The sequence below is a fragment of the Neofelis nebulosa genome, chromosome 18, assembly GCF_028018385.1.
Source record: "Neofelis nebulosa isolate mNeoNeb1 chromosome 18, mNeoNeb1.pri, whole genome shotgun sequence".
Taxonomy (NCBI): domain Eukaryota; kingdom Metazoa; phylum Chordata; class Mammalia; order Carnivora; family Felidae; genus Neofelis; species Neofelis nebulosa.
In genome coordinates, this window is record NC_080799.1 from 42,426,853 (window position 1) to 42,643,519 (window position 216,667).

General features: G+C 47.7%; 8 protein-coding genes, 7 long non-coding RNA genes and 1 pseudogene across 35 annotated transcripts; 6 read left to right on the forward strand and 10 right to left on the reverse strand.

Moving 5' to 3' along the window:
- Window positions 1-14,502: 14,502 nt before the first annotated feature.
- On the reverse strand, window positions 14,503-21,227 carry ZNF174 (zinc finger protein 174). 2 transcript variants are annotated; one of them, XM_058711386.1, is made up of 3 exons: window positions 20,136-21,225; window positions 18,910-19,132; window positions 14,503-15,640 (listed from the first exon to the last, which is right to left on the reverse strand). In XM_058711386.1, the coding sequence occupies exons 1-3, from the start codon at window positions 20,541-20,543 to the stop codon at window positions 15,039-15,041; spliced, it is 1,233 nt and encodes a 410-aa protein (XP_058567369.1). In that variant the 5' UTR covers window positions 20,544-21,225; the 3' UTR covers window positions 14,503-15,038. The 2 variants fall into 2 exon arrangements, with proteins under 2 accessions (XP_058567369.1, XP_058567370.1); XM_058711387.1 differs by lacking the exon at window positions 14,503-15,640 and adding an exon at window positions 17,282-18,649 and having other exon boundaries at window positions 20,136-21,227.
- A 1,495-nt stretch (window positions 21,228-22,722) lies between these two features.
- On the forward strand, window positions 22,723-34,451 carry ZSCAN32 (zinc finger and SCAN domain containing 32). The gene is given in 6 exon segments (XM_058710566.1): window positions 22,723-23,509; window positions 33,046-33,278; window positions 33,281-33,824; window positions 33,826-33,949; window positions 34,124-34,199; window positions 34,357-34,451. Coding segments are annotated over 6 exon segments (1,098 nt in total). The 5' UTR covers window positions 22,723-23,483.
- Window positions 34,452-35,043: 592 nt separating this feature from the next.
- On the reverse strand, window positions 35,044-40,078 carry LOC131501368 (uncharacterized). The gene is made up of 2 exons (XR_009256769.1): window positions 39,984-40,078; window positions 35,044-36,626 (listed from the first exon to the last, which is right to left on the reverse strand). It is a non-coding gene; the product is annotated as an uncharacterized LOC131501368 (long non-coding RNA).
- A 3,216-nt stretch (window positions 40,079-43,294) lies between these two features.
- LOC131501365 (large ribosomal subunit protein eL42-like) lies at window positions 43,295-43,623 on the forward strand (annotated as a pseudogene).
- A 14,399-nt stretch (window positions 43,624-58,022) lies between these two features.
- On the reverse strand, window positions 58,023-116,863 carry ZNF75A (zinc finger protein 75A). 13 transcript variants are annotated; one of them, XM_058711364.1, is made up of 13 exons: window positions 116,727-116,859; window positions 114,397-114,915; window positions 113,128-113,233; window positions 112,346-112,437; window positions 111,944-112,070; window positions 110,786-110,877; window positions 110,291-110,417; window positions 72,133-72,224; window positions 71,724-71,850; window positions 70,198-70,289; window positions 69,775-69,901; window positions 67,763-67,873; window positions 65,847-67,593 (listed from the first exon to the last, which is right to left on the reverse strand). In XM_058711364.1, the coding sequence occupies exons 2-13, from the start codon at window positions 114,802-114,804 to the stop codon at window positions 66,998-67,000; spliced, it is 2,097 nt and encodes a 698-aa protein (XP_058567347.1). In that variant the 5' UTR covers window positions 114,805-114,915; window positions 116,727-116,859; the 3' UTR covers window positions 65,847-66,997. The 13 variants fall into 13 exon arrangements, with proteins under 13 accessions (XP_058567352.1, XP_058567347.1, XP_058567345.1 ...); XM_058711362.1 differs by having other exon boundaries at window positions 113,068-113,233; XM_058711363.1 differs by lacking the exon at window positions 116,727-116,859 and adding an exon at window positions 115,620-115,637 and having other exon boundaries at window positions 113,068-113,233.
- Window positions 84,228-91,369, reverse strand: LOC131501369 (uncharacterized). Its single transcript, XR_009256770.1, has 2 exons — window positions 91,286-91,369; window positions 84,228-85,808 (listed from the first exon to the last, which is right to left on the reverse strand). It is a non-coding gene; the product is annotated as an uncharacterized LOC131501369 (long non-coding RNA).
- Window positions 116,864-118,733: 1,870 nt separating the features above from the next.
- ZNF263 (zinc finger protein 263) lies at window positions 118,734-134,932 on the reverse strand. Of its 5 annotated transcripts, none has more exons than XM_058711378.1 (7): window positions 134,529-134,932; window positions 133,466-133,646; window positions 132,930-133,003; window positions 132,525-132,651; window positions 130,558-130,674; window positions 120,178-120,288; window positions 118,734-120,089 (listed from the first exon to the last, which is right to left on the reverse strand). In XM_058711378.1, the coding sequence occupies exons 1-7, from the start codon at window positions 134,913-134,915 to the stop codon at window positions 119,944-119,946; spliced, it is 1,143 nt and encodes a 380-aa protein (XP_058567361.1). In that variant the 5' UTR covers window positions 134,916-134,932; the 3' UTR covers window positions 118,734-119,943. The 5 variants fall into 5 exon arrangements, 4 of the variants coding, with proteins under 4 accessions (XP_058567361.1, XP_058567362.1, XP_058567359.1 ...); XR_009256761.1 differs by having other exon boundaries at window positions 120,052-120,089; window positions 120,178-122,093; XM_058711379.1 differs by lacking the exon at window positions 118,734-120,089 and adding an exon at window positions 122,047-122,093.
- A 459-nt stretch (window positions 134,933-135,391) lies between these two features.
- Window positions 135,392-140,251, forward strand: LOC131501366 (uncharacterized). 2 transcript variants are annotated; one of them, XR_009256767.1, is made up of 3 exons: window positions 135,392-135,481; window positions 139,110-139,227; window positions 139,411-140,251. It is a non-coding gene; the product is annotated as an uncharacterized LOC131501366 (long non-coding RNA). The 2 variants fall into 2 exon arrangements; XR_009256766.1 differs by lacking the exon at window positions 135,392-135,481 and adding an exon at window positions 135,682-135,774 and having other exon boundaries at window positions 139,114-139,227.
- A 4,847-nt stretch (window positions 140,252-145,098) lies between these two features.
- LOC131500936 (uncharacterized) lies at window positions 145,099-156,134 on the reverse strand. Its single transcript, XR_009256537.1, has 2 exons — window positions 155,395-156,134; window positions 145,099-146,232 (listed from the first exon to the last, which is right to left on the reverse strand). It is a non-coding gene; the product is annotated as an uncharacterized LOC131500936 (long non-coding RNA).
- Window positions 156,135-156,633: 499 nt separating this feature from the next.
- On the reverse strand, window positions 156,634-178,366 carry LOC131501510 (uncharacterized). Of its 2 annotated transcripts, none has more exons than XR_009256808.1 (4): window positions 178,205-178,366; window positions 165,279-165,435; window positions 160,083-160,179; window positions 156,634-159,781 (listed from the first exon to the last, which is right to left on the reverse strand). It is a non-coding gene; the product is annotated as an uncharacterized LOC131501510 (long non-coding RNA). The 2 variants fall into 2 exon arrangements; XR_009256807.1 differs by having other exon boundaries at window positions 177,973-178,361.
- Window positions 160,258-174,160, forward strand: MEFV (MEFV innate immunity regulator, pyrin). 2 transcript variants are annotated; one of them, XM_058711778.1, is made up of 10 exons: window positions 160,258-160,656; window positions 163,274-164,113; window positions 165,734-166,113; window positions 166,540-166,635; window positions 169,766-169,996; window positions 170,364-170,386; window positions 172,282-172,397; window positions 172,577-172,609; window positions 172,960-172,992; window positions 173,158-174,160. In XM_058711778.1, exons 1-10 carry the CDS (start codon window positions 160,380-160,382, stop codon window positions 173,709-173,711), a joined length of 2,583 nt encoding a protein of 860 aa, XP_058567761.1. In that variant the 5' UTR covers window positions 160,258-160,379; the 3' UTR covers window positions 173,712-174,160. The 2 variants fall into 2 exon arrangements, with proteins under 2 accessions (XP_058567761.1, XP_058567762.1); XM_058711779.1 differs by having other exon boundaries at window positions 160,259-160,656; window positions 163,274-164,068.
- A 119-nt stretch (window positions 178,367-178,485) lies between the features above and the next one.
- Window positions 178,486-194,540, forward strand: ZNF200 (zinc finger protein 200). Its single transcript, XM_058711780.1, has 5 exons — window positions 178,486-178,640; window positions 179,398-179,728; window positions 180,334-180,425; window positions 180,765-180,885; window positions 193,410-194,540. The coding sequence occupies exons 2-5, from the start codon at window positions 179,482-179,484 to the stop codon at window positions 194,159-194,161; spliced, it is 1,212 nt and encodes a 403-aa protein (XP_058567763.1). The 5' UTR covers window positions 178,486-178,640; window positions 179,398-179,481; the 3' UTR covers window positions 194,162-194,540.
- LOC131501511 (uncharacterized) lies at window positions 187,368-189,319 on the forward strand. The gene is made up of 2 exons (XR_009256809.1): window positions 187,368-188,587; window positions 188,839-189,319. It is a non-coding gene; the product is annotated as an uncharacterized LOC131501511 (long non-coding RNA).
- LOC131501512 (uncharacterized) lies at window positions 189,205-208,037 on the reverse strand. The gene is made up of 3 exons (XR_009256810.1): window positions 207,869-208,037; window positions 191,986-192,137; window positions 189,205-189,318 (listed from the first exon to the last, which is right to left on the reverse strand). It is a non-coding gene; the product is annotated as an uncharacterized LOC131501512 (long non-coding RNA).
- Window positions 199,957-207,862, reverse strand: LOC131501509 (olfactory receptor 1F1-like). Its single transcript, XM_058711782.1, has 2 exons — window positions 205,964-207,862; window positions 199,957-201,963 (listed from the first exon to the last, which is right to left on the reverse strand). The coding sequence occupies exon 2, from the start codon at window positions 201,957-201,959 to the stop codon at window positions 201,006-201,008; it is 954 nt and encodes a 317-aa protein (XP_058567765.1). The 5' UTR covers window positions 201,960-201,963; window positions 205,964-207,862; the 3' UTR covers window positions 199,957-201,005.
- A 4,857-nt stretch (window positions 208,038-212,894) lies between the features above and the next one.
- Window positions 212,895-214,520, reverse strand: LOC131501131 (olfactory receptor 1F1-like). The gene has a single exon (XM_058710850.1). It carries the CDS (start codon window positions 214,127-214,129, stop codon window positions 213,194-213,196), a length of 936 nt encoding a protein of 311 aa, XP_058566833.1. The 5' UTR covers window positions 214,130-214,520; the 3' UTR covers window positions 212,895-213,193.
- Between the last annotated feature and the right edge of the window lie 2,147 nt (window positions 214,521-216,667).

The following is a 216,667-nucleotide window of genomic DNA, read 5'->3' on the forward strand; positions in this document are numbered from 1 at the left end:
TCTAATGTTTTGATTTTACAGATTTTGGTATATTCTCATCACTCTTAGCTCCAGAATGCACGCCGTCACTAGGCCGTGATTGTCTGTCTATCTGACACGCGATTTGGCATCTAATAAATGCTGTTCTTGATGATGCAATGAAGTGAACTTTTTCTTTTACACTGCAGCGGTTTTACATGGCAGCGAATTTTGAAAACTGGCGGGACTGTGGTTTGCAGTGTGAACGAGTGACTTCCAGCCGCGTAATAACGGAGGTAAAAATCGCACAGGAAAATTCCAGCGCGAACCGTGGGACCGCCCTGGACTTCGATGTCTCCTCCCGCCGCGGCGGTCCGGAGTCCGGCACCTCCGACCGCGCAACCAGGGGAGTGCCCTCGTGCTGCCCGCCCAGCGCCGGGGGTACGAGCCGCCCTCCCGCGGTTCGGCTCCCAGGGCCTCTGCGCGGTCAAGGAGCGCAGGCCGGCGGGAATGCCAGCGAGAAGAGACGCGCTAGAGCTCGTCTAGAGCCGGGCTGGCAACAGGAAGTCGCGCGCTCACTTCCGGTGCCCTCTTCGGGTGGCGCGCCTGCGCGCTCCCGGGGCGGCCGTGGCGCGAATTGTGGCGGTCATGCGGCGGCTGTCCTGGCGGGGCCCCTGACCCACCCCCGTGACTCACCGCGGGGTGGTCTTCGCAGAAATTGGGCCGCGGCCCGGGAGAGTTTGCTACGGGTCCCTCAGGTCTTGCCCTCCGCGCCACGGGTGTGACTGGGACCGAACGATTCTCTGCCCCGCGAACTCTAGGCACCGGCTGCCCCGAGGGCGGGAGGAGCCCGTGCTACCTCCCCGGCCCGAGCCCTGCTTTGACAGTGCGAAACTGCGGGCACGCCTTGCTCGCGTGCCTTTGGCTTGTAGAAAGGGACGCTTTGTGCTTCTCTCTAGACCCGGCGCCAGTCTCCGTCTGCTTTCTGTGTGTCCCGCAGCCGAATTCTAACGTGCTTCTTTAGAGTATCCTGGCCTCACCTGACTACAGGGTCCCCCCGCCGCCAAGCGAGCTTCGCCACTCCTATGACTGCGAAGACGTCGCTTTAGGTGTAGCCCAGATTTCTTCTCTCCCTGCGCTCCAGATCCCTATATTCAAGTGTCTGTGAGACATCTTCCTTTGGATGTCCCCGACACATCAAAGCACATGCCCTACCCCGAACTCAGGCTTTTTAGTCCTTGATCTGTTTGCCTCCAGTATGTGGCGCCACACACACACACAATTGCTCACGCTACCAACACACTCCCTTTCTCCACTCGCGCATTCCATCATCAAGTTCTGGGGATTCTACCTCAGAAATGTTTCTCAGACCTGACTGATTCTCTGTGTTTCCACTGGCTCCACCTTTAACTACTGGCTGAGGTCGACGGAAACAGCCCTCTGACCTCTCACATCACTCGGTCTCTGCCAGCACAGCCAACACCTCCGATCATGTCACCATCCAACTTGACATCTTCCACTGGCTTCTCATCGTCCTTAGGGTAACATCCAAAATAGTCAATGCATGGGGCGCCTGGGTGGCGCAGTCGGTTAAGCGTCCGACTTCAGCCAGGTCACGATCTCGCGGTCCGTGGGTTCGAGCCCCGCGTCGGGCTCTGGGCTGATGGCTCGGAGCCTGGAGCCTGTTTCCGATTCTGTGTCTCCCTCTCTCTCTGCCCCTCCCCTGTTCATGCTCTGTCTCTCTCTGTCCCAAAAATAAATAAAAAAAACGTTGAAAAAAAAATTAAAAAAAAACAAAAAACAAAATAGTCAATGCAACCTTCCTAACCATTACTGCCCTGCCAACTCCAGCCACTTTCTTTATTCTCTCTCTCTCTCTCCAACTGCACTTTCAGTTCAAATACACCAAGCTCTTTACTTAAGAATTGTTAACACACTTTTTCTTTTAGCAGTAACCACCCCCCCCATCCCTACCTACCATTACCAAATTGAATAGTAATTATAAAACGGATGTTTTAATGTCTGTGGGCGCAGGGACCAGACACATGGCAAGTGCTTAAAATTGTGCATAAAGAAGGACATTTCTGTGGCTCTGTTACTTTTACACTGTTGGATACAGCTACAAGACTGACTGGAAGAGGGGCGCCTGGGTGGCGCAGTCGGTTAAGCGTCGGACTTCAGCCAGGTCACGATCTCACGGTCCGTGAGTTCGAGCCCCGCGTCAGGCTCTGGGCTGATGGCTTGGAGCCTGGAGCCTGTTTCCGATTCTGTGTCTCCCTCTCTCTCTGCCCCTCCCCCGGTCATGCTCTGTCTCTCTCTGTCCCAAAAATAAATAAAAAACGTTGAAAAAAAAATTAAAAAAAAAAAAAAAAAGACTGACTGGAAGAAAGGGAATAGGCAGTGGTGTTGTCAGTTCAAGTAGGCAGGAGGTTTAACAGTGGCCAAGAAAAGCTGTAAGGAATTTAGCAAAAAGCCTGACTAAGCTAGTTCTCAGGATAAAATGTTAAAGATGTTCTATTGCCTGGCAAGAATAATTCAGCAAAGATGCACAACTGCTACAAGCCACATTTGAAGGAAGTGAGGTAAATGTGGTTTGAATTTCAAATAGAATTGTGTTCAGCACAAACAGGGAAACACGAAGGAGCTGGGTCTGTGTCCTACTGCCTTGAACCTTTCGGGACTAAAGCATTAGTGATTAAAATAGCTCAGATCACAGGCACAGAGGGATCCGGCCAATAACATTTCATTTCCTGTACCGTTCCCATCCTGGAAGAGCCCCTGAGTTGGGGAGGAGTAAGCACCCAAGTTGGCAGGCAGAATGGTCCTACACTTGCAGGCTAGGCTGCCCAGGAAATTACCAGAAGGGGAACTGCTGTCACCCTGACAACCCTGGAACAAAAAGGAACTTGGCCAGCAGTTCCACATTCCTCTTAGAAGTTAAGTTTCACTTGACTGAACTGGCTCATGAGCCCATCCCTGGACCAACCACTGTGGCTGGGAGGATGGAGCACACTGGCCAGGCCTGGTTCTCATGCACTCTCCTGGAGCTGTGGTTGGGGTCAGCCCCACCAGTATCCCATGTCCAAAGTGGGAGAGAAGAGGTGACTCCAAAGGATACCAGGATACTGTAGGAAGAAGAGAGGCTGCGGGCTGGGGTCAAAAATAACAGGCAAGTCAGAGTAGACAGGCAATTGGAGTAGTGATGAAAACGGCCAACACTAACCAAAGACTCGTTCTGTGCCTGGTCCTCCGATGCTAAGCACTTTTCCTAGATTATTTCACCATTGTTATGTACATTTTCCGCATGCAGAAAACAGGGCCGGATTGTAGGGTGTGTTATGAAGTAGGAGGAGACAGGAAGGAATTCTCAGGCTCGTTGTGGAAGGTGTGCTGTTAAAGCCCAGCTACCTATGATTGGTGAAAAATTCAGAAAAAGATTCTCAATCTCCTCGAAGGGCCAGAGAATAATCATGAGGTCTACCTTAAAGTACACTTAAACGTGTGTAACGGTTAAGGGAGATGTTTGAGGTATCTAAGGAATCACTGCCATCAAATGACAGCAGGAGAAAGCTGGGAGAACCTGACCTTCCTCTCTCAGGTAGAGCCTTCCCCAGTCACTTCCCATCACGTGATTCCTGCTCAGTTTTGTGTTTTGTTTTTTTTTTTTCTCTTCTAAGTAGTTATAGTTGCAGTTTTACATTTGTTGGTGCAATTACTTGATTCATGTCCGTTTCCACCAATACACTGGGCTTTCTAAGACCGCAGATGGTCTGGGTTCACAACAGTACTTCCAGCACCTCGTGATGCCTGGCGTGTAGAAGGCATTCAATAAGGATTTGTCACAAGAGTGAAGGAGCCTCCAGGACAGTCCTTTAGTTTGAGGCTAACGGTCCCACGCAAGCACGCGCGTTATGCCTCCCATCGTGCGCTAGAGGCGGAGCCGTCTGGAACTACATTTCCCAGAGGGCTCCGCGGCGGCCGGCCCGCGAACGGACGACGTACGTCCTGTCGGGGGTGCCCCCCCCCATTCTCGCCCACTTATGCCGAGGTTGCCAGTGGCTGCTGGGTCCGGCTGGGAAGTGTCGACCGGGGTCGCTCGGCGAAAGGAGCCTGCCCGGGCGTCCTAGGGGGCGCTGGGGAAACACCCCTTACGCCAGGCAAATCCCTGGCCCCGCAGAGAAGACACCGCTCCCGGCTCCCCGCTCCGTCTTCTGCGCCACCGCGGCGAAGGGCCCCCGGTGCAGTGGTGAGGACGGAGGGACGGGGCGGGGCTCGGCGTGACCTGCTTTGTGGGTGCAGATTAGGACAGGGGGGTGCAGTGGTGTGAGAGAGCAGGGCCTGGAGTAGGCAGGGGTCCTGGAAACGAGGAAGATGGGGTGGCCTCCAGACAGATTCAGGAGGCAAAAGTAACGATTTCGCGGGGTGAGAGCAGAGAGGCAGAGAGGACTTGGAAGTTTCTGGGTTGGGAGACTGGGTGGCCAGCAGCTTTGTGGAGAGAAGATGTCTTGCCTCCTCTCGAATCTACAGTTTTTCTAAACTTTCTAGGGAGATAGGTTAATCACAAGTGTGACAGCGCAGCTGTGGTAAACGCTTCAGAGAAGAGGTGTGTCAAGCTACGAGAGGGATTTCACCAGGCCAGGAAGCTGAGGGAGGACACTTCTGAGAGCTCAACAGTGACGTGGGAGTTTAGTGGTTGGAAACCTCTGGAAAGGGCATAGGGCGGTGGGCTGCTGTCTCTAATGGAGAACCTCAGGCAGGCCTCTGATATGTCGGCTGACTCCCTGTATAGCAAGCTTTTCCTGCTCCAGAGAAACACAGCCAGAATACTGGAGAACCCAGATGCCTGACCACACCCTGCAGAGAGACAAGGTGTGACGTTTCCAGGTCCAGTCCCACCTGGTATGAGACTGTCCCTGGAGCCATGAGATGGCTGCAAACTTGAGTGCCCTGGACCTCCCCGTCCCCTAGAACTAGAAAGCCTCCTGATAAAAGATGCCACGTGGGGGTGGGAATCTCACCTGCAGACCCATGATCTTGGTCCCCAAACACTGTTGTCACTGTTGGTCCTGAAACTCTGCCACGAGGAGGTGGCTGGGCCAGGGAGGCTCTTGGTCATCGTTGGGGATTGTGCCGTCAGTGGCTAAGGCCAGAGATGCCTCCCAAGGAGCGGATCCTTAAGCTACTGGAGTGCTCGTAACCGTCCTGTCCAAGAGACCCACATTAGGTTCAGCATGAGCACCCAGAGGGTGACAAGGGGTGGCAATCCTGATGGAGGATTTGCAGAGAGAGCCTAGGAAGCCAGGATGCTGGGTGGTAAGGGCCAGAAGAAGCCTAGAGAGTCTCTCGTGCGATGGCTGATAAGCTCCTGTCCTTGGTGGGGGCGGGGGGTACCCTGAACAGATGTTACCCCTCTGCTTCCTCTTCCCCCCCGGAGGTCCTGTCCAAGGCTTCCAACAAGAATCTGCAACATTGAGTTCTGGGGGGGTCACCTTTACTTTGCCAGAACCACACTTTCCAGGTATAGAAGGACAGCTCGGAGGAGAACTGAAAACTAGACAGCATTTTGTCTAAGCACCTGATTTTCTCACAAGGAAACTGAGGTGTAGGCCTGTTAGAGCTCAGTAACTGGCTAGCTGAACACTGGAAACGGAACCAGGGTCTTCAGGCTCTTGGCTCAGTGCCTTTTCCATGGTCCCGAGCCGTCTCCTGGTCAAGGTGTGCTGCAGCAGCGTTGCTAGCTCCTCGTGAAAAAGGAACTTGTGTGTCTCTCAGAAAGGTATTTGTGAACACACTAAAAACCAATGGAACTGTATCTACTTTAAAAGGATGTCGCAACGTGCTGAATGCCCTAAAAACCATTGAGCTGTATATACTTTAAAAGGATGAATTTTATAGTATTTGAACTGTATCGCAATGTAAAAAATAACCTTCGTAGTAAAAAAGTTGAAATATGTATTTTAAAGCTGTAATAGATGTTTAAATGTAGTACAGAAAATAACATATCAGAGACATGAAAATGATTTATGTGACCAGCTTATTTATGTGCAGACCGGATGGCAAAGCTGCTTTTGTCTTGTCTGTGCAAAATTGTAGAGTATCTTGTAAGATGAACTGTTAAAACTCTTAGCATTTGCAATAATCTGTGTGGGTTAGAATTTGCTCAACACTGTAAATCAAAGTGAAAACCAAATAAGCTGGATGTTAATATAAGAATGCAGTTCCCAAGAAGATAAATAAACCATAGAAAGATGGGTGTCCTGGTTTAGGCGCTATTTCTTTCCACAGAACTCACCTGTTGCAAAGGGAACAGAGGTCCCACAGTTTCACAGAACAGCGTGGGAGGGTTCTCGCTGGGGCGTGGGGGTAGAGTCTGGCCCTGAGTGGAAAATCCAGATGAAAAGGGGAGCAGGTGCACATCGGCCTCGGGAGGGGCACTTCCCACTCAGCACCTCAGCCCACTCAGGGTGAGTAGTCCTCTGGGACAGAACTAGACACCCCGTCCCCTCCGCCTGCCTCACGAGGTCCCTTACTGGAGGAGCAAACTTCTCTGTCAGAGAACTTCCTTCTCAGCTCCGATTTCTTCCTGAGGGCAGGTATCTCATTCCGCTGTCATTGTGACCTCTGATTCCTCCACATCCTGGATCGGACAGCACTCTTGTGCCCTCTTCTAGAACAGAACCCCTTTCCCAGGGAAGTATCTGCCTGGTGCCGTATATGCCTCGGAAGTGAGCATACAGGGGCGTGCTCTCCAGAGGTGTCTCTAGCCTTCACCCTGAAAACACCATCCCTGGTGGGCTCCTTCCCCGCATTAGAAGAGTTCAGATGAACAGATGGTTACCAAGCCTTCGTGTGGGGCACTTGAGAGGCTACGGCATGATCCCTCATCCCTGGTGCCCCACATTGGCCCATCCCTCTCCAGGGTATTCACGGAAGCAACCAGGACTCCAGGGGCAAAGACCTGCATGGCGCGAAATCCAGCATCTTAGAACCGAAGAGCACTGGAGGCGTACAACTTGGGTCCTGTCGTTTAAACCTTACCGAGCCAAAGAAACACATTTCAAAGCGGACCCAGAGCCACGACTGGTTGTAGGTGTGTCCAAAGCCAAAGTTTATGCACACTTGGTGCTGTGGTCTGAATGTCTGAGGCCCTCCCAAAGTTTGTATGTTGAAATCTGAACCCCCAAATACAACGGTATTAGGACGTGGGGCCTTTGGGAGGTTCGGAGGTTCGAGGTTCATGAGGGTGGAGCCTCATGAACAGGATTATTGTCCTAAAAGAATCCCCAGAGAGCTCCCTGGCCCCTTCCACCATGTGAGGACACAGTGAGGGGAGGGCCGACTGCGAACCAGGAAGAGGGCGATCACTGGAACACGACCTGCAGGCGAGGGCACCCACATCTCCATCCTCCAGCCTCCAGGACGGTGAGAGGTAATGTCTGTGGTGTGTAAGCCACGGGGTCCGGTACTTGGTTGCAGCATCCTGAACAGACCAAAACACGGCTACACCCGAGGGTCTCCCATCACGCCTTTCTTAAAGTTTTCCAAAAGGTAAGGCAAGTGCTTTAAAACTCCTCCTGCGAGCACTGTCTTTGGCCTGAACATCCACGTGCCCCATGAACCACGCTTCTCTCCAGCGTCCCTTCCTGGGCTCTGCCATTTCCTGAGACCGTGTCACTCTCTGAATCCATCAACTCAGCCCTCCCCCGCCCCCCACTGGTGAACACACAGCTCCTGTCCTGTCCCAGACAAAGCTGCGTCCCAGTACAGGTGTCCTCCCCAATACACACCACCCCAGACATGACATCACTCCTCCCAGTGGGACACGAGTAGCCCCAAATTTTCAACATTCGTCTCGGATGTTCGAAAGGTGCTTAAAGCCGCTCCTGTTGGGGACACCCTCTCTCTGCCACCCCAGTCTCTCTCCTTGCCCCTAACCCTGGGCTCCACCTTCAGAGCAAGCCCTTCCCTAGACCTCGGCCCCATTCCTGCGTGTGGGCACTCCGGGAACACTACTGCGGGTGGCCTCCCGCACGAGGCTCCGTGGCCCAGTGGCAAACTTTTCATCGGATTTCTGAGAATGACGTATTTTCAAAAAATCAGGAACACATTATTCACGATAGGCAAAAGGTGGAAACAACCCCAGTGTCCACTGACAGGTGAGTGGATACACAAAGTGTGGTCTCTCCATACGGTGGAATATCACAGCCTTTAAAAGGAAGGACATTCTGACAGCTGCCGTGACATGGATGACCTCTGAGGACACTGCACTCAGTGAAAGAAGCCGGTCACGAAAGGACAAATACTGTGTGAGTTCACTTACATTAGGTCCCCGGAACAGACAAATTCCCAGAGGCACAAAGCAGGAGGGCGGGTGCGGAGGGGGGGGAAAGGCGAGTGGGTGTTTAATGGGGACAGAGTATCGGGTGTGGGCAGACGAAGTAGTTCTGGGGAGGGGTGGCGGTAAGGGCTGCAGGACAGCGTGAACGCGCTAAATGCCACGGGGCTGTACCATCGCAAATGGTAAACCTGTGTAAATTTTCTGTATATTTCACCATAATGAAATAAATTTAAAAGACAAAGAGCAGCATGAAGGGCCACGGTAGAACGGGGTGCCTCAGCTTTTGGGGCCCCTCTCTCTGGGACACACCCATTTTTATTCATAAACAGCCCTTTGGAGAAACTCTTCTTTCAGGACGTGATCTGTGACTGTGGATTAAAAAATGCTAAATTCAGGGGCACCCGGGTGGCTCGGTTGGTTAAGCGTCCGACTTCAGCTCAGGTCATGATCTCACGATTTGTGAGTTCGAGCCCCGTGTTGGGCTCTGCGCTGACAGCTCGGAGCCTGGAGCCTGCTTCGGATTCTGTGTCTCTCTCTCTTTCTGCCACGACCCCCCCCCCCCCCCGCCCCGCCAACATGCTCATGCTCTCTCGCTCTCTCAGTAATAAAAAAATTAAAAATACATAAAAATCTTAACAAATGCTGAGTCCAGGAAATAGGACCTCTCCTCCCTCGAATTGCTACGGCCTCTCTGCCCTTTCTAGGATCTGAGGGGCTGATGGGAGGAGAATTTAAAAAACTACATTTTACTTGACACCTAGTTCGTCTTCCTTTCATAGGATGCTGGCCAGCAGACAAAATGCTTTCACTGACACATGTTCACTTCACCGATCATGTGAGGTTATCAGGGCAGGCCTTCCCATTACCAGTGGAGAAAAGAGGGTGGGATGTTTTATTTTTATTTTTTGAATTTCTAAGTAGGCTACACACCCAGTGAGGAGCCCAGCGTGGGGGCGTGAACTCATGACCCTGAGATCAAGACCTGACCTGAGATCTAGAGTCGACGCTTAACCAGCTGAGCCACCCAGGTGGCCCAGGTCTGGATGTTTTAAATACTTTTTAGTTTTTTTTTGTTTGTTTTTAAGAGAGAGAGAGAGAGTGCATGAGCGGGGAAGGGGCAGAGAGGGATACAGCATCCGAAGTAGGCTCTGTGCTGACAGCAGAGAGCCTGACCTGGGGCTCAAACTCACGAACCATGAGATCATGACCTGGGCTGGACCCAGATGCTTAACCGGCTGAGCCACCCAGGCGCCCCTTAAATTGTTTTTTTAAAAATTTTAATGTTTGTTTATTTTTGAGCAAGAGAGAGACAGAGACAGAGTGCAAGCAGGGGAGGGGCAGAGAGAGAGGGAGACACAGAATCCGAAGCAGGCTCCAGGCTCCGAGCTGTCAGCACAGAGCCTGACACGGGGCTCAAACTCATGAACCACGAGATTGTGACCTGAGCTGAAGCCGGACACCTGACAGGGCTGAGCCACCCAGAAGCCCCAGTGTGGATGTTTTAAATGACGTATCCAGGCCACCAAGTGGGAGAATGACAGAGCTGGGTGCAAGGCTGTTCCTCGGTCTCAATCTGGCACTAAGGCCACTCCTCTGGCTTGTTTACTAAGCTGCCTCAGGTCCGACTACGGCCAAATCACTCCCAAGACAAGGAAGGTTCTTCTGGGTTTGCCTAGTGGGCTCTGCCCTTATCTGGCCCCAGAGGAGTTTCTAGAGCCAGGAGTGACATTTGGAGTGGTTTGTCTCCATTTGTATCACCAGTAATTCAGGAATTGGGACCATACTGGTCACCAGTATTTCAGCTAGTGACAGCTGCGTTAAAAGATATACTGCAGGGGCACCTAGGTGGCTTAGTTAAGTGTCCAACTCTTGACTGTGGCTCAGGTCATGATGTCACAGTTTGTGAGTTCGAGCCCCACATCAGGCTCTGGGCTGACAGCTCAGAGCCTCCTAGGGACTGTCTCCCTCTCTGTCTCTGCCCCTCTGCCGCTTGTTCTCTCTCTCGAAATAAGCAAACTTTAAAAAAATATTTGAAAAAAGATACATCGCAATTGTGCAAAAGTATATTACAAAAGAACGGGAGAAGATACTTGCGAGTCATGTACCTGCGAAGGACTTGACTCCAGGACCTATAAAGGACTCTTACAACTCAACGATGAGAACGACAACCCCATTTGAAAAGAGCAGAGGTTGTGAATAGCCGTCTCTCCAATGAAGATACACAAGTGGGCAGTAAACATCTGAGAAGACGCGCAGCATGAGGGAAATGCCAACCCAAACCACAAGCGACACGGCACTTCACGTCCACTACACGGCCACACTGGGAGAGGCGGTGACAGGTGTTGGCAAATATGTGGAGGAGCCGAGACCCTCACCCACCGCAGGTGGGGACGTGAGGTGCGGTGTGAAAAAGTCTGGCAGCTCCTCAGAAACACTTCGGTGTCAAGTCAGCATTCGACCTGGCAATTCCGCTCGTAGGTATATACGCACAAGAAACGAAAACACATGCGCACAGAAAGCCTCAGGCGCGTTCACAGCGGCACTACTCACAAGAGCCCCAAAGTGGAAACAACCCAAACGTCCCGCACTGGATGGACGGATAAACAAAAGCGGTCCACGCACACGGAGGAATATTACTCGGTCACGAAAAGGATAAAGTTCTGATGCCTGCTAGGACGTGAATGGACCTGGAAGCCACTGTTCACGGGGGACACAGGGATGGGGAGCGACCGCTCAACAGGATGGGGTTCCTTCCTAGCTGCTGGAAATATTCTCAATTAGATTGTGGCGATGGTTGCACACCTCCATGAAGATCCCGTAATTATTGAAATATATACTTTAAAGGGACGAATGTTATAGTGAGGTAGATCTCAAAAGAGCTCTAAAAAAAAAAAAAAGCATTTTTCTTTTAGAAACATTGGGGGAAACGTCAACACTGTGTACTGGATGGTATTTGGGAGTTGTCGACTCTGTCGGGAACGGTAATGGTATGAAGGGAAGAGTTTTACAAGTCCTCATCTGCTGTAGATGGAAAATGCTTTTTCAGGGAAATCGCGAGGTCCAGATCCCCAACCTGTGCATGAATGCTTCCTTCTCTGACTCCCTGGGGGCAACCGGGGAACAGAATACCTCGAGGAGGAGTCACCCCCACCCATGGCCAAGTACAAGCCAAACCCACAGAAAATAGTAAACCGTTCAGGTTGCTCATAGGTGAGAGATGCACACAAGAGGAGAAATATTATCACTTAAATGGGGTCACTAACTGCGAGCCAGCAGGTGGGTGGTCCGTGCGGAAGCCTCCGGTGCATCCACACAAGGGCAGGGGGGTGGGGAGAAACCCACATCTGCAGAACTGAGCACACCTGCAAATGTGGCTGTGCGTCTTCTTCCACCCTTCAGACTCTCCTCACTGGAGTTGAGCCTTACCTGCCGGAGGAAAACTGGGCTGGGAGAGAGAAGGGAGCATCACAGGTTTGAAAGCCTTCTGGGAAGGAGTGAGATTCAGATTGGCAATTGTGCCACATTTATCCAAGGACCGCATTTGACTTTATGATTCAGCAATTATTTTTTTAAATGTTTACTTATTTTTGAGAGAGACAGGGAGAGGGTGAGCGAGGGGCAGAGACAGAGAATCCCAAGCAGGCTCCACGTTGTCAGCACAGAGCCCGACATGGGGCTCGAACCCGTGAACCAGAAGATCACAACCTGAGCCGAAACCAAGAGTCAGATGCTTAACTGACTGAGCCATCCAGGCACTCCTAAGATTCAGCAATCACTGATTGTGTGCAGGAGAGAGAGAGCACATACACAAAGTTCTCCAAAACCTACCAAACAAACAAAGCTCTTATTTAAAGAAGTCTTCCTGTTCCAACTCTTAATAAATAAGAAGACTGGAAATCTAGCTCATTCGCTTTCAGGAGAGATCTTTGACTAACCAAGTTGATTCAACACACGGGTATGGTTGGGCCAAATCCGCCCCCCCCCCCGCCCCCACCGAAGATGCCCACATCCTAATCCCTGGAGCCGTGAATGTTACCTTATAGGGCAAAAGGGATTTTTGCAGATATGATTAAGAATCTTGAGACGGGGAGATTATCTTGGATTATCTGGGTGAGTCCAAATATAAACATTACAGCAGTTTAAAGAGGGAGGCTGGTGGGGCGCCTGGGTGGCGCAGTCGGTTAAGCGTCCGACTTCAGCCAGGTCATGATCTCGCGGTCCGTGAGTTCGAGCCCCGCGCCGGGCTCTGGGCTGATGGCTCGGAGCCTGGAGCCTGTTTCCGATTCTGTGTCTCCCTCTCTCTCTGCCCCTCCCCCGTTCATGCTCTGTCTCTCTCTGTCCCAAAAATAAATAAAAAACGTTGAAAAAAAAATTTTTTTAAAAAGAGGGAGGCTGGAGGGTAAGAGTCAGAGGACAAGGGGATGTGGTGTCAGAGAATGGAGACATGCACTTTGAAGACGGAGGAGGGGGCCACAAGCCACAGAATACAACGGCCACTAGAAGCTCAGAAAGGCAGGGAAACAGATTCACCCATTTGGACACCTTAATTTTGGCTCTGTGAACCTGACGTTGGGCTTCTGACCCTTGGAACTCTAAGAGACTGTGTTGTTTTAAGCCACTAAGTTTGTGATCATCTATCTGTTACAGTGCCGATGGGAAACTGATACAGACATAACTATGATTAAGGGGGTCTTATGACAGCAAAATTGGCCTGGGAAAAGGAGATGGATGAGGTGGGGACAAAGGAGGAATCAAGAGGTCCTGACCGGTGAGAGGCAACAGACAGGGGTGATGTAAGGAGCAGGAGTAACGAGGGCAAACTCCTCTAAAACCTTTTTTTTTTTTTTTTTAAGTTTTTATTTTATTTTTGAGAGAGAGAGAGACAGGGCGAGTGAGGAAGGGGCAAAGTGAGGGAGACACAGAATCCGAAGCAGGCTCCAGACTGAGCTGTCGGCACAGCGCCTGAGGCGGGGCTCGAACTCACGGACAGTGAGATCATGACCTGAGCCGAAGTCAGATGCTTAAGTGACAGAGCCACCCAGGCACCCCAAACTCCTCTCAAATCTAACGTGGTTGCCGGGAAGGGGACTGTGAATCAGTCTAAAGGTCCGCTAAAAACGACGAGAAAGGCCAATGAGCTTCCATTAAGTCTCTCTCTGCCCAGAAGACAAGAGGCTTTGTCCACTGCATTCAACACATCGTCACCAGGATCTCTGACTCAGGACTTGGCCCTGACAGAACAACACCTATTTCTCTTGGCGGGGCGTGGGCTCAGTCCAAAAGCTAACATGATGGGAAAATATGGTTCCTGTCCCTAAAGAGCCTTTACCGTAAACAGTACAGCTCCCGACCTTGGCACTACTGCCACTCTGGGCCAGGTGACCCCGTGGCGGGGCTGTCCTGTGCACTGCGGCGTGCTTGGCTGCATCCTGGTCTCCACCCACTAGAGGTCAGGAGCTCCGCTCCCTGCCCCCCAGTCATAAGCACCAAAAGCATTTCCAGACACTGCCAAACATCCTCTGGGGGGCAAATCTGCTCCCAGGGTGAGCAGCACCGGCGTGTGGTGTGAGGCAGGGAGTGACACAATAAAAGTGCCCAGAGAAGGCTTTGCTGGGCAGGCCACTCCTGTGAGGCGGAGGAGGGAGGAAGTGGTGGGGGCGGCAGGTCGTAAGGTCAAAGGGAACAGTGTGCGCAGAGGCCCCTGGGGGTGGAGGGTGCAGCACGGTAGAGGGCCTGGAGGAGGCCGGCAGGGACCTGTGGATATTCGGGTATCCTCGCTTTAGGAGGAACGCCACACGGCCGCTTCCCGCCGGAGGCACCCATCTACCAGCGGTCTTCTCGGAAGTCCGAGATCCACTCGTTTGCTGTGGGCGACTAAGGACCACACCGACCGGGTTCGGATTCTTACTCCGAAAGAATATGGGGACGGACCGAGATCAACTCTGGCCTCGTTCCAGGACCTGAACACTTCGTGCAGATATCTTTTGTGTTTTCTTCTTTAGAAACTTCACTGAGAGAGAATTTACACATCCTAAAATTAACCCATTTCAGTGGTTCTTAGTAAATGTCTGAAAGAATCCAGTTTTCTAACATTTCATCACCGGCCTGAGGAAGGAGAGCAGTGAGGGCTCCCCTCACTGTGTGTGCGCACGCGTGTGGAGAACTACTTACTTGGGAATCCTGTCCTCACACAAACACGTTTACGCTCTCGCTTCATGTGTCCTTTATTATGAACAGCCAGCAATGACAGAAAGAGTATTAGGGGATTTATATTCCAATGAGCTTTTGCCTTGAAATCACTGATCGTTATACCGAAGTGCGTGTGCGGTAAAGACTGTCGGGCATGACAGCAAGTACATCAGGTATCTACATATGGAATTTCCCCTTGAACGTATTTAGAGAATAAATAAAGCGGCAGGGGGAAGACTGCACACCAAGGTGGGAGGAGGGGCACCTGCGGGATGGGCCGGGTTCTCTCAGCGGTCACTCCCTGCTCTCCAGCAGAGACCCCAGTTCTCTCTGACCCAACGCCCAGACCTGCCACTTCTTCACCCTGTCACCGACACGGTCACGTCCCCCTCGGCATCTTCTGGAACTCCTCACGGGCCAAACGTGCACCGCATCCCTCAGGGACTTCTTGCTTTCCTTGTAAGTCACACAGACACCCTGGGATTTACATGCAAGTAAGGGAAGGAGAAATTCGGATGCCTTCCTTCTGAACGGAGAGACCGAAGCCCCGCTTTCAGTCCCCGTGGTGGAGTCTGTGGTGCTGGTGGAGGTTTGAGCTCTGGCGAAAGCTTTTCCCACACTGGCCGCACTGGTAGGGCTTCTCCCCGGTGTGGATCCTCTGGTGCAGTTTCAGCGTTGACTGGCGCCCAAAGCAGTTCCCACACTCTCCGCACGTGTAGGGCCTCTCCCCTGTGTGCACCCGCTTGTGTCTTTTCAGCTCCGAATTCCACGTGAAGCTTTTCCCACAGTCGTCACATTTGTAAGGCTTCTTTGCCGAGCGGGCCGCCTGGTGACCAAGGCGCTGCAAGCGACTGCTCAGGCTCCTTCTGCCCCCTTTGCTTTTCTTCAGCTCTCTCAGCGGGTGGCTTTTCAGGGGGCTGCTGATGTACTCCAGTTCCCTGCAATGTCTCTGGTAGTGAGCGAATGGCTTCTGAGCATTCGGGGGGCTGACCTGCCTCCGTGACAACCGGGGTTCATTCCTATTCGCCCCTCTCGGTTCGGGACTCTGCAGACCGTTACCTTTGGGTCTGCCAGGGGACAGGGCACATGGCTTCCCTCCTTTAGCCCCCTCTGGCTGCGGATTTTCCTTGTTGTCACTTTTCATTCTGGGGGCCTCTACAATTAGAAAGAATAGGTTTCATTTCCTGGGCTCTGAAGAAAGGACCTCAGCAAAAGAGCTAAGAAACATTCTCGAAGTGTGGTCCTCTCCTGGCAACTTGCATTCGACTCATCTGGGCCACCTGTTACGCAAGCAGGCTGTCCCTGCATCCCCACAGCTGTGGAGTCAGGATCTCTGGGGGGGTGGGACCTGGAAATCTGCATGGTTAACAGGTTCCTGGGGTGATTCTAATTCGTATTAGAGTTAGGAACCAAGTTCCCCAACCCCATGTCTTCTTCCGACCTTTAGGGAAAGGTTAGGGAAAGAAAAAATATGGAAAAGCAAACCCATCAGCCCTAGCATTAATTAACAAATGGAAATAAGGGAGAGAGTTGGAATTTCAACACTGCAACACACTCACTCACATGGACACTGAGTGATCGCCACGGTTTCTTTAAATAATGGGAAATGCAGCAAACGTGGCATGTTCGTTCATTAGAAACGTGACAGCATTAGGGTTAAAAACCGTAACACAGGCTAGATATGTATCCTGACTTCAGAAACTCCACAGTTTGTGACCATCACGATTGAGGATTGGGATGGAAACGAGCTGGAATGTCTGTGGGCAGGTAGAAGGATCTGGAGTTGTGCTACCCTGTAGGATTCCTGCCAGGTGGGAAGGATACACGTGCATGGGTACCTGTGCACGTGCTATTCAACAAGGTAGCCACTAGCCACCTAGAGCTACTGAGTCCCTGAAATGTGGCTAGTGTGACTGAGAAACCCAATTTTACATTTCATTTAATTTTCATTAATTTAAGTCCAGATTTAAATGAGCAGCCTATACAATTATGGTCAACTGCTTTTCAACAAGGTTGTCGACACAATTCAATGGGGAGAGAGTACTTCTTTCAATAAAAGCAGCTGGGACAACTGGATATCCACTTGGAAAAGAATGAGGGTGGACCCTTGCCTCATAACACAACAAACAACAACCCCAAATGGATCAAAGGCCTAAATACAAGAGCTAAACCAATGTCCCTTTGAACAAAACATTGGCGTAAATCTCTGTGACTCTGGATTAGACAATGGTATTTTAGATAAGTCACCAAGAACACAAGCAAGCTAACAAAAAAATAAATTGGACTTGATCAAAATTAGAAACATTTGTGCTTCAAAGTATACTATTAAGAAAGTGAAAGGACAACCCGAAGTGGGAAAAAATACTTGTAAATTATATATATAAGACTCTAGTATCCAAGATATACAGAGAACTCTTAAAACAAAAAGACTAATGCAAATGAGAGATGGGCAAAGGATCTGAATGGATACTTCTCCAAAGAAGATACATGACTGATCAGTAAGCACATGGAAAAATGCTCAACGTCATTGGCCATCAGGGAAATAAAATCTCCATGAGATACCACTTCACACCTAATGGGACTGCTGTAACCAAAAAGACTGACAAGTGCTGACAAGGACGTGAGGAAATCAGAATCCTCCCAGGGACTGCTGGCGGGAACGTAAAATGGCGCAGCCGTTCTGGAAAACAGTCTGGCATTTCCTCGAAAGGTTAAGCATAGTTACCGTATGACCCAGCTATGCCACTCCAAGGTATATGGCCAACAGAAATGACAACATGACCACACAAAAACGTGTACACAAATGTTCACAGCAGCATGATTTATAATAGCCAAAAAATGGAAATACCCCAAATGACCATCAACTGACGCATAAACACCGTGTCTGTATATTGGAAAATCCACCATAAAAGGAACAAAGTAGTGAATGATACGTGTTACAACATGGATGAACCGTGAAAACATTACGCTCAGGGAAAGAAGCCAGTCACAAAACAGCACAACAAATGTGATTCTGAAATATCCAGAACAGGCAAATCCAGAGACAGAAAGTACACAGTGGATGCCAGGGGCTGGAAGAAGGGGCAATGGAGAGTGACTGCCAATGGTTCTGGGTTTCTTTTTGAGGCTACAAAAATATCCAAGAACTAGAGGGGATGGTCGCGCAAGTGCACAAATACACTAAAAACCACTGAACTGTACACTTTGAAGGGGTGAATTTTAGAGCATGTGAATTCTATCTCCATAAATAAAATTTAAATAGCCACCTGTGGCCAGCAGCAACTACAATGAGCAGTGCAGCTCTGACGGAAGGCACTGCTGATGTTCGGGGTGAAGAACGTGAGAATGTACCTGCAGCGATCAAATAAAAGAAGATGGAGCCCGAATGCACACTGAGCTGCCTGTGATGAGGCAGGAGAAGGGAGTGTGCAGGCCCAGGACCACGAAGTCCATAGGTTATGGGTCAGGACCTCAGGCAGGATCACAGTACTTTTCCACTGGATGCCCCAGGTCTTCTCCATTATTATTTATTTTTTATGGTTATTTATTTTGAGAGAGAGATCGTGAGCAGGGGAGAGACACAGAGACAGGAAGAGAGAGAATCCCAAGCAGGCTCTGCACGGTCAGCATAGAGCCCAGCGCAGGGCTCGATCCCATGAACAGTGAGATCATGACCTGAGTAGAAATCAAGAGTTGACGCTCAACTGACTGAGCACCCCGCCCCCCCGGCCCCGCCCAGCGCCCTGGTCTTCTCCATTCTTAAGTTCCAAGAATAACCAAATTCAAGTATTTCACTGAATGTAGCAAATCTTAAAAAATCAATGCGTTCTAGCTTTCTGGTAACTTTTTGCTCTAACTTGCTGACCAGCCTCTGTATTCACATCACTAAGATTGGCCAAAGTGTCACTGTCATTTGGTCTTCGAGTACAGCAGGGCTAACAAATACTGGCATTGTACCAGAGACAGGTGGGGAAATAGACATAAGACATCACAGGGAGAGGAAGAGGCTGAAGATATTATGGAGCGGGACATTTCCTTTAATGAGCCTAACATTCTTTAGGCGCTTTCTAAACATGGGACCATTTTAAGTGATGAAACTCAGCCAAGGTTTGCATGGATGTTCATCAGTGGCCATATGTGGATCTGTCTTCACTGTAAGAAGCTCTGAAAGGAACAGAAAAGTAGGACCTAGATAATCCTATTGTGTACTGCAGTGTTAGAATCATTAAGAGACACTGAAAGAAACGTACTTCTTGTGTACAGTATTGCTACCATTCTAATCTGTGAAATTTGTTAGGGAATAAAGCTCTCCTGTTACATAAAACATTAAACAAACTCAACGCAAGGTCTATGGCTTTTCAGAACGACGAGATAATCTGCTGGAGGTAAAGGACTTAGGGAGAGAAGAGGCATCAAGTGTTTACCTGTACCAGCCAATCTGGGGCTTGGTTCCTGGAGGAGTGTGGATTTTTCCCAATGATGAGAGCTCAGCTGGTCCGGAGATCCTGCCTGCGAAGGCTCCTCCAGAGCACTCTCCCGGGGAAACCTCCTAGGAGTTTGCAGTTGAAAGTCTGGTAGTTCCTGTTCTCCAAGCTGAGATCCAGTTTTCTCCAAGAGGACTTTCTGCCCCTGCATACACACGGCCACCTAGGAACAAGCCCCATGCATTAGAGTGCAGCCAGAGGACTCAGTAGAGAGGAGCATGACCTCTCTCATTGCTCTGTGATGACCCCTTTACCCCGGGAATTCCTGATAACAGCCTGGAGGTCAACTTGGAAAGACTTCGGAGACTCTCAAAGGAAGCAAAGGGAAGGACATGCAGAATGATTAGAGAGGCTGCTTCAAATCAGCCAGTATTTCCTGAGTGGGTGCCCCTAAAGCATGAGTCTTTCTCAAGACCTCAGAGTCAACACAGAGAAGGCACAAATATCAGGGTTAGTCATGACACTGGCCCAGCAGATGGTCACCCTATGTCCATGTGCCTCCCTACTTCTACGAGAAACAGGTCCTGCTGGATGGGGACGCAGGATGGTGAGGACATTAAAAACAAAACAAAACAAAACAAAAAAAACCCTAATCAACTGTTCTGCCCCAGGCTTCCCTGGGAAGGAGATCCCAGTAGTAACAGGGCTCTGAGTGCACTGCTCACCCTGCTCTCTGACTGCCTCCATTCCCCAAAACACATGGTTGTTTGCTTCCTGCCTCGCCTCTGACTGGAGTCTGACTTGGGGGTGGGGGCTGGAAGAAACACTGGCCAACTGAGCTGCAACTTCCTGATCCAAAAGCAAGACACTTCGCCAAAACAAGGTCCACCAGGAAATTCCCCCCAAATCAAGTTCCTACCCGACAACATGATCCTTTCTACTAAGAATCCTGATTGTAGGAAACCTTCAGGAGGAATGGGTGTGGGGAGATCTGGCAGCCAAAAAGCAAGAACCTTACTTGATCCTCTACTTCCTCACTGGAGTGTCAGTGCCTGAGTTTTCTGACAACCAGTTATCTCTCTCAGGGGGTGTTCCCAAACAGAAGCCAGAAGCACCCTTTGAAGCCATCCGATCCATTTCTGGACTAAGTAGGGAGGGAGCCAAAGACCAGAAACTATCCAGATGAAAACGAAATTCTGGGGACCACGAGAGAGGGCCCTCCTTACCCACTGCTTTGGTCTCTTGGCTGCTCTTTGAAAATCTTCCACCAGGGTCACAATCTCCCTGCAGCTCACTGGACATCGATGCCTGACGCGAGCCTGAATCTCCGAGGGCAGGATGTTCAGGAACTGCTCCAGCACCAGCAGCTCCAATATCTGCTCTTTGGTGTGCAGCTCGGGCTGCAGCCACTGACGGCAGAGCTGCTGCAGCCGGGCGAGTGCCTCTTGGGGTCCAGCCACCTCTTGATAACAAAACCGTCGGAAGCTCTGGCGGGAGAGCTCGGGATCGGGGCGGTCCTTTTGCAGAGCGGGTCCCCGTTTCTCTTCCAGCTTTGTTATTATGTGTCTCTCTGGCTTGGAGGAGGCCTGAATGTGGGACTGTGAGCTCAAAGTTATCTCCATCTTAGCCGCCATCTTGGGGCTCAGGAGACAGCCTCTCTCTCCCGGCAAGCGGCTCAAGCCTTCAAGATCATGACTCTGGACAAGTGTCTCTAACCGCTGGAAAGATGTCAGAGAGGGCGGGGCACATACAGGCCCCAAGCTCCCGAAGACAACGCAGGGCCCGACGGAGAGGAGCTGTCTGTCCCTCTGGCAGTTTCCTGAGCTGTCTCCAAATGGAGAAAAGTCATAACGTTCTAAAAGGAAGTGGGGAAAATCTTGCTTTTTATTTCATCGATAAACGCGCGAGGTCTCAGAGGAACTGCGCAAGGTGATCCATCTGGCGGTCGGGAAATGCTAGGGAAAGTTCAAGTTGTCACACAGGTGGCCTGCGCCAGCTCCGCGGCACCCGGGCTGCACCGACCTCGAGCACGTCGCCCGGAGCCGCGGGGCTGCGCGTGCCGGAGGGGAGGGATCGGAACCCCCACGCGCAGCAAGGCAGGCTGAGCACGGCGGCGGCTTGCTCCCGACGCCCGGCAGGCCCACTCGCTCCGGCCTCTGAGGGCGCCCCGGCTGCCCCTGGCGAGGCGGACTGCGGGCTCTCCGGCGCGCGGCTCAGCTTCGTGGCTGCGTGCGGGCCGGGGCTGGCGCCTGAGGCGGCAGCTCCGCCGACGGCCCCGCAACCCGCGCCCACCGGCCGCGGACTCACCTCTCTGGGAACCTGGGACCCAGAACCTGGGAGCCAGGGACGGGGGCGGGGCCGCTCGTCGCGGACACTTCCACTGGCTGAGAAGGAATGACGCGCGAACTGCGCCGCAGGAGGGCCCGCCCCCTCCCCTGGGGGATTGGCTCCCAGAAGGCGTTCTCTCGTGTCTATTTGCTGCTGAGTCTGTCGGTGCTGGCGAGGGACGACGCCCGGCCTTCACAGTGCACGCCGGGAGTTGTAGTCCAAAGGCGCTGCTCATGAGCATGCGTAGCCGGCGGACTAGCGCCGGGGCTCCTAGCGCACACTTCCGGCCCGGCGGCTGAGCGAGTCCGGTGAGTGTTCCCTTTCCTCGCGGCCGCGGGCTCGCAGCGGGGTCCGACGCTCGCCTGTGAGCCCCTTTGCCGCTGGGAATCTTTTCAGGACGGTGGTGACAGGCGCGGTCCTCCTTCCGGGCCTTGCCCGTGCGGATGTTTCCCCACACCTCGCACCGGGCGCAGCGGGAGTCCTCAGAGCGTCCCTGCCGAGCGCGAGGTGAATCAGCCCTGCTCCCGTCTTCGTCCTGCTTCCCGCCAAGCGCCAGCGTCTTCGTCGGAGTGAAACACATTTCCGATACCGGCGTTTTACAACAAACTATGGGGTGGGATGGCAGGGGTCATGAAGAGCACCGGCTCCGTCTTCCGCATGAAACTGGGATAGCATTTATTAAATTATTCCTCATCCAGAGAAGGTGCAGGAAGTAGAAAATCTGTGAGGCATGGGATACTTCTTCGAGTCCGTGACCTTGTGCTGAGGAGCTATGCCATGTGATGCTCCTGTTTTTGTTAAAAAGATCTATAATGCCTTCCATTTCTCTCCTTCTAGCATCTTGGGCGGCATTACATGTAAAGTGATTATAAGTGAAGGCAGTTTAACTTCTTTGGAAGAAGAGTAACTTGAGTCCGGTTTTTCTTTTTAACATTTTTTAATGTTTATTTATTTTGGGGAGAGAGAGACAGAGTGCAAGTGGGGGAGGGGCAGAGAGCGAGAGGGAGACAGAATCTGAAGTAGGCTCCAGGCTCTGAGCTGTCAGCACAGAGCTGGTCGAGCAGCTCAAACTCATGAACCATGAGATCATGACTCCAGCCAAAGTCCCATGCTCAAGTCTTACACCCACCCAATTCAGCAATTCCTAGGAAATTTGGAACTTCTACCCCACCTAAAATCTCAAGAGAATTTTGACAGGCTCTGTTTATGTCACATGCCTGCTCCCCAAGGCAGGTGGTGTGGGGTACTGTAACGAATAGCACCAAGAGATCCACTGGGCTAGAGAGGGACTCTTTTAAAAAGGAAGAAGAGACTGCATTCAAAAATAGAAAGGAATACTGGAGAATAAGAGCATACAGCAAACCAGTCATTTCTCATCCACACCGTGTGTGTGCATGTGTGTGTGGTGGTGGCAGGGGGGAGGGTGAAAGTGATGAAGAAGTTAATCTAGAGACCCCTTAAGAGAAGGTGGCAATTGGGAAGGTGGCTCCTGGCTTCCGGAGGGGAGGGAGGACAGGAACAAGATCCCGATCTATGGGAAACAAAAGAAAGTAGTTTGGAGAATTTATTAGCAAACACCATCTGAACGTAATGAAAACTATTTTGGTATTTCCAGTGCTTTAGATCCTTGGCTTGGATTGTGAAGGAAGCAAAGGGAAAGGACATAAAATGCATCACAAGAGGCAGAGGAAAGGAATAGGAGATAAATTTACCCTGTCTTTTCCCTTTTCTGCAGCCTCCCTTCAAAGCCTAGTCTTTCTCAACTGTGCATCTGCACCACTCTGGTATTCTCATGTGTCTCTTCTTTCACTGGTCTCCAGGAGAATGGCTTCCTAGTGATCTGAGAAGAAATGGAATCTGCTCTCTGGAGTAGAAGCGGCTACCAGTGAGCCAGTTTGCTGACGCCAGTCATGGCTGCAACAATGAGTCCCCAGGCGTACCCATCCCCAAGTGAGGACTCCACAGAGGGACAGCAGTCAGCCCTTCCCAGCAATGGCTCTGACTCTGAAACTTCCCGCCAACACTTCAGGCACTAATGCTCCCAGGAGGTAGCTGGCCCCCATGAAGGATTTAGCAAGCTCTGGGAACTCTGCTGTCAGTGGCAAAGACTAAGACACACTCAAAAGAGCAAATACTGGAGCTGCTGGTTTTGGAGCAGTTTCTCACCATCTTGCCACAGGAGATCCAGACCTGGGTGAGGGAGCAACATACAGAAAATGGTGAGGAAGCTGTGGCTCTAGTTGAGGATGTACAGAGTGCGTCTGGGCAACAGGTGAGAACAGGCAACTTAGAACCTGATGAGTTTAATTATGAAGTAGGGTGAGGAGCACAGCATTCCCATTGCTGGAGACGTGTTGAGAAATGCACAGTAGCCCCCCGCCACCCACCGCAAACTCTTAGCTATCTTGGGTTGGTCCCATGCCCTCCGTCTATGGGGAGGATTTCTCATTTGCTGAAATAATGTACACACTGATACAGTCAGTGGATGTTTAGGGTCCCTGATACAAAAGTTAAAGCTCAGAACAGTTCTCCAAAAGGCCAGGGAAAGGACACTGTCCCTCACTCGGGATCAGGAAAATTAGAGTTGGCGAATTAACATCCAGTCTCTCTTGCCGAAAGGTTCCTCGAGTGCAGATGCTATGGTTATGCAGTAAACAAAGTTGTATCAGAGCTGCTGCCACCGGGATTAAGGGGTCAGTGTGGGATAGCGATGAGTTTCACACAGCGTGCGCTTGTCCAGGTAGGACTAGGTGTGAGATCCGGTCAGTGTCACGATCTCGTACATTTCGGGAGAAGGGAGCCGTGAAAGGCACAGCACAACGGGAACGTGGCTTTGGTTGTGGGAGACTTGTGGGAAGAAGGCAACTGAGACCGCAACCAGAGGTCCAGGAGAGGCACAGCCTGAAGGAGGCGTGTGGGTCAGAGGAACGCCGTAGCCTGAGCACCTCTGTGCTCAACAGGAAGCAGCTGGCTGGGTGCGGAGACGGCATGGCTGGAACGGAAGATACCGGTGTCCCCGGCGAGGAGGCAGACGTGTCCTTGGGCTGTGGGAGGGGGACCGGCGAGGGGCGCAGCATTTCACAGGACCGAGGATTGAGTGGTGTTGACATAATGTGCGGAGGGCGGAGAGCGTGGTGGGGACGCATCAGGGACGAAGCTGAGGAAGTTCACGAAGGATCCGTGGCGTCGGGACAGTGAATAACAGCTGGGACGGCGCGGAGAAGGGCGAGCAGTAGCCCGGGTGTGGAGCCAGAGCTGGGACAGGTGAATGGCAGGAACCCCTACGGGTGACGAGTCATCCTGCTCCAGTTCCCCTTGTCCTCTCCCTGTGGGGACAGTCTCTGTCTCTTGCGGCCCCTGGTGTTTCAGAGCCAAGCTCTGCACAGGAATGCGGACGGGCCAGGAACGTGAGGGATAACGCAGCCGTGTGAAGCCTGTCTGGGGCGCGAAGGGCACCGCGAGCGGAGGGGAGGGAGAGCGGAAGCTGACGGCACTTGCCAGGACGCAGCGGCCTCTCCGCGCCACGCTCCTCACTCACTCGACGGACAGGACACGTCCTACACGCGGACTTAACGAATGAAGGTGGCTCTGAAAGACACAAGTGGCTTTGAGGTGCCTGCCAGACGGCAGACACTGGGGATTGTGCAGTGAACGGGACAGGCGTGGTCCCTGGCCTGCTGCAGGCTACACTCCAGGAGGGACACAGACCACAAGCAAAGGAAGAAAGAGCCAGGAACGAGCCGGCTGATGTGATAGAGAATGACTGTGGGGCAGACGGAAAGTGGGCACCGCCTCTCCGGGCCGTGACAGAGGAGTGGCTGTCAGGAGCCTCAGGTGGCAGAGGGTGTGGCATGTTTGGCAGAGAAGGGAGGGTGGGAGAAAGGGGCTAGGCAAGAAGTGGGGGGACTCTGCAGAGTGTGGACAGAGCATGTGAGCACGTGCTTTCAAAGACCTGCTGGATTCCGTGTAGGCAGAGAGTGGATGGAGGGCCGGCAGCAGAGGAACGTGGCCCGAAGCAGGTTCATGGGTGCAGCCGGAAAGGGCCGGGGCGAGGGACTTTGCCGCTGGCAGAAATGACCAGACTTGGTGCTCCGCTGGATGGGGGGTGGGGAGAGGGCAGGAGTGCTGAGGCCACGGCTTCCTACGCTGCAGGCTGACCTCACTTCGCACAGGTGTGCACCACGGTTAGCACATCGGCCACGTCACCTCTGTGCTAGGCGCTTCCATTAACTCTGAATCGCTAGAGACCAGGGGATTGAGACCAACTTGTATTCTTTTTTTTTTTTTTTCTTTTAATTACAGGGCCCTGAGAGTATTTTTCTTCTGCCTCCTTGGGTCTCACATTGTTTCCTAATGTCCCTGTTAGGGCTTTTAAAGTCTCTTAGGCAGGAATTTGTAGTGACAGATGATGGGGTCTGTTCTCAGGTCCCAGATTCAGGGAAGGACTGGAAAGTGCTCAATGAGGAGACAGACCCTTGGGGACCAGCCAGAGAGTCACAGAGGTCCCACCTGAAACGGCGGGTTCATCCAGAGAGAAGCACTTTGACGGGGTCACGGAGCTCACAACAAAGATCAGGGAAACAGCCAGAAGGTAAGCAGAACTCTGCCCTCACCTGGGGCTGCGGAAGAACTCATTTTTTAGAATGAGCAGGTCTGAGCTGGAGTCCGCCCCAGTGTTCTAGATTAAATACCTTTGAAATGTACCCACAACACAAGATTTCAAATGTTAGCTGATGGTAATAGCACTTAGGGGTGGAGAATTTTTATGTGTCACCCTAATTCTCCCTTATTACAACTGATTCTGCTGCTTCTGAACCAGGAATATTAAAATCTGCACATGTGCCTTCACCTGCATAGCAGCTCTTTGTATATTTGAAAACAAAAGCCCTTTTCTCATCTAGCTTAACTTCATCCAAAACACATTTCCCCTGATTATTTTTGCCTTTCTTCCAAAGCTCTATTTTGGTTTCTACTTCTCTTAAACTTTTTAATCAAAAAACTGTTAAGGTGAAGTGAAATTCACGTAACAAAATTAGCCATGTTCAAGTGAACAATCCAGGTGTATTTAGCACACACATTCAATTATACAATCACCACGTCTATCCAGTTCCAAACATTTTCACCCCCTACAAGGAAACCTTCTACCTATTTGGGAGATACTCCTCTTTCTCTCTACAGATTTGCCTGTTTTGGAGATTTCATAGGAAGGGTATGACCCTCCGTGCCTGCCCCTCTCATCTAGCAGGTTTAAGCCTGTATCACTAGTTCCATCCTTTTCGTGGCTAAATAATACTTCAGTGCATGGACAGACCAGGGCTCTGTCTTTGTGTATCTCTTGGAGTGAACCACTGTGGCTGCATACATTGAGACAGTCCACGGCCACTGCTGCCTCTCTGCTTAATTGAAAGCTGCCATTGTAGCGTGCTCAGTAGTTTGTAAAAGCCAGCTCTTTATTTAACCCACACCCTAGAAAAAAACATTACATCTTGACCCTGTTTCCACTGGCTACTTTCTGTTGAAACAGAAAATTGTCTAAGAGGAGTATTTGCTTTTGTGTTTTTTAAGCAAATGGAACACTCAGTATCTTTGTAAACTCTACCATTTAGCAGTGATTTCTTTTTTCTTTTCTTTTTTTTTTCAACGTTTTTTTATTTTATTTTTGGGACAGAGAGAGACAGAGCATGAACGGGGGAGGGGCAGAGAGAGAGGGAGACACAGAATCGGAAACAGGCTCCAGGCTCTGAGCCATCAGCCCAGAGCCTGACGCGGGGCTCGAACTCACGGACCGCGAGATCGTGACCTGGCTGAAGGCGGACGCTTAACCGACTGCGCCACCCAGGCGCCCCATCAGTGATTTCTTTTTAATCCTTGGGAACATCACTGCTGTCTAGGATGTGGTTCCAGAGGCTGGGGGGTCTGAGTGTGAAGAGGGTAAAAACTCACCCTGTGCCAGGTTCCACTCCCCCTGTTCACCTGTCTTCATGCTGTTCCTATCTCTAGTTCGGTAACTTCCTCAGGGCCACAAGCCTCTGCGTCTCCTCTGAAGTTCTGTTCTTAAGTCAAAATAAACCATTTGTTTAATAGAATTCTTTTTTTCTTTAACATTTATTTTTGATAGGGGCAGAGAGAGGGAGGGAAGCACAGAATACAAAGCAGGCTGCAGGCTCTGAGCTGTCAGCACAGAGCCCAACATGGGGCTGGAACCCATGAACCGAGAGATAATGACGTAGGCCAAAGTTGGCCGCTTAACTGAGCCACCCAGGCATCCCTGGGAGTAGAATTCTTGAAGGTGGATTTCTGGGAAATATGTTGGCCTGAAAAAAGTAAAAGGCTTCAATTGCCATGGTATTTTTAGGAGTACTAGGGTCATCTCTTGATGGGGCTCAGAGCTTTCCCCCTCCATTAAACTTTTTTTTTAATGTTTTTTATTTATTTTGAGAGAGAATCCCAAGCAGGCTCCACCCTGTCAGTGCAGAGCCTGACGTGGGGTTCAGTTTCACACCATGAGAGCATGACCTGAGCCAAAATCAAGAGTCGTCCACTTAATCGACTTAGCCACCCAGGTGCCCCTAAACATTTTTTTGGCATAACATGCACACAGCGCTTTAAAATTTATTGATTTTTATTTTTGAGACTGAGTGTGTGCCCAAGAGAGTGGGGGAGGGGCGGGGGGAATATCAAGCGGGCTCCAAGCTCAGCACAGAGCCTGACGTGGGGCTAGATCCCACGACCCTGGGATCATAACCTTAGATGAAATCAAGAGTCGGATGCTCAACCAACTGAGCAACCCAGGCATCCCCACAGCGCTTTAGAATGAAGAAAACCTTTTTGATAAAAGCCGTTATGCCAAGAATCTGCTGAAAGGAGCTTCTCGACACACAGAGGCCACTGGCAATGGCAGTGGCCCTCAAACTCTAGTGTGCTCGGACTCACCCGGGGGCCATGTCTAGGCACAGTGATTGGGGGCGGGCCCCAGGAATAGGCATTTGTGACAGGTTCCCAGTGCTGCTGCTGCTGACCCAGGAACCCCACTCAAGCCCCGGCTCTGGCTGCTCTGTGGCAGCCGCCCTCCAACTAAGGCTGTTTTCTTGCCAGCCTGGGTGATGGTGACGGCACAGCCTCCCAGGAACCTTCCCCAGGAGAGGGGTCTTGGAGACCAGGAGACAGGCGCTGCGCATGGGACAGCTGGGGCCCAGGTGAGCTGTGCTTGACCCCCATTGTCTCTTGAGGTTCCCATTTCGCTCACTCTTACCCCACGCCCCTTCACGTCGAGATGTCAGAGAGATCACGAGGTCCTTCCACTGGCCTTCCTTGCGTTGTTTTCTGTCCACCCGTCGTCTTCACAAAGCTCTTTCCTCACCCTGATGCTTCCCTCAGAGGCCTGACGTCCCCTGCCTCGCTTTGTGAGGCCTGTGGCCACGTCTCTGCCCCGCAGCAGGCTAGAGCGGTGCTACTTAACGGTAGCAGCAGCCCCCGGTGTCGTTACAGGGAGCAGCCACGTGTGAGGACAGAGCTGCACTCCTCGGTCAGGAAGGACGGATACACCTCGGCCCGGCACAGAGGGCCCTCCACAGGGACATTTCACAGAGGAATGACAAAAACGACTCTCTGGGTAAGGATGCCTGTTCCCTCAGGCCCAGAGCGGAGGTGTTCATTTGTTCAGAGAGAGAGAGACTGGGAGACCAGAGAAAGGAGACAGAGGCAGACCACTGGGTCGAGGCAAGAAGGAAATAAACAGGAAGAGCCTGAGAGCAGGTATGAGACACAGAGACTGGAAGAAAGGGAAGGACAGGCCAGAGGGCTGACGACAGGGTGGACAGCATGCAAGTGGGAACGAGGGAGGGCGGGACGTGAGAGCAGTGGGGGTGGAAGTGGGAGGCAGAGCAAGGGGCTGGGGGAGTGAGAGACAGCAGGGGACAGCCAGCAGCGAGGAGGCACCCCCTGGGGGAGCAGCAGGCCGACCTGAGTGCACATGTGCTCACACACACACCCGAGGGCTGTCCTGAGCGGCTGAGGGGAAACTCAAGAGCACCCACATCTGACCGCGTGCTTCTGCGCCCGGGCCTTCAGGAGGCAGCCGGGCCCTTCAGAGAGTCTCAGGACCATTGGTTGCTGTTCTCAAGTCGGCTCTGCCCGCGCCCCCCGCGCCGGGCTCTGTGCCAACAGCTCAGGGCCTGGGGCCTGCTGCGGATTCTGTGTCTCTCTCTGCCCCTCCCCCCCGCTCACACTCAGTCCCTCTGTCTCTCAAAAATAAATACAACATTAAAAACAGTAAATCAGCTCTGCCCCTTCCGGGCTGCTCCTCAGAGCATCAGATTCAGGGAAGGGACAGATGCTCTGCGGCTGGTTCGGCCACGATGTCTCCTCCCTGCATGCTCCGGATCACGGAGAACACGCAGGGACCCTAGACACTCACCGCTGAGCAAGGAACAATTCTAAGAGTTCCACAAGTGATGATGGCTCGGAAGCCCGTGAGACACCACCGAAAGGGGAAGGATAAGGGTGGGGTGACGCCCAGCAGCCAGAGGAAAGACAGGCAGGGCCCGGGCTGCTGAGGAAACCAGGACGTTCCTGTCCATTCTCAATGAACCTGAATGTTATTGGAAACTCCACGTGCACCAGCCAAGCAGCCGGCTGTGTGGGGAAGTTGCCCTTGCCCAGCTGTTGTGTGAACGTGGTCCCCACGGCCTCTGGATCAACGTGGAAGGAAGTTCCAAAGCCTCGGGGCTGTGCAAGTCCGCAGCCCAGAACCCGTGCCTTTCAGGAGATGAAAGCTTTGCTGGCCTCACGTGGCTCCTGTGGTTCTCCCAGGAGTAGGGCACGTAGGGCGGGTGAGGCCCAGGGACCAAGCCAAGACTCGTGAAGTGCAAAGACACAGTGGAGAATGCAGGCAGCTACACATCTGACCGCAAGCAGCCAGCCCAGGACACCCACAGCCTCTTCCAGAGCCCCTTGCTGAGGACCAGTCTGCACTGCTCCCAGTACTGATCACCCGTAGGAGAGAAGCCCCCCACTCTGGGCCTTGTCTTCTGGCTATAAACTGAAGATGGTTCCTATTCCCGCCCAGGTGGGGGCAGTCGGAGTAAACACCTTATTGGCTAACCATTAATGCCATTCGTTGGACCGCGTGCAGCTTACGCACAAGGAAAGGAGCACCTGAACCTTTATGCTGATGGCTGGGTAGCCCAGGGCATTTTCTTTGGAGTTGTGAACTTGGGAAGCCAAAGCCAGGGGTGTCTCTGTCACCGAGGTAGTGAATTTTCTGCCTAGCTGTTATCTGTGGACTTCGTCTGTACAATGCTAAGATAGTAGGAGCCTGGGAATGAGTGCTGTATTCTCTGTGAAAGGGGGTGAGGTCCTAGCAGGTGTGGCTGGTGGAGGAGTCCAGAAGTTGGTCATAGTAGCTGGGAATGAGGTTCCATTGCAGCTGCAGGACAGTGGAGAAGAAGGGTGCTCGAAGGTGTGGGGACACAGTGGGTTAGACAGTGGCTTTGGGTTTCACTGAGAAGATGACATTTGAACAAAGACGTGAGGAGAAGCCACGAGCCGTATGGCTGTTCTGGGGGAAGAGCGTAACCGAGGGAACAGGCCAGCACACAGGCCGAGGCTGCAGTGAGTCTGGGGAGGCGGCCATTGTGACCAGCACAGACCAAGAGAGGGTGAGCCTGATAAATGGTATCCGGCGCCAGATCACGTGGGGCAGTGCTACTGAAAATGACCTGAACTGAGACAGAGCATTTAGAGACCCGCCAAGCTCACATCGCTGCTGTGTCCAAGTGCACTTCTGTATCATTAACAACAAACCACCTGGCTTTTCACAGATAATTGACAAGCTCTAATGTAGGAGCTGGGACCCTACGTAAAGGACTTCGTAAGCACTTGATGTTTTCTCAGTGAAACGGGGGAGTCATTTTTAAATGGATCATGTTGACTCTTCCCATTTTTTTGGCTCAAGGAGGAGTAGTAGGGGTGAAGAGAAGGGCGTGCCCCTCAGAGCACCAGACCAGACGTTAGAACGCACTTGCTGGGGCAGCTTGAGACACACACAGGAGCCCTCACCGAACCAGCCAGTGAGCAGCATGTGCTGGGAGCTCCTGAGGAACTGGCTGGCCTCACGCCCTTCTCAGCGCAGCACTGCTTCTTCCCACCTTGGGATGGGACGTGCTGTGGTTTAGTTTCTCGCACCTACAGGGATGACAGGAGATCCTCGAGACAGGGACGGGCCAGTCAGGGCTACTCAACATCAGAGGCGGAAGTCGACAGAAGTGGTCTACAAGTGGCCACGTCCTTTCACGAGCCACAAGCCCTCACAGATTCTCCCAACCACGGAGACAGGCATTACACTTACAGTGACATCACTCAGGAGAAATGAGTGGCATTCAGGATAAAGAACAAGAGTGCAGCTTTGGTAAATACTCCACGACCCCTTCTCCGTTAGAGAGGATGCCCTTTCCAGTATGCTGAACGTGTCTGTTTTAGGAAAGACACACACAGTGAGGTGGTTCCCAGGGATGACGGCAGGCGGTGGCAGAGCTGGACAAACCAGTGTGGAACTTGTGGGGAAGTTACCCTTGCCCTGTGGGGTCCAGGCCTCCGTGATCTCATCGTGTGTCCCTTGTCCCCTGGCAGCAGGTGTGTGCTGGGGTGGAGAGACAGAGACTCCCCTGGCCATTCTCTGTAAAACTCAACTTCATGAGAAATTCCAGACTCATCAGAACAGCCAGACCCACAGGGCGGTGGCAAAAGGACTCTGGGAACAGGGCTTTCTGTGGACCCCAGAACAGTGTCGCACCAAGTTCAACTGCCTACAGTTGAGATACCATAAAGTGAGGGGAGACTGTTGCTGAGCCATATGTCCTTGATGAGGAAATGGATACCCTGTCAAGCTCCTGGGCCTCTGCACCCACGGTGGCAAGCAGTGCTCTTCTTGGCCAAGAGGGAAGGGTTACGGAGTTTGTGGGGATAAGTCAGCAGAACGGGGAACCCACAGAGGTCAGAGAAGGGGCTACGTGGATGGTGCAGCCAGACATGAAAAGGACTTCTGGAATCCTGGCCAGGGAGGTAGGAGACATGACCTGCCAGTTCTGTTCCCACACAGTGCTGGTAGAAGTCTTGGCTCTGACGCACAAAGGACACAGGTCCACCCAGAAGGCCTTAGCCTACCATTCAAGTGGGAGCTGCCCCTGCTACTGGTGTGGTTACTGCCTTGATGGATGACCTTCCACGGGCCAGGGAGTCTGGATCTCTCAGCATTGAGGCTGTTTCCTCTGCCCTTCAGGGCCCAAGTCCGTATCTGCCAGCCTCTTTCACAGAGCGCGTGTCATTTTTCCTGTACAACTCCTTGCGTCGGCTTCCTCAGGTGGCCAGTCAGGCCTCCAGCCCAGACTTTCCTCTTCCCTCCTCCTCTAGCATGATCCTCCTTTCCTGACAAAGTGTCTGCTGGTCAGGTGCTCGCAACACACTTTCTTCTCATTTGGGCCAAACTCGGGAAGGCCTTTGGTTAGGCTGTCAAAAATTGAGATCAAACCTGCAGACAGACTGGCAGGTGACACAGAGCTGGCCTCCCTGCCTCAGTTTTGTCACTGTGTCCAAACATCCAAAAAGGGACAGAACAAGAGAAAAGTAGGTGGAATTTAGGGGTATTTATTTACCTGTGAACCCAGGGTTTGGAGCTTGAAAATATTACAACTGGAAAATGAAATTAGACTATTAATTAGTAGAAGACTGAATCCTATGATGTATTCCATGTAGATATTCTTGATGGTGCTTTAATTGTAACTTTCCTCATTCCTGTGTGTCATTTTCCAGAGTCCAGCATGTTTCTGTTCTCTCAGGTCTTGAGATCACGAATGGAACTAAAAACGAGAATCGAAAATGGGAAGATCCAGAGGAGGCAGAAGTGAAGAAGGCCCTTTGGAGAAAGTCTAGTGGCCTTTTTTGCCACCCTGAGACCAAGAGAGACAGGAAGGGTGAGCCTATGCCGAGAGAGCCACAGAGACGTTCTCCAGATGAGCGTGAGGGGACGGCCCCGTCCCAGGACGGGGCCGTCAGCAGACACTCTGTGCTGGAGAGAAGGCCCGAGCAAATCTGAGCAGAGAAACCTGCTCTCAGGGATCTGTCTGTCGCCACCAGCCAGGCGCCAAACTGGAAAAAGCTTCTAAGTGTCAGGAATGGGGGAAAAGCTTTAGCCGAGGTCCTTACCTTGTTGGGCATCGGAGAATCCACACGGGAGAAAAGCCGGACAAGTGCGGCGAATGCGGGAAAGGCTTCAGCGAGCGCTCCGACCTCACTGCCCACCTAAGGATGCACATGGGGGAGAGACCCTACCGCTGTGGGCAGCGTGGGAAAAGCTTCAACCAGAGGTCCGGCCTCAGTGTCCACCGGAGGACCCACACCGGGGAGAAGCCTTACCGGGGCACCGTCTGTGGGAAGAGCTTCAACAACAGCTCCCGGCTCAGCGCTCACGGGCGAGCCCACGCCCGGCGGAGCCCCCACCCGTGTGTACAGCGTGGGAGAAGCTTCGGCAGCGGCTCCCACTCCAGTGGCCACCAGAAAACGCACACCGGGGAGAAGCCTCACAACTGCTCTGTGTGAGAGAAGCTTCGCTAAGCTCCGTGCCCCCATCTGCCATCAGGGGGCACACGAGGACGACACCTCACATCGCCAGGAAGGGACACACGGTACGGGGCTGGAGAGCCAACAGGCCAATTCCGTACGTTGACGGGTCTCCTGGAGGTTCTGTCTGCTCGCGGAGGCTTCTGCTAGCCAGTCCCAGGCTCCCAGGCGCAGCAAGAGACTCACAAGTGGACCTCGAGAACCTCGGGCAGGAGTAGCAATCAGCGTGAGAACGCTGAGCTTGCTTTCCCGGTCTGCCTGTGACCCACAGTCCCGTGTCACCGTGGACTTCCATCTGCTCTCAAGAAAGGGGGCTGCGGGGTCCAAAGTCCTGCCAGAAATCGAGGGTAACCATGTTCCGAACAGAGGATAGGTGGCTAGGGGCCTGGGAAGTATTCCTGGGGCAGGTCGGGGGAGAAATTTTCCCTCATGGGAAGCACATCTCGAAGTTAACTGCCTAGATGTTTCCTAACCCAATAATGACCTGTAGGCATCTGCTTGCAGGAACGTCTACCTCCGAGTCGATCACTGCTGTGTATCCCAGTCACCCAGAGAAGACGGCAATGGCTCAGGCCACCAGGTACTACTACTCTAAGTGACTTAATCTCAGAGCAAGTGTGACATCTGGGTTCCTCTAAGATTTCTCCCATGTATGGCCCCGACCCAGGTTCCTGCTTTCTGGTCTGGTACAGTTAACGGTTACCGCAGGTTCATACGCGTCACTGTTTCTGAAGAAAATAAAGGTGTTTCTCTCTCCGCTGTTGGTTTTGGTCTGAATTTTCGCCATCAGAAACTTCATCCTCCTGCAGATCCCACAGGGGGATCCAAGGGCCGCGCCCACTTTGATGCAGTAGGACGTGCAGAGAAGCAGCGGAACTGGGTTGGGAGGGTTTGCACGGTCACCGAGATGGACAGCAGAGCAGTACGGAAAACCAGCAAAGGAGAAGGAACGTGGGGTGTGAGGAGCACTAGGAACCAACCTAAAACACTACTTCTGAACAGGCCTAGATCATGAAGCTTCTGTCAATTTTCATGGATAAAACACGGGAAAAGACGGGCATGTTGTCCTACTTCTTACCTGTGCACACGAGGCGTAAGACCTTGTCTAATTATGGTGACTAGGGTCCCGGTCACGGATTCAGACTCTGAGGCATTGAACATGAGAAAGAAGGAATATTCTGTCAAAGCCAAAAAGCTGACATGTATTTTTAATTTTAGTGAACAAGGATGAGGAAAGCAACACGTAAGAATGTACGTCATGCTCCCTCCAGTTGAGCCTGGCCTGGGCACCCCACATGTCCTGCACACACTGTCCTCGAGCATGGCCCTTGCGACAGGCCACGCAGGACAGTTTCCAGAGTCACAGGCTTCGCTCTGGAAGGAAAAAACCAAAACGTCTTCTGAGAGCCTGGGTGAAGGCAAAGAGATGGGCTTCGGTGTGACCCGTTGGACTTGACCAGAGATGCATGGTGGGGAGGGGGAGACAGGCCGAGGCGGATCGTTCACAGAGGAGCTTTAGCGGCCCACTCAACTTGGGTCTGGTTAAGGAGGAAAGTAGTTAAGGTCCATGGAAACAATGGTGGAGGGCCCAGTGAGGCCTCACAGGCTCCTCCCACTGCAGGGTGTGCTGGGGCCAAAGCATCGGGGGCAACTGCTGACTCCTTGAATTGTCAGAGGTAGAGGTCACCTCCTCCCTCCAACGGTCTCATGCTCCAGTCCGCCGGGCACAGAAAGGAAGACTGTGCGAGAGTTCCAGACCCTGGCCTGTCAGCTACCCCACACAGTCTGGAGGAGACCATAAGAAGTGGAGAATACATTCATTTATTCATTCATTCGGGAAACATCCGATTCCCTATAACATACCAGGTTATGTAGCAGCCAGACACAAAGCAGTCAGTGGAGCAGACACTGTTTCTTCCAGAATCTCCTCATGAGATGCCTCCAAAGTACCAGCATCAGTGGGCAGCACCACCTAACTCCAACACCCCCACGATGTGACCCAGCTCGGCAGGGCCTGTCTTCCGAGTTGTCATTAATCCAACCTCCTCCCTATGTTCCCCCAACCCCACATGGAGCGGCTCTTTCCCTTCCTTCCTTTCACTTCCTACGTCTGACACCTTACTGCCCACCTGCACGGACTAACACGGCCTGATCGCCGCACTCCCACAAGAGAATGAATTTGAAGTAAGTGTACGCGAGATAACACCTCCAAGGCTACAGATCTGCTCTCAGGTGTAGATGACCCTCCTGGTTTGGCTCAGCCCCTCCTAAGACCATGAAGAAGCCGCTGTTCCCCCCTGTATAGGAAATACTGGGACTCTCCACATGGTTCCTATATCCCTCACTGAAACATCTTAACCACTGACCTCATTTCCTAACGGACAGGATTCTTTTTGCAAGGACTGCTGACCATTCCCATACAGAGGACCCAGTCTTCTCACACCCAGAGAAGCAGGCCAAAGCCCACAGATGCCCTGCTTCCCACTCACCTGCTGTGGTTCCTCAGTTTAAGGAGCCCGATGGGTGGCCAGAGCCAAAACTGAGCTGGGCCTCTCCGCCTCCTTGCCCCACTTGCCTTTCCTCTTGCCACCTCTTCTGGGCCTCTGCCGTGAGGGCGGTGCCTTTTGAGCCAGTGTGGGAACAGCGGGGGACTCCAGGGACCCTGGGTTGGAGCGTGCCCATTTCACCGCTGACCTCATCACACGCAAATCCTCGGCTTTGCCTATCGTCAGCTCCTGCCTCACAGTCCTGCCGCTCACCCCGGGCCCTGCTCCCTGGTGGACAGAGGGGACCGAGCATTCTTTACTCGTGGAGAACACAGGACTCTAGCAGGTCACCTCACCTTGACCCAGATACAGGACATAGTTGTAGAAGCTGACACATCCCACATACGGTTGCTAAACTCTGGTTTCTGAGGTGGGCTGGGCACAATGGGGCCTCACCCATGCACCCGGTCTCCCTCACCCTCTCATTCTGACTTCTTAGCTGCTGCCTCAAAGCTGGGCTGTGGAGCATTTCACATGCATTTCCATTCCTTCTCAACTGACAAGCCACCTGACATGTCCAAATGTTTTTTTCTTTTTTTTTTTTTTTTTTTTGAGAGAGCTCGCTCGCTTGCTCGCATGTGCCCATGGGGGAAGAGCAGAGGGAGGGGAGAGTCTCTGGAGGCTGATCCTGCCGAAGCTGTCACGGAATGAGCCTTTGTGAGGGGAAGACCACATGAAACTGTGAAGCCTACATTCGCAACCGGACATCTGCACCCTGAGCCGCCAGTTTCCTGGTCCCGATTCTGGTCATGACACAACTACAGGGTCATTTCTAGGATGTCACAGGCACTGATAAACTCTCGTCCCTGATCCTTCCTGCCTCTCCCCTTCCGGCCTGAGACTCTGTATCTCACCATTTTCTTCAAAGAGTTGGGCTCCCTTTGAAGGCCCCATGGCCCGCGCAGTCTGAGAGGAGTTGTGTCTGGTTCTTCTCTTGGGAAAGCCCCTGGGCGTGGGCTTCACGGGCTCTCCTTATGGGAGAAGCTTTGCGACTCCCCACACAACCACAGGGCTGCCGGCTCTTCTCGGAGCACACACACCATCACCTGGACAAAACCCCATCACTGCCACCTTCCCGTCCCGAGAGAGATCATCCACGGGCCGAGGGAAGAAAGGTGTAGTGTAGATTCCTGGACGGCCAGAGCTAAATTAAAGACGAAAATCAGGAGGCGGTCTGGGTGGCCGGGTAGAACAGAAGGTCAGGAACCCAGAGCCACATCTGGCAGTGGCAGCGAGCACTTCAGAGGCCCATCTGCTCAGGGCGGTGCAGGGAAGTCGGTGGCAGCCCCACGCAGAGCCCCGCAGCTGACACCCGGCCGTGCTGCCCTCAGCCCCCAGCTGGCCTCGCTCTGGCCCTCTCCCGACCAGAAATCCAGTCACATCCGTCTGCTTCGGGGAGGACGCTGAGGACGCAGCCCAAGTTCTCACAGCCTCCCGGGCATGCAGCCCCTGCATCCGAGGGCAGAGGGTTCTCATTCACAGAGCCTGCTCAGTCAACATAACCTGCAGGGCAGAACCGGTTCCGTTTACAGGGGACAACTACCTCCCTTTCTTCATCCTTGGGAACAGAGACCTACTGAAAGCTCAGCGACTGTGAGGGTCCAAAGTGGCTGTCCACCCACCACCCTGCCCGCAAAGGGGAAAGACAGCCTGAGCTCTTGGGAAAACTAGCACCAATGCCAATCAGGAAATAAACAAGTATTTAAGGAGCAAAGGGGAGACCGAGAGGCTCAGTTGGTTAAGCGTCCGACTTTGACTCAGGTCATGATCTTGCGGTTTGTGAGTTAAGGCCCCAAGTTGGGCTCTGTGCTGCCAGCTTGGAGCTTGGAGTTGCTTCAGATTCTCTGTCTCCCTCTCTCTGCCCATCACCCGCTCATGCTCTCTCTCTCTCTCAAAAATAAACAACATAAAAAAAGAAGAATTAGAAATGCTATTTGTAAAGCATCTAACTCCATACTTGGCACGTAAAAGGTGCAGAGTAAATGGTCTGTGGTGGTTAGAGAATCTCCATCTTACAGGAGTTTCTCCATCATATTCACCAACTGACATGTATTTAGATTTGAATTCTGTCATTCTCTTGCAAGAATGTAAGGTTCTTAGAGAGCAGGGAATCGGTCTGGTCATTGCTGAATCACATCACCCCCAGTATCTTGCTTGGTGTATATTATTATATTGCAAATGAATGAATTGGTGAGAAATACAAGACGGGGCCAGTCAGTCTTGATTAACTGCCTAGGTGTCAAGTACTTAAGCATTTACGAAGAATATAAAAGGAGATGAAAACTGGGCAGAGATGTCTCTGACATCTGACTCTCCCCCACTTCCAGTACTAACGCTCGAAGCAGGATTTCTGTACCTCAGCACTACAGACATCTTGGGCCACACAGGTCTTTACTGTGGGTGAGTGGGTGGGAGCGTCCTGTGCACTAGAGGATGGGTAGCTGCATCCCTAGCCTTCACCAACTAGAGGACACGGAGGCCCCCTGAGCTGTAACTCGACAAATCGACTTCATTGTTACCAAATGCCGTTTTGGGGCAAATCGTCTCTGGTTAGGAACCCCTGTAGGGACAATCATTAAACCACGTTGGTGTAAGAGTCTTTATCTGTCCACCTGGTCTTTCTACAAAGCAGATCTGAACTTCTCTCCTTTCTACAAACTGAGTCTAATTGTCTAACAACTCTGTCCCAAAGCCCTGGAGACTTCCTGTTGCCGCTGACATAGGCCAAGAGATACAAGCTTGCAAGGCTGTCCTCGGGACTCAAGGCCCAGTCTACCCCTCCAGCCTCACTGTCCACTATCCTATATACATTTTCCAACCAGCACAGGTGAACCACTCTCGGTCCTAAAACAAACTGGCTCTGAGCTTTCTGGCCGTAGTGCCTTGGCCTGCGAAATTTCTGCCTAGAACACTTTTCGCAAGTTCCAATGCACTCTTTCCACAGCAACTGAACACAAGGGGTTGCAGGTCTCCAGCCGTCCCAACCGGGGAAAGAAGGGTAGCTGAGCCTAGAAACATAGAAAGAAATGCCCTCAAGGAGAGCACCACCAAAAGGCAGGAAGTCCACAGGATGAGTACCCGCACCGGCACCCCCACCCCCACCACCCCCACCCCCACCTTCTTGAACCCTCCTCATGCTTTCAACTCTTCGGCCCTGTCTCCGACTCTCTCTCTCCAGGCGCCTTATCTAACTCCACCTAATACCACGATGTTTCTGGCGGGTTTGTCTTCTCCACCAGTTCGAGAGCTGAGGGCAAGGAGTGTGCCTGAGTGGCCTTCTGAGGCAGTAGGGCCTCGGGGAACGAATGTTTTCTCAGCGTAAATCGCAAGGACAAGAGGCTCAGGACCTTTCAAAGGCCTCTCCCCTGGGAAACGTAGGGACGGGGACCCCGAAGGGAGACGCGCTGGGACGCCGGCTACCTCGTCCCCACGCCTCCCCAGAGGGGCGAGGTCCCGGAACACGGCCAGTCGGCGTCTTCGCGTCCCGACACCCAGGTCGGGAGATGACAGCTATGGGGAGACGCAGGAGCAGCAGCGCCGGGGACCAGAGGAACGGGAAGAGTCAGCTTCACAGGAGCCACTCACCGGCCACGCCACCTTTTCCCTGCGCGCTGACCCAGAAGCTGCCGCGGGGCATGCCGGGACTCCCTGAAGCCCGGACGCAGGCGCAGGGGCTCAACCCGAAAAGAGCGGGACAGAACACGCAAGCGCGGCCTAAAGGACATTTCCGTTTCTCTGGTTCCGCCTCCCGCTAATCGACAGCAGTCTTCACCAGTGAATGGACAGGATCCTCTTGACGTCACGCCCTGGGACCATTCACGATGTTGGAGAGGACGAGCGGTGGGGGCGGGATTTGGGCGCTTGTTAAAGCTCTCCTATTGGTTACTGCTGTTATGCTGGCCAGGTGGTTCTGCTTGTTGACTTTGACGGGTTCTCTTTCTAACCTTGGTGTTGCTCACTGGGTTTTTCACATATGACAGCGGCAGTGATCAAAAACCGTCACGCTAGCGGTATGCTAAGCCCCGTTGTAAACACGTTCATGCTAAGTCATCCTAACAACCATCCTACTGAGTCGGAAATGTTAACTTTGTGCAGGGAGACCTAAAGGACCTTCAGGGAGGCAGGATGCACCTACAGGTGTGAGGCTGAAGAAGCAGCAGCAGCGGAATTTGGGGGGTGGGTGGGAAAGGATGAGATAAATGTATTCTGGACCTGCTGGCCTAGATGCCATGCGTGCAGTCTCACAAACTTTCTGATAAGGTCTCAATAAAAAGCCAGGGACAAAAATCCTCAGCGGCTACCTAGTCGGGACCCCTCTCACTCTCGAGAGCTTCATGCTTTCCTTCAATAAAGTCTATCACTCTGTGTCTTTGCCCCCTCTGTTGTCCACGAGATTCATTCTTCGACTCTAGGAGACAAGGACCAGCGTCTCTCCCACCCTCCTGTAACACTATGAAGTCAATAGTATTACTATTTTCATTCTCTAGAAGGGGAAACCAAGACAGTTTTCAAGCGACTGCCTAAAGACAGAAGTAGGGCTAGAACTCTCTTCCAACCCAGTGGTTTCTTCCCTGTTTCATTTTTTAATATTCCAAGCAACACTCTCTCTATATATAGAGGAAATAACTGTTACTTGTGTGTTTATCTTCCTGTACCTGCATACACAACTTTGCCCATTTACTTTATCTTGAAGTTTTCCTATTTCAATATATCCACCGCATTTTCATTTTTAGGCTGCTGTGTTTAGTCATGTACCATAATATAATCGATCTTCAATCATTTCCATTTTGGTGGACATTGAAATACTTTCTTGATTTAAAAAAAATGTTTATTTATTTTTGAGAGAGAGAGAGAGTGTGCGAGTGGGGTGGAGGGCAGAGAGAGAGGGAGGCAGAGGATCTGAAGCCGGCTCTGTGCTGAGCGCAGACAGCCAGATGCAGGGCTCGAACTCACAACCATGGAATCACGACCTGAGCGGCAGTGGGAGGCTTAACTGACTGAGCCACCCAGGGGCCCAACTTTCCTAATTTTTTTTATATGTATGTGTTATCCTCGATTGGGATATTCTGGATATATTTTGAAGAGGGAGCTGATAGATTGGGATGTGGAGTTTGAGGGAAGTAACGGTGGAGTCCTTCTCTATGGTCTCTGCCTTTACTCTGGCCTCTCCATCCTTCCATCATTTATGAAGACACTGGTAGCTCACTGAAGGAGTTTTCTGGATCAGGATATAAATGAAAAGAGGTGGGTTGTGAAATAGACTGATAAACCTCCCTAGGAAACAATTACACTTTGATTAAATATGACACTGAGCAGTTTTCACTAAACGTTCTCCCACATATATTATCTGTTCGGTCCTTACAGTGTTGCTCCTGGCTATTGTATTCATTTTATAGATGATGAAAGGGAGGGCTGGAGACATCATATCCACTAGCTACCATAGCTCATCAATTTCAGAGTACACCAAAATGCCTCTTAGCTCCTATTATTATGAATTTTCTGAGTTATCTGCTGCCTCCTATTCCAAGGGCAGAGTAACTAGACAGCTCCATTGTTACGAGTGAGAGAGCGCAGGCACAGAGTGATTGTGGGAAGAAACCCAGCATGGCAGTTAGCTTTTTCTCCTCCAATCCCCTGTGTTTTATTAGCCCCTAACATCAAGTTAGATTCGAAATATTCTGTATTTTTGATAGGGATACCTGAATTGCTCCAAAGTGTTTAAGGAATCCCTATTTTCCTCTTGTTTTCTCCCAAGTTATTTAGTAATTAAGAATATGACTGCCCAGTCTACTTGGCGGTTGAAGTTCTCATAAATGAATCCACTGGCATTCTAGTTTATAAATTACCTTAGGAGCTTAGTTATTGTGATTGTATCTTCTGAGAACTTCATCTACTCTAAGTGTGCTGATAAATAAAAACTGTGAACTTGCCAGTCTCAAGACTCTGATAAATGACCAGGATAATGCCAGTAGAGACACACTTCAAATATTACTGAGTGGAAAATTGAGAATATAGGTCATGGCTCCCGTCTACAATTCACGATGGGATAATATAACTAGAGGTCTTTGAGGGGAGGCATTTTAGATATGTGGAAAGGGGGACATTTGCCATTATTTATTTGGCATTGTCCAAGGGACAGGATAACTCCAAAGTGGTAAACCTAAAAGTGGTTCATTTCACAAGTTTAACTTGTAGTGTGAAAACGGGATACTTGTGAAACTTGTTAATTAATTCATTTCACTAAATGTTTATTGAGCATCTACCATGTATGAGGCATATGTTCAGGTGCTGTGGGGGACACAAAGTCCAAGACTCTTAATTATGTTTTAATGTTTATTTATTTTTGAGAGAGACACACAGAGCGCGAGTGGGGGAGGGGCAGAGAGAGAGGGAGACCCAGAATCTGAAGCCGGCTCCAGGCTCTGAGCTGTCAGCACAGGGCCCAACGTGGGGCTCGAACTCGGGAACGGTGAAATCACGACCTAAGCCGGTTGCTTAATCGACTGAGCCACCCCGGTTCCCCAAGACTCTTTTAAAAACAGCCTTAAGATCTATTAATTTCCTGGGGCGCCTGGGTGGCGCAGTCGGTTAAGCGTCCGACTTCAGCCAGGTCACGATCTCGCGGTCCGTGAGTTCGAGCCCCGCGTCAGGCTCTGGGCTGATGGCTCGGAGCCTGGAGCCTGTTTCCGATTCTGTGTCTCCCTCTCTCTCTGCCCCTCCCCCGTTCATGCTCTGTCTCTCTCTGTCCCAAAAATAAATAAAAAACGTTTAAAAAAAAAAAACAAAAAAAAATAAAAATAGCTTTATTTATTTTTACTTTCAGTGAGAGTGATTTTTTTCTTTTAAAAATTTTAACACATGTATAGTCTTTCTGTGCTGATAGTGCTCTCACAACCATGGTGAACGTTCCTAAAACCTGCCGGACTTTCTGAAAGAAACGTGGCAAGCACCAACCCCACAAAGTGACACAGTACAAGAAAGGCAGAGTCTCTTTATGCCCAGGGAAAGCGGCGTTGTGACAGGAAATAGAGTGGCCATGGTGGGCAAACTTAGCTGATTTTCTGGAAAAAGGCTAAAACTACAAAGAAGAATGTGCTGAGGCTTGAATGTGTTGAACCCAACTGCAGATCTAAGAGAATGCTGGCTATTAAGAGATGCAAGCATTTTGCACTGGGAGGAGATAAGAAGACAAAGTCCCAAGTGATCCAGTTCTAAGCTTCATATTTTGTTACATTACGAAGATAATAAAATCTTGAGGTTATGCTCACTTCAAAAAAAAAAAAGATTTAACACATGTATAGATTTGGGTAATAATCACCATACTCAGGACACAGAATCGTTCAGTCACCCCCCAAAACTCCCTCCTGCTATCCCTTTGGAGTCACCCCCCACAACCCATTGACGCTGGCAGCCACTGATCTGCTCTCCAACCCTACAGAGATGAAAATATCATATAAATTGTCTTTTTTAATAATATCACCTAAGTGGAATTTTACTGTATGTAACCGTTTGAACTAGTACAATGCTCTTGAGATTCATCCAAGTTGTCATGTGTACCAAAAGTTTGTTCCTTTTTATTCCTGACTAACATTCTACTGTACAAATGTACCACAGTTTGTCCATTCAACTGTTGTGGTTGTTTTCAGTTTATGGTGATGATGAAGGGAAGTTCTATACGTATTTGTGTTCCGGTTTTTGTGGGAGCATGTTTTTATTCCCCTAGGGTAGGTACACAGGAGTGGGATTTCTGGGTCACACTGTAAGTGTATGTTTAACTTTATAGTAAATTGCCAAATGATTTTCCAGAATGGTTGTATCATTTTGCATTCCTAGCAGTGATGTATGACCTCTCCAGTTGCTCCACACGTTTGCTACTGCTTGGTATTTTATTTTTATTTTAGCCATTCTCATAGGTGTGTAGTGATAGCTTATCCTAGTTTTCATCTGCATTTCCCTAATAGCTAATGATGTCGAACATCCTTTTTTGTATCATTTGCTGTTCTTATATCCTCTTTGGTGAAGTGTCTGTTCATGACTTTTGCCCATTTTTAAATTAAATTTCTGGTAAGATAATTGCAGATTCACACACAGTTATAAGAAATCATATAGAGAGACTCATGTATTCTTACCTAGTTTCTTTTAGTCATAACAGGATGCAGAACTATATATATATATAGTACATTCTCACAAGTCAGAAGTTGCGGTACAACCCACCAATCTTATTCACAGTTCCCCCATTTTACTTGCAATTATGTGTGTGGTGTGTACGCGTGTGTGTATGTATATTTAGTTCTCTACAATTACATCACATGTGTAGGTTAGTATGTCCTCCACTACAGTCAAGATAAAGAACAGTTCCATTAACATAAGGATTCCAGAGGTTGCCTTTTTATAACCATACCCACCTACCTCCTGCTCCCTTAACCCCTTGTAACCACCAATCTGTTCAGCATCTGTAAAATTTTGCCACTTCAAAAACTTAATATAAATGGAGACATATAGTATAGGACCTTTTGGGATTGGCTTTCACCACTCAGCATAATTTATTGGGGATTCATCCAACTCTTTGCACGTTTGCATGCATTGGTAGCTCATTCCTTTTCACTGCTGAATAGTAGTCCGTAGTATTTAAATAGTTAAACCATGATTTAACTATTCACCTGTTGAAAGACATGTGGACTGTTTCCAGTTTTGGGCTATATGAATATAGATGTTATTAGTATTTGCATATGTTTTTTGTCTAAATATAAGGGTTTTGTGTTGTGTTTACTTTTATTTACATTCATTTTATGCAGAATTTACTCCTGGGCTGTAAGTTTTTGTTTCTTCGGTTTCTTCTAGGGTATCTTTTACTTCTCAGTAACCTCCTTTCCTGGTTCCCAAAAATCTGCTCTTTTTCAGTAAGGATCATCTCAATATGCCAGGGAGAGTTTATGTATGGGTTAAGTTCTATACTGTATCTTGGGGGCTTTGTTCACTAGGATGTGCTCAATGACCAGAGAATCTACATCTAAACACTTAAGTTCAGCATCACTCTATGAATTTGTACGCATGTGCAGTAAAAATTCAGCACTCTTTTTGGGCCACTGACCCTGTGTCCAGCCCCAGAGTTTGGCCTGGCTACACCTACTAATTCCACCACTGTAGTGATGGAATGGCACGCATCGTTTCTGCAAAGTGGCATCTTTCAGACACTTGGTGGCTTTTCGGGGATGTATACCTTTGGTAGCCTAAGCAGTTTCACACGTGTTCTTAAAGTGAACAAAGATCTGAATCTCCTGATTTGCATGATCTTGTAGGGTTTTCTGGGTCAAGTGAATAGCTAGACATTTTCAGAGATCACCTCAAGCCATTAAGGTTTTATTTTTCAGGATGAATGCCCAAGACTTTAATTTCTGGTTCTTATGGTAGTTGCATGTTTAGTTTCATAGGCAACTATCAAGATGTTTTCCAGAGTGGCTGTATCATTTTGTATTACCTTCACCAACATATGCGATCCAGTTCCTCCATATTATCGCCAGCATTTGATGTTGTCACTACTTCTTATTCTGGGCATTCTGATATGTGTGCAGTGATATCACACTGTGGTTCTAATTTCATTTCCCTGATGGCTAACAATGGTGAACCTCTTTCAGTTGCTAATTTTCCATCTGCATATCCTGTTGTTTATGTCTTTTGCCCACTTTAAAATTGGACTGTTTGCTTATTGTTCAGTTTTGAGATTTCCTCATATATTCTAGATACAAGCCCTTTGTCAGATAGGTGGTCTGCAAATATTTTCTCCTGTCAATAGCTTGTCTTTTATTCTTATTTTTATTATTTAAAAATTGTTATTATTGTTATTACTATTATTATTATTATTAGAGAGAGAGAGTTTGTGAGTGGAGGAGAGGGGCGGAAAGAGAGAAAAATCCCAAACAGGCTCCATGTTCAGCACAGAGCCCAATATAGGACTCGATCCCATGACCCTGGGATCACGACCAGAGCTGAAATCAAGAGTCGGATGCTCAATCGACGGAGCCACCCAGGCGTCCCTTATTCTTATTTTTTATAACACCTTTATCAATATAATTCACACATGATGCAATTTACCTATTTAAAGTGTGAGATTGATAGATTTTGGTATATTCACAGAGCTGTACAAACCATCTTCATAATCAATTTTAGCACATTTTCATAATCACGGAAAGAAACTTCATACCTATTGCCATTTTGACCCAACCTTCCCACCCACACCCAAGCTCTAGGCAACAACCAGTCTACTTTCTGTACAGATCTACTTATTTTGAACGTTTCATGTAAAAGGATTCGTATAATATGTGGTCCTTTGTGACCGGTTTCTTTCAATTGGCATAATGTTTTCAAGGTTTACCCATGTTATGACATAAATCAGTATTTCATTCCTGTTTTTTTTTTTTTTTTATTTTAGAAAGAGAGAGCATGTTCATGCAAAAGTAGGGGGAGGGGAAGTGGGAAAGAGCAGGCTCCACGCCCAGAGCACAGCTTGACGCAGGGCTCAATCCCACGACCCTGGCATCCTGACCTGAGCCAAAATCAAGAGTTGGACGTTCAACTGACTGAGCCACCCAGGCACCCCCGTACTCCATTCCTTTTATTTCTGATTAACATTTACATTGTTTCCACTTCTGGCTGTTGTGAATAATACTGCTATGAACATTTGTGAATAGGTTCTTGTGTGGACATGTTTTCACTTCTTTTGGATACATACCTAGTTTTGGAATTATTGGGTCAGACAGATGTTTAACCTTTTGAGGAACTACCAGTTTCTTTTCCAAAGCAGTCTTCTCATTATTTTAACAGTGACTTTCATGTGAAATTTAAAAATTTTAACAGAATCCAATATATTTGTTTTTTTTATTTTATGGACTGTGTTCTAACATCATGTCTAAGAATTCTTTGCTTAATTCCAAGGTCACAAGATTTCCTCCTATTTTCTTCTAGAAGTTGTAGAGTTTTAGATTTTACAGTTAGGACTGTAACCAATTTGGGGTTAACTTTTATATGAGCTATAAGGTTTACATGGAGGTTCTTTTTTTCCATAAGGATGTCCAATTCTTCCAAAATCATTCATTGAAAAGACTGTCCTTTATCTACTAAATTGTTTTTGCACCTCTGTCAAATATAATTTGGCCACAGACATAGAGATTCCAGGAAAAGAAAACTACCCACTAATGTTCCTTATGCATATAGATGCAAAAAATCCTCAACAAAATACTAACAAACTGGGGCGCCTGGGTGGCTCAGCTGGTTGAGCGTCCAACTTCAGCTCAGATGATGATCTCACAGTCCGTGAGTTTGAGCCCTGAGTCAGGCTCTGTGCTGACATCTCAGAGCCTGGAGCTTGCTTCGGATTCTGTGTCTCTCCTTCTTTCTGCCCCTCCCCTGCTCATGCTCTCTCTCTGTCTCAAAAATAAATAAAAACATTAAGCATTAAAAAAAATACTAACAAACTGAGTCCGACAGCATATTAACAAGATTATATAGCATAACTAAGTAGAACTTATTCCCTGAATGCAAGGGTGATTCAACATAATGTTGAATTACATATAATGTAATTCACTACATTATAAAGTAAAGGGAAGAAATGAATGATGCAGTAAAACCATTAGATAAAACCCAATACCCTTTCATGATAAAAACACTTAACAGACTAGGAATGGAAGGGAACTTCCTCAACATGATAAAGGGGTAATAATGATGATGATGATAATAATAATAATAATAATAATAATAATATCCCACAGCCAACATCATGCTCAATGGTAAAAGACTAAAAGCTTTCTGCCAAAAATAAGAATCAAAGTAAAGATGCACAGTTTCATCACTGATATTTAGCATTTTACTGAAAGTTCTATGGTAAATCAAGAGGCACGAAAAAGAAATAAAAAGCATTCATATTGGAAAGGAAGAAATAAATCTTTCTCTATTCATAGATGATAGGATCCTATATATAGAAAATCCCAAAGAATCCACATAGAAATCACTATAAATAATAAACAATCCAGCAAAGTTTCAGGATACAAGATCAACATAGAAAAATTAGTTGTGTTTGTATATACCAGCAGTGAATAATATAAAAAAGAAATTAAGAAAACAATTCAATTTACAATAACATCCAAAAGAATAAAATACACAGGTATAAATTTAACAAAAGAGATGAAAGACTTCTATGCTAAAAACTATAAGGTATATATATAAATTAAATAGAATTTAATTAATAAAATAAGTTAAAGAAGACATAAATAAAACAGAAGACACCCTGTGTTCATGGATTAGAAAACTTTACACTGTTAATATGGCAGTACACCCCAAAGCTATCTACAGATTCAGTGCAATCCCTGTCAAAATTTCAATGGTCTTTTTGCAGAAATGGAGAAGCCAATCCTCAAATTCATATGGAATTGCAAGGGATCCTGATTAGCCAAAACAGCCTAAAAAAAAAGTTGGAGGATTCACACTTCCCAATTTCAGAACATACTATAATTCAAAATGATGTGGTACTGACATAAGCATAGACATGTAGACTGCTAGAATAGAATCGAGACTCCAGAAATACACCCCTTTATCTATGGTCAACTGATTTTCAATAAAGACCACAAGACCATTCAATGGGGGAAAGAACGGTTTCTTCAACAAATGGTGCTGGGACAACTGGATAGCCACATGCCAAACAAAAACAAAAACCCCCACTTCACATCATACACAAAAATTAATGAAAATGGATCCATGACCTAAATATAAGAGCTAACAGTATAAAACGTTTAGAAGAAAATATACGGGTAAATCTTTGTGACCTTGGATTTGTCAATGGGTTTTTAGACATGATACCAGAAGCAAAAGCAACAAAAGAAAAAATAGATAAATTGGAACTTATAAAAATTCTTAAAATTTGTGTATCAAAGGACTTCATCATGAAAGTGAGAAGAAAACCTACATAAGGAAAGAAGATCCTTGTAAATCATATATAGGGTATGGGTTTAATATCCAGAATATATAAGGAACTTCCACAACTCAAAAACAAAAAGACAACCCAAGTTTTTTTTTTAAAGTTTATTTAAGAGAGAGAGAGGGGGGCGCCTGGGTGGCGCAGTCGGTTAAGCGTCCGACTTCAGCCAGGTCACGATCTCGCGGTCCGTGAGTTCGAGCCCCGCGTCAGGCTCTGGGCTGATGGCTCGGAGCCTGGAGCCTGTTTCCGATTCTGTGTCTCCCTCTCTCTCTGCCCCTCCCCCGTTCATGCTCTGTCTCTCTCTGTCCCAAAAATAAATAAATAAATAAAAAAATTTTTAAAAAAAAAAAGAGAGAGAGAGGGAGACAGTGAGAATTCCAAGCAAGCTCTGCAATGTTAGTGTAGAGCCTCATGTGGGGTTCAAACCCACAAATCGTGAAATCATGACCTGAGCCAAAAATAAGAGCCAGATGCTTAAACAACTGAACCACGCTGGTGCCCTAAAAACCCAAGTTTTAAATGGCCCAAGGACTTGAATAGACATGTCTCCAAAGAAGAGAAATGGCTAACAAGCACATGACAAGATGCTCAACATCATTAGTCATCGGGAAAATGCAAATCAAACTACAGTGAAATATCACTTCACATTCATTCAGATGACAATAGTAATAATAATAATAATTAATAATAATATAAAATAGGTAAATAGTAAATGTTGGTAAGGATGTAGAGAAATTGGACTTGTATATGGCTGTATATGGCTGGTGAGAATGTAGAATAGTTCAGCCGCTATAGAAAAGTTTGTTCCCAATAATAAAACATCGAATTACCAAATGATCTGATAGTTCCACTCCTAGGTGTATAAGCCCCCCCTCAACTAAAACATTCAAACAAATGTTCACACATGCATGTTTATAGGAGCACTATGCACATTAACCAAGAAGTAGAAAAACTCAAATGTTCATCAGCAGCTGAAAAGATAAATTGTGGTATATAAATACTATGAAATATTATTCAGCCAAAAAAGCAAGGAAGTGCTGATAGGCGCTACAATATGGATGAACTACAGAAACATTATGCTAAATGGAAAAAAGCCAGACCCCAAAGGTCACATATTGTATGACTCCATTTACATTAAATAGTCAGGATAGATAAATCCACTAAGGCAAAAAGTAAGCTTATGTTTTCCAGGGACTATGAGAAGGGAAGAATGGGGAGTAACTACCTAATGGATACAGGGTTTTCTTTGGGGATGATTAAAATGCTTAGGAGCTAGATAGAGGTGGTAGGTGCACAACATTGTGAATGTTTAAAAAAAATTTTAACGTTTATTCATTTTTTGATAGAGAGAGACAGAGCATAAGTGGGGGAGGGGCAGAGAGAGGAGGAGACAGAATCTGCAGCAGGCTCCAGGCTCTGAACTGACAGCACAGAGCCCGATGCAGGGCTTGAACTCGCAGACCGTGAGATCATGACCTGAGCTGAAGTCAGACACTTAACCGAGCCACCCAGGCGCCCCGAGAATGTTTTAAATGCGACTCGAATGTTCAGTTTAAAATAGTTACTTTTGTTTAATGTGAATGTCACCTACTAAAAAGTTGCCTATAAAAAAACTTGTCATGTTTATATGGGTCTATTTCTAGACTCTTTATTCTATTCCATTGATCTATGTGTCTATCCCTTTACAATACCACAGTGTTTTGATTAATGGGGCTTTAGAAAAAGTCTTACAATCAAGTGATGTGATTCCTTCAAATCTTTATTATTTTTCACAACTCTTTAGGCTACTCTAGTTCCTTTACCTTTCCATCTTAGGTAAATCCATTGATCAGTCAGGGGAGAACTGACATCTTTACTATGTTGAGTCTTCCCAATTTATGAACATAGTATGTCTCTCTATTTATTTAGGACTTCTTTGATTTATTTCACCAATGGTTTGAAGTTCTCAGCATACATATATGGTTTTTAAGAGTTATACATAAATATTTCATTCTTTGAAGCTATTGTAAATGATACTGTTCCCAGTGCATAGAAATAGGATTTTTTCGTTAACTTTGCATCCTGTGATCTCACTGAATTTAATTATTCTAGAAATTTTTGTAAGGTCTTAGGATTTTCTACATTGACAATCACATCTTTTCTGAATAGACAGTGTATTGACTTTTCCCTTCCAATCTGGATGTTTTATATTTCCTTTCCTTTTTCCAAATAGATTTTGTTAATGTTTATTTATTTTTGAGAGGGGGCAGGGAGAGAGAGAGAAGAGGCAGAGAGAGGGAGAGAGAGAATCCCAAGCAAGCTCTGCTGTTAGCAAAGAGCCTGATGTGGCGCTCAAACTGACGAACTGTGATATCATGACCTGAGCCAAAATCAAGAGTCAGACACTTAACTGACCGAGCCCCCCATATTACCCTTTATATTTTCTTTTCTTTCATTATTGGACTGGCTAAGATTTCTGGTAGGATGCTGAATAGGAATAGCAGGAGTGGGGATTCTTGTCTTAGTCCTGATCTCAGAGAGAAAGCATTTAATTTCTGGCAATTCAGTGTGATATTAGGCATTGTTTTTTAAAATAGATGCTTTTTTACACGTTGAAGAAGTTCCATTCCATTCCTAATTTGCTGATAGTTTTTATCATAAATAAATGTTTTATGTTTGTCTCTATCTTTACTACAGTGTTCACTTTCGGATTTCTAGTTGTGTTGAGATCAAGGGATATGAGAGAAAATAAATTGTAAACTCACAATCAATTCAGTGATACTTTGAATTCCGGTGCTTTTAGCCAAATCACCTCCTGCTGTTGGCTCTTTGTAGTCCTAAAACAGCATCTTCAAGCATTTTATCCAAGTATTATAGTTGTTTCTACGTGAGAGAAAAGAAGAGACATGCTCACTTCATCTTACCTAGAAGTTGAACCCCAATACCAATAGTGTTGTTTCTGCCTTTCTAATCCTTAACATTTTGCTTCTTTCCTCTATTATTGGTTCTCCCTTCAGATTGGTTCTCCCTAGTCCCTGCCTCCACAGACTTCCTAAATTAGTTTCTTTTCAAAGCCTTTACTTCGTCTTTCTTTCTTTTTGTCTACACTCTGCCCTGTTGCATCTGTTAGTTACCTAGAAGCCTACTTATCACTCTCCACTTTACTCCCCTTCTTAGTCAAGTTTTAAATTGAGCTATAAGTCACTTACTATAAAACTCACCATTGTAAAGGCTATAACTCAGTGGTTTTATTAGCATATTCACAATTCGTCCCCACTATTTAATTCCAGAACATTTGCTTCACCTCAAAAAGAAACGCTGGGGGCGCCTGGGTGGCGCAGTCGGTTAAGCGTCCGACTTCAGCCAGGTCACGATCTCGCGGTCCGTGAGTTCGAGCCCCGCGTCAGGCTCTGGGCCGATGGCTCGGAGCCTGGAGCCTGTTTCCGATTCTGTGTCTCCCTCTCTCTCTGCCCCTCCCCCGTTCATGCTCTGTCTCTCTCTGTCCCAAAAATAAATAAAAAATGTTAAAAAAAAAAAAAAAAGAAACGCTGTATCCGTTAGCCATCACCCTCCATTCTCTTCCAGTTCCCAGCCCCTATCAACAACTCGTCTATCTTCTGTCTCCAAGGTTTTGCCTATACTGGATATTTCATAAGACATGGGATCTTTTGTACCTGGATCCCTTCACTTAGTGCGATTTCAAGGTCTCTATGTTGTATGATGCATCAGAACTTCATTTCTTTTTATTGATAAATAATGTTCCATTACACACACACACACACACACACACACACACACACACACACCACTTTATCCATTTACCCAATGATGGACATTTTGGGTTGCTTCTAGTTTGGGGCTACTGTGAATAATGCTGCTATGTATATTTGTATACAAGTTTTCGTGTGGACACAGGTTTCCATTTATCTTGTGTAGATACTTAGGAGTGTAATGATTGTGTCAAATGGTAATTCTATGATTAGCTTTTTGAAGGGTGGTCACAGTGTTTTCTATAGTGGTTGAAACATTTTACGTTCTCACCAGCAGTAAATGAGAGTTCCAATTTCTCCATATCCTCAATAACACTTGTTATTATCTGACTTCTTTATTATATAAGCCATGCTCATAGATAGGAGTTGTATCTCATTGTGCATTTGATTTGCATTTCCCGGATGTCTAATGATGTTCAGTGCCTTTTTGTGTGCTGATAGGCCATCTATATATCTTATTCTGAGAAATGTCTATTCAGATTCTTTGCCTTTAGAAAAACTGGGTTGTCTTCCCATTATAAAGTTTCTTTCAGATAGTGGTAAATAATGTTGCTTAAGTTTCTGATAATTTTGGGGCTAATGGCTGTGAAAATTTCAGATGTAGGCAAAAAAAAAAAAACCTCATCTTGTGGCAACTAGAATACAATTGCTTATATGCTAAAGTGCTTACAATTTTTAAAGTAGTTTCTTTTGTGTCTCAATGTATTATTAAGAGTATATCTACAGGGGCGCCTGGGTGGCTCAGTCGGTTAAGCGGCCGACTTCGGCTCAGGTCATGATCTCGTGGTCCGTGAGTTCGAGCCCCGCATCGGGCTCTGTGCTGACAGCTCGGAGCCTGGAGCCTGTTTCAGATTCTGTGTCTCCCTCTCTCTGACCCTCCCCTGTTCATGCTCTGTCTCTCCCTGTCTCAAAAATAAAATTAAAATGTTAAAAAAAAAAAAAGAGTATACCTACAATTCTTTCCTCTGCCTTTAATATCCTAATCATTTCTAAATCCCTAAGATTAATTAATAAGTAAAAATATTGGATGTGCCCTCCAAATGTAGGTGTTAATGTCCACTCCCAAATTAGTAGAATGCCTAAGTCAATTCACATTAATTTTTTTTTTTTTTTTTTAGAGAGAGAGCCAGCAGGGGAGGGGCAGAGAGAGAAGAAGACAAAGAATCTTAGGCAGGTTCCACGGTTAGCATGGAGCACAACACGGGGATCGATTTCACAACCCTGAGATCATGGCCTGAGCCAAAATCAAGAGGTAGACACTTAACTGAATGAACCACCCAGGCACTGCTCACATCTATTTTTAAAATTTAATATTAAGTTAGTAGAGGTATGTTTTTCCTATTCTGTCTTACAGGAGCTGAAGCTGGACTTGAAGATAAGGCAGAGTACGAAACTGGCCTTGGAAAACCAATCAGCCAACCAAATGAAAATGACATAAACGTATACAAATTATGTACCTAAACAATGTAAAGAAATGTAGAAATGCCCTCTTTATCCCCAATCCATCATTCTTTAGAAGGAAAAGACAAAACCAAAAAAAGTTTGCGAATATAAAATCCCAACATGTAAAACAATGACATATAGAAAGTACTCAGTAAATATTTGCCCAACGTTGAATGAATGAATGAACATTCACAGTGCATATCTTTCTAGAAGCTTCAGGGGGCAAACAACCCCACGCAGAAATAAGGAAAGAGCAAGTTTTCGAAGCAGGTCAATTTAAGTGTCAGTATGGGAGTTATAGGTGATAAACAGTAGGCTAATGTACCAGGAATTCTAGTAGCAATAACGGTTGGTTAAGTAGGTTTTATAAATGATAAACTATGACTTTCACAGAAGTGTATAGCTCAGGGGTACCTGGGTGGCTCAATTGGTTAGGGGTCTGACTTTGGCTCAGGTCATGATCTTATGGGTCGTGAGTTCGAGTCCTATATTGGTGCCACGGCTGTGCGCCCACTTTGCGTCCTCTGTCCACCCCCATCTCTGCCCTTCCCCTGCATGGTCATTCCCTCTCTCTCTCTCCCTCTCTCAAAATAAATAAACTTAAAAAAAAGAGAAGTGTGCAAAAAGAGAATAGGACACTTTTTGACTACCAGGGCCCTGGGTGTTGGAATATACAGCAGCTACTTTAGAACAGATCCAGAAAGAGGATCAAGGGATGGAATGGACATGAATGACAGAAAAGGAGAGAAAACTCATTTAGAATAAGTATGATAACAAATGGAGAAGAAAATGGAATAGAAGTATTAAATTTCCGGGGCGCCTGGGTGGCGCAGTCGGTTAAGCGTCCGACTTCAGCCAGGTCACGATCTTGCGGTCTGTGAGTTCGAGCCCCGCGTCGGGCTCTGAGCTGATGGCTCGGAGCCTGTTTCTGATTCTGTGTCTCCCTCTCTCTCTGACCCTCCCCCGCTCATGCTCTGTCTCTCTCTGTCCCAAAAATAAATAAAAAACATTGAAAAAAAAATTAGAAGTATTAAATTTCCAGGTCACTTTGCATCCTAGCAGTTACTGAAATGTGATGGTCAAATGCTAATTAAAAAATATACATTATCTAGGGTGCCTGGGTGGCTCAGTCGGTTAAGCGTCCCACTTCAGCTCAGGTCATGATCTCGCGGTTCGTGGGTTCGAGCCCCATGTCCGGCTCTGCACTGACAGCCTGCAGCCTGCTTCAGATTCTGTGTCTCACTCTCTCTGTCCCTCCCCTGATCACACTCCATCTCTCTGTCTCTCAAAAATGAATAAACATTTAAATACACACACACACATCATCATCATCATCATCAAGCAGGAATGCTGAGGGGGTGAATTATCACAAAATTCAAATGATTTTTAGTTTTCATTTACACTTTACACATTATTCCAAGAACAAAAATTTAAAGTCAATGCAAGTAGGTAAATGAGGGCATTTTGAGCTCCCGGGGGAATGCTCTATACAAATACACTAGAGGATAATTAGTATTATTTTGTTTTTTAGTTGCTTCCAGGAAACTATCAATTAACTGTTGCCACCGAACTCTTAATGAGTGAATCACTTTGGGGCTTGTTAAAAGTGCAACAGTTGATTGCGTAGTTTCATCTTATTAATATACTGTTCTGTAAATTACTACAGGCATCTAGCGTCCCTCCTGGACCACCCTCATTATGATGCATTTGGATTGCCTGTTGTTCTCATAATTGGACACCACAGAGAGGAACCCAGGAGAGTCCTCTTACATAGCCATCTTGAAAAGTTGTTGGTCAAATTCTGCCCTCAGAGAGAGTGAAAAGCAGCTCCCACGTGCTCAGTTAAACTTCCCTCCTGTGGGAGAGAGGGTCTCTGTCATGTGGGAATTTTTTCTCAAAGATGGTTCAGAATAGAGATTGTCAAGAACTGTTCATGTCTCACAAACTAAACTATTTACGGGTGAAATGTTATAATGTCTGAGATTTCCTTTAAAATACCCCCAAGGGGCACCTGGCTGGCTCAGTCAGTAGAGCATATGACTCTTGACCTCAGGGTCATCAGTTTGAGCCCCACACTAGGCACAGAGATTACTTTAAAAAATAATTTAAAAAATTAAAAAATAATAATTAAAAAATAAAATACTCCCAAACAAACAACCCCAACAAAACAAACAAAATAAAAACAAAAAACTGGAAAGGATAAGTGAAACAGGAGAGGTAAAGTGTTAAAGCCTACACAAATCTTCACCATATCATTCGACTTTTATGTATGTTTAATGATTTCCATAATGGAAACTTTCAATAGGTGTATGTTAAAGGATGCTTCATCTCCTACATCTATATATTAGCTGTTTCTCTATGTATTAGGATTCTTTCAGTTATAATGAACAGAAACTCCAACTTACACTGGCTTAAACATAAAAGGAAACACATAGATTCATGTAGCTAAAAAGTCAAGGGCAGTTCTAGGTATCAGGTGACGCTTGATCCTACAGCTCAATGTGTCACCAAGACTGAGTATTTATCACTCTGCTCTGCCTCCTATGGTGGTTGGTTTCATTCTAAGATTCATATCTCTCCTAGTTTCAGGAAGACTGTCAACAACCAGTGGGTAACATGTATCATCCAATAAACGCTGGGTTTGTTCTACCATTTCAAACAGAAGTCCCCATGGGACCAACTTAAGGTCATATACCTAACACTGAGCCATCTTCCAATCACAGAGGTAGAATCCTCCTTTACTAACTTAGGTTAGGTCACATTCTTCATTTCTAGGAATGAGGGTAAAGAACCTCACAGACCTCTGAATGGAATCAGTGTTGTTGGGAAAGAGGAAAGGGAAAATGGGTGCTAAGAGACAGTCAACAAATCTCTGCTAAACTCTCCACAGGTAAAGCTTCCAATACAAAAGAAGAGAGGGCAATGAAAGATATCTTCTAACACAGAAATACAGGTATAAAGCTATGGTCAGATATCAGGGACCTGGGTAGGCTGTAGAAATGAAAGATGACCGTAATGAAAGGACAAACAGTATCTGAGACGGATGGGAATACTGGTGAGGCGTTCTAGGAGGTAAGCATTACCATAATACCAGAAACTAGGAAAAAAAAAAACCTGCAAGAAAAAAATACCTATAGGTCAGCATCCCTCAATTATATGGATTCAAAAATACTCAACAAGATATTACCAAATCAAATCTAACAATGTATAATAAGAATTATACAGTGGGACTTATTCCAGGTATGCAAGGCTGGCTCAATATTCAAAAATATATTAATGCCATTCCTCACATCAACAGGCTAAAGAATAAAAATCATATGATCATATCAGTAGATGTAGAAAAAGCATTTGACAAAATCCAGCACCCATACATGATAAAAACTCAGCAAACTAGGAACAGAGGGGAATTGCCTCAATCTGATTTTAAAAACTGCCGAAACACCCTACAGCTAATATTATACTTACTTGTGAGAATCTAGAAGCTTTCCCATTAAGATCAGGAACAAGGTAAGAATTTCCCTTGCATCACTCCTCTTCAACATCATACTGGAAGCCCTATATAATTTAATAACGATAAGAAAATAAGAGATATACAGATTGAAAAAGAAGAAACAAAATGTTCTTTGTTTACAGAAGACAAGATCGTGTATGTTAAAACTCCAAAGAATCAACAACAACAACAAAACTCCTGGAACTTATAAAGCACTTGTAGAAAAGTTGAAGGTTATTAGGTTAATACATAAAATTTAACCACTTTCCTATACACCAACAAGGAACAAGTGGAATTTGAAATTAAAAACAAAATACCATTTACATTAGTAAAATAATAAGATGGCTGAACATCTAAATACCAAAAACATGTACAAGGTATACATGAATAAAACTACAAGATTAAAGAGATAAAAAAATAAATAAATAAATGGAGAGACATTCCATGTTCATGGATAGGAAGAATCGATAATGGGATGTTACACAAATTAGGTGAAGAACCATTAAAATTCAAATATAAAGGGCTCCTGGGTGGCTCAGTCGGTTGAGCCTCCGACTTCAGCTCAGGCCACGATCTTGCGGTCCGTGAGTTCGAGCCCCGCGTCAGGCTCTGGGCTGATGGCTAGCCCAGAACCTGGAGACTGCTTCCGATTCTGTGTCTCCCTCTCTCTCTGCCCCTCCCCCGTTCATGCTCTGTCTCTCTCTGTCTCAAAAATAAATAAATGTTAAAAAAAATAAAATAAAATAAAATTCAAATATAAGAAAATGAACAACCTAATTAAAATAATGGGCCAAATATCCGAACAGACACCTCACCAGACAAGGTACACAGATACAAAGATGTTCCACATTACAAGTCATTAGGGAATTGCAAATGAAAACAAAAACACTGGGGTGCCTGTGTGACTCAGTTGTTAAGAGCCTCACTTAGGCTCAGGTCATGATATCACAGTTCGTGAGTTCGAGCCCTGCATCAGGATTTTCACTGACAGTGCAGAGACTGCTTAGGATTCTCTACCCCACCCCAGCTCTCTCTCTCCCTCTCCTCCTATCCAACTTGAGCACTATCTCTCTCAGAAATAAATAAACTTTATTAAAAAAATAAAAAAAAATAACACCATGCAACCATCAAAATGGTGAAAACCCCAAAACACTGAACACAACTGTCGGCAAAGATGTGGAGGAACAGGAAGTCTCATTCATTGCTGATGGGAATGCAAAATGGCAGAGCTTTCCTGTTACTCTCCTGAAAATCTCAGACCCATTTGAGCCTGAGAATGGTTAGAAGAGAGGTTGTTTTCAGGTACTAGACTGTGTACAGGAACAAGAATGATTTTGGAGGGCAGAGCATCCTGGTTAACTCTACAGAAAAAAACTGGGTTTCTTTCTGAAAACAAGACACCATCCCTAAGAAGGGATTTCTGGCCCTTGGGGAGATAGGCGAGATAGCAACATTTAGTCAAGAAAATACCACTTCCTGAGATGTAACTGCCCCACTCTCTCTTTCTCTTCCTTCTAAGACGGTGAGGCTGACATGAGTGGTCAACATAGTGTTGCAATGGAGCGCCAGCAGAGTATCTCAGAGAGCTGAAGGGGAAGAATGCATAAGAAGTACTTAGTCAGGAGCCCTGACTCATAAATTCTGTTCCCTAACTGCATGGACAAGAATTTGATTTCTTCCTGGACATCTCATATTCAAAGGACCTTGTCATATCTGAACTAGGAACCAGAAACCTTCCATTGTCTTCATGCATCTTCTCCAACATATCTTAAGACAATCACTTTCTGCCATTTGCTTTATATATCTGCTCTCAAATGGGACCCATGATCACTGTTCTTCACCCCTCCTGGCAAGTAGGGTAGATGAGATCCTGTAAGGTGAGCTTTGAAGTTGAAAGATGTTATACAAGGTTGGCCCTTCACTATAGCCTGGTATCACTGTCCTCTGTAAACCTGAAGTGCCCTTCTCTGATCCCGTTTGTAAAGCACTTTTCGCCATGGCAGATGTTGGAAGCTATTGAGATTGTTCTTGGTAAAACGTTTGGATCCTTCAGTAACTATGGAAGATGCCAATCACAACTGCTCATTTGACCCTGAAGAAGTGAATTTTTCTGCCAGGCCCATGCAAAGGAATATTCTCTAAGTCATCTTCTTAAAGGAGAATGCACAGGTCCTAGTTCTACTGTCTGCAGTAGGTAGCCATGGGACCTGAAGCTTCAGCTTCCAAGATTGTGTAATAATGATGCCTATCGCACTAACCAAGAAGCCACGTGGAGTGGAGGAAAATAATATTAAATTGTTGAGTCAAGTGTTGCGGGAACTAGTTCTGTCCTATTAAACCAGTTATCCTCCCAGGTTCCTATAATGGTGAAAGGATTAACTAGATCTGTGTTCCCCAAACTGGTGTTCCACCAAACAATCTTGGGAGTCGTTAGGTGGGACTTCCATACACGACAGCATCACCACAAGGGCCTCCAACTCAAACGGGGCTGGTATTCACTGCATGCTTACGCTCCTTTCCTTTGACCTACCCTCCGCCCCCCCACCGCCTCCCGGCTTAGTTTCACACTACACTTAAATGTAAATGCTCCAAGTCTTCCTATAACAAAACATTCACTTTATTCTAACCCACTGTCCCCTAAATTTACTTGGATGAATAATACTTTTTGTCATGGAACATCTCTGCACATCTCAAAGTGTTCTCTGAGTACAAGTTTGAGGTTCACTGATGGAGCTAGATTTGTAAGGGCCTTTCCACGTCCTTCTGTATGCATCGTCCATGGCAAGAACATCTCGAGGGCTTGCAAGACTGCCAGGTCTGTGTGAGCATTCGGGCCCTTGTTACCAGCAAGGCAAGTGGTGGAGAGCAGACATTGCAGGGGTTGGACCAGGAGGGGAGGCAACCTGAGTGGAGGTGATTTTCCTGCAGTGTACATGGAATATGGTCTGCCTATTCCAGGGTGAAGATCCCTGAGCTTTGGGTTTGGGCATTCACGAGGATAAAATGATAACCTTGGATATTCATAGGTCCCCAACATATAAGTCTCTGTGTGATCCTTCAGAGCACTTCATGCTTTCTTCCACCTCTTCTGGTCATGTGCAAGACCAGGACTCATGGCCATCACACATCAATGCAGCACTCGATACCTCAAGAAGAAAGATTACTGAGCCAGGGGATGCCCTGAGTAACCAAAGCTAATGGGCAGGTGGACATGGCATTTTCTCCTCTTTGGTATACTTTCATTCTTGTGTTTGTTACATATGAGATTGTGTTAGTTTTATGCTTGAACTTAAGATTCAAGGTTGCCGAAGACAGACACAGCCCCTCCCCTCCCCATGCTTATATTTTTATGGGAGAAGACAGACAGAAACAAGTAAACAAACCAAATAACTCTCAGTGGTGATACATGCTACGATGGAAATAAACAGCGCTCAGACTGGTAAGAGTAGATAGGACTGGTACATGAGTAAAAGGAACAGTGAGCCTTGTGTGAGTGTGGATTTGAAAATGTGGGAGTTTGGAGAGATCATAAAAGAGAATATTGTAGAAGTGCCTCTTTTAAAAAAAAATGTTTAATGTATTTATTTTGAGAGACAGAGAGAAAACAAGGGGGGATGGGGACAGAGAGGGAGAGTGAGAATCCCAAGCAGGCTCTACGCCTTCAGCGCAGAGGCTGACCTGGGGCTCAGTCCCACGAACCATGATATTGAGACCTGAGCCGAGATCAAGAGCCCAATGCTTAACTGACTGAGCCACCCAGGTGCCCCTGTAGAAGTTCCTCTTAAGTGAAAAAATAAGTTTGGAAATACAAAATTCATCCTCTCTTTTAAGGATAAATAGCTATCATGAGGGCTAACACTCCCTCACCATAAAGGATGAAAGAACTGTTTTAAACAAACCTTTATCCTAACTCTTCTCTGTAAATTATTGCTCCTTAAGCTACTAATATTTTTTTAATTTAACTTTTCTCAAGTGAAACATATTTTACTTGTACCTTTATGAAATATTAGGGATCCTTCACTTTTTGTTTTTCTTCAAATGCTTTGACACTGTTCCGTTGTTCATACACATCATGGACAAATGCTTAGTGTGACAATTATGATGTTGGAAATCCATCCTTTGCTTAAAATATTCAACCTTAAGCGTTCTTACTAAGTTTTCCCTTAAAGGTGCAGGGTACCCAAATACTATAAAGCTTAATATATTGTGTTAGTGCCAAGATCAGTGCAACTCCACAGTCATCATCCTACCGTGGGAGAAGGGAGAAGCGATTCTGACAGTTCTAAACCTGAAACTCGGAGCTGCTCAACCCCCGTCAGGAGACACAGATGGAGGGCTGCTTTTTTTTTTTTTTTTTTTTTTTTTTTAACATTTTTTATTTATTTTTGGGACAGAGAGAGACAGAGCATGAACAGGGGAGGGGCAGAGAGAGAGGGAGACACAGAATCGGAAACAGGCTCCAGGCTCCGAGCCATCGGCCCAGAGCCTGACGCGGGGCTCGAACTCACGGACCGCGAGATCATGACCTGGCTGAAGTCGGACGCTTAACCGACTGCGCCACCCAGGCGCCCCGGAGGGCTGCTTTAAAGCAAAGTGCGGGTGTTCTCACATGCGCTGAGTCACACAGGAGAGCCTCACACATGCTGGACTGCAGAAAGCTGTTCTGCAACAACAGCCCGATTATCACTGCCCACAGGGGATTCATACACGGAGGAATTCCTGCACAGAAGGGACACCGGCAGATGCTTCAACAGCACTCCAGCCTTGCTCCCCACTGAACCACACAAGAAAGAAATGATAAAGGTGACAAGTGTGAGAGAGATTTAGTGACGACAATATGCTTTTGTCCAAACAGGTTTTGGAAACAACCCTAGAAACACCAAGTGTGAACAAAAAGTTCAACCTTTCCTACTTGAGGACACTCCAGAGACTCCATTCAGGTGAGAACCCGCAGAAACAATGGGAGCCCTTCAGCAAATAATCCACTCTGCACACCGGAGGGGAGAGCCCAGAGAGAAAAGCACTAGGCAGTCTTGACCCATGACACGCGTGCAACTGGCCAGGAAATGCAGAAGGTGGTCGGTGAACACTGGTCTGTGCAGTGACTCGATGATTGGAAAGGCCTCTATGGAATTCAAACCACCCGTGTTATGTCAACTGTCCAGGGCGATCTGATCGAAAGGGCTGCCTAGCATTCTTGCTCTCATATTCTCCGGGGGAATGAAACACTCTTCTCACGGCTCCTTTAAAAGCTGATCACCCCTAGCACCTTGGTTCAATTCCAAGCTCTCCTCTTGTCCTTCCCCTCCAGCGAAGACAGCAGAGGTTCTCAAGACCACCTTGAGGTTCCAGATGGAGTCTCCTAAATGGCGGGGAACACTCTGGGTCTACCATGGACCCCACACTGTGGCCACTTAGACCAGTGCAGAGAGGAATGAGGATTTCAGGGTTACACCGGTCAATGATCCAGTTCTCAGAACCAAGCAAGGAACCATTATAAAGCTGTGACCTGAACCAACTGAAACACAGCAACTTCTGGACTGTCCTAAAATCATTTGGCTATATTTCTGAGAGCCGTAATTGGCTAAGCAGACATTCCCGACAGAGGCTTCTCAATTGAAATGTCCCGCTTCTGCTTTCCTGCACAACCTTCCTTCCAACTATCACCTTAGTCCAAGAGGGCAGCCACCTTCCTCTGTACACCAATCAGGGCAAATTTGCTTCTGCCCTAGATCGCGTGTTTTTTTGAGACAAAACTTACATACGATATGAGAGGGATAGTTACCAAACAATTCCTTAAAGCCTACTGCACTCACATGAGGAATGAAAGGCAACCCATCCCCTCTCTGTCGCCCATCGATCAATAGAAACGTATCTTATGCACATAAACACTGGAGCACAGGGGAACAGAGAGCAAGGATAGGGGAATGAAGCCAGAGAGGCAGGGAGAGATGGTTGCCTTGTCCACTTGAAAAAATGACCAACCTGGATTGTCTCAGGTAAGAAATCAGTCCTTTGCTATCATGTAAGCTCCTCAGTGTGCCCACCAGTGTTACATTGGCTCAGAGGAAGGCAGATTTCTGTTGAGGGTCAAAGTCCACATGGAACGACACAGAAAAGCTTCCGCAGCTCTAGTAGATAGCTGCCTCTATTTGTATGAGCCAGGTTATGCTGCAGAAACACACGACACCAACACCTCAGTGGTTTAACAAAAGTTTATTTCTCATTCCCATTAAGTCCATCACAGGTCTGGGCCATGCTCCAGAACAGCTCCTCACCAAGGGGCCAGGGGGCGGGGCGCTCAGACTACTTGGACCCTGTGGCCCCTTCCTGTGTGGGCTTCCATGATCGACGCAGACGAGCACTACCGAGTCTTGCACCAACAATGAAAGGCTTCAGCCCAGAAGTGAGGCCTCTGCTCATAACCCATTACCCAAAACCACCTCGTGACCCTGACTTCAAGTAGCAGAAAACCACAACCACCCTCTCTACTCTTCACTAGAATACGAGTCCCGTGAGAGTGGATTTCCAGCTCTTTTGTTCACTACTATCTTCTCAGTCTAGAACGGTGCCTGGGCCCACGAGAGATCCCCATCAAAGTGAATGAATGTAGCACCAGGAAGATGTCCACATGTATCCCGGGATGACACAGTACCAGTAGTCGAAGGATGAGGGCGTTGGGTAACAGCTATGCAGACGGGAGCTTCAGAGCTGGCTGTGCTTACGAAATCATATTTGAATCATCTTGAAGAAAATAAAGTCTCATTGAGGGCGCTAGACCATCATGAGACTTAAACCATAAAGCACTGCAGTCAAAGACCAAATCAGCTAAGCACTATCACTACCAGCAGTGCTCAACTCCTGAAAGGAGTCGCCAATAGCCAGAAATGCACCTGCTTCCTAAGTGTAGTCAGTCTGCCCAGTGTATCATGGGGAGCAGGGGAAAGGGAAAGAAACGCACGGTGAGCATCTACTACTGGCCAGGCTGTGGGGTGCTTTTCCTTCACCAGCCCCTCTAGTCACCAGAATAACCTTGAGACGAAACACAGTTTTCTTTCACAGAGAACGTGGAGGCTTAAATGTTTCAGTAACGAATCAAGCCACAGGAATGTCTTATAAGCTAGAAACAGACACAACACAACATCATCCAGTCTGGCCCTGCAGGGATAACACACACAACCATCCTGCAAATCCTACCTTCAGGCCTGACTCATTCAGCTAAGTGACAACCAACGGACGTACCAACTATAGGGTCCCGAACACGTCCCTGTAACCAGACCTTAACTTTACAAGCCTTAACTTCATCATTTATAAGCCATTTGGAAGAGATCATTTAAACCCTTTCCTGATACTACCTAAAAGCTCTAACAGGAATACATGTGAGTCATTGTTGTAGATAAGAGTTTCGGGAAGATCCACAGTGTATAGAGATTTTCAGTGATCTATCATTTATCACCTAAGGCTGTCGTTAAATGCTGTGTGCAAAACAGAGACCTGTATACCCTGTCTGACTGATAATAGTTTACAGTGTAAGACAATCAACATGGATGTAGATTCAGCCAACCTTACCCACCACTCAGCAGTTCCCGAACTTTCCTCTTGGGAAACCAATCTTCAGCCACACCCAGTGAACCGCTTCCTGCCTGCAGCACACACTCCTTCCTAAACCTAACCCTCTGCTTTAAAACCAAAAGGCAAATTAAGAAGTAAATAAAAACCTGAGTTGATCCTGAACTCCCATAAATTTCCCTTTAAGCCCCAGGAAAGTTTTAATATTCATGGTTGACATCATCAGAGGGAAAGGTCTATAGTTTCTTTTATTGCAGACGACTCTTCTTTACATGGAATATATAACATGTCTAAAAATTCCAACCCGTTTCCATACAATCTTATTGATATTGGGTCCTTTATCAACCACTACAAATGAGAGGTATAAATTAGTGCACTGGTCCTTCTTCTGACAGATTCCCTACTGGTGAAATAAATAGCATTTCATCACAGTAAAAATGGGGCTAAAAGGATTTAAGAGCTAAGTTGCTAAAATATTTAAGAAGGAAATCAGGGGCACCCAGCTGGCTCAGTGGGTTAAGCATCCGACTCTTGACTTGAGCTCGGGTCATGATCTCACGGCTTGTGAGTTCAAGCCCCGCATCGGGCTCTGCACTGACAGTGCAAAGCCTGCTTGGGATTCTCTCTCTCTCCCTCTCTGCCCCTCTCCACTCACACGGTCTCTCACTCTCTCAAAATAAATAAACTTTAATAAAAAAAAAAAAAAAAGGAATTCAAATGATGTCCAACTCTAGGAACAGGGTCCAATGACAAGGGAGAGGAAGAAAATCCAGTGTAGTTCTTGGATAATTCAACAACAGAACTCATTTTTGCCCCATGGGACTCTTGACATTGGTAAGCCTACTACCTTGAAGGCAATGGTACACAATTAAACAGGCTGGTTATTGCTTTTTCTTTTGGAAGACCATGCTACCGATGTTTCTCTTGTATGTGTTTCAAAGTCGCTGGAAAATCAATGCAAAACCAAAAAGATGATCACAGAAGACTGATTAATTCAGAGATGTATTTGCTATTTGAAGGTGAATTTGCTGCCAGGTACAATCACAAAATAGTTATATTCCTTACGCAGAATGTTCTTTGAACATCTTTCTTGCAAGGAATTCCCTGAAGATTTACACGTAAAAACGTTAACTGGTACAAAATTAACGCATCCCCTGCAGAGTCAACCTTGATTCTTTTCTGAGAAACATGTTTATATCACCAAATTTTCCATTGATGTAGAATTATTCATGCTTCATAATTTTGTATTTTTTCATAAACATCAGGGCTCGGCTGTACTTGGTGAATTTCCTCTTTTTGGAAGAAGTAGCAGCGTCCATTCAGTGGTGGTGTTTCTGGTGTGTAATAAGGCTTGACTGCCTGCTAGCTTCTCATGCGGATGCTACATGTGGGTTCTCCGGTGTTTAGTAAGGTGAGAATTCTGACTGAATTTCTTTCCACATACATAACACATAAAGGGTTTCTCTCCAGTGTGAGTTCTTTGGTGTGTACGGAGATTTGAATTTTGACTGAAGCTTTTCCCACACCAGGAGCATTTGTATGGTTTTATTCCTTGGTGTATTGATACGTGCTTATTAAGATCTGATTTCCCTCTAAAGCTCTTACCGCAATGCTGACATTTATACGGCTTCACTTCAGTGTGAATTTTTTTGTGTTTAGTAAGATCAGAGGTAAGTCTGAAGTTTTTCCTACACTCCTGGCATGTAAAAGGCTTCTCTACTGCACGGGCTTTCTTGTGAAGATCCATAAGTCTCTGCAGCTCATCTTCCCAGATTGAAAGTTCCTTTGTTTGGTTCACTGGAAACTCTTGGTGCCACTTCCCCATCCTGTGTGTATCACCATGGTTTTCTTTGCCTGTTGTTTTCTGGGGAACTTTTGCTCGGGCCTTTTTTGGTACTATGTCTCCTGGTGCTTGTATTTCCAAATCAGAAACACATATAGGCTGATGGTTTTCAGTGTCACTTTTGTGCTTTATTCCTGTCAGAATAAACGGAACAGTCAGCCCACTGCACAGCAGAGCAAAACAACTACAGGAATGGAGAGGAAAATCCAATGATTTTGACTACAAAATACAGACAGAATTTAAAATGTTAAGCCCTGCGAAGGTTGCTATCAAGGCATTTATCCTGTCCCATGGTGTATTTACCTGTAGGCAGCTCTCCAGGACTGTCCTTGAGCTCCGTGGACCCTTGAACCCATGGCTCTTCCCCTTGCTCTAGATACGAGATCACCTTAGGTTTGGGGAGCACAAACAATGCTGTGAAATGCAAAAAGTGAGATCAAGGACTGGCAACTCGACAAAGGTCCACCAACTCCATACGACTCCAGGAAGAGTAAAGGGCAGTGTACAGCGCTTTAACCCAAGGGTCACATGGGTAGACTCTCACACCCGCTATCAGGTTAACATGGTCCTCCATCTGCGGGTGGTACACAAGTGGACACGGAGAAATAAACCTAAGCTGGCTCCACGGAAAGGCGAAAGGGCATGGGAATCCACCCACAACGCCCCTCTCCTGCCACCGAGACCGCCCCATATTAAACAAGATGGCACCCAGCCCGAGAGGCTGCAGGGAATACAGATTCGTTCTATTAATTCTTTAGGATCCGCCCGAGTCTGGCAGAGCCAGGTGAAGGGCAGTGGGCTGCGTTACCACACGCACCAGTGATTCCTGTCATGGGAACAGTAAGTGTTTACTTAGCTCTTGAGCACCACGCACCGGACAGGGAAGCTTTTTCCCACTCTTAGAGTTCACCGGTTCTTGTCCAGGTGGAAGAAACAGACCAGAATCCCTCAGTGAAACTTTTCTAATTATACACTGCCAAACCGGGAAGTGTGCATCACTCGGTCATTCAGGCAATGTGTACTGACTGCCTGTCGTGTGCCAGGCACTCTCCTTGGGCTGATGATACAGTGGTGAGTAAGTCAAAGCACCCCGGTCTCATGGAGCTTACCTTCTACTGGGAGAACGAGACAAGCAAACAGCAATCAACAAAGCGGTCAGCACGTGATAAATGTTTTGAACAAAACTAAAGCAGAATAACTCAGCATTTAAGAGTCTGCTCCTCTGGGGCACCTGGGTGGCTCAGTTGGTTAGGCATCCGTCTCTTGATTTTGGCTCAGATCATGATCTCATTGTTTGTGAGATCAAGCCCTACATCAGCCTCTATGCTACCACAGTGGAGCCTGCTTGGGATTCCCTCTCTCTCTGCCCCTCTCCCACTCACACATGTGCTCTCTCTCAAAATAAATAAACTTTATTAAAAAAAAAAAGATTCTGCTTCTCTGAAGCTATTTGAGATGAGGTCGTATGGAAGGCCTCTTTGAGAAAGTGGTATTGGACCAGAAAGGTAAAAGGGAGAGATTTAGTATGTGGCACAAAATGTGCCAGGCAGAGAAAAGGGGAAGGTAGAAATGTGCGTAGGAAGTTCAAGAAACAGAAAGATCAGTGAGGATCAAGAGGCCTGAGCAAGGGCACAAGTGGCAGGAGACGAGGGCAGGGAGGTGAGTAGGGTCAGATCCTGGAGGATCTGAATAAGCACTTCAGTAAGGTTTGGATTTTATTCTGAACGTGATGATAAGTCATTATAAGGTGCTGACACGGGAAATGTCATGATTTGATCAGTGTTTAAAAGATTCTGGCTGCTGTGTGGAAAACACAGAGTGGGAGGGCAAGAATGGTGGCTGGCGTACCAGTCAGAAAGTACCAAAGTCAGTCTGGTTAGACATGCTCCTAGGTTAAACCAGGAAGCTAAGAGCACAAGGGAATGAGACGTGGTTGTACTCAGGCTACACTGTGAGGTCTAAAGGACACGGATACGTTAAAATGGGGTACAACATAAGATCACCATAAAGAATGACTGTATGCTCTTTCCTTCTAGGAACCGGGTGAATGCTCTTTACTGAGATGAGAAAAATATGAGAATAGATACGGGGTAGGAGAAAGAAAAATAAATCAAGAAATCTACATAAGATAAGGAATTTGTACTTGCAAAAAGCCCTCCGAGTGATTTGGATTTACCTCTCCCTTGTCCACACATTATCTAGTTGAGAAACAACCAGTTACTAGAACACAGCCTCTCACAGGAGTACATTCCCAGTAAGCAGAGAATTTGACAGTTTACTTAATTTCTACCCAATGGGAAATGGAGATTCTTTACCTAGAGAGATGACAGTCTCATAGTTTTCCCGCATGACATCATTGTAGAGGGCCTCCTGAGTGGGATCCAGGAACTCCCATTCTTCCTGGGAAAAATACATGGCCACTTCTTCAAATGTCAACAAGCTCTAAGGAAGAGAATGGGCTTCAGCTCAGAACTTGCCACTAGAGAAGCAGCCCTACCATCTGGCCCACGGTAGACCCTGGGCACTCAAGGAATCAATAGCACTTTTTTTTTTTTTTTTTTTTTTTTGTATACTGGGAAGGCAGAAAGGAAAAAGACAAGGGACCATCAATAGACTAGGAGGTGCCCAGGTCCCCAAGGAGAATATCAGGGCTAACACACCTGTGAGCACCTGCAGGGCAGTGTGGGTCATGGGCAGCAGGGAAAGGCAGCCCTCAATGGCTGGACTGCACAGCTCACCTGGGATTTAGGCAAGACGAGCTCAGGTGCCACTGTCCAGTCTTTGGCGTTTGTCTTCTCAGAAAAGGCTAAGATCTGATGAACAGGCACAGCTGTGGGTAGAAAAAAGGCAGAGAAAATTTCTCACTACTGTGAACATCCTTAACTCATTTCCAAAAGACAAAAGATTCTCGGGTGCCTGGATGGCTCAGTCAGTTAAGCTTCCGACTATCAGTTTCAGCTCAGGTCACGATCTCAAGGTTTGGTGAGTTCGAGCCCTGCACTGGGCTCTGCGCTGATGGTTCAAAGCCTGCTTGTGATTCTCGCTCTCTCCCTCTGCCCCTTCCCTACTCACAGTCTCTGTCTCTCTAAATAAATAAAAAAAAATTTTTTTTAATACAAAAGATTGTTTCTTTTAGAACAGATGGGATACGTTTACAAAGTTAAGTGATACCTAGTAGTGACCTTCTCATAGTAAACAAGAATCAAGCATCTACTAATCCCTGAATCTGGTTCCCCAATAGGCTATCTTCAGTATTCACGAAGTCATTAACAGGAAATCTCACTTTTTTTTATGTGATATATATTTTGAGTAGGGCAAAAATTAGAGGTATTTAAAACTGTAGAACTCAGGGGTGCCTGGGTGGCTCGTCGGCCGGGCGTCAGACTTCGGCACAGGTCATGATCGCACAGTTCGTGGGTTCGAGCCCCGCGACGGCCTCGGTGCTGACAGCTCACAGCCTGGAGCCTGCTTCAGATTCTGTGTCTCCCTCTCTCTCTGCCCCTCCCCACTCACACTCTCTCTCTCACTCTCAAAAATAAATCTAAAAAAACATAAAAAAAAAAAAAGAAAAAAAAAAAACAACTGTAGAACTCAGAGTCCAGTGTGCCAGGAGAAGAAATGCAAAGGTAGAGATTGGCTTGATGAGTTGAAGCAACAGCAAAATCAGTACGGACAAGATAACTAAGCAGGACAGCAATGGAAGGACATTAGGGTAGGGAGGTGAAGCAGCCACATCTTGTAGGCTCATGGATACCTCAGTAAGGAATTTGGGTTTTATTCTGAGTGTTTATGAAGACATCCTCGAGTTCACAGCAGAGAAATTTCAGGATTGATCGGGACTTTAAAGTCATACAAGGATGAAACATGATTGCGCCCAGACTACACTGCGAAGGTGGAACCCAAAGGACAGTGCTGCGTTAGTAGTAGGGTGTGACATATGACAACAAAACCACAGTAAAGGATGACCACATTTTTCGGGCCTGTCATATTGCATGATGGTACCTTGTACAGGGATGGGAAATGTAAAAGAAGAGCACATTTGGAAAGGAGAAAGGGATCAATTATTTTGGGATAAAGAATGAGCATGTGCCCTTGAAAAAAGCTCCCTGGGTAATTTGGATTTACCTCTCCCTTGTCCACACATTATCTAGTCGAGAAACAACCAGTTACTAGAACACAGCCTCTCACAGGAGTACATTCCCAGTAAGCAGAGAATGTGATAGGTGACTCAACTTCTACCCAACGGGAGAGGGAGATTCTTTACCTAGAGAGATGACAGTCTCATAGTTTTCCCGCATGACATCATGGTAGAGGGCCTTCTGAGTGGGATCCAGTAACTCCCATTCTTCCTGGGAAAAATACATGGCCACTTCTTCAAATGTCAACAAGCTCTAAGGAAGAGAATGGGCTTCAGCTCAGAACTTGCCACTAGAGAAGCAGCCCTTCCATCTGGCCCATGGTAGACCCTGGGCACTCAGGGAATTAACAGCACGTTTCTTTGTTTTAAAGTAAGAAGGCAAAAAGGAAAAAAGCAAGGGATCATCAACAGTCTAACAGGTGCCCAGTTGCCGAGGGAGAACATCAGGGCTATCATGCCTGTGAGCACCTGCAGGGCAGCGTGGGTCATGGGCCCGGGGAAAGGCAGCCCTCGATGGCTGGACTGCACAGCTCACCTGGGACTCAGGCAAGACGAGCTCAGGCGCCACTGTCCAGTCTTTGGTGGTTGTCTGCTCAGGAAAGGCTAGGATCTGGTGAGCAGGCACAGCTGTGGGTGGAAAGAAGGCAGAGAAAATTTCTCTCACTTCTATGAACATCCTGCCCACATTTCTAAAATACAGAAGATACCAATCCTTTCATCAGAGACAGGACACCTTTGCAAGTACGTGTGGTGTCTTAAATTGACCTTCTCATTGCAAACAAGAACCAATATCTACCGACACCTAGAACAGGCTCCCTGGTTTTAACAAGTGAGTTAATGAAAGAAAAACCCTTTTTAGTTTCCTCTTACGAAATAAATGGTTCTCAATCAGGCGAAAGTTAAACATATTTGAACATGAAGTACTCAGAGAATCCAGTGTAAAGTATATCATTTTTTATCACTATTTTTTTCCTGATACACAATTGTGTTTATATTTGGGCAATTGATAACCTGTTTCTGATCTCAATTCATTCTGTATTTTATGAGGATGGGACGGCTCCTATTTTCTCCAGCTTTCTAAAGAACAGAATTCACGGTGTTATCACCAGAGTTCAGTGGTGTGGACATTTCTGCACCTTGGGCCAATGCCCAACTTCACCCACCACTGGTCCACTGACACCTGAAGGGAAGTGGGACTTGTCATTGCTGAAGGGTCATGGATCTACAGTGCTGAGCACCCAGGAAACGCTCACAACGTCCTGACTGCACAAGTTCCTATCACATTTCCCAGGAATTAGTAGTTATCATGTCCTGCCTTACCCGTCTCACATGCAGGATCAGTTTCTTTACCACAATTCCAGTTCAGACATTCTTGAAGTTCACGGTGTGGATTCCAAAATTCATTGTGGAACATGCCTAAGGGTTGTGAGTCTGCTGCCTTCATCTTGAAGCCCAGGACATCTAGTTTGTCTGAAGAGCACTCCCTGCCCCTTTTTCGAGCTCTTGGACTGCAAGCTAGAAAGAAACAATGTCCATCAGTTACCAGAGAACTTACTTCTGCTGGGGGTGGGCGGGGGGCTGATGGCAGAAAGAAAAAACTCAGTAGAGATGTCGAGACGTATGAGATACTATGGAAGCTGACACACATAAGGAGACACTGGGCCACCAAATTTCCACAGGGTACTGACTATGAAATCTTGGGAAATTGTACAGACACAGAAAAAAGTTGCGGCAACTGTTAACTCTCAAACAGAGTTGCTCCCACCCTTCTGCAGGCAGCACAGCTCAGGGGAACAGCTCCATGTTCTCAGGGTATCTCGACAAGCTTTCTCCTAGACTTAGATCCCTGCTCTCAGGGGTTTCCGGTTCTGTATCCTTCTAGTTTTCATCCCAATTCCACCATCTTCGGTAACTGAAGCCATGGGGGAACTGGACTAAAAATCACTAAGATGATCTTTGTCCCAAAGCACCGAGAGCAGAAAAAATGTACATGTCATTAAGAAAGTCACATGAAATTTACTATCTCCTACTCATAATGAGAGAAAAATGAGCAGAAAAATCCTGCCTTACCTTCCCCTTAAAAAATCCACCGCCAGACCCTTTGTCTCCTATTATTCGGGTGAAATAAGGCACAGCTCATTGAGAGACAAACGTCCACTGAGGGCTTGGCCTTCCTAAAAATGGTCACAATTCAGGAAAGGTTGGACAGTGAGAACACTTACAGCTTCTGGCTGCAAGGAGCTTGTCCAAAGATTTCACTCTCGTGCTTCCTACCCCACCCTCCCCATGCCAAGGGACCATTCGGGGAACATTCCGAGTTTCTCTTCAATCTTAACGTGTCATCCCGGTCTCCTGTCTATAGTAAGGGGGTACAACCTCTCTGACCCTTCATGCTGTCGTGAAGATGGAAGCCCACAGTGCATGGAACATTCCACCTTCTCAATTCCACGGTATGCCTACTGGCAGGAGACCTGGGACAGAGAAGCGACACCAGAGAAGGAAAGTAATTAGGGAAAAGGGAGCCTTAGCATCCCCCAATTAAGCAACTAGATGCTCAACACTCTCCTTCGGCACCTCTTTGCAAGAACTGTAAGAGGGCACCGTGCACACGACTCGTTCCTGCATTTTTAAATCTCTCCCTACTTCACCCAGAACAGTAAAGGCGGACCTTAGCTTACAAAATGTTTATCCAAAGGCAAAGTCGTAAAAGAGGAGAGGAGGGGAGTTGGGGGTGATGAGGGTGACCCTTCAGCCCACCTGCCCTTTCTTCCACGGTCACTGAGACCTCCGGGCGAGGCTGAGGACAGTCTCGGGAGCCGCGCTTTCCCTGAGCGATCCCGCGGGAACGGCACCCAAATTCGTCCCGGAAGCCACGGTACTCCCCCGTGGCCGGCTCCCGGCTGCCCAGCGTGCTCAGCAGAGACGAGGACGCTGCCCAGGCTCGGCACCCGCAGAAGCAGCCGTCTCCGAGGCTGCACCGCCCGGGTGCCCGGCGCCCGGTGACACCGGCCCCCGAGGCGGGAAAGCCGGCTGCGCGCCCGCCCCGCTTCTGGACGCCCGGCCGGAAAGCCCGCGACCACAAGGCCCGCCCCGGTGACCGACGGGGTCCCAGCGCGGCCCCGGCACCGTCTGCGCAAGGGGAGACAGCGACGTGGCCTTTAGAGCCCGACGGCGGCGTTCCCCAAGACGGTCCGGCTGTCAGGCTCCCGCCGCCGGGCCCGCAAAGTGCCGCCGCCCTCGGACAATGGCTGTCTCGCCCCCGCCCGGCGCGCAGCCACCGGTGTCCCTCGGGAGCTCCGGGACCGACGCTCCCCCCGCCCCGGGCTCACCTGCAGGTCGCCGCCCTCCGCCCCGCGCCGCTCAGAGGCGGGCCCCGCGAGGCACAGGCCAGACCTCAGCACACGCCCTCAGGTCCCCGTCGCCGCCTGCCGCCCATTCGACCCCGCGCTCCGGCCGGAAGCGGAGTGACGCGCTTCCGGGGGAGGGGCTCCGAGCAGCCGCGCCGCGGCCCCGGGCTTCGCGCGGAGGAGGCGGCCTTCCGCCCGGTGCAGCCCTGGCGGCGGGAAAGAGTTAATGCTACCGAGTGTCCCGGCCCGCCGCGGCCTAGAGGGGCCTGTGCGCGGCTCGGCGAGCGGCTGTCGCCGCCTCGCGTCGCCGCTCCGGGAGGCGCTGCGCACCCGGCGGCGCCCGGTGCCCGGGAGCCCCTCCCGGCGAGGGTGCCCGCCCCTGCGCGCGCGGGGCCCTCGGCCTTCCCGGCGCTTCCGTCCCGGTCACGATCGGCGGCCCCCAGAGGGCTCGTCCCTTTTCTGGGCCGCGCGTCCCCCACGACGATTACGTTTTCCTCGTGAGGTAGGTTTCAGCCTGTGAAACGGGATCCATGTGTGTAGTTGTCCTTGACCGGGAAATGGAGGCGCGGCTCGGCCTGGGCCCCACAGGTGACCGACCAGAGCCCCTAGGCTGGGATTTGGGGCCCCTGCGGCCCTGGCGCCCGCCTGTCCGCTACGGCATGCTCCCTGGAGGCTGGGAACCCCCTTTTCATCTGGCCTCCCCTGCAGCCTCTGCCAGAGTTGCCTGGGTAAAATGGGCATTCGTCCCACGGAGAGTTCGGAGGTCGTGAATCCCACCTTTCCGGACCGCAGTATCTCGAGGTGTCGCTGTCTCCTAAACATCGGGGTTCTCGTAGTGTCGGCCTTCACCAGGCAGCGGGTTACTTACTAGGCGCACGACGTGCAGCCCGTGGTAGAGTCCGCAGGACCAGGTCTCTGATGCACGGAGTCTGGCCGAAAGACCGAGGCACTTTCGCGACCATCACTAGCTAGGAAGAGGGAGCCCTGAGCTGAGCGCCGCGGGATTCCAAGAAGTGAAGGTTGACCCGTGGTCGGGGAAATGGGAAAAGAAATGGGAAAAGGCTTGAGGGACCTGCCCAAGAAATGGGAAAAGGCTTGAGGGACCTGCCCGCCCCCGGGAGTGGGGCCACATCCACACAGAGAGGGAGAGGGAAGAGCAAAGCCTCCAAAGCTGGGAAAGATTGGGGTGTGCGAAGATCGGCGGTACCTTTTCAGTAAGTGTGACTGGGCTACATTTGGAGGAGACTTGCCTTAGAAAAGAAGTTCTCGGGGACCTGCCGCGGGGTGCCTAGCACGGGAGTGGGGAGATGGCACTGAATAAAGTAACTCCCGGAGCATCCCCGCAGGCTTTCCGAGGGAGCTTCTTTCCAGGGCAGTTCGTCTGGAAGGAAGGTTAAGGTGGGAATGAAAATGGGAGATCAGGTCCAGGCCATGATGTTAGTGGTGCTTTCAGATGGAATCGGGAGCCGCTCCCTGGTCCTTTTTGTGTGAGAGAAGAGGATTAAACGCAGGCGGTAAGAAAAAGCATCTATGTCACTGGAATGTTTCAAAGCAGGTTCATTTCCTTGGAATCTGAGTCAGGTTGGGACTTAATTTTTTCAAGAGCAATTATTCTTCCCAGGCTTTCAGAACCCGTGGACAGCGCTGCTTGAGATCCTCAACTCCTCAAGGCAGATCCTTGAGATCCTCGCCATCAGGCCCAAGGCTGATCATATAAATGGCAGCATCTGCTGGCGGTGCTCCTGTGTTCTCTACAGAACTTGTGTGACTTGTGCATTTCTACCCAGGGCCGCACATACACAGTCACGGGGGCCTTAGTTGACTTGTGCTTCATATCTGGCCTCAGGATCAGTATTGGCCTTTGTGTTCCTGATGCCAAGAGGGATTAACTTGCCTCAACTCCTCGAGGCAGACCAGGCCGGCCCCCTGGAATGGATCAGGGACGGGAAAGAAATATACAGATGTCCAGGCTCCCAAGATTGTGAGACGGGAATGAGAAACAAAAAAAAAACCCAGTTGGCTCAGGACTGCACTTAGGCCAACTTTATGACCCACCAGAGATCACACACAGGTAGGGCATGTATCTCCCTGGTGGGAATAGTTAGCTGAAGTCTCACCCGAGGGGAGGACTCTCTGCCCAGAACCCTCACTCATTTGGACCCCAACCAGGCTGTTCAGCACAGGGCTCCCCCAGCCAGGAGGTTGGATGTTGTGAGCAGCGGATTCGATGTATGAACATTTCTCTGTTCTTCTCTACACTCTCTCCCTTTGTATGTTTGTTTAATTATGTATATCCAGTCTCCCTTTTAATTAAAGCTTTCCTTCACAAACGAAACTATCGTGAATTACTATTATTCAGAACACCCTGCATGAAACTGACAGGCCTGATTCATACCATGGGTACGGAGTTGGAAGCAGAAGATGGGGAGACAAGTGGGAAAAGAGACCCTGTGAAGCTAGAAGAAACAAGGCACAAACTGGTGAATAGTGAATGAGTGCCAGTAACGATTTTCGTAGTTTGAAATCTGGTGCCAGAGTTGCTCAACCTTGCTGTGCAGCTCACCAAAGTCCCCGAAGACTTTCCTTTTGCAGTCACACTCCCCTGCATGGATAGGCACTGCTTGAAAAACGATGAAAGTAGCGTTGGGTAGCAATGACAGCAAATACGTACAGTTTGTTCTGAGATACCACACAAGGGCTGTAGTGGGGACGAATGGTTTCGCTGGGTGACTGGCTGGAGATAATGATGCTGCTATTGGCTAATAAATTCACTTTTTCTTTCTCCATTTATACTAGTTATCAATGATTAACTCCCTTAGTTATGGCTGCCTTTTAAAAAGTTGCTGATCCGTTGCCTGTTCTGGCTACCCACACTACCGTGAACCGTTTTCCTTCATGATTACCTTAGTGCTTCATCATCTCTTGAGACCCAGCCGCGCATGAGTGAGCAGCGTGCCAAACATGGTGAGGAGGCTGTGGGTCTAGGTGACCATGTACAGAATGTGTCTGGGCAACAGGTGAGAACAGGCAGCTCAGAACCTGGTGAGTTTAGTTACGAAGTGGGGTGAGGAGCACAGTAATCCCATTGCTGGAGACGTGTTGAGAAATGCACAGTAGCCCCCCGCCACTCACCGCAAACTCTTAGCTATCTTGGGTTGGCCCCATGCCCTTCGTCTATGGGGAGGATTTCTCATTTGCTGAAATAATGTACACACTGATACAGTCAGTGGATGTTTAGGGTCCCTGATACAAAAGTTAAAGCTCAGAACAGTTCTCCAAAAGGCCAGGGAAAGGACACTGTCCCTCACTCAGGGGATCAGGAAAATTAGAGTTGGCGAATTAACATCCAGTCTCTCTTGCCGAAAGGTTCCTCGAGTGCAGATGCTATGGTTATGCAGTAAACAAAGTTGTATCAGAGCTGCTGCCGCCGGGATTAAGGGGTCAGTGTGGGATAGCGATGAGTTTCACACAGCGTGCGCTTGTCCAGGTAGGACTAGGTGTGAGATCCGGTCAGTGTCACGATCTCGTACATTTCGGGAGAAGGGAGCCGTGAAAGGCACAGCACAACGGGAACGTGGCTTTGGTTGTGGGAGACTTGTGGGAAGAAGGCAACTGAGACCGCAACCAGAGGTCCAGGAGAGGCACAGCCTGAAGGAGGCGTGTGGGTCAGAGGAACGCCGTAGCCTGAGCACCTCTGTGCTCAACAGGAAGCAGCTGGCTGGGTGCGGAGACGGCATGGCTGGAACGGAAGATACCGGTGTCCCCGGCGAGGAGGCAGACGTGTCCTTGGGCTGTGGGAGGGGGACCGGCGAGGGGCGCAGCATTTCACAGGACCGAGGATTGAGTGGTGTTGACATAATGTGCGGAGGGCGGAGAGCGTGGTGGGGACGCATCAGGGACGAAGCTGAGGAAGTTCACGAAGGATCCGTGGCGTCGGGACAGTGAATAACAGCTGGGACGGCGCGGAGAAGGGCGAGCAGTAGCCCGGGTGTGGAGCCAGAGCTGGGACAGGTGAATGGCAGGAACCCCTACGGGTGACGAGTCATCCTGCTCCAGTTCCCCTTGGCCTCTCCCTGTGGGGACAGTCTCTGTCTCTTGCGGCCCCTGGTGTTTCAGAGCCAAGCTCTGCACAGGAATGCGGACGGGCCAGGAACGTGAGGGATAACGCAGCGCAGCCGTGTGAAGCCTGTCTGGGGCGCGAAGGGCACCGCGAGCGGAGGGGAGGGAGAGCGGAAGCTGACGGCACTTGCCAGGACGCAGCGGCCTCTCCGCGCCACGCTCCTCACTCACTCGACGGACAGGACACGTCCTACACGCGGACTTAACGAATGAAGGTGGCTCTGAAAGACACAAGTGGCTTTGAGGTGCCTGCCAGACGGCAGACACTGGGGATTGTGCAGTGAACGGGACAGGCGTGGTCCGTGGCCTGCTGCAGCCTACACGCCATGGGCAAAGAGACGACAAACAAACAAAGATACTCCCAGATGAGCGCTCTGCAGGAACGAGCCCTCTGATGTGATGGAGAATGACTGTGGGCAGCCGGGCAGTGGCACCGCCTCTCCGAGGGGATGTTCACCGTATTGTACAATCACCAGCTCTCTCCAGTTCCAGAACAGTTTCAGCCCCCAACAGGAAACTGCCCATTAGGAAGTTACTTCTCATTCTCTCTGTGGATTTACCTGTGGTGGAGATTTCATAGAAAGGGTATCACCTTCCGCACCTGCCCCTCTCATTTAGCAGGTTTAAGTCTGTATGACCACTTCCATCCTTTCCTTGCCTAATACTCCCTCACGTGAGCAGACATGGCTGGCCGTGTATGTGTCTTACAGTGAACCACCGTGTACGTTTTGAGGCCGTCCATGGCCACTGCTGCCTTTTATGTTTAATTGAAAACTTCCATTATAGGGTACTCGGTGATGATATTTTATTAAAAAAATTTTTTTTCATGTTTATTTTTGAGACAAAGAAAGCATGAGCAGGGAAGGGGCAAAGAGACAGGGAGACACAGAATCTGAAGCAGGCTCCAGGCTCCTAGCTGTCAGCACAGAGCCCGACACGGGGCTCGAACTCACGGACCTTGAGATCATGACCTGAGCCGAAGTCGGACACTTAACCGACTGAGCCACCCAGGTGCCCTGATTGTATTTTATTTAAAAATTTTTATTTATTTAAGTAATCTCTGCACCCAGAATAGGTTTCAAATTCACAACCTCAAGATCAAGAGTCACATGCTCTTCAACTGAGCAAGCCAGGCTCCCCTGCTTGATAATTTTTAAAAGCCACCACATTATTGAACCCAAATCCTAGAGGAAAACATTCCGTCTTCACACTGTTTACACTGGCTAGCTTTTGTTGATTAAACAGAAAACGGTCTAAGAGGTACATGTGCACAATCAATATCAGTATAAATCTTACCATTCATTTCTTTTTAATCCTTTGGAAAGTCAATGCTCTCCAGTGTGTGGTTCCCGAGGCTGTGGCGTCTGAGTGTGAAGGGGGTAAAAACTCACCCTGTGCCAGGTTCTCTTCCTCCTTCTCACCCCATCTTCGGGCTGCTTTGATCCCTAGTTTGGTAACTGCCTCAGGGTCATGCACCTCTGCGTGTTCTCCCAAGTTCCATTAATAAGTCAACAAAACGAACTGTTTCCTTAGAATTCTTGAAGGTGGATTTCTGGAAAAGAATATATTATGTTGGTCTGAGAAAAATAAAAGGCATGAGATACTGTGACAGTTTTAGGACTACTAGGGTAACTGGGTGGCAGGGTCAGAGCTTCCCCCTCCAGTAACCTTTTTTTTTCTATAACGTGCCCATAGTGCTTTAGAATGAAAAAACCCTTTTTTCATTAAAGCTGTTATGCCAAGAATCTGCTGAAAGGAGCTTCACACACACAGGCCTCACACACAGAGGCCACTGGCGATGGCAGTGGTCCTCAAACTCTAGTGTGCTCGGACTCACCCGGGGGCCGCGTCCAGGCTCAGCCCCAGGGATTCTGATGCAGTGGATGGGGGCAGGCCCCAGGAATATGCATTTGTGACAGGTTCCCAGTGCTGCTGCTGCTGCACTCACAGCCCCCGCTCTGGCTGCTCTGTGGCAGCCGCCCTCCAACAGTCTGTTTTCTCGAATAGCCTCCCAGGAACCTTCCCCAGAGAGGGGTCATTGAGACCAGGAGACAGGCTCTGTGTGGGGGACAGCCGGGGCCCAGGTGAGCTGTGCTTGACCCCTGCTGTCTCTAGAGGTTCTTATTTTGCTCACTCTTACCCCCAACCCCCTTCATCTCCAGATGGCAGAGAGGTCATGAGGTCCTTCAACTGGCCTTCCATGCATTGTTTTCTGGCTCTGACACCCAAAGGGAGGTCCACCCAGAGTCCTTGGCCTGGGAATCAAGAGGGAGCTGCCTCTCCTGCTGGCACGATTACAACCTTAATGGATGGGCTTCCACGGGCCAGGAAGTCTGGCTGTCTCAGCACAGATGCTTTTTCCCTTGCCCTTCAGAGCCCAAATACGCATCTGCCAGCCTTTTTCATGGAGTATGTGTCATTTTTCTTTTTTTTTTAATTTTTTTAACGTTTTATTTTTTTTATTTTTGAGACAGAGAGAGAGCATGAACAGGGGAGGAGCAGAGAGAGAGGGAAACACAGAATCTGAAACAGGCTCCAGGCTCTGAGCTGTCAGCACAGAGCCCGACGCGGGGCTTGAACTCACAGACCGTGAGATCATGACCTGAGCTGAAGTTGGACGCTTAACTGACCAAGCCACCCAGGCGCCCCTGTGTCATTTTTCTTATGCAGCTTCTCTCATCGGCTTCCTCAGGTGGCCAGTCAGGCTCCAGCCCAGACTCTCCTCTTCTGTCTTTCTCCAGCATGATCCTCCTTTCCTGATAAATCACGTTCTGGCCAGGTGCTCACAACACGCTTTCTTCTCATTTGGGCCAAACTCGGGGAGGCCTTTAGTTAGGCTGTCAAAAATTGAGATCAAACCTGCAGACAGACTGGCAGGTGACACAGAGCTGGCCTCCCTGCCTCAGTTTTGTCACTGTGTCCAAACATCCAAAAAGGGACAGAACAAGAGAAAAGTAGGTGGAATTTAGGGGATATTTACCTGTGACCACAGGGTTTGGAGCTTGAAAATATTACAACTGGAAAATGAAACTAGGCTATTAATTAGTAGAAGACTGAATCCTATGACGCATTCCATTTAGGTATTTTTCTTGATGGTGCTTTAATTGTAACTTTCCTCATTCCTGTGTGTCATTTTCCAGAGTCCAGCATGTTTCTGTTCTCTCAGGTCTTGAGATCACGAATGGAACTAAAAATGAGAATCGAAAATGGGAAGATCCAGAGGAGGCAGAAGTGAAGAAGGCCCTTTGGAGAAAGTCTAGTGGCCTTTTTTGCCACCCTGAGACCAAGAGAGACAGGAAGGGTGAGCCTATGCCGAGAGAGCCACATAGACGTTCTCCAGATGAGCGTGAGGGGACAGCCCCATCCCAGGACAGGGGGGGTCAGCAGACACTCTGTGCTGGAGAGAAGGCCCGAGCAAATCTGAGCAGAGAAACCTGCTCTCAGAGATCGCAGAGAAACCTGCTCTCAGGGATCTCTCTGTCGCCACCAGCCAGGCGCCAAACTAGAAAAAGCTTCTAAGTGTCAGGAATGCGGGAAAAGCTTTAGCCGAGGTCCTTACCTTGTTGGGCATCGGAGAATCCACACGGGAGAAAAGCCGGACAAGTGCGGCGAATGCGGGAAAGGCTTCAGCGAGCGCTCCGACCTCACTGCCCACCTAAGGATGCACACGGGGGAGAGACCCTACCGCTGTGGGCAGCGTGGGAAAAGCTTCAACCAGAGGTCCGGCCTCAGTGTCCACCGGAGGACCCACACCGGGGAGAAGCCTTACCGGGGCACCGTCTGTGGGAAGAGCTTCAACAACAGCTCCCGGCTCAGCGCTCACGGGCGAGCCCACGCCCGGCGGAGCCCCCACCCGTGTGTACAGTGTGGGAGAAGCTTCGGCAGCGGCTCCCACTCCAGTGGCCACCAGAAAACGCACACCGGGGAGAAGCCTCACAACTGCTCTGTGTGAGAGAAGCTTCGCTAAGCTCCGTGCCCTCATCTGCCATCAGGGGGCACACGAGGACGACACCTCACATCGCCAGGAAGGGACACACGGTACGGGGCTGGAGAGCCAACAGGCCAATTCCGTACGTTGACGGGTCTCCTGGAGGTTCTGTCTGCTCGCGGAGGCTTCTGCTAGCCAGTCCCAGGCTCCCAGGCGCAGCAAGAGACTCACAAGTGGACCTCGAGAACCTCGGGCAGGAGTAGCAATCAGCGTGAGAACGCTGAGCTTGCTTTCCCGGTCTGCCTGTGACCCACAGTCCCGTGTCACCGTGGACTTCCATCTGCTCTCAAGAAAGGGGGCTGCGGGGTCCAAAGTCCTGCCAGAAATCGAGGGTAACCTTGTTCCGAACAGAGGATAGGTGGCTAGGGGCCTGGGAAGTATTCCTGGGGCAGGTCGGGGGAGAAATTTTCCCTCATGGGAAGCACATCTCGAAGTTAACCGCCTAGATGTTTCCTAACCCAATAATGACCTATAGGCATCTGCTTGCAGGAACGTCTACCTCCGAGTCGATCACTGCTGTGTATCCCAGTCACCCAGAGAAGACGGCAATGGCTCAGGCCACCAGGTACTACTACTCTAAGTGACTTAATCTCAGAGCAAGTGTGACATCTGGGTTCCTCTAAGATTTCTCCCATGTATGGCCCCGACCCAGGTTCCTGCTTTCTGGTCTGGTACAGTTAACGGTTACCGCAGGTTCATACGCGTCACTGTTTCTGAAGAAAATAAAGGTGTTTCTCCGCTGTTGGCCTTTGGTCTGAATTTTCGCCATCAGAAACTTCATCCTCCTGCAGATCCCACAGGGGGATCCAAGGGCAGCGCCTGCTTTGATGCAGTAGGACGTGCAGAGAAGCAGCGGAACTGGGTTGGGAGGGTTTGCACGGTCACCGAGATGGACAGCAGAGCAGTACGGAAAACGGGCACAGGAGAAGGAACGTGGGGTGTGAGGAGCACTAGGAACCAACCGAAAACACTACTTCTGAACAGGCCTAGATCATAAAGCTTCTGTCAAATTTCATGGATAAAACACGGGGAAAGACGGGCATGTTGTCCTGCTTCTTGCCTGTGCACATGAGGCGTTAAGACCTTGTCTAATTACGGTGACTAGGGTCCCGGTCACTGATTCAGACTCTGGGGCATTGAACATGAGAAAGAAGGAATATTCTGTCAAAGCCAAAAAGCTGACATGTATTTTTAATTTTAGTGAACAAGGATGAGGAAAGCAATGCGTAAGAATGTACGTCATGCTCCCTCCAGTTGAGCCTGGCCTGGGCACCCCACATGTCCTGCACACACTGTCCTCGAGCATGGCCCTTGCGACAGGCCACGCAGGACAGTTTCCAGAGTCACAGGCTTCGCTCTGGAAGGAAAAACCAAAAACGTCTTCCGAGAGCCTGGGTGAAGGCAAAGAGATGGGCTTCAGTGTGACCCGCTGGATTTGACCAGAGATGCATGGTGGGGAGGGGGAGACAGGCCGAGGCGGATCGTTCACAGAGGAGCTTTAGTGGCCCACTCAACTTGGGTCTGGTTAAGGAGGAAAGTAGTTAAGGTCCATGGAAACAATGGTGGAGGGCCCAGTGAGGCCTCACAGGCTGCTCCCACTGCAGGGTATGCTGGGGCCAAGGCATCGGGGGCAACTGCTGACTCCTTGAATTGTCAGAGGTAGAGGTCACCGCCTCCCTCCAACGGTCTCATGCTCCAGTCCGCCGGGCACAGGAAGGAAGACAGTGCGAGAGTTCCAGACCCTGGCCTGTCAGCTACCCCACATAGTCTGGAGGAGACCATAAGAAGCGGAGAATACATTCATTTATTCATTCACTTGGGAAACATCCGATTCCCTATAACATACCAGGTTATGTAGCAGCCAGACACAAAGCAGTCAGTGGAGCAGACACTGTTTCTTCCAGAATCTCCTCATGAGATACCTCCAAAGTACCAGCACCAGTGGGCAGCACCACCTAACTCCAACACTCCCACGATGTGACCCAGCTCGGCAGGGCCTGTCTTCCGAGTTGTCATTAATCCAACCTCCTCCCTATGTTCCCCCAACCCCACGTGGAGCGGCTATTTCCCTTCCTTCCTTTCACTTCCTACGTCTGACACCTTACTGCCCACCTGCACGGACTAACACGGCCTGATCGCTGCACTCCCACAGGAGAATGAATTTGCAGTAGGTATACACGAGGTAACACCTCCAAGGCTACAGATCTGCTCTCAGGTGTAGATGACCCTCCTGGTTTGGCTCAGCCCCTCCTAAGACCATGAAGAAGCCGCTGTTCCCCCCTGTATAGGAAATACCGGGACTCTCCGCATGGTTCCTCTATCCCTCACTGAAACATCTTAACCACTGACCTCATTTCCTAACGGACAGGATTCTTTTTGCAAGGACTGCTGACCATTCCCATACAGAGGACCCAGTCTTCTCACACCCAGAGAAGCAGGCCAAAGCCCACAGATGCCCTGCTTCCCACTCACCTGCTGTGGTTCCTCAGCTTAAGGAGCCCGATGGGTGGCCAGAGCCAAAGCTGAGCTGGGCCTCTCCGCCTCCTTGCCCCACTTGCCTTTCCTCTTGCCACCTCTTCTGGGCCTCTCCCGTGAGGGGGGTGCCTTTCCAGCCAGTGCGGGAACAGCCGGGGACTCCGGGGACCCTGGGCTGGAGCGTGCCCATTTCACCGCTGACCTCATCACACGCAAATCCTCGGCTTTGCCCATCGTCAGCTCTTGCCTCACAGTCCTGCCTTTCACCCCGGGCCCCGCTCCCTGGTGGACAGAAGGGACCGAGTATTCTTTACTCGTGGAGAACACAGGACTCTAGCAGGTCACCTCACCTGTCCCCGTGGTAGGGGAGTGCACCTCAGAGAAGGAACTCTGTGACGCCCTGCTCTGGCAGAGGAGGAAGTTGTGCTCCTGAAGCGGCTCAGGCGTGTCCCATGTACTTGGCCGTTCTAGTGGCACCTCTGGAGTTTTTCCAGAAGTTTGACATTTACTGAATATCGCAAGTAACGCCTGGGTTTCCTGGGAGGCCCCATGCACGCTATCCTAGGTTAGATGTGCATGGAAATTGAGATCACAAGGCTGGACTGTGAATGGGGGTCAAGTCAATTCCAAAACCTTTACTTACACACATCTTTCATTCTGAGCGATCTTTCTGGTCAACACTTTGTGTGGAACCTCAGGACACAGACCTTCTACTGCAGGTTAGCACCGGCATGCTTGTCTTGAGGTGCCAGGGGCCAGAGGCCTGGGCCCCCAAGTGGGCAGGCACAGCCGAGGCTTCATTTCACACCCACTACTGCCAACGCTCCCAGATGTGCCCCGTACTGGCACCAGAGGAAGAGCTAGGTATTCCGGTAGAGATTAGATACGGTGCCTAAGAAGCTTTTACAGCTGAAGGTAAGGTGGTTGAAGCAAAGAGAGCCACCAGAGACCTCATGCGTAAGAGAGCATGCTCACACTCGCCCCCTACCGTCGAGGTATTATCCACTGGGGGCCATCCATGGGTAGCATCGGGCACTGTCCACTGGAATCCCCAGGCGGGACTGTTTTTATGAGTCAAGCCTTGACCCAGATACAGGACATAGTTGCAGAAGCTGACACATCCCACATACGGTTGCTAAACTCTGGTTTCTGAGGTGGGCCGGGCACAATGGGGCCTCACCCATGCACCCGGTCTCCCTCACCCTCTCATTCTGGCTTCTTAGCTGCTGCCTCAAAGCTGGGCTCTGGAGCATTTCACATGCATTTCCATTCCTTCTCAACTGACAAGCCACCTGACATGTCCAAATGTTTTTTTTTTTTTTTTTTTTTTTGAGAGAGCGAGCTCACTCGCTCGCATGTGCCCATGGGGGAAGAGCAGAGGGAGGGGAGAGTCTCTGCAGGCTGATCCTGCCGAAGCTGCCACGGAATGAGCCTTTGTGAGGGGAAGACCACATGAAACTGTGAAGCCTACATTCGCAACCGGACATCTGCACCCTGAGCCGCCAGTTTCCTGGTCCCGATTCTGGTCATGACACAACTACAGGGTCATGTCTAGGATGTCACAGGCACTGATAAACTCTCGTCCCTGATCCTTCCTGCCTCTCCCCTTCCGGCCTGAGACTCTGTATCTCACCATTTTCTTCAAAGAGTTGGGCTCCCTTTGAAGGCCCCATGGCCCGCGCAGTCTGAGAGGAGTTGTGTCTGGTTCTTCTCTTGGGAAAGCCCCTGGGCGTGGGCTTCACGGGCTCTCCTTATGGGAGAAGCTTTGCGACTCCTCCACCACAGGGCTGCCGGCTCTTCTCGGAGCACACACACCATCACCTGGACAAAACCCCATCACTGCCACCTTCCCGTCCCGAGAGAGATCATCCACGGGCCGAGGGAAGAAAGGTGTAGTGTAGATTCCTGGACGGCCAGAGCTAAATTAAAGACGAAAATCAGGAGGCGGTCTGGGTGGCCGGGTAGAACAGAAGGTCAGGAACCCAGAGCCACATCTGGCAGTGGCAGCGAGCACTTCAGAGGCCCATCTGCTCAGGGCGGTGCAGGGAAGTCGGTGGCAGCCCCACGCAGAGCCCCGCAGCTGACACCCGGCCGTGCTGCCCTCAGCCCCCAGCTGGCCTCGCTCTGGCCCTCTCCCGACCAGAAATCCAGTCACATCCGTCTGCTTCGGGGAGGACAGTGAGGACGCAGCCCAAGTTCTCACAGCCTCCCGGGCATGCAGCCCCTGCATCCGAGGGCAGAGGGTTCTTGGGCTCTGTGTTGCCAGCTCGGAGCCTGGAGCCCGCTTCAGATTCTGTGTCTCCCTGTCTCTCTGCCCCTCCCCCGCTCACACTCTGTTTCTCTCTCAAAAATAAACAAACATTAAAAAAATAAAAATAAAGAAAAGCAGCAGCATAATCAGGTTTCTCCAGCTTCTCCCAGATGCCTGTGCCCTCACCTAGGTAGTCTAGGTCCCTCATCTCACTTTCTCTTTCCATAATCCCCTTCTCACCGTGATCCCCCAGCTTCTCAGTCCAAATTCTGCACCCGGGTCACTGCCTTCTCTAGGCTTTCTGGATGACACACCCTCACCCAGGCTGGGATGCCCCGTGCAGAATGGTCAGGAATTGCTTCAGCTCCAGAATCTTCTCCTTCAATGCACCCCGGGCTGCTGCCGTGAATAGCTGGGTTCCCAGAGCTGGATGAAAGCCTCCTGAGGCCGAGCTCTTGCTAGTAACTGCAGTCTCAAGAGCTGGTGGGGTAGCTCCAACTCGCCACCCCCTTGGAGGGGTCAGATCTGCCATCGGCCATCTGAGAGAATGTGACCAATACAGAGGAATTCACCCCCAACTGATGGTGAACAGTTCCAACAACCTGGAACAATCGCCTCCAGGGAGGCCTCTCTGTAACAAAGTGTAGTCTGCAAAGAGAAAGAGGTGAATGTGAGACTTCATTTCTACCTGATTCTCCTAGTGTAGCAAGAACAGGACAAATGTCTTCTCCCGTTCAAGTCACGCTGGCATACGACAGAGTGATGCTTAATGGAAACAGCACTGCCTCTGACCACAGGCGGATCTGGTTGCCAGCCCGGCTTCGCTCCACAATGATTGAGGCAAATCATGCATCTTTTCTGTGCCTCTTTTTCTCATCTGAGGATAACCATACCTAAGTTGCAAGAAAGAGAAAAGGGTTAGAAATGCTATTTGTAAAGCATCTTGCTCTGTGCTTAGCACAGAGAAGGTGCAGAGTAAATGGTCTGGGGTAGTAGTGAGAGAAACTCCGTCTTACAGGAATTTCTTCAGGGCGCCGGGGTGGCTCAGTCGGTTAAGCATCTGACTTTGGCTCAGGCCATGATCTTGCGGTTTGTGGATTCAAGCCCTGTGTCGGGCTGTCTGCTGACGGCTCAGAGTCCTGGAGCCTGCTTGAGATTCTGTGACTCCCTCTTTCTGCCCCTCCCTTGCTTACACTCTCGATGTCGGTCTCTCTCAAAAAAAACCAAACATTAACATTTTTTTAAAATGTTAAAGGAATTTCTTTATGACCTATCTCACCAACTGACAAGCATTTATAGATTTAACGTCTGTCATTCTCCTGTAAGATGTAAGGTTCTTGGAGAGCAGGGAACGGGTCTGGTCATTGCTGAATCACATCACCCCCAGTATTGCTTGGAGTGTATAATTATTCTGCAAATGAATGAATGGTTGAGAAAATGTGAGTAAGACTGGTGTCAAAAGAACGGATTAGCTGCCGAGGTGTCAAGTGCTTAAGCATTATGAATATAAAATATGAGAAGTGGTCTTTGTTTCAGATATCTGTCATCGGTCTCTCCTCCTTTTCCACTACTAATGCGCTAAGCGGGATTTCTGAACCTCAGCATTATTGACATCTTGGGCTACACAGGTCTTTATTGTGGGTAAGTGGGTAGGTAGGGGTATCCTGTGCATTACACGATGAACAGCTGTGTCCATGGCCTCCACCCGTTGGATGTCAGAGGTACTGCCGAGTTCTGACAACAAAATTGACTCCACTGTTACCAAATTCCTTTTTGAGGCAAAGTCAACCCTGCTTAGGAACGTCTGTCTAGGGACAGATCATCAGACCAGACTGGTGTAAGAGTCTTCATCCGTCCTCCTGGTCTTCTACAGAGCAGATCTGGACTTTATTTTCTAAGTTTATATTTATTTGTTTGGGAAGAAAGCACATGACGGGGAGGAGGGGTGGGGGAGGGAGGGAGGAAGAGAATCCCAAGCAGGCTTCAAGCTGTCAGTGTGGAGAGCCTGATGCAGGGCTCGATCTTACCAACTGGTATGAATACCTGAGTGGAAATCAAGGGGCTGACAGTCAAGCGACTGAGCCACCCAAGTGCCCCTGGACTTCTTTACTTTCTACAAATCGAACCCAATTATATAACTACTCTGTCCCTAAGCCCTGGAGACTTCCTGTTGCCACTGGTATAACGTTTAAATTGTAGTGTAGGGCTAACCTGTAGCTTGAGAGATAGCAGCTTTGTGTTGACACTGTAGCTTGAGAAATAACAGCTTTGTTTTGACACTGAAGGTTAAGAGATAACAGCCTTGCTTTACGCTTGTAAAATACGCTTCCTACTCTTGTAAATTAGGCTTCACCAATTAAGGGAACAAAAGTTCAAAGAAAAGAGCATCAGAGGCATGGTCAAGGAGATCAACTGGTTGCGACTTAACAGCAGAAAGTCTAAAATAATCATCCCCATCCGGGAACTGTTTCCACCTCATCTGGGAACTATTTCTTTGTTCTGTTCCCAGGTGATGATGAAACGATGTGGTTGGCTATAAAAACTCTATACCCCAGCTGTTCGAGGCCGCACTCTGATCAAAAGTGTTGGTCCCGATCGGTCGGCCTTGCCTCTCATTGCAATAAACTTTGTTGTGACTGTCACTGGTGCCCGTAGCATTCTGTTTCACAAGTCGTGTGGATGCAACACTGGGATAAGCCAAGATCTCTGAGTTTACAAGGCTTTCCTCAACATTCAAGGCCCAATCTACCCCTCCAGCCTCACTGTCCACTATCCTATATACATTCTCCAACCAGTACAGGTGAACCAGTCCCAGGTCCTAGAACAAACAGACTCTGGGTTTTCTATCCATGGTGCCTTGGTCCGCTAAACATTTCCTGCCTAGAACACTCTTTTCTCAAGGTCCAACCAGGGGAGGAAGGGTAGCTGAGCCTAGAAACATAGAAAGAAATGCCCTCAAGGAGAGCACCACCAAAAGGCAGGAAGTCCACAGGATGAGTACCCGCACCGGCACCCCCACCCCCACCACCCCCACCCCCACCTTCTTGAACCCTCCTCATGCTTTCAACTCTTCGGCCCTGTCTCCGACTCTCTCTCTCCAGGTGCCTTATCTAACTCCACCTAATACCACGATGTTTCTGGCGGGTTTGTCTTCTCCACCAGTTCGAGAGCTGAGGGCAAGGAGTGTGCCTGAGTGGCCTTCTGAGGCAGTAGGGCCTCGGGGAACGAATGTTTTCTCAGCGTAAATCGCAAGGACAAGAGGCTCAGGGCCTTTCAAAGGCCTCTCCCCTGGGAAACGTAGGGACGGGGACCCCGAAGGGAGACGCGCTGGGACGCCGGCTACCTCGTCCCCACGCCTCCCCAGAGGGGCGAGGTCCCGGAACACGGCCAGTCGGCGTCTTCGCGTCCCGACACCCAGGTCGGGAGATGACAGCTATGGGGAGACGCAGGAGCAGCAGCGCCGGGGACCAGAGGAACGGGAAGAGTCAGCTTCACAGGAGCCACTCACCGGCCACGCCACCTTTTCCCTGCGCGCTGACCCAGAAGCTGCCGCGGGGCATGCCGGGACTCCCTGAAGCCGGGACGCAGGCGCAGGGGCTCAACCCGAAAAGAGCGGGACAGAACACGCAAGCGCGGCCTAAAGGATAGTTCGATTTCTCTGGTTTCCGCCTTCTGCTAATGGACAGCAGTCCTCACCAGTAAATGGACAGGATCCTCTTGGCGTCAAGCCCTGGGACCAATCACGCTTTTGGAGAGAACCGGGCCCTTGTTAAGGCTCTCCTATTGGTTGCTGTTAAGTGGGTCCGGTGCTTCTGCTTTTTGACTTGGATGGGTTCTCCTTCCAACACTGGTGTTGCTCAGAGCGTTTTACAGATGTGACAGCGACAGTAGTAAGAAAAGAAAAAAAAAGTCACGCTAGCGGTATGCTAAGGCACAGTTGTAAACACGTTCATACTAAGTAATCCTAACAACCATCCTATTGTCTCGGAAAGGGTTGTTAACATTAGGCAGGGAGACATAAAGGAACTTCAGGGAGGCAGGATGCACCTACAAGTGGGAGCCTGAAGAAGGGGCAGCGGAGTTTGAGAAAAGAGGATAAGGTGAACATATTCCGGACCTGCCTGGGCTGGATGCCGTGCGTGGAGTCTCACAAACTTTCTGATGTTCCAATAAAAAGCCAGGGACCCAGTCAGGACCCCTCTCACTCTCGAGAGCTCTATACTTGCCCTCAATAAACTCTATCACTTTGCTCACTCCCTTGTCCACGAGATTCATTCTTCGACTCCGTGAGAGATAAGGACCAGCGTCTCTCCCACCCTCCTGTAACACTATGAAGTCAATAGTATTACTATTTTCATCCTCTAGAAGGGGAAACCAAAGACAGTTTTCAAGCGACTGTCTACTGACAGAAATAGGGCCAGAACCTGCTTCCAACCCAGTGATATCTTCCCTGTTTCATATCTTAATATTCCACGAGTACCAATCATTGTCATATTAAAAAGAAATCTCCCCATTCCTTATTTCCCAAGCAACATTCTCTCTCTACAGAGGAAATAACTGTTACTTGTGTGTTTATCTTCCTGTACCTTCACATGCAATTTTGCCCATTTACTTTATCTGGAAGGTTTTCTATTTCAATATATCGACCTCATCTTTCATTTTTAGGCCGTTGCGTTTAGTTATATACCATAATATATTCAATCCTCAATCATTACTTCTTTGATAGACATTGAAACACTTTCCTAATTTTCACATGTGTGTGTTATTCTAGATCGGAATATTCCGAATATGTTTTGAAGAGGGAGCTGATGGATTGAGATGCTGAGTGTGTGGGAAAGAACAATGGTCTGTCTGTGTTTTCTGGCCCTTTCATCCATCCATCATTTATGGAGGCACCTTGAAGGATTAGCACTCCATCAGGATATAAATGGAGGGAGGTGTTATATGATATACACTGATAAATCTTCTTAGGGAAAGCATTCCACTGTGATTAAGAATAACACACACGGGAATGCATACTGGTGCAACCACTCTGGAAAACAGGGTGAAGGTTCCTCAAAAAATTAAAAATAGATCTACCCTATGACCCAGCAATAGCACTGCTAGGAATTTATCCAAGGGATACCGGAGTGCTGATGCATAGGGTCACTTGTACCCCAATGTTTATAGCAGCACCTTTCAACAATAGCCAAATTATGGAAAGAGCCTAAATGTCCATCAACTGATGAATGGATAAAGAAATTGTGGTTTATATACACAATGGAATACTCCTTGGCAATGAAAAAGAATGAAATATGGCCTTTTGTAGCAACGTGGGTGGAACTGGGGAGCGTTATGCTAAGTGAAATAAGTCATACAGAGGAAGACAGATACCATATGTTTTCACTCTTATGTGGATCTTGAGAAACTGAACAGAAGACCATGGGGGAGGGGAAGGAAAAAAAAAGTTAGAGAGGGAGGGAGCCAAACCATAAGAGACTCTTAAAAACTGAAAATAAATTGAGGGTTGATGGGGGGTGGAAGGGAGGGGAAAGTGGGTGATGGGCATTGAGGAGGGCACCTGTTGGGATGAGCACTGGGTGTTGTACGAAAACAATTTGACAATAAATTTCATATTAAAAAAAATAAAATCCAGATTCCTAAGAACCCCTAAACATAGTAAACCAGACTCTACGAATGGAGCTTGGAAATATGAATTTTAAGTAGGGCAATTACATAATTCATTGCCCAAACTGTGACACTTTTAGGGAAAGGGGGCACTATTAATTATGTTGTAAAAACTGTCATACACCTAGAAGAGTCATAAATTTTATTTTACCGTGATGTGTGAGAATCACTGACCAAGGTCCTAATCCTTTCATGGTGAGACCCGGGTATCTTCCCTCCTTTAATTAATTCTCTCATAGGCCACAACAAGGACAAGGCCCCGAGCTGATGGGCTGAGCCAGCGGCTACATTGTTGCCATTAGGGTGAGCAGAAGTAGAAGCTGGCCAAGAGTGTGAGAGCAAGGACAGCTGGTGTCCTAGCTAGGTCCTGGCCCACATGACCTCCTGCTACCTTGAGAGATGCTGACTGTGGTCACCACAAATGAAGCTGACAGGACTAGTCCTGGTGGCCCCTTGAACGACCAGGCTCTTCTCACCCAGAGAAGACTTGAAGGTGACTGCAGTCACACAAATTATGCCCCATCTAAACTGGTGGGAAAGAACACGTGTGTTAAGTCAGACAGCCCAGAGCCAACAATAGCCACCTAGGGAGATGTGACACCCTGCCATCTGCCACGTGTCCAGTGTGGCATTGCAGCCTCCAGTTCCTGTGGCTGGACTATTGTATAAAAAAAAAAAAAGAAAAGAAAAGAAAAAGAAAAGAAAAGAAAAGAAAAGAAAAGAAAAGAAAAGAAAAGAAAAGAAAAGAAAAGAAAAAAGAAAAAAAGAATAACACCCAGCAAGGGTGCCTGGGTTGCTCAATCGGTTAAGCCTCCTGCTTTGTCTCAGGTCATGATCTCAGGGTTCGTGAATTCCAGCCTGGGTTAGGGCTCTGCACTCATGGCTTGGATCCTGGAGCCTGCTTCAGATTCTCTGTCTCTGTCTCTGTCTCTGTCTCTGTCTCTGTCTTTCTCTCTGCCCCTACCACTTGTGCTCTCTTTCTCTCTCAAACATAAATAAGACATTATAGAAAAATTTTAAAATATAACACTGAGCAGTTTTCACTAAGCACTCCCATAAATGATCTATTTGATCCTTACAATGTTCCTGTCCGCTATTCTATTCATTTCCTAGATGATGAAATTGAGTGCTGGAGAGATCAGATCCGCTATCATATCTCATTTGCACAGTACAGCAAAATGCCCAAGCGTCTTGGTTCCTAGCGTCATGAACTTTCTAAGGTATGCTGCTGCCTCTCTATTCACAGGGCAATGTAACTAGAACACTACAATGACAGAAAGGAGAGAGATAACAGAGTCTGATCTGGGAAAAAACGACGACAGAGCAGTGCTTCCCTGTAGCTCTAGTCACATGTCTCCTCAGCCACCTAGAAATTTCTTTAGTGCGCTCTTAAGGTCCATGTTCCTTACGCTGTAGATAAGAGAGTATGAGCGTATGTTAGGAACAGGAGAGGGGCGGCTGTGTGGCTCAGTCAGATGAACGTCCAGCTCTTGATTTCGGTTCAGGTCATGTTCTCATGGTTCGTGAGTTAGAACCCTGCTCCAGGTTCTGTGCTGAGGGTGTGGAGCCTGCTTGGGATTCTCTCTCTCTCCCTCTCCCTCCCCAGCTCTCTCTCTCTTTCTCTCAAAATAAATAAACTTAAAAAAAACAACAACAGGAGAATGGGGCATTTGGCTGGCTCAGCCAGCAGCGTATGTGACTCTTGGTCTCAGGGTTGTGAGTATGGGCCCCATGTTAGCGTAGAGGTTACTTTAAGATAAAATATTTTGGGGGGCATCTGGGTGGTTCAGTTGGTTGAGAGTCTGACTTCAGCTCAGGTCATGATCTCATGGTTCATGAGTTCAAGCATCAGGCTCTGTGCTGACAGCTTGGAGCTTGGAGCCTACTTCTGATTCTCTGTCTCTCTCTCTCTCTCTCTGCCCCTCCCCAGCTCATGCTCTCTCTCTCTCTCTCTCTCTCAAGAATAAATAAACATTGGGGCGCCTGGGTGGCGCAGTCGGTTGGGCGTCCGACTTCAGCCAGGTCACGATCTCGCGGTCCGTGAGTTCGAGCCCCGCGTCAGGCTCTGGGCTGATGGCTCAGAGCCTGGAGCCTGTTTCCGATTCTGTGTCTCCCTCTCTCTGCCCCTCCCCCGTTCATGCTCTGTCTCTCTCTGTCCCAAAAATAAAAATAAAAAAAAAACGTTGAAAAAAAAGAATAAATAAACATTAACAAAATAAAAAAATAAATAAAATATTTTTTAAAAAGAACAGGATAAAGATAAGGAAATTGGTCTAACCAAGCAAGTAGCTGTTCTTAGGAGGGATTTAATCAGACATGACTATCCCATAGAGAATTCCTGTACCACTTGTGGGATCTACAGGTTTCTAAAGCTTTGCTCCCCTAGTCCTTGGGTTAGAAGATCTTGGCCAGCTTCTGTAATGTAGATATGGTTGACAAGGGTCAGTCATATGGAGACCAGTAGGATGGTGATCGTTGTCACAAAGACTTTGACCTTTTAAAAATTTTTATTTTATTTTACATTATTTTAGAGAGAGAAAGAGAGAGCACATGAGCAGAGGAGAGGGGCAGAGCAAGGGAGAGAGTCCCAAGCAGGCTCACCTCAGTGCAGAGCCCCCAGGTGGGGCTCAGTCCCACAACCCTAAGGTCACAACCTGAGCCAAAATCAAGACTCAGACACTGAAATGACTGTGCCACCCAGGCGCCCCAAGACTTTAAACGTTTGAAACCTTTATGGCCACATATAACTTCATCCACGCAGGCATGTCATAAAGGAAATGATCAACCATGGTGCTGCTCACAGAAGAACAGCTATAGCGTGGCAGGCATCTGAAATAGGGAGTCACCAAAAACTTCCGCAAGGCCATGGGGCACCTTGGTCACCCAGTGGGTGAAGAGCCTGACTCTTGATTTTGGCCCAGGACATGGTCTCATAGTTGTGGGATCGAGCCCTGCATTGGACTCTGTGATGAGAGTGAAGACTGCTTGGGATTCTCTCTCTCTCTCTCTCTCTCTCTCTCCCTCCCTCCCTCCCTATCTCTCTGCTACTCCCCTCTCTCCCAAAGAAATACAAATAAAATTTTAAAAATTATAAAACTAACACAACATTTTGCAAGGCCAGAGTTGCCAACTTCAAGCAGTCACACCACTGCTTGTCCACAACACAGCGGAGGACCCACAGACGGCAATCCGTGGCCGTGGCTATCACTGACGAGAGGATGCTCTCAGAGGAGTTGAGGGACAGAACAAAAAAAGAAAGAAAATCACCTATAATCTTCCGGTATATTCGTGTGTGTCTCCGAGTTTTCTGGTGTTCTGGGATCAACATTTTTGTAATTATCCAAATGACATAACACGTCTTGCATGGCTGCAGAAGTTTTTGTGGTTCACATTTTTCTGTAACTTTTCACTACACATCTCACTTGTGATATTCATCCAAGTAGGTGCATATAGCGCTCCTTTATTTTTATTGCTGGGTAATATTCTGCTAAATGACTGCCGCATTCATTCATCTATTCTGTTAGTGGACATTTGGGCTGTTTCAGGATTTTATTATAAACAATGCTGCCGTGAACATTCTTGTACATGTAAACAGGTGTATTTTTTAAGACTTTATCTAGGGTGTGTCCCAGAGAAATAGGTCTTTGGTGTGTAACATCCTCAACTTTACTAAATAATGCCAAAGTGGTTGTACTAGTATCCCCCTCCTCCAGCAGTATTTAAAAAGTGCTAGTTCAGGGGCGCCTGGGTGGCTCAGTCAGTTAAGCATCTGACTCTTGGTCTTGGCTCAAGTCATGATCTCATGGTTTTGTGAGTTCGAGTCCCACATCAGGCCCCACGCTGACGGTGCAGAGCCTGCTTGGGATTCTCTGTCTCCTTCTCTCTGCCCCTCTTTCGCTCACGCTGTCTCTGTCGCCCTCAAAATAAATAAACTTTAAAAAAAATCGCTCCTAGTGGGAGCACCTGGGTGGCTCAGTCAGAAGACCATCTGACTCTTGATTTCAGCTCAGGTCATGATACCAGAGTGATGGAATCAAGCCCCGGGTCGGGCTCCTCTCTCTCCCTCTGTCCCTCTCCCCTGCTTGCACTTCCTCTCTCTCTCTCCACATCCCCCCCCCCTCAAAAAAAAAAAAAAGTTCCTGGTGTTTTCATATCATTATGAATTCTTGGTATTTTCGGTCTTTTAAATGTCTACCAACCAGAATTAATAAAACAGTATTTCATTTTGGCTGTCACTTGAACCCCTGATTCCTAATGAAATTTGCTATGTTTTCATATATGATAAACAAATTATGTTTCAGACAATTAGGAACTGAGACCTCAAGTATTGCTCCCATTCTCTAGGGATGCTTTCCCTGTCCTGATTGCCATCTGTCATTTCGTTCTCTGTACAGCTCTGAGTCATCTACCCCTCACATTTGGCCCTTTGTCAACTGTTTCCCCTCTTTCTTGTCTGCTTCTCCCTACACACAAAGCTTGGGCCCAACACTCTTGGTTTGTTTTTCAAAAGAGGGTTCATATGAGGCTTCGCTGGAGCCTGAGAATAATGAGACTACAGCACAGAAAACGGAAATCAAAATCGGAGAGCATTCCCTTCTCATTATTGGACATTGCTTTTACAGGGGTCCCCCCACTGATCATGTTTTTGGTTTTTGCCTGACACAACGTTAATGGGGTCTAAGCATCTTCTGCAAGAGAAGCGTCCCTTTCGAGGCATCTGGGTGGTTCAGTCAATTAAGTGTGGGATTTGTGATTCCAGCTCAGGTCATGATCTTGTGGTAGTGACATCGGGCTCTGCCCTGACAGAGCAGGGCTTGCTTGGGATTCTCTCTCTCTGTCTGTCTCTCTCCTTGCCCCTCCCTTGCTCACACTCTCATAGTAAATAAATAAAAACTTTTAGGGGTGCCTGGGTGGCTCAGTCGGTTAAGCATCCGACTTCAGCTCCGGTCATGATCTCATGGTTCATAGGTTTGAGCCCCACATCGGGCTGTGTGCTGACAGCTGAGAGCCTGAAGCCTGCTTCAGATTCTGTCTCCTTCTCTCTCTGTCCTTCCCCTGCTCAGGCTCTCTCTCCCAAAATAAGTAAATAATCATTAAAATTTTTTTTGAAGTAAAAACTGTTTTTAAAAACCTCTCTTTTTAAATTTAATATCTTCACTCTCCTTGTCTCAATCCCCTAATTCTCCCACCAGAAAAACAAAAGAAGTTAATATACTCTCTTTGAGGTATGTATTACCTTACCAATAGTAATAAGGACACTTTGGGTCCAGAAATAGGCTTCTAAATACCATTTGAGATAAACAGCTGGGCTAGGGAAAGGATAATACAAGATGAGCATCGAATAGCTTGTGGTTCCAGAAAGGAAAAAGTGCTCATATAATTTGGGGAAAAGTCAGAAAAACAAAAGTTTGAATGGACTTCCACTAATCAGATAACAGACAATATAATAATAGTAATACATTACAAACTACTGAATAAAATAGGAAACCTTGATTTTGTAACGTGTAAATAAATGAATACACTGAATTTCATTAGTAACAGGATATTTACATGGTTTCAAATTACTTCACCATTAAAGTTACTAATTATAAAAGGAATAGATAAAATACAGGAAGAGCCTGGCAGACACCATTTTCACTTAAGATGATTCCAGTAATGTCATTAGCAATGGGACACATTGAAACATACTTGATCTTAGTTGGCTCAGGGTGCCATAACAAAATACCATAAACAGTGACTTAAACAGGAATTTACTTTCCCATGTTTCCATAGGCTGGAAAGTCAAAGATAAGGGTTCTGGGAGGATTAGGTTTCTGGTGAAGGCTCTTTCCTGGCTTGCAGATGAACACTTTGTTCACGCGTGGTATTTTCTCTGAGTGGGTGTGGATAAAGGTCTCTTCTTTTCTTCCTCGTTTAATAAGGTCACCAATTTTATCGGATTAGACGCCCACCTAATTACCTACCTCTAACTCCTAAAGGCCGTATCTTCAAAGGCAGTCACATTGGGGTCAGGGCTTCAAGGTATGAATTTGGGGGTGGAAGGACCCAATTTAGTCCATAGAAACACCTGATAGGACACAAAGAAGGCAACATCACTGCTGTGGTTTCCTGACAGAGAGGCAAAACTTGAATCTAATTATGAGGAAGCATGAAGCTCAAAATGAGGGATGTTTATAAAATAAGTGGCTAATGATCTTTAAAGTGTCAGCGTTGTGTCAATAAAAGACTGAGGAACCATTTCAGACTGACAAAGACTAAAGAAACGTGATGGGGCTCCTGCCTGGCTCAGTCAGAAGAGCATGTGACTCTTGATCTTAGGGTTGAATTCAAGCCCCATGTTGGGTGTAGAGATTACTTAAAAATAAACTATATTTTTTTAATGTTTTAAATATTTATTTTATTTTATTCTTGAGAGAGAGATACAGAGTGTGAGTGGGAGAGGGGCAGAGAGAGAGGAAGACACAGAATCCGAAGCAGGCTCCAGGCTCCGAGCTGTCAGCACAGAGCCCGACGCGGGGCTCGAACTCACGGACTGTGAAATCATGACCTGAGCCGAAGTCGGACGCTTAACCGACTGAGCCACCCAAGCGTCCCAAAAATAAAACATTTTTAAAAAGAGAGAGGTAAAAAAAAAAAAAAATAGAGATGTGACAACTAAATGCATATATAAATGTTAACAACATCTTCTTGCTATGACAGACCTTACTGGGCCAACTGGCGAAAGCTGAATGGAGTCTGAGGATTAGATGTCAGGTGTTAATTTTCATTTGGTAATTCTGATGGCTCTTGTGTGGTCCCATAGGATTGTGCTCCTGTTTCTTAGAGATACACATTAAGATATTCAGGGAGGACAGAATTTCAAGTTGTCAGTGCACTCTCAACTGATTCCTTTGTATTGTGCTTTCAACTTTTCTGTGACTACTTGTTTTATTTTTTTTTTTAAATTTTTTTTTTCAACATTTTTTATTTATTTTTGGGACAGAGAGAGACAGAGCATGAACGGGGGAGGGGCAGAGAGAGAGGGAGACACAGAATCGGAAACAGGCTCCAGGCTCCGAGCCATCGGCCCAGAGCCTGACGCGGGGCTCGAACTCACGGACCACGAGATCGTGACCTGGCTGAAGTCGGACGCTTAACCGACTGCGCCACCCAGGCGCCCCTGTGACTACTTGTTTTAAAAAAAAATGTTTAAAATAGCACAACCCTTGTAGTCAAGAGTATGTGTGTTTGATTCCCACGCCTCCACTGTGTCATCTTTAGCCGTCAGGTTTCCTCTTGTGTTCCAGGGTCCTCATCTTATAATAGGGACACTATAGGTTGCTGTGAGGAGTAAATGAGTTGATTCTGGTTAAACAGGTTAGATCATTATCTAACACATGGTAAGTCCTAAGTTAGCCATGGGTGTTATAGCCAAATGAACGGACCTCTTTACCAAATGCTTAATGGAGCCTTCAAATTAGTCTTTACTTTAGAGCCCACATTCACCAACTTCTTTATGTCAACATCTCCTAACCAAGGCAATGGAATAGAACCTCAGGGCTATGAAGACGGCAAAACAATTGACTCCCTGCATTGGTAGGTTCAAAAACAATTTTTTCAAGGATTATTTATTTTGAGAGCGAGCATGCAGATGTGCATGAGTGGGGGAGGGGCAAGAAGGGGAATGAGAATACCAAGCAGTCTCAGAGCTGTCAGCACAGAGCCTAAGGCTTGATCTCACCAACCATGACATTAGGACCTGAGCCGAAATCAAGAGCTGGATGCTTTCAGTGACTGAGCCACCCAGGCATCCCAAACTTTGGTCCTTTGATTCAGGTATTCATACAGACTTCACTACCTTAAGAGGTACAGTATGATTCTAGACAGACCTTACAAAAGGGTCTAGGTGATGTGCCGTTAACTTCACATAAATCCACTAACCAGACAAGCATATTTATATGTTGTGCATATTTCTTTTACTTAGGTTGCTGAATCTTCCATAGATCTTGTTCTCTTTTCAGTTTTTGAATTTCTAAGACACCAAACATACTTTTTCTTCTGGAACCTAAGAAGAACTCCAAAGTCTTTTATGGCAAAGAGCTCGCCTGACATTTAATTGCTTCTTTTTTGACCGTTTCACCAATGAAGTGATTCACCACTGAGACTGGAACATGCAGATGTGTGTCTTCTGATGTTACAGGTGATCCCTGTGATGCGCTCGTGCCCCCGTGTCATCGGTCAGGTTTTTCCCTCCCTCCTGAATATTCAGAACACTGAGGTAAGTAGCCAAAGCTAGCTTCTTAAAGAGAATCACAGGTGTTGTCACTTCCTGCCATCACCCAGTTCTCTGCTGACTCCTCCCCTGATTTCACAACAGTTCTCGAGGGGTCACTTGTGGATTGGCTATGGCAGCTGAGGTTGGCTACGTCCCTCACGGAGATCGCTCCTGAGCCACCAGCACCCCTCATTTGTGCCTGTGTGTTCTCAGGATTCGGACTGGCTTTACTATTAGCCTGAGCAAGAAAATTAAATTAAATTTAAAAAACAAATGAGCATAATCCTAAATTTCTGATCCTGGTGAAGACTTTTTAGATGTGTTTTAAGTGTTTATTTGGAAGGTGGCTGACAATGATATTCTTGAGAGCTCAGTTTGTGCCAATCTTGCCTGGAAGTTCTAAGTTAATCTTTCTTGATAACTTGCTCAGAACAGGAAATAGGGTTTCCAGTGTAGGATAACATAGAGGCAGGTGTAACAGGCAAGACCACAAAACAGGCTTTGTGTAGAGGATGAAATCAGAGGAAAAATAAAATCAAATTCTCTCCAATCAGAAAGATTAAGGTCTTTGATCATGTGAACAGGAATTTTACCCCGAATCTTTGAACAAGAACTATGAGGAGACTGTAAAAATGAAAATGAAGGAACATTTAACTCAAAAAATATGATCGGAAATCCAACTTACCCTTTGGGGAGGATATAGAACTATGAAGCTGGCTAACACTCCCTCACCATAGTAAAGGAAGAAGGAAGTGTTTAAAGACTTTTTCTGAATTCATCCCTGTAAATTAGTATTCATGAAGCTACTAACATTATTCACTTAAAGAAACATTCCTCAGGTGAAACATATTTTACTTGTACCTTTATGAAATATTAGGGATCCTTCACCTTTTGTTTTTCTTCAAATGCTTTGACATGGTTCCGTTGTTCATACACATCATGGACAAATGCTTAGTGTGACAATTACGATGTTGGAAATCCATCCTTTGCTTAAAAAGTTCAACCTTAAGCTTCTTACTAAGTTTTCCCTTAAAGGTGCAGGGTACCCAAATACTATAAAGCTTAATATATTGTGTTAGTGGCAAGATCAGTGCAACTCCACAGTCATCATCCTACCGTGGGAGAAGGGAGAAGCGATTCTGACAGTTCTAAACCTGAAACTCGGAGCTGCTCAACCCCCGTCAGGAGACACAGATGGAGGGCTGCTTTAAAGCAAAGTGCGGGTGTTCTCACATGCGCTGAGTCACACAGGAGAGCCTCACACATGCTGGACTGCAGAAAGCTGTTCTGCAACAACAGCCCGATTATCACTGCCCACGGGGGATTCATACACGGAGGAATTCCTGCACAGAAGGGACACCGGCAGATGCTTCAACAGCACTCCAGCCTTGCTCCCCACTGAACCACACAAGAAAGAAATGATAAAGGTGACAAGTGTGAGAGAGATTTAGTGACAATATGCTTTTGTCCAAATAGGTTTTGGAAACAACCCTAGAAACACCAAGTGTGAACAAAAAGTTCAACCTTTCCTACTTGAGGACACTCCAGAGACTCCATTCAGGTGAGAACCCGCAGAAACAATGGGAGCCCTTCAGCAAATAATCCACTCTGCACACCGGAGGGGAGAGCCCAGAGAGAAAAGCACTAGGCAGTCTTGACCCATGACACGCGTGCAACTGGCCAGGAAATGCAGAAGGTGGTCAGTGAACACTGGTCTGTGCAGTGACTCGATGATTGGAAAGGCCTCTATGGAATTCAAACCACCCATGTTATGTCAACTGTCCAGGGCGATCTGATCGAAAGGGCTGCCTAGCATTCTTGCTCTCATATTCTGCGGGGGAATGAAACACTCTTCTCATGGCTCCTTTAAAAGCTGATCACCCCTAGCACCTTGGTTCAATTCCAAGCTCTCCTCTTGTCCTTCCCCTCCAGCGAAGACAGCAGAGGTTCGCAAGACCACCTTGAGGTTCCAGATGGAGTCTCCTAAATGGCGGGGAACACTCTGGGTCTGCCATGGACCCCACACTGTGGCCACTTAGACCAGTGCAGAGAGGAATGAGGATTTCAGGGTTACACCGGTCAATGATCCAGTTCTCAGAACCAAGCAAGGAACCATTATAAAGCTGTGACCTGAACCAACTGAAACACAGCAACTTCTGGACTGTCCTAAAATCATTTGGTTATATTTCTGAGAGCCGTAATACTACCATTTGAGGCTAAATCTAAGGTTGTGTGTTCCACTTCATCTTTAACCCAAACTAATTTTGATTTTCTGTTGCATTTTTGGTAATCAGTGCTCAACCCTGTGACGAATAGAAATTCCTTCTCCCAATGTCCTTTTGTTCACCCCACATAAGGACTTCTGGAACATTGTACAGCTGGCAATTGGCTAAGGAGACATTCCCTAGAGGCTTCTCACTCCTCAAATGGAAGGTCCTGCTTCTGCTTTTCTGCACAACCTTCTTCCCAACCATCACCTTAGTCCAAGAGGGCAGCCACCTTCCTCTGTACACCAATCAGGGCAAATTTGCTTCTGCCCTAGGTTGCGTGTTTTTTGACACAAGACTCACCTAAGATAGGCAAGGGGTAGTTACCAAACGACTCCTTAATGTATATTGCACTCACATGAGAAATGAAAGGCAACCCATCCTCTCTCTGTAGCCCATCAATTGACAGAAACGTATCTTATGCACACAAACACTGGAGCACAGGGGAACAGAGAGCAAGGATAGGGGAGAAGGGGAGAAGCCAGAGAGGCAGGGAGAGATGGCTGCCTTGTCCACTTGAAAAAATGACCAACCTAGGGGTGCCTGGGTGGTTCAGTTGGTTAAGTGTGCAACTTCGGCTCAGGTCATGATCTCCTGGTTTGTGGATTCAAGCCCAGCGTCAGGCTCTGTGCTGACAGCTCAGAGCCTGGAGCCTGCTTCAGAATCTGTGTCTCCCTCTCTCTCTGCCCCTCCCCTGCTTGCACTCTCTCTCTCAAAAACAAATAAACGTTTTTAAAAAAATTTTTTTAAAAGAAAAAATGACCAACCTGGATTGTCTCAGGTAAGAAATCAGTCCTTCTTTCCTATCAGGCAGTCATGTAAGCTCCTCATTGTGCCCACCCGTGTTACATTGGCTCAAAGGCAGATTTCTGATGAGGGTCAAAGTCCACATGGAACGACACAGAAAAGCTTCCGCAGCTCTAGTAGATAGCTGCCTCTATTTGTATGAGCCAGGTTATGCTGCAGAAACACACGACACCAACACCTCAGTGGTTTAACAAAAGTTTATTTCTCATTCCCATTAAGTCCATCACAGGTCTGGGCCATGCTCCAGAACAGCTCCTCACCAAGGGGCCAGGGGGCGGGGCGCTCAGACTACTTGGACCCTGTGGCCCCTTCCTGTGTGGGCTTCCATGATCGACGCAGACGAGCACTACCGAGTCTTGCACCAACAATGAAAGGCTTCAGCCCAGAAGTGAGGCCTCTGCTCATAACCCATTACCCAAAACCACCTCGTGACCCTGACTTCAAGTAGCAGAAAACCACAACCACTCTCTCTACTCTTCACTAGAATACGAGTCCCGTGAGAGTGGATTTCCAGCTCTTTTGTTCACTACTATCTTCTCAGTCTAGAACGGTGCCTGGGCCCACGAGAGATCCCCATCAAAGTGAATGAATGTAGCACCAGGAAGATGTCCACATGTATCCCGGGATGACACAGTACCAGTAGTCGAAGGATGAGGGCGTTGGGTAACAGCTATGCAGACGGGAGCTTCAGAGCTGGCCGTGCTTACGAAATCATATTTGAATCATCTTGAAGAAAATAAAGTCTCATTGAGGGCGCTAGACCATCATGAGACTTAAACCATAAAGCACTGCAGTCAAAGACCAAATCAGCTAAGCACTATCACCACCAGCAGCGCTCAACTCCTGAAAGGAGTCGCCAATAGCCATAAATGCACCTGCTTCCTAAATGTAGTCAGTATGCCCAGCGTATCATGGGGAGCAGGGGAAAGGGAAAGAAATGCACGGTGAGCATCTACTACTGGCCAGGCTGTGGGGTGCTTTTCCTTCACCAGCCCCTCTAATCCCCAGAATAACCCTGAGTTGAAACACAGTTTTCTCTCTTTCACAGAGGACATGGAGACTTAAGTGTTTCAGTAACGAATCAAGCCACAGGAATGTCTTATAAGCTAGAAACAGACACAACACATCATCCAGTCTGGCCCTGGAGGGATAACACACACATCCATCCTGGAAATCCTACCTCCAGGCCTGACTCATGCAACCAAGTGACAACCAACAGACCCACTAGCCATAGGGTATCTGAACCCGAACTTCCTTATTTATAAGGTATTTAGAAGAAATCATTGAACCTCTTTCCTGACACCACCTAAAAGCTCTAATGGGAATACATGAGAGTTGTTGTAGATAAGAGCTCTAAGAAGATCCACAGCCTACAGAGATTTTCAGTCGTCTATCATGTCTCACCCAAGGCTGTTGTTAGATGCTGTGCACAAAACAGAGACATATATACCCCACCTGCTTAGTAACAGTTTACAGTTTAAGACATCCATCCAACGTGGATGTGGAGTCACCCATTCTTACCCACCAGTCAGCACCAGTTCCCAAACGTTTTCTCTTGGGAACCCTATCTTCCGCCATTCCCAGTGAACCACATCCTGCCTACAGCACACATTCTGGTTCTAGTTTGTTCTTAAAAACCAAAGCCAAATTACAGAGCAAATTAAAAAAACCTGAGAAGTTCATCCTGAACTTTCATTAATTCTCTTTAGGCTTCAAGAAAGTGCTAATTTTTATGCTTCATCATACTGAGATTATAAGAAAAGGACTAGTTTATTTCACTGCAGAAATATCTTTACATGTCATACACAATCCATGGCTAAACATTCCAACCCGTTTTCATACGATCTCATTAGAGATGTTTATCTTTTTTTCAAACACCACCAATGAGGTATAAGATAGTGCATTATTAAGTTACCTGGCAGATTCACTAGTGGTGAAGTAAATAGCATTTCATCACAGTAAAACTGGCGCTAAAAGGATTCAAGAGCTAAAGTTGCTAAAATGTTCAGGAAGGAACTCAAGTGATGTCCAACTTTGGGAACAGTGTCCAATGACAGGGGAAAGGAAGAGAATCCAATTTAGCTCTTGGAAAACTTGACAACAGAACTCATTTTTTCCCACACGGGACTTAAAATTGTTAAGTCAACTACCTTGAAGGCAACTGAAGGCAATTAAATAAGTAGGTTATTGCTTTTTCTTTTGGGAGACCATGCTATAAACGTTTCTGTTATATGTGTTTAAAAGTGACTGGGAATTCAATGCAAAACCAATAGAATTTACCCTCTGCGATCACAGAAGACTGAGTCATGGGCGCATCTGCTCATTAAAGCTGGCTTTGTTACTTTGCCAGATACTATTGCAAAATGTTTCCCTAACTGAGAATGTTTTTTTCAATACCTTTCTTACTAAGGAATTCCCAGAAGGTCATGTGTAAAAATGTAAGTAGTACAAAACTACTTATAGAGATCCCTGCAGAGTCAACCTTGATTCCTTTCTGTGAAAGATGTTTTTATCAATTTTTGCACCGATGAAGAATTACTCGTGCTTCACAATTTTGTATTTTTTTCATAAATGTCAAGGTCAACCTCTACTTGGTGAATTTCTTCATGCTGAGGACACAAGATGAACTTCCGGTCAGCGGTGAAGTTTCTGGTGTCTAAGGAGGCTTGACCGCCTGCTGAAGTTTCTCCGGCAGGTGCTGCAAGTATATGGCTGCTCACCTGTGTGGGTTCTCCGATGCTTAATAAGGTGGGAGTTCTGACTGAATTTCTTTCCACATTCGTGACAGGTAAAGGGCTTCTCTCCAGTGTGAGTTCTTTGGTGTGTGTGTAGATTTGTATTTTGACTGAAGCTTTTCCCACACCAGGAGCATTTGTATGGTTTTATTCCTTGATGTGTTGTTAAGTGCTTATTAAGATCTGAACTCCATCTAAACCTCTTATCACACTGTTGACATTTATACGGTTTCTCTTCAGTGTGAATTCTTTGGTGCTTAATAAGGTCAGAGCTAACTCTGAAGCTTTTCCCACATTCTTGGCACTTAAATGGCTTCTCTCCAGCACGGGCTTTCTTGTGAAGATCCATAAGTTTCAGCAACTCTTGTTTCCAGCTTGAAAGTTTCTTTTTTTTCTTCACAGGAAAATCTCGATGCCACTTCCCCATCCTGTGTGTATCACCATGGTTTTCTTTGCCTGTTGTTTTCTGGGGAACTTTTGCTCGGGCCTTTTTTGGTACTATGTCTCCTGGTGCTTGTATTTCCAAATCAGAAACACATATAGGCTGATGGTTTTCAGTGTCACTTTTGTGCTTTATTCCTGTCAGAATAAACGGAACAGTCAGCCCACTGCACAGCAGAGCAAAACAACTACAGGAATGGAGAGGAAAATCCAATGATTTTGACTACAAAATACAGACAGACAGAATTTAAAATGTTAAGCCCTGCGAAGGTTGCTATCAAGGCATTTATCCTGTCCCATGGTGTATTTACCTGTAGGCAGCTCTCCAGGACTGTCCTTGAGCTCCGTGGACCCTTGAACCCATGGCTCTTCCCCTTGCTCTAGATACGAGATCACCTTAGGTTTGGGGAGCACAAACAATGCTGTGAAATGCAAAAAGTGAGATCAAGGACTGGCAACTCGACAAAGGTCCACCAACTCCATACGACTCCAGGAAGAGTAAAGGGCAGTGTACAGCGCTTTAACCCAAGGGTCACATGGGTAGACTCTCACACCCGCTATCAGGTTAACATGGTCCTCCATCTGCGGGTGGTACACAAGTGGACACGGAGAAATAAACCTAAGCTGGCTCCACGGAAAGGCGAAAGGGCATGGGAATCCACCCACAACGCCCCTCTCCTGCCACCGAGACCGCCCCATATTGAACAAGATGGCACCCAGCCCGAGAGGCTGCAGGGAATACAGATTCGTTCTATTAATTCTTTAGGATCCGCCCGAGTCTGGCAGAGCCAGGTGAAGGGCAGTGGGCTGCGTTACCACACGCACCAGTGATTCCTGTCATGGGAACAGTAAGTGTTTACTTAGCTCTTGAGCACCACGCACCGGACAGGGAAGCTTTTTCCCACTCTTAGCGTTCACCGGTTCTTGTCCAGGTGGAAGAAACAGACCAGAATCCCTCAGTGAAACTTTTCTAATTATACACTGCCAAACCGGGAAGTGTGCATCACTCGGTCATTCAGGCAATGTGTACTGACTGCCTGTCGTGTGCCAGGCACTCTCCTTGGGCTGATGATACAGTGGTGAGTAAGTTAAAGCACCCTGGTCTCATGGAGCTTACCTTCTACTGGGAGAACGAGACAAGCAAACAGCAATCAACAAAGCGGTCAGCATGTAATAAATGTTTTGAACAAAACTAAAGCAGAATAACTCAGCATTTAAGAATCTTCTTCTCTGGGGCACCTGGGTGGCTCAGTTGGTTAAGCATCTGTCTCTTGATTTTGGCTCAGATCAAAAGATCTCACTGTTTGTGAGATCAAGCCCTGCATCAGGCTCTATGCTACCACAGTGGAGCCTGCTTGGGATTCCCTCTCTCTCTGCCCCTCTCCCACTCACACATGTGCTCTCTCTCAAAATAAATAAACTTTATTAAAAAAAAAAAAAAAAAAAAAAAAAAAAAGATTCTGCTTCTCTGAAGCTACTTGAGATGAGGTCCTATGGAAGGCCTCTTTGAGAAAGTGATATTAGACCAGAAAGGTAAAAGGGAGAGATTTAGTATGTGGCACAAAATGTGCCAGGCAGAGAAAAGGGGAAGGTAGAAATGTGCATAGCAAGTTCAAGAAACAGAAAGATCAGTGAGGATCAAGAGGCCTGAGCAAGGGCACAAGTGGCAGGAGACGAGGGCAGGGAGGTGAGTAGGGTCAGATCCTGGAGGATCCGAATAAGCACTTCAGTAAGGTTTGGATTTTATTCTGAACATGATAAGTCATTATAAGGTGCTGACACGGGAAATGTCATGATTTGATCAGTGTTTAAAAGATTCTGGCTGCTGTGTGGAAAACACAGAGTGGGAGGGCAAGAATGGTGGCTGGCGTACCAGTCAGAAAGTACCAAGGTCAGTCTGGTTAGACATGCTCCTAGCTTAAACCAGGAAGCTAAGAGCACAAGGGAATGAGACGTGGTTGTACTCAGGCTACACTGTGAAGGTTGAGCCACAAGACACTGATGCGATAAAATGGCGTATGGTGGCAAGATCACAGTAAAGAATGACTGTATGTTCCTACCTCCGAGGAACTGGGTAAATGCTCTTTACTAAGTTGAGAAAAATAGGACAGGAACAGATTTGGGGGAAAAAGAAAAAAATCAATCAAGAAATCTAGACAGTGTACGAACACCTGGACAAAGCTCCCAGGTGATCCGGATGCACCTTTCCCCTGCCCATACACCATCTAGTTGAGAAACAACCAGTTACTAGAACACAGCCTCTCACAGGAGTACATTCCGAGTAAGCAGCGAATATGACAGTTTACTTAATTTCTACCCAATGGGAAATGGAGATTCTTTACCTAGAGAGATGACAGTCTCATAGTTTTCCCGCATTACATCATTGTAGAGGGCCTCCTGAGTGGGATCCAGGAACTCCCATTCTTCCTGGGAAAAATACATGGCCACTTCTTCAAATGTCAACAAGCTCTAAGGAAGACAACGGGCTTCAGCTCAGTACTTGCCACTAGAGAAGCAGCCCTTCCATCCAGTCCATGAACTACATGTTAGGTCAGGCACTGAACGAAATAAGAGCCAACATAAGTATACGTACCTATATATATATGTGTGTGTACACACACACACATACATACATATATATATATATATATTTTATTTTATTTTATTTTATTTTTTTTAAGTCAAAGGGGAGAAAGGAAAGAGGCAAAAGGATCAGCAAGAGAGTAGGAAGAGCCTGGTTTCCAGGAAGAACACTGGCACCTGTGAGCACCTGCAGGGCAGCGTGGGTCATGGGCCCGGGGAAAGGCAGCCCTCAATGGCTGGACTGCACAGCTCACCTGGGACTCAGGCAAGACGAGCTCAGGTGCCACTGTCCAGTCTTTGGTGATTGTCTGCTCAGGAAAAGCTAGGATCTGGTGAGCAGGCACAGCTGTGGGTGGAAAAGAGCCAGAAGAAATGTCTCTCACTACTATGAACATCCTTAGCTTATTGCTAAAAGACAGACAATCCTCAATTCTTTCATCAGAGATGTAATACCTTTAAAACTGTTGCCTGTTACCTAGAAGTGGCCTTCTGACTGGACACAAGAACTGAACACCTACCGGCTTCTACACCAGGTTCCCCAGTTGACGGTCTTTGGTTTGATGAGTGAAAGCAATAAAAGGAAATGTTTTTTTCCCTTATGTCATAAATTGTTCAAAATTGGGCCAAAACTAGAGGTTTACAATTGCAGAACTCAGTCCAGTGTGCCAAGGAATGGAAAGGGGAAAGTAAAAAAGAACGTGGTGAGTTCAAGAAACAGCAAGATCAGTGTAGATAAAGAGGGCTGAGCAAGGGCACGAGTGGCGGATGAAAGGGTGCTAGATCTTGGAGGCTCCTGGTACCTTGGCAAAGAACTTGGGTTTTGTCCTAAATGTGTGAGAAATCATCTCAACATTTTACACAGGGTAATCTCATGATCTGATCAAGTTCTTTAAAAATTTGGCTGCTGCGTGCAAAGTAGATTGTGGAAGGCTAAGAGCAGTGGCAGAAGGAGCCAGTTAGGAAGTAGTGAGGTGAGCCTGGTTCCACATTCCCCTGGATGAGACCAACATGCTAACAGTCAGACTCAGGCTGTACTTGGCATGCGGAGCCCGAGGACATGGATACGTCAGTAGTATGGCAAGAGAACGAGATCAGAGTCAAGGATGAACACAAATGTTCTGGCCTCAAGTGTTGGGTGAGTAGTGCTGCTCTTTACGGAGATGGGAAAGACAAAAGAAAAGCAGCTTAGGAGAGACGGCAGGGAGCAATCACGAATTTTAGGGTAAGGAATGAGCATATGCATTTGGAAAAGGCTCTCCAGGTGATCCGGATATGCCTTTCCGTGCTCACACCATCTAGTTGAGAAACAACCGGTTACTGGAACACAGCCTCTCACTGAAGTCCGTTCCTAGGAAGCCAGGAACATGACAGACTACTCAACTTCTACCCAACGGGAGAGGGAGATTCTTTACCTAGAGAGATGACAGTCTCATAGTTTTCCCGCATGACATCATGGTAGAGGGCCTTCTGAGTGGGATCCAGTAACTCCCATTCTTCCTGGGAAAAATACATGGCCACTTCTTCAAATGTCAACAAGCTCTAAGGAAGAGAATGGGCTTCAGCTCAGAACTTGCCACTAGAGAAGCAGCCCTACCATCTGGCCCATGGTAGACCCTGGGCACTCAGCGAATTAACAGCATTTGGTATTTTTTAAAGTGAGAGGGTGAAAAGAAAAAGGGCAATGGATCAGCAACAGACTCGGAGGTGCTCATTTTCACAGGGAGAACACTGGGGCTAACATGCCTGTGAGCTGGGCAGTGTGGGTCATGGGCCCGGGGAAAGGCAGCCCTCAATGGCTGGACTGCACAGCTCACCTGGGACTCAGGCAAGACGAGCTCAGGTGCCACTGTCCAGTCTTTGGTGTTTGTCTTCTCAGAAAAGGCTAAGATCTGGTGAACAGGCACAGCTGTGGGTGGAAAAGAGCCAGGGGAAATCTCTCTTGCTTCTGTCCATAAACATCCTCAGCTCATTTCTAAAATACAGATGATCGCGATTCTTTCAGCAGAGACAGGACATCCTTGCAAGTATATGTGGTGCCCTGGAGTGGTCTCATCATCATATACAAGAGCTAAGTATCTACCGGCCACTAGAATGGGTTCCTCAGCCTTCGAGAATGAATAAATGTAAGAAAAACCTTTTTTCCCCTCTCATGGTGTAAATTGCTCTCACTTAGGCAAAGTTAAACAAATTTGAAAATGAAGTACTCAAGATATCCGGTGTACAATAGATCTATTTTTTTTAGCATTTATTTGTCTCCTGGTACAAAAGTGTGTCCATATTCTACCACCGCTTTCTAAAGAACAGAATATTTGGTGTTATTACCAGGGTTCTGTAGTCTGGATGTTTCTGTATCCTGGGCCAACCCCCAAATTCACCCACAGCTGGTGGTCTACTGCCATCTAGGGGACATCGTAATTGCTACGTGGCTGAATCCGCCCATCCACATAGCTGGGCACCCAGAAAATGCTCACAGTGTTCTGGTTCAATAAGCTCTGATCACAGATCCCAATAAGGGAATTATCATGATGTGCCTTACCCCTCTCACATACAGGCTCAGATTCTTTATGAGTGTTCCCGCTCAGCTCTTCTTGCAAACCTTGGTATGTATTCCAGAATTCTTCATCCTGGGCCAGGCCCACTGGCTGGGACTCTGCTGTTTCTCTCAAGAGCACTGCCTCCTTTCCCAGCTCTTGGATGGCAACCTAGAAATAATCCCCACCTTTGTTACCACAGAAGTTATTTTTGGTTTTGGGGTTGATTGTAGAAGGAGGAAAAAGTGAACAGTCCAGATGGTAGAAGATATACAACACTAAAGGAAATGACAAAAAGGCTTAAAAAAATAACGGGTGACCAATTTTTCAAAAAGAATTCTCCACAAAATGTGGCAATATTGGGATAAAAGGAAAAGAAATGTGGCTCACGCTAGCCCTCCACCACAGCACGCCCCACCCCTCTAAACACAGTGCAAGTCAGACTACATAGGCCACCTGTTATCATGCTACTTTGACAGACCTTCTCTCTTGACTTTGATCCCTGCTTAATGTGTTTCTGTCTTCTCATTCTCTCAAAAGATTAAAGAACAAAGAAAACGGTCTCATCAACCAGATTATCCCCATGACCAGGAAAGACTTTCAGAGAATGGGGGACGAAATGGGAAAAGAGAGGGGAAGAGAGTGTGGCTCCAACCTACCTCCAGATGATTTCTGGCACCACACATATGCCTGCCTGTGTCTTCTTCCCAGTTGGCCTGATGCCAGCTGGTGTTCTGCCACGTGGCTAAGAACACACCCTGGATTCCCACCAACCAGCAGAGCCAAAGACCAACTGCGGAGGGCGCCGTGGAGGCTCTCTCATTTGAATCAGAGGACAACATCCCTCAATGTCTCTCTCCTCTCGGCTACTCTGCTAGGATTTCCAAAGCTGTTTCCCTTTTTTCTGCCTCCTTTTCTCTCCCCTTGCACTCTTCCTTCGTTGTTTGGGTTTTCCTTCTCTTTACTATCTCCACTCAACTTTTCGTTTCTAAGTGTTCTCCCTTTTTCAGGTCCTCCCCTTCCTCTCCAACTCCTTATTTCCTTTTATTCATTTGTAACTCAAAACCCATGTCCTCGGGCAAGCCATACTAGGCTTATGACTCTCCATTCACCCTGGCTCTATAGATCACAAATGCAGTCGTTCTGGAAGGCCAGGAAACTATCTGTGAAACCTGAGACTACTGCTGTGGGTCTGTGGTTTCAGGCTTTGCCTCAGTTGTTCTAAAGGAACAATGGAACAGTGACCTAATTCACCTTATTTCTCAATGAAGTGCCCCCACCCAAATCCACTTTCACCCTATTTCATCACGGGAATCAGGAATCTTTCTTCTCACCCTGTTCCTCGTTTGACCAGATTCCCTCTCCAAGTGTTCTACCAGGGTCACGGCCTCCTCAATGCTTTGTAGATGGTCCTTCCTTATCCGGCTCTGGGTGTCCGTGGGCAGAATGGTCACAAACTGTTCTAGCACAAGCAGTTCCAGGATCTGCTCTTTTGAGTGGATCTCAGGCCTCAGCCACTGACGGCAAAATTCCTGAAGCTGGCCAACAACTTCACGAGGTCCGGGGGCGTCATGATAGTGGAAGTTCCGGAAGTGCTCGCGACAGCTTTCTGCACTGAGCCTGTCCGTTTGTGGGGTATACTTCTTAATGTGACTGGAACTCTCTATCTCAGGTCCCTTGCACTCCCACAGAGCCCTGATCTGAGGGCTCAAAGAGTCAGCCACCTTCATATCTACCATCATTACTCTGCTGTAGGAACAGTTTTACTCCTGTGTTGGACACCCCGCCAGCACCACCCTTGGCAAACGAGGCCCAGTCAGCTCTGGAGCAAAATCAATAAAACGATCTTCGTCCTAGAGTAGTGAACAGAAAAAAAGTGCACGTCAGTGAGAGTGTCACAAGAACTTTGTTATCTCCTCTTCATAACAACAGACAAATGAACAGAAAAATCCTGCCTTGCTTTCCCTTTAAATTTTTTTTTTCAACGTTTTTAATTTATTTTTGGGACAGAGAGAGACAGAGCATGAACGGGGGAGGGGCAGAGAGAGAGGGAGACACAGAATCGGAAACAGGCTCCAGGCTCCGAGCCATCGGCCCAGAGCCTGACGCGGGGCTCGAACTCACGGACCGCGAGATCGTGACCTGGCTGAAGTCGGACGCTTAACCGACTGCGCCACCCAGGCGCCCCGCCTTGCTTTCCCTTTAAAAAATCCACTGCCAAGGGCACCTGGGTTGCTCAGTCAGTTAAGCCTCCAACTTCAGCTCAGGTCATGATCTCAAAGTTCTTGGGTCAGGCCCCCCTGTAGGGCTCTGTGCTGACAGCTCAGAGCCTGGAGCTTGCTTTGGATTCTGTGTCTCCAGCTCTCACTCTGTGCATGTGTTTCTCTCTCTCAAACATAAATATTAAAAAAATTTAAAAATCCACCGCCAGACTCTTTGTCTCCTATTATTCAGGTGAAATTAGGTACAGCTCATTGAGAGACAAACGTCCACTGAGGGCTTGGCCTTCCTAAAAATGGTCACAATTCAGGAAAGGTTGGACAGTGAGAACACTTACAGCTTCTGGCTGCAAGGAGCTTGTCCAAAGATTTCACTCTCGTGCTTCCTACCCCAACCTCCCCATGCCAAGGGACCATCCAGAGAACATTCTGAGTTTCTCTTCAATCTTAACGTGTCATCCCGGTCTCCTGTCTATAGTAAGGGGGTACAACCTCTCTGACCCTTCATGCTGTCGTGAAGATGGAAGCCCACAGTGCATGGAACATTCCACCTTCTCAATTCCACGGTATGCCTACTGGCAGGAGACCTGGGACAGAGAAGCGACACCAGAGAAGGAAAGTAATTAGGGAAAAGGGAGCCTTAGCATCCCCCAATTAAGCAACTAGATGCTCAACACTCTCCTTCGGCACCTCTTTGCAAGAACTGTAAGAGGGCACCGTGCACACGACTCGTTCCTGCATTTTTAAATCTCTCCCTACTTCACCCAGAACAGTAAAGGCGGACCTTAGCTTACAAAATGTTTATCCAAAGGCAAAGTCGTAAAAGAGGAGAGGAGGGGAGTTGGGGGTGATGAGGGTGACCCTTCAGCCCACCTGCCCTTTCTTCCACGGTCACTGAGACCTCGGGGCGAGGCTGAGGACAGTCTCGGGAGCCGCGCTTTCCCTGAGCGATCCCGCGGGAACGGCACCCAAATTCGTCCCGGAAGCCACGGTACTCCCCCGTGGCCGGCTCCCGGCTGCCCAGCGTGCTCAGCAGGCACGAGGACGCTGCCCAGGCTCGGCACCCGCAGAAGCAGCCGTCTCCGAGGCTGCACCGCCCGGGTGCCCGGCGCCCGGTGACACCGGCCCCCGAGGCGGGAAAGCCGGCTGCGCGCCCGCCCCGCTTCTGGACGCCCGGCCGGAAAGCCCGCGACCACAAGGCCCGCCCCGGTGACCGACGGGGTCCCAGCGCGGCCCCGGCACCGTCTGCGCAAGGGGAGACAGCGACGTGGCCTTTAGAGCCCGACGGCGGCGTTCCCCAAGACGGTCCGGCTGTCAGGCTCCCGCCGCCGGGCCCGCAAAGTGCCGCCGCCCTCGGACAATGGCTGTCTCGCCCCCGCCCGGCGCGCAGCCACCGGTGTCCCTCGGGAGCTCCGGGACCGACGCTCCCCCCGCCCCGGGCTCACCTGCAGGTCGCCGCCCTCCGCCCCGCGCCGCTCAGAGGCGGGCCCCGCGAGGCACAGGCCAGACCTCAGCACACGCCCTCAGGTCCCCGTCGCCGCCTGCCGCCCATTCGACCCCGCGCTCCGGCCGGAAGCGGAGTGACGCGCTTCCGGGGGAGGGGCTCCGAGCAGCCGCGCCGCGGCCCCGGGCTTCGCGCGGAGGAGGCGGCCTTCCGCCCGGTGCAGCCCTGGCGGCGGGAAAGAGTTAATGCTACCGAGTGTCCCGGCCCGCCGCGGCCTAGAGGGGCCTGTGCGCGGCTCGGCGAGCGGCTGTCGCCGCCTCGCGTCGCCGCTCCGGGAGGCGCTGCGCACCCGGCGGCGCCCGGTGCCCGGGAGCCCCTCCCGGCGAGGGTGCCCGCCCCTGCGCGCGCGGGGCCCTCGGCCTTCCCGGGGCTTCCGTCCCGGTCACGATCGGCGGCCCCCAGAGGGCTCGTCCCTTTTCTGGGCCGCGCGTCCCCCACGACGATTACGTTTTCCTCGTGAGGTAGGTTTCAGCCTGTGAAACGGGATCCATGTGTGTAGTTGTCCTTGACCGGGAAATGGAGGCGCGGCTCGGCCTGGGCCCCACAGGTGACCGACCAGAGCCCCTAGGCTGGGATTTGGGGCCCCTGCGGCCCTGGCGCCCGCCTGTCCGCTACGGCATGCTCCCTGGAGGCTGGGAACCCCCTTTTCATCTGGCCTCCCCTGCAGCCTCTGCCAGAGTTGCCTGGGTAAAATGGGCATTCGTCCCACGGAGAGTTCGGAGGTCGTGAATCCCACCTTTCCGGACCGCAGTATCTCGAGGTGTCGCTGTCTCCTAAACATCGGGGTTCTCGTAGTGTCGGCCTTCACCAGGCAGCGGGTTACTTACTAGGCGCACGACGTGCAGCCCGTGGTAGAGTCCGCAGGACCAGGTCTCTGATGCACGGAGTCTGGCCGAAAGACCGAGGCACTTTCGCGACCATCACTAGCTAGGAAGAGGGAGCCCTGAGCTGAGCGCCGCGGGATTCCAAGAAGTGAAGGTTGACCCGTGGTCGGGGAAATGGGAAAAGAAATGGGAAAAGGCTTGAGGGACCTGCCCGCCCCCGGGAGTGGGGCCACATCCACACAGAGAGGGAGAGGGAAGAGCAAAGCCTCCAAAGCTGGGAAAGATTGGGGTGTGCGAAGATCGGCGGTACCTTTTCAGTAAGTGTGACTGGGCTACATTTGGAGGAGACTTGCCTTAGAAAAGAAGTTCTCGGGGACCTGCCGCGGGGTGCCTAGCACGGGAGTGGGGAGATGGCACTGAATAAAGTAACTCCCGGAGCATCCCCGCAGGCTTTCCGAGGGAGCTTCTTTCCAGGGCAGTTCGTCTGGAAGGAAGGTTAAGGTGGGAATGAAAATGGGAGATCAGGTCCAGGCCATGATGTTAGTGGTGCTTTCAGATGGAATCGGGAGCCGCTCCCTGGTCCTTTTTGTGTGAGAGAAAAGGATTAAACGCAGGCGGTAAGAAAAAGCATCTAAGTCGCTGGAATGTTTCAAAGCAGGTTCATTTCCTTGGAATCTGAGTCAGGTTGGGACTTAATTTTTTCAAGAGCAATTATTCTTCCCAGGCTTCTAGAACCCGTGGACAGCTCTGCTCTTAGTTTTGAGATCCTGCCCATCAGGCCCAAGGCTGAGCATATAATGGAACTTATTAAAGTGAATAAGTGAAGTTGTGCTGGCGGTGCCCTTGCACAGTATTGGCAGGCGTGATTCATATCATGGGTACGGAGTTGGTTGGGGAAGCTGGGGAGAAAAAGTGGGGAAAGAGATCCTGTGAAGCAGGAAGGGGAAACAAGGCACAAACTGGTGAATAGTGAATGAGGACCAGTAATGATTTTTGTAGTTTGGAGTCTGGGGCCAACGTTGCCCACTCTTGCTGCGGATGAGACCACAGTCCCCTGAGATTCTCCTTGTGAAATCACATTCCCCTGTCAGTGCACCACCTGGAAAATGATGAGTGGGCAGCGATGACTGCAAATACATACACTTTATTCCGAGATACCACACAAGTGCCGTAGTGGGCTGAATGGTTTTGCTGGGTGACTGGCTGGAGTTAATAATGCTGCTACTGGCTAAAAAATTCTTTTTTCTCTTTCAATTTGTAATAGCTATGGATGAATAGTTCCCTTACTTATAGCTGCCTTTTAGAAAGCTGCTTGATCTTAGTCTGCATTGGCCTCCACACCGAGAACAGTCCTATTCTCTCATGATCCTCTCAGTGCTCCACAAACCAGTTGTCATTTCTCGCAACAAATGTTAGCAGATAACTAGCGGCCTGGACTCTCCTGGGTTTCTAGATGAGAAGCTTGTGATAATTCTTTGTGGTTGAAGAATGAACGAAAGCCAGTCGGCCTGTGCCGTATAGGAGAGGAAACATGACTGAAATGCCAATCATTTTTCTCATTTCTCTGACATGCTTTTCTTTCTTCATAGCACCTGAAATGGATAAAAGTGGCAGTGTTTGTTACTTCTCATGAGTGTGTGTATCTGGAATGAAAACAATGAAATTAACCTAGAGTAGGACATTTGTAAGGACATGGAATGGCACTGGGCATCGCCAGGAGGACCTGCAAGGAATATTTGAGTTCGCAGAGCTACCAAAGACTTTGCCAGCAGAAGGATTTATAGGAGACAGTTGATCAGAAACACCATAGAGAAACCCTTTAAATTTCTTCAAGCAGGGGAAAAAGTGAGTATTCGTTCACGTTAAGCAAAATCTACAGTAAAGAGAAACCAAGTGAAGTCTCAAATATAAAAAATCTGTTACTAAGCACCCTAATATAAATCTAGAAAAAGAAAGGAAAGGTCGAATCTTTTTTAAAAATTTTACCTATGATATTTTTAAAACTTCTGGATTGATCTATAAGCAACGCCAGGATTCTGAAACTTGATAATTCTGAACATGGAGAAGCGCCACTGAAAAACAAAACTTGTGAGTATTCCAGATGTACACAAGGAAGGAGCTCTGAGAGCGGAAAAGTGCCACTCGCCAGTTTTTACGTACTTGCAGATTGCCTTGGTGAATGTAGGAAGTTAAAACTCAGTCTCTGAGAATGCTATATTGAATGTCATAAATGTTGGATTTCTTCACATGGACGACGGAACCTCCTAACTTTCTTGTCCGCCCAAAGATACTGTACAGCTGTTCAAGAATACCAGCTCTCCAGACATCCCAAAGTCAGGATAGCTTGAAGTCTTTATCCGGGAGGACGGACTGCTGCTGTCCAGTGAACACTACTTCCAGAGCAACACGAGCGCCGCTTTTTTTTCTGGCAGTGAGGTAAAATCGGGTCGTCTTGGAAGGGGAGAAGCCACGCTGCATCTCTGCAACACAAGACTGCTCTGTCTTTGCGTCTGAGGCTTTCCCACACCCTTCTCAAGCACCACCACTTTTTACGTAGACTTATCTCACCTGGGTCTGTCCTTGCGGCCTCATCTCGCCTCTCCTCCTGGTGTCTCTTCCTGTGTTGAGTGAGGGAGAGTATTCCGGTATTCCTGTTATTCCTGACTGGTGCTGCTGTATCTATCAAGAAAGGAGGGTGGGGTTCTGAGAACTGATCACGGTCATTCTGAGAACGTGTTGCAGGAGCAGCAGCTAGATAGGGCTTTGACAGTGGTGGCTTTCTGAGTTCCTAAGACCTTCTCTCTAGACTAGCACTTCAGTCGTGAGCCTTTATCCCTTTTAGCCCGTTACCCCTCCGTACAAATGCCTGTGCCTTTGGGGGCTTTGAGCTAGTGTTTTGCTTTTAATTTTTTCCAGCTGTAAGGTTTTTTCCCTTCTTTCCTCCTGTTGGGTTGTTTGAAGTCAAATTCAGCATGAATAAAAGAGGGAAGTATACGACATTGAATTTGGAGGAGAAAATGAAGGTCCTCAGTAGGATTGAAGCTGGACGATCTCTAAAAAGTGTAATGGATGAATTTGGGATCAGTAAATCAACATTTTATGACATTAAAAAGAATAAGAAACTGATTTTGGACTTTGTACTGAAGCAGGACATGCCATTAGTGGGGGCTGAGAAGAGAAAGAGGACGACAGGAGCCAAATACGGTGATGTGGATGACGCAGTGTACATGTGGTACCAACAGAAACGCTCAGCTGGCGTCCCTGTTAGAGGTGTGGAGCTTCAGGCTGCCGCGGAGAGATTCGCACAGTGTTTTGGGCGCACGGACTTTAAAGCTAGCACCGGTTGGCTTTTTAGATTTCGAAACAGGCACGCAATTGGGAATCGAAAAGTATGCGGGGAACAAGTCCTAAATGCAGCTTCTGAAAACGTTGAGCCATTCCGACAAAAACTCTACACGCTTATGCAAGAGGAGAAACTGAGTTTGGCTCAGCTGTACAGTGGGGGTGAGACTGACCTCTTTTGGAAGTCGATGCCAGAAAACATTCCGGCATGCAGAAAAGAGATCTGCCTGCCTGGACGGAAAATAAACAAAGAACGGTTGTCTGCTCTTTTATGTGCAAATGCGGATGGAACTCATAAGTTAAAGTCCATCATTATTGGCAAGTCAAAGCTGCCCAAAAGCGTGAAAGAGGACGCGAGTACATTACCTGTGATATATAAACCTAGTAAAGATGTCTGGTTTACCAGAGAATTGTTCTCAGACTGGTTCTTTCAAAACTTTGTTCCTGAGGTCAGGCATTTTCAACTCAACGTTTTAAGATTCCATGAAGAGGACGTCAGGGCCTTGTTACTTCTAGACAGCTCTCCAGTTCACCCTTCCACCGAATCACTAACCAGTGAGGATGGCCGAATAAAGTGTCTGTTCTTTCCCGCTAACACTTCAACCTTGATTCAGCCAATGAATCAAGGTGTCATCTTGAGCTGCAAAAGGCTTTATAGGTGGAAGCAGCTTGAAGAGAGTCTTGTGATTTTTGAAGAAAGTGATGATGAGCAAGAGAAAGGAGAAAAAGGAGTTTCCAAGATTAAAATCTACAACGTAAGAAGTGCAGTTTTTAACTGGGCAAAGAGTTGGGATGAAGTAAAACAGATCACCATAGCGAACGCGTGGGAAAATCTCCTTTACAAAAAGGAGCCCGAGTATGAATTTCAAGGCTTAGAAGATGGAGACGATGGAGAAATCCTTGAGAAATGTGGGGAGCTGGAAGCCACACTGGCTGATGAGAGGGTGTGGTTAAATGGGGATGATGAAGAAAAGGGCCATCCCCCAAAAGCGAAAAGTGAAATTACAAAGGAAGTTCCTCAGAAAGGAAAAGGAGCCAAAGAGCAGACTTCTGGATTTAAGTTATCTGCTGTAAGAGAGAGTTTGGACCACCTACTTGACTTTGTTGATGTCACACCTGAGTTTCAAAGGTTCCATTTCACGCTGAAAGAGATGCACCGAGAAATAGTGAAAAAGCAGTTCCAGAGTAGAATCCATTCTAGAATTGGTAGCTTTTGGAAACCTAGACCTCGTATTATCAAGGATTCCTTCAATATGCCTTCAACCTCTAGTAATTAGGCTTTGTGTTTACAGATTTCTGTAGTTCTATGATGTTATATGATGTAGAATTGTTGTGAATTGTCATTGTGTTGATCAGCTGACCTCAATTTGCACAGCAGTGCCCATTTGTATATTGTTTCTAAAACATACAGTTTAAAAATAAATTTGTTTCTTTAAAGTATAAAAATATTCGTTAATCCATTTTTGCTTCTATTTTAGACAAAGATCTGCATAATAAGGAGTTTAGTGGTCCCGGATTATCTAAGGTGGAATGGATGGGAAAGCATTACATTCTGTCTCAGTCAGCACATATAACAAGGAAGGTATAGGCTATTTCTAGTTATTTTTAAAAAGACTAAAAAAGATAAAAATAGATTTGGTTTTTAGTTTAATGGTGTGACGTGCTCTGCTTTCTTAAATCTGTACCACCTATTTAGTGTTTCCGTCCTCTTATTGTGGAATTAGCTGATTAAAGAAGATATATATATATATATATATATATATATATATATATATATATATAAAATGAAAAGCACCCAACTTCTATCAACTAATGATAGTTTAACATTTTGGTATATTTTACGTATTTAAAAAATAGGCACATTATATTGTAAATACAATTTGATATCTTTTTGTCTGAACATACTTTAGGCCTATGCGTTAATAATACATTAGTGTTTGTTCTAAGCCTGGGGTAGAATGAGTTGTGGAGGAAGTTGATGGGAAGGTCCGGTGAGCTTACTGTACCGCTTTTTAGTTCCTTTAAATTTAAGTGACGGCATCAAACGCCCCTCCCCCGTGGGTGGTAAATTTCCAGAATAAGTGACCGGCAGTCACACCCTTTTGAAAAGTATTCACTAATTCTGGAAACTTCACGTTGCCTTTGCATGCTATGTACCGAGCCTGGTATTGGGCATTTAGACCTGAATTAGAAACAAACCGAATAGGAGCACACCCGCGTCCGATGTGTAAGAGCTAAGAGGAGTATGAAGTGGGCTTTGTGAGTGCTTGGGTAAAAGGGGAAGCATCTGAGAGCGTCAAAAGTGTCACTTCTGAGCTGGGCTTTAAAGTTTAATGAGGGCAGGGGCGCCTGGGTGGCTCAGTCGGTTAAGCTTCGGGTTTCGATTCAGGTCCTGATGTCGCGGCTAGTGAGTTCTCTACTCCCGCCCCCCCCCCCCCCCCGCCCCCAGTCGGGCTCTGTGCTGACAGCTCCGAGCCTGGAGCCTGTTTCAGATTCTGGGTCTGAGACCCCTCTCTCTCTCTGCCCCTCCTCCCACTCGCACCGACTCTCTTTCTCTCAAAAATAAATAAACATTTAAAACTAAATAAAGTTTAGTGAGGGCGGTGGCAGGGCAGTCCCGGCAAAGGGTAGCATGAGCTCAGGCTCTTCGATGTGAGTGCGCCCCCCTGGGAAGCTGCAAGGTCCCTGGATGATTGCCGTAGGGGCAAGCTGGCAGAGAAGAGCAGGAAAGACAGGTCCGGGGCAGATTTTCAGTGCCCTTCGGGGTCATCCTATGATTTTAGACTTCCTTCTGGGCCCGCATGAAATCGGTTCTGCGTCCCAAACGGCTTACCTTTTGACTCCACTTGTCCCTTTCCGTTGTTCGGGTCCCGGCCCCGGCCGCCATCACCCCCTGCCCGGACAACTGCACCCGTCTCTAGTCTCTCTGCCCTCGTTTCTTGTCCCGTCTCCATCCTTTCTCAGCCGGTAGCCAGGGCGCGCGAACTGAAACCAGCGAGGCTTGAGGCCCTACTCGGGCTTCCCACCGCATTTAAGCAACGACGCCTCGCCCCAGGGCAGCCGGCAGGCCCGCCCTTCCCGGCGCCGGAACCTCCCCTTTCCCCGCGGCCGCACCACCCAGGTCCGCGGTCGCCCCGCTGCCGGACGGCGGGAGCCGCGCCCGCCGCACACCTGAGAGAACGGGGAAGTTTCGGGAGTGCGGTAGCGCCGCCGGTGTCCGCTGGGGAGGAGGGAGAGAGAAACCCTGCGGCCACTGGACCCGGCCCGGCCCTGGGAGCCGAGACCCAGCGGGGGAGCGGGGGTGGGGAGCGGCGCAGCGGTAGAGCGCCCGCCTGCGGGCCACAGCGTCCGGGACGGAGACGGGCTGCGGGAGGAGAGCGCCCCCGAGGGAAGGGCGCAGCCGGGAGCCGCCACAGAGTGTCCGCCGGCGGGCCAGAGCGGCCGGGGCGAAGGGGGTGGGCGCGAGCGGAGGCGCGGCCCGGCGCAGCCGCGGAGCGACCGCCGGCGAGCTAGGGGGGCGCGCGCGCCCGCTGCCTCCGGGGCGCGGTCACGGGCCCCAGGGCGAGAGCCGAGCGGCCCCAGAGCTTGGGCGCGGGGCGGCGAAAGGTCTGTCGGGACGCGGCCGCCGAGCGCCCGCCCGGTCGGCACTGGATACCCCGCCCCCCGGCCCCGCGCGGGAGCGCTCCTCGATGGGACCGCTCCGGCGGGGGGTTCTAGGGGCGCCGCGTCCCTTCCCCGAGGCGCGACGGGCTGGGCTTTGCCCAAGCCTAGGAAGGGACTTAAGTCTTTGCCTCTGGAAGTAACGTTTTCAGGATTAGAGCTCCTCCGAGGAACTCAGGCACTTCACCGCTGTTCCGGTGGCCGGGGCAGTCTTCCTAAACTTGAGCTGGCCGCCTCCCAGAAGAGCCGGGGCGGGGCTCAAGGGCAGCTTCACCTTCGAGGTGGGGACTCACACGACGGTTCTAGCACGTTTTCCTGCCTTGAGGGCAGGTGGGGATGGAGAGGCAAACCCGACTCCACATTGTGTCCAAAAACATTCCAGGATTTCATTTTCTTTCCCTTCCCCTTTTTGCCTGGGGAAATCAGACCTGGAGCAGGTTTGGATCCCGGTGTGTTACCAGTTTTGACTTCTGACTATAGCTTCTGGGACAGCTAAATTGAGGATGTTAACTGGAAGATTTGACCGAAGTTCTTGGTGGTCTGAGGGATTTTTCAATCAACCATTTTGTCATTGTTGAATATACCTCGACCATTCCCACTGCCTCCTAACTGCATACATCAGGCAGCACACAGCTCCTCTGGGTAAAAATTACACATCAGAAAAAATTATCAGTCTCCCTTTCAAGAATGGGAGTCCATTCTTAAATCTAGAAGTGTTTGCAAGCTAGATCGAAGGCTAAAAGGATAAATGCACTAATATTCTTTGGAATGAATGCACTTTTGCTTTAATTCATCTTGATATTTTTGAGCTCCTGACACCCAAAGACATTAGTCTACTAGCAGTAATAAATTTGCTACTTTGTTTCTTGAAACACACATTAAGAACTTTTTACCTTAGTTGTTTCAAATGCTTGTGAAATATTTACAAAAATTAGAAGTCTTAAAGCAGTGGAGGGGATTTTGCACTTTCCAAAATCCTATCAGTTGACAGTGTAATGATTCACATAGTAAACTCTTCTTAAAAGGGCTGGGAGTACAAAACCTGGAAGTTCAGATTATGATATTGAGACCCATAAATTTCTTTACTGCAATAAAAATTCTTAGTGATTTCCAAGGAGTTTTTCTGGGGGAAAAAAAATGTTTAGGGTTTCACTGTTTCCAGTCTCTGGCCTTACAAGCTTTGTCCTCAGTGACGTGTGGCCTGCTGCTTTTGTTGTTGCTTTAAAGCGTGAGCAAGCAAGAGAGCACTGTGTGCGTGAGCAGGGCAGAGGGGGAGAGAATCTTAAGCAGGTTCCGTGCTCAGAGCAGAGCCTGACGTGGAGCTGGATCCCACAACTCTGGGATCACGACCTGAGCTGAAATCAAGAGACCGAACCACCCAGGCACCCCTGGCCTGCTGCTCTTAACCTGGTTCTGCCAGGCCTTTTCAGTGCTTAAATGGGGTACTGATCCTCCACCCAGGAGCCCTTCTGCTGGTCTGTGCTACCTTTGCTACAAGGACTGTGGCTAGTGCTCAGGGTCAGTACGGTACCTCCCAGGTCTAGTTTGTACCCATACGGGCTGAGGGGGCAAGAGTCTTTATTGCCCCTGTGTCAGTCTCCCATTATCCTAAGAACCAGTTTGGAGACTGTTCTGGTTTCTTTTTCAAGGACTAGTGGGTAAGAGTCTATAAATGTAAAATATGTGTGCGCAACATAAAAATATGAATATAAAAAGCACACACTTGGCCATCCCTTGCAGTGACCTCACGGGAGCCTGTGCGGAGGACCTCTGACCTGCTGTGATACAACCACAAGGAAAGAAATCATCAATCCCGCCTCGCAGTTAACAGACTGCTCCCTGAAATTTCTGCCAGCAGGTCTTATGTTGGTAGTAGTGGCAGGGGGCTTAGAGGAAAGAGTCTTGCCAGGATTATCTGCCCACAGATGACATGAATAAACGAGCACTTTCTATGTGCCAGATGCGGAGCTCAATGTTTTACATGCCGTATTCTGTGAGGTCATCTCATTAAAACAGACAACAGCTCTGCGTGTGAATTTGTTGGAAGGGACCTAGCCTGGAGGCTGGGACTTGCGACTTTTCCTGTTGGAAAATCTTTTTAGTGCCAGGAGTGAACTCCTGGGGGCCCTCACTGCTCTAGCCTGACGCTTCAGTGCTCCCAGTAGGCGCAACAGCAGGTGGACCACGTCGGAAGGTCTGCATGGGTGATATTACGGGAGAGAGGGGTGAAAGGGAGAGTTGCTTTCCATTCTCTTGAGACTGACAATCCACGTAAATGGCAACCTCGCCTTTTTTCTTTTGACAGAGTGTGCAGTGGGTACGTGTGTCGGGCGGGGGGGGGGGGGGCGCAGAGGGACAGGGAGAGGATCTTAAGCAGGCTCCCTGACCCACGACTCTGGGATCAGGACCTGCCCCAAAATCACAAGTGTTGGACACTTAACCGACTCAGCCACCCAGGCACCCCAGTTGCAGTCTTAACCAGAGAGACTGCTTCGTAACATCAACCTGACATCACCCACCCAATTTCATGCCATCAGCAGCCCAGCAGCCCTGTCCTGCTCTTACAAGGGTCCTAAATTAAGCTCTCCAATCTTCATACTCTCCCCTGCCCCTCAACCCCTGCATTATCCCTGCCCTCTTGTGGAGAAAGGAGGAGAAATAACAAACTAAGATTTTTAAAAATCAGCTCAGGAAACGAAGGAAAAACTCCCACTAAGCTGAGGCAGGGCCGAGACAAGGCTGATACGGAAATGCGGGAAAGGGGTAGGCAGGGTTGCTTCCCTCGCTTAAAATCGATAAATTTGGTGGCCAGTTGCCAGGTAATGTTCCATCTTCCTCTCCCAGAAACAGTTAGCGATCTTCCTCCAGGGCCAAATCCTGAGAGGTTTTCCTACTCCTAGACTACTTCTGGTATTCTACCTCTTTCTTATGACAACACACTCCGAGAATTCCCCGTTCTAAAACAGAATGCTTCCCCTAAAAAAAAAAAAATGTGCCCTCCCCTGTATCTTCCCTCCATCAATGGGCTTAATTCACTTATATGCAGGCTCGGAAGAGCCAGATTTTCCTTCAGCTTCATCACAAGAAAGTAAACACTCCCAACAAAGAATCAAAGACAATTTTACTGCTGTCCACCACAGAAAGGAAAGAAACCTTCTAGAAGACCCTTATGACCCCAAACAGCTACCAGGCATGACCCTTTGTTACCATAAAGCGGTCCTCACCTGGAGCCCGGCCAGGGCCGCACCCCACCTTATCTGTCCTCGGCCAACCTCATCGGAACCTTCTTTGACCAACCCAGGAAGACAGAAAAAGCAAGTCCTCTAGCCAAAGCAGACAAGACACAAGTCAACACTGGAGGCCAAGACAAAAGGTCCTCAAAGAAGAGTCATACATTTTCTTATTTCCTGAAGACATTTATTACCGTCCAAACATATTTTCAACAAGGAAAAGCAAGATCCCTAATCTCCCCAGGATCCACACTTGCAAAGCCTCCCAGGGAGCCCCTCTTTTGTGGAACCCTCTGAAGACTCCAGAGCTCTGTTTCTTTCTTGGACAGAGGGGGGATTGAGTCTTAATCTCTGCAAGGGTGAACTAATTCACAGTCTGGCTTCCTCTGCCGACACCTGTGCCGAACTGCAAACTCCTTCTCACCACCTCCCTCAGGTCTCTGGTTCCTTTTTGCCTGAGGTGACGTTTACATGCCTGGCCTGGGCACGGGCACTCCGGCCAGAGAGGAGCTGTGGTGATGGCCCCGAACCGCCCACGGCTTCCCAGCCAGGGCTCTCAGGGAGCCGCAACTCACCAACCAGTCTTCTGTTGCCTTGAGCTGGTTTCCAGAACGCTCCGCCCTTCTTTTGTCCCAAGGGCCTCAGGAGCCCAAATGCCCCTGCTGAACATTCCAAGTGAGGAAGCAGTATCAGAAAATCACATGGATCCCCAAAGTCACTGGGACGGACAATGGACACGGTAAGGCACCCAAGTCACAACCTGCCTAAGTATACCAAGGCAGTCAGTGTGCCCTGGGACATGAGACTTCACAGAGGACTCTGTCCGGAGCAGGTCACCTCAAAGACTTGACACCCTCAGGAGTTCGGGCAGAATTGCATTCTAGTTCTATGCTAAGCCTTTGCTGCCCCTGCACCTCCCTCACAGTGACCCCCACCTTGATCCTCTTTACAGTAATTACCTTAAAAACAGATGATTTGGTCGGCTGAGCAAAGAATATCAGCTCTTAACAGGACCCTCTGAGTAGGCCACCTTCTCTGGGCCAGAAAGAAATGCCGCTGTTTCTATCCCGTGTGAGTTCTCTGGTGACTCATAAGGCGTGAACTCCGAGAAAAGCTCTCTCCACACTCAGAACATTTATAGGGTCTCTCTCCCGTATGGGTTCTCAGGTGACGAATGCGATTGGAGCTGTGAGAAAAACTGTCTCCACACTCATGACAGGTATAGGGTTTCTCTCCCGTGTGAATTCTCTGGTGCCTGATTAAGTTGGATCTATGAGAGAAGTTTTCCCCGCAAAGGTTACACTTATACGGCTTCTCCCCCGTGTGTGTTCTCTGATGTCTGGTGAGGTGCATGCCCTGCCGGAAGCTTTTCCCACAGGTCAAACATTCGAAGAGTTTCTTCTCTGCCTTGTGGGTTCCATGGTTGCTAAGAAAGAGGGTGCTGCCACTCACTGCTTCCCCACACTCCGAGAAGGGGTAAAGCCTCTCTTTCTCGTGAGTTCTTTCATGTATGACGAGGTGCGAACTGCGGGAGAAACTTTTCCCACACTCGGCACACTTGTAAGGTCTCTCCCCCGTGTGAATCCTTTGGTGCCTAAGGAGGTTGGAACTATGAGCAAAGATCTCCCCACACTCGGGGCACTTGTAGGGCTTCTCGCCTGTGTGCGTCCTCTGGTGCCTGTGAAGGTTTGAGTTGCAAGAGAAGCTTTTTCCACAGACGTTACATTGGTAGGGTTTCTCCCCCGTGTGGGTGCGCTGATGGCGAGTCAGGTGGGTATTCTGACTGAAGCTCTTTCCACATTCCAGGCACTTATGCGCCTCCTCTCCCAAGTGTGCTCTGTGTAGTGACAGAAAGTGCGGGTTCCCACCAAAGATTTCGCCACACTCCACACCCACACACAGTCTCTCTGCCGCATGTATTCTCTGGTGCCTAATTAGGTTCGAGTTGTTAGAGAAATTTTTGCCACACAAGGGACATAAGTGGAGCTTCTTCGGCTGCGATTCCTTCGGTCGCCCCTGTTCTCTGCAACTTGTGGCCCCCACTAAGGACGGCTCCATCCCTTCCTCTGGGGGAGGCTCCCAGTGCCCTTCTGCCCTGTCCCGAGGCCTTCCCTGCTCAGGACTCCAGGGCACTTCCCCTCTGGCCTGGCCAGGCAGCAGCGCCTGCGGGTGGGCGCTCTCGGGGGAAAGGGACTGAGCACTTTCTTCCTGGTTCTCAAACTTCTCTTCTCCTGGCAGAGCGAGAGAAACCAAACCCCTACATTATTCCTACACGAGACAAAAGGAAATCCCACAGATCTGCTCCTCCCTGTAGGCCAGACGTCCAGAAAGGCTGGTTCTACCTCAGTCTCCCATTTTCCCCATGTAGGTAAAATACCCCAGAGAGGATAAAAGGTGGGGCCGTCGCAAAGGAACAGAGCTCAGACCAGTCCTGAACTCGCTTGTACAGGCCCCCGACTCGCTCTACAACTGAGCCTCTGGCTTCTGCCCTGTGGAAATGGGTGGCTTGGAGCAAGGCTGGGATTGGGGCGGGCCCCAGGAGTGAGTGCCCCCTTACACTGGGCACCGTGGGATGGAAATGGGCAGCGGGGCGACGGGAAGCAATGCATCTTCCTGGCAGCGGTGATGGGCTAGCCCTCCGCCCCAGTCCTTGAGGGCTTCCCTCCCGACAGTGGGAGTCTAGCTGGGCAGGCTGCTCACCTCCATTCCTTCTTACCTGGAGCTGGGCCTCTGGGACTCAGGCCTTCTTTGCAAGTCTGAACACTGGGATCCCATGGCTTTCCTCCTTGTTCCACCTGGGTACTTAGGGCCTCCCGAATGGGAACCTGAGCCTCTGTTCACAACGAAAGAAACAGATGTCTGTCACCACTCCCTCTACCAGGCAGAAGAAACAAAGATGATCTTGGCCCCTGCGCTTAGTGGACATATCCACACAAGGCACACGGAGTCCGACAGTAGTAAGTCTGACAATACACTAAACTGTTCACAGTGGTTATCTCCAGAGAAAGAAATTGGAGGAGGGGGACTGTGACTTTTTTTTCTTGTTACGCTTTTGTAGTACTCGGGATATTTTGCAGTGAGAATGTACACTTTTGTCATTAAAACAACCAAACATGATTCGAGTGATCAGTTCTTGCGGAATTAGTTTAATATTATAAAAGAGCCCCAACTCTCACAGATAAATATAAACTAGAACTACATTCCACAAGACAACTCCAGGATAAAACATAACGTGGTGGACCATCAGAAAGAAATCTGGGGCTCTGAGATGACCCGGAGGTTGAAGCCTAGGAGCGCCATTCCTGTGCGATGCTAAAACTAAAACCTCACACCAATCCCAACAAACCCGGACCTTAAACAGTTTAGTTCCAAGAACTCGTGACCCCAACTTCTCTTCCCCTGAAGCACTGAGAGCTAGGCTCAGCTCAGGGCACCAAACCATGGCCTGGTGATGGACAGCCTGGAGAAGGTCCCAGTGAAGGGAACCAAACCCAGCAATGACCCTTATGCAGAGTTACTGCAAGTGAACCGATAACTGTGCCTCTTTTTACAAAGACCAGATGTATGAAAACAAAGTGTGACTCTTTTCTGCCACGTGTCAGTATGGCTACAATCGTAACGTACACAGAATCGCTGTTATTTAAGACTTCCCACAACTTGCGGGGCGCCTGAGTGGCTCAGTCGGTTCAGCGTCCGACTTCAGCTCAGGTCATGATCTCACAGATAGTGAGTTCGAGCCCCGTGTCAGGCTCTGTGCTGACAGCTCAGAGCCTGGAGCCTGCTTCGGATTCTGTGTCTCCCTCTCTCTCTGCCCCTCTCCTGCTCATGCTGTCTCTCTCTGTCTCAAAAATAAATAAAAGCATTAAAACGAATAAAAAAAAAAAGACTTCCCACAACGTTTTAATGTAAGAATTTTCATACATCCAACGTTGAAGGAATTACACAGTGTCTGTATACACTCTACCTAGATCCAACTGTCATTTGTCATATTTCATAGGCATCATTTTTAATCTCTGCATAAGTTTAACACATAGATACATCTTATTTATCCCATTATATACGTGTGTGTGTGTGTATATATATATAAATATATGTATATATTTATATATATATATATAAAAATTTTCAAATTCCCAAAAGGCCTCCCCCCTCCTTCCTGAATTTTTAAGGGCTGGGATAGCTGCTGAACTGGAATGTTGATGCCAGTGCCCCCCGAAAGGTGGAGAAGGGCCTAGGAATACTAACGAAGCACAGAAAATATGAGTGAGACCAGAAGAATAAGCATCTCAAAATTGCAAGGCATCAAGAACGGAGTGTGTGTGCGATGGGGGGTGGAGTGGGGGAGGCTGAACGGAGAGTGTGTGCGATGGAGGGGTGGGGGAGGCTGAACGGAGAGTGTGTGTGACGGGGGGCGGGGGGGAGGTTGTCAGCGGATTTGATTTGTTCTGCCCCGGGAAGTCCACTAAAACTCAGAGTCCCTGCCTCTGGCTCTGGCGGCTGGGGGCCGTAAGTTTGCCAACTGTGCCAACCGCCAGATATTTAACGGATCCTCATCCGGGGTGCTTTAGAGAAAGGGAGGTGTTCTGGCAAAACTCAGAACTTCTGTCCAGGAAGTGAGTGGCGAAGGGACAGGCCCCTGGTCAGAAAGGGCTGAGTCTTCATGCCTGGAAAAAAAATCCTTACCCAGTGAGTCCACATTCTCATAACTCTCCTGCACCGTGTCCCTGGAGAGGGCCCTCTTACTAGGATCCTGATGCCCCCACTCCTCCTGGGAGATGTACATAGCCACGTCCTCTAAGCTCTCAGGCAACTGAAAGAGCACAAGATCTCCTTTAGCCCCTGAGGCACCAAGAACAATTCAAGCAGAGTCATGAGTTACAGGGGCAAAACCCAGGGTGCCAAGGACACACTTCATGGGGGAGGAGGGTGCAGGCCCACAAGTGGGGTGTGGAGGAAATAAAGAAGGCGGGGAGGCGGCGCGTGGTGCGGGACAAAGGATCCTCTCCAAGAGGCAAAGAAGACCCCGTCCCCACAAGAACAACTGGGGGGAGGGGTGCTGGGGGGAGACAACGAGAACTTCCACATCACCTGGGGCCCAGTCATTTCCTTGTCTTCCATGTTTCCTTCAGCAGGAAAGAGAGAAAGCCAGGGAGCAGACAATGCTGAAGGTGACAGAAATCATGATGAGAAAGGCATCTGCAATTCTCGGGAGCCCAAGGATTATTACAACACGGTATCCATTCCCCAACACCCAGTCTCCGCTCAGGATCGAACAAGGAGCAAAAGGCGGCAACGGAGGCGTCGTAAAGCGATATCCAAAATGGCGGAGGTGGGCAAAGAGCACCAGGCAACTTCCCCGCCGGCCTGCAGCAGTCAAGCCCTCCATCGTTCAAAGCTCTAAACGTCTCAGTTCTGCATACACAGGGGCTTACTTAAAGATCCCCCCGCCCCCCCTCCCATCCCCCAAAGAACCCAGACCACCGTGTTTAGGTCTTTGACTCCACAACAGGGAACCCTGAGGTCAGAAATTCCCTCACCTAGGCGGTGATCCTCCACCTGCTGGTGTCAGGGAACAACCCGGAAGCCCCTCCTCCCTCCCCCCAGCCCAGGTAACTGTTCCTCACCCCTCTCCTTTACAGCCTGGGGGTCCCTTTTGGGGCTGGGGCCTAGCAGCTCCTGCAGCCTGGGGCCAGGGCTTCGCTCAGTCTCCATTGGCTCCAGCTTGAAGCTCGGTGACTCTCGTGCTGTTTCCAGAGGCAAAGGCTCCTCCAAGAGCACTTCTGTTCCCCGCCTATGGTTTGTGACCTGGGAACCAACCCACATCACTCATCATCATAACAGGGCCCGAGAGGAAGGGACGTTAGTACAGAATTCTGAGGGCAAGCCTTCAACGGAGAACTACCGGCGATCCCTTTGGGTCCAGCAAGAGAGGAGCATGGTTTCCACTTAACGCTTTTCTGATCCCATGAGTGCTGGAGAACATCGGAGCGGAAGACGTCCGCCCCCGGGGCACACCTTCCCCACACAGCTCTCCGGCACACCTGACTCCCTCTTGCCTCCTCCCTCCGCCCCCCATTGTATCTACAGGCTTCCATTCCTCACTTCAGGGTAAGTTAAACTTGACCGACCCCGGGGACCGGTGCCCTCGGAGCCTCAGTGCCAAACCGTGTTTCGCAATCTACCGTTAACCCGACCGCGCTCCGCATAGGGGACCAGGCTACTGAACCTAACCTGACAACAGCTAACAGCCATGAAGCACTATTAGCCAGCAGTGGGGTCAAAACCACGTGATACTCTCCCCGTAACCCTCAAAACAACCCTAGGAAGATATTTTGTCATTCTCACTTTACTACGTGGCAAATCCGAAGCCTAAAGAAATTAAGTAATTTGCCCAAAGTCGCAAAACTGCTACAGACCAGAGTGAGGATTCGGACCCTGCGAATTAACTCCGGGGGGTCACACGAATGCACACCCCCTGCCTCCATGTGGAAAGAGGGCATTCTTCACTGCTGGTTCTGTCCTGCCGGGGAAAACCTGGAGAATGAATCTTCCTAACTAAACTATAAAAAGACCTCTTGCCCGTGTAAAGCCTACTCAGGGCACCAAGTACATAGGTATGGAGAACAGGGCGGCCGCGATGTCCTAGTCCAAGGGGCCAAACGAACCGAAGACAGCTCTGTCTCTCACCTGAAGTCTCAGTCTCCCAAGCTCTCTCTGCATGCCCTCCACAAGGGTGACCGCTTCCTCGCCGCTCTCCGGATGCAGCTCCTGCACCCTGCTCTGGATCTCCTGGGGCAGGATGGTCAGGAACTGCTCCAGGACCAGCAGCTCCAGGATTTGCTCCTTAGTGCGCAGCTCCGGCCGGAGCCACTCATGGCAAAGCTCCTGGAGCCGGCTGAGGGCTTCCCGGGGCCCGGCGGCCTCTTGGAAGCGGAACCTTCTGAAGCGTAAGTGGGAGGCCTCGGGACTCGGCCCCGGATCTGGCGGCGGCAGCTCCTGGCTCCAGGCGCAGTCCTCCTCCAGTTTCACTATCAGGAGCCCTTCCCGGTCTTGGGAGCCCGGGCCCGACGCCATCCTCAGGCCCCTCCGGAGCACCTCGGCCCCGAAACCAGCTGCACCCGCCCGAGAAGGCTTCCCGGGCCCCGCGGAGCCCAGCCTCGGCCCGGGCGCAGCCGGCTCCGGTGCCTTGGCCTCAGCCGATCACGGGCGCCGTCGCGCCGGCCCCCTATCCAGGAACCGGCCAGACCACCCCGCAGCAGGAGCTGAGCACCGCGCTTTGACTCTCGTCTCCGACTCACGCAAGCCTAGGCGCTCGGCTGCACGCCGGAAGTCCCGGCGCGCTTAGGCGTCCACAGCCAACGGCGCAGGCTCAGGATCAACTTCCGGGTCACGATCTGCGAACTCTAGCGCCCATTGGGTCAGGTCTCGCGACAGACTCCACCGCCGACCAACCAGAGGGGAAGAGTTGCCTGCGGAGACGGGGCGAGCGACGGCCAATTGGAGACGAGAGGCAGGGCAGCTAAGTTTAGAGGAAAACATGCCTGAGGCGGGCGTGACCGGCTGACTACCGGATCAGAATTCTCAGAAAGCTTACTAAAGTGAAAACCCGAGCCACGCGAAATCCAGCGCGTCAGTGTCGGGTGGGGCCAAACGACCCGAATTGTTAACAAGCTGTTCCCCCACAGACAAGCTTGAGAATCACTGCCCGGTCATAACGGATTTAAAGGCAGTCCCCACCCGCTCTGGTTACTCGGGGCTGCACGAGAGAGCCCCTCTAGCCCGGCGGCCTCAGAAGCACGCAAGCCAGGGCTCTCTCCCTCACCTCTCGGCGCCGGGTGGTCGGGAAGCCTATAGACCCGCCAGGGTCAGCGTCGCTGCGGGGCTTGCCGGGAGATGTAGTCCGTTGCACGGCCCGCGCCTGCGCCCGAGGCAGGTGCCGGGAGCAGGGGCGGAGAGCGGAGGGCCGCGGCAGTGCTTCCGGCGCGCTGCTGGGGCCCTGGGGCTGGGCGCGCTTGGCCATCCCTTGCTCGGTCAGGGTCCTGCAGGCTGGGCGTCCACGAGAGCTCCTGGGGACCGGGGACGTGCTGCTTATTGTCCATCCCTGCGAGGGCGGGATCGTTATTCAGCTCCCTCCTAGATCTTGTGATGAAAGTTGTGAACTTCACTGCGAGCGGGGAACGGAAGGAAACCCGGAGAGTGGGCTCAGCTCCTCCCTTCCCTCTAGCGACATTCGGGCCCGTGGGCTCCGGAGAGTGTCGCAGGAGTGAATCGTGACAACCAGTAACCTTTTATCGAGCGCTTGCCTAATAGAGCTGGACCCTAACAGCACTCAAAACTGTAGGACGTAGATGCTGTTATCATCCCCCTGTAACAACGGCACCGAGTGTCAGCGAACACCCTTGTCCAGGGTCACGCAGCTAGTCTGTCGCTAAAGTTCAGGCTGCCATAATAGTAAAAAGGGTGAAGTGGGGACAGAGAGGCCGGCTTTGGACGACTGGGTGGAGAGAGTCCTGAGTATTTCGGTTTTTTCTTGTTTCACTAGAGGGAAAGGGCTCCACCGCTGTGGTGGCAAATGTGACCTCAGCAGCCTCAGCACACAGGCCGGTATAGGTCCATCTCAGAAACCCTTGCTGAGACATGTGACCTCAGAGTCCTCTAAGGCCATCCTCCTGTTTTCGACATATTTCAGGAGACTACAAATTCTAACCTAAAAGTCACTTCGCTGGCATTTACTACGTCATCTCAGACAAGTTACTCAATCTCACTGACCCCCAAACTTCAGTTCCCTCATCTGTTTTGAGGGGATAAGCCTATCTTCACTTTATATTTGGTGAGGATTAAATGAGCTAACGTGTAGGATGCTTAGAACGGTACCTGGCAATTAGTACCAACTCAGTGAATGCTAGTAATGCACAGTAAACTCCTGAAGTCTCACCCTATGTCACAGAAAAGCCACTTGGATTTTTATTGCAGGATGTGGGGGCATGAGAATGTTTGCGAAACTACACATACCTGGAGATGGGAAGAATGAATCATCTGCTAGGTTTAGGTTATTAATGGGGACTTGAAGCAAGATGGACTGTTATTCAAAATTACTGTTAGTATTCTTCCTCCGTTTTTTGAGGCCTATCTATATTCAAACATAGAAAATAGTTGGTGTGTTACTAGGAGTGGGGTTACAGGCCAGCAGATCTACAGGGGGTCATTTGGGGCAGGAGTTCTTAATCCAGAGTCCATGAAATTATAGAGCGGCACTGTCCAGTATAACTTGCGGGGATGCTCAAACACAGCTCGGGTTGCTAAGTGCCACCTAGTGGCTACTGTTTTGGCCATCACAGTTCTAGAGGGTCACACTGATGGATTTGGAGATCTTCTGAAGTTTCTGTTACTTTATACAATACTGCATGTATATGTGTATGTTCTAGGAAGCAAATCCATGGCTTCCGTCAAGTTCTCAAAATCACCAAAAAGATTAAGAACCACTAGTTTAGGTCTTCGGTGAAAAGTAAGTTAAGGGAAGTAAGTATGCCCTCCAGTAACCATTTTACTTGCTTCTATTTTCTTGTCCTCAGTGATAGGTGGCTCCCTGACTATCACAGAGAAAACACATTTGAATCTCAGATAAAGAGCCCCTACTAATCCTGGCCTTAGCTCTCATGGGCACTAGATTCTGTCTCTGGAGCTGCTTCCAGGCCTTCCCTAGGCCTTCAAGATTCCCTTGCACTCAAGTGGGGCAGCTGTCTCTGTGTGTGGTCTGCAAACCGGTATCCGATGAAACACACAGTGTTAAGACTTTCCGGTCCGTGCTTGTTGGTGAGGGAGCCGACAGACAAGCAGCTCTTAGCAGTCTGAACTGCTTCTTGCCCTGCCTCTGGCCTGAGGGTGCCCTGGCCTCCAGGCCTCTGCCACCTAAGCCTTTGCTTGCTATCTGCCACTCACCCTGGCTTTGGTTTCGTCCCACTTGACTAGACCACAGCTTTCTGTGATCAATGGATCAGGTGTACTTTTACGTATACCAAATCACGCTTTGATCTTAGTCTTAGCTTTGCAGTCCAATCATAAACAAAACGGTGACTTTAAACGGCATTTCATTTGAAAAGCATTTTCTTTTTTTGTTAATCTGAAATGTGTCGCTTCTCTTCATGGAAGTATAAAATAAGGCATTTTGCTCCACTTCCTATATTTTGGTAAAGGAATTTAGCATTTTTCTTTACATTTACATTTTTCTTCAGATTAACATTAACTTGCTAATATTGTTTGGTAACGTTAATATTTAAACATTTTCCTCCATGTGGATCATAAATGACTACTTACCAACCCACATTTTATTGCAGAGCAATAAACTTTGCGGGGGGGGGGAGGTGGGGAGGGGAGGAGGGGGCACAGAAGAGGCGGCTCTCAGCGAGGGAAAGAGTGCTAGGATAGAGCAGGGAACTGAGCTGGGCACGATTTCACCAGCTGTCTCTGGACTGCCAGAAACACGGTTAGAGAGTTGTTTTAGTGAACTTCAAGATAACCCACTTCTAGGCTGCAGCTAAAAGAAATGTGTAAAGACGGCATTTGCCAGTCACCAGCCAACCCAGCTCACATATCGATTTTTATTTGAAAATCTCTGAACTGAAATGAATCCAGGACTCAGTTCCCAAATTCCTGCTTTTACCGCTTTTTCTCTCTTCTCTTGAACCCAATGAGAAAATGTTTCTCAGGTTTGACACAGTCAGAATTTTAGGAAGACTGACATCACACTTCAGTCCTAACTTCAATAATTCTCTTATCAAAATATTCAAAAGATAACGTAAAACTAAACATTTAGTACATTGAATTTTTTTAATTTATTTATTTTGAGAGAGAGAGAGAGAGAGAGTAGGAGAGGGGCAGAGGGAGAGAATCCCAAGCAGGCCCTGCGCTGTCAGCACAGAGCCAGACGCAGGGCTCGATCCCACTATCATGAGATAACATCCCGAGCCAAAATCAACAGTCTGCCACTTAACCAACCGAGCCACCCAGGCACCCTAGTGCATTGATTTTAACACAGAACTAATTCACTCCTTGTTCACAGATTGGAGGACAACAGCCTTGAATTGAACACAAAAGGAGTTTCCCTCATTTCGGTTTTGTTTTAATACTGAAATACTGCTGACAGGCTTCAGGTGAAATGATCCTAAGAGGAAATGGATACAGAGAGGCCATCTGCCCTAGAAATCGTCCTGAAATCACCCTCCCAATCAGTCGTGAGCCAAACTCTCATGCTTCCTGTCTTTTTTGTAGCCAGGATATCCAGTTCCAAAGCCTGGCCTGGGCTTCCCATGGAGCACAGAGAAGAGCCACGGGTGAAGGGACTGCAGAATTTCAAAGAAATGAGACAAGGATTTGGCTTCAAGATGAGGTGAGTGTTCACTGCATACAAGGGGAGAAAGAAAAGAAAACTTCGGACTCAATTGATGTAAAAAGCTTTGAGATGTACTTAGGACTTTCTGTCATCCCATTACTGGTTTAATAAACCCCTTTTCTCACCCTCACTTTCCCCTGGGGACAGGGTGACATTTTCAACTTTCATTTCTTCTCTCAGGTTTTAAGATCAGGAGAGAAGATAAAGAAGCTTCTTCAAAGCAGAAAAAACCTGGAAACTCTGCATCCACTCACTGTAACTTTAGGGGGGAATGCTCTCCAAGGGTCTACTTTACAAAAAAGACTAAAAACCTTTAGAAAACCAATGTGGAAATCCTAAGACTTAGCAGAACTTACAGAGCATCCAACCACTCTATAGGAAGAAAGCCCTGAGAACTCCAACCAGGAAGAACCTCTCAACATTAGATTCTCTGAGCACCAGGGGACTCATTCAGGAAAAGAACCTCACCGGTGCCTCGGTTGTGGGCAAAGCTCCCTTCGTGCAGACTTTTGTAAACGCTAACATCTCCCATCAGAGGAGAGATCCTGTGAATGTACTACATCTTATGGAAAGCAGTGTGACTGTGTTTTAAGAAAATTAAAATTTGGGGGTGCCTGGGTGGCTCCATCGGTTAAGTGTCTGATATCAGCTCAGGTCATGGTCTTGCGGTCGTGATATGGAGCCCTGAGTCAGGCTCCATGCTAAGCGTGGAGCCTGCGTGGGATTCTCCCACTACCTGTCTGTCTCCCTGCCCCTCCCCCACTCATGCTCTCTTTATCTCTCAAAATAAATAAATAAACTTAAAGGAAGCTTAAAATGTTTCTCCTCTTCATTTTTTTTAAAGTTTATTTATTTATTTTTGAGAGACTGAGCGAGTGGAGAGGGGCAGAGAGAGGGAGGGAGAGAGAGTCCCAAGCAGGCTCCGCACTGCCAGGGTGGAGCCTGATGCAGGGCTTGAAGCCATGAACTTCAAGATCATGACCTGAGCCAAAGTCAGATACCTAACTGACTGAGTCACCCAGACGCCCTGTTTTTTCTCTTTATTATTTATTTATTTATTTATTTATTTATTTATTTATTTATTTATTTACAGAGCAAGACCTTGTGAGTGGGGGAAAAGCAGAGAGGGAGGGAGAGAGAAAGAATCCCACACAGGCTTGGCTACGTCAGCACAGAGCCAGATGCAGGTCTCAAACTCCCACACTGTTTGATCATGACCTGAGCCAAAATCAAGAGTCAGATGCCTAACCAACTGAGCACCCCAGGTGCCCCTGTTTTTCTTTAATCAAGCAGTTCCACATCTGGGAAACTATTATGAAAGAGAAAAACAAAACAAAAGAGCAGCAACAAAAATAAAAGTCTTTACACACACATACACACACACCCCTCCTCCAGTGGTTCCCCACTGTCCTGATAATAAAGCACAGACTCCTCAACAAAGCTTTAAAGATCTTTGTGACACAGGCCCTGAACAGCTGACTCTGGCTCTCACCGCAAGTGAGAATAACTTTCTTCTGGGCTCCCAGGGTACTTTGTTTAGAACTTCTTTTTAGCACCAAACACAGTTGACCTTAGCTGGGAGGCTTAGTTATAATCCTGCTCTGACCTGTGTCCTCTTCTGCTCTCCTGATATACCTACATCAACATCACGCACGTGACTGGGTCTTACAGGGTAGAGAACAATAAATATCAGTGTATTTTATTTCTAATCTCTGTTTAATGATAAAAGCATTTAAGGCTATGAGTTTTCCTCAAAGTACAGCTTTATTTCCCATAATTTTTATATACAACATTCTCTATCGATCATTTCAAAATAGCTTGTCATTGCAGTTTTTATTTTACTTCCCCTTTAAGCCAAGAGTTGGTCAACTGGTCAAGAAAATTTTCCTCTTAAAACAAATTTCAGGGGGCGCCTGGGCAGCTCAATTGGGGAAGCATCTGAGTCTTGATTTTGGCTCAGGTCATGATCTCAAGGTTTGTGAGATCTAGCCCCATGTCAGGGTCTGCACTGTCAGTGTGGAGCCTGCCTGGGATTCCCTCTCTCTCTCTCTCTCTCTCCCTCTCTCTGCCCTGCCTCTGCTCGTGTGTGCGCTCTCTCAGCACCGCCCCCCCCCCAGATTTTTTTCTGCATTGATTAGAACATGAGGTTCATTCTACTCTGCTTTGAAAAGTTCATATAGGTTTTCCTATAGAAAAGGCTTGTTAAGTGTCCCCAAAGCCCTAGACAAGAAGGGTTCTATTTGTAGGACATAAATGTACTCTTGGACCTCTCAAATATTTTTGGATCTTTGGAAGCACCCTTGTGCTTATGTGAAGGGGAAGTGAGATGGAGGAGTTTGGGTGGCTTCCCATTCTGCCTCCCTGTGTGTGGTCTTTTTTTTTTTTTTTTTTTTTTTTTTAACTTCCTCTTCCCTAGTTAAGAGGTTGTAAAAGCAAACAAAAACATTCTAGGGACTTTATATAGCAATTGTTAACAGCTCCCTAGGTATTAAAGGTAGCAGTGAGAACAGGAGGCCAAAGGGCCTTGGAGAGGCCTCATCCCTTACTCCAGCCAAGTTGTCTTCCCAAAGATGCCATAGCTGTTTATCTTCTAGAAAGCAGAAAAAAACCTGCAGGGACCACGTTAAGATTTTTTCGATTGTGACCTTCCAGAATCTGCAGGGATTCTTTCACAGTGTGTTGTCTAGGCTAAAATCAAGGAAATCAGGGAAGAGACTGGTGACTAGGCCAAGGGGCTCACAACATGGGAGGGGAGTGGCAAGAGACAGTACACCTGGCCCTCCCGGACCTGCAGTCACCTTCACGTTCCTCAAGAAAGGTCCAAAGGGCCCTCCTGGAAACTCTGTGATCTTTAATTCTGAAATGAGTACTTGTCCTGAAATCCTCTCTCTCTCCTAGCCTAGTTATCTGGGCAGAATAATCTCAGAAACACCCACAGCTCAGACTTAAGCTTCCAGGCCTAGCTCCATGCTTCCTCTCCCCAAGGGCCCACTGAAGATGGAGAACAATGTGGAAAGGGGAGCTCAGCTCTTGCCTCTCCTCAGCACTTAGGATCAGTTCCGTCAGCCCCCAAGTCTGGGTGTTTGAACAACACAGATGGGGGATTTTTCTATCCCCAGAATGAGACAGGTCCAACCTGTCTTTTCCAGTTGGTCAGACAGGACTTCTTAGAGGTCTAGCAAAGCCTATCCCCCCACATTTTTTAAGGCTCCTAGAAAATTAAATATTATAAAAAGTGTGGTATAGTTTACGTGCTTGCATCTAGCATCTTTAACATCCAACACAAGAACACAACTAGGTGTTTTGGTGGGAAGAACTTAAAAAGGTGAGACCTTTCATGAAGGTGAGACCTTACCAAATGGCCCCCGAGAGGCCTGTCCATGCCTACTTTGCATTCTGTACAAACTCTTTCATCTCTCCCAAATGGGGGCCCTTTCCTGGGGGGCAGGGAGAGCGGAGGCCAGCAGGAAAGAACTAGTGGCCCCTCGCCGTGTGCTTGGGGATGGGGCACCCTTCCACTGCCTTATCTCCTGGGACAATATAGTTCCCCCTGGGCAGGATGGAGTCCCTCCTCTTCAAGGTTTCTCTCAGGGTTGTCCAAATGCTAGAGGGCCCCCAGCCAACCTGGTTGACTAGAGGAATGAGCTCGAGAAGCCCACGGAAGTAGTCTGGCTGCCTCAGGGCACCACATGTAGGCTCTCAACACGTGAACAGTCCGGAGGTGCCTTCTCACAAAATAGAAGTAACAAAATCAAGCAAGTAGACATCACGTTTGTTAATTATGGGGGATGGTGACATCGGTATTCATGTTCTGTGTATCTCCCAAGGTTATTCCAGCCAATCTCTGGCTGTTGGTTTGAAGCGGGGTGTGTGCTCCAGCCACAAGAAGAAGTCTCTTCCAACAACAAAGGGAAGAAAGAAAGCTGTAGGTTCTGCTGCGGGGAGGGCGGCAGGGAACACGAGAGGTGGGGACCCGGGGTCCTGGCCCTGGCATGGCTTCCTGTCCACCCCGCCTGCTCTGCGATGCTGGGAGTACCCCTCAGGCCTTTGTATTTTTTTTCCTCAAGACCCTCCTGGCAGACAGACGAGCCATTCACATGAGACTTGTACTTCTCAAAGGCTCCCCTCTGTCTCCTCCCGGGAACTCAGGGTCTGCAAGTTCCCTCTGCAGTTCCATCAGGCAGCTCCAACAGCGTAGAGCTTCCCCTGGGAAGCAAGCAGGCAGCCTGTGCGACTGAAGCTATTTCAGAAAGTGCCGTGCGGGGCGCCTGGGTGGCGCAGTCGGTTAAGCGTCCGACTTCAGCCAGGTCACGATCTCGCGGTCCGTGAGTTCGAGCCCCGCGTCAGGCTCTGGGCCGATGGCTCGGAGCCTGGAGCCTGTTTCCGATTCTGTGTCTCCCTCTCTCTCTGCCCCTCCCCCGTTCATGCTCTGTCTCTCTCTGTCCCAAAAATAAATAAAAAATGTTGAAAAAAAAAAAAAAATTAAAAAAAGAAAGTGCCGTGCTTTCTGTCCTTACAACCGTTTTGTTCAACAAGGTCCCCGGGCAGAGGACTTAGAGAGTAAGCATCAGACCCACCACAGACAGAAGCCGCTCACCAAGACGTTTCATCCTCGGAGCTGGCTGTGGCCAGAGGGTGAAAGATGCAGAGCTTGAGCGGGCTCCGTGGCGCACAGCGCTCAGCCCTGGAAAGGGAGGACACAGGCTCACTATCAGCCAAAGCTTCTCGCAATTCCATGACCAGGTGCGTACAGCCAACCCATCGCTTTGCTGACAAGGACTGTTGGCTGACAAGTGCTAAGCAGCCGCTTCTGAAACCGCTGGTGCCGGGTCGGTTACTCACAGTCTAGACCAGTGGTTCCGATTCTTGTAAACAATGGATTCATCTGCAGAGCTTTAAAAACTTCTAACACCCGAGGGGGCGCCTGGGTATCAGTCAGTTAAGCGTCCGACTTCGGTTCAGGTCATGATCTCACAGTTCGTGAGTTCGAGCCCCGCGTCGGGCTCTGTGCTGACAGCTCAGAGCTCAGAGCCCGGAGCCTGCTTCGGATTCTGTGTCTCCCTCTCTCTCTGCCCCTCCCCCGCTTGCTCGCTGGCACTTGTGCGCACGTGCTCTCTCTCTCAAAAATAAATAAACATTAAAAAAAATTAAAAACTTCTGAGACTCGCTGTCTTAGTCCATTTGGGCTGCTATAACAAAATATTACAGCCTGGGTGGGTTATAAACAACAGGAATTTCTTTCTTTTTTTAAAAAGATTTTATTTTAAATAATCTCGATGCCTAATATGGGGCTCAGACTCATAACCCCAAGATCAAGAGTCTCCATGCTCCACTGACTGAGACGGCCAGGCACCCCCCAGAATTTATTTGCCATAGTTCTGGAGGCTGGAAGCCGCAGATCAGGGTGCCGGTATGGTCAGGGGAGTGCCCTCTTCTGGGTTGCAGACTGCTGACCTTTGGTACTCACAGGGTAGAGGGGGCTTGGGAGCTCTGTGGGGTCTCTCTTATAAGAGGTTTAATCCCATTAATGAGGGATCCACCCTCATGACCCAAGAAACTCCAAAGGTCCCACCATCTAATCCCATCACACCAGGCATTAGGATTTCAACACAGGAATTTTGAGAAGACACAAACTTTCAGACCACAGCACCTGGGTGCCAGCCCCTGGAGATTCTGATGTATTTGGTCTGGGCATCAAGATTTTTTAAAGCTCTCCAGATGACTCTAATGTGCTGCCAGAGATGAAAACCACTGGCCTGGACATTAATTTGAGGAATGGCATAAGAAACCTGGAAGGAAGCAACAGGCCCAGTAGAAGATTTCCAAAGAGACTCCGTTTGCAGTGACTGGTAAAAGAAACGAAAGGGGTGGGTGTGCTCTGATTTAATGAAGGTCACTATAAATCATGGGTCAGGTTGAATTTCCTGTTGAAAGTCTTTTAACATCACGTTAAGTGTGGTAGGTTAAAAATGGCCGCAAATTCCTTATTACTTATTGACAAGGGGTACCTAGACTGGCCTTGGTGACAAGCTTGGGCAACAGAATGAAGTGGACATGACCTTCTGGGCCTATCTAAGAAGTCTTGAAGCCACCACCTGGGGCTTCCTGGAATGCCACCTCTGAGAACACCAGCCGCCATTTAAGAAGGCTGATTACCTTGAGACCGCCACGCCATGAGGAAGCCCAAGCTATGCACACGGACAGAGACGGACGTGCAGCAATCTACCTGTTCCAGACAGCCCAGCGCAGGCACGCCACACGCAGGTGAAGAAGTCACTTGGATATTCCAGTCCCAGCAGACACAAGGGGGGCAAGCACCAAGGAGTCACCAGCGGACAGCCAGTACCGAAGCCACAGACACATAACCCCAGTCAAGTATCCCATTCCTTTCCAGCAATCTCTGGACATGGGAGCCACCCCAGCTGAAGCTCCAGTCATGGAGCAGACATGAGTTGTCCCTGTTGTGCCCTGCTCAAAACCCTGACCACAAAATTGTGAGAGGAGAAAGGCTGTTTTTACACCACTAACTTCTGGGGTGTTGGTTATGCAACAATACATAACCAGAACCACAGTAGTACATAAATAAACAGTCACTGTACAAGATTCAAAGAATATAGATGTATACAAAGAAAATGGGGAAACTTTTCCATCACCCCCTCATGTCACTTTTTCTCCTTTTTATAGGTAACAGCTGGCTGTACATCCTACCCATTTCCTGACGTGTTTACGCATGTATATGTACTTGTTATGTGTACGTATGATGCGATACACATTTTCCCAGTTTTTTAAAATAACAGTGCGCGTGGATCAAGATGCACAGGCCTTGCGTACTCTTATCAGATGCACGGTATGCCACAGGATGGGCATACGACACTTGTACTTACTATCTCTTCTACTGGTAGACATTTAGGTTGTTTTCAATTCTTGGTTTCATGAACAATTCTGTGAGGGACATCTTGTAGTGCGACTTTGCATACATCCAGTAATTTCTTTAGGATAGTCCTAGACATAGAATAACTGAATCAACGGGTATGCGCATTTTTTAGGCTTTTGGGGTGGTAGAACGCAACCTAAAATTTACCATTTTAACTACTGTTAAGTGTACAATTCAGTGGCATGAAGTACGTTCACATTATTGTACAACCATCACCAGCACTCATCTCCAGAACTTTTTCATCATCCTGGACGGAAAGTCTAAGCACTAAATAACCCTCTACTCCCCTCCCCTCCCAGGCCCTGATCATGACTACTCTACTTTCTGTCTCTACGAACTTGAATATTCTAGGTACATCATATAGGTACAATCATACGTTTGCTCTTTTGTGTCTGGCTTACTTCATTTAGCATAATGCTTTCTAGATTTATCCATGCTATAGCATGTATCAGAATTTCCTTCTTTTTCAAGGCTGAATAAGTGGGTAGGTACATCACTCAGCCAGGGCCACACAACTGGTTAACGGTAGGCACTGTATTCTCACTGAGGCAGTCTGGCCCTGGAGCCTGTGCTATGAAGGCATATGAGGCACTCACAGGATTCTTACATCACGCATAAATTTAGTGCTAATATACGTTAGCTTCAACGTTAAGTGTCGCCCATGGCAGTTCCAAAGCTATGATTTTTGGTGTTTTGATACCCTCCTGCCACCACTAGATCAATCTTGGAAAATGTTCTGTGTGGTCTTTGATGTCTGATTTTAGCTTTGACTTACAAGGTTGTTTTCTCCTAACTACTGCCTGCAGCATTAAGAACTGTTTCTAACTGCTGTCTTCTGCAGATGGTCCTGGGGTGGGGGGTGGGAGGGGAGTGTCCACTGTGCTTCTACCGCCAGCCCCAGAGACCACGTGCGAGGGCACCCCCTCCAGGAAGCAGAAGTGCCACGTGAGCTTGGGGATGCACAGCTAGGTCACGCCCTGTGTGAAGGCTCTTGTGCAAATACTAAGACCTTCCTGGGCAAGTGGCCTTACCGTCATTTCAGCTCAAATTTTTTTAAATTGTGGCTTCTGTTGTGTGACATCAAGGGAGTCAAGGCTTGAGGCCGTAAGTCTGCATCTGCGTCAACTTGATGCCTGCAGCATGTAGGTGCGTGTATGCGTGTTTAAGTTTAGAGGTAGGTCTGTGCTGTGTGTTTAACTTCAGAGGCAGGTCTGTTCTGTTTCTCCAGTATTGGCAAACCTCACATATTATTTGAAAATCTCACATATGTGTTTCTCTGTGGGCACAGTCTGCATTTTCAAAATCCTTTTCCTACTCCTCTGCACTGCAATGAAAAAAAAGCGTTCCAGTTAATGAGGTTTTATTTAAGTTTTTGTTATAAAGAATAATGAGCAGGGGCACCTGGCTGGCCCAGTCCTAAGAGCATGCAACTCTCAATCTCAGGGTCATGAGTTCAAGCCCCATGTTGAATATATTTACGGACTATGTTTCAAGCGTCACAAAAAGTTTAAATGTTCATTGAAAACCACAAAAATGTACGGAGCACAGAGTGAAAACCACAGCCCCTGTCTCTAAATCTACTTTCTACAGGTGCCGTGGTATTTCTTGTCTCCCTTCAGATACTGGAATTTTGAAACTACTTTTCACACTTTTTACAAACGTGGGATTATAGTGCCATATTGTACCATAAACACGCTTTTATTCAAGTTCTGTAGTGACCATCTCTGCACGTCAGCACGTGGAAAACCACGGCACATTTCCAACAGATGCAGCGCAGTCCATGGAACAGATTCACCGAAATTTACTCGGCCAGTGGTCTGGTGATAGGCGTTAAGTTGTTTATGGCTTCTAACTAATTGCCAAGTGTGGCAGGCAAGGGAATGTTCCACAAGGTTGACAAGGATTTGAGTAAGAAGGTGCCCCTCATACTGATAGGGGAAAATCTGTCACTAGACGGCCGACAGGACTCACAGGGGAATTCCAGACCTTGCCCGAAGACTCTCCTTCTGGGTTCTTCTTCCCACCCCGCTTGCCCCGCTCCAACAGACTATAAATTGTCCCCGCTGCTGATGCTCGGGAGAATGATCTCCTCTGAGCCTGCCGGTGTAAAATAAACCTCCCGCCTTCCAAGATCTCCAAGTGCCGCGTGGTTCTTCCGCTGGTGATCCAGACCAGGTTATGTAACATTTAGTTCCCCGACGGGGAAACCCAACCGCGCTGGCCCACTGTTGCCACCGGTTTGGGAAAATGGAGAGGCGGTGACGAACGAGGAGCCGCAAGGGAGAAGGCGCACCCTCACTGGATTTCGGCAGTCTCCCGCTCGGTAGCCTCGGGCCAGCCTGCTCTGCCATTCCTGCCGGACTCGAGGAGACTTAGCAGGTGAGGCCCTGGACCCAAGGTCGAATACCAGAAGGCCTGGGACCCAATTCTGTCCTGTCCAGCCCACCCATAGTGGTGGAAGGGGAACCTGATCATTCCCCGGAGACCTCAGTGGTCTCACAGGGAGACATTCTGTGGGAGGGAATGTAGCAACCTCTGGTGTGTACGTGAGTGTGAATGTGCGACTCGGTCTGGCTTGCCTGCTGAGTTCGATTCTGTGGCTCCACGGGCGGGCACCCGTAAGGTCCCCAAAAGCCCACGGAGTCTGAGTGGACCCATCTGCAATTCCATGGTGAACAGCACACAGTGTGTGCCGGCATCGGAATAGTTTCCGATCGTAAGTCACAAAGCTGAGACTGCTACAGCTAAGTGTCATCCAAGTTCCTTCGGGACACGGCCAGACAGGCATCTGACTGGTCTCCTCATTAGAGGGGGCACCCTTACACCTCTGTCTCACGGGAACATTATGGGGTCGGGACAGAGAAAAAAAGGTGTTTTCAGGAGACTATGGAATTAATATAACCACCGGCAAGTTAAGGACCTCACGTGAGTTGGTGTAGGATGGCCCTCAGAGGGAACCTTAGATGTCCCAACGGTCCGCCACATCTGGCATGTTGTCGCCAGAGACCCAGGTTACCCTGATCAGCTCCCATATATCGACTCCTCGTTAGAGACTGCCCAAACCCTTCCCCCTTGCGTGTGATCTACCTGCAACAAACAGGGACAGGCTAGGGTCTTCGTCACCTCGACAAAGTAGCTCAAGGAAGGTCAACAGAAGTCCCAACCTCCACAAGGTCTCACTGGCGATCCAGAGGAAGAACCAATCTTGCCCCCACCATATGAACCTCCCGGTTCCCGATACTCCGCCGCCTTCGGTCTCCCCACCACCTCTGGACCCAGCAGATCTTCTCTCCCTTGGACCAGTGGCCAGATTGCGCCCTCGGCCAGGCACAGCACTCTCCAGGTGCCGGTCCACAGCCACCGGTACCAAGAGGCTCTCCTCCGGGGGATCCGAGCAAGGGCTAAGAAGCCTGTGAGTCTGCCCAGCCCAAGGGGAATCCCCTGGGGATTATTGTGAGAGCCTACTCGAGGCTTACACCATTTGACCTCGAGGCACAAGAGAGCCACAACAAAAGGACAGGGAAGGTCCAGCTGCCAAAAGGGGGAAGCCCAAAACCTCCTTAGCAAGGGATCAATGTGCCCACTGCAAAGAAAAAGAACATTAAAAGAATAAATGTCCCAACCAGGTAAAGGCCCTTGAAACCCAACCGATATGCACAAGAACCCTGCAAAAAAGACTTCATAGGCCTGGCAGGAAGAGATTCAGACTGAGGGGGACCAGGCTCACTTCTTCTCGGCCCCCATGAGCCCACAGCCAAAATAAAAGTAGGGGGCCAAACTATGACTTTTATGTAAACTCGGGGGCCACACGGTACGGCACGAGTTCCTCTACCTACCTGAGTGCCCTATCCCTCTCCTCGGCCAGGATATACTCTCAAAGCTGGGGGCCCAAATAACCTTTGGGCCAAAAGACGCACCAGCCTCCAACTGAATTAAAAAATGGAGGTTCTCCTGTGCCCAGGCCCAACCGAGCAGCCCCCCTGAATTCAGGACTGCCCTCCCCACTGTATGGGCCTGGGACAACCCCCGCCCCCCCCCCCCCCCACGACTTGCCCACCACCGGCCCCTGTCATTGTAGAATTAATCCCAGGGGCTCGACCGCAGAGACAGCGGCAATACCCCCTCCCACAAGAGGCAAGGGCAGGCATCCAAGAACACCTGACAAGACTCAAAGAAGCAGGCATGCTGGCTGAATGCCAATCAACCTGGAACACCCCACTTTTGCCAGTCAAGAAGCTGGGAGGAGGGTATCCACCCAGTTCAAGAAGTGACCGTCTCCTTGCACGCAGTGGTCCCAAACCCATACACCCTCTTCAGCCAGATTCCAGGCTCTGCCAGATGGTTTACCTGCTTAGACTTAAAGGAGGTCTTCTTCTGCCTCCGCCTGCCCCCCCCCCCCCCAAGCCAACGCTTGTTTGCCTTCAAGCGGACCGAAGCAGACACAGGGCGTCAGATGCAAATGACTTGGAGGTGCCTCCCACAAGGGTTTAAAAAACTCGCCTGCCCTCTTTGGGGAGGCACTGGCCAGAGACCTCGCTGGCTTTCAAAGGGAGGCCACACACTGCACCCTTCTCCAGTAGGTGGATGGGCTCCTCCTTGCCAGCAATACCCAAGAGAAGTGTACAGAGGGCACAGGGCCCTCCTCCAACTTCTGTCAAACTCAGGGCATCAGGTATCATGGAAAGAGAGCTCTAGAGCTGGAGAAAAAGAAGGTCATCACTTCCCTACCCCAGACACAAACTAAGAGGGGGCTACAAGAATTCCTGGGGGCTGCGGGATTCTGCCGAATCCAGATTCCCAGATTCTCAGTAATAGCAAGATCTCTCTATAATCTCCTGTTAGGGCCAGATCGAGAATCCCCTGTCTGGCAGAGGAGGCCAAAGCTGTCTTCCTAGAGATAAAGGCCGCCTTGGGGCAGGAACCAGCCCTTGGCCTGCCGAATATAGAAAAGCCTTTATTCTCTTTGTGCATGAGAAGGAAAAGGTCATCCTCAGGGTTCTCACACAGACTGTTGGCCCTGTCGAAGAGGATGGACCCAGTGGCAGCGGATGGCCACTATGCCTTAGGGCACAAGCGGCCACAGTTCTGCTCATTAAGGAGGCAGAGAAACTCACCCTGGGACAAGAACTAAGGTTCCCCATGCTGTCACATCTCTCACACCTCTCCAACTCCCAGCTAGCACAATAGGAGGGGCTCCTCTGCAAGAATCCACGGGTCACTCTTAAAACAGTGTGGACGCTGAACCGCACAACTTTCCTACCTTCCGAGAAAGAGAAACCAGATCGTGACTGCTCTGAGGTGACCAAGAAAGTTTTCGCAAGCCGCCCGTATCTGCGTGACCAGGCCCTAGAGAACCCAGACCTCACCTTGTTCAAGGACGGTGGCAGTTTCATCACAGAGGGCGTTCGAAAGGCAGGGTATGCAGTGACATGCCTTAATCCAAGCTCTCACCATTAGCAAGGACAAGCGAGTCAACTGACTCCCTGTACACCTTTGCTACTGTACACATACATGGGGCAATCTACAAAGACAGGGGCCTCCTCACCACGGCGGAGAAGGCGATCAAAAACAAAGAGGAAATACTAAAGCTCCTCGAGGCCGTCTGGCTTCCAAAAGAAGTTACAGTTCTACACTGCAAAGGACACCAGAAGGGAGACGACCCTACAGCCCGAGGAAATCGTCTAGCAAAGGAGCCAAGGTGGCAGCTAATAAGGAGGTAGACACAGCTCCCTCCCTTATCCGCGCCGCAACCCCCACCAGGAGTTCAAAGAAGAAATTGTCCCCCGGTTCAGCCTGCCGGCCACAATCCACGGTGAAAATGGACCTGTGGACATTATACAAATTTTAACCAGCTCCCTCAAAGCTTTACAATGCTTACCGGCCTCAAAGCTCAGGGAAAGTAGGGCGAATGAATCTCACCCTCAAGGGAACCTTAGCCAAGTTCTGCCAGGAAACAGACCTCCCATGGCCGGACCTGTTGCCCCTGGCCCTCCTGCATGTCCATTGCACACCAGGAACTCAAGGTTTCTCCCCTTTTGAACTAATATATGGAAGGCCCCCTCCATGTTAGGGAGCCTCCCAGAAAGGAAATAAGAAAACAACTTCAAGCATTAGGGGCCACCCTAAATGAGTTTCAACGATACCCTCGAGAAAGCACCAATCTCTTTAGGATCCCCTGTACATCACTTCTCACCGAGGGACTCCCTCTAGGTCAAAGACTGGAAAAAAGATCCTCTCAAACCACAGGGGACTGGGCCTCATACTGTTATTCTGGCCACCCCCACTGCCCTCAGGGTCACAGGTATCACTCCACGGGCCCACCACTCCGGAGTCGAGAGGACCAATCCCGAGGAGCCTCAGACTTGGAAGAATGACCCAAGTCCGATCTTCAGCCCTGCTCCAGCCACACCCTGGAAGCTGGCTGGTCTATGCAGGGCAGAAGCTTGAGGACTCACCAGTCCTATAAAATAAATAGACTGTTCTTACTCCTTGCCATCAGATTGGCAGAGGCTGCCCCAGAAAGCTGGGGAAACAGTGAGAGGTTCCTGTCCGCAATCACCTTCCTCTTATGGATAGGATGTTTTGTTGGTTTTGATTGCCTCTAATCTGGGCCCCACTGTGGAAGAATCTGGGGGGTTTAAAAGCTTAAATGTGGTGTAACCTCTTTCAGTCTGCTGGTTTCCCTTCGAGTAAGGTTGCCAGTGCCATTTGGGGGAAGTGTTTGCACTAAAGTATATGCCTCAAGCTTCAGGAAAAAGAGATTAAAAGATTCTCAAGATAAAAGTTGGTGCTTAGATTACCCTTCAGTCTTAAGGCTTGGGCTAAACGAGCAGTGTTACTACCCGGCCTCCTAGGGGCAGTGATAGCCACGGGGATAGGGACATAGGCTCTTGTGTGGGACTAACGAGTGGCCAACTCCCTAGTGTCCCTACAGAGCCAAATAAGTTCCCTGGCAGGAGTTGCCCTCCAGAACAGACGGGCACTTGACCTCCTCACTGCCAAGAAAAGGGCACCTGCATCTTCCTCAGAGAAAAATGCTGTTACTTTATAAACCAGTCAGGAACCGTCACAACCAAAGTCAGGGAACTGAGAGAAAGGACCAACCCGAAATAAATAAAGATGATGCCCTCTAATACGGCCTATATCCGTTTAAAGGGGCATCAAAGGGGGGAATGATAGGGGGAAATCTGTTATAAGACGGCCAACAGGACTGATAGGGGAATTCCAGTCCCTGCCACAAGACTCCTGTTCTGGGGTTTTTTTCCCACCCCGCTTGCGGTGCTCAAACAGACTATAAGTTGTCCCCGCTGCTTAAGCTCAGGACTCAGACCTCTGGAGAACGATCTCCTCTGAGCCCACCAGTGTAAAATAAACCTCCTGCCTTCCAAGATCTCCCAGTGCCGCTTGGTTCTTCTGCTGGGTGATCCGGACCACTTTCCGTAACAACACTACCATGCAGGTGACAGTCTGGTTATGCTTAACCTGAAACTAGGAAGTAGCCTTGATGGGAAGGACTTAAACAAATAGAATGTTGGAACTAGAAATACAGATACACCTAGTGGAGTGTTCCTCCCTCGATTCTCCTGCAGTATACACGGACCAAAGATCTTTCTTGAAGGTGAAATATGTAAGACAATGAAAAAGTACGGGCGCTTTGACTGACGTGAGCATCTGTGGCTAGAGGTCCCTACTAGGTTCCCCCAGGTGGACTTCAGGAACTCCATGAACCCCCTGAAATGACACACGAAACTGCAGGTGCTGGTGTTTTCCTGAACAAAACCATTATCTCTATGGCTCACAGCACTTCCCTACATTTTTCAAAATGAATGATATAGAAGGGTTTAAGAATCTCTACCCTAGGGGTCTTGCTGTTTGAAAACCAACAGAACGGCAGTGCTGGCGACGGGCTGAGGGACCCATTTCTTTCAATGCTCCCATCAGGACCAGAAAACGACGGTTTTCTCCCCTCTCTGGAAGCCAGGAGACAAGGGCCCGGGGCAAGGGTGCCCCACGACCTGCCCGTCCTCGGCAGTGGGCACTCGGTAAATACTTGCCGTAAACACGAGTGAACGAGGTCTACAGGCTCTTACAGAGTGGAGGGCTGGGGGAAGCAAAGGCCGCGGCGCAGCCCCCGCGCACCCACGTCCGCCAACCTCGGGCCACCGTGGACCGCGACCACTGCCACTTCTCGGCGTCGCGCAGGGATACCAGCGGCGACCGCCGCGCCTCCTTGGCGCTAGGCGCGGGCCGCTACGGGCAGACGCAGGTATAGGCTGCGGAGGCCGCCAATCCCGACCACGGCGCCGTGCCCCAGAGCCCCCTGGGAGACGTAGGCCCCGTGAGCCCGCCCACCCACCCTCCGATTGGCTTTGCGTACCCCCGGAGCCCCCTGGGAGACGCAGTTTAGGGCCCCCCGGCCCGGCGCGGGAGACCCGGGCCGTGACCGCGCGGCCCGTGGGGCGCCAGCCCCCTGGGCGGGTCGCGTCTCCTCCCGCTCTCCCTCCCTCGGGTCGAGCCCTCGGGGCCACGGCGGAGACCGCGTGCGGTGTGGTTGTCGCTCCCAGCGCCTGGAGCCGACACTTCCCTTTTATCCTCGGGCTGCTCTTCCCGTAGACACACCCCGTGCTGCCCGAGCAGCCTCCCCTGGGAGCGATTCTCCCACGGGGTTGCTGCCGGGCGTGAGACCCGCGGAGCGGGGTCTTCCTGCCCCCACGCGCCGAAGTGAGTGCGGCCGCGGGAACCGCGCGCCGTGGGCGGAGGGGGTCTCGGAGGTGATGGCTGTTCGGGGACGGGGATCTTCCGTCCGCCCCTCGGACGCCAACCACGACAAGCCCGGCGCTGAAGGAAGGTGATACTGACTCACGGTGCCAGGCTCTTTTGCATACATTATCTCACTGAAATTCCCAAACCACCCATTTGACTTAGAGGAGACCAGCTCAGAGAAGTCGAATAACTGGCCCCCGGTCACACAGGTCCTAGATCTTGGAGTCCCGTTTTTTCCCCCACTACTTTGTGCACATTGGAGACTCAACGACAGTTTCAATACAAGGTGCTGAATGACCGAAGCAGCACTCGGGGCAGCTTGGCCGCGGGGAGGGGGGTGGGGTGGGAGGCGGTAAGGAGACAGGGAGGTGGGAGTGAGGGCAGGATAATGTAAACCAAACCTCAAAGGATGCCAAAGAAGGGAGAGCAGTTGCCTTCTAGGCAACTGGGTTTTTCTCTTCACTAACCTGTAAGCCTTTGACGGTCAGGGACTGTACGCCCACAGCCAGCCTCCTAGTAGGGTCCCTAAAAATATTGTCAGAACAAATTTTTTTCAATGTTTTAAATTGTAAAATGTCTAAATACAAAAAAAAAATTGTAGAGAATAAAATGAATACCCTCTTACCCTCTATATAGATTTAACAATCAGAATAAATGATGTATAGCACTTTGTACCTTATGAAGCTTCTTACTGGGCGTTAACATATTGCAAATGAAACTCATTGGTGAACCAACCAAGGAACTATTCGACACCACAACTGCACAACATCCACAGTTCAAGGCCACCCACAGTAGCCTACCTTGGGGATCTGGCTTGCTCTCCGTTTCCATCCTGCTCGGGAGGTTGTAGGTGGCCAAAGAACTCGGTTTGTTCTCAGAAAGCACAGTTACAAATATGTGTCTCAATGGGAGGTTCATTGCCTGGAAATTCACTTTGAACTTGAGAAGTTAGCCTCTCAAAGTCTCAGATTTCTCCCTTAAAATTTAATAGACTGGAGTGTAGGGAGAGTTGGGTCACAATGGGATCTATTATTTTCAGCATCGTATTAACACAGGAACTCACTCTTCCATGATCTTGCCAATGGTTCGTTCTTTTTCTCAATAACAGATATGTACTATATTTAAATACCATAAACCTTTATCATGATGGTTGGGGGGGCAGGACTGATACCCCCTTGAAGGCAAAGCTAATTATAAAATACTTTAAAAAAAAAAATTTTTTTTTAATTTTTTTTTAACGTTTATTTTTATTCATTATTTTTTTTTTCTTTTTTATTTATTTTTGGGACAGAGAGAGACAGAGCATGAACGGGGGAGGGGCAGAGAGAGAGGGAGACACAGAATCGGAAACAGGCTCCAGGCTCCGAGCCATCGGCCCAGAGCCTGACGCGGGGCTCGAACTCACGGACCGCGAGATCGTGACCTGGCTGAAGTCGGACACTTAACCGACTGCGCCACCCAGGCGCCCCAAACGTTTATTTATTTTTGAGACAGAGACAGAGCATGAACGGGGGAGGGTCAGAGAGAGGGAGACACAGAATCTGAAACAGGCTCCAGGCTCTGAGCCGTCAGCCCAGAGCCCAATGCAGGGCTCGAACTCGAGGACCGCGAGATCATGACCTGAGCCGAAGTCGGACCCTTAACCGACTGAGCCACCCAGGCGCCCCTTAAAAATGTTTTTAATGTTTATTTATTTTTGAGAGAGAGAGAGAAAGAAAGAGATGAAGTGCCAGTGGGGGAAGGGCAGAGAGAGAGGGAGGCACAGAATCGGAAACAGGTTCCAAGCTGTCAGGGCAGAGCCCGATATGGGGCTCTAACTCATCAACTGTGAGATCATAACCTGAGCCGAAGATGGGTGCTTAACCGACAGAGCCACCCAGGTGCCCCTCAATCAAACATTGTTTTTTTGTTTTGTTTTAATTTTTTTTTTTACATTTATTTATTTTTGAGAAACAGAGTGAGACAAAGTGTGAGTGGGGGAGGGGCAGAGAGAGGAGACACAGAATCTGAAGCAGGCTCCAGGCTCTGAGCAAGCGGTCAGCACAGAGCCTGACGCGGTTCTCGAACCCACAAACTGTGAGATCATGACCTGAGCCGAAGTCAGATGCTCAACTGACTGAGCCACCCAGGTGCCCCCCCTCAAACATTGTAAAGACATTCCGAGAAGGGCACCTGGGTGGCTCAGTCGGTTGAGTATCTGACTTTGGCTCAGGTCACGATCCCATGGTTCCTGAGTTTGAGCCCTCTGTGGGTGGGCTATAATCTTCTTTGCATGTTTTTTCATTAAAAAAAAAAAAATTACTGGAACCTCAAAAAATGGAAGCTTAGTGATCTTCTCTTGACCTAGAGGCCTCAGTGGGGTCAAAACACTACCTTATAAGTCCATGATCCAGAAATGCCCGTGTTGCAAAATTATCACTGCAATTGCAAAATATCCTGCTGTGGACTGGAAAGCCCAACTTCCTACCCAATCCTGTCGTTTGTACGTGAGCCTCAGCTCAAAGGAGTTTCCCGGCAAGGGAAGACAGGGCATGTTGTTGTACTATTTGGTTTCTGTCTCGGCAGGGGGAGGCTGCCTGCGAGGTAGCTGTGTTACTGCCTTCTGGAAGCTTGTACAGGTCCTGGTCCCAGAGACGCACAGTCAACACCCTTCTTGCCCAACCTGAGAATATCACACATCTAACATCTGCATCACACATATGCATTTGGATCCATCCATTTTTTTAGAGAATATGTTGGGTTTGGGGTTATTTTTCTCAGGAGGATCCAGAGAACCAAAAGCACTGGATACTCTGTAAAAATACGAAGTACGAGGACTGACTGGACAATAAGAAAAACTCAACTAAGCAGAGTTCTAAGCAGAACTCAATCTAAGAACGATCCCAGGCTGGTCACACACTGGCAGGTGACACACGGTGCTGTTTGTCCTGCCAGGCATCAGAATGTTGTAACTGACCTGTGGTCAGAATGACCATTTTGAGCCTCCTTGGTCAGCTGGAAAAAGTGACATTACTGGTTAGTGAGGAATAGTAAAATAATAAATTATTATCATGCACGGGGCGCCTGGGTGGCTCAGTCGGTTGAGCATCCGACTTCGGCTCCGGTCATGATCTCACAGCTCACGGGTTCGGGCCCTGTGTCGGGCTCTGTGCTGACAGAGCCTGGAGCGTGCTTCTGCTTCTGTGTCTCCCTCTCTCTCTGCCCCTAACCCACTCGCATTCTGTCTCCGTCTCTCTAAAAAATAAGCAATACATACATACATACATACATACATACATACATATCATGCAGATGGACAATATTGCAAAGTGGCTAAAAGAGGGAGTTTGAATCCTGGCTGAGTCACTGGGCAAGTCGCTAAACCACTAATCCTGGCTGTAAATGAGGATGATGAATCCTGCCCTAAGGGCTGCTGCAGAGATTCCAGGAGATCATGCGTAGAAAGCAAGCCGTGCCTGGTACAGAGCACGCGCGCGCCGTTGGAGGGGAGCTGTGTTACCAACCAAACATCTGTAAGCCGAAAATTTCATGACAAAGACAGAAAGTTTAAACCACGACTTGCAAATGACACCGACTAAGTGACAGAAAAGTCACCACTTTGCATATACCATTGTAGCAAATGATTTAGGAAAGGACTGCCGCCAAATGCCAAAATCATGGGGTGAAAGACATTTCCACACACTCGGGCTACTTATTAATTACAAAGAAAAAATACAGACATCCCAGGGAATGCCTGCATGTACCCTCAGTCTAGTAACAAGGAGACACCCAGACAGATCTAAACTGAGGGACATTCTGCTTGGAACGCACTTTTCAAAAACATTGTCTTGACAGAACTTTAAGAGGTGGGTAAGTGTGAGAGTGTTCTAGATACAAGCAGGCCACAGAGATGTGACAACTAAAAGTGATGCAGGATCTCTGACTCAGCCCCGGATCAGGAAGGGGGAAAAGCTGTCAAGGACATTATCACCACGGCAACTGAAGAAATCTGATTATGGATTCATTAAACTATGATAATGATGTTAATTTTGCAGAGTGTGATGACTGTATTCTGAGTATTTAAAATATCCTTGGGGCGCCTGGCTGGCTCAGTCAGGGGCGACTGGATCAGTCAGTTAAGCATCCGACTTCAGCTCAGGTCACGATCTTGCAGTTTGTGGGTTCGAGTCCCATGTCAGGCTCTGCGCTGACAGCTCAGAGCCTGGAGCCTGCTTCGGATTCTGTGTCTCCCCCCCTCTCTCTCTGCCCCTCCCCTGCTCATTCTCTCTCTCAAAAAATAAACAAACATTAAAATAAATAAAATAGTATCCTTATATCCTCGTTCTTAGTACTTAGGGTATCTGGTATTTGGAGTAATATCTGATAATGTTTGAGATTCATTACCGAATGGTTCAGAGGGGGAAAAAATGAAAAAGAAACTTCATGCATGTGTGTATGTAAGAGAGAGAATCACCAAGTACTGGAAGATGTGAACAGTTGGTGAATCCAGGTAACTCTTCTCAACTTTTCCGTAGGTTTGAAATTTTTCAAAACAAAAAGTTGGGGATAAAAATCAGGGTATGCAGAAAGACAGAAGCAGTTAACTGTGGCAGAAGTCAGCTCACCACACATACGACTTGCGTGAGCTCTGGAGTGACTTCTAGAACCCCACACTGGGCCATGAGCTCCAAAGGACACCTATGCCTTTTTCACCCTTCTTTCTCCAGCATCCTGGCATGGTGTCCAAAATATGTGTTTAGGGCACCTGGCTGGCTCAGTCCATAGAGCATGTGACTTTTGATCGCCGGGTTCTGAGTTCAAGCGCCGGTTCAAGCATTCTGAGTTCAACTGAGTTCAAGTTGGATGTAGAGCTTACTTTAAAAAGCCTCCTTCTTGGTGAGGGAAGGGCAAAGCTTGTGGGGCTGCATTTGTTGATTCCATCCCCCCCCCCCCACATTTGCTCTGGAGAGTCAATAAAATCCCAGGAGTCTGCAGGAGAACAAGTGGCCAAGGGGACTGACCCTTTTCCTCTTCAGCGTGGGACCAGGGCTTTGTTCCTATTCCCCACGCCCGCCCCCATATCCTGGGAGGAGAGAGGGAAGCATCTGAGTGCCTACTCAGGATGAAGGCTCTGGAATCCGATCCCAGACCCCCTTCCACGCACACACATATTTACCCGATGCTCTGCAGGCCGGTATGTGGAAGTGAGGGGTGGGACATCTGGAGGACCATGTGTCGGGAAAGGCGTTGTGCCCTCCCAGCCCTCTCCAAACCTGTCAGAAAGAGAACATGAGCCAGTGATGACACTGGGAACAAACAAACAATGACACTCACAGCTCCATTTTCACCAGAGTGCAGAGTGTTTCCTGTGCCTTTTCCGTTATTTCACAACCTGTCTCTTTTTACTCACCCTCTGGGCTCCAGGACAGAAGCTGTTTCAGACATCTGGCTCTGGCCTCTCCTGGTCAACACCATGATCAAGACCCCTAGTGACCATCTGCTGCACTCCCTGGAGGGGCTGGTGCCCAATGACTTTGAGAGGTTCAAGTTTAAGCTCCAGAACACCAGCCTGGAGAAGGATCAATCCCGGATCCCCCGGGGCCAGCTCCAGAAAGCCAGGCCAGTGAAGCTGGCCACCCTGCTGATCACCCACTATGGGGAAGAGTGTGCCGTGCGGCTGACCCTGCAGGTCCTGAGGGCCATCAACCAGAACTTCCTGGCAGAGGAGCTCCACAAGGCGACTGACCCAGGTAAGCAAGTCCCATGCCCTTGCATCCTGCAGCACGACTTCGGGCTGTTCATGGGGTGGGGCGGAGGTGCAAGAAAGAACTTGGTTCTGGACCAGTGTGTTGTGACCTGAGGATTAGGAGTCCCGGGTTTCCCAATGACCCCAGTGACACTGGCCGAGCAATTCCTTTCTGCCGCTCAGGTCTTTGGAGCTGGGTGAGTATAGCCAAAGCTCCCAAAGCCTTAAAAAAAAAAAACAGAAAGACTGAGATTCTGTGGGACAGAATCAGAAGAGGCAGGAGCTAGATGCCTGATCTTACAGGATCCTGTACTTCCTAAGTGCTTAACGCTTGTGGACCGACAAGTATCTTGGGGAGAGGACCCACCTAATTTCTTTTGAGCTCTCTGACCCATTTCACAACGGTATTCTAAAATTCTCAATCCTTTTTCTTCCTTTCCTCCATCTTTTCTCTTCCCTTGTTTTCCTCCCTTCTGCCTCTTGTTCTTCTGCTCCTGTTAGGTTGTAAGTTTCTGATTTCATTACACTGTGATCGACGAATGTGACCTATTTGATGTTTGCTTTTAAAGATTTTTTGTGTGTGAGATTTGGGGGGAGAGCTAATACGTGGTCGGCTTAAAAAATATTCTTTCTCGCTTCTCAGCCTTTTGGCTAAGATCAAGTGTAAAAAAATACTCTTTAGTGTTTGAGTATTTCTTCTACCTCCAGACTCCAAGGACACATTAGAAATGCTTTCCATGTGTGTTTTTTGAAGTAGAAATGTTTAAATAACATGGAACTTCCTGCTCTTTGAAAGAGTGATGGATTAAACCGTAATCGGAGTCTAGAGTCATTTGATGAGAATTTTTTTTTTTTTTTTTTTGGATGAGGAGAATTTGTAAGTTACTTTGTTATGTTTTAAAACCTGGTTATTAGCATCTTCAGGGCTTTCCCCTGAGTTCTGGAGCCAGTTCCAAGAACTTAACATTTTCCTAGGAAGCAACATGTTTTTACAACAGCCAAGTGTTTTAAATCACTCTGAGGTCATTTCAGTAAGAGCTTCTTCAAACGAAACATTAAGGTGCTAATTACAAAAAATCTTCATTTCTTTACTAGAGTAGCAGTTTTCAAGTTACATCCCAGGAAGATATTTCAGGGATTCTTTGGAATGTCAGCAAATACTTACTTCAAATTTTATTAACTTTTCTGGGCGCCTGGGTGGCTCAGTCGGTTAAGCGTCCGACTTCGGCTCAGGTCACGATCTCGCTACCGGTATGTGAGTTCGAGCCCCGCGTCGGGCTCTGTGCTGACTGCTCAGAGCCTGGAGCCTGTTTCAGATTCTGTGTCTCCCTCTCTCTCTGACCCTCCCCCGTTCATGCTCTGTCTCTCTCTGTCTCAAAAATAAATAAATGTTAAAAAAAAAATTAAAAAAAATTTTTTATTAACTTTTCTAACTCACAAAACCAACAAATTCATATTAACATGTGTCATTAGGGGTGCTTGGGTGGCTCAGTCAGTTAGTCTGACTCTTGGTTTCGGCTCAGGTCATGATGTCACGGTTCATGAGTTCGAGCCCCGCATCAGGCCCTGTGCTGGCAGCATGGAGCCTGCTTGGGATTCTCTCTCTCCCACTCTCTCTGCCTCTCCCCCGGCTCATGCTGTGTCTGTCTCTCTCAAAAAAATAAATAAAAACTTTAAAAATAAACAAATAAAATAAAATGTGTCATTAACTGAATTTTGAAATTCTGGAGGCCACCAGGGTGACAGTTTGTACTGCACTTGAACTCTTTTTTTATGTAGACCTTGGAATTAAGGCTTTCCTGTCACTTCTGTAGTGAAACTATATCCTCAAATTTCCAAGCAAATAGTTAAAAAAAAAAAAGTCACCATTTAGACTTACTCATCTGTGTGTTAGGATTTTCTTCACATCATGAAACCAAAGAATAAAACAGAAGTGAGTTTCTGAAGTTTTAACCGAGTCCTTCAAAACCTGTTTTCAAATTTTTGTGCCAAACACCTTAATACTTCTTTACTGAAGGATTTTATAAGTGAGCTTTGTACATGTATAATCATGCACACACTTATAGAAGTAAACTAGGGTTTTTATGTATTTTATGTATTAAGAATTCTGTGTAAGACTTTATATTGGATGTTCTCCTGTCAAAGACGTTTGAAAAGCACCATTTGGGAAATATATAACAACTAATTAGCATTTTCCTATTTGATGGTAATTGACTGCTGTTGCCTAGAACGCTCTGAACTTCTGTAATTTTTTTTTAGACAGAGCACGAATGGAGGAGGGGGAGAGAGGGAGAGAGAAAATCTTTTCAAAATTTATTTGTTTTTTAAAAAGATAGAACGCACGTGGGGGAGGGGCAGAGAGAGAGAGAGAGAGAGAGACAGGGAGACACATATTCGGAAGCAGGCTCCAGGCTCGGAGCTGTCAGCAGAGCCCGATGCGGGGCTCGAACCTGTGAACCACGAGGTCACGATCCGAGCCGAAGTCGGACGCTTACCCGACTGAGCCGCCCCGGTGCCCCAAAACCTCTGTAATTAAGAGGATTCCCCTTCTCTCCCTTCTCCCAACCCCTGGCCTCGAGCACCACACATTTTCATGCCTTTGCATCTTGCTGTCTTTGCAGAGTCTCTGATACAAGAAAGTGGCGCAGATGGTTCAGCAATGTCTTGTTCCTCCGGGGAGAATAAGCCCAAAGGCCTGAGGATACCAGATGTCCTGGAAGGTGACAGGCAGCGGCAAAGTGGTGACGGGGCCCCCAGTCTGCCATCCAGCCAGCCTGAGGCTGGAAGGGGGACCCAGAAGAAGCCTCAGGGAAAACGGAGAGATCAGAAGACCTCTGAAGGCCTGGATATGCTGGGCAAGCCAGGGGCTAGGAACGCGACTCTGTCCTGCAGGAAATGCCCATTCCCTGGCAAGCTGCAGGGGGAAAGGGGGATCGATCCCAGCGTCAGGCTACGCAGGAATGCCAGCTCTTTAGGAAGGCTCCAAGGACTGAACTATGGGTCGCTTCCTGGGTCCCTAGGAAGGACAAAATCCAAAATAAATGAAGCACATTTACCTTCTGGACAGAAGCGCCCCAGAAGTCTTGAAATTACCATTTTTTCAGGAGAGAGAGAAGTCCCCAATCCAGAAACTCTTCTGTCTCAGGAGAAAATGAGAAGTGACAATCCAGACTCAGCAGCCACCCTCAGTGAAGTGGCCACTCTGACTGTAGGGGCTACTGTGACTCCAGAGAAAGGCTTTAGGAATCCAGAACATTCCATGAGCCTGAAAGGGGGAGCATTCAGGAATACACTTCCCAATGTATCGTTGACTAGAGCAAAGACGACCTGGGAGCATCCAGAATCTACAGGACCTTCTAAGAAAAACGGAATTGCGGGTCCAGAACCCCCTGAGGCCTTGACAGAGGTGGTAGGCGGTGAGTTCCATGAGCCTTCAGATCCAGAAGTTCCTCCTTCTTCAGGTGAGAAAGGACCCCAAAACTCACAAGACCTGGCATCCTTAGAGATGGTGACCAGTGCAGGTGTTCCCGCACAAACCTCCTTTTATCCCCACTGTATTTATGTCACCAGATGCCTGGGTTTCCCCTGACATCCCCGACCCTTTGGGAATCTGAGGTAGGATGTGAATCCTGAGAAAATGCACGTATGCACATCTTCACAAAATGCTGCATCAAAGTTCAGCAAGTCAGTTCTTAGACACCCTGAAGTCCTTTAGAATTCCAAGGGATTCATGGACTCCAGAATCTTGAGCATCTGGGAAAGACTGGGTAAAAATACCCGCTGCTCACAATGACCCCATGGCAGTATGTCACGGGGCTGAGATTCTGCCATTCACCCCTCTCTCTGGGCAGCAAGGAGAGCTGCTGGCTAAAATCCTAAATCTCTTTCACTTAGGAGGCAGAAATTAGGATTGTGTTGGGTTGTGGGTGACAGAAATGCCAACGTAATGCAAACTGACACAAGCTAGAAGTTTGTTTCTCTTTCATATACGTGACTCACAGGTGGTTCATAACAAGGAACCAGGCTCCTCCTGCTTTTCTGTTCCACCAAGTTGGCTCTCAAGCTCGTGGTCTCATTCCGAGCAGCAGGGTGGAAGGACAAAGGAGAAGAGTATCACTTAGGCAAGATTTCCAGAAGTTTCTAGAAGCTGCTCGTGATGCCTCCATTTATATCCCTTTGGCCAGAAAGCGGTCAAATAGCCACACCTAACAGCAAGGGAGGCTGAGAAATGTAGGGGTTTGGAGGGGGGTTGGGGGTGGGAGGCAGCCATCAGTTGATGGGAAGCAATCAATTCTATCACTAGGGAAGGAGGGGAAAATGGTTACCAGGCAGGCTTCCCACAGTCTGGCTTACAGACGTGATAGGAATTCCTGGGACCTTGTGAGAGGGGGTGGGAGGGGACTGATGGATTGAGTGTGTTTCTGTTTCTTGTACCTCCTGTCATTTCTGCCTCGTGAAGTTGTGCTGTGGTCCTGGGGCACAGCTGGTCGCAGCTGTTTGTCATCATGGTGGGTTAAGCCCTTCAGCCTTATAAAGTCAAATCCCTTTCTTTACTTCTGCTTAAGACTTCCTGAACTGGATGGGAGGAGAGGTCTTTCATTGCACACACACTTCTCAACTCCTTACCATGTGCCATCGACTCTCCTAGGGGTCAGGCTGCGAGTAAATCCACGTCCTCAGGGAGATCCCGCTCACGTCTTGAGCAGCCTGGGTGGTTTTCAGCGGCAGAGCAAACACTGGTCAGAATGTCTCGCTGCCTTTATATCACCTGCCAGATCCGCGTCTGTGTGGGAAGAAGGCATAGAATTTATAACAAAAGACCCTTCTCTTTAGGATAAATACCCAAGGATTGCAAGTCTCAGGACTGCCCTGAGATCTAGCCCTTAGCCCTCAGTTCCAGTGGGCGGTTGACTGCCTTGCTGGAGCGAAGTCAGGGGAGGACAAGCTAGAAGCGGCCACAGTCTAACCAGGAACTCATGTGTCCCAGGCGTGGGCTCGCTCCCTCTGCTGTGCTTGGTAGCACCCCTGCATCACACCTTGGCTTTGTCACTCAGGAACTTTTTCCACTGCCGTGTCTCCAGGGAAGCCACGGGATGAGGCTGTGTATGTCCTTGGCCGTGCCCAGGAAGGAGACCCGGTTGGTGGCACGCATGTGCGCGATTCCTGCAGACGCTCCGTGGCTTCTAGGGATCCCAAGACCTCAGACAGCTGCTCAACTAGCTGGCTCCAGAGCCAGGCCCCACTCTTGGTAAAGAACTCAGGAGAGTGCAAGCAGCAGGAGGGCCTGCAGATGACCAGCTTGAGCCCCAAGGCCCTGCCACAGTGTGAGCGACATATGAGGCAGGCCCAGTTGCTCTTCTGCGAGGACCACAGGGAGCCTATCTGCCTCATCTGCAGGCTGAGTCAAGAGCACCGAGGCCACCGGGTGCGCCCCATCGAGGAGGCTGCCCTGGAATATAAGGTGGGGCTTCCTGTTGTGGCCGGGGGCGGGGGGCTTTCTCTGCTGGTCACTGGGACATGCCAGGGCAGCTTTATTTTCCCAACAACCCTGGGGGGTTGATGCATTAGCCAGCATTCTTGGGTTGTAAATGACAAAACACAACACAAACCAGACCAGCAAGGAGGGAATTTAGGGGTTCATGTAGCTGAGATCCGAGGGCACTGGCTTCAGGCATGGCTGAATGCAGGTGCTCACAGGTCTTTATGAATCTCTCACCACTTCTTGGCTCTGCTTCCCTTGTGAGATGGATTCATTCTTCCTCTTTCCTGGGCACCCTCCCTATGCTCTTGGCTGGAGCACCATCCGCCTTACCCCCTACAGCAGATTTTTCCCTCTAGAGTTGGCACCAACTCCAAGTTTAAACTTCACAAAGTGCCCCTTTTCCAGGAGCAAATTCAAAAGCAGCTGGAGTATCTGAAGGAGTTGAGAAAATCTGGGGAGGAGCAGAAATCTCAGGGGGATAAGAAGACCGCGGACTTCCTGGTAAGGCCAGGGGTGTTCTGTGGCCAGTCCTCGCCTGGATTCACCCCTACAGAAGGAGGGAGGGGACCAAGTGTGAGCAGGGGGGGTCCCCAAATTATGTTCTGGTTCATAGGGAAACAGAACTGATCATATATTTAGAACCACCTGCTTTTGGGGCTCCCGGGTAGCTCAGGCGGTTAAGCATCTGACTTTGGCTCAGGTCATAATCTCACGGTTCATGGGTTCGAGCCCTGCATCGGGCTCTGTGCTGACAGCTCAGAGCCTGGAGCCTGCTTCGGATTGTGTCTCCCTCTCTCTCTGCCCCTCCCCTGCTTGTGTGCACTCTCTCTCTCTCAAAAACAAATAAACATTAAAAAAAAAATAGAATCGCCTGTTCTTGACGGGGCAAGGAGGTGACAGGAATCCAAGGATGAGCTCGCCCCTGGAGAGGGAGACCCACCTCCAGCAGGGAAGGGAATCTCCGAGGACCCTGTGTTTCTCATACTCGCCGCAAAATGGTTCAGCAAATCTAACACCAGTGGCTGTTGCTGAGGGATGGGATTGAGGAAATGGGAGGTGAGACTTTTCCATTTTGTTTTATTTTTTTAAAATCTTATTTATTTATTTTCAGGGGGGAGGGGCAGAGAGGGGGGTAGAGAGAGAATCCCAAGCGGGCTCCAGCCTGTCAGCGGGGGGCCCCACTCAGGGCTCAATCTCACGAACTGGTGAATTCATGACCTGAGCCAAAATCAAGAGTCAGATGCCTAGCCAACTGAGCCACCCAGGTGCCCCAAGACTTTTCCATTTTAAATAGTCCTCTGTGTCGTTTTTATAATTGTTGTCCATTTTATTTTTTTTACGAACACCATATTGATTTTTAAAATTCAAATGGTTAAAGTCGACATTTTCTTTAAAACTGTCACTCTGTGGTGCCACGTATTTCAATAAATACACTTGTGGGCCTTCCTCTGTGGAACTTGGACACATAAGTTGCTTCCTTTTTCCCTGCAGGCGAATTCGCCTCCCCGAATGAGCCTTAATTTGCCTGACGCGTTTCTGTGGCCTGGACACCATCTCCTACCACCCCACAATGGGGAACAGGCAAAAATAACAAAGGGCAGGAATGGGGACAGGCATGGCATTGGCCCAGGTGTCTGACTTTTGGGAAACTCATGAAGTGTAATAAAAGAAAACCCTATAATCCTAAGTGGCTTGGAACGTGTGGGTGAAGGAGAGGTCAGGGATGCCCCTGTCATGAAGGTGAGGCAGAGCCTGGGTCGCAGGGAAACTCAGGTGGACAAGAAGGTCTGCCCTTCCCTTAAGACACTCACAATGACATGAGCCCCTGTAGAAAGGTGATGTTGTTTTCCCCTTCTGTTCTTCCTCCTTCTTTCAACAGTCAAAAAAAATTTTTTTGTTTAATCATATGGTAGGGGGAAGGGGAAGCTCTTTTTTATAGCACAATGCCAGCTAAAACAAATATAGAAGAATAACTGAATTAGAAATTTTCCAGGGGCACCTGGGTGGCTCAGTCAGTTGAGCGTCTGACTTCGGCTCAAGTCATGATCTCACAGTTCATGAGTTCGAGCTCCACATCAGGCTCGCTGCAATGAGCGTAGAGCCCACTTCAGATCCTCTGTCCCCCCAACCCCCGCCCCCGTCTCTCTCTCCCCTCCCCCACACCCTCTCTCTCAAAAATAAACAATAAAAAACATTTCCATTATACGAGCACCAGTATAAGAATTGACATCAGCAGGGATCATCGACAGATGCTAAAAGTTTCAGCAGGAGATTGTAAGAGAACAGGATACTGACTCCTCCAATTACTTGATAATTATAAAGAAAATAATGTATGTTTACAGTGGAGAGATGTGATAGACCCCTCCTCAACCAAGTGACCAATCTCAGTCTCACAATAACAGGGAGGGGCAAAGTGGACACTCTGCCTCCCCATGCGATGTGCTAGGGAAGCCAGAGCACTAAGTATATGGTATTCTTGTCCACGACATGTAGCCGAATTTAATCATGGGCAAAACTATCAAACAATTTTAGAACAGTAAACATGACAACTGGCCTGTCCTCTTTAAGAAAGAAAAAAGCCAGTGTTGCTACCATCAACAACCACCACCAAAGGTAAGGAGACATTTTTGGTTCAAAAGGACCAACGATGCTTTTGAGCCAAAAATGAAACGACTTTTTTTTTTTAAGTCCAGATCCTAGAGGATCCGAAGGGGTTTCTCTCTCCACGGAGGAAGGGGAAGGTGCCCTAGAGCCACTTCACCTCTCTGCAGGAACTCTCTAGTGATGAGGAGAAAGAGGGGTGGTAGAATATGGACCAAGGGCTGACCTCTGTGCAATGGTAGTGGAGGTCAAGTTCACTTCACATGAATGGACGACGGCCTCCATTCAGAGCCACACTGAAGACCTCCTACATGCCAACACTTTGACAGGGAGTGAGGTCTCCCTCCTGGACGATTTGGTAGTTATAACCTCGTCCATTTATGACCCCAGGTAGAGGCCATCCGCACACTGGCTTTCAAGGAAGAAAGACGGTGACACCGGGTATCTTAGTGTCCTGTGGCTGCCGTAACAAAGCGCCACGGACAGAATGGCTTAAACCACAGAAATATATTCTCTACAGTTCTAGAGGCCAGAAGTCCAGCATCAAGTTGCTGGCAGGATTGGTTCCTTCTGAAGGTTTTGAGGGAAAGACACATCCCGGGATTCTCCCCTCAGCGTGTTCACCTTCTGCCTACGTTTCTTCACATGGCGTTCTTCCCGTGTGTCTGTGTCCCAACTTCCCCACTCCAGGATGACCTCATCTTAACTAATTGCATCTGCAATGACGCTGTTTCCACATAAGATCATATTCTTTACGTAGTAGAGGTTGGGATTTCAACATAGGTACTTGAGGGGATACAAATCAACCCATGATACTAGGTTTCAGGGCATTTTGCGAGAGCCAGCCCCTGCCACTCTCAGTCTGTTCTGGAAGGTTCTGTCCATTTTGCCTCCTGCTCTGAAATGCAGGCCTCCAAGAAGCTGAGGAAGCCTGCCTCTTACCCATCGCCAGGAGGTGGGCTTCTGGGGATTCTCTGGGCACACACATCCAGCACACCGCACAGACCCCCTACACCTTTCTGTTCCCCAGAAACAAATCGAAACCCGGAAGCAGAGAATCCGGCACCAGTTGAAGCAGCTGTACCATTTTCTGGAAGAGCAAGAGAAGTTCTTCATGGCCTCCCTAGAGGAGCTGGGCCAGACCATTGGCCACGTCAGGGAGTCATACAGCACCCGAGCGTCCAGAGACATCGCCCTTCTCAATGAGCTGATTGGGGAGATGGAGGTCAAACAGAGCCAGCCGGAATGGGAGCTCATGCAGGTGAGTGTGGTTGGACCCGGCCTTCCCCTGCCCGCTGTGCCCAGCAGGACGACACGGGCTCCCGGCACTGCAAGAGTTCTACCCAAGTCAGTACAGGACGAGAGTCTTACGCCCAGATCCCTTTGACGAGCTCTCAAGAGCCCAGGGTGTCCCAGCATTCAAGGGATCCCCTGGCATCTCTGAGAAGAGAAAAGCAGGGCTTGGGTGTGGTTCTGCTGCAAGGCCCACTGGGCGATGAGAATTAGAACTGGGGAGAGGTGCCCACTTTTACGGATACCCTGGGGCTGAGAGATCAGGAGGAAGGGCCAGGAGTCAGCACAGCCCCTAGGAGACTGGTAATGGAGAGCTTCCCTCTTTTCTCTCCTAGGACATCGGAGTCACCCTGCACAGGTACCGAGAGGTTCCCTCCTGTTTCCTTGGGTGTGCTACAGGAAGCAGTAGGGGAGGCATTCCTAGGAGGGAGATGCTCCCAACCCCGGGTTTGTGACTCCTCCTGGGCTTCTCCCATCTCCTGCAGCTTGCAAAGGCCTTTTTGGATTTGTGTAGGGAAAATGGGAGTGTGATCAGGAGGAAGAGCACGGGCTGAAGACCGGAAAGAAGAAACACAGCCTGTGGTGCTAGCGGTGGTTCCTAAGAAACCTCCCTAAAGGCGAATTGCCTCACGAAAACTGTTCCTGCAGAAGTGCCTCCCTCCCTGAGCCCACGAGTGCTTACGGGGAGGGAAACGCCTGCTAAGGGCGGAGATGCTAAGCCCGGCCCAGAGGGGAGGGAAGAGAAAGGGAGAGAGGACGACAGGGGAGGGAAGAGAAAGGGAGAGAGGACGACAGGGGAGGGAAGAGAAAGGGAGAGAGGAGGCTGGATGTTACAGTCATCCTGGGAGCTTTACAAAAGCCTGACATCCAGGCCCTGGCACACAAATTCAACCCAAATCTCCAAGAGTCTGACCCTGGCATCATTTTTCTTGTCCTTTCCCCGTTTTTGTTTTTGTTTTTTTTGGTGGTGGTAAAACATATCTTACATGAAATTTACCACTTTAACCATTTTTTAGATGTACCGTTTAGTGGCATTAAGTACATTCGTATTATCGTGCAACCGACACCACCCTCGTCTCCAGAACTTTTTCATCCTCCCAAATGGAAACTTCATACTGTTAAACCTTAACTCCCCACTGCCCCCTCACCCAACCCCTGGCAACCACCAATCTACTTTCTGTCTTTGTGAATTCGACTACTTGAACCGCTTCAGAGAAGTAGAATCATTCCGTATTTGTGCTGTTGTGCCTGGCTTATCTCACTCAGCGTAATGTCTTCAAGGTCCATCCACATTATAGGATGTATCCGAATTTGGTTCATTTTTTTAGGCTGAGAAATACTCCATTGTATGTAGACACCAATATTGTTTATCCTTTCATCCATCAGTGGACACTTGGATTGCTCCCACCTTACAGCTTTTGTGAACGATGCTGCTACAAACACATCTGTTTGAGTCTCTGCTTTCAATTCTTTGGGGTATATACCCAAAAGTAGAATTGATGTGTCATATAGTAATTCTATGTTTGGTTTTTTGAGGAACCATTATACTATTTCCCACCGTGTCTGCACCATTTTACGTTCCTACCACCAATGCACAAGGGTCCCAATTTTTCCAGGTCCTTGCTAATACTTGTCATTTTGATTTTTTTCAAAATAATAATAGCCATTCTAATGAGTCATATCTCATTGTGGCTCTTTGTTCTTATTGTCATTTCTATTTCAACAGCAAAAGACCGAAGAAGTGTAATTAATTTGACCTAGCTAATTCTGGGCTGAACATTTCAATATCAGCACCATTTTCAGGCCACTATTAAAACTGATTGTGGTTTTGATATCAGTGTTTTTTAAAAACCCCTAGGTCATGCCAATCTGGGGCCAAAGTTGAGGACCAGTGTTTAAAACTCAAAGTCCAGAGAAGACTTTCTTTGCAAAACCCAGGCAGACTGGGTGTGCCCTGTGGAGGTTGCACCTTACTTCCAGCTCATGGGAACTACCCCTAGGCTCCTGCCTTCTCTGGCCAACAGTCTTTTTTTAATTTCAGAGAAAGAGAGAGTGCTCGTGGGGGAGGGGCAGAGAGAGAGAGAGAGAGAGAGAAATCTTAAGCAAATTCCAAGCTCATTGTAGAGCCTGACTTGGGGCTCAATCCCATGACCCTGGGACCATGATCCCAAGATCATGACCTGAGTCAAAATCAAAAGCCAGACGCTCAACCGACTGAGCCACCCAGGCGCCCCAACAATCTTTTGTCTCTAGGGCCAAGATGGTGACTGTCCCTAAGCCATGGGCCACTCCTCCAGAGGTGGAAAAAAAGATGCACTTGTTCTACCAGAAGTCAGAGTTTGTGGAGAAGAGCATGAAGTACTTCTCGGGTAGGTGGGCTAGGAAGAAAATGGGAGGTAACTGTTGACTTCCTCCCTGAGGTCCACATAGCCCAGAACCCCCTGGCATCTCTTCCCCATCTCCCACGGCCATTCTGACGCTACCTTCAGCCTCTTCCTGATCTGTCCCTAGCCACGGAACCTAGCTCAACCTCCCTTTCTTCTTTTAGAAATTCTGCATTCAGAAATGGACACCATCAACGGTGAGTATAGTGGTGGTATAATGTGCTTGCCAGGGGTTACTGTGATATTCCCTGTGCTGGACTTCTGGGCATTATTTAGAAGAGAGAGAAACACGCGTACCAAAGGCAGAAGAAAGCCCTCATAGGCTCTGTACTGGACTTGTTGGTTGGGTCGTCTCATCAGACCACAGAGTGTCCAAGGCAGACCCTGGGGTCTGGGAGGAATGGGGTTAATCCAAGCAGAGGAAGCAAGGTCCTGAGCTGGGATGGGGGTCCTTGTCTGTCCTGGTTGCAGTGACCAGAGTAGATTTAGCCTCTCTGAATTGGGATGCTCAGGGTTCCCCCCTCTCCCATCTTGTTTTTCTCTATAGTTCCAGAACTGATTTGCGCTCAGACACATGCCGGTAAGTGCCCAGACCAAGGCAAGTGGCCTTCACCTGCTGGGTCCCCGTGCTGACCTCCACTGAATTCTAGAAGAATGTCCCTTTGCATGTTTCCTGGAGGTGGGGAGGACCCTGTGGGGATGTTGCCCATGGACCCCCAGCTAGGTATTCTAATTCTCTCTGCAGTTAATGTGATTCTGGACACAGAAACTGCCCACCCCAATCTCATCTTCTCTAATGACCTGAAAAGCGTGAGACTTGGAAACAAGTGGGATCGTCTGCCTGACAGTCCAGAAAGATTCGATAGTTGCATCATTGCCCTAGGCCTTCCAAGCTTCCTCTCTGGCCGCCATTATTGGGAAGTGGAGGTAGGAAACAAGACAGGGTGGATCCTGGGTATCTGCAAGGCATCCATGAGCAGGAAGGGGAACATGACTCTGTCACCTGACAATGGCTATTGGGTGGTGATGATGACAAAGCGAAGCGAATTCCAGGTGTCCACCATTCCCCCAACGCGCCTGCAGATGACTGAACCCCCCAGACGTGTCGGCATCTTCCTTGATTACACCACCGGAGACATTTCCTTTTACAATGTAACAAACAAGTCCGTTATCTACACATTCACCAGCTTCTCTTGCTCTGGGCCCCTTCAGCCTATCTTCAGCCCTGGAACACATGATGGAGGGAAGAACACGGATCCTCTGATCATCTGTCCAGTGGGTGGCCAGGGGCCTCCCTGAATGCCCAACACTTTGCATCTCTCTTCTGGCTCCCAGCCTTGTATCTTGAATCCGTATACTCAACTGTCATTATTGAACACTTACTGGGTTTCAGCTGCTGTGGGTAATATATTGAGTAAGAGAATAGCGTCTGTGTCCAAAATGCCTATGGGATGGTAGCAGAAATAAGCTAGGTACACAAATATTGGTAAAACAAAGGTGAAGAGAGCACATGTACTGATGATACCTCAAAGGAGGAAGTACACGGCTGTTGCTTAATAAATCCTTGTATGAATTAGCACCCTAAGATGCCCCCGAGACAGAGACCTCACCCTCAGGTTCCCTCAGAACTCTATGGCAAAGATGTGTCCCTTCATTCCATCCCCTTCTTTCCTTGAGGACTTGGAAAGCTGAAAAATCAATCAAGCAGACTGGGCCTCATAAATAAACCGATTTGAAAATTTGGTCATCATCGCACTCGGTTTGCACTCAATTTGTTGTCACTTAGTCGATCACTGTGAGATCCCACTTTCCTACTGAACACCATGAGAAAGATGGAGCTGCTCGAGTGGGAAAACAGACACACATTTCAAGTGTCAGCTTTTTAAAAAAAATCTGTCCTGATCCATGGAGAACCTGTGGAATATTGGGTGTTCTAGTTCAGGTACGCCCTCTGTCATCCCCCATTTAAAGAGATGCAAAGAGAAAGGATGTAAGAGGGAGGGAGAAAAGAATCAAAAGAATATTAGACTCTAAACCTCTCCTACTCCAACTCATCTTTCCACTTTCATGCTAGAACCTAGACTGGACTCAAGTTCTCCACAGTTGTGGCCAGAACGTGAAACAAGGCCTTGGTTCCTTCCTGGAGTTTGGTTCTATGCACACAATTGATACTCCAACACAGTTCGTGTGTTCTATTTGCTTAGCTGTTCCCAATTTCCCCTCGATGAAACCTTTCCATGAATATCTTCCTGTATTTTCTCCACCACCTCCCCGTACATATATATTTTCTCCTGTTATTCATAAAATGGCTTCAGAATGTGAACTATTTGATGACACTTGTTACAGCTGGCCATACGACCCTTCAGAAAGATTAAATAATGTTTCATGCCCAAAGTAATGTTTGTCATTTAAACATTTTTTTTTTGCGGACTCAGTAGAGATGTCATGGGGTTTTACCTATGTTTTAATTTATTTATTTCATTTATTTCATCACCTGTTAGTGAGGCTGTGAATTTTCCATATGAACTCCTACTTTACACTTCATTCTACAGGAACAGCACAGTTCCTTTAACTACTTGCTATGTAGAATCTAGATATGGAACTCAGCTGTCTGTAGTTCCATAAATATTTTTATGGAACTACATAAATATTTTAGATACTAAACATTTGTATTTGTAAGATGAAAATTTCCGTTTGTTTTTTTTTTTTTCATTGAGATAGAATTCACATACCATAAAATCCACCCTTTCAAAGTGTATATGAAGGGGCACCTAGGCATGCAACTTCGGCTCAGGTCAAGATCTCACGGCTTGTGACTGTGCTGACAGCTCGGAGCCTGGAGCCTGCTTCGGATTCTGTGTCTCCCTCTCTCTGCCCCTCCCCTGCTTGCACTCTGTCTAGCCCTCTTAAAAATAAGCATCAAAGTATGTATCAAGCGGGTTTTAGTATATTCACAATATGTAGAAACATCAGCACTAAATCCAGAATATTTTCATCGCCCTCAAAACAAGCCCTACCTCCACTGGCAGTCACTTGCCATTCTGTCCTATCCCCAGCCCCTGGCAACCACTACCCACTTTTTGTCTCTGTGGATTTGCCCGTTCTGGACACTTCATGCCAGTAGAATCGTGCAATATGCGGGCTTCTATGACTGGGTTCTTTCGCTTGGCATGTTTTCTAGGTCCATCCATGTTAAATGATGTGTTAGTACTTCATTCCTCTTTTTATTGCTGAAAAATAATCCATTGTAGGGACATACTACATCTTGTTTAGCCACTCCTCAGTTAATAGAAATCTGGATTGTTTCTTTTCAGCCATTGTGAATAATGCTGCTATTCCCATACAAGTTTTTGTATGGAAATATGTTTTCATTTCTCTTGAGCTTATACCTAAGAATGGAATTGCTGGGCCACGGTAATTCTGCGACATCATTCTGAGAGACTGACAAACTATTTCCAAAGTGCCTAAGCTTCTTTTCAAATATTAATGGCCATTTAGTTTTCGTGACTTCATAGCCTTTGCCTTTTGTCTTTTACCAGTTGGCAGGAGTTCTTTGTATGTTGGCAATGTCTAATTCTTTATCTGGTCTTTCTTTTACAATTGCTTTCCAGTCTATTCATTATCTGACTTTATTAATACTGTTTTTTAGGGTTTTTTTTAATGTTTATTCATTTTTGAGAGACAGACAGAGACAGAGCATGAGCAGGGAAGGGGCAGAGAGAAGGAGACATGGAGTCTGAAACAGGATCCAGGCTCTGAGCTGTCAGCACAGAGCCTGATGAGGGGCTAGAAGTCACAAACTGCGAGATCCTGACCTGAGCCGAAGTCAGTGCTCAACCGACTGAGCCACCCAGGCGCCCCCAAAGTTTTTGTAAAATACAGTTACACAGGATTATATTTTACTTTAAGGCATTTCAGTTTCTTGTTTTGCGTCTACATTAATGTTCTTTTGTGTTCTTTTACTGGTTATTAAATTCCATTTTTTTTGTGTACAGTATAAGGAAACGAGCCTTACTTTTTTTCCAGAAGAAGAGACAATTTTTGCTCAGCATCATCTATTTTACACTAAGCTGAAATGCTACCCTTCATACAGGTTCACATACATTCAGGTCAATTTTGGTATTTACTATTCTTTTCTACTGTTCTATTTATTTACTCCTAGTTCAAATCATATTGATCTTATTTATTTTGAGAGAGAAAGAGAGAAAGAGAGAGAAAGAGAGAGACAGAGAGAGAGAGAGAGAGAGAGAGGAGGAACGTGAAGGAGGGGCAGAGAGGCAGGTAAAGAGAGAATCCCAAGCAAGCTCCACACTGTCAGCATGGAATCTGATGTGGGACTCAAACTCACTAACCATGGGATCATGAACTGCATACTTTTTTTTTTTTTTTTTTTTTTTTGAGGGGGCAGGTGACAGTGCAAGCACAAAGGAGGGGCAGAGAGGGAATCCCAAGCAGGCTCCGAGCTGTCAACAAGGAGCTAGATGCAGGGATGGAACCCACGAACCATAAGATCATGACCTGAGCTGAAATCAAGAGTCCCCCACTTAACTCACTGAGCCACTCAGGCCCCACCAGCACCCTTTTTTTTTAGTTTATTTATTAGAAAGCACACGCCTGAGCAAGGGAGGGGCAGAGAGAGAGAGGGAGAGAGAATCCCAAGCAGGCGCCATAATGTCAGCACACAGCCCAACACAGAGCTCTGCCTCACCAACTGTGAAATTATGACCTGAGCCCAAATAAAGAATTAACCGACTAAGCCACTCAGGTGCCCCCAAACCATACTGCTTTGCTTGAAGGAATTTTTGTTGCTGTTTGCTTTGTTTTGTTTCTGATGCCTGGAAAGGCAAGTATTCTTTATTTCTACAAAAACTTGTGGTAGAACACAGTTTTGACACTACTCTGTAACATATTAAAAAAAAATTTTTTTAACGTTTATTTATTTTTGAGACACAGAGCACGAGTAGTAGAGGAGCAGAGAAAGAGACAAGAGAATCTGAAGCAGGCTCCCGGCTCCGCACTGACAGGCTGACAGCAGTGAGCCTGATGTGGGGCTTGAACTCCCAAACGGCGAGATCGCGACCCGAAGTAGGACGCTTAATCGACTGAGCTACCCAGGCGCCCCTTCTGTAACATATTTTAAACCATGGCTAAGTGAGTCACCTACAGTCAAGGTTAAGAAAAAAAAAAAAAAATTTGTATTTTTACTTTTGTCACCCAGCCGGAGGCTGGTGTTGCTTAGAGGAATAAGGCAATCCCTGCCCCGAGGCTGTCACAACCCTGAGCAGTGCCTCACTGGGGAATAAACCGAGTACAGGAACAACGCAAGGAGAAAGGATGCTTAGGCCTCCGTGAGAGGCTGAGGACGGAAACGAAGGCGACTGGAGAAGGACCACTAGGATTTCTCTGAAAACAAGATGACCCGTTCAGAACGCACGGTAGAAGCTGGCAAGCAGGGAAAGGGAGGGTCGCTCGGCTCTGACCTACGGGCCGCCCCCGTCAGGAGGGACAGCTGGGACAGGACCCAGAACCCGGCAAAGACCTTGACCCTCCACCCACTCACCGCCTCTGCAGTCCTTTGACCCACACTGGACGCTCTGGCGGAAACAGCCGCCGCCTCGCGCAGATCTTCCGGTCCGCGAGGCAGCCCACATCCGGCCGAGCCGCAGGGGTGGGGTGTGGGTGGGATGGGAGTGGGACTGCCCCGTCGCCACCGCCGCGCCTGGCGGTCTCCCGTTGGCTATTTGGGGCCGAACTACATTTCCCAGCAGGCCATGGAGCTACGCCGCCGGTACCTGGAGAGGTGCCAGTCCGTCATGGAGGACTGGGGCCAGCTTTCTGCCTTTCGTCTCTCAAACAGAGCCCCAGACACAGCGGCTGCCGCCAGCCTAACCTCCCTCTGTCGCTGAGAGGTCTGTCGCCGGCCTCGAGCCTCGCCTTCACAAGCGCAGACTGCTCGCTCCGAGCGGGGAGACCAGGCTTCCGCACCGGAAACGAAGTACCGGTCGTGACGTAGCAGCTGCGGGGGCACCCGGTCTCCCAGAAGGCACCGCGCCCGGCCGTGCTCCTGAACTGACGGCGGCGCTCGCCAATAGTCGCCGGCGGCCTGTGAGGGCACTCCGAAGGGCGAGGGGAGGGCTTGGCCTCTCGCGCCCAGTTTCCCCGTGTCTCTGCGCCTGGGTCTCTGGACCGTCCCCTGCAAGCTCCCAGAGGCGGCACAGCCCCCGAGAGGTGAGGGGCTCCGCGAGGGCGGGAACCAGGCTGACGCGGCCTCTAGGGAGCAGAGCTTGGTCCGTTGCTGGGGGTGCCTGACCGCCTGGGGAGCCGGGAACGTACCCCGGGCAATGCCGCTGGCTGGTCGTTGTGGTAAAGGTGCCCCTTGGCCGGTGGGAGAGGCTCCAGAGTGGGCCTGGCCTGCTGGCCCCTACTGGGATGTCCCTTGCCGCTCTCCACGGGGCTCTCACGGCGGAAAAGTCAGCAGGCCATGTATGGACAGCTCTTGCGGCCTTGCGATTGCTCCTTGAGCCATCAACTGCCCCCCCCCGCCCCCCCCCCCCCCCCAGGGGCATCTGAGGGACCCGGGGTCCTAGGTGCGCAGTACGGCTTGATTCAGTGGCCAGGCCAACTTATAAGCAGATGCCCTTGGTGGCGGACCCCAGGTGTCCTGTCTTCCAGCCCATCGCTCTTCCTACCTGCTTGAGTTCACCCGCTCTTCCCAGTGGAGTTTGCATCTCCTATTTCTCGGGAGGATGACCCTTGAGGTTTGGACATCGTCCGGCTTTCATTCTCAGATCTTCCTTTCAGGCCAAGCTTGTTACGAGTGTCTAGTTCAGGGACCTTCCGTTTCAGTTAGGAGTTCCCCCCCCCACCCCAGCTTACCTTTCCTTCTGCTTTACATTTCGTGTGGCCTCACTCTCCAGGCCATGTACTGGGGTGCAGGCATGCTTACCTGGTTTTGTGGGTAACCCGTGGTTTCTCTTGTCTGCAGCTTGGCTATCTGACAGATTTCCTTCAGTAAGAGGGGACTCCTGAAGCTCTGCAAAACGAGTGTGGTGTGTGATTTCAAGGCGCGATGGCTGCAAAAGTGGTTCCAATGCCCCTAAAGCCAAAGCGGTCCTTTATACTGAGAGTTCCTCCGGACTCCAAGCTGGGCCAAGACCTACTTCGAGATGCTACTAGTGGGCCCAAGACCATCCACCAGCTAGTTCTGGAGCACTTCCTCACCTTCTTGCCCAAGCCAAGCGTGGTGCAGCCCAATCAGAAAGTCAAGGAGACTTTGGTTATTATGAAGGATGTGAGCTCAAACTTTCAGAACAGATGTAAGAAGCATATGCTGTTTCACTAGAAGAGAAGAGAGTGGTATTGGGGTCCGAAATAGGTGTTCATGTTAGTAATGAATTCAGGTTAGGATAGTGGGTATTGAAAAAAAGGAGTGGATTTTAATAAGTCAACATACTGGGGAGAGGGAGTATTGTTTTTCTCAAGCTGGAGCTTGAGTGGATTGCTGGGTGTGTGTAAAGCCATGGAATAAACTGTGTGTAACTTTCCATAGTGGAGGGGGAGTGTATATCTTTTTACCATAAAGAAATTTGGATGAATTGTTTAATTGACTGCCGTTTATGTGGAATTTTGGAAATTTTGTGCTTGTTATGAGCATCTCCAGACTTTACCCTCCCCTTTACTGGCGAAGAGAATTTAAAAAACCCTTAAGGGAATCATTCTTTTCATAATGAGGAGACCCTAGATACGGGTTCAAGACCCTGTGATTTTTATGGCTTGAGCTCTTCCCTGGGCTCACAGAAGCTGAAAAAAACCATGAGTTGCCTTCTGAGGGAGTGAGGACAGTGTGGCCTCAAGGTGTGGTTAGGGTTTCCATATTAGAGTCACTGACATTTCCATTAACTACAGCTTCCTCTTTCCCCAGTGCAACCTCATCCCATAGTGAAGCTTCTACCCAGAGAAGGAATCCAGCAGAAACAGGACACATTGTCTCTGTATCTGAAAACTGAGCCTGAGGTGGGTTCGGTTTTCCCGTTCACTGTTTTGAGTACATCACCTTCTCTGCTCTCACAGCCCTCCCCGCTCAGTCAACCCATATATATATATATTAAAAAAAAAAAAAAAAAGACATACCCTTGTAAGGAGAGTGGGCTTGTTTTCATTGCCTCTTTGGATATTTCTCTTCTGCTTATCCTTTGGCTCCTGAGCCTGGGTTTCCTGTCTGCTGCATCTGCGTAGGATTTATAGGTCCCTTTCACCTTCCCTTCCCTGATCCTTGGGTTCCAGCCTATTTTACCAGCAAGGATGTCAAACAACCTCTGTTATTAAGAGGAATGGGGTCTATTGCTCTTTCAGGAACTGGTGGTCTTTGAGGATTTGAATGTATTTCACTCCCAAGAAGAATGTGTGAGCCTAGATGCTACTCAACAACCCACCTCAGAGAAGGAAGACAGTGTTGGGGAGATGATGTTACTGGGTAAGAAATCTTGTGTGTTCATATTGAATGCTATGGAAAAAGCATGTTCTTCTATTGCATCAGACTTTTTACTTATTTATTTTTTAAATGTTTATTTTAATTTTGAGAGAGAGAGTGAGTGAGCAGGGGAAGGGCAGAGAGCGAGGGAGAAAGAATCCCAAGCAGGCTCCGTGCTGCCAGCACAGAGCCCGATGTGGAGCTCAAACTCACGAACTGTGAGACCGTGATCTGAGCTGAAATCAAGAATTACATGCTTGGGGTGCCTGGGTGGCTCAGTCAGTTAAGCGCCTGACTTCGGCTCAGGTTATGATCTCGCGGTTTGTGGGTTTGAGCCCCACGTTGGGCTCTGTGCTGACAGCTCAGAGCCTGGAGCCTGCTTTGGAGTCTCTCTCTCTCTCTCTCTCTCTCTCTCTCTATGAAAAATAAACATAAAAAAAAAAATTGGATGCTTAACCGACTGAGCCACCTAGGCACCCTTCATCAGACTTTTTAAAGACCTGATTAACACACTAGCTAACGTACATGTTCACACTCGTTTAATTTTTATTCCATGTGGCAGAGCTTGCACCAGCTGTGGGTGGCCATTTTTTGTGTATCTTTAGGGCAGCAATGGTGGAGGCGACTTCTCTTGGGAAGCAAGACCTAGAGCTAATGTACTGACATCAAATATTCAAACAGATAAAAAATGCAGCCAGGTTGTTTCTCAATCCATTTTCTGAATCTAGTGCCAATCTCCCAACATGTGTATTTTAAATTGTGTTTTCATTGGGCGCAGGAGTCTTTTTTTCCTTGATGCCCAAAGGCTGAGAAGTCTACTAGTGTGAATGAAAATATATCACACTATTGGTAGAAACGATATCTAGCACTTAGTACTTGTGTGTTATTATGTCCTAGGCACTAGTCTGAGTGCTTTGCGTGCATTTATTACCTCATGTATTTCTCATAATACTGTAGGACGTAGGAATTATTACTATTTTAAGACGGTGAAACTAAAGCAGAAAAATGTCAATTGCTAAAGGTCACACAGCAGTAGTTGGCAGAGCAGGGATCTGGACTCAGGGCTTCTAACACCAGAGCCTGCAGCCGTAGCCCAGAGTTGTACCACCTTCTTGATGCATTTCTCACAGTTGTTTCAGTGAGTTTCCTGTATGGTTGGTCAATGGATCCTTCTTCATTTCTGCTTATTTCCCAGTAATGGTTAAGCAGCATTCGCAAATGAGAATACCGCACGCGCACTCATGTGGCAGCAGTTCTCTGAAGCTGTTGAGAGATGATTCACCTTTCTCTACAAATACACTGCTACCCAAGAGTGACCAGCCTTCAAAAATCGCTTTGCTGAGCGCCTAATACTTCTTACTTTGCCTTCAGGGCTGTTTGCTTCTGAGGCTGAAGCAGAGCAGAAAGTGGATTTTGTGAGTTGCCTGGGGTGACAAAAATCCATGGCCGTTGAACTCTAGTTGTCTTATGCTGTATGGTCAGGGTAGTAGTACATAGTGAGCCTGCTTCATTTTCCACAAGTTATTCTATGTAGTATTTTTTGTTAAGCATATATATACATATTTATAATAATAACAATTGTTACTATTATTTAGAGAGAAAAGAAAGCTCACGAGGAGGGGAGAGGCTCAAAGGGGGAGAGAGAATCTTAAGCAGTCTCCGTGCTCAGGGCAGAGCCCGACATGGTGTTGAATCCCATTACACTGGGATCATGACCTGAGCTGAGATCAAGAGTCAGACACTTAACTAACTGAGCCACCCAGACACAGACACACACACACGTTTTTTTAAAGTAAATTCTGTGCCCAGAATGGGGCTTGAACTTATGACCCTGAGATCAAACATCGCCTGCTCTACAGACTGAGCCAGCCAGGCGCCCCTGTTTTTCTTTGCTTGTTTTTTTTAATTCAAGTTAACATATAGTGTAGTATTGGTTTCACAAGTAGAATTTAGTTATTCATCACTTAGACATAATACCAGAGCTCATCCCAGCAAGAGCCCTGCTTAAATACCCATCACCCATTTAGCCCACCTCCCCTTGACCAGCCCTGTTTGTTCTCTGTATTTAAGAGCCTCCTAGGATTTGTCTCCCTCTCTGTTTTCATCTTATTTTTCCTTTCCTTCTCCTGTATTCATCTGTTTCTTAAATTCCACACGAGTGAAATCACATGATCTCTGTCTCTGACTTATGTTGCTTAGCACAATACGCTCTAGTTTCATCCACGTTATTGCAAAGGGCAAGATTTCATTCTTTTTGATCGCTGAGTAATATTCCATTATATATATATTTAATATTCCAATATATATGTATTATACTACATTTTCTTTATCCATTCATCAATAGATGGACATTTAGGCTGTTTCAATAATTTGGCTATTGTTGATAACGCTGCTATAAACATTGGGGTGCATGTGCCCCTCCAAATCAGCATTTTTGTATCCTTTGGATAAATACCTAGTAGTGCACGGCTGGGTTGTAGGATAATTCTATTTTTTAACTTTTTTTTTCCCCTAAGTTTACTTATCTATCTTGAGAGAGCAAGAACACACAGGAGGGGCAGAGAGAGAATCCAAAGCAGGCCCCGCACTGTTAATGCAGAGCCCAACGCAGGGCTTGAACTCACACACTGCAAGATCATGACCTGAGCCATAATCAAGAGACGGATGCTTAACGGAGCCACCCACACGTCCCTATTTTTAACTTTTTGAGGACCCTCCATACTGTTTTCCAGAGTGGCTGCCCCAGTGTGCATCCCCACCAGCAGTGTAAAAGGGTCCCTCTTTCTCCACATCCTTGCCAACATCTGTCGTTGCCCAAGTTGTTCATTTTAGCCATTCTAACAGGTGTGAGGTGGTATCTCATTGTGGTTTTGATTTGTATTTCCCTGATGATGAGTGATGTTGAGCATTTTTTCAGGTATCTGTTAGCCATCTGGATGTCTTTGGAAAAGTGCCTATTCACGTCTTTTGCCCATTTCTTCACTGGATTATTTGTTTTTTGGGTTTTGAGTTTGATAAGTTCTTTATAGAGTTTGGTTACTAACCCTTAATCGGATAGGTCATTTGCAAATATCTTCTCCCATTCTGTCGGTTGCCTTTTAGTTTTATTGATTGTTTCCTTCACTGTACAGAAGGTTTTTATCTTGATGAGGTCCCAATAAGTTCATTTTTGCTTTTGTTTCCCTTGGCTCTGGACACATGTCTAGTAAAAAGTTGATGCAGCCAAGGTCAGAGAGGTTGCTGCCTGTTTTCTCCTGTAGGATTTTGATGGTTTCCTGTCTTACCTTTAGGTCTTTCATCCATTTTGAATTTATTTTTGTGTTTGGTGTAAGAAAGTGGTCGAGTTTTCCCAACACCATTTGCTAAAGAGACTTTTTTCTATTTTGTCAAAGATTAGTTGGCCATATGTTTGTGGGTCTATTTCAGGGTTCTCCATTCTGTTCAGTTGATATATGTGTCTGTTTTTGTGCCAGTACCATACTGTCTTGATGATTATAGCTTTGTCATACAACTTGAAGTCTGGAATTGTGTTGCCTCCAGCTTTGGTTTTCTTTTTCAACATTACTTTGCCTATTCGGGGGATTTTCTGGTTCCGTACAAATTTTAGGATTGTTCTAGCTCTGTGATGAATGCTGGTGTTATTTTGATAGGGATTGCATTGAATGTGTAGACTGCTTTGGGTAGTATCGACAGTTTAACAACATTTGTCCTTCCAATCTATGAGCATGGAATGCTTTTCCATTTCTTTGTGTCGTCTTCAATTTCTTTCATAAGTTTTCTATAGTTTTTAGTGTAGAGATCTATTACCTCTTTGGTTAGGTTTACTCCTAGGTATCTTAAGGTTTTTGGTGCAATTGTAAATGCGATCGACTCTTGCTCTTCCTGATGCTTCATTATTGGTGTAAAGAAGTGCAATAGATTTCTCCACATTGAATTTATATCCTGCAGCTTTGCTGAATTTATGTGTCTGTTCTAACAATTTTTTTGCCGGCATCTTTTGGGTTTCCACATAGAGTATCTTGTTGTCTATGAAGAGTGAACATTTGACTTCTTCCTTGCCAATTTGTATGCCTTTTATTTTTGTTGTCGTCGTCATCGTCTGATTGCTGAGGCTGGGATTTCCAGTACTACGTTGAACAGCAGTGGTGAGAATGTACATAGCCGTCATGTTCCTGACCTTAAGGGAAAAGCTGTCAGTTTTTTCCCATTGAGGATATTAGACTAATGTTTTCTCATTGTAGGGAAGAACATAAAGAGATCGGATTTATTACACTGACTTTTTCTTCAGTCTTGGGTAAAACTAGCATTTATTTTAGGTGACTGGTTGCTTTGGCCATAGACCTTGAGGCTCTGAGGCCCAATTCTCACCCTTTCCATTCCCCTCCCTTGCCTATACCACAAAGCTGAAGATTTAAACTTAGAATCATTCACTAACATTTAATAAATGCTACTTGCTTTTTCCTTAGGCAGGGTTGAATTCTGGAGTTATCAGTGAGTTAAAATGATACATAGTGCTCCATTCCTGCCCTCCAAAGCTTCCGGTTAAAGAATAGACTTATCTTTTAAGTCTATTAAAAGTCTTAAAAGATAAGTCATTCACCTAAAAAGATAAGCGGTATGGGGGCGTCTGAGTGTCTCAGTCAGTTAAGCGTCTGATTCTTGGTTTTGACTCAAGACATGATCTCAGTTTCGTGGGTTTGAGCCTTGCGTTGCGCTCTGTCTGCACTGGCAGCACAGAGCCTGCTTGGGATTCTCTCTCCTTCTCTCTCTGCGCCTCCCCACCTCATGCTGTCTCTGTCTCTCTCTAAATAAAGTTTCTGAAAAATTTTTAAAAATTTTTTTAATGTTTATTTTTTGAGAGAGACATAAGGAGTGTGAGCAGGAAAGGGGCAGAGAGAGAGGGAGACATAGAATCTGAAGCGGGCTCCAGGCTCTGAGCTGTCAGCACAGAGCCCAACATGGGGCTTGAACTTAGAAACCATGAGATCATGACCTGAGCCAAAGTCAAACACTTAACCAACTGAGCCACCCAGGTGCCCCTAAAAAAAGTTTTTTAATAAAAAAAGATAAGCAGTGTGAAACCATTTTAACTATAAAGAGCTATGAGAAGGTCAAGGCCAGATTTGGAAGTAGGAATAGAGTTTAGAAGAAGATGGATTTGATTTTAGATGAGATTGAATCCATGATAGGAAATAAAATGAGATTATTTTCTGGGTACTTGAACATTAGAAATTGGAGGTCACATGTAGAGATCTGGGAGTCAGTAACATTTGGTCAGTTTGGAAAGGGAAAAGTGTAATGGAATGAACCTTGTGGGGAAAGGAATCACAGGAGTGTCCTTGACCGAGGAGGACAGAATGTGTGTCTCAACTCAAGTGAGCCACATAAAACAACTAAAAATGTAGAAAAAAATTCTTAAACACATTCTCAGTGAGACAGTTCTTATGTTTGTATCTGACGTCTCCTGTGGCAAGAGAATATAAACCTTTTCAAGATTATCTACTTACTATGGAAGAAAGAAAGATTCAGTAGATTCCAAAAAGTAGAAATAACACAGTAGGATCTATCACAATGTGATACAACTAGAAGGTAAAAATGAAACTTGGGGGGAAAAAGTCCCCTTCACCTAGAAAATTTTTTTTTTTTTTAATTTTTTTTTTCAACGTTTTTTATTTATTTTTGGGACAGAGAGAGACAGAGCATGAACGGGGAGGGTCAGAGAGAGAGGGAGACACAGAATCGGAAACAGGCTCCAGGCTCTGAGCCATCAGCCCAGAGCCTGACGCGGGGCTCGAACTCACGGACCGCGAGATCGTGACCTGGCTGAAGTCGGACGCTTAACCGACTGCGCCACCCAGGCGCCCCTAGAAATTTTAAAACTATTAAGTAACCTTGGATTAGAGGGGAAGTACAAATTACAGTTACATAACGTTTGGAGACTATACTCTGTGTCAGCATCTACAGTATAACCTCAAGTGGTACTCAGAAGAAAATTTATGCCTGTATAAACACACACATTAAGTTAGAAAAATGAAAGTAGGGGCACCTGGGTAGATCAGTGGGTTGAGCATCCGACTTCGGCTCAGGTCATGATCTCATGGTTCATGGGTTCGAGCCCCGCATTGGGCTCTGTGCTGAACGCTTGCTCAGAGCCTGGAGGCTGCTTCAGAGTCTGTGTATCCTCCTCTCTCTGCCCCTCCCCCACTCATGCTCTGTCTCACTCTCTCAAAAAAATAAATAAATGTAAAAAAAAATTAAAAAGAAAGAAAGGGGGGCGCCTGGGTGGCGCAGTCGGTTAAGCGTCCGACTTCAGCCAGGTCACGATCTCGCGGTCTGTGAGTTCAAGCCCCGCGTCAGGCTCTGGGCTGATGGCTCGGAGCCTGGAGCCTGTTTCCAATTCTGTGTGTCTCCCTCTCTCTCTGCCCCTTCCCCGTTCATGCTCTGTCTCTCTCTGTCCCAAAAATAAATAAAAAACGTTGAAAAAAATAAAAAGAAAGGAAAATTAAGCCTCTGGTTCAAAGTTAGGAAAACAGTACAATGAAGGAAAACAGAAAGAAAGTATTAGTAAATACAAAATTGGAAATCAGTAAGTTAGAAATAGAGGCACTAATACGTAGAAAGATGTAAACAGAAGTAGATAAACCAGTTTCCATAGAGGAAGTTGGAATTGTCAAAAAAAACTAGCCCCCAACCCAGGGAAAGGACCCTCAGTTTCATAGGAAATTCTTACAAAGCTTTAACAATTGCACAATTTAAATGCTACGAAAATTTTCAGAGTGAAAAAAAAGGAAAACTTCCATATTCTTCTTATGAAACTAGTGTGACAAAGATACTACAATCTGATAAAAAAAAACCGTCCTGACCAAGGAAGATTTATTCCAGGAATGCAAAAGTGATTTAATAATAGAAAGCCTATTATATTTTATAGTAAAGGAGAAAAATCCTATGATCAATTTCATAGTTACTGAAAAGATATTTGACAAAATACCAATGCCTTGTGCCTTCTTCGCAAAAACACTGAACAAAACAGTAACTAATGGATACCTCCCTTATGGGATATGCATCCTTTTGGTCTGGAAGGACCGAAACACTGGAAACACTGGAAGGCATTCCCACTAAAATCAGGACAACAACAAAGCCCATTATCACTACTACTGTCTAATACTGTGTTTTAGGTATTGGCCAGAGAAGTTAAATGACAAAGAAATTAAATGTTTAAGAATTTAAGAATCTATTACGTATGATATAATTGTGTAACTAGAAAACCCCAGGAAGTGTCTGAAAATTATAAATAATAAAAGCATTCAGTAAGGCAGTGGGATGAAAAATTATTATATGGAAATCATTAACTTTCATATATGCAGTCATTTAGAAATTATAAAAATAGGAACAAACAAGATTAAACACCTAGAAATAAACTGAAGAAACATGCAGAAATTATGAAGAAAACTTCAAAACATTTCTAAAGGACAAAGAAGTCGATCTGAATGAATGGGAAGAAATACCATGTTGGCCAGGAAGATTTAACATTAAAAGGTCAGTTCTCCCCAGGTTCATTCATGAAGTGAAGGTAATCCCTTTAATAATGCCAGTAGGATTTTTCCCCCTGGTACCGCACAATCTCATCTCTAATTCAAATGGAAATAAATAAATACAATGACCAGGAAAATTGAAAAGAGCAGCGAAGCAGAGGAGCTCATAAAAGGTGTTGGGACGGGGCGCCTGGGTGGCGCAGTCGGTTAAGCGTCCGACTTCAGCCAGGTCACGATCTCGCGGTCCGTGAGTTCGAGCCCCGCGTCAGGCTCTGGGCTGATGGCTCGGAGCCTGGAGCCTGTTTCCGATTCTGTGTCTCCCTCTCTCTCTGCCCCTCCCCCGTTCATGCTCTGTCTCTCTCTGTCCCAAAAATAAATAAAAAAATGTTGAAAAAAAAAAATTTAAAAAAAAAAAAAAAAAAAGGTGTTGGGACAACCCAGCCATTTGGTGCATCATACTTTGTACCCCAAGAGAAAGACCAACAGATTCGCTTAGGAATACAAATGACCCATGAACACATGAAAAGCTGTCCAGCCCAACTCATAATTAGAAATGCAGATTAAACCTTTGCCAAATTACCATCTTTTTTCATCCATCAGATTTCTAGAAATCCAATAACAACACACTGGTGGTGAGTATGTTAAGAAATAAGTATAATACTGGCGGACATGCAGAATGACTCCCTATATACGGCAGTCTAATTACCAGTATTAAAGATGCATTCACCGGGGCGCCCGGATGGCTCAGTTGGCTAAGTGTCGGACTTCGGCTCAGGTGATGATCTCGCGGTTTGTGAGTTCGAGCCCCTTGCGGGCTCTGTGCTGACGGCTCGGAGCCTGGAGCCTGCTTCGGATTCTGTGTCTCTCTCTCTCTGCCCCTCCCCTGCTCATGCTCTGTTTCTCTCTGTCTCAAAAACAAAACAAAACCAGATGCATTCACCTTTGAAAACAATCCAGGTGTCTCTGGTTGAATGTGATGTGTCCACACAGCATACCAAGGTAATCTCTATGCACTGGAATATAACGATCAAAATAAAGCAAGTTCCAGACATATACACAGTGTACTACCTTTTAAATAAGAAAAGAGGAGAAAGGAAAATATGTCACCTAGATAAACAATGAAAAAATAAAAAGAAACTAATAAAACTGGTATCTGTCTGGGGGGCAAGTAAAATGGATGGGGATAGGAACTGGAGGAAGGCTCCTTAGCGTACACCTTTTCACATTGAGTTTTGTACCATGTAACTATATTAGCTACTAAATTTTTTTATCATAAAAAAGAGTACACTAAAGGAATATAAGATATATTCATTGACACTCTCAGGAAAATCAGAAAAATTCCTATGAGTTTTGATGAATTGTCTTCAAAACAGATAGCCCTTTACTATAACATGACATTTATGGTCATTCATCAAACACTGATGGTAATTTTTTTTTTTATTTTTTTTTTTAATGTTTATTTATTTTTGAGACGGAGGGAGACAGAGCATGAACGGGGGAGGGTCAGAGAGAGAGGGAGACACAGAATCTGAAACAGGCTCCAGGCTCTGAGCCATCAGCACAGAGCCCGACGCAGGGCTTGAACTCACAGACCGTGAGATCGTGACCTGAGCCGAAGTCGGACGCTTAACCGACTGAGCCACCCAGGCGCCCCTGATGGTAATTCTTTAAAAATGAGAATAACGGGTGCCTGCGTGGCTTAGTAAGTTACAAGTCCGACTTCAGCTCAGGTCACAATCTTACGGTCATGAGTTCAAACCCCGCATCAGGCTCTCTGCCCTCAGCCCAGAGCCCACTTCGAATCCTCTCTCTCTCTTTCTCTCTCTCTCTTTGTCCCTTCCCAGCTCGCTCTCTCAAAAATAAACAAACATTAAAAATTATGAAAATGAAATAAGGAAACCTGCCATCACTATTATTAACTAGATAAGGCAAAAAGATAAGGGGTTAGGAAGAATAAATATTGGAACCAAAATATGGTTTGTATTTAGAAAATCTAAAAGGACCAACAAAAACACTATATTTAATAGTTTTAAAGTAGGTAAATAGGGAATGTAGAACAATAGCATTCTTTTTTAAAAAAAAATTTTTTTTAACGTTTATTTATTTTAGAGACAGAGCATGAACGGGGGAGGGTCAGAGAAAGGGAGACACAGAATCTGAAACAGGCTCCAGGCTCTGAGCTGTCAGCACAGGGCCCGACGCGGGGCTCGAACTCACGGACCGCGAGATCATGGCCTGAGCTGAAGTCGGCTGCTTAACCGACTGAGCCACCCAGGCGCCCCAACAATAGCATTCTTAAATTAACAAAATAGGGGCGCCTGGGTGACTCAGTCGGTTAAGCGTCCAACTTCAGCTTAGGTCATGATCTCATGGTTCATGGGTTCGAGCCCCTCATCAGGCTCTGCACTATTAGTGCAGAGCCTGCTTGGCATTCTCTCTGCCCCTCATGCTTTTTCGCTCTGTCAAAATAAATAAATTTTTAAAAAAATTAACACGGCCACCTGGGTGTCTCAGTCAGTTAAGCATCCAACTTCATCTCAGGTCATGATCTCACAGTTCGTGGGTTCGAGCCTCTCATCGGGCTCAAAGCCTGGAGCCTGCTTCGTATTCTGTATCCTCCCCCACTCTGCCCCTCCCCACTCATGTTCTGTCTCTCTCAAAAATAAACATTAAAAAAAATTTTATTAAAAAATTAACAAAATGATGGAAGCTGTCGTTCAGAATGGCTATAAAATAGGAGTGAACCACAGATGTTTCATTGGTAAATATAAAAGATTCTTTTTTTTTTTTTTTTTTAAGTTTCTTTATTTTTGACAGAGACGGAGTGCAAGATCATGACCTGGGCCGAAGTCGGATGCTTAACCGACTGAGCTACCCAGGTGCCCCTATAAAAGATTCTTAAATATCGGAGAGACACGGATGTAAATGGGAAAACAAATCGTGTAAAGATATTGGTGCCCTCCAAATTTATTTACACTGTAGGTAACAGAGTCAAAATTTTCAAAAGGATATTGTGGCTGGTTTTACCAATATTAGACATGTTACAAACAATAACATACAGTGTGATACTAAACTCCAAATGTATTAAAAATTAACTGTAGGGACGTCTGGGTGGCTCAGTCGAGTAAGTGTCCAGCTCTTGGTTTTGACTCAGGTCATGATCTCACAGTTTGTGACTTCAAGCCCCGCATATGGCTCCACACTGTCGATGCTTGGGATTCTTTCTCCCTCCCTCTCTCTCTGCCCCTCCCCTGCTCATGCCCTCTCTCTCAAAATTAATAAATAAACTTAAAAAAAAAGAGTTAACTGTAAAAGTAAGTCATAAAGGAATGGCTAGAGAATAGAACATTTATCTGATTTTGAAAGACTGATACTTTTTGATGGTTTTAAGTTGTGGAGTGACAGAGGTAGGCTTCAGTTAAATATTTACATTAGTAGTGACTGCCTACACAGGGATTAAGATTTGCAAAATGTAAAGTTTATTTAAATTTATGAGTCTCTCAGCCCAATAAATTAGTGGTTTGTAGTAACAAAGTACAAAATAAAGCTACAACGAGAAACCATTTTATACCTATTAAATGCTGACAAGATTAGGTAAAATTGATACCCATATCTTGATGCTTGTGCTGAAATTGGTACAGCCTTTTTTGAAAGAAATATGGCAGTCAGTGTCAAGGACTGTGATAAAAATTGCCATATGCTTTGACTCAGCATTTTCATTACCTAAGGGAATAAATGAAAAAGAAAACGCCTGTTAGTGTGAAACTACTAATCCAGCAAAGATTCATATCCCAGATCTGTGGTTAGCTGTCTATCTAAGAGGTTGACTTAGCCCTTTAATATCCATAAGTTGCCCAGAGTTTAGGGGGTCCCTTGTTGCTCTACCTTTTCACAGCATACTTTTCTTTTTTTAATTTGTTACTTAATCTTTGTATGTTATTTTACACAGACTTCTTTCGGAGGTAATAAATACAGAAAACCCTACAGATCAAAAGTGTACGCCTCACGTTTTCACAAAACGTACACATCTGTCTGACCATCACTCAGACCATTCCTGGCATCCAAGAAGTCCCTTTTGTGCCCACTGCCCAGTTACTACTCCCCTTTCTCCCCCAAAAAGACCACTATGGGTTTCTACCATAGTTTAATCATTTTTAATCACCCTAATGCCCAAATAATCATCTACGGAGTGAACATGATAGGCCTTCATTATTTTTGGTCATTTGAATTATTCCCACTTTTTCCCTATTATATAGGATATTACAGTATTATCTAATTCCATACTATTGTAATGCTTACCGTAGTGAAAACCTAGAAGTAACTCATTGTACCTTTCACTTACTAGCCTCCTAAAGAATGGGATGGTGTACCCTTGAGTATTGATGTCTTTCATCCTCTGGCCCTTAGCTCACTGTTCTACACAGAATATAAGATCAATATGAACTTCTTGAGGAATTAGTGCTTACTCAGAAAGCAAACCTATAAAATCTTTCAGTGTAGTCCCCCTCATTTCATTAAAAAAAAAAAACAACAGGAAGAGGGTAACTGGGTGGCTCAGTCAGTTGAGCGTCCGACTCTTGATTTCTGCTCAAGTCATGATCCCAGGGTCATGGAATCGAGCCCTACATCAAGCTGCGCACTGAGCATGGAGCCTACTTGGGATTCTCTCTCTCCCCCCCTTTGTCCTTCCCCCACTTGAGTGCTCTCTCTCTCTCAAAAGAAAGAAAGAAAGAAAGAAAGAAAGAAAGAAAGAAAGAAAGAAAGAAAGAAAGAAAGAAAGAAAGAAAAAGGACTGTGTGCTTGCAATGCATTGCATAGAAAGATTTATCAGTCATATATTCCATCCACAGAGTGGAAAAGGAGTGTTGGTAACAATTATCTGCTAGTCCTCAGACTTCTGATACTCAAGATTATTGTTTGATGAGAAATCCAATTTGTTTTTTTCCTGCGGTATCATATCCCTCAAAAGTTATTCAATTCTCTTTGTTTCCACAGACAATGACATTAATCCTGAGAGTGACGATCTTCAGAAGGAACCCGGAGAGAGTGGAGATCATAGAGAAAAGACTTCAGATTGTGATGAAGTGGACTGTTCTATGGTCTCGGAGCAATCTCCATATTGCCATAAAGACAGACTAAGCACATCCGCTCCAAAACAAAGGAAAGTGAGAAATCTTCTAGTTACTATTGAAAATGATACTCCACTAGAGGAACTCTCAAAGTATGTGGATATCAACGTGATTGCACTTACCCGAAATCGGAGAACGAGAAGATGGTACACTTGTCCATTGTGTGGGAAACAGTTTAATGAAAGTTCTTACCTTATATCCCACCAGAGGACTCACACTGGTGAAAAACCCTATGACTGTAGTCACTGTGGGAAAAGCTTCAATCATAAAACAAACCTTAATAAACATGAGCGAATCCATACAGGAGAGAAACCTTATTCATGTTCTCAGTGTGGGAAAAACTTTCGTCAGAACTCTCATCGGAGTCGCCATGAAGGAATCCACATAAGGGAGAAAATATTTAAGTGTCCAGAATGTGGGAAAACCTTCCCAGAGAATAAAGACTTTGTGCTTCATCTGCAGAGCCATGAGGCTGAGAGGCCGTATAGTTGCAAAAAATGTGGGAGAAGATTTGGTCGGCTTTCCAACTGTACCCGGCATGAAAAAACCCACTCAGCATGTAAGACACGAAAGCAGAAATGGGATCAGGAAAGGTCTGATGGTCCTGCCTTGACCTGAAATCTTTAATAGGGAATTCTAAATTCCCAGGCTTCTGAAAAGATGCAGATATGTGCAAACCTCATTATAGTCAAAATTGGGAAAGTACCCATCTTGGCTGAAACCTCAAAGTTTTAGAAAATTTCACAGGGAAGAAGACATTCTCAAGGGCTATACCTCAGTCAGCATCCACATTTTCTGGATTAAGGAGCTCTCTTTTGTGAACTTCTACAACAATGTACAGGCCACAGATCCCTTTTCCCAAAAAGGCTTTGAATAGGAGTCTGGAGGCCACTTACCTGCAAGGTGAACAGAGTGGCTCATGTGTACGGAAAGTGTATCCATTTTCCCCCCACATAGGAATTCACACTTGTGAAAAAAAAAAAAATAATAATAATAATAATAATAATAATAATAATGCAAAAGTCCTTACCTGGAACTGTGTTCCCCTGCGAGAACCAAACTACTGATTTATTAAGCCAAGAGCTTCTATTAGCAGTTCACATAACCTTCTAAGAATACCCTGTTGAAGCTTGAGTGTTGAAAGGGATTGTTTACTTTGGAATATAGGAAAATAACAGCAAGTGAATGTCAAAGACTTACTCTGTCATTTGTATGTGATCTAAACTAACCATCGATGTCAGTAACGTTTGCATTTTGCAGTGAAAAGTGACTTTTACAGGAATACTTTTCACAACATACTTTTAAAGTGTCTGTTGTTCTTACTGCATTTTTTGTCCAGCTCTTCGTCGCTCAGATAGCACTCAAGCCTTTCCATTGCCAAAAGAAGTTTGGATCACTCAGGCCCAGCCACCCAGCCCTACTACTGGTAAAGCTCTTCAGGATCTTGTCCCTCTGCTGAGCCAAGAAGAAGGCCTGCTAGGAAGGAAATCCAGGTGCTGGAAGAGGAAGACGTCGGCTTGGACACATGACTGGCCAGTAACCTTACCATGTGCTCACTTCGCCTCCAAGCTGTCTTCAGACCCTTGGCAATGGGTGGTCACTACCTCACAAGCAAAGTGTTTTATTTTTAACAGTTGTCTCCAGTGGCTAGTTCACATTGCCCCTCGAGAGGCAGGATTCCAGAGTCTTCATTGTAGTGGATGTTTGTTCTCTTTGGCCTCCTGATACCCAGACTTTCCTGACGTGTCCACCCAGAGGCCAGGCCAGCGGTGCCTTCACGGGACCGATCCTGTGGTGTGTTATTTTAAAGATTCTTGATCAGTTTTGCTTTATTTTAGGTTTCCTGGAAGTTTACATTGGTATTTTGATTGAAATAGGTTAATCCTGTAAACTATTTGGGAAAACTTGTTAGCTTTACAAATTTTGTTTCCCATGCCTTTATTAAAGTATTGTATTCCTGAGTAAATGTTTCTAATTTTCTTAACGTAAGTTGTATACGACTTTGTTATTGCAAATAGTTTTTTTTCCATTGTATTTTTCTAGTTGGCTCTTGCTTTTACATAGGAAAGTTATTTTTAATTGTGTACTTGTGAAACTAGCCACTTCATCGAATGTTAATTTTCAGTAATTTCTCAGTTCTGTTACAATCTGTGGTTCAAAATTATACCATCTTCAAATAATAGTTTTGTTTCTTTCTGCCTATTGCTTTTTTTGTCATTTTTTGCTTTTTTTTTTAATGTTTATTTCTGAGAGAGACAGCGTGAGCCAAGTAGGGGAGGGGCAGAGAGAGAGGGAGACACAGAATCCAAAGCAGGCTCCAGGTTCTCAGGTGTCAGCACAGAGCCTGATGCAGGGCCTGAACCCACAAATCCCAAGATCATGACCTGAGCCAAAGTTGGACACTTAATTGGCTGAGCCGCCCAGGCGCCCCTTTTCCAATTATTTTTTAAACCTGTAGTTCTAAGTTTTGTTTTGGTTCAAAGCATACTAAAAATGAAAGACCTCTGATGATACAATTCAGTCCTGAGTCCTAATTCAGACACTTAAAGGCCACACACACAAAAAACTGTCCTTTATTGATTTTGTATGTCAAGCCTACAGTACCCTTTAAAAACCAGGGACAAAACTGGATGCCAGCAACGTTCTTCTCTTATTCCTCAGGAAGACTGGCTGGGGTCTTCCTGGTTATCACACCTAGAAAACAAAGCCTAAGTGGCTGCTGGGCAGTAACTGGAGAGGGTGGGGTCTATGGGGCGAGACTGTCCCCATAGGGACACAAGGATGCAAGGGTCAGACCACACAGTACTCAAGGCCGGTGGGTGTGTGATACTCCCACGACGCAAACCCCTCCCCCCGGGAGCTGCTCTCTGCCGTGGGCTGTGGTGTAGGCGAGGGCCCAGCAGTCAAAGTCCTTGTCACCTGTCCCCAGAGGATGGGGCCTGGGCCGCCTGACTTCCCTACACCTACTCCCTGGACCCTGGAGGGTCTGGAGCAGAATGCTCACCCCTGCTCTGGAGTTCAGATGCAGGATGCCCAGGGTCCACACCCCCGAACAGGAGAGCACTAGGAAGCCGTTGGACGACTAAGTGCTCGATAAGGAGCTGACAATTAGTTCATGAAAATCAGTAAACACTCAACAACGAATGGTTTTCCAATAGAGCAGCGAGGGCCAGTTAGCACATCTGAAGGCCTAAGGTACCCGGGTGGCTCAGTCAGTTGGGTGTCTGACTCAGTATCAGCTCAGTGGGTTTGTGAAATCGGGCTCCTCGAAGTGACAGTGTAGAGCCTGCCTGGGATATTCTTATTCCCTCCCTCCCTCCCTCTCCCTCTCTCTCCCCCTCTCTCCCCTTGCTGCCTCACGTGCACACGTTCTCTCTCTCTAAATAAATAAATAAACTTAAAAAATCTGAAGGCCCAGATATCCAGTTAGCATAGCAACTTCAAATTGAAGGCATGCATCCCCTAAAGACACAACACAAGGACCAGGGGTTGTAAAGGGAAGCAACGCACCCATGGAGTTTCCTGGGATGGAGGATGGGGAGAGGGGGTCAGAAATTCAATAAAACTAAAAAAAACATATACAGCTCCAGAATGACAAGTGCTAGGAAGGGAAGAATTCTAGAAGGGTGTTATAAGTGGATTTTCCAGGGAGGACCCTAGGGAAGTGGCCTTTAAACCGAGACCAGAAGGATGAGATAGGGGGAGGAAGTGGGCAGCAAGGGAACATTCCAGTAAGACATGAACAGATAACTGTTAGGTAAACTTGAATGGCTACAAGAAGTCTGAAAGAATGTTCAGGCTTACTAGTAATCTAAGAATGGTAAATTGAAAGAACAAGGTGTCAGGTGTATTAAATGAGCAGGCTGTGTGTATGTGAGTACGTAAATGTTTGGCTTGGCAAAAGAGGAATAATGGTATCCATCTACTGGGACAATCTTAAAAAAAATATATTACTATTAGTCCCATCAATTACGTTCTCAATACAAGCAAAAATACAACACTGTAATACTGAAAATTAAAAACAGCCCAAATGAATAAATATGTAGAATATTAGATAGCTAATAAACGAATGCTTTTCATCAAAAAAAAAAAAATTAATGTTTATTTATTTTTGAGAGAGACAGACCCTGAATGGGAGAGTGGCAAAAAGGGAGACACAGAACTTGGAGCAGGCTCCAGGGTCTAAGCTGTCAGCACAGAGCCTGACGCAGGGCTCAAACTCCAGAACCGTGAGCTCATGACCTGAACTGAAGTTGGACGCTTAACCGACTGAGCCACCCAGGTGCCCTGCCCCCAGTGCTTTTCATTTATTTTTGTTGGTAGGGTGGGTCTCGTCCTCTCTTTCCATTCTCTCAAGCCCACACCGGTTTCACCTTCAATTCCAACACTTCCCTGAACATTTATAGAATATTTCATCCAAGAGCAGCAGAACACACATTCTTCTCAAGTGCACGAGAAACATCACCAAGACGGACTGCATATGGGCCATGAAACACACCTTAGCAAATTTTAAAAAATAGAAATCATACAGAGTATGCTCTCCGATCACAGTGAAACTAAACTAGAAATTAATAACAGAAAAGATAACTGGAAAATACCAAAATATATGTGGAAATTTAACAACACCCTTGTAAATAACAAATGGTTATTTAAATCTCAAGAAATGTAAAAATATTTTTGAACTAAATGAAAATGGACATACAACTTACCAAAACTTGTGGGATGCAGTGAAAGCCATGCTTACAGGAAGATTTATAGCCCTGGATGCATATATTAGGAAAGAAAGACCTAAAATCAATCATCTAAGTTTCTACCCTGACATCTACAAAACAACAGAAAATTAAATCCAAAGTGAACAGAAGAAAACCCAAATAAAAATCAGAACAGAAATCAATGAAATTTTTTTTTTTAATTTTTTTTTTTTCAACGTTTTTTATTTATTTTTGGGACAGAGAGAGACAGAGCATGAACGGGGGAGGGGCAGAGAGAGAGGGAGACACAGAATCGGAAACAGGCTCCAGGCTCCGAGCCATCAGCCCGGAGCCCGACGCGGGGCTCGAACTCACGGACCGCGAGATCGTGACCTGGCTGAAGTCGGACGCTCAACCGACTGCGCCACCCAGGCGCCCCCAGAAATCAATGAAATTAAAAACAGGAAGCTAATAGAGAAAACTAACAAACGAAATCAAAAGCTGGTTCTTTGAAAAGATCCATGCATTTGATAAACCCTTAGCCAAGCTAACCAGCAAAAGAAGAGAGAAGGCACAAATACTACTGTGAGAAATGAGAAAGAGGTCATCACTGTGGATCCTTTGGACATGAAAAGGGCCCTAAAGGAATATCATTGTGAAAATTGATAAAAGGAAACTCCACTTTGAACGGAGTAGGGAGGCTTAACCTCCCCACTGTGTGAGAATGACAAGCTCTCACAAGCTGCCGTTGGCCATCAACCGTAGACCCAACAGGAAGACAGGCCTCATGAGTAGATACTACCGCCTACCGCAGCAGGAGAAAGGTTTTGTCCTTGCCGAGAAAGAACCAAGCCAGTGACAATCACAACTCAGCCAATAAGGAAGCACGACACTTCAGAACGCCATTTACTCCAATGGACTTTTTGCTTATGACGGCCCCTCCCAACTCCCCATCTTTCTCTATACAAGAGCAGTCCTCTTTGTCTTCTGGGAATGCCTGTGGTTTCATCATTGCATGCTCGTCACTAATTGCAATTCTCTCCTAGTTCCGGATAAACCCATTTTTGCTGGTAAGATAACTGACAGTTTTATGTTTAAAGTCAACCATATGAACAACTCTATGCCCATAAATTTTATTTCTAGGCAAGGACAAAAAGGATAAAAGGATGAAACAGGAATAAATAAAAATTATAAACATATATGCATCTAACTACAGGCCACCAAAATACATGAAACAAAAGCTGGGGGATTCCTTCAAAATTTCAAGGAACAGGTACTTTCCATCTTATTATGAAGAATTCCTGGATATGTTGACTAAAAATTGAAAATGTTACCATATATTCCATTTGGCAAACATATGGAGACGCAAATATGTAAATATAAAAATTACATGATAAACTCAGAAATACCCCCTGATTCTGAGTTCTGTCAGTGTTTATGCAAGATGTCATTTTGCCTCTCTCTCTGAAATGAAAGGAAACTACCCTATTTTCCTCTTCGTTCCTCAAAATCCAGAGCATCCTTTTCAGTGATGTTTTGACCAGTTTCAATATTGGTCAGGTTATGTTCTGCAATCACTTTCAAAATAAATTGAGTTATAATTTTATAGTAAACTTCCCTTACGTTTTATTTTAGAAACAGAATTACTAGTCAGCATATTTTGCTAGAACAACTTGATGGAAATATATCAGTATAGCAAAATAAAATTGTGGAGACTATACAGCAATTTTGAAAAGCTTTATTATAAAATTATAGTGGGAAATCAGGATACAAATTAGTAACTATGTAAAATATCTCACCGCATTGACATAAACTGAAGGCAGTGTGGAAAAAAGATGCAGTTCATTGACACAGTGGAGATTTTCGAAGATATTCTTGTGTATCTCACACTTATTCCTGCTGTAATGCTGTGTGACCCAGAAAGCTCAGATAAGAAAATAACAAATAATTAGCTCGAATTCGTGGCAGAATTAGGGCTTCTTGGAGCCCTAAATGAACCCTTCCCTTTCCTACCCCCACCGGTCTGAGCTTCCCGTAAGATGTACTCTTATCTCTGCGTCTCTGTTGTGAGAAAGACAAACCAGTCCTGACACCCAGGAGATGGCCTGGCACTCACAGATCGATGCCATGTTCTCAGGATGAACACAACCACAGTACCACACAGGGCCGCTCTGTGACCATCATGGAGCAAGACAAAGAGAGACCACTCTGTAATCATGTCCGAACACTGTCCAAGCCACAAAAATGACCAAACTCCCCCTATGTTGGCTGATACGAATTAATGCTACTTCTCTGCCAATCACAGTCTTGCCTTAGTCTAGTCTTCCCTCCTAGATAAAATATTTTAAGATACTCCATCAGAATCATCCCTACTATGTGACAGTGTGAAATCCAGAGCACAGACCCATCTCCTTAAATCCTCACTAAATTCACCTCAGACAACAAGCCTTTTGTAAATCCTGTCTAACACCTTCCTGCTAAGATGCCTCACAACTCCCGATGGTATGCATTCTCCCCTCTGAGCCTAATAAACCACACTCATTCAACAAGACATGTGTTGCTAGTGGGTTTGGGCTGCAGGGCACTAACAGGTGCAGTAAGTTATTTGGTAAAAGGATCTTGCTTTCCATCCTTAGCTGAAGAGGCTGTATCAAATCTGGTCTCCCAAGACAGACACTAGATGATTCTCTCACACATGACAAATGCTGAGCTTTGCACAATAGAAAAAGCAAATATGGTCTTCTTAGAAACTAGTTCCCTGCCTGATTTTCTTAGCCCATTTGATTACCAGGTAGAAAAATATTCAGAGCAACCACTTTTCCAAGAGCCCCTTTTATGTCCTTGTTCCTCAGGCTGTAGATGAAGGGGTTCAGCATGGGAGTCACCACCGTGAACATCACAGCAGATGCTATATCTGCCTCAGCTGAGTGTGAGGCTAAAGGGTTGAAATACACAGCAATGATGGTGCCATAGAAGAGGGAAACCACGGCCAGGTGCGAGCCACAGGTCGAGAAGGCTTTCCATCTTCCCTTCGTGGACGGGACTCTCAGGACAGCGCAGGTAATATGCACATACGAAGCCAGGATGCAAATAAATGGAGAGATCATGATCAACCCTGCTTCGATAAGAACCATCATCTCATTGAGACGGGTGTCAGAGCAGGACAGTTTCAGGAGGGGAGTCACATCACAGAAGAAGTGGGGGATGGCATTGTCTGCACAGAACGAGAGTCGAGCCATCAGCAGGGTATGCAGTAGGACATCCAGGTTGGCAATGACCCATGACCCAGCAACCAGCAGGGCACAGAGCTGGTGGGTCACCTTTGTCGAGTAGTGTAAGGGGTGACATATGGCAACAAAGCGGTCATAGGCCATCACAGCCAGGAGGAAATTGTCCATGTCCATGAACATGAACACAAAATACATCTGTGTGAGACACCCAGAGAAAGAGATGGTCTGAGTCCCAAGGATGTGGTTGGCCAGCATCTTGGGGACGGTGGTGGTGGAGAAGCAGATGTCCACAAAGGACAGGTGGCTGAGGAGGAAGTACATGGGGATGTGCAGGTGGGGGTCCACGCAGATGGCCAGGAGGATGAGCAGGTTTCCCAGGACCGTGGCCAGGTACATGCTCAGGAAGAGCGCAAAGAGGGCCTGCTGCTGCTGGGGCTGCCTGGAGAGCCCGAGGAGGAGGAACTCGGAGACACTCGACTGGTTTGCTCCTCTCATGGGGCTGGACTCAGATGCAGAGAAGAGAGGCAGAGCTCAGAAACCTAGAAGTTCTGGGTTAGGACACATCAATCTAAGCTCCATCCAGCCACATGGTCACGTTAACGAAACCTGCATTAGAATCTATGCTCAGTCGGGATCCACCCCTGGTCTCTACACCCTGAGCTTCCAACTCCCAGTACTAGATGATGCTGGTCCCATTGCACTAATCTTTAAAATTGTATCAAATATAAAAACAACAAACAGGCACAAACACAGCCCTTCTCTGCCATTATGTAATGTTTCTTCTAACATTGCCAGGCTTTCTCCCACTTCTTAGCAGCTCACAAAGATAAGTGAAACAGTTGATCATTACTGGGTTTATCTCAAGCTCCAGCTGATGGATTCAGGACTCTTTCTATTACTCCTTGGATCTGGGGTTTGTTTGTTTGTTTTTTTTTTTTAAGTTTATTTATTTCAAGAGAGACAGAGAGAGCAAGTGGGAGAGGAGCAGAGAGAGAGAGAGGGAGTGAGAGAATCCCAAGTAGGCTTTGCATTGTCAGTGCAGGGCCCGATGCAGGGCTAGAACTCACAAAACATGAGATCATGACCTGAGCTGAAACCAAGAATCAGATGCTTAACCTACTAAGTCATCCAGGCACCCCATTGGATCTGGAAGGTTTGATAAAGAAAGCTCTTCGCATTAGTGGAAAAAATACACACACACATACACACGTATATATGTATATATGTATATATGTATATGTATATATAATCTGTTATAATCCTACCTGGAAGAAGTTTGTACTGTTGTTATCAAGGGTTCTTTACCTTTGAGGAACCAACCAATGCTCCTCTTTAATATAAGGATTGGAAAGTAGTGGAAATATTGGTAGATCCCGAGCAAGTGAGAAGCGGAGGTTCACGGTCTGAGCCCTCTCTGTGTAGAGAAGGATATTGGGGAGGATCTAGAAACAGGTATTTACAGTGGCTTCCATGGCCATTGGGACCAGATTCCCTGAGAGCCTCGTTAGAGACAAGCAGAAATTAATTGTCCCACCTATTTCCTGGTCCCTGTGGACCCAACAGTGATGACAAAGTATAAGAATTTAACCCCTGGGTCAGAACTTGGAGACAAAACAATCTGGGCAGAGATAAGTCTCAGAGAAAATTCCCTGAGACCTCAAATTGCATCACCTTGCTGATCTGGGCTTATGCCTGTGGATGTGAAAATCTTATTTTTTTTTAACGTTTTTTATTTATTTTTGGGACAGAGAGAGACAGAGCATGAATGGGGGAGGGGCAGAGAGAGAGGGAGACACAGAATCCGAAGCAGGCTCCAGGCTCCGAGCCGTCAGCCCAGAGCCCGACGCGGGGCTCGAACTCACGGACCGCGAGATCGTGACCTGAGCTGAAGTCGGACGCTCAACCGACTGCGCCACCCAGGCGCCCCGGAAATCTTATTTGTTAAAAGATTTTTCTTATTTTCTTAGGTCAGAAACTAGGGTTATTGCAGTGTTACCTGAGTGAACCCCTTTTTTTCTTTCATGTCCCGTCACTTACAGATGGGGATGCTGGGAAGGGGTTCAGGGTGGCATTACGGAGTTGTACTAAGTCCTTTAAAGCATTTGGTGTAAAGGATAACCTGTTTGTAACTGGGGGGTGGGGTGGGTAACAGATCAGAGATGGCAGAGCACACCATGACTGAGAAACCCCAGGCTCCCGGAGTAGATGTTTTCACAGTGTCTTCCCAGCTCACAACGGATCTCCCTTTTCTGAAAACGGTCCCCTACTCCGAGCATCACAGGGGTGTGGAATCCAGCAGCCCAGTTTACACTCCAACACGTCCTGTCCAGTGATGATTCGTGACTGGCTTAGGGAACCTGGAACTGAGGCTGAGGACCTGTGGGTAATTCTCAGTGTTTCCTTCTTTTTCCTTTTCTCTTTTCTCTCCGTCCTTCCCTCTGTCCCTCCCTCCATCCCTTCCTCCTTTCTTCCCTTCCTTTACTTTCTTTTTCTCTCTGCCCCCTTTCCTTCTTCTTTCCTTCCCCCCCCCCACCCTCTCTCTTTCTTTCTTCCAGAAGTAGCTAGGGGAGGGAGGACTTGGCCTAAATATGTAAATCTAGAAGCTTGCAACTCTTTCCTGGCTGCCTCACAGATGCAGAAGCAAAGTCTATAGAGAAGGGCAAAGAATGCAAACACAGAGAAAAGTAGAGATGAGCTAGAGACATAGCTATCCAGCTCAGAGTTCAAGACCTTTTCTGATGACTGGCTACATCGTAGCCTCACTCACAGTTCTTAGTTGCGAATGACAAAAATCAAGTCTCAGTGAGGTAATCAGAAAAGGATTTCTTGAATGGATATCCTTCAAAAACACTGAGCAGGTGGAGAACCAGGCCCAGAAGGTCACACACCAACTATAATGGCCCAAATCACACCACAGAACTGGTTTGATTAGCACAGGTGTTTCTGCTGATGCCAAGCCGGAATGTTACAGTTCACGGCTCTGACACTGCTATCACTGGACATGGGATGCCACCAGCAGCACTTGGGAATCCACTTCCAGCAATGACTGCCACTGCTGGAAAAGGTCCTCCTGGTCTCCCCTTCTTCCTGTCAGAGGCAGAGTCAGGATACCTGATGGGTAGTCATATGCCCACATCTTAGCTGCAAGAGCAGCTGGGAAATGAGTTATTCAGGGTGTCCTGTTACGTAGGAAGAAGCTGGCTTTTTCTCAACCAGAATTATGAAGTGAGAAATTACCTAAGCTTGAGAAATGTCACAGAAGTTGGGAAGCCAAAAAGCAGGATAAATGCCCTCTAGAATTCACCCCTCCAGTTGCACACAACATTAACACATATCCCTCTTACCAATTCATGCTTCAGTAGAAGAGAAACTATCTGGCCTAAACATAATGCAACTATACGGCTCACAGTATGGAAACAACTCAAGCCCATCAGTTACTGTATCCAGGCCCATAACGGGATCTCTGCTACTCCAATCATGTTCCCAGCGTGACATTCTATTACTTCTGAATCAAACTTGAAAGCCAACCAGTAACTACATATGCTACGTGTACGTAAAAGAGAGGAACGAAGGCAGAGAAAAGAAGAAGAAAGCTAGCTGGCAAAAATACATAGACGAAAACACAACACGGGAAGGAAGAAAATATGACTGGAAGTTGTAGTGTTCATTTCCACAGGCAGCCATGAATCCTTAGTTGATATTAGTAATTTTCCTTATCCACAATTTAATTCACGTTCCCTTTGTCTTTAGCCAGCATCTTGGCTGTTCAAGTTTTGAAAATCTGATATAGTAAAAAAAATTATAATAATAAATAATATTAAAAAATAAAAATAAATAAATATAAAATAAAATCTGATATAGTCACCCAAACTTTCATGTCAGAGAGAGTTGACCTCTTTATGACCTTGCCCAAATAAGATTATCTTAGTCTTTCATTAGCTGCCATCACAGGTCATGGCAATTCCAGAATCCTCTCCAGGGAGATCTTTCCATCCATATTCCTCTCTGCTACCAACGTGTAGCAGCAAAACTATTTTCTAGTCATCGTCAAATTCGTAACAATATTAGATTCTCTTTTTTGGTCAGTTTATCCAGCAGCAAAATGAGTCCAAATTGGCCGGCAAGAAGTCTCTTCAGAGCCCAGTGTTGCTGGGATAAGAAGCAAAATTGTGCAAGGAGATCATCAGGTATTACAAGTGGTGCGAGTCTACTCCTCCTACCTCTTGTTTCCTTGCCCCATAAATTCCTGGTTGGTAGAAAGTTCAGCAGATATTGTCCACTGGTATGAAACTTACATATACTGAAAAACAGCACCCTAACCTCAACTGGTGCCCAAAGTGAGTCTTTAAAAGCCCATTTCTCTATTCCATAAGGTCAATTGCTCCTGGTGATGGTGCACAAGTAAATACCAGTGAATCACATGGACCCCAGCCTTATCCTTTCTATTAGTTATCTATTGCCAAGAAACAACTTAGCAACTTACAACAGTAAACATTTACCTTACACAATTCCTATGGGTCAGGAACCTGTTAATGGTTTAGATGAATGGTTGTTCTCGACCAGGACTTGTCATGAGACCGCAGTTCAGTTGTCCGTAGGGACTCAGTCATCTGAATGCTTGACTGTGGCCGCAGGATGGTCTTCCAAGGCGGTGCCCTCATGCTACTTTTGGCAGGAAACTCAGTCCCTCACATGAACTTCTCCATAGAGACAACTTCATATGTCCTTGCAACAGAGTTAATCGGCTTCCCACAGAACAAGAGATTCGAGAGAGCAACATGGAAATCACAGTATCTTTTATGATGGAGCTCCTACCATCACACATCATCATTTCCACAACATTCTGCTGTTTGCACGGTGCTAAGGAGAGAATGGTTATGTCCCCAGCAAGTTCACATACTGAAATCCTAGCCCCAAGGTGATGGTAGGGTCCTTAGGAGGCAGGGCCTTTGGGAGGTGATCCAGTCATGAGGGCAGAACCCTCACTAAGAGTATTAGTGCTCTTATAAAAGTAGGTCCGAGAAAGCTCCCTTGTCCCTTCCACTGTGTGAGGTTACACTGAAAAGAAAAGCCATCTATAAACAGGAAGTGGACTCTCACCAGACACCAATGCACCATCACCTGGATCCTGGATTTCCCAGCCTCCAGAACTGTGAAAAAAACATTTCTGTTGTTTATAAACTACCCAGTCTAGGGTATTTTGTAATAGCAGCCAAAATGGGTTAAGACACAAAGTCAGGGGCACCTGGGCGGCTCAGTCGGTTGAGCATCCTTCTTGGCCTCAGGTCATAATCTCACGGTTCCTGAGTTTGAGCCCCACTTTGGGCTCACCGCTGTCGGCGCGGAACCCGCCCGCTTCGGATTCTCTGTCTCCCTCCTTCTCTGCCCTTTCCCCGCTCCCACTAAAAAATAAATAAACGTTAAAAAAAAAAAAAAAAAAAAAGACACAAAGTCATCCTAAGTCAATGTGGGAAGGGACTACACAAGACCAGGATCACTGGGGGCCATCTTGGCAACTGGTGACCACACTCCTTTTATTATAAAGTGAATTCCTTGCCTAGAAACTATGTTTGTGGGACGCTAAGCAGATGGAATAGATTCATTCCTAATACACGTCCTATCCGTCTTTAAACCTCAGGTTGACTAATGCCTCATTGCGTATATTAGTTTCCCTTTCCTGATTGCTTCTGTACACTCCCTGATACCTATGCTCACATAGCTTATCTACTTGTATCATAGCACGTTCATTATACCACCTTAAGTGACAAGGTGACTTAAGTGACCTGGAATGCATAAAGATCCTAAGTCTGACACACAAGACTCACACCTTAACCTCTCCTTTAGGTCTGCAGTATAGGCCACCGTCTCCAGAACCAAACGCATTCGTCAACATTGCCTTCTACACCAGAAATCACGCGAAGCTTAAAGCAGCAATTCTCAAACAGTAACGTGCACAAAAACCACCTAGGCATGTCGTTAACGTGAAGATTCTGATTCAGGAAGTATGGGATGCAGCCTGAGATTATGCATTTCTAGCCATCACCCAGGCTATGCCTGGTCCTCGAAGAAAGAGGTGCCCTTACTCTGAGAAGGACCCGAGCCACCCGCACCCGTTCGTGCGCCGCTGGCTCCTCAGCCAACCTTGCCTTTTGAAAGGATATTCAAAATCGAAGTCAGACCTTGACCTCCCACAGTCCCAGCCTGTGGAAGTAGGAAATAGGAGTCGTGAACACCTGTAGCCCATCCCAACTGGGAAGGGCAGACGATCCCGCACAGCCCTAAAGGACTGGCGCAGGTGGGCTGAGGAAGGCTCATGGAACCCGCCAGTTGCCCAGGTTTGGTAGGCACCAACCGCAGAGTGCCTCTTCACGCCATTTCCGGGTAAAAGGGTCAGAGCCACTTACGGCCACGCACAGCCCCCACTCCACGCTGGACTTGCCAGCCCGCAGCACTTCGGAGAAAGACTACGCCGCACCTCCCCTCGGGGACTGCACAGAGCGGAGGCTGCGCAGAGCGGAGGCCCCGCCCCTCCTGTCTAATTGGGCAAGAGCCCGGGGGGCGGGAGCGACGCATCCTCTGATCGCATCCGTTTGAGGGCGTGTACAGCGCTTCCGGGAAGTGATACCGCCTGGTCCGCCTCTCCCGCGCTGCGCCTGCGCATGGCCTAGGGAGGTGCTTTTGGCGCGCCCGAGTCTCCAGACACCCCGGATTGGGAGGCGGAAGTGCAAAATGTAAAGGGACCCAAAAAGTTTAGTAATCAAAGTAAATAATTCACCAATGCAGTGTTGTTGTTTTTTTTTCCAAGCAAAGTTAATCGTTTAGCAAAGTATCAGAATTTTAAAGATACGATCAGTAAGCTGGCAGTTAATCTAATTGAAGACCTTCACTTAGTCAAGAGAAATTATCAAATAGGGCATTTCTCTCAGTTGAAACAGAGATAGGCAAAGGTTTTGAAAGCTTTATTGATGAGTTTACCTCTACTAAGTGTCAAAGATTAACACAGCCAGGCATTAAAGCTGTGAAAAACGATTTTATTCAGTAAATACTGACGGTAGGAGAAGGAGTTGAGCTCCATTCCATTCTCTGCAGAGGTGATTGGACATTTTAAAGGAAGAATGGGGAAGTAGGGAGAGGGAATGGCGGGAGCTTGAGCAGTCAAGGAAATGAAAAATTACAAAAAGCTGGGTAACGGGGTTGGTCCTTGTGAAATCCAAGCGGCTATCTTCAGGTGTTTCTGGAACTAGTTCATTCTTATGGCAGCCTTGATTTTTCCGAGGCAGGCGGTAAGGGTACTTAGGGTGATACTAGGAATGTGGCCTTGAGATGTTAGATGCTGTGTTAGTGTTTGTTCAAGTCTTCTAGGTCAAAGTTGAGCACAGTCAAGGAGAGGGAGAAGTCTGACTAGAGTTTGGTCAAGAAAGGACTCTGTCCTTACACAAGTAAAATTGTAAAAGATATTGGTTTGGGTGTAATAAAATATTGTGGTTAAAATAATGTGAGTTTAGGGGCACCTGTCTGGCTCAGTTAGTAGTAAAAAAATTTTTTTTAATGTCTATTTATTTTTGAGAGAGAGAGAGAGAGAGAGACAGAATCCAAAGAAGGCTCCAGGCTCTGAGCTGTGCTCTGAGCTGTGCTGACAGCTCAGAGCCTGAAGTGGGGCTCGAACTCACAAACTGTGAGATCATGACCTGTGCCAAAGTCACACTCTTAACTGACTGAGCCACCCAGGTGTCCCAGCATGGAGCCCACTTCACATCCTATGTCTTCCTCTCTCTCTCCCCGCCCCTTCCCCACTTTTGTGCATGTGTGCACACACACTCTCTCTTTCTCTCTCAAATATTAAAAAAATTAATATACCTACTTTTAACTTTTTCAATATTTTTTCAACCACTTTAAATGTAAACAATTAACCATTAACACCTTTAAACCATTAACCGTTGAAATACATTAAAACATGCATATCAGGCTTCATTAAGGTCTGATGTGATGTGGCAGAGAGCTGAGCCAAGCCCATCAACTCCTTTAGAAAACTTTTTCATCATCCTCTACAGTAACCTCCCCATAGTAATTCATTCATATAATCATTTATTTGGGTAAATAATTACTGAGCAACTCCCACATTGCAGACACCTTTGAAAAACCTGGTCCCTGCACTCACAGACTACAGCCTAATTAGGGCAAGGAGAATAGGAAGAAAAACACAAAGTAATTCCCTGAGGGTACTGACTTTTGCTACTCATTATTCATGAGACATGCACTTTATATGTACCAGACCCAGGACCTAATACTGTGTATAAATGTGAATAATGAACCATTTCTTAATTCAAGGACCATATATATTCATGGTGGAAGACCCCAGAAGAATGCAGACACCTGCAGTAGAAGGTTGTACAGGTCCTATAGGAAGGATAAGGCAAGCAGTTCGATTGTGGTGTGTTGGTTTTCTAGGCCTGCCATAGCAGAGTACCATAAATTAGTACAGAAATTTATTCTCTCACAGAGAGATAAATTTGGCTAGATGTCCAAAATTAAAGTGTTGGCAAGGCTGGTTCGTTCTGGAGACTCTGAGAGAGAACGTGTTCCATGCACCTTTTCAAGCTTCAGTGGCTGCCATCAACCCTTAGTGTCCCATCACTTAGGATTGCCTAGGGTCAACAATCCTTAGTGATGCTTGTAGATGTACCACTCCAATGATTGCCAGTCTTCACATGGCAAAGGGTGAAGACTTTTCCCATCCCCGAGGGTCTTTGTGTCTAAGTGTCTTCACCTGTGTTCTCTCTGTGGGTGGCTATGTCCAAATTTCTGTCTTCTTAGGAAGACACCAAGGCATTGCCGCATGGCCTACGCCAATTCTGTCTGAACAAATCTTAACTTGATTACATCTGTCAATACCCTACTTCCAAATAAGGTCATATTCATAGGTATTGGGAGTTAGGGCCTGAACATCTCTTTTGCCGACTGTGGAACACTATGGTAGGGAATAACATCGAGGAATGATAGGGAGGTAGAATGCAGAGGACTTAGTGACTGATTGGACCTGTGGGATTATGGAAAGCATAGGAGGATTGCAACATTAACTGGGAACCATTCAGTGAGATAGGCAGTGCAGGCAGGAGAGAAATGTGTCTGTGCTTGGTGGGATGGATCATGGTGTGGAAACCACATGTGGTGCCCCATGGTGGCAGTGGAAACTTGACGGGTTCCACTTAGGAAATGTGGGATGTGAAGACATCCAGGTTGGACACTGGATACACAGGTCAAGGGGAGGTCAGACCGATATGGATTCGGAAGTCACCAGAACATAGAGGTGGTTAGACACAAAGTAGATGTAATTTCCCAGGGACAGAGTATAGAGTGAAAAGAAATCCAAGTATAAAACTCAAGAGGAAAACAAATGCTTATGAGATGGTAGAAAAGGAGGAGGTGGCAAAGCAAAGGGGGCAAAAAGACACAGTCAAAAACAAGCGTTTTAAGGAGCTAATGGGGTAGTGAGTTTTAAAAAGAAACAAATGCTAAACAAGGCCACATGCACAGAAAAATCAAGCAAAATGACTCAATAGCAACACTGTATTTTGTAAAATTGTATCTTCAAATTAAAAAATACTGAATGTTTCAATAAATGGTTACTAATGTGGCAAATGGACTAGACCCTAGTGCTTAACCTTTTGTTACACAACAGGGTAGATCTGTTCTTTTCCTTTATTGTCATTCTGCTACAATTATTAAAAGATGTCTCAGGTTGCTTCTCAGAAGGCACATGCTTTTTGTTGACCTATTCGATGTTAAAGGTTTGCTTGTGTAATATGGGTCAGGAGCCAAGATTTTTATGGTGCCCAAGGTGAATAGTTTCTGTATGTGATCCCTGAACACCCACAATTTTTAGAGGGCCCTAAGGGCAAAGAGGAAAAGCGGAGAGGAAGCAGCAATAAACAGATGACACAGAATCACGTACACAATAAGTCAAAGAGGAGTTTCCTGTGGGAACTCAGGAGAGAGAATGAGAATCTGAGCCTAGAGGAATCAGCAAAGGCTTCCTAGGGGAAATAGCGACTTGGATCTTGAAGGTTCAGAGAAGGTTTGGCCCTCGGATAGAAGGACTAGGCGCCCTGAACAGATGACATAGCAAATGTTAATCTGTTTCTCCAAAATCAAAGGAACATCTTATGCTAAATATACTCCCATAAGGCAAGGCAATCAAATTGGATGATGAGACACTGACACAGATTGTTTCTGCCCCCCCTCCCTGCCAAATTAATATGTTGAAACCTAACCCCCCAATGTGTAGTATTTGGAGGTGGGACCTTTGGGAGTTGACTAGGTCATGAGCTGCAGAGCCTTCATGAAGGGATGAGTGCCTTCATAAAACAGACCCCAGAAAGCTCCCTCACCCCTTCCACCACATGAGGACATAGAAAGAAAAACCAGGAAGCCGGCTTTCATCAGACACGAAATCTGCTGACACCTCGATCTTTAAGAAATAAAAGTTTGTCGTTTAAGCTACCCCAGTGTATGGTATTTTTGTTAGAGCAGACTAAACGGACTAGTGAGAGCACTAAAAATTATGAAGTGTTCTTTGGATTCTATGTGACGCTAAGAAATGTACCTTGAGCCAAAGGATGGGCTGTCTCAGCACAGGAACACTTGAGCCCAGAGAGAACCTCAGTGAGTGGTTTTCACCTCTATTGTTATTACCCTCAGTAGACATCAGATTTCCTTTTGGGGTTTCTAGGCTCACTCTTTTTTTTAAATGTTTATTTCTATTTTTGAGACAGAGAGAGAGAGAGGAAGCACAAGCAGGGGGAGGGGCAGACAGAGAGGGGCACACAGAATCCCAAGCAGACTTCAGGTTCTGAGCCATCGGCAGAGAAGCCAACAATGGGGCTCCAACCCATGAACTGTGGAGATCATGACCCCAGCTGAAGTCGGATGCTGAACCGACTGGGATGCGCCAAGGCTCCCTCTTGATAATGAGCAATCATCCAGTAACTCCAAAGCAGCGTGATGGTCAACTCAGAAAATTACACTAGAACCTCCTGCAGACATTAAAGGGGGAAAAAATACCAATTCCTGGATCCCACTCCAGAAAATAAGATTTAATTGGTCAAAGTCGGGTCCAACATCTGTATATACGCTGTCAAAGCTCCCCAAGTGATACTATCATGTATCCAAGATTGAAAAAACACTGCCTGGGGCGCCTGGGTGGCGCCGTCGGTGAAGCGTCCGACTTCAGCCAGGTCACGATCTCGCGGTCCGTGAGTTCGAGCCCCGCGTCGGGCTCTGGGCCGACGGCTCGGAGCCTGGAGCCTGTTTCCGACTCTGTGTCTCCCTCTCTCTCTGCCCCTCCCCCATTCATGCTCTGTCTCTCTCTGTCCCAAAAATAAATAAAAAACGTTGAAAGAAAAAAAAAATTTAAAAAAAAAGAAAAAACACTGCCTTATTCTGAGAGCATTTCCAAAAAAGGAAGTGGGGAAAAAATTATTACATGTAACTTTTTAGTGTGATCGCCCAGAAAGGAAAAACTTGTCCTTAGGCAAAGCAATATGAAATACAATAATTAGAAACAAATAAAATTACCTATTTAAAGGAACAGGGTTGTACTTAAGTCTGAGTTCATTCATAACTGTGTACTGAGAGTATTCTAAGTTCCTTGCAAACACTTTGATTACTACATTCAGTGAATTGGCAAAGATTAAAATGCTGGGAATGATAGGTCCATTCTACTGTCATCACTAAGAGCAGGTCTTCCTGTCCACCATTTTTCGTAGGGCCCCCTTCAAGTCCCTGTTCCTCAGGCTGTAGATGAAGGGGTTCAGCATGGGGGTCACCACGGTATACATCACAGTAGCTGCTGTGTCCTTCTCAGAAGAGTGTGAGGACAAAGGGTTGAAATACACAGCAATGATGGTGCCATAGAAGAGGGAAACCACGGCCAGGTGCGAGCCACAGGTCGAGAAGGCTTTCCATCTTCCCTTCGTGGACGGGACTCTCAGGACAGCGCAGGTAATATGCACATACGAAGCCAGGATGCAAATAAATGGAGAGATCATGATCAGAGAACCCTCAGTCAGAATCATCACCTCATTGAGGTGCGTGTCAGAGCAGGACAGTTTCAGGAGGGGAGTCACATCACAGAAGAAGTGGGGGATGGCATTGTCTGCACAGAACGAGAGTCGAGCCATCAACAGGGTATGCAGTAGAGCATTCAGGTTGGCAATGACCCATGACCCAGCAACCAGCAGGGCACAGAGCTGGTGGGTCATCTTTGTCGAGTAGTGTAAGGGGTGGCATATGGCAACAAAGCGGTCATAGGCCATCACAGCCAGGAGGAAATTGTCCATGTCAGCAAGCTCAAAGAGAAAATACATCTGTGTGAGACACCCAGAGAAGGAGATGGCCTGAGTCCCAAGGATGTGGTTGGCCAGCATCTTGGGGACGGTGGTGGTGGAGAAGCAGATGTCCACAAAGGACAGGTGGCTGAGGAGGAAGTACATGGGGATGTGCAGGCGGGGGTCCACGCAGATGGCCAGGAGGATGAGCAGGTTTCCCAGGACCGTGGCCAGGTACATGCTCAGGAAGAGCGCAAAGAGGGCCTGCTGCTGCTGGGGCTGCCTGGAGAGCCCGAGGAGGAGGAACTCGGAGACACTCGACTGGTTTGCTCCTCTCATGAGGCTGGACTCAGATAAATAGACAGCAGTGAAATCAGATACCTATACAGGGATCGTTAACAAATCAGACTCCAGGCACGATCACATTTGCAAATCAGTTCATAGAATCGCTAAGAGGATGTGCCTGTCCAACCCATACTCCCAACTTCCGAACAGAGTTCTGATGTTCTTCCTACTGGATTCACTAATCCTTACTTTGTATTGAGAAACACACAGTAGGGGTGCCTGGGTGGCTCAGTCAGTTAAGCGTCCCACTCTGGGTCAGGTCATGATCTCACAGCTCCTGAGTTTTGAGTCCTGACTTAGACTCTGTGCTGAGAGCTCAGAACCTGGAGCCTGCTGTGGATTCTGTGTCTCCCTGTCTGTCCCTGTCTTGGGCATTCTCTCTGTCTCTCTCTCTTTCTCTCTCTCTCTCTCTCTCTCAAAAATAAATAAACATAGGGGCGCCTGGGTGGCGCAGTCGGTTAAGCGTCCGACTTCAGCCAGGTCACGATCTCGTGGTCCGTGAGTTCGAGCCCCGCGTCAGGCTCTGGGCTGATGGCTCGGAGCCTGGAGCCTGTTTCCGATTCTGTGTCTCCCTCTCTCTCTCTGCCCCTCCCCCGTTCATGCTCTGTCTCTCTCTGTCCCAAAAATAAATAAAAAACGTTGAAAAAAAAATTAAAAAAAAAAAATAATAAATAAACATAAAAAGAAACAGAAACATTAACACTTAAAAAGAGATAGATATCCACACACCTGACTCTATGTGTCTCTGCTTACATTTCCTAGTTCTCCCCCTGACCCACTCAACTCCTATATGGTTCATAAAGAGATGAGAGAAAAAACGGATTATTACTGGGTTCTTCCTAAGTAACATACGATGCCACTCCTGGCATTAACTTCCTCTATTTGGAAGATAGAGCAGAGGAAGTTTCTAAAAAAAAAAAAAAAAAAAAAAAAAAAAAAAATATATATATATATATATATATATATATATATATATATATATATATATATATATATATCTTGATAGAAACCAATGTCTCTACTGCTGTCATCTTACCTGAGGGAGTTTGGGGCTATTTCTACCATGTGTTATTCACCTCTGCATAACTGGTCAACACCTCTCTTCATTGTAGGGATTGGAATGTCTTGCAAACAGAGGTAGGTACTGAGTGACTGAAGAGCAGGGGGTTCATGGTCTTAGTCCTCTGTTTGGGAAAGATGTTTGGGGCAATCACAGAGCAAGCATTTACAGGAGCTTCACATCCACTGGGACCAGATTCCCTGAGAGCCTCATTAGAGAGGAGAAAAGAATGATTGTCTTGCCAACTTTTGGCCCTTTGGACGAAACAGTAATGACAAAGAATACTATCTAAGGTTTTACTGGTAACCCTTGAGACAGAACATGGAAGATACTAGAAATGAAGCCAGCGTGATGGAGACAAGTCCCAGACAAAATTCTCCTGGACCTGAGTGATCTGGGCCTGTGCACATATATGTGTGAAAATTCAGTTATTAAATCCCTGTCCTTCTTACTTCCTCTTTTAAGACCCTGGGCTATTCTTTCGTTTCCATATAACTCTGGTTTTCTTAGGCCTACTTATCTTCAGAGAAGATGAGTGATGCCTGATCTTCTCCATTTTGCAGATGGGAATGTTGAGAGCACATTACAGAGCTGAGCATAATCCATCATGGCATCATGGATAAAGGATAGCCTGATTCTAAGGGATGTTGTCTCCAGGAGAACTCAGCATGGTGTCATTTGCAAACTCCAGGCCTCAGGGGCAGATACCTTTGGGATTTCAATCCAACTTACATTGTTTTACCTTTTTTCCTGGACAGAAGCTCCTAATCCAAATAGTAGTAACTGTGGGGCCCCAGACGCCATTTTTGTTCCATATGCCCTTTCCTTCACCATAGCTGATTGGACCAGGGTATTTGGAACTAGGATTGAAGGAGAGCCAGTCCATCTCATTATGTGGCTTGGCTGGAATGTATAGATCCAACCATCTTCTGCCTGCCCACTGCCATCTGATGGACTGAGAAGCAGAGAAGGGTTGAAGAAATAAATATAGAGAAAGAAGATATTCATTGGAGAAAATCTTCATGGTGTTCCAATTCTGGGATCGAGTGTTTTCCTGACAATTGGTTACATTCCAGCATGTTTCACTCTGGGTTCTTGCTTGCAAACAAGAAACAGCAATAGTGGTTAATTTTAGCAGAAAAAGAATATTGATTCCATCAGTGAATGAGTGGATAATCAACTCGTACTCTATATGACCTGAGCTGAAATCAAGATTTGGCTGCTCAACTAACTGAGCCACCCAGGCACCCTTAAGTGACATTTTCAAAGTATATAATATACAATACAGCCTTGTGGTTGAGCATATGTGCTCTGGTCAGCCAACATGGCTCAGCCCTCCTTATTGTTGTCAGAGCATCATCATAATTAAAATGATAAATGAAGAAGTAGGAAACAAAAATATTCAGAATTCAGGTTTTTCTGATACTTTTTCTTTCTTCTTGATCATCTTCTGCATTTTCCAAAATCTTTTT

Bases quoted from the DNA above. Each gene is read 5' to 3' on its own strand.
- ZNF174 (XM_058711386.1), bottom strand. From the start codon at position 20,543: ATGGCGGCTAAGATGGAGATAACTTTGAGCTCACAGTCCCACATTCAG. The intron at 19,133-20,135 runs GTAAGGAGGGCC...GCTTGTTCCTAG, and splicing joins CCAAGAGACCAAAGCAGTGG to GTGGCCGTGTGTATGCAGGG. The intron at 15,641-18,909 runs GTAAACACTTGA...TTCTAATTGTAG, and splicing joins CCCCAGATTGGCTGGTACAG to AGGCCCCCAGAATGAAAAGT.
- ZNF75A (XM_058711362.1), bottom strand. From the start codon at position 114,804: ATGATGGTAGATATGAAGGTGGCTGACTCTTTGAGCCCTCAGATCAGG. The intron at 112,438-113,067 runs GTAAGGCACATC...TTCCACCCACAG, and splicing joins TGAGCCTGTATGTGAGAGGG to CTGTGCCTGTTCACCAGATC. The intron at 112,071-112,345 runs GTGAGCTGTGCA...TCTCTTCCTTAG, and splicing joins TCGTCTTGCCTGAGTCCCAG to AGCTTGTTGACATTTGAAGA.
- ZNF263 (XM_058711376.1), bottom strand. From the start codon at position 134,915: ATGGCGTCGGGCCCGGGCTCCCAAGACCGGGAAGGGCTCCTGATAGTG. The intron at 133,004-133,465 runs GTGAGGAACAGT...TGTCACCTTCAG, and splicing joins CCAGGCTGTAAAGGAGAGGG to CATTGTCTGCTCCCTGGCTT. The intron at 132,652-132,929 runs GTGATGTGGAAG...GTGCTCTTTCAG, and splicing joins AGGAAATGACTGGGCCCCAG to TTGCCTGAGAGCTTAGAGGA.
- MEFV (XM_058711778.1), top strand. From the start codon at position 160,380: ATGATCAAGACCCCTAGTGACCATCTGCTGCACTCCCTGGAGGGGCTG. The intron at 160,657-163,273 runs GTAAGCAAGTCC...CTGTCTTTGCAG, and splicing joins CCACAAGGCGACTGACCCAG to AGTCTCTGATACAAGAAAGT. The intron at 164,114-165,733 runs GTGAGAAAGGAC...CCGTGTCTCCAG, and splicing joins AGAAGTTCCTCCTTCTTCAG to GGAAGCCACGGGATGAGGCT.
- ZNF200 (XM_058711780.1), top strand. From the start codon at position 179,482: ATGGCTGCAAAAGTGGTTCCAATGCCCCTAAAGCCAAAGCGGTCCTTT. The intron at 180,426-180,764 runs GTGGGTTCGGTT...TTGCTCTTTCAG, and splicing joins ATCTGAAAACTGAGCCTGAG to GAACTGGTGGTCTTTGAGGA. The intron at 180,886-193,409 runs GTAAGAAATCTT...TTGTTTCCACAG, and splicing joins TGGGGAGATGATGTTACTGG to ACAATGACATTAATCCTGAG.
- LOC131501509 (XM_058711782.1), bottom strand. From the start codon at position 201,959: ATGAGAGGAGCAAACCAGTCGAGTGTCTCCGAGTTCCTCCTCCTCGGG.
- LOC131501131 (XM_058710850.1), bottom strand. From the start codon at position 214,129: ATGAGAGGAGCAAACCAGTCGAGTGTCTCCGAGTTCCTCCTCCTCGGG.